The sequence below is a fragment of the Talpa europaea genome (assembly GCF_964194135.1).
Source record: "Talpa europaea genome assembly, chromosome: 2".
Lineage (NCBI taxonomy): Eukaryota > Metazoa > Chordata > Mammalia > Eulipotyphla > Talpidae > Talpa > Talpa europaea.
The window spans coordinates 54,434,562-54,722,919 of NC_140068.1; the positions used below are offsets into that span (position 1 = coordinate 54,434,562).

Below are 288,358 nucleotides of genomic sequence, written 5' to 3' on the forward strand. Positions count from 1 at the left end.
TTAAATGTTATATATTATACCTAAATTTCTCACTTACTTTAATCATTTCATTTATAATCACTCTCAGTCAGTGCTCTGTCTCAGCTTGGATAGAACAGGAAGGGGAACAACAGGAATCAGCAGGAATGTGTATCTCTATCTCCCAGCTCCTTTTCTTTTTCTCTTAGGAAAAAACGGATGGACATGCTTTTAAAAGCTTTTTCATTTTTGCCATGTTTCGTACCATCATTTATGGCATTCTTTGCTACTGTGTGGTTGGAAAGGAAATTTTTCCGTAACCCATCTGGGTTCTTCTCAGACTGGTCAAGCAATCAAATTAATATTAGAGAGATTAGTAGAAAGAAAAGAACAAAATTAATTACATACCCACAGGGAAAATACATGGCTGTAAATTCTAGAGTAAAGAGGATAATTCAAACCAGATATATATATATATTTTTTTTTATCTCAAGTTAAGGAATGGGATAGATGTCCAGTGTTTCAAGGAGAGAGGAGGGTGACTCAGGACAAAAAGTCATACATTCTATAACTAAATGTTTTCCTTGACATATAGATAGATTTCTCCCATAGAAAGGTTATTTCTGGAGATAATCCTAAATGGGCTATACCCTCAATTTTCATTCTTCAAAGTAGTTAAGGGAGTTTTACTTGAACTTAGCCCTACATTCCACGTAACAGGTCTTGGACAGCTTGTTCTGGATGCCTTGGGGGGTGGAGAGGAGCTGCTGGACATTTAGTCCTTTCCTTTACTGTTTTCTGTCCAGTGAAACTAAATGAAGAGTTTGGGCAAATGAAACATCTGTAGACACATCTACAGTAAGTAATATATTTTCCAAGAAAAGGTATACTTTTAAAAATGTGCAGGGAGTAATTATTTTTGAAGTCCTGCAAATTCTGACCTTTACAAAGGTAGTTATGTACTGACACAGATTTCTAATAGCACATTTTCCTATTCTATTCTATTCCCCTATTCTACAACAATATATAAATATGAAAGATCTCTTACTAACATGGTTTCTTTAAAATTTCAAAAATTTACTAGGATCTTCCACACAGTCATTCACTGAATTTATCACCAAAGCTCTATCATAGTATGATACAGAAAAATTGATCTTTCCAAAAAAGATGCTGGATCTATTGAATGGATACTCTTCATAGAAGATCTTTCTCTCCAACTTCCACCATAAACAAAAACAATTTCAGATCAATTACAGATCTAAACCTGAATATTAAATTTATTTATTTATTTATTTATTTATTTATTTATTTATTTATTTATTTATTTATTTATTTATACAAGCACTGGGTACAGTCAGAAGCACGGGAGGGTGAGAGAATTCACCAGAGCCAGACAGAGCCAGAATGGAGAACAGAACAGGCAGACTGATGAAATACACTACTGAGGAGAGCAGCGCGCATGGCAGGCAAGATCTGTCGTGCCATGTGGAACCCTCGCTGGTGGCCAGGGATCGAACTGGGGCTGCAGAGGCTGTGGGCAGCTTCACAGCCCAGTGCTCAACCACTGCACCACCAGGGGAGGCCCCCAAACCTGAATATTAAAACAACACAGATTTAAGAGAAAACATAAGGAAATATCTTTTTATCTGTGTATTAGGCAAAAATTTCTTGAACAGGATACTGTTCAAAATAATCACAGAAGAAAACAATGATAAATTAAACCATATTAAAATTAAGATCTTTATTTTATCAAAATATATCTTTACTAGTGTAAAGTGAAACCACCAAGTGTGGAAAGACAAAGGAAGCATACCTGTATTATGAAAAAAATGCTGTATAATAAAACTGTATAACAGGAAGATAGAAAACTAAAAAAAGGACAAAATATTTAAATAGACCCTTTGTAAATGATGACACTCAAAGGGCTAATAAATACAAAGGCATATTCAACTTTATTAGTCAGAGAGAGACTGAAATCACTCTCCCATATCTACCAAAATGGATTAAAAAATATGGAAAATATTAAGTCTTGTTCAGTTTATGGAACAATCAATCCTCACTCCTACCAACAGCAGTGTAAATTGCTACTACAACTCTAGACAATATCCTATACTGTGTATGTGCTAAATCTAGATATGTTACAGGGCAGGGAGAGGGATACCCCAAAACCCCCAAACTTGCCTGCTGTAAATAGGTTCTGCCATCTGCCGCATCAAGACAAAACATATAGACATTTAGTGGAAAGGAACTTTAATGCAATTAGTGGAGAATACAGAAAATACAAAGAATATAGTTTCTAAATCAAGCACCCAAAGTTACCCATCCCCTCATGGGTAAAAGTCCACCCAAATGGGATTGGCCCAGAGCAAGGCCCAAAAGCCTGCCACAAGACTAAAGCACCTTTTAGTGGGGACCCATAGAAAAGGGTCAGAAATAGCCACACAATTCTGGGAGGACAATTCAGAGCAAAATCAAAATCAAGATAGAAGCTGCTATTGTTACCTCCCCATGGGTCTCTCACCCACATCTGATTCAACCAGTCCAGTACCAAAAGGTAGGGCAGTTTCTTCACATGTCTCTCTGCTCATGTGCCTCCTCCAGGTCTCCTTCTTGCTCTGCATTCTGCTTCCTTCCATCTCTAGCATCCTTTTCTCCCTGTTCAGCTCCACCATCCTTTGGGTTGGGTAGGGAACCTGGAACTTCCCCTCTTCCTGGGCACCTCCCTGTTACAGATAGATACTTTAAAAAAATGAACTGCCATCTGCTACAACATGGATGCAGCTGAAGGTAATTATGTTAAATAAAGCAAGTCAAGAGAATGACAAATCTCACATGGTTTCATTGATATGTGGAATATAAAGAAACAAAACAGAGGGTCAGTCAAAACTAAACCAGTAACAAATCACAGAAAACTGTATTATTAAGGAGAGGGAGCGGGTGGAGCGCAAAGTGTACAGTGCTCCAGTGAAAATGGTGGGGGGTCACGGGTGCTTGGTGGTAGATGGTTTGGTGACACACTTTTGAAGAGGTGTGATCTTATAATTTGGAGTCACATATAATATTGTAGACCAACATTACCTCACTAAAATGAAATTATTAAAAAAAAAGAAACAAAATGCACAAAATGTTGGGCCTTCATGTCAATTTTCACCAAGACTTAATACAAACCTAACTGCAGTTTTAGTCTCCACCCAAAGTGAATATTTTATTTATTTATTTATTTATTTATTTTTAAAGATTTATTTATGTATACAAGAGCTGGGGTACAGGCCAGAGATGTGGGGGGTGTGTGTGAAAGGACTCACCAGAGACAGAGTGGGGAACAGGCAGGCCGACTGACTTAAACACACTGCTGAGGAAAGCAGTGGGGCAAGACAGGAGAGGTCTGCTTCGCCATGTGGGTTGTTCCCTGGCAGGCCGGGGATTGAACTCGTGCTGCAGAGGCAGTGATTGCTTCATAGTGTGGTGCTTAACCCCTTGTGCCACCAGAGAAGCCTCAAAGTGAAGATTTAAATTAACCAATCAGGAGTTTCTGGTCAGCACGGTGAGGTAATCTGCAAAGTAAGATCCCCCAAACTTCCCCTAGGAGAAAGTGGTTTTACTGAAGTAATTCTTTTCTTTTTTTAAAAGATTTATTTATTTATGATTACAAGAACTGGGATACAGGCTGGAGGTGTGAGGATTTACCAGAGACAGAGTGGGAAACAGAACAGGCAGATACACGGAAGTATACTGCTGAGGGGAGCAGTGGGCTAGTCAGAAGTCTGCTGCACCATGTGGGTAGCTCCCCGGCCAGGGATCGAATCTGCACTGCAGTGGCTGTGGACAGCTTCACAGCACTGTGCTCAAACCCCTGTGCCACCAGGGAGGCCCAATTCTTTTCTTTTAATGACCTTGTCCACCCTCTTTGTAACTAGAAGGATCTTCTCTTTTGTACAACTTCTTATAGTGCCTTTCTACTTGCTAGATGGAAGGATGATGAACTTATGAATTGTTTTATGAAATCAACTAGATCTTTAACTGCATTGGATTTTTGTTATTTGACAATACATACTCTGGAACTATTAATTATACTCTTAATGTGTAGTCACCAAAAGCAGCATTTTAGAAAGCACTATTCTTAACTTTTCAAAAGTAATAAGTAATTTAAATGCCCATTAACAATAAAAAGGACAAATATTTTTGATTTATTCTAACAACAGAATATTAAACAATTATGAAAATAAAGGAAGGAACCACAACTATACACACTTCACTCAGCAACACAGATCAATTCCACAATTTGAGTGCAAAAAAGTAGATAGTAAATGATTCAGTTTATATAAAATACACAAGAAGGAAAATCTTTTTCTACTGAAAGCTAAGAACTAAAACTGGGCAAATGGGAGTGATGGAGTTTTGTAGAGTTGCGGGTCTTTGGGTTCACTCTGGGAAAGGTTTCACCAGAGCTCCCATTTCAGTGGCATGCAGCGAGTTTCCCAGGCGGGTTTCTCCATGAGACAGAGACGTTAGTTATATTTAAAGAACAGGTTTATTAGGGAAAGGGAAAGGGACAGATTTGCTGAGAGAGACTTGCAAGGTTGCAGGCGGGAGGCCTTGAGGAGAGCGGCTGAGAGAGGTCAGTGAAGAGAAGTCCTGGCGCCAGAGTCTGTGCAGAGACTGTATTGATATAGTCCCCTTTTGTTTGGGAGGGGTCACTCCTCCATGGAGTGGCCTGTTTGTTGCTGATTTGGGATAACTAGGCAAAACCAGGAAGGGACCAGAGATTCCAGGGTGAGCCCAATCTCCATATCTTTACCCTCACATCTGTACTCCACTCCCTGTAGCATCTGATCCTGCTTGGGCCTCAAGCCTTGTGATAAGGCACTGGTGCCTTAGGGTCATGACCTTTACAGCTGGGTTAATGGTCCTGTTATTCCCCTTGACCCCCACCTCCTTGTAAGAGTCAAGTTTTAGTCTTGTGAGGCCTCCTTTCCATTTTTTTTCTATTCTTGTCCTCCATCAGGAGCATTTCTGAAAGCTGTTAAGTTCTGATTCACAATTTGAGCACTGGTTATACAAATATGTTCATTTTGTAAAAATTCATGAAGAAATACACTTATAATAAGTACATTTTCTCTCTATATATTTTATACTTTAGTATAAATACATATTTTATACTTCAGTAAAAATACTTTTATAAATTTCTTAATTATTTCCATTTGGTAAAATTCCTGTGATGGTAATTCCACCCCATTTTTTTCTGATTTGTATCTTTATCATCCTTTTCTCCAAAGAATCCTAAAAGGAGGTAATTTGAATAACAATAGGCTTTGCAGGGAGGAGATAACCTGAACCCAAATTTGCCTAAAGGCTGAATGCCTCTGGTAACTGAGAAATCTTTATGGGCTTTGTTGTTCAAAATCTTAAATAAACTCATGTGAGGGCTCCCTAGTGGCACTGGTGGTTGAGAGCAGTTCTGTGAAGCTGTCCACAGCCTCTGCAGCTCCGGTTCCATCCTGGCCTGCCAGAAGATACCCACATGGCACAGCAGACCTCTCCTGACTCATCTGCTGCTCCCCTCAACAGTGTATTTCAGTCAATCTGCTTGTTCTGTTTCCCACTCTGTCTCGTGAATCCTCTCACCCTCCCCACACATCTAGCCTGTACCCCAGTTCTTGTATAAATAAATAAATCTTTAAAAAAAAAATAAAATCATATGAGACTGGAAGTTGGATAAGAGCCCACATTTATCTTTTTCCTTTCTTTGGATTTATGTTCTGGCAAGAAAAGTCAAGGAAATGTGAGGTGTCCTAAGGGGTTAAGTCTCAGCACCATAAAGCTATTGACAGCCACTACAGTGCAAATTCAATCCCTGGCCAAGAGTTAACCCACATGGCACAGCAGACCTCTCCTATCTCCCCTGTTACTCCCCTCAGCAATGTATTTCAGTAGATCTGCTTGTTCTGTTCCCCACTCTCTCTGGTGAATCCTCTCACCACCCTGCACCTCTGGCCTATACCCCAGCTCTTGTATGCAAAAATAAATAAATCTTTTTTAAAAAAGTCAAGGAAATCTCACTTGTTTTTCACATCTGTTTTCTACTATGTAACAGTGTAATGTAAAAATGGGAGATTCCATGTAGTCCACCCCCCCACAAATGAAAGGTAGAGCTGAGCAGAAGGGGCAATGTAAAAGGACTTGGGAGAGAAGAGAGAAGACTTAGAGGAGACACGTGAAGCAGAGACATGTGAACATGTACTTGTTTCTCAGCCTTGGACTTCCATGAGGGCTGTGGGGGACACAAAGGAGATACTTGGAAAAGACACAGATGAGAAGGCTGACAACGACAGTCTTTCTCTTGATTTGTATTTTGATTTACTGCTTTTCTTCCAGACTTTCCTGGTCCCTTATGCCCCTTTCCCATGGTTCCCTGCCAAGAGGAACCCAAAGCTTGGGGCAAGCTCTGGGCCTCTATTGTCCTGCTTTGGATCAACTCTATATACCTGGGCATTTATCCATGAGGGGATGGGTAACTTCGTGTGCTTTATTGGAAATTATTTTCCTTTCTTCTCTTTTCTCTATGCATGCTAGTTCCATTAAAGTTTTTTTCTATTGAAGAGTATGCTTTGTCTTTATGCAGCAGATAGCAGGACCCATTTTAGAATGTGCAAGTTTGGGGGTCTTGGGGCTCTGCTCAGTCTGCCCACTAACAAATAGCCTTCAGCTTTCTCATCACTCCACAGGTACCATCAAGTGCTGTAGCCACCACAATGGAGAGTTCCCCACCTATCTGGGGATCATTCCTGGAGGATGAGTCTACAGCTTTATGGCAGGCAGTTCCTAAGATGGCCCCAAAGATATTCCTCCTACTATTTGATGGTAGTAGAATATGCTACCCTATAGCATGCTGCTCTGACATATTGATTATTTTGAGCCATAGGCACCTGAAAAACAGCAAATTCAGAGAGGTATTTTCTTTGAACTAAAGATAGATCCTTAAAAAAGAACTCAAATGTCAGATTCCCTCCTAGGGAGTTTCATCATCATGGAGGATTGACACTTGTCACAGGAAAAGAGACTAAAATTGACAAACTTTGTCACAAACTATCATACTTCCCATCTAAGGACCCATTCATCTTTCCTGAAAATCATTTACCCATATCCCTATTAAGACGGTAAATTCTCAATTCTAAGCCACCTTGAGGAGTTACTCATTTTCCCCTGAGTAACTCCCATGTGTATATGAGGCATACATGTTAATAAACTGGCTTTTTTCTTTTTATCCCATCTTTTATCATAGGGATCTCAGCCAAGAACTCAGAAGATTAGAAGAAAAGTTATTTTTCCACCTTCAAGTCCTTTCCTTGCGTGTGAGGAGGACCTAGTAATTGACTGGGGCAGAAAATGATGGAATATCACTTCTAAGATTAAGTTAGAAAAAGACTGTGACTTTCATCTTACTTGCCCCTTTCTCAAGCTTTCACTTTTGTAGCCCAGGCTCTGTGTGAAAAGAAAGTGCCATGTTGTAAGTAGCTCTATAAAGATATCTGAGTGACAAGGAACTGAAGTTTCCACGAAGCAGTCAGTGAGAAATTGAGGCTTGCCTCTGTCATGTTGAATGATCTTGAAAGCAGATCTGCTGAAGTCTAAAAACAGCCATGTGTGTAAGTTAGGAAGCAGATCCTCCCTGAGGAGAGCCTTGAGAAGACTACAGACTGGACTGTTGCCTTGACTGCAGTCTTGTGGAATATTCTGAGGCAGAGCACCCTGCTAAATTACACTGGATTCCTGACCCACAGAAACAAAGATACTAAATGTCAGTTGTGCCCATCAACTGATTTTTGGACTAATGTGTTAGGTAGTTATCTATAACTAATATAAGAACTTTCACAAATTTTTGTGAGCATCAGATTTTCAAATTAAATTTCCTCTACTTAAAATGCATAGGATATCTTCTGTTTCTGCTATAAAACGTAATTTATATACTCCCTGTTGTAACTTTTTATATTATCTCTGCTCTCTGAAATTTTCTTTTTATCCATCACCTTTGTTTGTCTATTATTTGCAACCCAAGACCACTGATATAAAGTGCTGATACCTTCCGGAATCTCTCTCTCAGTCTGATTCACTGCTCTGAATACATCTATTAGAGCACCTACCACATTTATAAGACATTGCCCGTTAATTTTGTGTGTTTCTACTACATACTAAAATAAATAATTTCTCAAAGATGATGAGGGGAGTCATTTGTTACTAATTTTTGCATACCAGTACTTAGTCAAAGATAAAACAGTAGGACATGCTTTGTAAAGTGTGATGATGTAAGGTAAGCAAAAAAATAACTGAAAGAAACAAAGGAGGGAGAAAGAAGAAATGACTAGCTCTAAACCCATGCCCTATTCTATTTTCATATAGTTACTATAACACATGGTTTTATAATCCAAGGGTTAATGTATTTAACACTCTCATGGAACGGTAGAGGTCGCTGCCTAGATGTAGATTTGGAGGAGAAGGGGTCAGGATTAGAATAAAATATAGCTGGGTTGCTAAGGGAAACACCCAGATCTGAAGATGATAAAGCAGTCTAGAAATGTAGGTGGCATATTGTCCAATAAACATTTGAAAGAAAAAAAAAAGGTCCTAATATAAATAGTTGGCATCAGACAGACTCATAAAAATGTATAGTAAATGTCCAATAAGTAGCAGGCAAAGAAAGGCATTAAAAAATAGTTAGCATACAGACAGATGGCAAGTAGTCCACATTAAGATGATTTATCAGCAAGCAGCAAGTTCTTAGAGATCGAAGGCTTAGAGCAATTTCCTGGATCAGGATACCTTAAAAGGGTAGAGCTAGTGGAAGTATACTTAAGGGGTTATCCCTATTGGTCAAGATAGGGATTTGAATACCTGATACAGAAAACTAGATATAGACCTTGATTCAAGAATGAAACACTTGTTCATGGAATTCTACTTTTCCAAGGCTAGACTTAGTTCTGATAGAGACTAAGGTACAATATAAAGAGCTTCTACAGGGTACAGAGAAATATGCAAAATCTGGGAGCCATGTAGATCTTGGAAATAATGCACTATAAGTGCATTTTAACAGGTGAATATTTCTAAATCTGTGTTCATTATTCAAATCAGTTATCTTTAAATAAATGTGACATGGTAGGCATTAATCTATTTTTATTTAAAAAAATTAAAAGATTTATTTATTTATACAAGAACTGGGTTACAGACCAGAGGTGTGGGAGGGTGAAAGAATTCACCAGAGACAGCGGGGAGCACAGCAGGCAGACGGACTGAAGGCACTGCTGAGGGGAGCAGCGGGCGAGGCAGAAGAGGTCTGCCACACCATGTGGGTTTCTCCCTGGCAGGCCGGGGATCGAACCCGTGCTGCAGAGGCTGTGGACAGCTTCACAGCATGGCGCTCAACCTGCTGTGCAATTGGGGAGGCCTTGGTAGGCATTAACTTTTAATATTGGGATAAATGCCTTATAAAAATAAGTCTTGAAAAAAAATTGAAGTTTTAATAACAGATATTGCTAGAGACTATATTTCATGCTAATCTTTGTCTAAAAATATGAGAAAATGAAAATCATAAATGCTGCATGACTAGAAAAATATACATCAAATTAAAATTTCATATATCTTTAAAGATTGTATATGTATGCCTGTGTGTGTATATATATATATATACACACACACACATATATATGGACATGCATATATATTTAAAATTGTGGTCAAAAATGGATTTTCCTTAAAGCCCTAAAATTTACTAAGGATATTTATATGGTTGAATATAGAACAACTTTAAAAATTTTTGTTGTATTTTAAGGTATCTCAAGAGGTAGAACTCTAACATCAATTCTAAGCTTGCATCTGCTTCCCCTCCAGCCCCCTTTCATTCAGTATCCTTCACTATCCTGTTGTATAGCCTTGGGAACAAGATAACAGATTGAATCATCACTGTTATTCTATAAAATGGACACAACTATCATTTATCTAGTGTGTGATGCTTTGCTGGACGGTTTGCCAAAAGCACCTGAGGACAGGCATGTTATTATAGTATATCTTTATTCAAACTTAGAAAGTAATTGTTCCCTTAAAAGTTTAACTCAAGGGTATATATAAATATACTATAAATCGTTAAAATAGAGACATAGATATGATAGTATAGAAATATGAAATCCAAGCTGAGATCTACAGAACTCTCTTAAGAGACCCTGTTTTTCTTTATTTGACTGAGGGATCATTTCTTCTTTCCCTGTACTTGAGGTAGACAGAGTAGAGTCTGTCTTTTATGGCTATCATTTATCCTTAAATGATGCAACTTTCTGCTATGCTTTTCATGTCTTTAATTTTATATACTTAGCTACAGAAGTTTCCCTGTTGAAAGACTGCTGGAGAGTGAATATCAGGTATCAAAATAGTTAATTAAACTGAGATTGACCTCAGTCATTTCATCAATCTAAAATCAACAAGGGAATGTGCCAGATCAACTCTGTAGCTAAAGCAAAGAGTGTATAAAAACCAAACAATGATAATGATATGATATAATAGAATTATAGAATCTAAGATAGAGTGCAAAGTTTTATGAAATTTTTCTATCCGAGGTGAGCACAGCGAAGAGAAAAGAAAACAATCTTGAACAAGCAAGATGATAAAATCATTATTGTGCATTGAATCATCTTGCAGTTTATGGTCAATAGGGTGATTATGGAGTCATCCTCACTGCTGATAAGGCTGAAACCAAATCTGAGAAAAACTGGCTAATTACCTATTTCTTTACAAATATGATCTTTCCCATTTATAAAAGGAAACAGGAATCACAAAAGTATCCTGACAGGTGTTAGGTCTCTTGAACATTGCGCTATACTTTATGTCTGTAGTGCCTTTTTAATTTTTTTTTTTTTTGGGACCCTCGCCGGCGGCCGGGTAATGAACCCGTGCTGCAGAGGCTGCGCAGCCCAGCGCTCAACTGCTGTGCCACCAGGGGAGGCCCGCCTTTTAAAATTTTTAATAAATTCTCCTATTTTTAATTGAAATTTCTGTCCATATTGTCATTTCGGAATAGTGAGCTATTGTGGATCTGTAATTGACTTGGTTTATATCATCAAGAAGAAATATATTAACTTAAGTCTTTTAGTTCACTTGTTGCATTTAAGGGGAAATCTAGCATCTCCCTATGGAGACTTGCTCTTCTCTGTAATTGTCTACATACTTCTATTATACAGTTTCCTCCAGCTGATTATTAGGCTCAGAACATTCACTAGTGACGTTATTTTCATCACTGCCATAGTGTATAACTTTTGAAAACCGGTTGGAAACAGAATTGCGATAGTACTGCCTTATTCTATAGACCCAGTTACTGTGTCATTCCACATTATTGCTCCTTTAGTTTGTACTTTCATAATTAGTACAAACGCCATCTGAAGGTTGTTAATTCAGAAGACCTTAGACCCTCAGTTGTATGTCTTTATATATATATATATATATTTAAAGATTTATTTATTTATTTATACAAGCATGGGTACAGTTAGAAGCGTGAGAGGGTGAGAGAATTCACCAGAGCCAGAATGGGGAGCAGAGCAGGCAGAAGGACTGAAGTACACTGCTGAGGAGAGCAGTGGGCAGCAGGAGAGGTCTGTGTGCCATGTGGGACCCTCAACTGGTGGCCGGGGATGCATCCGGTACTGCAGAGGCTGCAGGCAGCTTTGCAACCCAGCGCTCAACCGCTGCGCCACTGGGGAGGCCCAGTTGTATGTCTTTACCCAGCAATCGTTAAATCCAGAATTCTTTGCCTCAAAATGAGTACTTCTCGAGGTGCTTTCCTTCCCAGTCAGAACCACTATAAAATTTCAGGCTCTGAATATTGTTGAAACTCAAATGGAACAGGGTTGGGGACTTAATATACCTTTCCTTTTAGGGCAGTCTTTGTCTCGCAAAAATTTGCCCACTTTCTTCACAGAGAACAATTATGTGTCAAGTCAAGACCACCACCTTGCAGTGTACAGAATTCCACCTTGGTCACTGGAGAGTACCCACAGGTTGTAATTATGCAGCTAAGGGCATTATACATGTAACGCCCCCATACTCAATAACATAGAAACTGTTTCTGCATTACTTTGATATGTGGAAATGCCTATCATTCAGACATTCTCTTACATGTCCTTGAAAACAGTTAAGCACACTTTGAAAAAAGTGCATTTGTAGTATTAACCCATGATGAAGAGTAGAGTGAGAAGTGGACTTTACATTGTCCCTCAAGCTAGAGAATTCTAGGAATTTCATAGGATCCTTAAAAATTTAGAAGAATCAAGTCCCAGAGAAAACCCAATCCCAGACTGGCCTGATTTCCAGGTAAAATATTTTGGGAGTTAAGTGAACAAAAAGTAAGGAAGAGACTATCTGAGGAGTATATGGAGACTCTGAGTTCCTCAGATATTTAGCTTTAAAAAGTGCTGGAGAGAGTTTTTCTGCAATGTAATTCAGCTTCAAAGGTGCTTCTGTTGCCCTTCAGTTAACTTGGCCTCTCTAGACTGAAATAGATCATAAAACATCTCACAAATTTTTATGAAGGCCTTCAGTTGACTGGCATATGTATAGAGATGATAAGAACTTAAAAGAGTCACTGTGACAAATATATATTAATTACATATATGAAGTTATGTAAATACAAAAATACAATTTCATAATTACCTCATCCTTATTCATTGTAGACTTGATTGGCCAGTACACCCAGAGATCCTGGTGCCCCCTGGTGGTCATTTCATAATCACAGATGGCCCTGACAACTGAAAATCACCTGGGTTTAAAGAGCTAAAAAATTGCAAGAGGAGACACCATGAAAGCGTATATATGTATTTGCACAATTTAGGCTAGATCTTTCTATTAGTGTTGGTAATTTATGACAATATGCAGTAGAAATACTGACAAGAAAGAATATTACCAGATTAAAAAATATTCTTCAAAAGAGTATCAAACATACATTAAGTGATTTTGGTACAGTATGACACATTTTCTGGCTACATGTAGTAGTTATTTTTACATTGGTCAAAAATATAAGTTAACTGACTTAACATTCTTGAATATTTTGAGTGATAAAAAGTTCCAGAGTGACACCTTACTATTACTCAACTGGACTCAAAATTTTGACATAAACTGTATTTTTTTGTTAAATAGTCTTAAGTTAGCTTAGTAATTGCAATTAAAGAATTATAATTGTACTCTTCTGAACATCACCAATTTATCTGACCTCACAAAAGTGAATGAACGTTTACAAAGCCACAAAATATATCTTATGATTTGATTCCTTACCTGTATTTGAATACGCTTGGCTAAACCTGAAGCTTGATGAATATGTGAAATTATTACTATGGTTTTTATGAGCTTAGCTTATGTACTTTTTTATATTGGACTGTAAATATTTTATATACACTACATAAATCATGCTAATGTAAATATGTAAATTATTTCATGCACAGTGGAAAGATTGTTTACATTTTGACTGAAATCACAAATAGAGAACCCAATTTTCTGTAATATCTATTAACTGAGACATAATGTTTCTTTTCTGTTTATAATCAGTTTCTTCTCATAGTACCTTTTCTAATTCAATTTAAATTACTCCCTTTTCTGTGATGCACTTGCATTTTCCCATTTACCAGCTGTGAATGTATTTAGATAGTTAGTATAAAAGTAGTAGGTTCAGAAACAACCCTTTCATTTCATTGTTTTTGCTGTTAATTATTTAGTTTGGCATCCTTGGATTTGTATCATACAGAAATCTCCGGTTGTTCCTTTACTGTCTAAAGGTCCATTTACTACACATACTCATACATGTGAAGGTTTTTTATTTGAAAATTCATGAAACTTATTCCCTGAGGTCATTATAATTTACTTCTGAGTAACTATTTTGCCCTTAAGAACAAAGGATATTTCCCATAGATAAACAGTGAGGTAAATATTAGTACTGAAGCAAGTTAAAAGAAGATAACAGGTTTATTGTCATTTGGAATGTGTCTTGAATTTGTACATTTACTTTCATATATGTTGAGTTGTGTGTGATTATTAATAATAAGATAAAAATATTACCATGCATAAAAATTGGGTATATCACCTTTGCATCTGAGGATAGGCATTTTTCATTTTTCTACTGAATATTTGTGACATGTTTCAACAGAGAAAATATATGAAAATATTAAGGTTTCAGTCCCTTTTTTCTATATTTTTAAAATTAGCCTAATATAAGTAGTTTACTCTATCAACTGCACTGTACAATGAAAATATTAAAATTAAAAGAATAGATTTCAGAATTACTGCTTCAGCTCACATGCATAGTTTGAAGACACCCTCTACTAGGCTAGGAAAAATGACTTCTAATTCATTTTTATGTAAATATACATTTACTTTTCTAAAATTTGCTTTAGAGATAATGTGCAAACCTTATAGATGTAAAGCTAAAATAAACCATTTTAGTAACATGCATTGACTCTTAAATGTTATTTTAAAATATGAAAGTTTTGCGAACTGATTAGTTTTTACTTCAATGGCTTCCTGTATAACTAGGTTTACATGCTTTACCGTTAGTCATAGTCCAATGCCAGTTTATACATTAAAATAAATGCTATCTAATACAGTATCATGAACACTTTTTTTTCTTGACTATGTAATTCATTTTTATTTAAATGACATTTATTTAGTTTATCAATATAACTAGATAAATAAGACAAGTATAGAAGGTTGGTAAACCTAAAAATGAGTATCATTGTGCAACTCTGCCGGAGAAAACTGTCAGCAGCCTGGCACATGTGCATTTAATGTGAAGCCTCTTGTCTCTAAAAATAAAAGCTAAGATGCACATGCTCCTGAGTTGATAGGGAAGGGACACAATAAGGGGGCTCCCTACACCATTTACTCTTATCAGAGTAAAGACTGTTACTTCTTTGGTTTCCTGGTTTACTGGAAAGGTATTTGTATTCACATCACCAAGTATTAGTCATTCAATAGATGAAAGGAATATTTGAAACTTTAAAGGCTACCTTGGTGTCATTCTAAGAAGTGGGGATGAGACCCTGGGGAAACTGTTGAAATCCTGGAGAATTAACTATTAGAGTGTTGTTAATACTTGTGAGATTGTGGTTCTGAGACTAATAATTTTAAAGTCTATGTGTGAGGTTTATGTTATTAAATCTAACGTTTTACTTTACAATTTTTACTTTTATAGCATAGTTGTGTAAATTCTTCTTGTTTCTGTAACATGTGTACTCTATACTTTTTTGCTTGTTTTCAAGGGTAAGCTATTGGCACTTTACATTTTCCATGCATCCTTTCCAAATCATCCTTAAGATGATTTGAGATATAATTTCTAAAATATCTAGTAGCATAATGATTCAGAACACGTAACATGTAAAAAATCTACAGATCATAGAGAGGAGAAGAAAATTTCATTTCTATTTTCTGCGTAGCTGCATTAGGCAAGTAAAAGCCACAGGAGACAATTTACCATAAAATGAAAAATGTTAAATCTGGGGATCTGTCACCTCTGGGAAGTCTTTGCTATGAGTACCGGAAATAACTCAATTTACTTTATATTTCCATAGATAGAAAGGATAGGAAAAGTTCAAAGTCTTAGGTGAGATCAAACTTTGTGGCTCTCATAAACAAAGGTAAATTACGAATGCCTGAAAATTGTTTTTAAATGGAAGACATATAGGACAAGAAGAAAACGAAGTTCATCTTAAACATGTTATCAATTTACTCCAAGTGACCTCTGAAATGGATGATTTGGCAATTAAGGTTTTAAAGGTTTCCCCCTTATTATATTACCCACCTCTGGAACTGCAGTGTCCGAAACTGCCTAATGATAAACAGTTTTCTGAAGTAGTCGTCCTTGATGCATCATTTGGATGACTTCAACTGGTTACCCTTTTTATTCTTAGTTTCCTTTGAAAAAATAATGAATACTCATTAAAAAGTATTCAGATTTGCGAAAGAGATGGTCTCGCCTTATGAATTTGATGCGTGATAGTATTCCTTAAAATTAAGGGTATAAATTATGCAGCGAAATGGGAAACCAAAGTGGGGCAATCTCAGGAAAACCTCAGAAAATAATAAACATGTAAGAAAAATGATGTAGAACCTTCTGAAGTTCCTCTCTTAAGGTTCTACTTCTCCCACCAAACTCTAATGAAATGATAGGGCGAGGGTGAGGGGGCAGGGAAAACAAAAGACTTCCTTTCTCCACTCCCTTTTCCTCTTTCTTTTGCCAGAGCTTACTGCAAACTCTTGGAAACATTGTTTGAAACATAATGCATTTGGTTACTTTTATTCTTTCAGGGTCTGTGTTGGGTGGTGCCTGGAGCAGACTGCCTTTAGAGTCACAGGAAAAGTAGAAATCCTGCAAGAAAAGAACAGCACAGAGTTGTGCGACCCGCGAAGCTTGTGCGTAACAAAAAAGTAAAAGGCACTTTACTTAAAAGACACACAGCTCATGTCCCTGTCCCGGCTCCGCGTAGGGCAGCTGAGAGGCAGCTGGCATCGCCTCCCATTTCTAAAGGACTGCGAGGAGTACCGCTCTAGACAGGAGTGCAAGTGGGAGCATTATTCTCGGATTGATTCTGCTCCACGAAAGCTGCGGTTGCTGAAGTCGGAGCATCCACAGCAGCACGCACCTCGGCTGGCTCGTCTCGCTCCCCCTCCGAACATCCGGAGCCAGCCGGGAGCTCAGAACCTGGAGGGAATCCTGGACCCGCAACCTGACTCCCCTCGCCACCGATTGGCCCGCGCCCCGAACTCCGCCCCCGCGGTCGGGGCGGAGGTTTGGCCTGGACCCGCCCCCCAGCCCTGGGAATCGCCGCCTGGCAGGCCGGCTGCGCCTGCCACTCAGCCCGACTGGCGGAGGCTCTCGGCTCCGAGCCCCGCCCCCTCCCCCCTAATTGATATTATTGGAGTGTGGAGCAAGCGGCCGGTCTGCAGTCGGAGACTTGCAGGCAGCAAACACGGTGCGAACGAACAGGAGGAGGGGGGGGGGAAATAATAAAAAAGCTAAACGTGGAGCAGCCGGCCGGAGATCAAGAGGGGGATCTATGCGAGGAGCGCAATAAAAAAACCCCACTTCGGAACAAACAGCATTTAAAAAGCTGCGACTCAACTGCAACCTAAAATAAAACCTGCTCATGCACCATGGTTTTTCAAACTCGGCACCCTTCATGGATTATTTTATGCTACATCTGGCTGCTCCGCTTTGCACATACCGGGGAAGCGCAGGCTGCGAAGGAAGGTAAGGCGATGTTGGAAAGCAAAGTTTGTTCTGACTTATTTATTTAGCTGTCTACCTGCACCAGCCCGCTCGTCCGCGGGCTGCCGGCCGCGCCTCCGGCGCCCGGCGACCCTCCCCCGCCGGCTCCCCGCCCCCTCACCGCTCGGGCTGCTCCAGGCCGGCGGGCGGCGAGTGGGGCTGCTCGGAGCCGCCGGCAGCCTCGCGCCCCAGGGTCGTGCGCCCGACGGGAGCGACATTGCTGGCGCGGGCGGTCTGGAGGGCGTGAGCAGCAGCGGAGCGCGGTGGGGTGGGGTGGAAGGGACCGTCGGCACGCGCCTTCTCTGGGAACCCAAGCGGGTCAGAGCTCTTCTTCCAGCCTCTCTTCTCTCCTCCGATCGGTGTTTTCCTCCGGCGGGGTACGCGGGGCCAGAGTTGGTCGGAGGCTGGGGAGTGCAGCCCGTGATGTCCCGGCTAGCCCGCCGGCGAACGCTGGAGTCTGGAGCCTTCCCAGTGGAGCCGTGACTTGTGTGAGCTCCGAACGCTCGGGTTACTAATGAAGTGCTCACTGCGTCGAAGGAGGCGGCGCGGGCCTGCGGTTGGTGCTCGGCCGCCAGCGCGGAACAATAAAGCCGCGGAGGTGAAGCGGGAGAGCTGCGCGCAGCCGGCGGGCCGCTGGGGCATCCATTCAGCGCGCGCGGCGCGCGGGGCTCGGCGGCTGCGGAGACAGCGGCAGCCCAGCGGGGCTCGGCGGGGCGGGAGAGGCAGGGGGCGGTCTGGGGCTGTGCAGTTGGCGAGGAGATGCCGCCTGGGCGACTCCGAGCCCTCCAACATCTGACCCACCGTCCGCCAGCTGAGTCCGAGTGGTCAAACCTTGCGAAAAACCCAGAGCCTGAAGGCTAGTTTAGGTTGACGAAAGCAGGTTTTATTTCAGCAGCCAGATGCACATGTGTATGATTATTTTATTTTATTTTTTCTTTGAACCATTGACAGAAGGTAAAATACCTTTTGGTGCCTGTAGTCGGAGCTGGGGAAAAATAAATCATGTCAATGGTAATGTCATGCTTCTGAGCAGTGTCACACTCAACCGCCACCTCCTTATCCTCTAGGATGTAAGTCTGAGGTTTTATTTCCGATATTTAAAAACGGAATATAATAATTACTTGTTCCTAAAGTGTGGAGGATGGAAGACTCTTGTTATCAGATTTAGGTCATGGTGGTGATGGGGAGGGGAGCGGTGGTTACATACCGCTGCTACTGGCTTTTTCTGTCTCTGAAAACTTAGTGACTTAGTGCTGCTTTTCTTTATTCTTTCAGTGCACCCTCCTCATTCACTCAAACCACTCCCCAACCCAACGCTAAGCCCTATTCTTTGATCCAGCATGACCTTCTGAGCCCAGTTTCCACATCTGCAACCTGTATTGGCGCTGAACCCATTCAGAGAAAACAGTGACTGCGCTGTCGGTTATGCATTTGCAGATGAAACAACATCTGCTAGAAACACACACTCATACACAATTAAAAAAAAAAAACAACAAAAACTCTACTTCTACTCGCATGACACGAGGATCAGGAACATTTAGTCCTGGAATCTTGTACTGATTCCTCCGAAATAGCGGAACCTGAGCAAAAGTTTGCACCTCCGCTGCGAAGCCCCGCGCGCGAGCTCACGCAGACCCGGGCAGGAGTTTGAGCTATAAATAACTGCATCACTAGGGGGAGAGGTTTCAGCAGCCAGAATGTCTCGCTCGTTTTTCTCTTCTGGGTGCAAGATACGTGGAGAGGATTCTGATTCCAGGAGACTGGATTTTTTAAATGCAGAAGTGAGATGTTTAAAAGGCGGGCGTGGGTGGCGCGTGCTCCTGGCTTCTTTCGGTGGCAACACTTCCTGCGCCCGGTGGCAACCAAGAACTGCCATTCTGGGAGCCAGCAATCCTCCAGGCAGTGCCGGGGTACCCCGGGGAGTCCGCTGTGAACCGCCTCGAGCAGGTGTCCGACCTTCCCCGGTGGCTGGAGGAAGGTGTGAGATCGCCTTCCCTCACTTTCCCCATTCATGATCTCTTGGGGGAGGTCAGTTACCGCTACTGTGAGCACATGTACAGGTCAGAGTCTGACGCTTGGAGGCGAAGTGCAGCTGCTGCTTCTCCTCTCCGCAAATGCCGCCGCCAGATCCCTCAGAGGAGACGCTTCCCGAAAGCCTCTCTCCTCTCCGCTCGTTCAGGAGCTGGGGCGCCACCGGTTCCCTGGAGTGTCCAGGTCTGGCGGAGGCGTAATGGATGCTCCGCGCGGCGGGCACGCCTGTCTGGCAGCCCCCGCCCCTCCCGCCCCGCCCCGGCCCCGGCTCCGGCCCCGGCCCCGGCCCCCACCGCTGCCCGCGCGGCCTCTGGCAGGCTGGTCTGCGCCTCGCCCTTACCCTCACCCGGCCCGCTCCATGGGGCGTGGAGTCCCCGAGCCCCGGCCGGTGCGTCCTGGGTCCTGCTAGGTCGCAGGGCGCTGCGCCTCCGCGGGCGTAAAGAGAGGATGGCGCTCGGTGCTCAGGGCGGGCAGGCGAAAGTGCACACTTGCGGGTGTATCCTGAGAGCTGACAGCAGGCAGGGAGACACGCTGATCACTTTAGAGCTGCTTCTGATTAAACGCTCCGGGGCCTGTTTCTGTTTTGATTTTAAATGTTAGTTTGTTTCTCTCTTAACTTGTTTGCCATCACAGCCCCGCGGTGGTCCCTGGCTCCCACCCCAGGCTGTGCTGAGGGTTAAGGGAACTGCAATAAACAATAATCACAAGACTTATTTCACTCTCAAAAACGACCCTAGAAGGTCACTTGGGTTTAAAAACCACTTGTTTCTGGTCAGTATAGAAGAAAAATAAAATAATAATAATAAAACATCTCAAAAGGAGAGTACTTGGAACCCACGTAGTTTTCTGTGCTGCTTCTCTGTTGAGGACAACAAATAAACTTTAAACATTACTTCATGTAAATTCACGAGTCCACCGATATAGTGATGTTCCAAGTGCAGAATACAACTTGGTATTTTAAAAGTGTTTTCCTTCTTGTATGAAGGGGTATCAAGCGTTTGTGACCAAGGTTTGTGCTGTCATAGCCTCCCCGAGAGTCTAAGTGTAAAACAATCATGAAAGTGTCTATATCTACTTTAAAGTACAGGGAATAACCTTGACTAGGGAGAATTTGAACACATCAACTATTCCTTTGTTTTCTTAGCACAGTAAATTTTCATTACCTTTCAAATACACCTTTTTTTCCTTTAGTGATTATTTGAAAGTCCATGTAAACATGTATTTTAAGCCCACGTTTGAATTTTTGCTGAGGTTGATGCTCAGCATATATACATACTTGAAAATGTATTCACTATTGTTTCTAGACAACTGATATTTTGTTAAAGTACTATAGAGTCAGATGAATATTTTTAAAAGAGTAAGAACTCTTGTGATTCTGAAAGCATGAGCCAGTTTGAGTAAAGAATGAATGACTTAGGAAGGTAATTGCCCTAAAATGTAATGAAATGTATAAAAATGAAATCATGATACAAATATATGGCATTTGAATGCATTTTATTTGTACTATTGGAACATTTGCATTCATGTAAGTATTACGCTTTTTAATACCAAAAAAGTAGAATGAACTATTTGTAAAAGTCGAGTCAGAGTTTAAATATACCATCTTGAGAATCAACTAATGCTTTCAGACATTTGGAAATTAAAGAAATAGAAATATTGAAAAAAGATGTTTTGCTAGCCCATCAATGTATCTCTTGTACATAATAGTTTGTTTTCCCGTGATAGTATTGCTTAATATAGTTTTTAATTGTATTCATGTTGGCTGAAGAGAAGGAACTGTATATAGAGAGTTCTAAAAAAAATAAACTCCAATTCTCAAAAGGCTCTAGAAAATACTTTTGGCAGAATATTACAAATTAATGACTGGCTGCAAAGTACATGGAATTACATTTTGTTTTTTCCATGTTATTATATTTGACAAAATTTGGAGGGCTTAAACGCTTTATAATACATAATTACTAAGAGTGTATCACGTATCCATTTTTACACTCACTCTCATGCTACTTCGAATTTTTAAGATTTATTGTAATATTTTCCTTTAAAAAATACCAAATATAATATGGGTATTTTACCATTTTTCTTCTCTAACAAAGTGGAATATATAATGGACAGGTATTCCTTTCACCATTAATCTTTACAAGTAAATGTGTATATATTTTAAATCATAAAACGATAATTAGATTCATGTTAATAACTTTTGCTTTTGTGTTTAAATTTTTCATGTAACTTTGGGAAATAAAACTTTCTTTTTCAGTACTACTGCTGGATTCTAAAGCACAACAAACAGAGTTGGAATGGATTTCCTCTCCACCCAATGGGGTAAGTGCTTCTCCTCCTAAAAATGACCCTTTATTTTAAAAGTAAGAACAATGCATTTTTCCGCTCCCCCAGTGAGAAATTCTTCATATTTAAACTTTGAATTTCAATTATCTTATTAAATACTTTGTTCTGTTAATAGGGGACATTGAGCTCTTTGAATAGCAAAGGTATACTTAGAATATGGGGAAATGAATAAAAAAAATCTCTATAGCCATAATTTTGGGAGCTCTTATTGTGAGTGGAATCATACCTCAAGTTTCAAGCTATAAATGCTAACTAATTGCAGGGAACATTCCTTTCACAAACTCACAAACTCTTTAGTTGCTTTATATTTCTTTTGGATAATCACCAGGTAGGTTGTATATATAGCTCTTCAAAACAGTAGGTAATCTGTTTTCCTCTTTCAAAAACAGTTTTAGCATCATTCAAAATGTGCTTTTAAAAGTTGATGCTAATATGCTCAGTATTTTAGCATAAAGGTTGCTATAAAATATTTGAAATCTGCAGATTTATATTATGTGCTATCTGCTGTTATTAATCAAAAGTGATAGCAGAACACGCATATTAGAATAAAAATCTGCTACCATAAATATGAATGTAAAACATCCAATAAAAATCTATGATAAGATAAGTAAACCCTAGAAAAGTTCTGACCATTATGTTTGATGTATCAGGAAACATGTATTTACTTAAATTTACTTCTATCTGTATGTCCTCATGTCATATTTTAATTGTGTGAGAGAGAACAATCTTTATCCCTTGTTAAGAAAGCTGACTCTGAGAAAGGAGAAATTACCCCGTTGTTACTTAAGTTAATCCTAGAAATAAAAAATAGGGAGTCAAAGTATAAATGAGGATATAAAGGTATAACAAATTATGCAAAGAGAAGAATGAATGTCTGAAGGGTTGTTTTGAGTATAAGAACATCATAAAATCAATATCATGAACTAAATGGGAGCAATACAAATCTGTTTAAGATACTCAGATTTTCACTAACTTAACATTCGAGAGATTGCTTAAGATTGTGTTGTAGTTCTCTGCATGAAAAAATGACAAATATTTTACTGGTTAAAATTAAAGTGTATTGAATTTGAAGTATGCTAGCATGCTTTTTGAAAGTGGAGTAGTTTCCACAAGTAAAATAATATACATTTTAGGAAGACATTCACAATAAAAAATGAAACACCTTTCTTGCCAGTGACAGATGTAGCCCATTTTCTACCATCCATCAATTAAAACAGAGAGAGACAGAAGTTGGTTTTTATCTCTAAGGAGAAGTAAACTGATATATGATTGTAGTATTTCATCCATGTAGTCCATAAAATGATAAATTATCACTGTCTGTGTTATCTTGACTCAAATGGGCATTTTATCAATCCAAAGTATCTTGAGTTAACAGTTAACCTTACTTATCTATAGGAATCAACAGATAATAATAGAAAATGATGATTGACAATATTTTACACGAATGTGATTGAATGTCTAACTGGACCTAAAATATTATAAATATGTAAGTTTCTAGAATATATTTTTATAAACATACTGTGAAAGTACAGTATCTCAATTAAGGCTTCTATCCCAGTGTCATTTGTGAAAATGATTGCAGTCTTTTAGAAAGTGAGATAATAAAATAGGAGTTGTGTTAAATGCACTTACATAGTCGCACTATTTGTTTTCTATCCAATCTTGTGTTGAAATTTCCTCATCAGGAATAAACTTTTAAATAAAAAATAAAATTAACTGAGTTTCATACATTGTAAAATTGAGTTTTCATACATAAAACAAAATACTATAATTGTTCTTGAAGTTAGGAAAAAGAATTCTTGAGATATATCCCTCTGTATTAATTAGCCTTGATTTCTCAAACTGGGGAATTGTTAAAATGAGCACATTTATCTTTGGAGTTTTTGACTTTTTGGTAGATAACATTATTAGGTTTACTTTTAAAAATAATTTTAGTCTAATTAAGAGACTAACCTTACCTGTCAAAGGGGATTAATTTGATTATATTTGACTAAAGGCCATTCAAACAGATTATATAAGCAGTTAACTGAAACAAAGGGAAACTGTGCTCACCTTTAACTAGTCTTTGCTTTGTGACGGTTGGCTGCGTATAGTAAAGTTGCAGCATATATATAATATCATAAGGAGTTCCTGAATTATAGTCTATTATATAATTTGTCAGTTTTCTAAGAACCAGTTTTAAGAGTAGGTATTAATATTTTGTATACCATTACATAAATTGATTCTATAATCAAGTCTTGCAAATAAAACTTGTTATCACATGCTTATTAGTTTATTTTTTATCTGTCTGTCTTAAAACAATAGCTTAAATATTGCATGTGGTGTGACTTTGGACTTGAGTACTAATATACCTTTTTATATTTGGCATTTCTTATAGGGGAAGTGAATATAAGCAGATGACAAGTTATAAATATAAAGAGAAAAATTTTGTACTAATGGTCAGAAAGGCGATAAGGGCCTCCCTGGTGGCGCAAGGGGTTAAGTCTCAGCACTATGCAGCTATCACCAGCTCTAGCAGCTTGAGTTCTATCCCTGGCCAGGGAGCTAACCCACATGGCACAGCAGACCTCTCCTGTCATGCCTGATGCTCCCCTCAGCAGAGTATGTCAGTCAGTTTGTCTGTTCTGTTCCCCACTCTGTCTCTGGTGAATCCTTTCACACACACCACACCCCTAGCATATACCCAAGCTCTTGTATGCATAAATAAATAAAATAAATCTTTAAAAAATAAGGATATAAGCAACTGTTATTTTAGCTGTTTATGGCTATTATAGGTGAAATAATTCATTTACTAATGCGCAATCTAGGTTATATATGGTTTGACCTTTAAACTTGTAAATTTTATTAAACTTATTTTTAGTGAAAATACCAATTATGAATTTATTATGGTATATATTTTATCAGCATATGGGTGGACATTTCTAAACATCTGATATTTTTCCTGCCAGAAAACTTATTATTGAAAAAGGATCTAGCATGCTGACTTGCCACCTACATATTTATGGGACTTTATGTACAATATTACACATAACTTTGCAGTGTACAAATACCAATGTACAATGATATCCCATTATATCTTATTTTGAACAGATGCAAAAGAGTCCATATTAAAAATATCAACATGTTGCGGGATGCTTTTCATATTTCAGAGTACCAGCGGCATTTTCTTCGGCGTTTTAAGATTTTGTCTCAGTTTATTATCAATACTTAAAATGTCAGGTTATTAAAAATTCTACCATATATCCATATGTATACTTATTAAATGGTAATTTAAGTAATTGTACATTCTGGTCTATACAAAGTGTGATTTCAGTGGCGGCTATAGACATAAGCAAACATGTAAAAAGAAACACTAATACACAGCAAACAGATACTAAACAAAATGAAATATTTATTGTATGTACAAACAAGGCAAGCAACCTAAATGATGTTCAGCCACCCACCAGCATGAAGTTGAGCTGAAAATCCTCTGTTCTCAGGTTACGGTGTTTGCCAGTGTTGAAATTCACGTAATTCAAAGATTGCCATTTATGCTATACTAAAGATTGTTGATGCACATTCAGAAACAAAGTGTTTACTTTTGCTGAATGACTGATGACCTTTTTTAAATTTTACAGTGGGAAGAAATTAGTGGTTTGGATGAGAACTATACCCCCATACGAACATACCAGGTGTGCCAGGTCATGGAGCCCAACCAAAACAACTGGCTGCGGACTAACTGGATTTCAAAAGGCAATGCACAAAGGATTTTTGTAGAATTGAAATTCACCCTGAGGGATTGTAACAGTCTTCCTGGAGTATTGGGAACTTGCAAGGAAACCTTTAATTTGTACTATTATGAAACAGACTATGACACTGGCAGGAATATAAGAGAAAACCTCTATGTAAAAATAGACACCATTGCTGCAGATGAAAGTTTTACTCAAGGTGACCTTGGTGAAAGAAAGATGAAGCTTAACACTGAGGTGAGAGAGATTGGACCTTTGTCCAAAAAGGGATTCTATCTTGCCTTTCAGGATGTAGGGGCTTGCATAGCATTGGTTTCTGTCAAAGTGTACTACAAGAAGTGCTGGTCCATTATTGAGAACTTAGCTATCTTTCCAGATACAGTGACTGGTTCAGAATTTTCCTCTTTAGTCGAGGTTCGAGGGACATGTGTCAGCAGTGCAGAGGAAGAGGCGGAAAACTCCCCCAGGATGCATTGCAGTGCAGAAGGAGAATGGTTAGTGCCCATTGGAAAATGTATCTGCAAAGCAGGCTACCAGCAAAAAGGCGACACTTGTGAACGTAAGTAATATGTTCTGTTAATATTCCACTTTGTGGTTTTTTTTTTTTTATTTTGCTGTCAGAAACTTTAAGAAATAGTAATTATTTGAACAAGTGAGTTTATACCTCCAGCCCCATTCAGTAGGTCTTAAAGTCACTGTTGAATTTGTCAGTGATTACCCATAGTGATATCTGCACTAAACGTGGACAGTAAATATCTCCAATAATGATACTTGTTGCCAAAATTTAATTTGCCCTGTGCTCCACATAGAAGTCAATGGTTGCATGTTAGGCTATGAGATGTAAGAGAGGGGAAGGGGCAGAGTGAGGTGATGTTAATCAGGATTTAATGATAGGTGATTCCTCCTGCTTTTAAACCGGTATTATCTTGGCCTGTCAGTATTAGAAGAGAGGAGGTTATGGGGGCTGCTAACAAGAGATTTCCTGTGATAGTCAGAGCATATAAAATACATTTGACAGACTTTTAGATTTTTTTTTAATAAATACTAAAACTTTGGTACAAAAAATCATCAAATGTCACTTAATAAATCTCTGAGGTTATTTCTGCAAAGGTTGTATTTTGTTCTAAATAATTAAATTATCGTTTTTCTGCTGCCTCATAATATAAAGGACCACATTTTTCTGTTTAAAGCTGTGTCACATGAACTGTCAAGGTTAATAGATATTTTTCTGTTTGTAGATATTCTGAGCAATATCTTATAATAAGTATATATTACTTATGTCTCTTTTAACTTAACATATAGAGCATACTGCATTCCAAAAAAGCTTTTGTATATTCTTTGTGCTCCTATTTCAGATGCATAATTTTATATTTGTAAATCCTAGTTAAGCTAGAGGAGGTTGTAGTTAATAATAATTATTATAACCAGTGCTTTTGATAACTTAAATACAGACACTCTTCCAAATGCTTACATATACCAGCTTATTTAATGAGGTGGAGATATCATTGTCATCTCTTTTTCAGAATAGAAAATTGGGACTCTCAAGGGTAAATTGCTTGCTTGCACTTAATTTAGTAATATTTGTATTAGCTTAGATTTAATCTCAAGGCATTCTGATGCCAGAGCCTGGGCTTTTAGTGACAGTATTGCCCTTGTTTCTATCACAAAGCGAGGAGAAACCTAGCAAATATTATCATTTCATCGTTGAGCTTAAATGTCTCGTTTATGGTGGTAGAGTGCACAAATCACATTACTTTCCTATAAAATTCTCATTCTAATAGAATATTTAAAGAAGAAATAATAACTAAATAGAGTTGTGTTATCCTATACAGTGGCCAGTAACCACATGTGGTACTTCTGGTTCTGAAAAGGGGCTGTTATAAATTGAGATGTGCCGGAAGTATAAATTATGCCCTGGATTTTGAAGATTTAGTACAAAAAAGAGAGAATGTAACATACATCATTATAAATTTTTTAAACTATGCTTACATATTAAAATAATCAAGCTAGATATATTGGGTTACATAAAATATAATAAAATTAATTTTGATTTATTTTTACTCTTTTTAAATGAGGCTTGTGGAAGTTTAAAAATTATATTTGTAGCTCACCTTCTATTTCTATTGGACACACTCTTAGATGGAGTAACTACATTTTGGAGCAAATACATTTTTCTGTTGTGATTGAAGAGTTAAGCACTTCATGCGTGTGATCACTGGTATGTAAAGTACCCTGTAACCTAGCTCTCAGTTATCATCCATGCCATAGCTTACACTGTGAGTGAACTTGGAGCAGAACAATTGGAGATGTTATAGGTTTTGGTCCCAAAGGCCAGTTTAGCAACTTCCTTTGATATTCCTGGAGGAGCCAAACCTCATATGCCTTCTTCCCATATCCTTCATCAGCAGTATTTCTTATTGAGTGAAAAATCCTGCAGGTTCCATATATGTGGACATCAAAAACTGATGAAGAATTATCACTACTAGTAGGCAAAATGCTATTCCACCAGGTAAGTATAGAAATATTCTCTGTTAGATATTTAATTTACCAAAAAGGAATGTTTTTACTGATTGGAAGTTAACAACAGTTAATCGAAATGGATCGTCGTGGACTCTAACAATAATTATTTCTTTAAAAAGATTAAGAACAAACTATGCTCCTTTAGCTGTAAAAATAACCAATTTCAGGAATGCCCATTTTGATTGATAAGAAAGTTGAAAGTAAGCACATTGCATTAAAATTTGCACAATTAAAAATGGGAAACATAAGAAATAAAGCAGGAACTCATATAAAAGAGCACAATTGAAATTTGTTTGAGCAAAAACTAGGAATAGAAGTCATTATCCCACTCTTAAAATGTAAAGATCGAAAAGAAGTTATAGTATCTTTTTTATTTCTTTTTATGTCATATAACACAAATGATTTCTAAATTTGCCTATTAAGAAAAAATGTAGGAATACTAGGAGTCTTACATTTCTAAGTATCAAATTTAATAAAAAAGCAATCTTTAATTATAATAAAGAGATCTATTTTCTGTGACGAAGTCTCCAATTGCTTCTAGTGAGCAAAATAATCTCATTTAATGGGATACTACTAAAATTACTCACATTCATTTATTTTGTTTTCAAGAAGTGGAACTACATTTGAGTACCCAAATTCACACCTGCAGTTTATACTGAGGTACTTAAAAATAAAGTAAAATTACTTCACTATCATCTACATTAATTCTGGGTTAAAATAGGTGGAAGTAAGTATTGAGTTCATTAGGGGGAAACTCATGACTGAGTCAAGATGCCTCCTTAAGAGTTCGGCTGAAACAGTGTGTGTGCATTGTTGTAAGTCAAGTAAACTGTTTATCACCTAAATTTCATAATTTTTAGCCTTGGTGATATTGACAAAGGAATGAAATGCCTTATGCTTAACTGTGGCACTATGTTCCTTTGCGAAAACACTTCCCTCCTTGGCTTAATTCCAGCACATTGCATTGAGAGTTCTTGCCTCTGGAATCAATCCAGGCCTGCCTTTATAGTATTTCTCCTGTTTCCTTTCAATGATCCTGTTAAGAGTTTGAAAACAAATTCCAGTCCCATATTGAGGAAAACTAAAGTGTTTGGGAGAGGATGCTAGTGAGTTCCTAGCCAAAAGAGAGTGCTTAGCCGCTCGCTCAAAGACGAGTTTATCTGTTTGGCCCATTGCGATCTGTTTCATTATAATTTGAAATCTGAACAACTATGAAAATTGATTAGTTTTGATCCGTTGATATAGGAACATATTTTTTCCATTGTAATTTTGCAGAAAAAAAACCTTTGAAAACACGATGTTTCTCAAGTCTACTAATATATGTTGAACTTTTGTCTAAGTCTTTAAAATGATGCTTTTATAAAGATAGTTGTTAACAATCATTTAAAACATATAATTCCAGTAAGGGGCATGATTTTATTGTTAAAAAGTTATTTTTAAAATATTTTGCCTTTTAAGTTTTATCACCTCTTTGCAAACTAGCCTATATATTTTCTTAGATAAAAATATCATTTGAATAACTAACAGCAGATTATATTTTACATATATAAATATTTTCAGAAGACTAGTAAGATTATATGCTGAAAAATATTTTGAAAATTTTGGAACTTTCCGATTTTCAAAAATAGAATATTATTTGTTAATGTGTAGAACTCAGCATTGTAATTTGAATTTGTATAGGTAATTTGCTGTTTGCACTTAAAAATCATGTTGATTTTCATTTTATCATTTAATCTTTGCTATATCTCTAAGAGGTGGAAAGTATTACTTTTTCTCTTCCATCAGAAGAAACTGAAGCTCAAAGATAGTAATAATTAACAAAACTGGACAAGAATACAGGATCTTGTATATCAACTCAAGTCTTTTTACTCTATTACACCATATTGCTTCGTAAAATTTGTCCTGGACTTTTAACCGAAAGAATTTAGTTAAGAATTATTAAAACTTACTCTAAGGAGGGTCACCATATGCCTAGTTTGCCTGGGTAATTGTTTTATTTATTAGTACCACCTCTTTTTGCTTTCAAAAATATCCTGATTTGGATGATAAAATATATGCAGACCCTAAATGTAAAAATTCCAAGGATATAGTGCAGTTTGCATGCACATATTTCAAAATATAGAGGTGTAATTTCTTCCATTGGTATATTGCTTAATTTAAATACTTTCAATTAAAACAAAGATTTAGAAATGCAATTTTTAATGATTTTGTGTAAAAGAGAATTCAAATAATCATAGATTTCTAATTTTTATTATAAGGAATTATCCAAATGCTCCTTGAGTTTTCAGTTAATAAGATAACAAGTCATTCATTATTTTAATATATAATTTATGGGCATATATAAAATTCAATACATTTAAACATCCATTGAACTTTATCACATTCATAATATTAAAATTGTTTTTGTTCACTGAATTTTTGAAAACCATGTCATTTTTCTCCCGCAGAAAACTAGCATGTAAATGACACCATCAGTTTTCATAAGTAAATGATTCTTTATAATACAAAATACTTATGATCAAATACATATAGAAAAGGAGGATATAAACTGTACTTTTAATAGCTCAGAGGTTAGAGTCAGAGTTTTTAAATTCTGGCTCCACAGAATACCAGGTGCATAAACTAGGACAATCTCTCTAAGCTTTAATTTCCTTAAGTATAAATTGGGACTAATAAAAATAGTACCTCCCTCACAGGGTTCTAGTCAGAAATGAATGAAATAATGCATATAAAAATCCTAAGAATAGTATCTGGGACATAGCAAATAATCAATGAATGCTTTCTTTCATCATATTATTAATAATGCAGAAAGGAGTTTGCTAAGTAAAGAAATCTTACAGCAACGAGTGAATAAATATATCTCAGAGGCCACAAATAGTTAAATGACTTTTGAGTCAGTAATCTCAACCTACTAGTTTACCTAAGAAGATGATTCAAAAAAAGAAAGCCACTTTTCATACTATCTTTTCCTCCCCTTATCAACGTATGTAACTTTAAATATTGGAAATCAACTAACCAAGTAAAGGTGCATCAATAATTGAATTTGGTCCTTAAAATATCAATGATGTGTTCTAGGAGTTATGAATTGATATATTAATAATTTTGAGTGAAAAAAGGAAACAATTTTATATACACTGATACGTAGAATACGAAAAGGTAAAAGAATATATGAGAGTATGAATATCACAGTGAGCATTTCAGAGTGGTGGGATTATAGGTATTCTTTATCCTGTTTTAATGTGTTCAGCATTAGTGTTTTTTAAATAATGTAATTATGTTATATGTAACATGATAGCTCAAACAAAGACAACTTGTATTGCGTCTCCAAAGTAAAGAGTTTTCAAATTAAGTTAGCATATGTAAAAAATACTGGACTCAGGTGATATAGCAGGTATAAGTAAAATGATTTAAAAAGTAGGCGATTCTGGGCCTCCCCTGGTGGTACAGGCGGTTGAGCGCAGTGCTGTGAAGCTGTCCACAACCTCTGCAGTGCTGGTTCTATTCCAGTGGGCGGGCCGGGGAGGGTCCCACATGGCGTGGCAGACCCCTCCTGTCACGCCCGCTGCTCCCCTAAAAAAAATAAAAAAATAAAAAAAGATGATTCAGGCAATACAAAGAAAACTCTTGTAGCTTTTTTGGGTAATTACTGATGGTAAGAGCTGTTTTAAGTGCTTTGTATACATTAATTCACTTCTTATTCAGTCATTTTAGGGAAATTTGACTACTCAATTCATATACTAGATAGGCACTATTAAGCTTTTTACTAAAGTATTACGCTACTTGTATATTAAGTTATATTTATAAGTATATATTTGCCCATTTATATGTAGGAAAATCAAAGTACAGTGAGATGTTTGTTGAGTATGGAAAATGACATAAAGAATGATAGACCGCTGTTTAATTAAGGTGGTCTGGCTCCAGAATCCTTCTCCCTAACCAATATACTACACCACATCTTTATAGATGGGCATTTTATCTTTTGCAAGCTCTTTTTTTAAACTTTCTTTTTTTGTATCATCCTTTTTTTTTGGTGAAAGATGATACAAATAAAAACTTTTCATTATGATTACTTCAAAATACAAATATACTAAGCATGCTGTTTATAATTCTCTGTCCTATCTAGTTCTTTCTTTGAAATTTAGTGAAGATGTACTTTGTAAAACACAACCTTGTATCATTTTATTATTCAGAAAACTTTAGGTTCCTTATTACCAATAAAATTGCCTAATTTCTTAGGCTGGCATTTAAATCCCTGAAACTTGGCTCGAATATTCTTTTCTAACTTTTGGGCACATATTTATCATACTTGAAATCTCTGCCCCCACTGCAGTATGATGTCTTATTGCTGAACATTTTGCCACATCTGCCGAGAAACAAATTTGTCATCTTGACCTCTCACACTTATCTATTGTACCTTAAACTTACAAATTTATGACTTCTTCACTGACCCTTTTCTTCCAAATTCTAATAGTGTTTATGGCAGCACCATTTTCTTGCCTTTTTACCATGCCTTGCTCTTTTCTACCTACACTTACTGCCTCAGACTGTTGAAATTCGGTCTTTCCTTGCAATTTCAATTTAAATATCAGCTATACCATGATAGGTGATCTCTTCTTGTGACTTCTTATAAATGCTTAGCCTTTTTTCCTGCGGGAAAATGTTTTCTGATTTTAATCATTATCTTTATTTCCTTTTACAATTTCTTACATGTAATAACAAACCTTACTTTTAGCTTTTTACCTACCTATGGTAGCACAGTCCTGACATCACCTAGATCTTCCAACAAATGTGATTAAAAACCTAATCATACACTACTGACTGCCACGGCAGATATTTTTCTTTCTTTGAGTTCATATTACTATTTAATTTGTCATTGGATATGTGACTAGTCTTAGTTTCTATGGTTAGTTTTAAACTCTGTAAGTTTGAGAACACTGTATTGTATTTAATTTTCCTCACAGTGTATAGCAAGTTGATGCACTAATAAATTAGGGACCATGGACAGGATTCTACTGCTAATAATAAGAATTTATTTTAATGAAATTAATATAATTATTTATATTTATTTATGATTGTACTCTAATTCTCTCACCACTTTTGTATATCTCTTTGACATCTCTGTTTAGCTCCTCTAATAAAATGAAAGCAATTCCACCTCTTTTCCAATATCTGTGTCTTAAGAAGAGAGTTCCAAGAGCCTCTGTTAATATTTTCTGAAGTAAGGAGGTCTTGAAGTATATTGATGTTTATCTTATATGGGAAAGTGACTTTTTTATAAGATTTTATTATTTTGCTTCCAAATTATATATTGCACACATTAGCTTGAATTGTATAAACAAACAGAAAAGACAAAGATAAAAAATCAGTCCTAAAGCTAATATTACACTTTATTCTATAAATTGGAAATTACATAAATTCAGTATTACATCAAAATTTATTTCTGCTTTTTGAGTTACAATTACATTACATGGTAGGTTTTTATACACTTCTTTAAGTGATTCACTCTCAGAGACTATTAATACATATTTAAGACAGTTCTGAGAGAGTAATGTGCATCGATCTGGAACGAGTGACATCTCTGAGCACAAGAGCCACGTTTCCTTTTCCTGGGAGTAGCTGCTGTTGTCGGTTTCTTCTGTCCTATACAGAGAAATTTGTTTATAATTTGTTAAAAACATATAGAGAAAGATCATTGTGACACTTAAATTGAAATCATATCACTGTTTCTACTAAATCATTATAGAGTTCATTAAAAATGATGTAAGCTTTTACTCACTTTTAGTCATCTTTTGTATCTATGGACACAATGTGCATTGAACAAGGTAAATATTCAATAAATAAAGAATGTCAGGAATAAGGAGGAAATGATGACAGTGAGCAAAAAAGAAAAGAAAAGAAGGAAAGAAATGTGAAATTAACACGTCTGGTTAACTTTTCATGATTTATAAGCTCAGTATATAAATTCAGAACATTTCTAGTTTTTCTAACATTGGTAAATATCTGCTCATTCTTTTACATTTCTTAGTATCAATTTTTGGCAGACGTCATATCAAAATCAGTAATATCTTAAAATGTTACATTTAATTTGACTATCCAATTCTAGTCATTCCTCTAAGATCATTATCACTAATCTATGAAAGATTTTTCTTTTAAGATTTATTTTTTTTTATTTATTTATGCAAGAACTGGGATGTAGGCCCGAGGTGCAGGGGGTAAGAGGGTTCACCAGAGACAGAGTGGGGAGCAGAACAGGCAGATATACTGAAATATGCTGCTGAGGGGAGCAGCAAGTGAGACAGGAGAGGTCTGCTGTGCCATGTGGGTTAGCTCTCTGCCTGGGGATGGAACTTAGGCAGTAGGGGTGATAGCGCTGAGACTTACCTCTAGGCCACCAGAGAGGCTCTGAAAGATTTTATTTGTGATGCTATTATGACACACAAGTGAGAGAAGAATTTCAGAAAGTCCCTTTACTCTAATTTTCCTCACATTTAAGTGAGTTTAAGTTATCTCATCCTTTGCAAAATATTTCATAAATTTAGTTTTATGTAGACATGTCTTCATTGGGACAATGAAGTAGAAGGAAACATGCACATATAATTTGAGAGTCTTAAAAATCTGGTAACAAAAACTCAACCTTGAATTTAGTCTAAATATTGAGTTATGTACTTTTTTGTTTTCTGTGATATCAGTTTTGTTAAAAGTGACTAAATTTGTGTGTTTATGAATATCAAGTATTCATCCCAAGTAACAGTATTTAATAGGAACCCAGAATAGTATTTATCAGTTGAAATAAATGTTCATTCTCTAAAATTCTGTGGAAGAACGAGAAGCGTATATGATTTAGATTACGTTGTTTAGTGTGGGATTGATGAATGACAGAATTCTGAAAGATTATTTATGCATACGAGAACTGGGGTGTAAGCCAGAGATGTGGGGGGTGAGAGGATTCACCAGAGAGAGTGGGAGAGTAGGGAACAGAACAGTCAGATTTGCTGAAATACACTGCTGAGGGGAGCAGTGGTCGAGGCAGGAGAGGTCTGCTGTGCCATGTGGGTTGCTCTAGGCTGGCAGGGATAGAACTCGTGAACACATGCTGCAGTGGCTGGTGATAGCTTGATAGTGATGTCTTTAACCCCTACGTCACCAGGGAAGCCCCCAGTTCAAAACTTTTTTTTAATGATTACATTTTATGTACTATGGATTTTGAATATTTTCATTTGGTTCATTCATATAAGTTGTGAACTGTTGATTATTTTATATCTAGTGTTTTAGAAGATCAGAGGCTTTGAAAGAACACATATAATGTTTTTATATTTTGTTTCATGTGTCACCCAATTAACACCTAGTTTAATCCCTCATCTATGGTGGTGGTGAGCTCAGATGTGCACTGGAGCCATTACCTCTGAATTTTATAGAAAACCTAAATCTGAAGAAGGGAGCATTGAGTTTCTTTTATTAGTAAAGGATAATGTCAATCAGATATAGTTATTAATGATGTACCTTGCATTTATCATTTATTAAAATTGCTCAACAATCTTTTAATATGACCCACTTTACTTTTTAAGAAGATAATTCTTTCTAAAAGAGTGGTATTAAGAGTGGATAAGTGTGAGGAGAGAGACTATATCTAATAAAAGAGACTACCTAATAAAAGTTTATTCCAAGAAAAATAAATTGAGCACTAGCAAGTTCACTATACATACTTTATATTTTCCAGTGGTTATGTGTTCTAGGTTTATTTTAATAGTAGTTTGTTATTGCTAGCTAAACTAATTCCCATTTGGATAATGACACTCATTGGTATTAATTTAGGTAATGACAATTAATAACATTAATTTAAACTAGTAGTTGGGCTAACTAAATAAACTTAATTGATTTTAAAAGGTTTTTTTTAATATCATCTACTTTTAACAGGTAAAGTAAGTCACACTATATAGTGTTCATACTTTAACTGACATTTTTCTGTAAGTTACTTTTGTACTTGAATTGTGATGTGAGCAGGCGTATATATCTTACCCACTCAATTGTATAAATTCATTACAGTACAGTTGTTATATTGACATTCTTGTACTCCTTGAGGGTACGATCTCTTCCGAGACAATTAGAATATAAATTTTTGAAGTGTGAATATACCTTATACATAATCAGATAAATTAGAAGAGTTTTTTTAATAAGTGGGACAACTAAAGACCTCATTTACAGTTCTAGCAGTTCATTTATGACAGATCCCAAAGTGAAATCAGAACTTACTTTTTCCAGTTTTTTTTCACTTTAACATTGCAGACTTAACAAAACATGCATACACACAATTATGCACATAATAATCATATACATATGCATCTGAATGCATATGCACACACATGCACACATACAAAAATCCTACCCCACCTACACAAAAAAGAAAAAAACATATTTCAACATAATGGGACATGATGAAAGGAAAAAAAAAAAAACTAAGCTTACTTTTCTCCTTGACCCATTTTCAGATATCTTATTTTTGCATACTAATCTCTTAGTTTATAAGTGCTGAATAGTTAAGTTTTTTTTAATCATAGTAGAAATCTCAATTTGACGATTACAAAGAGGCTGAACCTGTGGATAGGATATTCTCAAATTAATAAATACTTTTAAAAGAAAAAACAATGAAGAAATTAAGCTGCTTAAGTAACATCTTTAATTTTGCTTCACAAAGCAAAAACATTTAAAAACATTATTTATAAACTTATTTATTTTCAAGTGGGTATTTAGGTTATTACTATAAGAAAGTAAATTTCTCTCTTTTTCTTTTCTTTTTTCTACTTAATGTTAATTCCTACAGTATTTTACCTGGTCCCGTTTTAACAATGAACACATTCTGGATATCTTGGCCATTATATCTAAATATGAAGACATTTGTGTACCTCTAACATTATCGGAAATTAAGTTTGGAAGGAGCAGAAACTTTGCTATTCAACTTTGTGGTTTCTGATTAGATCTCTGAGAAACCTACAGACTGTAGCCTCTGAGTCTTTGTAAAGCAGAGGACAGTCAGGTTTCTGCAAAATCTATTTCTCAAAACTGACCTTTTAAATTAACACATGCTTAGCTTAGCCATTCAGGTTGAGAGCTGGAACTGTAAGCACATGCAAATCCAGGCTTATTATTTTGAGACAGTATATTAGTTTGCAAAGGAAACCTGGCAAGAACTTTTCCAGTTTGATATTTTGACCATGCTTCTTGCTGCGCCTAATGCTTATTATGCACAAACATTATGTAGGAGAACACTGTGTTTTTCAAGGCTGAACATAATGGTTTGATCACTTTACCGCTTTGTAAATTTTTCCAGTAAGACAACATGCTACTCACTTCAATTTCAAATAGCTCTTTCAAGATTTTTCAGGATCATTCACCATGCTATCACTTTATATGTAGTCATTGTTCTTTTTTATTTTTAAATATTTATTTATTTATGCATACAAGAATTGGGACACAGGCCAGAGATATGGGGGGGATGGTGGGTGAGAGCATTCACTAGAGACAGAGTGGGGAACAGAACAGGCAATTGACTGCAATACATGGCTGAGAGGAGCAGCAGGCGAGACAGGAGAGGTCTGCTGTGCCATGTGGGCAGCTTCCTGGCCGGGGATCGAACTCATATTGCAGAGGCTGTGGATAGCTTCACAGTGCTGTGCTTAACCTCATGTGCCCCTAGGGAGGCCCTCATTGTTCTTATTAACATACTTCTGTATTTGTGGTAAAGTGGATGCTATTTTCTATCCCTGCTGCCTTCGGTTCTTTTTTTTTTTTTTCCCCGCATCTTTCCTGGAGTGTTGTAGACATTGGCAGAAGAATAGCTTTTCATTTACCTTTCAGAAAATTCCACACTACTTCCTTGTTTAAAACTTTATAGAACATACCTTTCTAGCTATTAAGTGGGTTAAAATAGTAAAAGTCTCACACTCTGTCTCTTTCTTTATTGAAATGTCAGTGTATAGCTGGCAAGAATTTTCCCCTTTTCTGCCTTCCTTACATGGCAGTGCTTTCACATATAATAATTCAGTGTTATGCATATTAATAGTCAATTAATAAAATGATTAAACTTCATTAATAACCGTTACTCATTATCATTGCAAGTTTTGATCTAATGATGCCATATCTTTCTGTTTTGAATTATAATTCATCCTTTTATGTTTTCCAGTAGATTTCTTAATTAGGTATATTAAGAAATCAGTTTTACCTCTTAAAATTGTTGATAATGCTCATTATTTACAAATTATAAAATTAAACTGGTTTTCCTAATGAAAAGTTAAAATAGTTTAAAATAAAAATCACAATTTACAATATATGACAAAACTTTTGTAATTTGAATCCTAACTTATTTTTATTGAGTTAAGAAAATAAACCAAACTTTGAGCAATGTTGAAAGCTTACTTGCTTTTATAACTTTTCACTACAACTGTATAATTCGAGAATTACCACTGCCAGCTATACCTAAAGATCTCAGTCAAGATGTATAGTACCCGTTGAATCAGTTAAAGTTTTCAGTTCTTATTTTTTCAAAAGCTGTAATAGTTCCTGTTGATATCTGAGCAAAAGAGATGGAGACTTAAACAATAAGGAAAACCTTAGTAATAATTTAAATAGTTTTCCCATCAGGAATTCAGAGTAAGTATGAACAAAGAAAAGGAACAAAGTTTGGGAACAGACACCACTTCTGATCTTTAGTTTTTTAAAGAATTTTCTGACATATAGTCTTTTGCAGAGGCAACAAAGTACCTGTGAAAGACAGCATAAGTATTCAGAAGCCTGTGAATGCAGCTCATTTAAGCTTGTATGAAACAAGCTGAGACAAGGTTGATTTGTTGAAAAAACAAAGCTCTAATGTATACCAGAGTTCACATTAAGCACCTATTTTACTGAAGCTGCTTTTGTAAAACCATTTCCTAACGTATGAGCTGAAAACCAACAAAATCCAAAATAACCAACTCTGTTTTGCATATAGGATAATCTACATCGAAAATAATATGCATTTTATTTTTATAAACCTAAAGTGCATATTTATTATTCATTAATCCCAATAGATAACTGACTGTCACTTGCCGTTAGAGTGGAGTCTGATAGAATGCTGACTTTGATTGATGGACATGCTCCTGAGAATATGCATAGGCAGACTGCTTAGGTCAATCGGAACACATGAAACTACTCTGAGCTGGGATTGTGTGTGAAAAGTATCTTGTTGGTATTTTTTTGTTTGAGCCTTGGCTTAGTGTTAAGATATTATTTAATTTTTATGATTATTTCAGGTTTTTAATTGCATAATTTATCAAATAATAGTGAATTATTTTATTTAAAAAATCAGTTTCCTTGTGCTTCTGGATCACTTCTCAGAGGAATAATTTTGATTTTGTTCACTTTGTTTTTATAAGAAAAGAAATAATAAAAATTGGTAATTGCTTTGCATGTACGTATCTGAAATTATTGAAACTTTTCTTAGGAAAATACTACGTACTTGAGAGAATAAAGATTAAAAGTTAATGATATATGGTCTATATAGTACTAAAAAATAAATGGGAATTACATTCTTGTATTTCTCTTTGAGTAATATCAGCATTGTATATTTTTCAGTGAAATCCTCAACCTTAGTAAGTATACTTATTTTGATAATAGTTGTTAGTAACATATCTAGAACAAAATGTTTGGCTGAAGAGATGTTAATTGATAGTAATTTTCAATGATAATTTGTTTATTTTCTTAACATGAATGAGAGCCTTAACATCAAAAAATAGTATGCAGAATTTCAGAAGTTTTTAATGTAGGCTGAATAGTTTTTAATCTCTAAGTACTGGAAAATGATCATATATATTTTATCTGGATTTAAATAAAAACATTTTTACCCTGAGTTAGAATGGGTATATCATTATTTTTAGTGAAATTTACTTTTATTTTTAATTCTCTCTTTTAGTACTGAGAACTGGTATATTTTATGTATCATATATTTATTAAATTCTGTAATTCCAGATATGCAAATATGTTAAATTATCTTCTGTGTGGAATAACTAATGTTGACATTTCTATATGATATTTTAGAGCTTTTGAGTTGCAAATCCATACATACTCAAAATAGTCATCTTTTTATAAAATGTGTTAGATGTAAATCTATTTGTAAGAACTTTTCATCATTTTAGCATATGTATTTTTGAACATTTGAATTTGAGCCTGGGTAATTTCTTTCAAGTTATTCAAATAACAATAACAAATCTCCAACATGCAAAAAATAGCTTACAGCCTGAATCTCAAAACAACATGTAATTTATTACTTTGTTATACCATCTTTGTTAGGTATTAAGTATTTTAATCTACTTTTTAGTCAGAGAAGGCCATATTTCATAGTGTCAGCCAGCAGTAGAAAGCAAAATGAAATTCTGAAACCTATATAGAATATGTTCAGGTACATTCATTTTAAAATATGGTTGCCAACAATTGCTCATATAAAATGACTGAGTAGCACTTTTTCCTACTTACCGAATAGTTCTGTGTATCATTTTACATACTAGTGAGTTATCAAAATCACTCGAGATTTTCTTTTTTTATTTAGAAGTATACTGTGAGATTCTTAAGGGTTAATTTCTACAGACAAATGACATATCACTTGCATTAAAATGACATTGGAAACTGAGATAAATAGTTTAGCATTTTCTGTACTGACATGATGTTTGCCTGTCTGATTGCATCCTTTCCAATTGACAGCAGAGATGCAATTACAAAAAAAGACATCTGTGCCAAGGTTTAGCTAGCCAAAAAGGGCAAGCTCTTGTGTTTAAAAAGTAGAGAATCCAATCGATGAAAATGTCTGGACCTGTTAGCACCAATAAAGCTGAAGGCTACTGGGAAACTCAGAGAGGGGCTTTTGTTGTAGAGATAGAAAGAGACCTAAACTATGACACTTTAGGGGAGCAGGGTCAGCAAAGAAGATCATCCATCTTCTTCAGTGGCAGCTTTCTGTCAGATTCTAACCTGTTCAGTGGAGGAACTAAGCCTCTACTGTTGACACCAACCAATTCTCAGCCAAGTGTAAATGAAGCTAATATTCACTGACCTTATGCATAGCAAATGGAGCCCTGTGTGTCATTTGAGAAATAATGTTATCTGACACTTCAAAAAGTGAATGATGGACATTGTGTATCTGTGTGTTTGTTTTTGTTTTCTTGTCCGAGGAAGCAAATATGTATCCTTTAGCCAGTCTGCATTTTTAGTTGATTTTCACAGTACCCACAGATTTACCATTTTGATATTGATGTAACTTTTTATTATTTTAATTTACATGTCATGACATTTTACATGCAGTGCTTGACTGTGCTGCAGAGAGATCTTACTTAGCTTCCTTTTTTAGTGTCTAATACAGTACCTAATTTCAGAAAGCAAAGATCCACGTTTCACTAGCAAAAGATATACATACACTTCAAAGAAAATTCTAAGTAACCAGTTCACATTCACAACATTTCAAAGCAGATGATATTTCTTTATAATTGTAAAATTTGATTGTTCTCAAAGTAGTCTAAAAGCTATATTTTGTTTAGATTCTTAAAGCAATGTCTAAAAGCTTTTCTTTCTAGTTAGTAATCCAGTAGTCTTTCTTAGTTTGTAAGTCAAGATTTTCACGCATTTTGCTTACTGAGGATTACGTTTTTAATTGCATATTATGCATTTTTCATTCTGAAGAATTTTTCATAGTACTTAAAAAAATTCTCACAAAAAAGTGTGTTAAAATGATGAGTAGTCATAAATTCCCAGTAAAGCAACAATAAGTAGCCGCTGTATTATTTAAGTGAACCACTGACAAATCAGAAAGATAGTTTTGTTAAATATAAGGCAGTAATTTTAAATAATGTGTAGAATTTAAGGATTTAGGGAAAAGATAGTGTTGAATTTTCAAAGAATTCCATAGGAGGTTATTATCTGACATGGTGATTTCATGAGAATCACCAGGACAGATCTGCATCTACTTGACACCAATTATGTTTGAACTGAAAATAAACAGTTGTAAAATTTTTGGAATCTGTGTATTGATTTTTGTTTGTCTCATTAGTCTTGCTTATTTGTACTTATTAAAAAAGTGAGTATGTTTTCTGTTCTTCTAAACTTGAAAAGACAGCACATGACATCTGATCAGTAAGGTATTTTCTTCTTACTACTTTTTAACAAGCAACTAAGATCAGGTGAGATCATACACAAACTTTTCTCTTGGCAGTGTTTCTGAACCTCAACATACAAAGACACTAAACCTGTGATTACTTGGTTTTTCTTATTATCCCCCCAACATTTATCTGAATCTTAGTACCATTCAAAGTGAAATGATGCTCAAAGTCTAAATTATTTGTGTTGATAGTAATTTAAGAGTTCCAAGGGCTTTCTCTCTTCATCAGTTTATCTTCTGCAGTATTGAATGATAATATATGTAAAAAATATAAGTATTAAGAGCTGTAGCTTTGTTTATGAATTACAGCTATTATCTGCACATACAGATTTTAAATTGAAGCATGAATCAATTACTTTCAAAGCAGTATTCTGACAAAGAGTAACTTCATAAGTTTTGTTATTGCTAAGTGGTGTTGGTGGGGGATATGGGTGAGGAGTGGACTAAATGAAATGATATTCATGTCTGTTAATTACATTAGGTTGTACACAATTTTCAAGATAAACTATATGGACACAAATTCTCCAGAAATGAAATTGGTTTCCTATTCTGATGTTTGTTCTTAAGTGATCTGCAGCCTGATCTTTCTATAAAAATTTTGTAATAAGCTGTCAGGGATACAAATACAATTTTGCTAAACATTTTAACGTTACTTTGTCATTTTTTCTTTTAGAGTTCTGCAGAAATACCAGTTTTCCTTAATAAAAGAAATAATGGAACAATTGGTTAAAAGGCTGTAGATTTTGTTTCATGGAATCACTGGTTAATAGAGTTAGCCAGGTGTTTGAATCTAAATTGAAAAGGCCAATTGTACTTTGTGATCTAGAGAAGTCAGATTAGATTAGTAACACTGAAATTTAGAAACCAGTGTCTTTTCATGCTGCTGTTAAGTAAATCTCAACCCCTTTGCCCTGAAAGTTTAGAGTTCAGTTGAGTATTGCTGGCTCAGCTTTCTGGGTTGTTTTTTTTGTTTTTTTTTTTTTTTTTTTTTTTTTTAATGTGACTCAGTGTATTATGATGTCTTAAAAGTTTCTGGTAACTTTCTAAAATTATTCCTAGTTGAATCATTTGAGCTGGTGGTTTCATCTCACAGTACTTCTGGATTTATTCTTAGAGTTTTTGTTTGGATTAAAAACTTCGAGAGTAGGAAGATACATCATTCGTGTACCAATTTAACAATCATTGATTGACCTGCATCACTCAGCATAATACTTCTTACTATATTAAATTTCAAAACAGTTTATTTTTCAGATATATAGGAATAAAACAATGCTTGAAAAATTGGAATTCCTAGATTCCAGTCAGAATAACAGTTGTTCAGGGCTATGTTTTGAGAAAAGATGCCAGTAGAGTTTGATTAAAGATACCTAAATATATCATACCACCTCAGTATGAATTGTAACTTGCTAGGTCTTAGAATTAGTTTCAATATCTTTACATTCAATCAGAATATAGAATAAATATTTCATTTTCCAGACTTGATTGCAATTATTGCCATTTATTATTATTAAATGAAACCAAACATTTTGTCATAACTATTATCAGTTTCATGGTGTTCTTTCAAGTAAGAGAATGCTATAGCTTATTTAATAAATAAGCTTACGTAAATATTGAACACTTATTCCCAATGAAAAAGTTTCTGCTTTCAAAAAGAAATTGTGACCTATTTTAAGTATTACAATTCTTGATTTTACATTTCATACTTTATTTTTTTAATGTTTCACCTGGAAAATATATGTCAAAATAGACTTTTTTTAAAATGTGGATGGTGCTTTTTTGTGTAAAGGATAGACTTGACATGCTTATATTTTTACATGTAAAAGAAATTGATTTGCACTTAAAAGCACTCCCCAAAATGTCAGTCCTCTCTTTGGTAGTAATTTTATATGCTGTGTTAAAATATATAAAGGTTGCTTTTCCATGTTCAAGGGACAATTTAAAGGAAAAATCAGGTAAATAGATAGTATTTAGTTTTCAATGTTTGTTTTTCTTATTTAAAAGGTAAGAAAAAAAACTGGGCAGGTTTTTTGTAGTATAATCAATTGGAGACTTAGCTGCTGAATAGTGACATCTCTGCTCAGAGCCATGGAAGTTGTTTTTTCCTTTGTGTCAATCTAGAGGGAAAAATAAACTTGCAGTTCCAATACCTGGTCTGACATTTCCCATCTTTCCTATTGAGGCAGCCAGGCAAAAGCACACACAGCCACTGCAAAGGTAAGCATCCCTTTGAGGGCATGGCTGATTTTCTTCTGAGTCTTACTGTGCTATAGAGGTCAAGGATTTCTGGAGTAGCCTGACCTATGTTTGCTGTCAGGAAAAGTGGGTGATTTTCACTCTCTATACCTGCACGTCTCTGAAGTTATGTGTAGATTGGAGTTTACTCTGCACTGCTTTGTCAGCATAGCTATGACTTTTTTTTTTTTTTTTTTTTTTGGTCAGTCGTAAAAGAATCCTGTGATGGAAGGAATTCACTTTAAAAATTGCCTTCTTCTATAAAGCAGGAAAATACTATATCTGTTTTAAATTTTAGTTGTATCTATGTGTTTTTAATTTTTGGTTTTTGCTATTTTAGATTTAAGAAAATGTCTCCAATTGCTGACTGATATGCTTCAAGGTATAGATATTATACTGCGTTAAAATCCAACTACATTTCCTAGTTTCGTTTTTCAGTTTTAAATTTTCCGTCTCCTAAACCATAATGAGTTTAGCTTGTATTCTATTTTTAAGTAGCTGAAAGTTAAAGGAGGAAGTAGTGGGATAGAAAAGTAGATCATTTTATACTGCTGCCTTTATCATTTAGCTAGTTAACTGAATAACTCACCAGCTTCCCTTCCTCTGCTTCTCCTTACTGTTCTTCCTCCTTTAGCTGTTTCATGTCTATGTAGGTATATTCATAAATATATAGATAGCTTTCCTAGGTCAGCAGGCTTGGTAATACATCCTTTTTTTGTCTGTATATTTTAACTTGTGAGTGAGGAATTATTCCTTTAGTTTTCTCCTATTCATGCTACGTCCCTTAGACCCTCCCCATCCTATTCTACCAAGGCATAACCATTGGCATGAGGAGGTCATGATAATATATTTTATTCTTGGTAACACTGTATAGTTACTTTCTGAATGTCGGGAAGCATTTTCTAGTTTTCTCTTCCTCGATTGCCAATTGACTGTTGTTTCTTTCTTGGGTATTGGTTTCTTATTAGTAGTTTTCTAAAGGAAGATGACAATGAATTTCCATTCATGCTGTTATACCTGTAATGACCTTTCTTGCCCTCAAAGTAGAGATGCTTGTTTCTGGATCTCTATTAACCTCTGGAGGGTTAATTCTCATATAAAATTCTACAGGGATTGCTCTCAAGAGAGTGTACTCATGGTAAGGCTGCAAGTGCTGTTAGATTGGATTTAAATATTTGTTGACAATTTAAATTATTGCCAAAATTTAATGCTGAGGGAAAAGGATAAACTGCCAGAAATATAATATAAGGAAGATTAAGGATTCTTCAATGCTGCATGGAGAGTAGAAGATCAAACAAAACAAAAATATTGGCATTAAGAAGAACTAAAAAGACTGTTGGGGAAAGATGTTTGGAATAAAAAACCAATTCAATTTAGTTCAACAAACATTTCTTGAGTGCTTTTTGTTTATAGATAACTATGATAAATTGACTAGGGAGAATAAAACTTGCACGTGTTTATAGATGTCAAAAACACTTAAAAAATTAATAATGTTAACAATCCAGCAGTGAATTTTTACCTCCATTTGAGATGTTGATTTCTACTTTTTAATTTTTTTTCCTTTCAAAATGTCTAACGAATAGAAAAATAGAAAGAATAACATAACGAGCAAGTAATCATCTTCTAACTCTCCACTTTTTAAAATATTACCACATTTGTGTTTGTTTCCCTCGTCTCATCCCGTATATTTAAATATATTTCTTGGCTAAACCACTTGAAAATAAGTTCCTGACATCATTACACTTAACTCCTAAATACTGTAGCATATTTCTCCCAAACAAAGACATTCTGATACAAAAACACTATAATATTTCAAACACAAGGAATTTAACATTCATTTAAAAGGTTATATAAAAAATAAGCCATATGCTCATTCCCCAATTGCCTTAAACTGTCCTTATAGATGATTCAATCCATGATCTCATTAAGGATCTCACATTTGTTTAATTGTCATATTTCTTTCTTCCCTTTTAATTTAGAATATTCCCTAAACGTTTTTTCACTTTACTGTCTTTTTTTTTTTTTTTTAAGAATCCACTCTGGTTACCTCTAAGAATAATGCCAAATTATAGTTTTGCTTGAGTGTTTCCTCACTATTTGATTCAAGCTAAATTTGTCAGGGAAGTAACATAGTTGACATGGTTTACTTCCCATTACATCACATCATGTCACTTTGTCTTCCTATTTGTGATGCTATGTCTGATGAGTCGGTTAAAGTTATGAGTACCAGATCCATTTATTGTAAATGTATTGTTTCCTTTTTGTAACTATTCAGTAATCTCTGCTGTGATACTTGGAGACATTGTAGTTTTCTGTTCTCTGACAATCTTCACCCAGTGTTTTATCAGTCTTTGATGATGTCCAAGTGGAATCATTTGTTATATCGGAAGGTTTGCAAATGTTATTTTCTTTTTTTTTAAAGTTTTATTTGTTTTTATTTATACAAGCACTGGGTACAGTCAGAAGCGCAGGAGGGTGAGAGAATCCACCAGAGCCAGAGCAGGGAGCAGAGCAGGCAGAAGGACCGAAGTACACTGCTGCGGGGAGCAGCGGGCACAGGAGAGGTCTGCGTGCCATGTGGGACCCTCTTCCGGTGGCCAGGGAGCAGCCGGGGATCGAACTGCGGGCAGCTCAAAACCCAGCGCTCAACCGCTGTGCCACTGGGGAGGCCCTGCAAATGTTATATTCTAATTATTTTATTCATTCTATCTGTAGTAGTTAGTTTTATTTTGTATAAAGTTTTTTTTCTCACGATCCAATATTTTAATAGTGTGGTGGACTCATAGATCCTAATAGAATAACTTAAAAAAATCACATCTAGTTTAATTTCTATTTGAAGAAAAATGAAATTAAATATTATTCATTTTAACTTTGAAGTTAGTTCATAAATTCTAGGGTTGAAATTCTAGCCTTCAATTTACAATGATTGTTCTATTATATTCTATTATACTTTTATTTTCTTTTTTCCAGCTGAAAGGAAATTTAATACTTAATTATTTTTATTTATCGTTTGTAATGAATGAATGTCTATTTCACATTCAGCAGACTTTTTGAGAAGTCTTTCTGATTGGAGCCTAACCTTATTAAAATAACCCAAATCTTTCAAAACCTTAGTTTCCCTCATTCAAAATGGGAAATATTACCAATATCTATTTCAAGATGTTTAGTGTACACCCTATTATCTCATATACAGCAAAGAAGCTAGAAAGTGGATAATAAGTATGCATAAAAATGAGATAATTTTAAAGCATACTAACACATGGTAAACAATCAATAAATGTTAGCTACAATTTAATTATTCTAAGAATTGCTCTTTCTGTTTCTCTTGGTAAATGTGACTGGAAATGTTCCAAAAATCATATTGATTTTACCTCCATTAAATCTCTTGAACCCATCCAATCAATTTTTCCCTTATCTTACTACTGTTGTCTTAGCTTAAGTCCTTACCATACCTATCTTAGAGAACATCGGTAACCTCCCAACTTACTTGTTTGATTCTATTTTACTCTCCTTCAGTATTTCTTCTACTCACCCTCCAAAGTCATGTTTTAAAATTCAATTTGGGCCTCCCTGGTGGCACAGGCAGTTGAACGTAACACTGTGAAGCTGTCTGCAGCCTCTGCAGTGCTGGTTCGATCCCTGCTGGCAGCAGAGATACCCACATGGCATGGCAGACCTCTCCTGTCTCGTCTGCTGTTCCCCTCAGCAGTGTTTTTCAGTCAGTCTGCCTGTTCTGTTCCCCACTCTGTCTCTGGTGAATCCTCTCAACCTCCTGTATATGTGGCCTGTACACCGGTTCTTGTATAAATAACTAAATCTATAAAAAAAAAAATTGAAATTCAGTTACGCTATGACTTTCTTTAGTATATATCATTTCATTACTTGGCTTCCAAGATATTAACATTTTATTCAAAATACTTTCTTGGACTCATCTTTTTTGCCCACTGAATAATTAAAGTATCCTAAATGCTTAATTTTATCTTGTGATTTCCATATATGTTGATGTCAAGCCTCAATTGTTATTTCTTTTTTGAAGACATCCCTAATCTCATGCTCCACTTTCCTTTCTGTCCCTCTCCCTATAGTTCAAAGTCATACTGGTCAGGTAGATTTCCAGTGTGCGTCAGCTTCACTGTAATGTGTCCTATTAGATTATTGGTAACTATAGAATAATGGCATTTCTTTATGTCCTTTACAACTAGCATCCTACTTGGCACATCCGCTACTCAATATGTAGAAGAGAAATTATTAAAGGCATAATTATTTAGTCGGCTTCTGTGAGCAATGATACAAGGATTACATATCTTAGCCAATGTTTGGTTTAGTGCCAGCAAGTAATTTGGTGATGATTATGATGATAATAGGGATTCTTTTCTAAGGCAAGAAAAAGACTTTTGACTCTTGAAAAGAAAATGCCAGCCTAAATGTCCAAGAACAGGCAATTAAGGCTATTATGAATATCTATAGGATGAGATGTCATCTAGTCTCTTAAATCATGACATTTAAATTATATTTGCTTACATGGGGTAATTTTTGTGATATTAAATGAAATAAAAAGCCATGCACAAAGTAGTGTGATATCACTTTTAGAAGATAGGAAACTATACATGTAATTGTTAATGTGGATTGGAGCTGTGTGGCCAGTGGGCTGTAGGTTTTATTTACATTTCTTTGGTTTACTCATATTCTTTATAGATAGTATATGTGTGTGCTTGTGTATATATATGTGTATATATGTTTATATATATGTACACATATATACATATCTATCTATCTATAATTTTACGAAGAAAAAAAGGAGTATGGAGCATGACAACATTAACCAATCCTTGCCTTCTTCCTCATTCTCATTAATGTGAGGTTCAAGTTCTTTTATGATGGTTGTTTAAAAATACAGGATACCATTCTAATTCAGGGTTCATTATTTTCAGGAATGTTTTAGTATTGATTAAACATAAATCTAGATCAATTTAATAAATGCAATACTCTAAATATAGAAGGAAAACAGGATTTAAAAAGTTATGAATTATTTAATTTTTACATTGTTTTCTGGTTGCTGGATAACACAGAGAAATAGATTAGTTAAGCACATTTTTATATATAAAATATATTAAAATTCTCTAGGATATATACATATATGGTATATTTATTTAACTGTGTATATAAACAACTATCTATTCTGTGTGCACCTATATGTTCATCAAAATAAAAAAGTTTAAATAGCCAGTTACAAAATAACTCAGAAAATAGTAAATTGTATGTGAATTCTAATTAAGTAGGAAATAAACTTAAACTGGAGAAAAAATACAATCTTCCAGGAGATGGTTTGTACTTTGAGTTTTAATGGATAGACGTTGAGTTCATACAGAGGCACTTCCAGGCACATTAACGTAAAGGGAGGAGATGTGTGTAATTGTAGGTCATTATTTGGTGATTAGATTGCTAGGGGTTGTGTGAAAAAGATCATAGTGCTAAAGCTACCAAAAAAAAAAAAAAACAAACTGGAGTAAATGGTGAAGCACTTTCTTTATTGTACTAAAGAATTGTCTTTCCTTTTTGTATTCATAGAGAAATGATCAAGAATTTTAAGGAGATCCTGTAATCAAAAGTGTGCTATATGATAACTTAAAGGGAAGCTGAAGCCTAGAATATAGATGGGAGACATTGAAAACATCAACAGCTTTTGGAGCAGCTCTAGGCAAGCACTGGACTAGTACTGAGAACATAGGGAAGGGATGTGTTCTGCCTACATTGTGGAGACAGAACTAGTCCCTAAAAAAAAAGCAAGATAAGGGTCACACATGACATTAGAAATTTGAGCTTGTCTATTACTACTATTGCTTTTAATCTCATTTCTCTTTAGCCAGACTAATATCGTTATCTAAATGTAGCCCTTACCTTTTTTTTTTTTTTAAGATTTATTTATTTATGCATACAAAAACTGCGGTACAGGCCAGAGGTGGGGGGAGTGAGAGGATTCACCAGAGACAGAGTGGGGAGCAGAACAGAAGGACTGACTGAAATACACTGCTGAGGGGAGCAGCGGGTCAGACAGGAGAAGAGAGGTCTTCTGCGCCATGTAGGTCACCTCCCTGGTTGGGGATTGAACTTATGCTGTAGTAGCTGTGATTGCTTCTTAGTGCTGATGCTTAACACCTTGCACCACCAGGGATAGCTCTTACCTTTTGGTTTTAATATTTTTATTGTATTTGGTTCACTTTCCTGATACTCCTTTTCCTCAATATTCTCATAAAATATTGATATGCTTGGATCCTTCAGAAGTCCAAGTGTTAACTTTTCCCTCTCTGGTTTTCAAGGTCACCATGAATCTGTCCTTTGATAGAAGTCTCAGAATATATTACTTGTATATTTCTTATGGAAAATAAATGATTGCTAAGATACTACATTTGTGGTAAGAGCAAGAGCTTTGGCGTCAGATTCTTATTTTACTACTATGAGCTGTGACTTTGTGCATGTTAACTAATTTCTCATTAGTTTTCCAATCTTAAATTTGTGAATCTATGGATTCTAAGTGTATCTGATATAATTATCAGCATAAAATTATAGCATGCATTTATATTACTGAGAGACATCCCACGGCCAACTAAGTGCTTAGTAAACATTAGTTTAACTATTAGGTGGTGTGTGAGGTGATGTGAATTAACTGGAAGATATAAGACATCAGCTGATAGACCCATTAAACTGAGCATTCAGAGCTGGGCTCTTACAGTAGGATAAAAATATTGTTTGGGTGCAGTGAGCAAAGAAGAAAATAGCAGTTTAAAATAACAACTTATGTTAAAGTTTCTTTTTTGGTCGGGTCAGAAAATGTGGCAATTTGGGTTTCTCCCTTAAAATGAATGTGACTAGACAATGGCTATGTACAATGTAAGTGATAGCTATTGGAAAGTACTTAGGTATGCTAGGACCTTTTCAGAGATATTTGTAAAAATAGTAGTAGTAGAAAATTTGGGAAATCAAGTTAGAATAAATTCCAGAGGGCGAGTATTTTAGTGAGAACCTTAGGGGGTAAATAGGGCCTCATTCTGCCATCTAGTCAGTGGTAAAGACAAAAACCAGAATTAAGTGAGCCAAGGAAGGAGTTAAAGTGAAAAAATGACTTCAATGAGAATGATTCTTTTTTTTTTTTTTTAAGATTTATTTATTTATTTATACAAGCATTGGGCACAGGCAGAGGCGCGGGAGGGTGAGAGAATTCACCAGAGCCAGAGTGGGGAGCAGAACAGGCAGAAGGACCGAAGTACACTGCTGAGGGGAGCAGCGGGCGGCAGGAGAGGTCTGTGCGCCAGGTGGGACCCTTGCCGGTGGCTGGGGATCGAACTGGCACTGCAGAGGCTGCGGCAGCTTCGCAGCCCAGCGCTCAAGTGCTGTGCCACCAGGGGAGGCCCGAGAATAGATAATTCTTATGAAGAAGAGAAAGCAGTGATCAAGTAAATTTGTTAGCAGAGTGGATAAGTTTGTTTAATTTTTTGGATGATCCATATAAAAGGGTCCTTTTTTTTGGGGGGGGGGTTATTATAATGCCAGTCAAAAAACTTGGAGAATTTGCTGTTGGTACATTGATTGTTAGAATGTGGATAGTTGACTTTAAGGCTTATACTTTTAATGTAATTCTTAGTTATATTTGGAACAATGCTTATAAATACAGTTGGGGAAGTGTTCTTCTTGATCCCACTAAGGAGAGGGACATAGAAACCAGAATTACAGTGACAGTGGGGAAAGAACAAGATACAACATGAGATCAAAGTTTGACATTTCAGAGATTGTGATTGGGAAATGAAAAAATCCTGATGGCGGTCGCTTAAAATATGACTGTGCTTGTTCACAGATAGAGATGTTGTCGATTTATCTCTCCAAAAGATGGAGCAGAGGAAGGTGGATAAGAGGATCACAGGGAATAAGAAAAGAAAAAGAGTACTCTGTTACAGAATTCCACAATATAATTATCTTTTTTTCCTAAATCATTAGTTCATTGGTTCTAACAACCTTTGATATAAACTTTCTAAGATTTTTAATTTGTGTTTTAATTTAACCTTTGATATAAACTTTCTAAGATTTTTAATTTGTTATTTAATTTAATTTATGATTAATTTGCTAATGTTTATTAATTATTCAGGTTTATTAATTTAGAATTACTAAATTCATTTGTTTATAATCAGAATACCAAAAGAAGTAGCTTTTATTGAACTATGGAATAAATCTAACTGAAAAGGTTCAAGATTTTAAGGACATATTTTAAAATGAAAAGGATTTTCTAAAATTGGAAATTTATTTACTTTTGTTTAGAGAAGGAAGTAAAATACTATATGGTCTTTAAAAAGCATTTGATTTTACTTGTGTTCTCCACCATTTTTCTTCAGTTCTCAATTTATGAATGAGATGTTATTACTTATGATAACTTGCTTTTATTGATTGCTTTCCTTTTAATTTAAAATTTATTACATTAGAATTTTCTCAGTTTCTAATTGTGCTGTCAAGGACAGATGTGCATGGAGCATTCGAAGTGTATAAACTAGTAAATAGTATATGATATCCTTTGACATGAATATACACCTGTGATTAGACCATTAAATTTTTTTTGGAAAATTCTGCTATATACTATTTCTAAAGAAGACTTCATTATATTTAAAGAGGATACTTTATTGTTTAATGGGCATGGCTATTGCTAAATTGTAGCTGAAATAAATAAAAAACAAATGGAAACAAAGCAGTCACCTTTTGAAAGATTTTAATATTTTGAGTGAAAAATTAAGGACCACCTGCCATGTTAAATTAATTTTATAAGTATAAATGACATAGTTACTTGTCAATACATTCATGAAGAAGTGAAAAAAGGGGTTTTATATAGTAACATTAACCTTCAAATGGAGCTAATAAGACAAGGCATTTTTTTTTTACTGGGTGGAAAGTTATCTGCTATATAGAAAGGTCTACTGAATGAAACATTTGTCCTCAAATTCCTTTTAATCTGCTCTGAGGTTCTGCCTGTTACCTCACTTAGGAATAATGTGCCAATTTTGTAAGGATAAAGAGAATTTTATCCTTTTTTCATTCCTTTAGCTTCTTGATGCAGCATTTCCTTGAATTTCACAGTACCTGCCTGTTTTTAGCAGCTCTAATTTCAGACTATCACTTTCCTGGACTAAAGTGTAAAAACTGATATTCTCATCTTGATGGAGAATATTCAAGAAATGCAATCCCAGTGAGAATGCTGCTTACTAATGGGTATTTCTTTCTCCGAGCATCTTAAAAAATTCTGTTTCTGTTTCAACTCTTTAATACCGTCTGTTCTTTACAAAAACACATTAAAATGCCTGGTATCCGTGTAGGAATGGTTTTGTGGCAGCATATTGCTTTTGTATGATATATTGTAAGTGGTTATTGTTCACAACTCACACCTTAATAGTTAGAGTTAAAGGGTTTTTCTTTCCCCTACAAAAATATTTACTTTGTCTGTGACAGTTAGAACTGAAGTGCAAGAATTATGAGAGATAATAGGTTGATTTGTTTGGTGTTTATCCTTTGCTTTTCAGTGTTGAATTGGGCATTGTCCTTATAGATTGACAAGAGTGAAATTGAATTAATAATAGATTTTAAAATGCTGTTGGAGTTTGAAGTTTGTCTTGTATTTGTGACAAGGAACCCAGATTCTTAGCACTAAACAAAGGTGTGTTAGTGTGGAGGAAAGTTTAAAGCATGCAAACCACAAAACATTTATTTTTATGGATTTAAACTCATTTTTAAGCAAGTTGTTATTCTGAAATATATTGATTCTAACTCTACTTCTACAAACATTGATAGAGCAGCTTGATGGTAAAATTTTTAAAACCACCCAAATTTGTGAACTTTAATGTATTTAGATTTTTTAGTTATATGTATGTGTATACATATTATATATATTATGTATATACATATGCATGCACACACACACTAAAGTGAATTTTTCCACAGTACTTATTGTAATCTCAAAATCTTTTAGAAAAACCATTTCCTTTTGTTGTTATGGCATTCTAGTGATGAAGGTGACACTCATTATGTTATTAATGGCATCCCTTTCATTCTTGAAAGGGTCCTGACTTGGACGATAAATTATATAGTCACCTTCCATATAAAATTTTTGGCTTTCTCTTCCATACATTTTATGTTTCCAAAATTAGCACTTTTAGAGCTATCTTCTTGTACATTTAGCTTTTTTAGTCATTGTACCTGCCATTTCCAAAATAAAATTTACATATGCATAACTGGTAATTAGAGTAACAAATGAAAATTTGTAATGCCCTAACATTATTAAGACTAAGACTCAGATCTTCATATTTCATAATATCAAACTTATTAATTATAGTTTTTTAGGATCATATTTAGAGATGACAATGTAATGAATATAATGCACCTTATAGGATTAATTAAAAAATGCAACTAAATGGAAACAAAATGTTTTTTGGGGAAGAGGCTTTTCTGGACTTAGTGTACATTTTGAGTGAACTTCTATGGTGGCAGATTTGATTTCATATTTTGCTCAATATTTATTTTCTGATCATACTGCCAACTAACCCATGTCAAATACAATTTTAGCCTAGACAATACTGATAGACCTGTTCTTCCTTTATTGCTTATGTTAATATAAATGTCTTTATGATTTTATCCACTTTAGTTATATCAATATGAATTTCTCTTTTTACTTACCTTTCTATATGGAACGGGTAATCAATATACACATACATTCATAAAATGATTAGAAAATTATATTGACAATAGTCAGGTGTTGGAGATACCAGATAGCCAGATAGCACAGAAATTTGGCAGAGGTCTAACTCCAGAAGAAACACATTGGTAGAACAGAATGGGAGTCATAAACTGATGACTGAGTTCTAATCCCATTATTGCTATATAACATTATTGGAATAAATTACCTAAAATCTATATTTTCATCATCTGTCAAATGACGGAAATTTGCTTGCCTTGTCTTGCTCAGATGATGTTGTGAAAACACTCTTAGCTATTGTAAATCAAACTGCATTTTAATTTCCAATATTTTAAAATTTTAACTATCAGTATGTGCCAGATAATTGGAAAGTGAAGAGTAGAAATTGCATGGACGATGTCTGATAACAATTTCTTGATACTCCCTCCCAAAGGTCTATGGAATGTCCAGCTTTCTCTAAACAAATTCATGCATCCTATTATAGTCTACCATCATCTTCTACCTGTATTACTGCAACAATTGCCCCTCCAATTGTTTTTTCTGACTTCTGCTAAGTCATTCTAACTAGAATGACCTTTCTAAATGCAAGCCTTACAGTAACACTTTCTTCTTAATATCCTTCTTTGCTTTCTATTCTTTGATATAAAATAAAAATTTATGAATTGTTTTTACCTTTCTTACCAGCTTTATCATTTGCATCTCTTCCCCTTGTATTTATCCCGCACACTAACATTTTGTTATTGCCTCAAATACACGATGCTCTTTTCCCTTTCTGTCCTTTATTTGCCTGTGAACAGTCTCTTTCCTCTCTCCTTTGACTTTTGTTTACTTATTGTGCAGGTTTCAGTGAAACTAAAAGAACTGCCACTTATCTATGTTCCTACAGTGATCCTCTTTCTGGCATATCGTACTTTATTAGAATTGCTTGTTTAATTTCTTGACTTCCACTAGACAGAGAGCTCATGAAGTTGGGGACTGTGTCTCTTTCCACGATGCCTATAGTTCTTAGCATAATGTATACATAACAGGTACTCAAAATATTTTTAAATTGCTGAATTGGTGAATAACTGTTCTAGGAATATGGTAGAGTAAATAAGATGAACTGTGACAAATATTTGACATAGATTTTACTGTAACGAGGCTTCAATAATAATTTTAACACATTAAAATCAATTTATTAATTAAAATATTTTAAGTTCATATTGTTATTGATTAACTTGATATGAGAGTTAGAGAAAAGTAGAAATTTCAGGTTTCCTGCTTTTAAAGGAATGACTAGTTCAAGGATTTTTGTTTCTTTTTTGTCCTTTTGAAATTTAGGTTAGGATGGGTTTCTTAAGTGGAGGCACTTTTTATGCAGTTTGAAATTTCCAATTAGGAATTCTTCTGTGAGAGAAAGAATGATGCTAATAACAATACTTCTTTTCACTCAAATCTATATAGTACTTTGTAAGCTTTAAAAGTTCTTTTTTTTTTTTTCTTTCAAATTTTTACAGGATTTCAAATGAGGTTGGTTTCTAAGCAGATCACCTAGAGCTCTAGCTGGAGATCTTTGAAGAGAAACCAAATTTATGAAGGCTAAGACTAATATTTATTACAAAATTATGTTTTATTTTTGTTTAAGTAGTAAACACAATATAGCTATAACTGTTCTTGGCTTAGGACAGGGTTTTATGAACAAGGAGATACTTTAGTTTTATTGATAAAACTAATAGATACTTGTTTATAATAAAGCAAGTTTTCTCAAAGTAGCAATCTTGACATTTTGTGCTCCAAAATTCTTGTTCTGGAGACCCTTGTAAGATCTTTAGCAGCATCAACACTACCCCATTTACAGTTGTGATAACCAAATGTATCTGTAGATATTGCAAAATATTCCCTAGTGGCAAAATCACTCCTATTTTTGAAGTGCTACATTGGAGAATTAAAAATTATATCCCTATGCCATAGACAGGAAAACTTCGTAACATATTAGAGTCTTAATTCTCACAAAAATTATTTCAAGATCCTTATTAAAATGTAAAGGACCAATGTTACTACTCTCAGATATTGCTAGGATTGTAGAAGTGGTGAAGTCTCTGCTACTTGTCTCAGAAAGAATAGAACAGATTCTATACCTAGGGAATAGAATGGGTGAGGAGATGTAAGAAAAGGGACAGTTGGTTTATGTTTTGAGGGTCTATGTCAAAGAGAGAAAGAGAGCACATGAGTTTGCCTGGATTTTTAACTTGGGGCCCAGCATTGTGAGACATTTCCTCAAGGTGAGGCCATCAGTTCCAAGGTGTACACTTATGTATAAGGTCTTTTGTATTTTTGTTCAAGTGTGTTTGCAATGAAGACATTGAACGTTCACCTTAAAGTAGAAGAACATGCTTTTCCATAAAATCAGCTACATGATTTCCTATAGTTGAAAGAGGCATCTTTGGCCTTCTGTTTTCATACATTAGGGTCAGCGCTTTTCTCTGAGGATTCATTTCAGTTGGTTGGTTGTAGATACAGTACCACTGGTATTGTACTAGCATGTGAAATGAAACCACAATTTGTCACCTCGTTAGTGCTGGCACAAGTATGGCTGCTTTCTGGAGTGTGTCCACTCTTCTCTCTTGCTTATCTTCAGAATTGTTATTAATTATGAAGAGCCCACCTCCTTCTGCCCATTTTCTCCCATATCCATCCATCATAAGTCTCTGATGTGAAGGTTCTGTGGGCATACTGGCTAAGATTAAAAAAAAAAAAGACAGAAAAATTGTAAAATACTGTGATTTTTTTTCCTTTTATGATAATAAAGGAAATAAAAGGTAATTTTAATTCATTTTTAGTTGTCTTTAGCAAAAAAAAGGTCACATTTTGTAGATGTAGATGGAAATCAGGTCGATACACAATAGTATATGGATGTCAACATCACTATTAAATGTAGTAAGTAAAAAGCAAGAATCACTTGAAAAATAAGTTGTATTATCATAGAAACCTATTTTCTTTTTCATTACTTTCCTTTCTTTTTTTCCCCAGTGAATGTTTTACTTGTAATAGCTGCCTACAAGATACTGTAGCTTTTCTTGACCCTTTCAAATCTCTGAATTTGTACCAGTCTGTTTTATGTTGTTTTATTTTGGTATTACATGGCAAGTTACAAATAGTGAAATGTGTGTTTGGCATATTTCCTTTCTTTAGAGAGTTGTGCCTGTAACTAACAACATGCTAAGGTAAGATTTTTCCATACTGAAACAACAGAAGGGAAAATAAATTAATTTTCATAATGAGGTTTTTTTTTGGTGGCATTATTTTAAAGAACTCAATATACAGTATTTCTTTAGTTGTTTGAATTATTAAAAAACAATTCCTAAGTTGAACATTTCAGACATTTAATTATATTGATTTTAAGCATTAAAACATTGTTTTGCAAACATATTGGAGTTTATTCCAGAAATATTTGTAAATTTTAGTGGAAGCAAAATTGCCTTAATTTAAATAGTAGTGTTCTTTACTATGCTAAGATTATAATAATGATAATTATAATATTAACTGTCATGTGTAAAGTATTTACTGTAAAGTATTTAGTATGTGCCAGATGCTTACATGTTCTTTGATTTAATCCTTTTAGAAGAGTTCTATTATTACTATTCCTATATTATGAATGAAGAAACCAAGGTAATTTCCTATGTAAGGTCACAGCAGTAGTGTTAGCATTTGAAATTAGGGTTTGAATGCAAAGTGTTTGACTACATATTCTACATTCTTAAATGATATTTTCTATCATTCTACAAACTATTTTTTAATCCTCAATAAATTTTAATGGATACAGTTTTCTTCTATTTTCACATTTAAAATTGTAATCTACACAAATGTATAAAACAACAAAATAAAACACCAGTATTAAAAATTTGCTTATTGAGGTATGACACTGAGAAGGAGACTTCTTAAACACTGTAAGCTATAAGGGAATATAATTAATGATTTTTATGTATGTCTGGAAGAATATAACTATCTTGTAAGATTGAAGTGAGTTTATAATGTACCCAGCACATATTCATAGAGAGAGATAAAGATCTAGATTTCCAGAAATACTTTTTTTTTACCTATGGAATTTAATTGGAGGAATGGGAAGTGAGAAGAAGTTAGTTGCCTAAACCAGAGGTTAGATAGTTTCATTAGGGAGATGTGGTTAGGAATTTTAGCAAATATACCTGTAATGACGCTCCTTCAGGGAGTCAGCTCTTACTGTTTAATATCTCTGGATTTGAACTTGATCTAAAAAAAAAAAAAAAGCTCTAGTTAATACCTTTTCTGAGGCTCCATGTTATTTTAGTGCTCTCTGTTGGATAGGAATTCAATATTCTGCTACCTTATTATTTCTTCTGACATTTGATAAATTCTCCTTTACCTATTGTGATGTGTTTCATTTGGGAAGTTAATAATAGCAGTGCTTATGAAACACTGAGGTATATTGTGAAAGGATTTCTTCATATATTAATCTAATATGCAAAATGAGATTTACTTTTTTTCTTTACTTTTTACAAAAAAGCATGCAACAGTTGTACTAATCCATTTGTAAATGGTATGCTTATGTTAAGCCTGTGATTCTTCACAAGGGAATGCACCAGAAGGAAAAGGAGAGTAGCAAATATCACATAAACCTTTTTCATTCCAGAGAAATAACTTTAGAGATGTTGATGAATCCCGAGAGCTGAAAATACCTCTAATTTCAACACTATCCTCTAAGCACACTAATTAAATTATCTTCATAACACTATGTGATAATCCTATGTGGTATATAACTGACAAACCAGAGCTATATCAAATTTCAAAAAAAAAATCAAGAATATACATTAGTGACATGATTGAGAAAAAGTTCCGTTGTATTTCTTAAATTATATTGAAAAAATGAAATATGATTTTAAAGAATTTTACTATAGGCAAGGTTCCCTGCCTTCCCAAGGTATTGGGTGAAGAAATCTGATCTGAGATTCATTATAACTGAAAGTTAGGACTTCTGTTTTATACTTGATGCAAACCTCTTTTCCATTTGATCATATCCCTAAATAGCTAGTTATATGTACTATTTGTATTTTATGAAAAGGGGACTTATTGGTCTTAAATCTATTACATTTATACATTTATACTTTTGACTTGACTTTAAAGTAATAAATAATAAAATTTGATGTAATATAAACTATAGAGAAAATGTGATATCTGTTGTTTCATTGCAAATATAAATTAAGAATCAGCTTTGTCAAAATGTTTAGATATCTTCTATTGTTATTATGTATCACAATAAAATATTTGAATGGAAAATATATAAACTGCAGTTTAAGCAAGGATTTTTGACAATTGTTTTAAGCAACATATGCTCGAAATCATATTTGTATATTACAGCAGAGATTAGCATATTTTGAGAATTATATATTCCTTTTGATTTAGAGCAATGGAATTAATTTAATAAAAATTAACAAATTTGTTGTTAGATATTAAATCAATGCCATGGTATGAACTTACTTAACTATTGTATTTTGCACATAAAAAAATAGCTACATTAAATAGCATTCAGACTGTTAGAGCTGTAAGCACAATTCTTTGCAGTTAGATGTTCAACATGTTTCATAAATGAGCAGAAACTTAAAAATTTGGACAAACTACATGCCATTTGGGGCTATAACATAGATGTAAAATGTATAAAGCAAAGATTTAAAACAGTGCAGATAGAGAGCAATGCACCTTATCTTGATAAAAATTGTTTCCTCTAATTTTACAAAATATTGATAGTCTCAACACTGTCTATTGGTATGATAAAAGAAAGATTTCATTTTGGAATACAAAAAAAAATTTACAACCTTTATTGACCCTGTGGCTAACATATTCTTTTAGCATCTATAGCTTGAAAAGACTTTTAGCCTCTTCCTTAAAGGACTACTAATTTACACTACTAAGATTATCATGTTGAAATGTGGCATAGGGATAATCATCTTGTTGAAAGGTTAGAACTCTGATTTTACAATTTGTTGACATTTGGGGACAATCACTCTTGTTCTTGTTATGCCATAGATATTCAATGATATTCATTATGGGTGAAAGAAATGAGAAGAAATGAGAATTTTCAAGCATCAGATACCTTATTTTTCCATTGGCTTACCACCACAAATAAAGGTGTTTTATTTCACAAATTCTTAGGCAACTCTTGGTTATCCCTCAGTTATATCGGATTTAATCACATCTTGGGTTTTGGCATTCAGTTAATTCAGATACACACACACACACACACACAACTAGTATTCTTATCAGTCTTTTGTTGAACATTTACCCAAGGAGTCGATTCATCTAAATGTGGGGGAAATGAGTTTATTCTCAAAGTATTGTCAGAGACATTCCACCTGGTATCCATCTGTGACCGTGTATCTCCACAATCTGTCAGCCTCTTTTCCTCTGTATTTTCTTTACTCTTCTTTTAGTTGCATGAACTAACCGCCTCCCCTGCATTCTGTGTTATCTATATTTTGGTGAGTATAAATTCTATTTACAAACCTTTAGGTGGGTTTTGAGATAATTTGTCTCTAATTAGGAAGATTTAATGCACTGTCAGTTCTCTGTACATAGTATAACACCATGTTATGGAAATATAGTCAATCATATATTCTAGTTTATCCTTTTCTTTATAACAACTTTCAACAAATTTTTCATTTGGATTTGTACACATTTATATTACTTTCTTTACCATGACAAAACAGTATTTCACTTCCAAATTTCTTTTTACTTCATATTGAGAGATGTGGGCATATATTATTGAATTCAATACTTTAAAGTGATTGACTTTACTTTTTCTATGCTCACTGTAAATGTTAAGGTGCTTTATTTATGTTTTCATACAGTTTTCCTGTTAGATTCAAGTTTTAATGTGAAAAAAGTGAAATATTATATGCACATCTAAATAAGCTTTAACCTTTAGTATTGCCATTTTCCTCCCTATATGTCATATTTTAAGTGAATTTGTCTTAAGCACATATAAAATTGAATAGAAAAGCACAAATGTACAGAAGTCACATGCTTATAATAACAACATGTAATAACCCATTGTATTTAAATTAGTTTTTTTGCTCCACCATAATTGTTTTTAAAATTTAAAAGAGAAGGAATAGGAGTGAGTTGAAATCATTTTTCACAATGTAAAGTATCAGTAATATTTATTTTCCAGTATAAATTTTAATTATTGGAATTTATTTTAATAGTGGCCTATTTCCAAATTACTAACAAACAATAGTATCTGCACACTTATTGGAATATGGCAATTCTAGATTATCTAAAACTAGACTATTCTTGTTTTTGAGTTTAGATAGGTCATATATTTAAAGAAAGTGACCTTTTTAAAAAGAATACAGTCTGGCAATTACTTTTATTTATTTATTTAGTTTATTTATTTGTTTGTTTGTTTTTGTTTATACATATACTGGGTACAGTCAGAAGCGCAGGAGGGTGAGAGAATTTTCCAGAGCCAGAGCAGGCAGAAGGACCGAAGTACACTGCTGAGGGGAGCAGTGGGCGGCAGGAGAGGTCTGCACGCCATGTGGGACCCTCCTCCTGTGGCCAGGGATGGAACCGGCGCTGCAGAGGCTGTGGGCAGCTTCGCAACCCAGTGCTCAGCTTCGCAACCCAGTGCTTAACTGCTGCGCCACCGGGGAGGCCCCAGTCTGGCAATTACTTTTAGCCTTCTCTTGGGAAAAAGCTTTACACTGAAAGTTTTGTTATGGCTTATCATTCACAGTTTAGTACATTTCCCTCTCTTGCACCTTACCTCACCTTTGTTAAAAGAAAATGTTCTAATTATACTCAAAAAATATTTTAAGTCTCATTCATACACTTACTCATATTACTTTGTTAAGTATGCTTCATAGAATTATGTTATAAATCATCTGAAGTATTAATCTGTGCAGTTGTCTCCTTGTACAGCATACCAGTGATCTCTTTAAGAGTGAAAGCCCCTGAAATATCTTTCCTTAACTGATGTAGTTGGGACTGTACTGGCCTCCACTAAGAAGGCGCCACACCATTTCCATTAATCAGATTACCATGAAAAATTCACTAAGTGGTGTCAGTGAATTAACCTTTAGTAAATGAGATGGTTATCACCACATGCATGATGCTACAGGATGAGTAAAGATTCTTTCATTCAATATATATAGGTTAACCTCCTGCCATGTGCTAGATTGTGGTAGGTTTGGGGATCGATCTATCTGTCTATCTATCTATCTATCTATCTATCTATCTATCTATCTATCTATCTATGTATATGTATATGTATGTGTGTGTGTGTATATATATATATATATATATATATATATATGGATCACACACACACACGTGTCATTGCCATTAAGGGTCTCATAGTGAGTTGAAGGAGATACACACTAAGAAATACTTATGGCTATGTCAATACACTAATTTTGGCATATTGTGCAGACCAATTTGTATTGTTCTCAGTGGCTTAGGGAGGTTGGGAATATGAAGGAAGTAAAGCTTTTAGCTGATTCATGAAGGATGAATTAGTCATTCTCAAGCAAAGAAACTAAACGAGATAAGATGTCTCTTTACATATCTAACATTGTTATTTTTTTCTAAAGACTTTATTAAAAACATTAATGATATTCTAGTAGTACCTGCATTATCTTTTTGTAAAATTCTATGAATGTAAAGTGGACAGGATATAGATAGAACTGGGTCAGATTGTTTGCTTGGTTTGAAGATAAAATCAATTAACTTGTTTTCTGTAATAAGGAGTAGAAAGTCTCTGGGAATTCAGTTAGAAAATTCTTACTATTTTATTTCTCACTAACAAATCTATTTATTTCTGAACTATTAGGACACTCACACGTGTGTGTGTATGTAGCTTGCTCTTTTTTGTAAAAATGATTGCGTTCAAAGCATCATTTGTTGTAAAGATTGATTCTGCCTATTATTTTATTTCTAAGAATTAAGGATCAAGTAAATCTCCTCAGTCTCCTGATGTATCTTTTTAAAATGTTATGCTTCAGGGTAAACTGATTTCTTTATGATCTCCAGAAAATTTTCCACTGACATAACAGAAATTATTATTTATCTCTCCACATGTTCAAACTGCCTTAAACTGCTTTAGGGTTATTTGCTTCACAAGACTTAGTATTGATCCACATTTTATAACTGACTAAATAAGGAAAAAAGAGTCTTTACAAAATAGCTAGAAAGATTGCTTTAACTGAAGATTTTTGTCTTAATCATTTTTGTAATTATTGAAGTAAACTAATGGTGAAAAACTCGTGTCCTACACTGCTTGAAATATAACTGTTTTTTAAGAAATTAAGATGGATTTACTTCTCTTTTTGGCTCTGGATATTGTAAACTTTTCTACAGATATTTAGAAATCTACAGACAAGTATTTTGTAGGAGAAAGAACAATTTTTGATGAATCATTCACGTATAGTTTAATTTAAATAATTTGAATTAAACAAAAATGCTTATTAAATGTAATAAAATTTCACTATCTGTATTTATGCACATAGTTGTTATTCAGCTGAAGTTTTTTAAACTTTGAATTAACTTCCTCTTCTGTGATATTCTGCTATTCCCGGATCCACTATTAGCCTCATTGAAAAACGAGCCAATAACTGCCACAAGTAGCTCTCCAGTTTAAATATAACTGGTCAATAATGTGTCCCTACACATACTTGCCTGCATGTCTGCTTGTGCCAAGGAGTTTTCTCAATTTACATTGATGAAATGCTACAGCTTTGGCAGGAAAGGTGACTTTAGAATCTGAAATAGGAGATAATTAAGCACATTGTAAAGGATAGAAATTGAGGTATTATACAATTTTAGGAGTAATGTATTATGTGATATTATAAATTCAGCTATCATAAACAATCAACTGATTGTCCATATCATTTGATCCTAGGTCAAAGTGTCATTTATAGTATTTAGAGATTGTCATATTTATCTTTTAACAGATATAACTTAGGGCCATTGCCTGGCACAATGCAAAGAATAGGCAAACAATAGTTATTTAGTTAGGGCATGAATGAGTAATTTGCCTGTATTTGCCTAATGATAAACTATTGTTACTTGTTTGCAAGTATTTATGGTAAATGGAAGTGGTTTAGTGTTTATTAGGATTAGAAATGAGAATGGGGTTAAAATTTTGAATGAACATTGACATTGTGAAATAGTCATTAAAGTTAACTGTTGAGTGTTTATGCTCTACCTGGCACTGTCCTAAGTTCTTCACATGAATTCTGTACTTATATCAGAGCAACTTTACGAGATAATCTTATTGTTAAATCTCTCTATTTTTACATGTGGATAAACTGTGCTGAGAGAACATAAGCAATTTGCAAAGGTCTCATGGCTAGTGCATGCTGGAGGCAAAGCCACACTCAGAATGTATATAAAGGCCAAGTCATTTTGACTCCTCAGGATTGTTGACGTGAGACTTTATGTGATGAAATTAACAATGTCTATCATTCAGGATATGAATTTTATTTTTTAAGAACTGTTTTTAAAATATGTTAAGGCAAAAGTATTGATCTTTCAAAGGAGTAATTCTGACTCGTATATCTTACTTTTTTTTTCATATATAGAACCTAAATTTTCTGACATTTCTGGGTTTGTTTTCAAAACCATGAGGACTAATTGAGCATGATTAGAATGAATAATAAAACTGAAATCATAAAACTTATTCTGTTAGAAGGAATATAAGAGAAATATTTGAAAATCAACTTAATGGTGGTTTAAATGCTGTAGCAAACTGTGCTTTCTGTCTACAATCTTTCTAACTGAGCATGGGAGGGAAGGAAAAAAATAGATTAACTTTCCGTAGCGTTAATTACTGTTAACTTTCATTGTTACAGCCGCTTGTTCATAATGATGTGTCCTCTAGGAAATCTTGCAATAAAATAAATTAATGCTGTCATAAATAAGCTACATTTTAAAAAGTTATTACAAATAAATAATATAATGTTTGAGTTTGTTTAGCCAGCTTCCCCTAATTTATGTGTTTTTAGTCCATGGGAACCCCATGACTTTACTATTTTGTTATAGACCTGACTTAAGATTACTGTATTTTAGTTCTTTTCCATTGGGGTTACTAAATCCTGAGGTTTCATAGTTTATTCTCTTTTTTTTAATTTGTAAGTTCTCAGAATAGACCTATGGGGATAATACTGAGGGAGATCCAGCAGCATCTGATTTCATTTTGAATTTTTCCTTTTATAGGAGTTGATTTTTAAGTATTTTATATCATTTTAAATCTCCATTTCTGGATTCTTTCCGGCATAAACCAAAATGAATGTGCACATATCTGAGAGCACAGACAGGGTTTGACAACAATGGCACAGTGAGAACAAGAGGTGGGTCGCTAGGCAGATCTTTGACACAGTGCCTGCCGCTGCCTGTCAGGAATGGCGTGCAGATGCAGACACCTTTTTAGAATCTGTCTTTCACACTTTTGCTGAGACACCACTGAAAGACTAAGTGGGTGTGTTTGTGTGTAGGATTTTTTGGGGATATATTGATGGTAGTGAAAATATATGTGTTTTTAAAAATTTCATTTCGATGCAAACAGTTGTAGGGAAGTTTAACAGCTAAATCTCTGATTATTGTGTTATGACTGAAACAACCGTTAGCAGATAAAATTATAAAAAATAAATAATATGTCTATTGCATGTAAAAATTAATAACAAGAAGACAAAGATGTAGAAACCCACATTATGAAGTAGCTTTGTCTAAATAACATGCCAGTTAGTAGGAGTGCGGATTTGAACATAGAACTTTTAAGTCAAAAGTTTTTAACGTAGCCTAATATTTATAAAGTAAAAAAAGTAGGAAGACAAAACAGATTTTGAGTTACTTAATTTGACATATTTAACTTTTTAAATAATTTTAAAATGAATATTATTTTAAAACCATATACTGTTAAATAAAGACTATTTTAGCACCAAACATCAACAAAATTCCTAGCATATTTCAGGTTGATAATTTAATAAAAGGAAGGAGGAAAAAACCCCTTTTATATAATGCTTCATTTTATTTCCTTTTATGGCCTAAATCTTAAAAATAAAACTCTTGAAAGCTTCTTCTCTTACATCTGTTTCTTTTCCACTATGCCATGTCAACAAAACATTAAGTGCTAAAATAACACAGATACATACACATATGTAATTATAATGCCCTGAAATTAATTTTTCTTTTTAGTTTTAAAAATCCCCAAATTATTTTCAGCATTTGAACACCTGTTATCACCGACTTTTTTTATTTTAAAGATTTTTTTATTTATTCATACAAGAGCTGGGGTACAGGCCAGAGACACGGGGGGTGAGAGGATTCACCAAAGGCGGAGTGGGGAACAACAGGCAGACTGACAGAAACACACTGCTGAGGGGAGCAGTGGGCGAGACAGGAGAGGTCTGCTTAGCCATGTGGGTTGCTCCCTGGCCGGCCGGGGATCGAACTGGTGCTGCAGAGGCTGTGGTTTGCTTCATAGTGCGGTGCTTAACTCCTTGTGCCACCAGGGAGGCCCCTGTTATCACAGATTTTATATTCTGCATTGTTTTTTCTTTTTTTCCCTAAACTCTTGTACATTAGTTGTAGGGTAATAGGAATGGTGCCGCACAAACTGTAATATACTTATTACATCATGTTTTTATTCTCCCTGCCCACTGTTCATTCTCAATGTGAAAAATCATAGCATATCAGTGACAGGAGGTCTGGCTTTCAGGCAGACTTTTGTAATTATTCCCACTGAGACACTGTCAATAGGATTAAAATACAGATTTTGGATCCATCCTTCCCAGATGAGGTCAGCACTTTGAGCAGTGGGAGTACTATTTCTACAAGCTGTGCTTTCCCCTTTGTATTATGGAAGCACAGACATTAATATGACACAAATATTTGAAGGCTCCTATGGAAACAGACTAGCTTTGCCTGAATTGAGTAAAATGTCCATCTGCAATAAATAAAATAACAACATTCATTAGAATCCCTAACTATGTATATATGTAGATTCTATAATAATACTAAAGTCCAGAAAGTTTCAATTACAGAACAATCCACTTATAGTTCATAATTAATAAACTCTTTGCAGCTGCATAACTGTGGCCGGAAACATCTGCAAAGCCTCATATTTTACACACAGACACATACACATAATTCCTTCAGAAAAAGTTCAATTGTGCTTAAAATCACAGGTCTGGAAACAGAGTAAGACCTGAGGAAGCTGAGTCTAGCTGTATTCAGTTAGTTTGTGGGAATAGAAGGGGGAGGGGAAGGAAACCAGCCCTTGTCTGGCGAAATGATGTAGGTAAAAAATAAGAATATTTAAAGTCTATTAAGAATTCACTCAAAAATCACATGTGTAATATATCAAAAATATCTTCTAAAATTAACCTGCTATAGATATAATATATTTAAGTTATAAAATTACTATGATAAAACTGTAACTCCGATAAAAAATAATTACTTATAAAACTATAATTACAGATGGGTCAACATAATATATTGATTGTAGATTTTTCATATTTTTAATAGTCATACTAAATTTATCACACACCTAAATAGAGCTTTGCAAAATTTGATGAATATGGAGTAGATATTTGAAAAGACAAACTAATATATTATAAACAGATACAGTTTGCTGGTTTTCTCTTAATATTTTCTTAAATGTTCAGTGTAAAGTTGCATTATTAATGAATTTTGTTATATATAGCAACTATACTGGAATATAATTACATGCAATAAGATTCACCTATTAAAGTCAACATTTCAGTATTAGTGTAGTAATAGGGTTGTATAAGCATTATTCTAAATAAATTTTACAACATTTTCATCACCTCAAATAGAAAACACTATACCCATTAACACAGACACTCAATTCTTTTTCCTCACTGCCCCACTCCTTAGCAATGACTAATCTACTTTCTATAGATTTACCTATTTTAGGTATTCTGAGTAACCACCAGTTTTTTTCCAAGTGGCTACACCATTTTGTATTCCCAACCTCAGATCATCAAAGTTCTAATTCCTCTAGATTTTTACAAACACATGTTTCATCTGTGTTTTGCTTGTAGCCATCCTACTGAATATAAGGAGGTATCGCACTGTGGTTTTGATTTCTATTTCTCTGATGGCTAATCGTGTTTTTTGATCCTTTGTATATTTTCCATAGAGAAATATTTATTCAGATTGTAGGCCTATTCTTTGGTTTATTAATGAGTTACAATTTTCAAATTTTTATTTTGCTTAAAATTTTAATTGATTTCCCAATACTATCTACTTTTACTTCTCATCAGTTTTATGGTGGAGATATTTATAATCATATATTCTTTAGAGACTTTGAGAGTCTGAGAAAGGCCCTGGAACATCCCCGGACGGTGATTCTAAAAATCTGGAAAGCTTTTAAAAGTATAGAAATGTCAAGCGCTAATAATAAATCAATTATTGTGATAGAGCCAAAACATTAATGTCTTTCAAAGCATTCTTAATGTATATCATGGAGGACAGCTGACTAAGACATGGATTAGCAGTACTCAATATCCAAGGTGGTGTCAAGTATGTTTGAGATTAAAGTTAGAGCTTTGAATTTTCAAAAACTGAGCCATTTAATGACATGGAAATCTTTCCTGGCTATAGAGGAAATATAGAAGTATGTTTATTTGGGGGGATAACCAGTTTGTGGGAAGAGTCCCTAGACATATAGTCAGATTGAATTTCCTCTAAGTTTACCCTTATATGGGTAAAAAGAATCATAAACTTAAAGAACTAACAAAAGTCTGACATCTGCATCCTCATTCAGAAGGAAGAGATAGAACATTTCACCTGTTTGGTCCGAAGAGGAATTGGAATTTGTTTGTGGTTTTTCGCATGATCTTTGGGATTATTTGTTGAGAAAAGGATTATTACACCAGTGCCCTGATTGCTCCACAGACTCCCTCAGGCATTCCTGGCTTTCCTGTTGCTTATGCACTTAACACCAACTGAAGAGAGCTGTAGAATATTCAATTGTTTGGAGACTTTAATTGAGAAACAATACAAAGCTCTAATATCAGCTCATATATTTGAATATCTTAGTGTTCAGAATTTTTTTGTAGTACTAATACTCATTTAACTCATATATTAGTGGGAAACTCTATGGCTTTTTGTGCTCATTTTAAAAGAACTTAAATCCCAAGTATTATTTGAATCAATTTAGTTACATAGGAACAGTATTCTTATTTAACAACAGTTGGGATTAGATATAATAAATTATATTTATTTCACTGCAGGTGGCAATATAACAAATATTAGCATATATTGCAATATAATTTAGTTAGACATATTACAATGGCTGTTACCACTGCCTAGTAAATAGAAGTTTCATGTGCTTCCCTTTTTCATTTAAATAAAAGACTAAGAGAAAACTTACTTAGTGTAGAGTCTGACAAAATTATGAGTCTTTGATTTAGGATAATGAACTTCTGTTATTTTAATTCATAAAGGCCCTAAGGGTTAAGAAAATGTCAAAAGAATCAACCCCCCAGGCCTCTGTTATAACAATAGAAAATACTTGTGGGGTCAGGAATGGCCACTGAGCAGGTTTTCTAGGATCCCATGCAGACCGGGTAAAGGAGGAGTTCTGGAGCCCTCAGGGGTTTTGCAGGTTTTATTGGGATTACCAGGTACATGGCAGGCAGGGGTGCTGGGGGGCTGGGGAGCCGGGAGGCTGGCAGGGCTCCCAGCCCCCAGCAGCTCCTCACTCTGGGCTCTCCGGCCTTCTCTTGGCCTCTGCTTCTCTTGCTTCTCTCCTGGCTTCTGCTGGCGTCCCTGTGACGCCTCCCTTAAAAGCCCAGTCAAAGGTGAATCCCATCTACCTATGCCCACACCCTATTCCAGATGCCCATCATCAGGCATGCATTCAGGACTGCAAGGATCCATCATCCATCCTGATGTTGGGAGGACAGAAAAGCCTGACATTTTTCCTTACCCTACAATACTATTACTGAAACAATAGGTAAAGATTATTTAATTTTATACATCTTCCTAATCTTCCTTGTTACTGTGAAATATCCCTTAAACACAATGTTTAGTTAAAAAAAAAATCAAAAGGCAGGAAATTTAAAATGCTATCTTTCTTAACTGAAGTACGCATACTTTATCAATTAAAATTTGCTTTGAGTTCAAATACTATTGAAGAAATTGAGAAGTAAAGCACAGGAGAAAAATCTTAAAACTGCTGTCAAATTCCTAGAAAGTTTTTTTGTATACTTCACAATTATGGTTAACGAGAATTTATCTTTGAATTTTCTGAAGGCATTTACCTCTAAAGACTTTTTTACTGGTACTTTCGGGAAACCAGCTGCATTTTTTGCCTTGATGTCCACGTAGGCTTTTGGGAGTGGCAGGAAAACGCAAATTCTTCCTTATGCAGTCGACTTGGTATACCACTGCAGCCCAGTTTATCTCACTGAGTATTTTACTCCAGCTACTTCATGGAGTTATCTCATCTAAAATTTTAATTTTAAGAGCATCTGTTACTTCCTTCCCAAACTTTTTGCCACCCAATTGCTCACTATTATCCTAAAAGTTACAGCTTATGTCTTTGCATATTCTTAGCTGTACTCCACAGCTCTGAAGATTTTATACTTATTTTTAATAACTCTTAAATTAATAGTCTCCTTAGAGGTTAAGTGAAAACGGTCTTATTACAACTTATTATTTTCAGTATTAACTGAACTGAGACAGAATATTACTTCAAAGAAAAAATGTGAAGACTTTTATGACCATATTTTCCTGGCATTACCTCTATTATCACCTATTTAATGATAGCCATACATGCACTCCATAATTTTGCAGGCATCTCTTCAGTGCCAAAATTCATAGTGAAGTTGAGAATACCAATTTAATCTTTCCTATAAGATGTGCTAGGATGTTATTTCATAGTTTTAAAAAATAAAGTAATGGCTTTAAATTAGTAAAAGTGCATAATGGTAGACAATAAGGACCCACAGAGGACTTTTAGGGTTGCTAACACCCTTGAGACCCATTGAATAAGTGCCAAACTTTGGCTCATTCAGCAGACAAGGCTGGTGGGTAGCATATGGTAGAGTATCAGTAGTCCTGTGTTCTAAATCCAGTTTTAACCTAAAGAAACAGAATTATTTGAAGAACTCAGGTTACTTTTGCTTCAAATCTGTTTTCCCATCTGTTAAAGTGGTAACAGAATTTAATGTAATTTGAAAGTTGAGTGATAAGGGTTTTAAGTTTCTCTATATATTCTACAAATCATGCAAGTTGAGCAAGAAATGTACCTCTTAATTTGTGAGAAAAATGGGTATAAGCCTTTAGTTATATTGTAATATAGTTTAGTGGATAATTGTAGTGGATAGTATTGTTGCTCTCTTGTGAACAGAAGTTTCATGTACTTTTTTATTTGCAATGGGAGAATGAGAATTCTGAGGGATTCTGCTTGGCAGTTATTGCCTAATTCTGAAGTCTTGCCTATTAGATGCTAAATTCTGTTGCTATTGTATTCCCCATTTCCTACCTCCCTAACGTCCTCTCTTTGTACAAGGTAATAAATACCACATAATATCATCACATTATGTCAGTATCTCTCTCTCTCTCTCTCTCTCTCTCTCTCTCTCTCTCTCTCTCTCTCTCTCTCTCTCTCTCTCTCCTCTCCCCCTCCCCTGCTCAGTAGTAAAATCTGGCTGCTGGTTGTGAGTAAAACATTGTTGTCTCTGTTTTATGGATATTTATCTGATCAGTGAATTACAGATAATACAAAGAACAAGATACAGTGAATACTTAAAGGAATTTTCATCCTAAGAAATCCATGCTAAATTCTTTATTCTGCCAGTTAACCATTCTTTTATGTGGCAAGATAGTATCTTTAGTAAGATTTTAAAGTGTGTATTATTGTTTTGTTATTTTGTAATCAATCTCATTGTTTTGCTATGCCTTAGATTTGTAGTAGTTGTTACTGAGACTACATAAAGATGCATTAAGCGTCTTTGTCTAAAATGTTTGTGTGTGTTTTCCTCTTATATGAATTGAAGAAGTAAACTATAGGCAGACTGGCTTATGAGGGCGGTAATGATCATGCATTTAGAAAGCGATGGTTGTAATTCTGTTTAAATATTTGTATCACTTATCTTTCTATAACAATATTATGTCTTTAAATTTCTAAGTTATCTAAATTCCTATCTTATTCATTTAAAGCATTCTTATTTTTTGAAGTTCAAAAGATAATTTTGGGTTCTTAATTATATCAGTATTGTGAACTAAATATTCAGTATGTGAATATTTTCTTTCTTGGAATAGGTCAAATTTTTTTTCTAGGAAATATACTTTCTCTATAACAAGGATTGTCCTCTCAAGAATGAAAATATGATTAAATCCCTGAAAAATGCTCACACTGAGAATATTAAATAAACTTGAATATAATAAAGTTATAATTGAATTTATGTTAAATATTCACTAATTCTTTACATATGTTTCTTAATTTCTATTAAATTTGAAAGCCACTAAAAATAAGATAGATAATAAATATGAAGGGTAAATTAAATTTATTTAACATTCAATGTATAATGCCACAATTAATTTAAAAATATTGAAATAATGAAAATTTAATTTGCTAAATTATAACTGTAAAGTTTACAAAATATCCAGTGATGCTGAATGTCTGAGCTAACTTGATTTAATAACAAATAAGATCTATGCAAGTAAAAGCAACTTCACTAGGAGATGATGCACAGTCTCTGCGGCTGATTACTGCTGAGAACAGTTGCTGTGTTAGCATCCCTGGACCCTTAACCTCTCTCCCTCTCTCCCTTAACCTCTCTCAGCAGAGGAGAAGCAGTCATCATCTTTACAACTAATGACTTTCTCCTTAATTCTGTTGGAATAAGTTTCTCCTGTTCACAGAATTCCTTATTTTTAGTAACAAAGCGGTTCATTTAGTGGAAAATAGCTCCCTTTAACTTAAATTGTCTGAAATTGTCACAAACTTGCCAGAACACTGGAGGGGGATGCATTTCTATCATTTTCGACAGATATTTTTACATCATTATTATTACTAATCTCATAATTTAAATTATTTTAGTATTTTTCAACATGAATCAAATTAGCACATAAAAAGTTAGCTTATAGCTATCTTAAATTGAGAGAGAATAACTTTGAAGTATGCTAATGCAGATTAACAAGAAAATTAGTTGTATTGAAGCCAGATTTATCCTGAATTAAATATCCTATGTTTTTCTTTAAATAAATTATGCCTATGTTCAGTTTCAGACTCTAGACTTTGGTCTAGCAACAGACTATAGGAGCAAGTTAGCCATATCATGTAGTTTTTATTGTTTTTATTTTAAAATATACTATTAAAAATGGGTTGCTATACATTGAAACAAAATTTTATCCTAAAGAACTTTTGTTTTGACTATTAAAGCATTTATTTATGTAGTGAATATACACCTGGATTTCCTTGTCTCTGTTTTGAGTTCCATATTTTTCACTGTTGTCAGAAAATTTAACTACCTAGGCCCAAACGATTATGTAGAAATGGTCAAATCACATTTCATTTTTTTTTTTTTTTGCTAAATACTGCTAAAATTTAAAAAGTTCTACTTGTACTAATGCTTCTATTTTCCTTTTCTTTTGTATACTCAGCCTGTGGCCGTGGATTCTACAAATCTTCATCTCAAGATCTTCAGTGCTCTCGTTGTCCAACTCACAGTTTTTCTGACAAAGAAGGCTCCTCAAGATGTGAATGTGAAGATGGGTATTATCGGGCTCCATCTGACCCACCGTATGTTGCATGCACAAGTAAGTTCAGAATAGTAAAGTGAAGGACTTTTAGGTCTCTCCACTGATTTGTCCCATTGTGACATTATTGAGATAGTTATTGAATTTGTGATTATATAATTGATTATTATTAAATACTTTAAATGTTTACACAAACTGATAAGGCTAAATGATGATGTAAAGTAGGTGTGTCTTACATCATCTTCACTGTAACTTTTGTGTCTGCAGAATCATGATGCTCTTAATTATTTTTCACATATGTGTAATAAGAATCATAAAATGAAATATAGATGTTTAATTAGAGTCTTACATGGGTAGAAAATGTGATTTAAAAGTAATGGTTTCCAAATTAAAATTCCATCACTAAATAGAATAAATCTCATAATTTGGTGCTTCTATTAATGAATGTTTGAAAGACCCAATTCCAAAGCCAATCCCAGACATTAGTATAAATCATTCTTGAGCACATTAAGAATGAATAGATGTATTATCTGTTACATGGTTAAAGGAAAACATTTTTTTTTTTAAACAACTGCAAAACTGTTTTTTTAGGTGCATTAACTGTTCTTTTTTAACTGCTTGGAAGAAAAATAGCTAAAAACCATGGCAAAAAGTACAGACAGTTGTTATCCTGTTTTCATTTAGACATATTCAATGGAAAATAAATAAAACTTCTTGCCCAGTGAATTCAAGGAGACTTTTATGCAGCTTCTCTAGTAAAGGTTTATGTAATGTTTATGTGAAAGAAAGTATTTTAATTAGTTTTCTATATGGTAATTTAATCACTAGCTTAATACCCCTTTCCTTCCTTCAATTTTTTGGTTAATTTTTTCTATTTTTGTTTATTTGTTTATTCATTTTTGGCTTCCAAAGGACCTCCATCCGCACCACAAAACCTCATTTTCAACATCAACCAGACCACAGTAAGTTTGGAATGGAGTCCTCCTGCGGACAATGGAGGAAGAAATGATGTGACCTACAGAATATTGTGTAAGCGGTGCAGCTGGGAGCAGGGAGAATGCGTTCCTTGTGGGAGTAACATTGGATACATGCCCCAGCAGACTGGATTAGAGGATAACTATGTCACTGTCATGGACCTACTAGCTCACGCAAATTATACTTTTGAAGTTGAAGCTGTAAATGGAGTTTCCGATTTAAGCCGGTCCCAGAGGCTTTTTGCAGCTGTCAGTATCACCACTGGCCAAGCAGGTATGTTTTTTATGTTTGTCTTAACTAAGTGAATAATGTATGACTGCCCAAGTGAGGCTTTCTTGCTTGAATTTTAGCTTTATACACAGAACTTGATTATTTCAGCTTGTAGATTATTCACACCTTTAACTTTTCTTTGTTATTCCTCCTGTTGCCTGTTAAACCATTACTGGGCTCATTAACATCTTCTCCAGAGAGTTGGCAGGAGAAATAAATGGGGGATAGATTGTAAACCAATTCAGAATATTCTTAGATAAACTACCACGTGGAAAGATCTAGAGGGAGTGTGAAATTACTGGACAAAATGAGATATAGGATATTTCTTGCACACTTACATGTTTGTGTGGTGTGTACTCATGATCCTAATCCATATCACAATTAGGAATAATGAAAGAGTCGACTGCACCATCTCACACATTGTCAACCACTTTTTACCACATAGAATGTGATCTTTGTAATATTAACAGGTTTGCATTAAAATTTACGTGATAGAATCTTAAGTTCGTAAGTAGATTTGTGATAACATTAATGTGCATAATCTTGGAATAAGTACTTGGAAGATCTCATGAGTGTTTCAAAAGAAAAGAATTAAAAGACTGTGGACTTAAAGCTTAACCTAAAAACAGTTAAAGCTTATTTTCTTAACTGGCATTTGAGATGCCTTCCTTGGTCATTCTTTGCAATGGTAAGTATGTTTTGGAAAATACAAATTGGAAAGGAAGTTTCAGACAATGGAGACTTTCTAAACCTTCAGAAAAAACCTTATTACTGAGGATATTTCAGAAATTGGAGGCTTTCTCAAGCTTTAGAAAAATTCTTGCTGCTGGAGGACGATGCTGTGCAGTAGATGGGGCCAAGTGCTTTGTCATCATCATTAATAAAATTGGACCTGCACAGGAGTGTGAGTTGTTTGAGGATCATAATGGACTTATAACAAGGTCTTTTTGATCTTTGGCTAGCTGTCAAAAACTAACCAGTACCCTAAATTCCTGGACATGGACTAATCTATTCTTCCCTTTTATGCCAATTTTAGCAAAATGTTCCATATTTAAATTACACCTACAGAATGAAAACTATGCACATGGCCTCATACTTTCATTTTGAACACATTAGTGGGTTTTATTATACAGTTTCATTTTAATGTTTATTTAAAAGACAATTGCAAATCAGGTCTCCTCTAAAAATAGAAGTCTGGAGTTAAAAAAGCATAGAAAAGCTTAAACCTACAGAAATTCAAAAAAAGAAATAGCTGGTTTAACTGCTACTTGGTTCGACTCATTTTATTTACCCTTACTCTATTAAGTATTCTTTTAAAGTACTTTTGTCATTAGATATTTGTAGCTGAATTGCTTTTTATTAAAAAACAAAGAATTATCATCATAAGAATTATCATAACTTTTCAGTGAGTGGTTTTAAAACATTTTCAATTCATGATTCTAACACTGGAGCTATGTTTGAAAATGTTTCTATCAAGTATAATAAAGTATACTTTTATTTATTTTTGAATACTACCTAAAGATACTGAAATGATAACTTATATAAACAGAGTTTGCCAAATGAGATGCTTTGTGGATATATTTTCTAACTTTTCAAATATATGTTGTTTACTTTTTCAAGTTAATACTACTTGGGCTAAATAGTTCATAGATTTTCCATAAATCCTGAATCAAATATCTCATAACAGTTAGGTAAAATGGCCTTGGGCAATGAATTCTCTTCTGGTTAAGAGAAAGCTAAGTTTGCTTTTTTTTGTACCTGTGTTTGCTTTTTTAGTGAAGGTAATTTAAATGTGCAAAATTAGGTTTTGATGGCTGCACAACTAATGAATTATGTACTTAAAAGCAGTGATATAATTTATGGTTTGTAAATTATGTCAATAAAACTATTAAAATTTTAAAAGAAAAAATATAGTAAAATTAAAAAGCAAACTAGGTTGGCACTTTATATTGAAATATTGACAATTGCCTACTCCTATATCTCAAACGCTAAAAACTCATGAATTTACATTGTTAGCTTTTTCTACTTCCAAAGTGAAATGCATTTAAATAAGGCAGCAAACTATGGTAATTTTTAAAGTTTTAATTGACATTTAACAGTGGAAATTTAGACTGTTAGTAGCTATTGTTCTTTTGGATTTGAATACTCACTCTCCCCTCCACCATCACCAAAATTTTTGTTCTTTCTAAATGGGAGGGATGTGAAGCCTGGTCATGACTATGCATGGAAATCTACAATGATCTTTGAAATTCTTTCTCCATTAGCTGAACAGCATTGCCTCTCACCTAGTTTATGCTGCAGTGACTTCAACAATGAATTAAATCTGGATCTCTGATCAGTTACTCCTGTCATCAGCAATTCAGCTGATGCCTAATATTAAAATGTTTATTAAGGGAATCTCTGTGTATCTGGGCAAGAATGGAGAGTTGTGATAGAAAATAATCAGCCAGTATTTGAAAGGCAGTGTGTGCACTTTGTAGTTTCTTTTCTATTATATTTGCAGCCTGGAGCTCAGGACCTACGCCAGTGCTTGTGTAAGTGAAAACCATCCAAGCGCCCTGGTCCGTTGCTGGGGTAGCAATAGGGTTATTGGTCTTAAAGGACCTGTGCTGCAGCTCCTGCTTTGCCACTTATGAGGTCCATGCTTTTGGGGAGATCACTGCAGCTATGCATGAGTAAAACGGGGATAAAATAATATCTACCATTTTACATTATCCTATTAAATGAAACAATATTGAAGAAAACTTGAAAAATTCTTTGTTGTCATAAAAAATGTTACTGCAGTGAGTAGCAAAATGAATGTTCATTAGTTCTCTTTTTATGGAACTCCCTGAGAACCTGTCAAGGGAAATCACACTAAAATCCTTATCTATTGCTATGGGTGGGGGAAGGAATAATGGGGACAATTATGTATTTTAACACGGGAGGAAGGAGAAATTCATTTTGTTTGGCCTGTATAAAATCTGACTATTACCTAGTCACAAATTGTGTTAATACTGTTGGTTTTTTGTTTTATTTTTTAAAAGAACAGTGACTGCTATGAGATTTTTTTTTAAGATTTATTTATTTATGCAGGAACTGGGGTACAGACCAGAGGTGCGGGAGGGTGAGATAATTCACCAGAGACAGAGCAGGGAGCAGAACAGGCAGAAGGACTGACCACACTGCTGAGGGGAGCAGCGGGCAAGACAGGAGAGGTCTGCCGCACCATGTGGGAATCTCCCTGGCCAGCTGGGAATCTAACATGCGCTGCAGAGGGACAGATTTACAGTGCTGTGCTCAACCTGCTGCGCCACTGAGGAGGCCCGATACTGTTTTTTGTTTTCTTTTTTTAATTTAAAATGAAAAAAATATATAGAGACATAGTATGGAATATTCATATTTAGATAATTATGGTATTTCTTTATTAGGAACATATGACCTGCACAAGCAAATTAAAATGTATTCTTTTGCTTGTTTTGTTAAGAGTGCTATTAACTAATTAAGTGTGAAGTCACATAGATCAAACTATGTGCATTGGAGATACTGATATTATAGAGGGAAAGCATATGCATTTAATTTATGGCATTATGTTCATACTTTCTTACACTTGAAGACTCTTGAAAAATATCATCTTCATAATTACAGAAGTATTCTTAAGAGCTCACTATTTAAAAGACACATTTTTTAATATTTAGCCATCTGACCAAGTATTATGTGAAATGGAGGATGCTGAAGATGGGAAAGTAAAGCATAGTCATTTGTTTTTGAGCAGCCTGTAATGTAGTTTATGTACATTTAGCTTCACAACTAATAGAGGACACTTGAATATAATGCCATGAATGCTGTATTAGAGATAAAACATGGGAACCCTAAGTAAGGAATGATTCACCCGATCCATGGGAAAAAAGGGGATCCTCACAAAAAAGATGACAGTCAATCTGGAACCTCAGAATGGAATATGGTTTTGCCAGAATTAGGGCAGGTAAATCAAACTCTTGCTCCTCACGACGACCTCCTCCATTAAAACACTGTAACTGCCCTCATACACTTTCTGCAGACAAAGTATATGACACAAAAATGATGCAGAAGTATGGGAATTAGTAAAAACAGGTCATCCTAAAATTAATGACCTTGATTCACTGTGGGATCATTTAAACAATTAATTAAATGATTTTTAACTTTGTAAGATAAGACAATACAAAATTATATGTGGTTTTTCCTCCCAAAGAGACTTAAGAGACTTAACAATTAGTTTATGAGTGATTATGCTAGGTTTATATGTCCCCACCATCGAATGCAGTTCTTTCTGTATACTAAATGTACAATGAATGTTGTACAATTAATTCCAACGAGGAAACTCGTCATACATGAGAAAAGTTGAATGATTATACAAGATTGAAAACATTGAGATATTAATGGAAAAAGCATAAGACTTGAAACTAGGATGCCATAATTAGTTAAATTTAGACAAGTTATTTCTCCTCTTTGAACTTGAATTTTCTCCAGAAATGGTATCATCTTACCTCATGATACAAAATTGTGCTTTTAGTTTAATGAAAGTAACATTTATTAGAATTTTTAAAGGTGTGCTATAGTACTACAACAATTATAATAGTAAGAGGTCATAATAAATATTGGTAGTTATTGAACACTAGAACACTTACTATGTTCTTGATGCTTTTTTAAGATATATGTTAAAATATGTTAAATAATGTTAAAATATATTTTAAAATATATGTAAAATATATGTTAAAAGAGAGACCAAATTCAGTTTACTTCCTTGGACTTGGTCTAGGCCTCCTAATTAGCATAGAAGTTTGGGATAGAAAACCTCTTAGAACTTATCTGGACAAAGTCATATGGTACAAACTATGCCATTGTGTAGTACACTGTTGATAGAAAAATTGTTACAATAACTGAGTTATTAGCTGAGTAATGTGTGTACAGACACTATACGTTTTAATGGGATTGATCATTTTTACAGTGTTCTAGAAAGCACTGGAAAAGAATTACAGAGAAAACAGTAACCTCTTGAAAGGGTATAGTTTCGAAAATCAGACTCCCTGGGAGACAGATACTTAAATGGAGATTAATGAACAGTTGTTTTAAGTGTGTGCTTGGGATCAGCACCTGGGGAAAAGAAGGAAGGGGAGCAGGACTGAGCAGAGAGAAAGCTGAGCTATGAGGTGGTCTGATTGAAATCCACAGCCATGGGGATCTTTCTGTCTTCAGGGACCATCAGATAATCCAGAGTTGAAGAGAGAGTGTTGGGCTTACACCTCTCTGTTGTCCAGACATTAATTGCAGGCATCCCTAGGGAGGTACAAGGCATCATTTTGCAGACAAGCAAATTTTAAAGTGGGCTGGAACTGAGTTCATCTCCCCAGCAGCTATCTCAGCAGCTGGGTGGATAAGTTCTTCAGTGCTTGACCCATTAAGTGTGGGAAGTCAATCACAGCATCCTTTATAGAGTTAATTGTTGCAAAACAATAAGAGGGGCAAAGTTCAGAGAGTCTTTAGAGAATGATATAGACTAAAGAATAAAGATTTGTTGGAGGGACAAAGGTGAAATTTTAATTTTAGGAAAAACAACCTTTCTGGTAGTTTGGGGGTAGGGGCTGGATCTTTTTCAACAAATAACATAACTGACCCTAGTTTAAGTTTTGAATTTTTAAGTTTATGTATCCTTCACAGATCATTTGATGTTTTAAGTATTTAAAAAATATGTTTCTCCTGCTTAGCCTTGATTGCTAAGGTTAAAAAGGGTGAAGAAGACATTTTCTGAAAATATAAGAAAGTCTCAACAAATCTGCCATCAATTCCCTTTAAAGAAACCTAATAGTTTCTCTCAAAAAGTATTATTTTCTTTTCCTTCACCATCAATTGTACTATATAGATGGATGAATGGTTTAAATGCACTGATATACACATTATATCACTGAATTTGAAGTAATTTGTGAAGTTGGTATGACAAATATTCATACCATTTATGGGTAAAAGTTGAGCCTTGAGAGTTTATGATTTTATAAAGGTCACACAGTAAATTATATAGCAGTCACCCATGTGCAAGCAAGCACATTGCTTACCTCACAATTATTAAGTGTTATGTAATTTTATCATGGTCTGCTATCTTAAAAAATTATCTCTACAATTCTTTACAGGGGAGTTTGCAGATAAATAGTGGTAACTTACTGTTCAATGAAAAGGGGACATAAGAAGAAGTGTTACTTCCTGAGGCTATTAATAACAAATATAATATCTGGGAGAGAGCATTGTTTTTTTTAGTATTTGCCTTCTGGATATGATTTTGTTGCCCTTCTTCAAGAAACTTTAAAAATACCCCTGGCATATCTTAATTTGACTAATTTCCCTTATGTTTTCAAATGTTCAGATCTAATTTCTCAGTCAAAATTAAAATTTGCTCCAGTATTTTCTTTGCTTAGATTTGTAATGTTTACATAATGTTCCTAATGAAATATAATCACAGTTATATAACATCATATATAAGCAAAAAATTATACAGAAAAGACAGTACCAAAAATCATTTCCTATATTTGTTAAAAATATCACCCCTCACATTTACTAACGTGACTTAACTGTGACTATTTTACTCATAAATTAGCTCAGATAATCTCTTTTCAGTGATTTAAAATGGTAGATGATCTAATTATATGTCCTTTAAGTAAAATAAATTAATTCCTTTTATGTTTTCATATTTTGATAATTTCTTAGGAACTTGAGCCTGATTCTCTTATTTGAGCATATACTGATCATATTGAGTAATATTTAAAGCAGCAATCTCCATAAGATGATACATGATATAAATGCATAAAAGAAGATAAAACCAGCAGCAAAAATATTTTGTAGAAATGGTGTTAATGTGTTAAAACATACATACATACATACGTGCATACAATTACGAGATCTACAGCAGAAAAATCCACTGAATGAGATTCCTTTAATAGTAAATAGTGAAAAATATACATTCTATTATGTTTCTATTTTATAAATCTGATGTATCTGAAAGGGAGAGCAAGATTCAGTCATGCTAATTCATACCATACAGCATGACATTTTAGAAATTTGTATGCTTCTTCTCAAGTAGGAGTTTTAGATTGTGTTAGTAAAATTTAATTTTTAAATGTTTAAAGACAGTATACTTACAATTTTTCTTTAGTGGATCTTAGTAATTAAAACATATTTATAAAAATGAAATTTTTTTGGATACTTCTAAATACATTTGCATTTTTATTTACAGGTTCTTTGTAGTAAAGACATACCTATAAAGAAAGATTTCCTTGTATACTACTACTTTAATAAAATGTTTATTATCGGAAGAAACACTGTGTTGACGTTAATATTGACAAGTAGAACTTATTGAGGGCTTACTATGTGCTGATCATTTTGCATGGAAAGACCTACCTTATCTCATAGAGGAAATTTAGGAGAAAATTACATCTTTTGTGATATGAACTTGAACCAGTATCTCATGAATTTTTTATAACATTCTCCACATATTATCTGTGAAATATTTGTATTTCCTGCTTAATTTACCATTGTAAGAAAGGCAGTGGTAATTTTGGTTTTATTCTCTAGCCCCTGTAATGTTTTAGACTATTCACGCTTATTAAATCTGTTGATTGAGTATACAAATTATTTGTATGTTGTAATGTGAAAAGAGAATCTCTATGGTTCTAAGATTATCAAGATTAATGTATATTGAACAAATTTATTTTAAATTCAATGTAATTTTATTAAAATTTTGAAATGAATACATAAATTTTCAAGTACAAATATTTTTTAGCTTGAGTCTATATAGATTTATTAAAAATCTTAGTGAGTTTTTACTTATAACTTGGTATTTAAAAAGATATTTAGAGCAAAATATTAAAGTAATCTCATTAAAATGCAGATTCCCTTTACTTTTGGAAACATTTATAATTCTTCATATTTTGAAAACCTGTTGAAGATAGAATCAATTTCTATCTTTTTATATGACATTGAATATTCTAGCAGCATGAACAGAGACTAAAATTTGAGATCTTTTTCATTAGTGCTTAAGAGAATAAGCATGACACCTGTTTTTCATGTATCATTTTTTTAAAGATTTATTTATTTATGCATATAAGAACTGGGATACAGGCCTGAGGTGTGGGGGTTGAGAGGATTCACCAGAGACAGAGTGGGGAACACAATGGGCAGATTGACTGCAATACGCTGCTGAGGAGAGCAGCGGCAAGACAGGAGAGGTCTGCTGCGCCATGTGGGTAGCTCCCTGGCTAGCCCAGGATTGAACTCATGTTGGAGAGGCTGTGGATAGCTTCATAGTGCTGTGTCTTAACCCCTTGTGCCACCAGGGAGGCCCTCATATATTATTTTAATATGTGTGCTTTTGTAGTTTTGTGACTGCTTAAATAAAACACATTCTATGATTTTTCTCAAAGAAAATATGAGGAAGTACTGCTAAGTAGCCTACACTTTCTTGTTCATGCCTCTTCCGTGACCTCCATCCCAGTATGTTTGTGTTGTCAATTCCATTCTTTTCTGATTATTTGTAATAAATTGAGCTTATGTTGTCTTTAGGGCAACAAATTTTTCAATGTAAGGACTTTGTAGACATTGGAAAGAAAGCTCTAGTATAACGTGTGTTAAGTAGCTTTCCTATGTTCAATTTAATGCATCTTAGTCTTTTCCTAAATTTTTTTATCTCAGAATTGCTTTTTTGTGGATAATATATTTAAATATCCAGGAAGAATGTGTTAACTCGTACAATAACGGAGCTATAATATTGCTGTGAACTGAATTGTCTCCCTCCACACCCAGATTCATATACTGAAGCTTTAACCCTCAAATCGGACAGTTTTTGATGATAGAGGCTATAAGGAGGTAATTAAGTTAAATGAGGTCATAGGTTTATAAAATTAGAGTCCACATAAGAGACAGCAGAGAACTGGCTCTCTTTCTGTGTGCTGAACTGTGGGAAGGCCATGTAATTACACAACAGAAAAAAACCAGCAGTCATCTGTAAGCCATGAAGAGAGTCCTATCAGAATGTGATCACTACCAGGTCTTGATCTAGTACTTCCAGCCTTGATAAATGAGAAAATAATTTTTTTTCAGGCAAGCACTGATTGATAGATATTTTAATTGACATAGCATTGGATTATAATACTGCATGTGAAATTTCTGTTTTGAAGATAGTGAACCTGTGGTATTTTTGTATAATATCTAGAGCATACTAATATACTAGCCTTCTTTTAGATAATTTATTTACATTCTATATATTTTTTATAAATTTTATTTCTTTAATTTTTTAAATTTTATTGACTTATTTTTTATTTATTCAATAGCTGGGGTACAGGCCAGAGGGGTAGAAGGATGAGAGGATTCACCAGAGACAGAGCAGAGGCAGAAAAGGCAGACAGACTGAAAGCACTGCTGAGGGGAGCAGCAGGAGAGACAGGAGAGGTCTGCTGTGCCATGTGGGAATCTCCCTGGCTGGCTGGGAATCGAACCAGTGCTGCAGAGGCTGCAGACAGCTTCACAGCGCTGTGCTCAACCCGCTGCGCCACCGGGGAGGCCCCCATCCTATCTATATTTTTTGAAGGAAAGTTTTACTTTCATATGTATGAGGAAAGGTAAGGCATACACACTTGTGGATGGGATAGGCAGTGGGAGTGTAGAGACTTTCTGCATTTCTGTGCTTTGTTCTCCATAAAAATGTACTAAGCTTACTTAGCATAATGCAATAGTAAATGCCAAAATGATCTATAATAATATTTTGCTTTTGATATCTGAACAGTTTTTAAACATAACTAATTCATTATTTTATAATTTATTGAATATGCTCCATTGAGGTAGGAGAACATTTAGTGAAATAATATAGAAATTTTCAAACTTGAATAACTTTGTCTTATTCTTAGCAATGTTAAATTAGTAGTTTTTACATGATTAAGAAGTGAATGTTCAAGATTTTCTTGTGAAAAACATTTTATGGCTATATTTTGGAAATTTACATTAGTACATTAAATTTAAACTTCCTCTAATTATACTCTTCAAAAATATGACTCCACATTAAGATCATCATCATGGAATAGTCTATATTGATGGAATTATGTAAAGTAATTCTTATTAAATGTGCTGCCCATAGTAGGAGATCCTTTATTTTACTAGTCTCAGTGTATCAAGTGGATAGTATAACAAATTGAAGATCTATCCTGTATCAAATTACTTTTAAGGAAATAGCCAGTTTACTTTTAAAATCAAGGCATTCAGTTGAGGTATATAAAATCTGTTTTAACTGAAATGTGGCTAATCAGTCTACCTACTATTTATGTTTGGAGAAAAAATTATAAAACTCAAGTAAACAATAAGGACTTAAGAAAAATATGTAACTATTTTTTCTGGTTAAAAGCCTGGGTCAATGTGGATTAAATTCAGTCACTTTCTCTGGAACTATTACATAATTATAAATAATTAAAGAGCAAAATATATGTAATGTAATAACATTCAATTTACTCTGCTATGAATATAAACTAACATGATCATAAAAGATTTTCAGTATCAATTGTATGCAGAAGACATTTTTGGTTAATCACTATTCAACTGAAACTTGTTACCTGATTTAAAGATTTTGATCTGTGAATTGTCTGTTTAGTTTTTATAGAGCAAACAGTCATAACTGTTTCCCCTAAGTGTTAGGTATTAAAGGAATAGCATTTTGAAGACATGCATAATTTCAGGGAAAAAAATCATGTAAGAATGAGAAATCTATAAGCTTTATTTTAGAGAATGAAAACTCACAGAATGGTAATTTCATATATTGTTCATATAAACAAGTTCACATAATATTATTAGTGGTGGTGGTGATGATAATGATGCTGATGATGCTGATGGTGATGTGATGATAATGCTAAAAACTCGAGCCCACAAATTTGAAATACATATTTATGTTCCCTTCAGTCTTATTTCTTCAACACTGCAACACTCAGCCATATACTTCATTTCAATCCCTGGATGAACTAAGCAATATGGTTTTGAGAATGATAGGAGATAGTCTTTAAATTGACAAGCATTTAGTTGTTCTGTTTTCAGTACTAGTGTTAAGAGAGAGTAAATGTTGATTATTTTATTCCTTGCTTCATTGGTGATGAATTGAAGCAAATTTGATTCAGACAAGCAATCTGGTGGAATGATGCAGAGCCATCCACAAAAACATCTGTACTAATCAACCAATGCAGTAAATTAGAACTACAAGGAAAAGACATTGATCCAAGAGGATCATTAACAGTTTTAACCAACTGATATAAGTAATGGGGTAAAGGAGAGAACACTATCAAGATCTTGCTTTTCAGATCAGTCGATTACTACTGCAAAAGCCCAATTGCAACTTGTTTCAATTCCAACTGTTTTATGACTTTGATTCCCTTTATACAGTTGTAAACAAGAAACAAGGATCAATTAAAAGTAAAAACTCAGGAAAAATTTATCCAAATTTCCTTCACTCCACGTACAAAGAAATTGATCATAAAAAGAGAGATAATTGCTGCAACCCAACAAAATTAATCAGGGAGTAGGCAGAGTGGATGATGTATGTTCTGTGATGAAGTACATGGCAGAGATGTACATACAGATCTGTAGATGCTTGCCTTGTTTAAGACACAAGGACTAAAGAAGGATGTCTGCAAAAAGCAATTAGCATAGCTTTAGTGCATACAGTTCTTAATTATCCATAGCATGTTGATATCAGATAATTAGTGTCCCAGTTTTTAATAATATTTGATCATTAACTTCAGCATATGGAAAGATGCAGAACATGGCACATAGCTTTCATAATGTAAGTCACATATGATAATAGATGCAAATATGCTGGTTGAGCATTTCACTACTATATAGTATATTCAAATGTTACTTACACTCTTAAACACAACTCCCTTACTCCTATTACGTGAGTCTGTATCACATGTGATCTGATTTTTTATGTAACTTAGGAGTATAGACACGCATCTAGAAAGTTAGAACTACAGGTATCTTTTAATGGCAGACATTTTCTGAACACATATACATTCCTAAAAGAAAATTAGAATGGTGGTGGAGCTTAAATATTAAATAGGAATCATAAATCTTGACATGGTGAATTAATGAATGGTTTTACTTGGAAAGAGGAGGTAGAGCTCAAATTTAAAAGTTTGAGTCAGAAGTTTTATAAGCACCAACAGATTGAAGCTGGCAGACTATCAAAATTACACTACAAAGACCAAAAAGGAGCACCCAGTCAGTTGGATAAGAGAACTGTCACATTAACCAAAGGAAGGGAAATTTCCCAAGTCAGTTGATCATAGAATTAAATGTCACAGAAGGTCAATAGAATGAAGATAGAAGAAAGTCCATTGGATTTCACAATTTCGAGCCCTGAGAAACAATTTTGATAGACAACTTGGGGTAGAAAATGTCATAATCATTTTCTTCATGGTTGAAAACTGCTAACGCTATGGCATATGTGGTGTGCATGCTCAGTGTTGGCTGAACTGAATTGTAATAGATTACTTTTTATGCTGATTTCATACAACATTTATCAGACTGGTAAAGACTCTAAGACAGAGAGTGAGTCTGAAATTTGTTTGAAAAAAAAAAACTACTGCCTTTGTTCTTGTCTAATATATTATCATAACCTTGTATTCTCCTTGTTTTGACATCTCATCCTATTTTCACATATCCCTGACATCACTAAGAATCCAAATTTAGCCTCACATAAATTTCATTGTTGAGAACTTGGTAATCTCAGAAATAGAGGTCATAAAATAAAAGATGTTAACAATATCTCCTCTAATATATTTAGTATCACTCTTAATGTAAAATATTACTATAAAATCAAATGACAGGTTTTACACCCTCATAAAAATAAGACTTCAACTATATAGTTATTGTAGGGTAAAGAAAAAATGTCAGGTTTTTCTGCCCTCCCGCCATCAGGATAGATGATGGATCCTTGCGGTCCTGAATGCATGTCTGATGGCAGGCACCTGGACTAGGGTGTGGGCATAGGTAGATGGGATTCACCTGGGCTGAGACTGGGCTTTTAAGGGTGGTGTCACAGAGACACCAGTAGAAGCCAAGAAGGAACAGAACCCGAAAGAGAAGCCGAGAAAGAAGCAGCAGAAGCTGAGAGAGTCAAGAGAAGCAGAGGCCGAGAGAAGGCCGGAGAGCCCAGAGTGAAGACTTGCTGGGGGCTGGGAGGCCTGCCAGCCTACCGGCCCCCCAGTACCCCTGCCTGCTATGTACCTGGTAATCCCAATAAAAGACCTGCGAAAACCACTGAGGGCTCCAGAACTCCTCCTTTACCCCGTCTGCTGGATCATAGAAAACCTGCACTGTGGCCATTCCTGACTCTACAGTTATATATACATAAATATATATCTATGTAGTTTGAAATCTTTAGTCTTATTCTTTTCACTGTTAATAACAAGTCTTTATCTTTTATTTTTCATCAAATTTCCTTTATTTTTAAAAACTACATAAACAAAGAGCAGAAAAAAGTGATGCTATTTCCACCAACCTTGGATATTTATATGATGTGTAAGTCATTTCAGGTACACCTGCTGCATTAAATACTGGTGCTGTGTTTGAAAAGATACTAACTGCTCTCCTTTACACAACTGTCTGACACTTTGATGTTTCATTATTTTCTTCAATCCAGGGATGAAATGGATGAATGGATCTTAATTACAGTGTCCCAGTGACTCCTTTTTCAGACAGATTTTCTGGACAAGCATCAGCTAATCTGACAAATCATGAACAGTTTACTTTATAGTTTGCCTGGGATTAAGTTACTAACTGAAACCTATAGGGAATATAAAGAGCAGTATCCCTGATAAAATGTGTTGGGTGTTTGCCATTCCTGTTTTCAATTTTAATCAGTAACCGTTAAGAATGGAGAACTATAAACAGATAATTATCTGACAGATGTGTTTTTTATACATCTAGCTATAGCACTTCAAACACAAACAGTTCTGTGTATCAGATTTACACATCTAAAATAATGTGGAAAATATTTTTAAATGTATAGTTATTTGAAAGTTTGTAATAGTAAATCAGTATTTACATTATTCTTTGAAGAGTTCCATAGAACAAAAAAATTCAGTGTTTATGCTCAGATTATTTTCTGACCATAATTGTCTTCTTTGAGAATTCCATATACTATGCAAGATGATTTGGTTTTCCTGTTTAACTCTGTTCTGGCAGACAGGAAAACTGTTAGGCATTTTCTTTATACAAATTAGTTAAAGCAAGATGTCTTCATTAGTTAGAGCAAGCAAATGAGTAACATGTAAAGCCATATTTTCCAGTAACAGCCATTTAATTGGACATTTTGTTTCATCTTTCTGTTCTTAGGTGTATAATAAACATACCTAAGAGGACTAACAGAGAAATTAGATTTAATATCCCTTTGGGTAACTGAAATTACTTTGCATTGTTATAAAACACTTTTTTTATTGTTCTTAGACTGTAAATAAATGTATTGACAGTAAAGAATTAACAGCACATTCAGGAAGACTTTATTTAATAATGATGATATAAAATACTTTTTATGCCATTCGATTTATCTAATTTATAACTCTGATTACCCCGGCATGCCTTTCATCTGTAAGAATTGCGCCCTGGGGACTAGTCAACTTATTAATTCATCACTTGTTCTTTTATGGTTGCAATCCCCATTATAGTATGAACATAGAGTGATATTCTCTTCTGCAGTCAAATGCTCTTCCCCTGAGCTATACCCCCGTGATATTCTCTTCTGAAAGCTGCCAGCCAACTGGTTCCAGTCTAGCTGACCTTTTGTTTGTAACTATGATCCTAATGGTTTTTCTATTGGCTTCTGTTTCTAATAGGTTCCATTACAATCTACCTTTTTGTCTTATGGTATCATGATGAGGCTAGGACAGCAAGAGTGAATTCCACACCTGCAATTACAGAGTTTTTTAAAGAGGAAAGACCTGCTTCGAGTTAACCCGTAGGCTTTTTAAAATGCCTTTTGATTTATCTGTCACCTGATCCATCAGCAATGAATAATTTTCATGGAAGGTGCACTTTAATTACATTCCCATTTGACTTGCATTATCAAGTCCTATCTAGGTAATTAATCTCACCAAGTATCCAATTTCGGCCTTTATTGCTGGCAGGCAGGCCTCCTGAATTATGTGTGCTTGAATAGGTCTTGGGTCTTTTTAACCAGGCAGACCCTGGAAGGGATCTAGTGCCTTCCAAGCCCTGGTAGTGTGTCTTAGAAGTTTTTTTCTTGGAATTTTGATTAAATTATATTTGACATCACAAGTACACTTCCATATTCAATGAAGTTTATAGATTATTATAATCATGAACCTTTCATTTCTAGATGTAGTTAATCTGCATGTCATTTTGTGTGTGGAGGATATCTGCTAAATTCTTAAATGTGGCTAACATCTTTATCAATCTGCTGATACAAATTTGCCACATTCATCAACTAAACTTAAGTATGTTCCTTTAGTTCAGGATTTAAGTTTGTGAATTTAGGTGAATATTTGATTAAAAGATGGTTAGATCAAAATTAAAGTCACACTTATTCTGCTTTATGTGTATCATATACTCTGTTTTCTACAATTTTCTTTTTTCTGAATTAACAGATATTAGGTTTCCCTATCTTTTGATTTTGATGACTGTCCTTCTTAATTACCTGCATTGTATAATGCCAAAGTTCAATGTTACTTAGTGACACACTAAACATTAAATAATTCTGAAATATATAATTTGCCCTTCTTGTTACAGTCTTGTTTTATAACCTAATGAAAAGACCGCATTAGTGCCTTATGATTTTCTAATTTGAAATTATGTTTAGAGGATATATAGTGTTTTCCTTCTCTATGCAGGCCATGTTGAAAAACACTAATGACACCTTAAAAAGCAAATTAAAATATAATGTAAATAGGTTGACGTTCTGTTTGAGAGTAATGTAAATATCTGGCAGTATTTTAAGTCATAGTTTGCCTGATTAGCAGAAGAAAAGACAGTCTAAACTTTAGCAAATTAATAAGTTTATAATGTTTACAGAATGTGATATTTTGAAGTATTTGCCGTGATGTTACTGGGAAAAAGGTTAAGTACATTTCCAGCTTCTACTATCACCCCTATAGAGATAACTTGATAAATCTCTGCATCTAGTCTTGTCCTCTATCACAAATCACAAACTGATGTCCTTAGTTGCCATAAGTTGCTACCGAATTTTTAAGTAGTTCCCTGTCAACCCAAACTCTATACAGCTTATAAATAACTTTGTTTTTTAATCTTAATATGACCCTTTAATTTGGACCTTTTTTCTGTGAAGATAGGTGAACACATTTTAATGTAATCTATATTAATTATGGATATCTAAAATTTTTTATATCACTTTGTAAAAATCACATAGTGTTTCTTTAGCCATGTATCAGTTTCTCTTTTAATTTAGAAATGAATCTTTTTCCCTCAGTGGTTCAATTGCAAGAATATACAGAAATATTTTATCATCCATAATATTTCTAAAATGAAAATGTAGAATTCTTCAGTAACATGCGTGCACACACACAGGCAAACTGAAACATGTATCATGTTGTATGAACATGAATTCATATTTTGCCTTGTTAAGAATCACTTCCTTTTTGAATATACTGTTGATATATGCTGTCCCTACTGATTCAGTATTCTTTAAAAATGTTAGATATATTTGCTGTTTAATAGTAATAGAGAAACAAAGGGTCTATGGCTTTTTAACATCTGTTAAGGATCACTTCCTTTTGAATATACTGTTGCTATATGCTGTCCCTACTAATTTAGTATTCCGTTAAAAATGTTAAATATATTTGCTGTTTAATAGTAATAGAGAAACAAAGGATCTGTGGCTTTTTAACATCTGTCTCTTGGCACTTCTGAATCATCAGAGGTTGTATTTTTCAGTATTGTTTCTTCTTGTAGCATGACTTTGAATTGTTAATACAATAAACAGAATTAATTAAATGTTTGCAAATAAAGCATTTGAGGCTTAAAATAGGTATTATTTGTGTAATATAATGTGGGATCTAATTTAAATTTTAATAATTGTTTATTAAGCAGAAACATTCCATTTGAGTTGTTTGATTTTCTTCTGTATAGTCTTAGATGTAAATATTTTTCAAGATATTGACTTGCCAAAATATATGCATCACTTAGTCTGTTTATGTAACCAGTAGACATATCGAGCTGAACAGATTATTTACTTATATAAAAATAAAATCAGCTTCTATGTATTAGCACATGTAGAGAAAGATAGGCCCTTTTTTATTTATTTATGCATACAAGGACTGGGGTACAGGCCAGAGGTGCAGGGGGTGATAAGATTCACCAAAGACAGAGTGGGGAACAGAACAGGTAGAACAGCTGAAACACACTGCTGAGGGGAGCAGTGGGCAAGTCAGGAGAGGTCTGCTGCACTATGTGGCTAGTTCCCTGGTCGGGGATTGAACTTTTTGCTGCAGTGGCTGGGGATAGATAGCTTCATAGGTTGCGTCTCAACCCCTTGTGCCACCAGGGAGGCCCAAGAAAGATAGGCTTTAAGAGACATTGTCAAACAAGTTGGATGTAGAATGCTGGATGTGGAGTGAGAATGTTTGAACCCAGGTTGAACAAGTTGCTTTTTGACCTTGGACAAGTAATAAAATCTCTGTATCTTACTATTGCATCTCAGCATTACAAGAAACAATACAGCAAAATGTGTTTTATAAAGTAAATATATTTTGTAGTTGGTGGTATTGATATAGTAGCATAAAAATTTTGACAGATGTGCTATAAACTTAGCTGTACAACACACAGTCTTGGAAAGAATAGCCAAATTAACTTCATTCTTATAATTCTTCATTCTTAAAATTAGTGGTCTACTCAATAACCAAAAATACAAAAGTGTAGACATTGCTAAAAACCTGTTTGGTGGTGGGTATGTTGTAGTTACATATAGCTGAAGAGGTATGAACCATACCCCTAAATAATATACAGTATGGTAAACCAATAGTTTATTAAAAGGGAAATGGTGTCTGAGAAAAACCATCATAACTCATAGAATTCCAGGAATTAATAAGAGATGTACTAGATATAATTAATATCTTAAAATGAACTTGGCAATAAGAGACTATCTCACAATCAGTTAAAAACTAAACATTAGTGTTATGTTAGTCTCTGTCTTTTCTAAATTAAATCATATAAAAGTATATTACATCTTATGGTACTATATATTTATATGTATATATTATATAAACTGTAACATTTATTTAATTTAATTTAGCATACAATTTAATTATTTAGGTACATCATCAGTAGATAACTATATACACTTGTCTTGTCTTCTGTCTCAGAACATGGGACTTTTTCCATAATTGAACTCAATTTCTATTGTATTTTGAGAGTTAAGTGGTATACAGTTTGAAGAGAATGATTTTAAGAAATAAATTGAAAATATTCTAAAGATCAACAATACATAATTTGTTTTAAAGAGATATTCTAGTATCCATCTGCATTAAATAAGAATAAAAGTGACTTTTTTGGTTATGATTACCATTTGGTATTCAGATATTGATAACTCTAAGGAAATATAAAATATTTGGAAACTACTATACTTAAAGTGTAAGCCTACTGTAGAGTATTCCCCTTTGTAGATCTATACAATTTAACTAAATACCTGAAAATTATTCTTTAGTTTAGTATATTTGATTGGTTTCAACTTTTCCATTGATTCTTTCTCTGAGGCTAAAAAATGAATCCTTGAATATTTATTTGCACACACAAACTATTTCTTAGATTTCACAAACTATTGAAAAAAATGGATTTAGGAAGCCAAAAGATGTAGATAAAAAGAAAAAAAAAACAACAACAAAGAAGGGAGAACAATATGGTTTTGCACATACATTCTACTTTTGGGTGAAATAATATATGGCAGCAGTTCCAGTCTGACTTTTTTTCCTTTGGAAAATGTTCTCTGCCCTTTACATTTCTGCCCCCAGAGGATATAGATGGGGACTTTTGGGCAACACGATTAGATTTATTCTTGGCCTCCTGTCCTAAAATTTTATACTTTTCTAACATTTTAGTATCATAAACTTTTCTTTTCTTCCTTTCCCTTCCCTCCCCTTTCTTTATTTCCTCACCCACCACTTTGGCTTTCTCCCTCTCTCCCTCCTGCCTTCCCATTTGTTCTAGGTGATGAGCAGTTAGGTATAGGAAAAAGCTTGCTACAGTATGAAAAAGCTTGCAACAATATGAAACCACTATTCCAGTGTCACAAGAGTCATATAAATGAACAAAGAGGAGGTTGTTCCCAGAGAATTAATTTCTTTGCCTCCAGGATTTTGCTGCTTTTTCCTTCCTGTGATATTTACTTTACTCTCTGAGGTACATCTAACTCCAGAGCTGCAGATTTGCGATCAGTGGTAAGAATAACAACAGACTTGTCTGTGATAGTATACTGTTTGATATAGAAAAAATGGACTACTATCTTTTCCTGCTAGCTTTGCATAAAAGAAACCTCCCAGTTATCTACTAAATAAATACATTTATATAAATTTGATGAGAATTTTTTTGGCTTAGCTTTTTTGTTATTTTATTTAAAATTGTTTTCATGAAACTGCTGCATGAGCTTTTTAAAACTCTTATGATAGAGGTAACATTGGCTTACCATACTCCCAGTGATTCAATGGCATAGGATTATACCTCGACAGATGCATGTCACCACACCACACCCACCACCAAGACACCCATAGTCTTGATGAGTTTTTTTTTTTTTAAGTAAGGTCATTAAAAATAGATTTTCTTTATTTAAATACTTTAACATTCTTTTAAATAAAAAGCAACACTATGCCCAGACTGATTTTATGTTTTTAAAAGTAGCTTTTCCTAAGGGTAGGATTTGTCAGAGAACTGCCCACTTTTCTAATCTCTATTCCAAAGAATAAATATAGAGTCTTTTGTCACAACCCTATTCAACCGGTGTGTAAATACATTCACTTTACTACAAGATCTTGTGATTCTGACCTTTTGGAAATGGTGTGCGGTCACTGGAACCTTGCTTTTGATCACTAGTAATCTTTGACATTATTGAGCAACCTTATCCTTGAGGATCTTTCTCTTGTGTTCTGGGTCAGTCTCCCATGGGAGAAAAGTGAGGTTTTGAATTGTGGATTTGAAAACAAAGCAGCAGCATTACACTGTTCTATTGTTTCAGATACTTTCTGTGAAGATTCTCACTATGGTGAATGTGCCCTTAGTCAAATACAGTAAAACAACACCATCAGTCAATTTTAATTTCTCGTTTATAGGGCAAGCCTGCCTTTTTCCAAACATTCCCAACCCCCATCTCTATAGATGGCAAATGAACAGGTTGACTGTTAAAGCATCTTTCTTTTTCTTATCCAAAGTGTTTTCTAAAGGGCTTTCACTTAATATCACCCTATACATCCTTCAGATTTATTGTGAGATTGTTAAATTGAAAGAAGGATGCGATTCAAAATCTGTTACTCAGGCTGCTTGAGTAGCAACTGATTTTGGAGCTGTTGTTGAGGAAGAACTGTTCATTTCTTCTATGTGAAGACTGAACAGCTGTACATTAGGCTGCCCACTAGGCTTTCTAAATAATGGGCACATTATATCAAAGCAGCTTATAGCATATGGCATAGGCATAGAATCAGAAACTCTCATATATGCTTTGCACTTTCCTGGTTTACTGATGTTAATCTTGCTGAGTACAGTGTAAGACATATTACCTGGGCAACCTGAAAAATCAGTTACATTGCTATATATAAAGCTGTGCAATGATTTTACACTATTTTTATCTCATATTAAAAAAACCTTTTAATAATGGAGAAGCTTGAAAGTTTTTATTATTCAATATACTGTATGAACTATTTAACATTTCCCCCTTTTGTATGGCATTATGTATACTTTCTAAAATATGCAGATAATAATTAAATGTTACTCAATTAGTATTTTGTATTGGGTAACAAGAATAAGATCTGTGCCTCTTTTCTAAGTTATTAAGAGAAAAATGCATCATACGTCACTCATATCCTGGGTACATGTTCAAATCTCTATTCCAATATCTTTGTAGAATATCCAGTCTGCCTGTTCTGTTCCCCGCTCTATCTCTGGTGAATTCTCTCACCCTTCCTCGCATCTGGCCTGTACTCCGGTTCTTGTATAAATAAATCTTAAAAAAAAAGAATTTAGAGAGTATATCTTGTTTTTAGGTCACTATTTTAATTATACGTAACATGGGATTTAAAATTAAAACTAAAAGTAACAACTATGGGTGATTATTGCAGTGGCACCAAATTGCAGGTTAATTTATAGGTCCAGTAGCTTTCCCCCTTTGTCCCTTTTCTTTTCTTACCTCTGTATCTTTTCTGGTGGTCTCCCTCATAAAACACAGGTGCTTTTTAAAAATATAATTATTTCACTGTTTTTTAAAAAAGTAATTCCTTATGTCCCAAATGACACCCAGAACTTTTAACTAATCCTTTGGAATTATAATATAAATACCAATGAAATTGTAAAATTTTAAGTGGAATTCATGTCCCAGGTTTAGTAGGGCAAAAAGCTTGTATTACAACCCTAGACAGATAATTTATCACATATGTAGATGATTATACTTTGCATTGGGTGAAAAGTCTTATTTTCCTCTAATACTAAAAACAGAAGTAGAGAGAATTTTTTAATTCTTGGTACTCCCATGCATTTTAGAAGTAGAAAAAGTTAACAATGAGTTACAGGAAATATATTCAGGAATGAATATATTTTTAACACATCACATTTTTTAACACTTTGTGCACTCCCTATGTATAAAACATGCAACAGTTTGGGGAGGAATATACTGTTATTCAGAATGCAAGGAGAAGTTACAAAAATTGCCCAAAGTGACAGACTTTAAAGTGGCTGGGTGAGAGCCAATGAGGTCAGAGCCTATAGCCTATTCTCTTTTCTCCTAGGTTATATTACCCCTTCCTGTTTCTTAATTTTTATAAATGTGTTGTCCAGTTCCTGGTGGAAAGAATAATGTTATGCGTGCTCATACTGGAAAATTTCTGCATATTGTCTACACATCACAATCTATACTACTTTTGTATTAAGTATAAAGGTGAAAAATGCAAATATATTCATGACAAACATGGAATAAAGTGCACTTTCATCACATTTTTAACCTTGATATTTGTAGACTTGGTTCAGAATATCCCAGTTATAAATAAACCCATATGGAAAACCCATATGGATACAGACTTTTACCTAGAGTATCAGTAATGGTAGTATCTAACACGCTCTCTGGGTATTATTTCTATCATTATGTATTAAATTTTCTTTCCAGGAATTGGAAAGTATTTGAAATGGTAGGTGTTGAACTTGCAGATTAAAAAATTATTTCTAGAATAAGAAGTAAACATAAAGAGGAATGTAAAATTTATATTGATAAATTAAAATTAGCATTTGTCATATTTAATGCTTTGCACAATTAAATTGCTTTAAATCTTTGCCAGATCACATTGTTGGTCTATCAGTTTACTTAAAAATTTGAATCTCAAAAATACTCTAAATGGTATTTTATTTGAAATATTGATATATTCAATATAAGGCATTTTTCTTAAATACCTTTTGTATTTGTCTTTAAAGAATTACTTTAATAAGATGTGTACAAAAACCAACACTAATGTTTATACAAACATGCTTACTTTTGTTTGCACAAATATAATGTGGCACAGAAATGAAACCTTATTAAAGTTATAACTAAGTTCCAAAGTAGAAATGTCATATAATAAAAATATGGTTTATCTCTTTTTAGTCATAGCCAGAATTAGTGGAAGTGTAACTTGTAAGAGTGAGGATAAGAAGTTACAATTTTCATTATTATATTTACTTATTTTTTTTAAATTTATTTATTATGCATTAAGAGCTGGAGTGTGCAGGAGGTGGAGGAGGTTGAGAGGATTCACCAGAGACAGAATGGGAAGCAGAATAGGTAGATCTACTGAAATACACTGTTGAGGGGAGCAGCAGGCAAGACCAGAGAGGTCTGCTGTGCCATGTGGGCTAGCTCCCTGGCCGGGGATTGAATTCATGCTGCAGTGGCTGCTGATAGCTTCAGAGTGCTGAGACTTAACCCCCTTGTGCCACCAGGGAGGCCCTTCATTATTATATTTATTTTAATTATGGACACTATTAATTTTTTCAGTAAATCTTTTATTTATTAATCTTTGCTTGCTGTTTCAGATCCCACCAGGTACACTGAATTTAACTGTAAACATACTCTGAATTAAATTCTGTGGGAATATTCTTCGACAAGTGTTTTTATTGAACATGTTTTCTGAAATGAAGCATCTCAAACTATAGGTGCATAGTTTTTGAGAAACAAATTAACACATTATTTTTGTTGACTTGAGCTATGCAAGTCAGTGAAATTTGGTTTGCCTATATCTCCTTAAGGCAGATTTTATATAAGGTTGTGGGTACTATAGAGCGGATAAAATAACATACTCTTTCACACTGTTATTCTAAAAAAATGAAAAATAAGCAAGCTAAGCAATGTATAATATAATTTTAATTGTTATTTGCCACATATTACATTAAGGAAGTTAATGGATTAAAAAACACTTTTGTCTCATTTGCTTTTATATCTCAAATGAGGTAAATCTTTGTTTTCAGTTATTCAGATTATTTCTTTGACACCCCATTGCCACTTCAGTGAATTTTGTATTTGTATTTCTCATGCTTTCTAGAAGAAATATTTTTTTTCTAAGTAAGTTCTAAAAGAAAATGGCTAGGTCTACATTTGATTTGAGGGAGCTCAGAACATGCTTTTTATATTTGTTTTCTGATAAAATGCAATCTGCATAATTTTGGAAAACCTGTATTCAAGAATTGTACAATTCAGAAAGTGTTGATGAGAAAAGAAAACTAAAGAAAGAAATTTGGATTTACTGGAGGGATTCCAGTAGAGACATGGTTTGGAATTAGAAAACATGGTTTGATTATAGTGATATAAATATGTATGTGGAAAATGAAACTAGACAAAAGCTATTAGGTCATCTGTTATTTATTTTCCTGTAGTATAGTGATATCACTTATTTTTAACATTCTGATTTGTACAATCTTTGTCAAATGTGAACAAGATTCTTACAGGTTTATTGTATTCCCATGTTCTTAATTTATACTCCAACATTTTTAATATGTTTCTTCAAATACTTATGTTTTATTGAAATGTTTGATTTATATCCCCACTCTTAAATGTGAACATGATCAAACAGATGTTCTAATGTAAAACCACTTAAGAAATGATCAAGTTATTTTTAGATGTGTGTGTTTGTCATAAAGCAAAGACCTAAGATCAGGACCAGAGTCAGGAGTCAATAAATGCCTGCCACCTTTTGAGATACTTTCTAGAGTGTAAGCACAGCTAATAAGAAAGAGAAGTAATAATAAAAATTTTGCCCTTGGAGAAAATGTTGTTCATTGCCTTGGACAGTTACCTTCATCCTATGATTACCACTTTATTTATTCTTTGAAAAATAATGTAATTGCAATGTTTAACATTGTATAACAATGATTATTCCAGTTTTCCATAATCATCGTCTCCCATCTTTCATTGGCTGTGGCGTTTTTCTCCCTTCCCACCAAATTGTAGGGATTCTTTTCTGATTAATATAAAATGGTAGATCTGTTTATGCATTAGGTGAGAGTTCCTTTGTTAGTAATTCATTAGTATCATTGCTTAATTATCTCTGCTCCAAGCATGTCTTTGTTTTTTATTTCACTTCAACTGTTGAGTATAGTGGAAGAAGATAGTCCTTTGAGCAAAACAGACCTAGTTTAACTCTCCAGTTCTGCCACGTTATCATTGTATGAAGTAGATTATTTTTAGAGCAAGATTATTTTATATATAACATTATTTGAGAAAATGACAAGGATATTTGAGAAATCCAACAAGTCACTAAATTTATTTGGTTTGCCTATATCTTTAACCTTAGCTGTAGTTTCTAATGGGTGAGATTTATGCTTTGAGAATTGTGCCCGTATGCTCAATAGTCTACAAAGAACAACTGTTGAAAAAGTACTTGACAAGTAAAATAGATCAGAATTCATCGTTCATGGTATAGAACTCATATTCTTTATTGGGTATGGAGTAAAATTCTTTGAAAAGTCCTTGGATCCTATGATGTTTCTGTGTTGGCATATCTGAAAATGATGATTTCATTTCCATATTTTCACTAATACTGCTTATCGTGTGGTTTAGATGTCAGTTGGTCAGTGTCTCATTCAAAACTTAAGGGACAGACTGCAATTATTTATCTTAGGTATGTAATTACATCATTTCAATAGCTATCTGAAGAAAGATCGTATTCATTCAATTGAACTGATACTAAGCTATGAAATTTCTAAAGGAGACAAAGTAACAATTAATGGTAATAAAAATAAACTGCACATTCTTTTATTGACCTCAGTTCCAGGAGGAGTTAGTTATGTATAAAAAATGTTAAGACTTTTTGCTATTATGGTGTCATTATTGCAAGCTGGTTTTGATAATGAAAAATGAAAATGGGTTTTTATTATGTAATTTTGGTTAAGTTGTTCCATAAAATGTGTCCTTTCTTAATTTTTGTCTCTTTAAAATAGGGACTTAGAACTTTGACTATTTTGTTTATTTTATTGTTTAGTCAAATGTTATTTGACTATGATGTATCTCTACTTTGCCAAGGAGACCATGTGTTCTTTCATTACTATTTCTTCAGCCAATCTTTCTCTGATATTTAGTTATGTGCTACACAGGACACGTTGACTTTGTAGGGTTTCCATGAGGATTCTCTAATAAGAGTATATTACTACCTAGAATATGCATATTGAGCTTATCATGCTTTAAAATTACTGTATTTTAATATCCAATGTCCTGGGAGAAATCTTGGCATCAAAAGATAATAAAAGTTGGGTGAAACCAGCTTACCACTATTTTGAATGGAAACAAATCAAGAGGGTGTGACATATCGTGTGTTTCCAGAAAGGTGTGGATTCTACCACACCAGAACACTTCTGACCTGACTAGTACTTAAAAATTCACTAGTGAAATGTTTTCCCTTAAATTTTCATTCATTCTTCTGTCATTTAGAAGTCTTTATTCAGCATATCATAAATTTATACATTACTTTAGGTGCTGATGAAAAAATAGAGGAAAAAAAGTATGTCCTTGAGAAGTTTTAGTCCAAGTGGGGGACATGAGAGAAAGAATGAGACCAAGGGTGACTGAATAGTTTCACTTTAGCAACTGAAAAAAAGAAATTGCTAGTTACTCAGATGCAGAAGATTATTAGAGGGACTGCTTTGAAGGGAGTTTAGGGATTCAATTTTGGACACACTAAGTTTAAAATACTTGTAACCGCTTCCACTTGTATTTGTAAATCTCCAGTTGTATGTGTAAAATTCAAATCTGTGAAGTCTGAGTTGGTGGTAGAAATCTGGAGTTATCACATAGATGTAGAATTTAAACTCATTGTACAAAAAAAAAAGATAGCAAAGGGATTTTATATGGATAAAATAAAAAAGAGGGTTATTGAGTACCAGGGTACTGGGTAATGAAGAACAATCAGAAAAAAAAAAAAAAAGTAATGGAACTAATGGCCAGTGAGACAGGAGGAAAATTCAGAGTTTCAAGCCCTGAAAGCAAAGAAAGTGTTTCAAGAAGGAGGCAGTGATCTGTGTCACTGTGTCATTAACAGCCCTATAAAGGAGTTAAAGTCCTATGAACTTTGGACATAATCAACTCAGCATGAGTCTAGTGGCCATCCTGCATCCCATGTCTTAGAGTGCGTTCATCTGTAGCATAAAGGTGAATGATATTCAGCTCAGCTGTAAAATTTCACCTCCAACTGAGAGTATTGTACCCTGTTATGAGGTGACTCACAATCTGGCAATATGAACACCAGTTGAAAGAATGGATGTGGTGAACTTGGAGAAAATTGGGAGACAGTAACCTTCAAAAACATTATGCAGCTTTGTCTTTTATATGTTTCTTGTATTCAGTTATAATTTCTATCTCTATTGATTCTCCTAATTAGTCATTTATTTAATAAATATCAAATGCCTGCGATTTATCCAGTGCTAGCCCCTGGATATTGAGTAGTAAACAAGGCAGATAAGATTTGTGTGTGTATGTTCTAAGAATTTTAGTCTAAAACCATAATAAAGCCACAATGAGATCTCGGGTCTCTGGGAAATCCTGCATGAGCAAGAAACTAATGCTTCAAATGTTACAAGTTATTAGGAGGGAAATCTAACCTTAAAAATGCAAGAAATAAATAATTTCTCAGTTTTAAAAATTGATTTCTGTACTACTGCTTATTATCTACAGTGGATTGCTGGAAATCATCACATAAGGGGAATTTTTAGAGCACATTCTAGTTGTCTTCTGAATAAGTTTTAGTTATACTATTCATTAATTATTTAAAACTTATGAGACATTAATTATGTGTTTTATAAGAATAGAACATTCGTTTGAAATAACTTTTGCATGTTTAAGATGATACTGAATGTTGTAACTTTGTTATCTTAAAATGAGTTTTGTTTTTACTCATTTGTTAAAAAATTAAAAAAAAATGTTTATTGACTGCATATTGTACGTCAGCTAATTTGCTGAGGTCTAAGGATACAGTGGTGAAATATTTATAGTGTCTCACGAAACCTCAAAAATTGGGAGAGAGATATCACTCTTTCATTTTTTACTTCCACTATCATCATGACATTATTGAGTGTTCTCATGAGAGTATCATTACTTGAATCTTATCCTATGAATAGAGTTATCATCTATATGACTAATATCTGATGAAGATGTCAGGATGTTTATAAATATAGAATTATTATTTTTGAATCTTTGATGGGTCTTATTGATGGCAGAGACAGGATGTTATGTCATTTTTTTCCAGTAAGAGTAGGCAATCAGTACTACATCTATCTTGAGCCAACAAAGAAAACAGATAATTATTTAATCTCATGTGTTTGATGATAACCATTTTTCTTGGCAAATGCTTGAATTAAGCAAGTTTTCTTCATTGATATTTCTATGATTCAAAGTCCTTTTCCTAGCCAATTAAATATATTCAGACTCAAAGCATGTCTGAGTAAATATTAAAAAAAAAATAAGTATACCACTGGGTCCAAAACAATTTTTTTTTTAACTGTAACTAAGGTTAAATGTGCATCTGTTTCCAGTATTAAAAAAATTAGTAGTTCATTTTCTTTGAACAGTTTTATAATTTCCTGCATTTATTTTATCTTTTATGTTTTACCTGGGTGCTTTAGGTAGATAAAGCATGATCAGGAATAGATGTGGAGCTAGGAAAGCAGTGGGTCATAGCAGGATATATTCTAACTTTCACCATTTTTTTAAAAAGCTTGAAATTATGGAAAATTTTACGTAATTGACCCTGGTCAATATTTATTTTAGTCATTACCCATCTCTTGTTTTATCTATATTATTATGCAGCTGAATGGAACTGACATTTTGTTTTGATAAAGGGACAACTGTCTCTTTTGGAAAGATAAGGTGAAGAATTTTTTTTTTTTATTTCAGATCTGACTATTAAAAGTAGATAGAAGTGAGATAATGTTGGGATTTCTAGGAAATGAAAACCATTTAGGACTAATGTTTTGTAAATTCCACTGGTCTCCTGGTCTGGATTTAAGATTAGAATTGAACTATATTTTATACAAGTATTTTTCTGTGTACATATATTGTTCTTGGTAATTCTATATTTTTTTTCCTGCTAGTAGATTCTTAAAAGAAATTTTGTCTATACTAAGTGTTTGTTTCCACTGTGGTTTGAATTTTTTTTTTTTTTGTTTCGTCCCTGGGGTAAGTATAGAGGTGGAGACCCAAAGGACTTTTTCATATATATCTAAAAGAAATTTCTCTATGTGTACTCCCTCCCTCTATACTTACACTCTTCCCATTCACACCCATATTTTTATCCTCACATTCCTACTCTTAAAAAAGATATATTTACTAGAAAGATTTTTTTTTTTTTTTAGAATTGTTATTAGTAAGTAGAGAACAGAAGAGTAAGTGTAAAATCTTTCCATTGAGGGCTGCACTTACTTCTTCTCCCTCTTACAAGATGATTGTCTCTTATGTCTCCTCTTTCTATAAGCACACCAACATTTTCCTGACCAAGAATTTGATTTGTAAGAAGTGGAAAGGTTTTGAATATTTTATGTTTGCTTGCTTTGGTGCTAAGAAATGAAAATCTCCATTTTTCTTTATAAATTTTGAAGTCATCCTTGATTCTTTCCTTGACCACATTTCTCAAATCTGAGAAAATGGACCCATCCCACTTATTGCAACATACTTAAGCACATGTTTTTATAATCTGGTCTTCCATATTATCTAGAGGTAATATGCACAGATCTGAAAGTATGCAATTTTCAGCTTCCAAACATTTCCTATGATTAACGATTAACTAATACATTGCATGTTTTCTGATCTCATGTAGCCTCAGTGACAATTCTGCTATATTTTTGCACTTCATGACTTTCATCTCTGCTTGGGTTTCCCAAAACTTGAAATATCGAATAGCCACTGAAGTTGATGAAATATTCTTTAGCACCATCTTAGATTAATTTGATTTTCAGATAGAAACTTTTAAAATTTCATCAGCCACTCTGCATAACCGAGAGAAAATAAAAGATTAGGATAAATATTATAAGGATTTAAATATGAGCATATTTTTGTTAAATTCATATGTAGGCAAAGTTATCTGAGGACAAACTTCATGCAGATTTTAAAAAGTCAATCTATTCATTAATATTAATTTTGCAGTTTTTTCCTAAACAAACACATCAAGAGCAATGTTTCTTTGAAAAATCTCAGAAGTATTCCCATGCTCAGAGTGTATGTTCCCTTTCATGGATGGTTTAAGATAACTTTTGGCAACATAAAGTAAGCAGACCACTGATAATCCTTGGAGGTAGTTTTTTATTTGTGATTAAATGCATGTGAAATATGTAAGTTGAAGGACTCCTGGAGTTAAGATTTTAATATTTCAGTTGTAGATAACTCTCTTTGAAAACATAGCTTTTTATACAGATTTGGTGTGAAAATGTTTAGTTGAGCAGATGGAGATCCAGCTGGTAGAGTATATGTTTGTCAGGGTATCTGGCATTTAGCTACATCCAAAAATGATATCAAACTGAAGGATGGTAAAGAGCAGCACTGTATGAAAGCCAGCAGGATCAGCTAGAGGTAGCGTTCTTTCAATTTTGATTTTATAACCTTGTAGAAGTATATTTTAATTCAGATGAAATTATCAATTTTAAAAATGAAATCTGAGAAAATGTAAATAAAATTGTCAAACAGCTGCCTTTCCAAAATCTTGATTACACTAGGCCAGGAAACACATGCTACTTTGTGTGTTAAAATTTAGTACCTAATAAATAGTATATATCTGTTAGCAAGTAAAATCATGCACTTTTCACGGAACTTTATATTCTCTATACTTAAATCATTATTTTGGTTTCATGAGCTAAACTGTAAGAAGTGGTAGAAGTTAATGATAGAACAGTGAGAGAAAGAAGGAAAGCATTTGGGAAAGAATGACAGGAGCCCCAAGTGTTTTTGAACACACTTTACCCTATTGAATGTCAGTAATTAATCCCACATTGATGTGGATAAAAGGTCAATTTAGTAAAGGATAATGTGTTTGCTCCTCAGTTTATAAAGAATAATAATACAATGTTAATAATGATATACTTCTAAGCATGAATATTTGATTGATTAATGTAATCAACTTGTTCATTTCTTTCGTGGAGAGATAAACATTTAGAAATAAACTATTTTGTCAAAATGTGTATTTGAACTTGTTAGTTTTAATTGAGAGCAATGGACAAAGACATTAATAACAGTTAATAAAAATTTCAAATAATGTTTTTGTTTGGTTTCCCCTTTGGATTCTGTATCTGTAAAATCTGGATTGAAATTTTGAATTAAGTTCACTGAAAATGATCAATTTGACTGTTGCTCTATATAAGCTTTAAATAGCATTAGTTATTTGTTCAAGAAACTGTTAAAATTCACATGCTGACCTGCACACACACACACACACACCCCAAATGGAGAAAGGAATGTCCCTTTAAATGCTTGAAACTGCTTATCATAGTGAGTAAAAATATCTGCAGGTGACTTTCAAAGGTTTACCTTAGAGATTTATATGAATCATTGAATATAGGAAAGATTTTTTTGTCTTGATATGACCCAGTGACCTCATGAATTTGGGAGCTAAGTTTTAAAGGTAGAAAAATCAGAATAAGATAGTCCCTGATATGCTTCTCTGATACAGCCATTGATATCATCAAAGCTAACTGCACTGCTTTAAAATATTCTTGTATCAAAAACATTGGCTGGTAAAGCCTGTTCCTTAGTGAGCATGATATAGTGAGTTCACATTTAGAAATTGGGTGGAAGGAAGAGTATATATCTGTAAAACCCTTGCATATTAATCAGAAAAGCATTTCTGTATGAAAATAAAATAAATTTTGGACTCCCCAGGAATCCTTATAATTTATTAAATAAGATAAAAAATAATAGCTATGAATGGACTATGAAGCACGCTTGCTTTTGATTTCTATTTAATTCTTTGTTAGAATAGTTCTTCCTAAATTTTAAAAATATCAGCAATTAATACTACATTTTCTCTTGCCAGACATCCATTTCATATTTTACTTGTACATGTCTTTCCAACTGTATTAAAAAGACAGATAATTGCATTGACATATAATTCATAAATTACTTATAGCATAAATTATATATATATATACAAACATGCATGTGTGTAAATGTATTTTATATATGTATAAATGTATGTATGCATATATATTAACAAGCAGAAAGTTTAAGTAACCTGACTGGAAAGTCAGGAATCAAACTTCAATTCATGCTCTCTTATCACTATACCTTATGATCTTTCCTGAGTCAAATTTAAGTCCTTAAGAGTGGAGTTTAGGGCCTCCCCTGGTGGCGCAGCGGTTGAGCGCTGGGCTGCAGAAGCTGCCCGCAGCCTCTGCAGCGCCGGTTTGATCCCCGGCCTCCCTGGCCACCGGCAAGGGTCCCACATGGCGTGCAGACCTCTCCCGCCGCGCCTGCTGCGCCCCTCAGCAGTGTATTTCTTCATCATTCTGCCTGTTCTGTTCCCGCTCTGGCTCTGGTGAATTCTCTCACCCTCCAGCGCTTCCGACTGTACCCAGTGCTTGTATAAATAAATAAATAAATAAATAAATCTTTGAAAAAAAGTGTTTAGATATTTACCTGAGTAACTGACTATTTGTTTAAATAAATTTCTAAACAATTGACCTATTAAAGTCTAGAACACTGTGGAGTTATGTAGACCATGGGCATCTGGAGAGGAAATAACAGTTCTCAAGGGAATGGTATATTCCCAGCTCTCATTGAAGATACAAACTTCTCCAGTGAGGCCAAACACATCTAAATCAGAGGACAAGCCAGAAATCTAGATTTTTTAATGAAATCTTCAGATTTTATAATCTTTGTCTAATCTATTTAAAAATAATACTTCCCTCATTGTATCAATCAAAACAAGTACATACAAAAGAAAGGGATTGCATTATGGAGAGCTCAGCTTTAACCAGGCATTTGGGTTGAGTTCCAATGGTAAACAAAGTCTGAGACAAAAGTGTTTGAGAAAGTTCATCCAGGTCTGCTCTTGAAAGGAACACTTATAGAATACAAAGCTAGCAAGACTGGTTAGAGGAAATTGCTGTCTGAGATACAGTCACAACAGTGACCTCAGTAAATCCCAGGAGCAATTTGAAATTGGGATGATACTGGAGAATTTTCTGAATTTGGTCAAGGAAACAGTCTACATGCCCTCTGCTCTCCCTTAATTAAGTAGTCATTGGATATGTCCCTACTCAAGAGGATATGAATGTGAATCAGGTGGCTCAAATCAGCTTAAACAGTGGTCAGAGGGTCACTCCACTGGAAATCAACAACAGAACCAAGAGGAGCCACTAGGCAATCTGGGTATTACACAATGGTCAGTGTCACAGCATGCTGTCTGCAAGCTCGCCCCTGATATTTACCAGCTAAATCATCCAGAAATTGTTTTCTAACTATTCACTAAACATCTGGTTTCCTCCATGAAATATTCTTTTTTCTGACTCTATGCAAATTCTACCTATCTTAAAAATCTGCTCATCTCCCTTTTTCTATGACTCATTATAAACCACTCATTACTTTGCCACTGTGATTGATGTATGAACCATCAACAAATAATAGATTTTGTTGCCCATTCTTTATTTGCCAAAATTTTATGTCTCCTAACTTCGTGTTAGGTGCTTGTGACAAATGCAGCCTTTGGGACCCAACTCGGGAATGGCGATTGTGTAGATAACTGGGGTGGAACCCAGTTTTGCACATGTGTGTATTTAGACAGGTGAGTCTTATCATATTAACACATATGCCAGATATTTATATAGGAGTTTGAAATATATTTAGAAGAGATACATGATAGTAAAAGTTTCTGTACTTGCTTTAGGGAATGCGTTATTGTAGTTTATTTTAAGCCTTCCTCGTAGCATTAATGATAAAGTAAAACTTACTGCTATTTTATTGAACAATTATTACATGTAAAGAAAATATGGAAAAACACACAAAGTCTTTTGTAAAACACTGGGAATTTATAAGTGAGATTACATTTCAAATAATAAAAATTATTTTGGAAAACTTCTGACTTAGTAAGCTCCTACAATCCCATATTTCAGCATTTTAATGCTGCCTCAGGACTTGGCTAATTGGGTTGGGCCATCTTGTCTCTAAAGCATTAGATACTAGTAAAGCTGTGTAAGCTTTAAATATAATTTTCCAAATTATATTTTCTGACTAATTCTTATGAAATTTTAGATTATCAAAAATACATTTTATTGTATCTATTTTCCTCAGTTTTAATTGCAATTTTGACCTATGTCTCATCGCATATTTTTTAAACCATGAAAGAAATAAAGTAAGCATTACACTTATACAGAACTTATTTTTTGTAGTCACATTTTTAAATATATTTGCTAAATATGAAAGGGAATTGTTTTTCCCCCAAGTGAAGGAAAATTGCACTACAAATCATTTTGTGCTAATGATTGTATTCCTTTAAAATAGCCAAGCACATTCAGTCACTAATCACTTTGCCTATCACTGTAATATAATGTTAATTTTAAAAAATTCTCTTTTGGAATGAAAGAACTAATATACTGAGTCTTTATTCAAATTTTACTTATGTCAAGCTTAGCTTTGCTAAGCTTTTGTTAAATCTGCAGTGTTTCAACATGCTGAAGCTTCGTAGTATTAAAATCTGACATTTATTAAAGCATTTCTGAATAAAATAAAACCAAGCATGAAAATACAATTTTGGATAAAATTTCTACACAAGGAGGTTAATTAATCAATGAAAAGGATCAGTGATTTCTTTTTCTTAAATGAGTAACCTATTATAGTAGCGCATAATACCGGGTACAGATTTCCCCACTGTATCACATCCTCAATTATCTACCATACTTTCTTATTGCACATTTACCCTATTTTGTACACAGTTCATTATCTAAATATCAAATAAATCTGTACTAGTAAGAGGGATGGTCAGCATTGAATATTTACTTTCAGTTTGCAAAAGAAATTAAAAAAACAAAATGAACTAATTCATTGCTTTGTAGGTACTATTTTCCTCTTGATTGTATAATTATCAATTGTTGGTTACTACATAAAGATTTGATAATACTTTATTGTTAATATATACAATCAGAAATCCTGTTGACTCTGCACTGAACATATTTATATATTTTATATATGTGTATATATGAAATCTGACCATACATTTACCTTTATTAAAAGTACACTACTTTATCAATACATAACACTCTCTTTTTTCTCATTTTAGCATAAACCACATTAAGGCATATCACTAGTCCACAAACCTGCACTTAGTTTCCATGATCCACTGAACTCATTGGCTTCAAAATGCCTGATCCTGAGTAGCTTCTTTCTGCGCATATCTTTCACTTTCTCACCAAGCAGATGGCAGCATCGTGGCAAGCTATGGAGACACGCAGGCCAATTTATTCTGCCATGCACTGAAAACTGTGCTAGAATTTGTGGGCAAAATAAAAGCAAGAGAAAGAAACTAACACTTTTGAGAGCCATATTATATACCAAGCACTATGTTAGTGTTTTGATATATAGATTATTTCATTTAAGAAATCCATGAATTAGCGTGCATGAAAGAATGTTAACAGATAGGAGTACAGTATGTGTTATAAGTACAACATTTTTCTTCTGAGAAGGATAATACCATAATTGGATTAGCTCTTCAAGCTTCATGCAGTGTAATATTATGATTAAAAAGAAATGGTAGAGCATTCCAGATACAGAAAATGATTTTGAACAAGGGATCGAGATGAGAATGGAAGCTATGATTATTGGGTGGCTGATTTGAAGAGCATGAAGAGTTCCATCTCATATTGCGAACTCATTAGATAAGTTATTTCATCTCTTTCTATAGTTAATGACTCTCCAAGGGATTCTTAAGCCAGCTGCAATGGCAGCAGGAGCCGGTATCACATATTATAGGTGCTAGACAGGGTCAAGGATTTCTGCTTTTATAACAGCTGAAGGGTGGGTAGGGTTAATTTGGACGGAAGGCACAAGTTAGCTATGTTTTAATTCTACTGAAATTTATTTCCCCAAGTAATTAATATTTAAACATTTAAACTTACTGCATATAATTCTGTGACCATTTATAAACACTGCTTAAGACTACATATTTTTAATTGCATGAATTTTATTGAGTTGGCATTGGTTTACAACACTGCATATGAGTCAGAAATATAGAGTCACACCTCTTCAGATATATATATTCACACCTCTTCACCAAAACACCTATTGTCATGTAATCTACCTTAGTCCACTGGGCACCCTTTGGCTCCTTTCCTCCAATCCCCCCAAACCCCCAGACTCTGATAGTTCATCAGTAGCATTTAAAGAATCATGAATGAATAATTAGTTTTTAACAAATGATGTATTAGTGCCTATAGTGGTCACCCCACCTTTACTTCATTATTGGGAGTTACATAGATTTTTCTGATGTTGAACTTTCTTTGCTTTTTGGTCTAAACCGCAGATCATGATGTAATTTTAGAAATATACCATAGGAGTTGGGGTAAAAAAGCTTTTATAAATATCTTCATAAATCCCTTGCTAATAAAGTAATGTTTTTTTAAAAAGGCTAAATCATCATAATACCTTATTTTAAAAAGTTCATAGTTGGATTAATCACTTTACTAGTGTTAAAATAGAATAACCTAAAAAAATGTGTCTGAGAGACATGGCTTGTAATTCATATATATGAAAATACAAACTCTAGCACAGAACTGGGTCCTATATAAGCATTTTTCCTAAATTAATACTTTTTCTTTTTGAATAACTTTGCTTTTAGGTCAGCTTATTGTAGTTTATTTTGTGTATTCCTAGCTCTTGCTTCCACTTATTATTTATGGAGAAATGTAAATTCACTTTCATATTGGCTTATTTAAAACCTAATTAAAATAGTAAATCTTCTTTAAAATTCCCGGAATGAATTTCAAAGCCAGAAGGTTTTGGGGTTTCTACAAGATTGTTTTGTATATACCCAGGAAAACATACAACTTAAGCTATAAAGAATAAAGCCCCCAAGGGCATCTGCCTTAAACTTAATTGTGTCATAGGATAGGAAGAAAGAGGGAAAAAAAGATAGGAAATCCGAAGTGTCCAGTGTGTTTTTATTTGTTTGGTAAAGAGTAACTAGGGAGAAATGAGCTTAGTGAGCACAGCAGGTAGTGTTACTAAACGTGCAATATGAAATTACTGCATTCCATCTCAGGGCTGTGGTTTAGTTTCCTCTCTTCAAAGCTAGTAATTATTTTCCATCCTACTTCTAAATGTTTTTAATATTTTTATAGCTCCATCATTTATACATTAGAAGTGATGCCATATAGAAAATGAATCTTGAAATGAACACCATTAATTTATATAATATATAAACACAATAACCAACAGGAAGTTCCTGAAAATGTTTAATTCTTCTAAAGTCTAATCAGACTTTGTGACATAGTAAATATTTATGCTTTAAGTTTACTTAGTCATTTCTACCAACTGCTATAGAAGTACTTTACTCAATCAATATTTTATATGACAGAAATAAACGACACAGCTACTGAACATTCCTGATTGTTTATAATTCTGTAATTTGGAGTATATCTATGAAATATTTGGCACAGAACTTTGAAGAAATTATCCTAGTTTTTATGAAGTAACAGTGCCTTAATGCAAAGAAATAAATTAGTATTTAGTTTTTCCCATTGTGAAAATGTATATATCTACTTGTTGACGAATCACTTAATGCTTTTTATTTAAGAAAATCTTCTCACCCTTAATGTTAACTTTTAAGTTTATACACATAGCATATATTTGATAACCAAAACTATCAACATCATTACAATTTTGTTAATAGAACTTTTTTTTTTCATAAATTCTGGTTTCCTGAGTGAATTTTTTTTTTTTTTTTCCAAGAGATCGATGTGTGCTTCAGAATAATGTCCGCTAACATGGTTTTTGGATTGTCATTCTTAACTTTGGTCATTTACAAAAGGGAGACTGCTACTCTGTTGGCTGAACTAAGATCTCTGTAAATGTTCAGTAGATGTTTTCTTTCAAAAATAAGTATGAAGCAGGAGATTGGAGCCAGTCTAGGAAGATATCTCTACACATTTGCCATCAGAATTCCTTATCCTATCTTGTTAAATGCTCATCCAAGGCTAAAATGCTTCATCTTTGAAATTGTTATCACAATAGTAGTTATTTGCATGATTATTGTGCCATAGTAATTTATACTAGACAGTATAAAAAGTATAAAAAGTAGTATATGAGAAGTATTTTCCAATATCACTTAATTTAAAAAAGAAACAATTTAACCAAACTGAAACATCTCAACATTTACTATTTGATGTAGTTTACTTTGATATATTGTATTTTATGTAATATTTATAGAGTGTATTTTTAAAAAGAAAAATAGCTTTAGATATGCTCATATTTGTTTAGCCTCAGGGGAAAAATGTGAGCAAAATAAGATTGCTTCAACGTGACTATTTTTCAAAACATTGTAAATAGTTTGTGACATGCATGTTGGGACAGCCATTGTTAAATGAAGCTAACATCTTGTAGCAACAAGACAATAATGGAATAATTAGATGAAAGAGATGAAAAGAAGATGAGGAAAGAGAAAAATAATGGAGAAAAAAGTATATACAGTAAACATAAGTAGAAGAATTGAAAAGAGAAGAGAGGAAAGGAATAAGACTATAAAATGGAAAACATAGATGAAAAGATTAAAAGAAATAGAAAAGATGAAGAAAAATGTCATTGCTAATCTCTTCATTTTCTCTAATATATTTACTGGCATCTCTGTTTGGCTGATAATTAGTTTTGACATGGTACACTTGCCTGAAATTCCCCTGCTTTCAGGACTAAAGGCCACCTTTGTTAATCTGCTCCTCTTCCTTGACCATTACAATGTACCCCCTTACCTGGGAAGGAAAGCTGTGGTTGAATCTCTACTGCTTGTGCCATCACTCAGGATACTTAACTCTGATGATTACAGCTTACTTTTTAAATTTTATTTCCTTAATATTAGAAATCATATGAAAATCTATTGGATTTAATTTAATAATCTTAAATGCTTTACATTTGGTCATCATTTAAAATTATATGAATGTATTTATTCTGCTTAGGTGTCTATATTAAACTTAGTATCCTTGACTATGCCAAATTAGAATGATATACTGTGTAGTGTTCTCTTAATAACATCTGTTGTCCTGTGAATAAAAACAGTATGTGTCTGTTATAGAAGATAAGAAATGATGATATATACAGTACATACAAGAAAGAAAATAATCACCAGCTGTTAAAATTTTACCAAATTTTTACTAATAGAATATATTTGACTTTGTTGCTTTTTCTTCAGTTCCACATAATGTCATTTTCTCCTGAAATGAAATATATCTTGAAAACATTGCTTTCAGTGGTTTTTAATACTATTTAATTGTATTTAATTTTGTTTTATTCAAATTTTAATTCTCCACAACTATGGATAAACAACTTCCTATTTCTCTAGTATATATACCTTTCAAAATGGTTAGCATGTACTCAGGACTCATGGATCCAAAGGCTTAGTGCTTACCATTAAATTGTTTCACAAAGAGGGGATTATTTCAATGTACATTTTATTTAACAGTAGGAAGGAAACCTGTTGTGAGTTCAAGACACAACAGGTTTGCTTTGTTTTGATTTTTACCTTTTATAAGACTATTAAGTAAAATGTTGTTTCAAAAATTTCATGCCATTTATTTTGAGAATATTCTATTACTGATTTTCATTCAGTTTTCAATGTCTTTCACAATAAAACTGAATAATTGCTTGAAGCACGGGTGGGTACAAGTTTATCCATTGAGGACATAACTAAAATTTATATGAACTGGACTCATGTCAAAAGCTAAGTGATTTATTCCAAAACTCAGTACCATGACAATGTAACTTAATTGTAATTCATCTTTATGGAACACTGTTCAAAAAAATCCCTTTTTTCCTTCTTTAAATGCACATGTTAAATGCCTGATAGAGCAATAAAGTTGTCAAGGAATTAAAAATTGTGAACCAAATATAAAGTGATTAATATGGTTAAAATTCATCTCTTAAAAATTTATTTCCCATAACCCTGATCTCACTTCCTTTATTTGCCTTTACAAAAATAAAAACTAAAAATTATATTTTCTGTGATAGTGAAGTTATCAGAATATTTTTCTTCTTTGTTCATTTAGTTGTGCAACTCCCTATGTTCATTAATTTCCAAGGTTTAGTTTACACTTCAATGGCTTGTTTCTAGATGAACATTTATTTAACTCTTACTTAACATTGATTTAAAAAAATAATACATCTGTACTATGATAAAATATTTTATAATATATTTTAGTAGCTAATCATTAATTTTCTCAGATACTTAGTTTAATTATATAACTCATATAAGATCATAATATATGAAATTTGAAAATACATTTTGCTTTGTTTTATGGCATATTTAGTGAAGGTATCATTGACTATCCTTTTTGAGCATCAGGAATTTTTTGCATTATTTAAATAGTAGTGATAATTTCTATACAAGCTGTTTTTTTGAATCATTAACTTTTTAATTAAAGTATTATTGTGGTGAATGCTGAAACAGATATGTCTAGGAGAAATTTAGAACTTTAATGAATGCAATTATTTCTTAATATTAGCATTTCATGTGGTGAAAGGCTATAATATAGAATTTATATATATATAATTGACATAAAACATTATATTAGTTTCAGGTTTATAACATAATGTTTTGATATTTATATATATTGTAAAATGATCACCACAAAAATGTCTAGTTAATATCTGTATGCATACATAGTTACATATTTTTTCTTGTGATGAGATCTTTTAAAACCTATCCTCAAAGCAGTTTTAAAAATGCAATACAGTATCATTAACTACAGTCACCATGCTATAGATTCCATACCCATGTCCTACTTATTTTATAACTGCAAGTTTAGACGTTTGACCTCCTTATTTGACTTTTCTATCCTAAATAGAACATTTTTAATTAGTCATTGATTCATGAAGAATTTCAGAAATTAAGGTTTTTCTATATGTCCTCTTCCAAGGAACAAATAACTCTGGAATTTAGTTATCATGACACTTGAATTATTGACACAAATTGTCAAGCTATGTGGGTTTTTAAATTTACATATTAAATATTCAACTATGAAGTGTTAATTATCAGAATCAATAGTGTGCTGATTCTACTAGTAATATCAGTGAAAATAATAAAATATTTTTCCTTTTGTGTATTGGAATCTATTGCATGGTAGACAGAGTAAGTATTCAAGAGCCTGTATTCTCTGCTCACTGAGGCACAGAGAAAAGGTTCTAGTGTCAGGAGCAAAAGGGAAGGGTGGTGGTTAGACCCGGAGTCAGTCTGAGTTATCATGTAGCAAATCACTCAATAGTGATTAAAACTTAAAAGATTAAAAACATTTTATGAGATACAAAGAATATGCTTTCTGTTTGCTCAGTGTCAGGTTTCTCTGACTCCAGGACTGTTAGTCTGACGCTGTTCTGCTCTCCCACCCTTCACCAACACTACTGCAAATGGGAGAACCCAGGCTAATTTCTCTCTTTATTCTAGTAGTGATGACATCTGAACAAAGATGTGCACATTCATATTCAGTGTAAAGAAATATCGGTGCCTGAGAACTAAATGGAAATTGTTTACTATTTTAACTATTTTCAGGTAACCATAGAAATACTTTTGTTATTAGTAAATCTAGCATGATCACACAGGGGATCAGAAACACTGTCATATCTATTTGGTCTAAATTAATATGTAGCATAAGCATGTACATATTTTAACATAATAGTTCTTATTTTTTCACTGTCTGCTGATTACTTGAGCTGAATGCCATAAAATTCAATTTGTATTAATCAGCCTAAGGGGAGCAAAAATAAAGTTGTTTCCTAAAGTATATACTTTGCAGTGTAAAATTTAAAAATCAGTTTTTAGCTTTTATTGAAGAGGCTGCTCCTAAGAAACTTTAAGAAAGAAAAATAGAATGAGGTTAAATAATCTTCTTTCCATAATACCTATTGCTGTGATATTATGGGAATATTTTAACCCAGAGATAGCTGAAAATTATAGCAAAAAGAAGTTACACAAAATCTATTAATAGAATCAGAAAAACTCAGTTCATTAGCTGATAGATTTAAAGGTGTATTACCTTATACACCTTTATAGGTGATTTTTAAAGGTGTATATATCTCTCTTGTATTGTCATTGACTGTCATCTCAGCTAGAATTTTGTCTTTACATTTGTTATCATGAATTACATTTTTTTAGTGCCACGTATTTTCACACTGGTAGGCTTTCTAACACACAAAATACAGAGAACCTAACATTTTCTTGATACGGTAATAATAATCTTTATTTGTGAAAAAAATGCAGTTAGGATGAGTTTAATAATTTATAGTTGTATTTCATTTTTTAGCATTTAGTTATAAATCCTGTGTTCAAATGTAATAAATATTTATAATTATGCTTCCTTTAGCAGTAGTATTCTATTTAACAGTAGCATTTTATTAAGATTAAACTAAAGAATAAAAAATTCTGAATATTCACTATATTTTCTATTAAAATTATTAGGAATTTATACTAAGATAGCTAAATTACAGTCTTTGGTTTATTTTCACTGGGAGATTATTAATCTCCTTCAAGAGGGAGTTGATTTCTGTCGACTGATAAATCAAAACCTAGCATTCTCAATCTAATACATAGAATTTAGTTCATTTCTAAGTTTTATAGAAATAAAATGAAGGCTAATTATCTCATATTTTAGAAAAGATTATTTATAGAGTTCCTATTATTTATATGTATTTATTTATAAATAAATTATTTGATTTGCAGATAGAATTGAACCTAGACATTGGGGAAAGAAAAAGAAACTTATTAGCACTGAGTTTTGTTAAACCCTGGAATTAGTTTCACATAAAAAAAAAGATGATATTCAGTTTAGTGTAACATAGATTACATGAAATAGTAGCCAGCTTTTAAGTCTTAGTTTCTTTTAATTCTTTTGGTTTTATGATTTGAAGTGCATAAGTCCTATTCATGCTCACATATAGGGGGGTGGCTACATTAACACTCTGTGGTGTGTTGTGCTAGTTTTGTTTAGTACCATCCAGGAGGTGAGCTGCCTGGCCATAGGTGAGCTTGCAGGGGCCTGGCTGGGGTGTCCCCGTTTACAGTAGCCTCCTGACTCAAGTTTTAGTCACCCAGCGTCAAATCACTCCATTTTGTTTTTTCTTGTCAATTGTGAATTTATAACTTTTTAAAATGTAAAATATTAACAAATATTTCCAAATGTTTAACCAAAATAGACTTTATTCTGATATTTTATTGTGGTTTTCTTTATTCCAGGTTGATTTATCTTAAAAAGGTCTGGGTATTTAATGAATATCTTTAATGAGAGAGTAACAGTGACAGTATAAAATATCATTACATCTGCGTGAATGTTTAGGATACATGAGTTCAAAAATTTGTTTTTAATTTTCTGTAAGCTTACAAAAATAGGTATTTACTACAGGAAAAAAAAGTGTTTAGTTCCTAGTATCTCTTCCCATATGTAATAGAATAAATTAATGATTCTGGTTTTCATTTGTTTGGCAGTTTGCAGTCTGTTATTTTTCATAGTAACCTAAATATGTCTAATAAATCTAAATTAGCATTAAAATTTGTGAGGAATTGGAAGTAAAGCCACTTTCAGAATTACTAGTTATTGGTCACTAATTGCTTAACTGTATGTATGGTTTATATCTAAGGCTATTTTTAGTTACCAGTGAATTATTTCTCTCTTTTGTGAACATTTTACATTGCAACCGCCCATATGGCTTTTAGCTGTTTTAGAGAAATCACAGAAGGAAAGATTATTTACAAAAGTGATTTGTAACGAACACAGAGTATCATGAGATTGTTAGGGAGTTAAAATCCACTAAATTTCTATATAGCAGAACTGCATCAACCTCATATTATATTGCTTGAACTTTTGTTTGCATAATTTTTTCTTTTCACTACCGTCTCCTTGTACATATACTATTTTCCCTGCTTAATCCGATCCTCCTCCCATCATGTAATATCCTGTTCATATGTCCTTGAGCTCTTTTAGTTGTTTGTTGATTCATGTATTTATTTTATATTAGGAAGTAATAGTAGAGCTATAGAAATAATTGTGAAAATATCATACAAAAATCACAGTCTTCATTGTAACTACAATATATTTTTATATAAATAAAGCATAAATTTTGAGAACTTTTTTTTTTAATATTATTTATTTTTTGCATAGAACTGGAGTGTAGGCCAGAGGTGCAGGGGGTGAGAGGATTCCCCAGAGACAGAGTGGGGAGCAGAACAGGTGGATTTTCGAAAAACACAGCTAAAGCAAGACAGGAGAGGTCTGCTGGGGTAGCTCCCTGGCCAGGTGTAGAGTGATAGTGCTGAGATTTAACCCCTACACCACCAGGAAGACTCTTGAGAATTTATTTTAAATAAATGCTAGAGAGAAGGGAGAGATAACCAATAAAATAAACTGTGGTGTTTTAGAAGGTTATAAACCAGAATAGGGAGCAGAAATGTGGTGTGAGTAAGGGTCTGATCTACAATTTCAAATAATAGTAAGAAAGTGACTTGAATAGCATGGAAGAGGAGAGGGAGCTAATCATATGTATGTCTAATGGAAGACTGCTCCAGACAGAAGGAATCCATGTATGAAACCACGAAGCAGTAGCTTACCTAGTGTGTTTTGCTAAAAAATCAAGGTAGAGAGTAGACAACTTCCCTAAGGACTTGAGTTTTTTTACTGAGGTAAAGACCTTGGATAATTTCAGCAGAGGCATGACATAATCTGACTTAGGGTTTTAAAGAATCTCCACCAAATCCATTTAATTCTCTAAGGGCTATGCCTTGTTTTTTTACACTTATTACTTACTATTTTAATGTCTTTATTTCCTCTTTTAAGTCAAACATGTAAGGCACAATCCATCATTTTATATTCTTTAGAGGACATAGAATTAAGGAGTTGATATAGTGGCATTCAGTACAGACTTATTTCGTTTGGGGAGCTGGTACAGGATAGAATAAAGTAAGCAAGCATTGGCAGCTCCAGAAATTTTTTTCTATACAGATTCATTAGTTCACCTTGTAATAATAAGCAATACAACAGAAACTGCTTCCCTGTCCTCAATCTAGAACCAGGAATAAATCACAAACCTCATGTGCTTCTATATTATCTTTCACAATACCTAATTTGAGCAAGTATCCAAAATTTAGGATATATGCCTAAGGACACCTCCATCCTAGAATGCTCATTAATCCTTTAGTTTATCCCATGGTTTTATCAGAAAGTATTCCAATGTTCTCTTTCTTTGAGTGCAGTGAAGGCTGTCTTTAACAACAGATGCAAAATCATCTTTCTCCTATTCATTTCTCAGACATTTATATCTTGCAGCATGTGAGAAGCATATTAAGTGGCAGTTAGGTAATAGTGGAAAGGTTCCCACAGATAATACTCGACAATTCAATCAAAGAAAACCAGGAGGAACAATTCATGAAAAAAAGGTGACTTATAGAAGATAAGTGGAGTTTTTGTGGACATTTACAGAATCTTAAAAAATGATCCTTTACCTTGCTTTTCATACTTCAAAAAATTACCTCACCTCCAATTTTTACAAAATCTTAAGTCATCTATATACTGATAAAAATTGCCAAATTAAAAATGCCCAGAAAAAGCCTATTTTATCTAATTTTAAAATACCAGGTATCTACTATGCTATCCATATGTTCATATATCCATTTATTTTCATTCAGTTTCTTAAAAAGAAGTATGTTAGTTTTATTAACTCGAGGTGATCTGTACACTAGACCTAAACTTGCAGGCATCAATAACTTCCCATCTTTACACTGCTTACAGAGGTTTAGATTTTGGAATGTCTTTAACTTAGTGACTATAACTATATCATCATGTTTTAAAAAATTTTATTCACAATAAATAAAAACACTGATTCTTATGTTCTTTTTTTAAGAGACTTAGATTTCATATTGAGTTTTTAATTATCAAGCATGTATTTGTACACATTTTAAAGGTGTTTCTCTCTATTCCCACTAAACTTTTACAATTGTTTTGATATTCTGCATTGTAAAATTTTTCCCCTGACAGTATTTTAAAATGCTAAAATTTTGTAACAACACCATGTAGGAACAGAAACCTTCTTTCTTGACTTTTTAATCTTATTTCACTCTTCATTGTTATTTTGCTGGCTAACATGACAATGTTTTACTTATTATAGAACTAAAATTTTATGTTTTGTAATTTTTGTCACCTAAATATAATTATCTTCCTTAATTTTATTGTTTCTGAAACACTTATTTTTTCCAGCTAAATTCTAGTCACTCTATTTGAGCCTTTAAAAGGTCATCTTGGAGTTTTAATTTTATTGAATTTATGGAATAATATAGATATCTGTCCAACATCAAGTCTTCCATCTGAGAACATATTCTACTTCTTAATTGAGTTATATATGTATCTCTGTAGCTAAGTAAAGGATTATTATTTTCTTTAAGTTTGGTCATTAGTTTATCCCCAGATTATTATTCTTTTGTTTTAGTTTAATTTTAAAAGTAGCCTTGCATTATAACGTCATATATGTTTCAGGTTTGCACCATTGAAAATTATTATGTGTATGAACTACATCAAGTTCACTACTAAAAGTCCAATTCTTAAAAAAAGTCCAAGCATCTCCTTTTACCAGATTTACTCACCCTCTTACCCTGTTTTCTTCTGGTAACCACTAATTAGTCCTGTAGTCTAAGTTTTGTTTTATTTAGTTCACCCATATGTTTGTTTTCTCTATATATCAGATATACATGAAAGCATATGGTGTTTCTCTTGTTGTCTGGCTTATTTCACTATGCATCATACCCTCTATGTTCATTCTTATTCTTGCAAGTGACAAAATTTCATCTTATTTACAACTGAATAGTATTCCATTGTGTATATATGTCATCTCATCTTTATTCATTTTTCCTCCCATGGATACTTACATTTTTCCTAGCTTTTGGCTATTAAAGTCATGCTGCAATAAATGTGGGGTGCAATTTATCACTTTGATTTAGTGTTTTTGTAATTTTTTGGGTAAATACCCAGAAGTGAGATGACTAGATCACATGAAATTTCTACCTTTAATTTTATGAGATAGCTTCATACTGGTTTCCACAATAAATGTCCCAATTTTCATTCTCTCTAGACAATTATTCTTAAAGAATTTTTAAGTCTCAAGGAAAAGAAAATAGCTGTTGACTTTCAGAGCTGTAAGACTAAATCTACATTAAGCCAACTTTTCAATTCATAAAATTTATAACTACGTGCTATATTTTAAAGGTCATAAAATAGTACACGATGAATAATTGATCAGGTACTCTGTCTTGGTCAATTTACTCAACTAAGAAATTTTCAAAAGTGCTTCAAACTGTGGGTCCAGTAATTAAACATTTTAAGCTCTGTAACAAAAAGACAGCTATAGGTGAGATTTTTGTTGTTGTTGTTCTGTTCTTTGTAGTTCTAATACTTGCATCAGAAAAGCTTTGTCTTCTGTCTTCTCTTCTGTCTTGTCTTCTGTCAGCAATAGTTGAAAGTACTGGTAAACCTCTGGCCATAATACAAGAAAAACTGAGGATAATTATTTATCTTACTAAGTTCCTGTTTACCTTTGACAAGTTACTTTTCTTGGAGTGTCAGTGTCCTTAGTTATAAAATTCAAGATAAAGAATTGGAAAAGATACTTCATTTGTTGACTCTGTTCTTGCTAATATTTCCTTTGTTGAATATGTGGCAGTAAATGAGACAAAGTCCCTGTCCTATGGAAATTATATTTAAGTTCACCATGCAACATTTTGATTCTTATATTTTATGTCTATATTGTACATGCTGATGAAGTTGAGGATGGGATAGATTTAAGCCTGAGTTATATTCGAGAAATACAGTCACTGGAATTCAAGTCTGGTAAATTCTCTGGTGACAGTAATCTAAACCAGGAAACTCAGGGAATAGTATCATGTTATATGCTAGATATTGTTACCTTCATATCTTTCTTTAAATTCAGCTTAACCAGCTTATGCTTATATTTATGGACAAGCTTCCTTGCCTTTCTAGACTTGAAAATACACATGTATACAAAGACTACAGTAATAGTTAACACACTGGTTTATTTTCAGTAGTGGATGAGATGTGTGATGACTCTAACATGGAGCCTTAATAAAAACCTATGCCGACTAAATGTTAATTTATATTCCTGTACAACATACCCTGTGATATATTAGTAAATTGGAATGTTTTTCTATCTGGAATTACATTAGGTTGAGGTCAATATAAATATCACAGTAGTTTAAAAAACAGAGGCGACATAAGTCATAGAAGCACCTTCTCTGTGTAACAAATATATCCCGGAAAGAGAGTCTCTGGAATGACCCCATATCTAAAGCTAAAGCTTATTTAAGTTGAGGAATAATTTTGTTCCCACCCAAATTAGGGATAATTCTAACTCTAATCAATGGAGAATTACATATAAAATGGCATTAAGGAAACTAGGGTGGGCAAACTAGGGTGATTTTGGAAGAGACATGCTGAAGTAGAAACTTTAGCGGCTTATAAAGCATTTAGCTCATGCTTTGTGGTATGTTTTGGTACAAACTTGGAGATACGGTATATAGGGGTCCCAATTACTGAGTTCCTGTTTTTAGTAAATAGCTGCCCTGTAGGTCACTAAGTGCTATTGCTGACAAGGTTGTATATAAGAAAGCTTTTATTTTAATAACCAGTGGCAACTTGCACTTATAAAGAACCTTCCATTTCTCAAAATTCTTCTTTGGTTCAGAATAGCAGTCACCTCTGGAATAGTGGATTTAAACCAATTATTTACACATCAAAGAAAAGCAGATTTTTGAGTACAGACAGCACTAAAACTTAATCCTATAAAATGGGGTTTGGAGTCTTTATAGCCATACTGAACAAAGACAGCTTTGGCTTACAAAGACACTTTTTTTAATATCCATATGCAACAACCTGCAAGTAATTAACCTCACTTTCTTCAGGAAGAAATATTAGTTAGACTTAGTCCATCTAGAATCTACATTGTAGTCAGTTCATATTTTGGAAAAATTGCTTCAATTAAACACATTTTCTACCTGTAAACTACCTGTAAAATAATGAAAATGCTGTCCTTAAGCACTGTTTTCAGAATTATATAAGTAATTATACAGGACATCTTCCTCCGTGTGCATCACACATTAGTTGGAAAGTGAATGGTGGCCAGTGAGAAAATATAATTTAAAAAATGCAGTTGACAGCTGTAAAAACAAATAGACAGAGTCTATAAAGGACTGTGTGTCATGCAAGATTTTATTAGAAAACTGCAAAATATTTTCAAATGAAATATGAAGATCTCAAAGTATGGAAAAGTAGGGTATTTATTGCTTGAAAGTCTTTATACCATAATTATATCAAGAATCATAAACTGAATTTACTTAGTCTCTCTGGTTAAGACCACATTTCCAATAGTGTGTGTTTGTGTAGAACTTAATGAAGTGATCAAATTCCTGCATTGAATGTAAAAAGGAAAAAGGCTAGAAATAGAGAAAACAGTTTTCAAGAAAAAGGTGTAGAGATGTATTGCAAAGCTATGAAATTAATAAAATAGGTTATCAGCAAAAAGATAGGTATATAACCTAGTAAAATAGAACAAATATCTCAAACAGAAATGGAAATGTGATATATTGCAGAGATAATGTAATTAAATATGTGCTGATGTGTCACAATTTATTGTGCTGTATATAGTGAACATTCCATAAAGTAAAAACAATAATGAACAGAAAATTATAGCCACACAGTTTTGAAGAAAATATCAAAGTCTACAATTATGATCTTTGATTACAAGAGGAGCTTCCAGGAAACCCAGTCCATAGTGGAAAGATAGATAGAAATGACTGTAAATGTGATGATATATCCCCTCGCAGAGTGGGAGGGGAAAATGGTTCACTGTTTCAATATATGTAATTAATTACAAATAAAAATTGAAATTTATTTATATATTATAAAAAATAGGTATTGCATTTTTCTATTTTTTTCAAATATGTTGAATTCACAAAAAGCTTTTCTTAACCAATTTTGTCCAAAGTTCTCTCTCTCTATCCTCTTTCCTCCATCTCCTCTCTCCCCCTCCCTTTCTCCTCTCTCTTCCAGCTTCAAAGAGCAGTCATACTTTGTAGGATTTGGAAGATCTTTTTCAGAAAAGAATTTATTCAAAATTTTTAAATTTTAAACTTTGAGGTGACTATTAAGCAGGTCAACCTAATTTTAAATATAACTGTCACATACTTCAGATGAATCAATGAAACATGTGCAAACAAAGCAAAGATACTGATTGTATTCTGCTTTCTGTAGGCCTCTAACAATGCCATATGTGAATTTTTACCTATTAACATTTACATTGAAAAATGTAGATTTAAACTAAGCATGTAAATATGATTAAAAGATTTTAAGTTTTTGAAAGATGTTGAAATGCGATTAATATAACAGTAGATTGTTTCCTGTGATGACACGTCATATTTACATATTCTTTGAAAGGAACATTTAACTGCAAACTTATAACAACATCATCTTATTTTTTAAAACCCATATGTGGTGGGAAATATTCTGCTTAATACTGATTCTTAGTTTGGTGAATCAAACTAGTTACCCATCAAAAAAGTGTACATTGCTCCAACACATGATATTCTTCAGTTTTTGTTTATCATAGTTATATGTAAATCAAGTTTTTGATGCATCAGAATGGGATTTTCCTAACCACAATTTTCACTGGATTTGATGAATACATTAAACACATTGTCCCATCAGGATACTGCCCATTTCAGTAGTAACGAAAATTTTCATTATTACAGAAAAAAAAATTTACTATTCTACTTGTCCAGAGTTAAAATCCTGGCCACATTGTCATCCTCACATTCAAAATCATAGTATATTAAGACTTTTTCCACAGCTAACATCCTTGAGGTTGACATCTTCTTGTGACTGAGTAGATAGCAGCAAGAAATTCAATTACAGCAAGCTGGCTCTGTCATTGCACCTGTCTGCTTGCACGGGAAATGATTTGTAAATTGGGCTTTATCTTTCCTGTCCTATAAATCTCCTGTCCATAATTGACACTTGTCACCATAGATGAATAGTGGGAGAAAGAAAACAGAAAGTAAATGAGTAGCCCACCTGGGAAAACGATGTCTTGTTGCCTTTGGGAGTCATTTACAAACAGCAGTACCGATGGACCAGAGTTTTTATCCACAAGCAGGTGGCAAACATTTTCCTATTGAAAAATTCTGCACTTGCACTGAATTAAAATGAAGATAAGACAAAGGGCTGATAATTAATATATATCATTTTTCCAGAGACTATAAATACGTGTTCCAAAGAAATAAAAGCTTTTTCTAATACTATTCGTGATGCTCACATATTGCTGCTGCACATTTGTAAGTATCAGGTTGGTGTCTGACCTGTCAAAATGCATTCATGAAGCAAGCATTTTGGCTGTCTTGGGAGTTGATATTGTCACTTGTTACACAATTCAACATCAGTTCAAAGTTGTCTGATACCAGTGTCGACAGATTGGTTTTAAAAAGACATAAGAATGACGATGTTTTCTTTCAGATGTCAAAGAAAGGAACAAGGGATTTCATAAAGATGATCTTGGGAACAAACACTAACCATAAACACACATGACAAATAAACCTTCCTAACTAATTCTCCTAAGTGGCTTATTTAATTTTACATTTGTTTCTGAAGCTTATCTTGTATTGTGAAACACACAAAAGAATATTTTCAGAATTTGTTGATAATTTTCTAACACTGAAATACTTGAGGGTTCTAAAAAGTCATTCTAAAGTTATCACCTAAAGTTTGATTGTTTTAAATTAAAGCAAATTCAAGCATATTTAAAAGTAATTGAACATTTTGTAAATTAAATTATGAACAACAAAAATCATTCTACATGCATCAGATATGCCTTTGCATGATCTTTTCTACACATTTTCTGTTTAATATAAGTGTACATAATGTTTTATAAATAATTTTTATAAATATACTAATCCTTTTTTATAAATATACATAATTTTTATAAATATACTAATCCTAATGGTAAGAAAAATAAGTCATCATTTCTTTTGAATTTTCCAAGGTCCAGAATTATTTGTTTCACCTTTATGATTTGCAGATATATTCCAACTTAAAAGGGTAATATTTTCTTCACTCTCTAGCTCCCACATATCAGCTCAAATACAAAGAATTTTAATCTTTTCTAAAATGGAGCAAAAGATTAGAGGTGGAGTGTTGACAGGGGCATGGATATAACCTGAATACCTCTCCACTAGCTACTTCTCCTATCACTTGTAGTTCAGTGTTTGTTTGCCTTCTTTTGTTTATAGAAGTTGTATGCTTTCATTTTTTTTTTTTTACTAAAAAATGAAAGTTTCTCTGAGGATGTTAAGTTGCTTCTCTGTAGGTTATTGTTAGTGTAAAGTAGATGATTTATTTATGCCTACTTTTGTATGCTGCACTTGTAAACACAGCAGGGAATTTCTTGGATATTGATCTAAAGTAATAAGTATTTATAGTGTAATACAGTGGTACTCCATAACCCTTTATCAGGGTCAACTTTGTCATTTGGTCACTTATGTGATGAACAAAGAAAAACCTTTAAGTACAATAAGAGTGTTGCATTTTTACCTGACTTTCCTTAAATCAGCAGTTTTCCAATAAGGAATGTGTCTACTGTTGTTCATCTAATGAGTATCATCAATCTGGAAAAAGACATTTAAAATATTAAGGTGAATACAATAGTATCCTGTTTTAAAGCTTATTTAAGTAGATGCATTGCTTATCCAAATGTCAAAAAAATCATTTCATTTGTTCCACAAACAGGTAAAATGCCTACTTGTGTATGATACTTTGCAGTGTCTGGAGATATAACCATGAGAAAATACAGTCTCTATCACATGTACATCTTATTCTGTAAGGGAGGAAGGCATTTCAATGGTAAACTATCCTAGTTGAAGTATATACCAAGTACAGGGGAGCTGAAGCGTTCATTTGTCTTGAAGTTGTAAGCAGGATTTTGCCAGCTGGCAAATAGAAGGATTTTAATGCAGAACAAAAAGGCAGCCCTAGCCCTGGAATCATGAAATAGCATGAACAGTTAGGAAAAGAGCGAAACGTCCATGTTAAATAAACTGGAAGACATTTATGAAAAACTGGTGTATGGACTTGAGAATGGGATATAAAAGGTAGATGATGCTGGAGAAGAAATAGGCCTCCATGTCAGATCTTTTGTGTTGTACTAATACTGCATTTACTACCATTTATTCTATACTTAGTATGTTAACTTCTACTTAAGTTTTCTCCTTTTTTAAAAAAAGATTTTATTTTATTTATTTATACAAGCACTAGGTATAGTCAGAAGCGTGGGAGGGTGAGAGAATTCACCAGAGGCAGAGTGAGAGCAGAGCAGAGCAGGCACATTGATGAAGTACACTGCTGAGGGGGGCAGCGGGCGGCAGGAGAGTTCTGCTCGCCTAAGTTTTCTCCTTTAATGCTGTCAGCAACCCATTAAAACTTAGTACTGTTAACTTCATTTGAGAGGCAAGAAAACTGAGACACAATGAAATGAAGCAATTTGTCCAAAGACACACAGCTTTAAATTAACCAAAAGTCTAAACCTGAATTGGGAGATACTAATAGCACTTAGCAGCACATAATCAAAATGTATTCAAGGAGGTGATAATAAATGTTTTGAAAATTAAGATCATGTTTTCAAATTATTTAAAATAACAAGCCAGTGTATTAGCAAATAAAATTCCTTAAAATGAAAAAAAAAATCACTTTGAATTACTAGCTAGTTTAATATTTCATAGTTTTTATAGTAAATGTCAAATGAAAATTAGAATTTATTTGTATAGAGAATTTCAAATTTTGTAGCTCATTTATCAAGTCATGTTTCTATTAATACACTAAAAAGAAATTATGTAGGATGTAATAATTGAATAAGACAGCACATCTCTGCTTCTCAACAGATGCCTAAATATAGTACATCTCTGTGGAACTAAATTAAAATACTCAAGGTTTCTGTAAACTGGTTCAATCCCTATGGAAAACAGTATAGAAATTTCTGAAATATTAAAATTAAATCTACCATATGAGCCAGGAGTTCCACCGTTAGATAGCTACCTGAAGAATGCAAAAGCACTAATTCAAAGGGACATAATCAATACAATGTTCATTGCAACACTGATTTCAACAGGCCAGTTATAGAAACAATCCAACTGCTCAAAGACCAATGAGTGGAATATGAGGATGTGGTATAAACTAAGAGTCAGGTGAAGACAAGCTTAAAAATTAACCCTTGGAGACCTCCCTGATGGTGCAGGGGTTAAAATCTCAGCACTGTCAAGCTATTGGCAGCCACTGCAGCAGGAGTTCAGTCCCCTGGCCAGGGAGCTAACCCACATGGTGCAGCAGGCCTCTCCTATCTTGCCTGTTCCTCCCCTTAGCAGTGTATTTCAGTAAATCTGCCTGTTATGCTTCCCATTCTGTCTCTGGTGAATCCTTTCACCCCCTGTACCTCTGGCCTACACCCCAGCTCTTATAAATAAATAAAATAAATCTTAAAAAAAATAATTAACCTTTGAAAGCTGACCATAGAAGTGAAGCAACCAGGAAGGATGGAGAGGGGTTAGGACAGAGAGGGAAGCAGGCAAAATGGACTGTGTTGGTGGACTATGGGTAACTTGGTGGTGGGTGCACTATGGTGACAATACCTGGTGGGGGCATTCTTATATTACCTCAATTAAAATTTAATTAACTAGTCAAATAATCATACAAACATTTGACAATTTCCAGATCTAAAGTTCTCTAATGGGAGATTTCTTAATTCCAGAAGAACAGATAATAAGTTGAATAATAAGTTGGATTATTTCAAATCAGAGAAGTTGGGGAAATACTATAAGATAGACAGTAAGAACAGTGCTTCATCTCATCGTGAAAAGTTGCTCACATACCTGAGGAACAAAATGGAGAACAGGATGCGTGGAATGAGGGGAGATTTATACATGATGAAGCTAGAAAGATAGATGAAGCTCAGACAGTAAATCATAAGGATTTTGTCCCCATTCTAAAAAATCATGAGAAGCCAATTTTTTTAAAAGCCAATCTTTAATAGCTTCCATTAGATTAAATAGCATACCATAAATTTACTCATTTCACATGCATATTAAATAATTTTTAGCAAATTTAGAAAGTTATATATTCATCACCAGTTAATCAAACCAGCAGGGAAAAAATGATAAGAGTAGTGTTGTAGAATCCACTAAAAATAAACGGAGGTATTAACAATATTGATGCTACTGAGAACGCAAGGTGATGACTGAGCAACTTCAGTGTGATGAGATGAAGGTATGGGTTTCCTTATCAAGAAGTCACTAGGGGAAATGCGATGAACTGAAGCCAGATTGGAGAAGGGTGGAGCATCAGTGGGAGTTAAAGAAATGAAGAAAAAAAAATCTAAACAACTTTATTGGAAGATTTGTCTGTAAAGGGAAGGAGATTCTTCAGAAGAGAGACAGGAATACAGACCTGAGAAATAATTTTATTTTAATGGAAAAATGTGTAAAACCTGTTAGGAAGACTGAGGGAGAGAAAGGAACTGATTATATAAAAGAGAAAAAGAGTAATTTGTAGTGTAATAAAAAAGTATCCATTTTTTAGCATATACTGAGTGCCTACCACACACGGTGGAGTGTTCCTTTCTAGTACTGTCAATCAATTTGAGACCCTTTTCACATAGGAATTTCTCACATATAAGATAGCAAAATGAAATAATGTCATTGAAAGGTGTTCTTCTAAGAAAGTTCTATATTTATGTAGTTAACATATTCATGCTATCCTCTAGGAAATGGTTTTTCTTACTGAAAATTTGTTTAAATCACCTGGTATGACCTTTATAGACTTGACAATTGCCCTGATCAATTTTCTACAACTCTCTGGTCTTACAGGGAAAAACCTTACTTGAAATAACTCCCAGAGGTAGTTAAACAAGGGGAAAAAAAATTCTCTCATCTCACTCTTAAACTTGACAGATAAAGATGTAGTTGTGTCTTAAATATCTCTCCAAATCCTAGTTTACATAGCCTTATTTTTCATCCATGATCAGGTGCTTTCACTTGGGAATCTGAATCACTCCCCTTGGTCCTTTATGTTCTGTATTTGGAAGAGAAATTGAGGAGTTTGAGGAGAATCAAGTTAAGTGAATGATCTTTCTCCCCACTGCTGTTGGAAAATGAGGGTGGCAGATACTGTCAGTTTCCTCCCTAATATTAAGTCCTTTCTTCTTTTTTTACTATCATTTTTGTAAAGCAGCAGTATGCACAGTTTAATTCTTTAAATCTGTTTACAGTTTCGGTAATGAGATGAATGAGACATAAACAAGATTCTTAGAACCTGATAGAAAAGTTGACTCTCCTTTTCTGAGCATTTCATATTGTTTTTCATTGCATAAACACGTCACGTGTGTGATGACTGTAGTTGTAGTAGCAATAGCATATTGTAACCTTGACGGGAAAGCCACAAGAATCATCTGCTTTCTTGAGCCACTGAACTATATAGGAACTGCCTATCTATGGAGTATTTTTTTTTTTTTTTTGCACGAGAAACAAACACACTCATGTAAAAAGTAGGCAGACTTTTTTTGAAAATAACCATGTAATGAATATCTCATACTTTGGTGGTCATAATTTCTCTGTGGCAATTCCTCTTCACTTCTGTTGTAGACAATATGTAGACAAATGTGTATTCTGATGAAACTTCACATAAATGGGTCATGAGCCAAATATATCCCATGACCAGAGTAACATGCCTTAGCTGATAAAAATGTGAAACTGGGAACATCATTTTCTTGTATTTGTGTTCTAGTTAGTTATTGGGGTGCTTATTTTCTGGTGATTGGAAAAAAGGAATAAAGTAAAATCTATATAATGACAAATGAACGGGAGTGGTAGAAGGCAACCACAAGTTAATCAGTTTCTGTCTCTGGCTAGGAGACATTAGAATTTTGGAACAGTCGGAGAGAGATCTTGATTCCTATATTGGTAGCTGTATCAGTAGTAGTAACAAGTGCATTTTATTCATTGTATTAGTTTTTCTGTTTTGCCTGTTTACTAATATTAAAACAATCGTTTCCTGCTCTTTTTCTGTGCAAATAAGAACTTTTTAAACCTTTTGGGTCAAATATGTGTTAGTGGACTAACCTGGCAATCTAATCCTGAAATAAAGTAATAAATTTTGACTGATATTGAGAACTTACTTTTAAGCAATATTACTTTCTTAAGTTTATGCACATTGGAGTTGAAATATTTATAGTACCTAGAGCAATGGAAATGATAACATTTTAAACTGTACTTTTAAATAAGGTGACGTTAGTAAGCTTTGAATCACTTTAGGTTTCCTTTTGTTTCTCTTTTCTCTTTTCCTCTTGCTCAGTTCTTCCTTCTTCACTTCTTTTTCTTTATTCTTGAATAATGCAACTTACAATCGCATGGGAAATTAAAAATTATGCTAATTGTGAAGAGAATCATAATGATCATTTTGGAAGAAAATAATGTTTAAAATTAAAATACAGGGCCTCCCTGATGGCACAAGGGGTTAAGCACAGCACTATGAAGCTATCTGCAGACACTGCAGCATGAGTTCAATCCCCAGCCAGGGAGCTACCCAAATGGCACAGCAGACCTCTCCTATCGCACCCGCTGCTCTCCTCAGCAGTGTATTTTGATCAGTCTACCTGTTTTGTTCCCTGCTCTGTCTTTGGTGAATCTTCTCACCCCCCATGCCTCTGGCCTGTACCCCAGTTCTTGTAGGCATAAATAAATCAATCTTAAAAATTAAAATATAAAACCACAAATGAGAAAAATGTTATTAGATAGTATTTTATTTTATTATTTATATTTATTAATGACATACCATTATTTTACATCCTTGTTTTTGTTGCCACAATATAGCATTTCTCCTCTCAGGTGTAGTCACCATGGTTTTCCCACCATCAGATGGATCCATATGAGTTTTAGGTCCATATGGTTTGGATTCATATGAGTTTTAGGTCTAGAAAGAATATTGTAAAAAATAATTTATAGCAAAGTAGTAGACACAAGGAGGAGAAATAGAGGGGAAAAAATCATAAAGTGGAAAAGAATGAGACTGATAGTGGCCAAAATGTATTGGAATCAGTCACTTGTTTCAACAACCATCAAATTCTTTAGGATAGAGTAAAAGAACTAACTGGTGTAATGTGGAACTATCAAACTTACTTTGGTGGTATTATACTTTGCATTATATCACTCTATGCACATGCATATCACTCTGTAAATGGCTATGGCTATACCATGTATATTTTGTATTGAAGTGACTTTCAAAATTATTCAATATATTATAGATCTAATATGATGATGTATATTGTATAATTTTATTTTGTTGTATAAACATGCATAGTCACACATGTGAAACAAATGTTTTATAAAACTGTATCACTGTATACATACAGTCAGTTTTTATTCTATTTAATTCATGTTAAACTTTTTTGCTGTAATACATTATATTGATTTTACAAAAATGAAAAATGTCGGTGTAATGGGAAATGATTTAAGAGCTATGAATATACTATAGTCACACAGAAGTACGTCTATACAATTACATACAGTAAGTACACCATTGGCTTTTAGTAATGCAAGTTTTATTCTAATGGAAGAATGTGATTTATTCTAATGTATATGATTAACATTTTGCTTTTAAGGCAAATCTCGTGTCTCCTCTTTCTTTAATATTTTTCCTATTCCAATGTTCCTCTTAATAAACGGCCTACTTGTTGTTTATATCATGCTTTACTGATCCTGAAAAGTAAACCAAATCTGTAGATTTTCCGAAGTTATTACATACACAGAACAACATTGTAAACATTGCATAACAAATAAGGAGGAAGAACTAATGAGCTTACTTAGCTGCATCAGTATATTTGTAAATTTATCTGATTATTAGTGGATGTTATTACATAAGTTAAGAAATATATTTGATGCTTTCATGATGTATCCAAGAGTATATAAATTAAGCTTATTTATCTAAATGAGGGATCACATTGATTACAGAATATAAGGAAATAAAGTTTATCAGATTCAAAATAGTTTAGACAACCTGTGCTTAGTATAAATTAATAGAAATAATATTCATGTTGTAAATTATTAAATAGGTAGTTATGAAAATTATAAATACACTTATCTATGATATAAGCACTTGGACTAAATTTACATTTCAAAAATATTCACCTGGCATTATAATATTTTCATGTTTAAATACAACATGATTCTCTATAATAAATCAAGTTCGAAGATCAAAGAGAATGTACACAACTTTATTATTCTGGTGACTTGTAAGGGCTTTTGTGTGTGTGTATGTGTGTATGTATGTATATGAGTGTTTAAGATTAAATCATTTTTATAAATAGTCTAGCATTAAGACCATAGTTATTAAGTTGATTTTCTAAATAAGGTATCGTTAGGTATAGTTTAGAGATGAAACCAGATTGCCTGATAGATCATGTATAACATATTTTTTTAATCATTCCAAATATTAGTTTCTTCTCCACCAAAAATGGAAGAGTCGCTTCATCTGTATCTTTCTCCCAATTCAATATAACTTATATTTTGAAAAGAATGCTCATTGTTGGTATTCTGCCCATTTTGGTAGATATTTCACTTTCATACATAATATTCTAAGTTAATTAATTTATAATTAATGTCTTTATCTAGCTGGTACATATAAAATTGGTCATTTTTAAATTATAGAAATTAAAATAAGATGTTATACAATACTTTAAAATCTTACATTTGCCACCATTTATTAATGCAGGCATTGGAATTCAAACTCAAATGACAGTTTATGTTCCTGCCAGAGCTTCAAAGGAATTGCTTTCAAACTCAGCTGTGCATTAGCTTCATCTGAGGAGCATTTCAAAACCACTGATGCCTGAATCCGATCTCAAACTGTACTGGAATAGGCTCCAGGCATCAGTAAGTCTAAAACTGACAAAATAAGTATAGAATAATAATATTTATCATATATTTTCAGTTCATAACATGTGCCAGAAATGGCTTTATATAATTTAAATGTATTTATGTATTGAATTAAAAACAAAAAATAATTCTACTTATGAAGTATGCACTCTGATTATATGCACAGAGAAGTTTAGGTCTTGCTCATGGTCACACAATTTTCAGCTAAGCAGTAAAAACCTGCAGACTAGCTTGTGGGACTAGGCTCTTCACTTCTGTGAATTCCTACCTTCAAGGAACATTAGAATAGTTAAGAAGATAAAGAACTATCAACTAATTAATGTTGCATTGTGTAGTACTGTCAAAACAGGGAAATAGGATTTGGGGGGGAAATGATTGAGTTGTGACATTGGTGAAGTCACTAGAAAGAAAATGATGAGCCCAATCCTGAATCTGGCTTTGTTATTATTTAATTGATATAAACATATCTCTGTTTTTGATGCTTTAAATTTTATATATATTTATATATAATTAAGGTGACATTGGTTTACAACACTGTATATGATTCAGAAGTAAAGCACTGTACTTCTTAAGGTATATGTTACCACACCACACCCACCAACAAGGCACCCATAATCTTTTACCACAATCCATTGTGTACTCTTCCCCTTTTTTTTCTAAGTTCCACCTCCCCCTCTGGAACCTCAGTTTTAAGTCAGATTTCATTTGTTTTTGCATTGGTATTCTCCAACTTTTTGTTTCTTTATATTCCACAGTGGTATTTGTCTTCCCCCTTCTGTCTAATTTAGCTTAGCCTTTTTATTTTGCATTTTTCATTCTTTACATTTTTAAAATATTTTTATTAAAATAACACCGGTTTATGGTAAGGCATATAATTCAGAAATGGCGGATTGTACTCTTCCAATGTATGTTACCACACAACATCCAACACCAAGATACCTCTGGGCCTTTCTGTGTCCCCTCCTTCCTTCGCTCTTATTCTCCCTCTTCCATACTGGTGACCTCAGTTTTAGAGTCAGATGTCTTAGGTTTGTTTCTTTTTTGGCAGTGTCTGAATTTTGTATTGTTTCTCTATATTCCACATATGAACAAAATGATCCAATAATTGTGTTTTCCTTCTGGTGTTATTTCACTTTGCATAATCCCTTCCAGTTCTATTCATGTTGTTGCAAATGGCAAGGTTTCAACTTTTTTGTAGCTGAGTAGTATTCCATTGTGTATATATACCACATCTGCTTAATCTACTCACTTATTCTTAGGCAATTAGGTTGCTTCTATAACTTGGCTATTGCAATAGTGCTGCAATAAACACTGAAGTTTATAGACATGATGCCACCATTCCTGATAATTAATTTATATATGCAGTTATACCAGTGAAACTTTGAGATGCAAATGATTTTTTTTTTTTTGGAACAAGGAAAAACTTCTGTGTTTTTCTCTTCACTGTATCCCAAGAATTTGTTAACACTTAGTTTATATCTCATCTATGCTATATTTATTTTACATTATTGTGCACATCCACAATCTAACTATTCTACATTAAAACCTCCAGGAAAGTGAAACTTGTGGCATCATCATATTTTCCAGTCCATACAGTTGTTTGTTTATAGAATAACCAGCTGTGGAAAATTATATTTTGAATTTGTAAATGAATGAAATTTTCATTAGAAATCAATAAAAATGTTGTTACAGTGATTTTTATCTTCTGGGTATTCTAGTGTACCAGTAGAAAATACTTCAGACAAATAGTAGGATAATTTTAAAAGGAAATGCTATTCAAAATGCCATTACATGACAAGATAAGCAGCTTGCACCCGAAAGAAAATCATCAAAGAGTCAGCAAAGAAAAAGAAGTACATCTTTCATCAAGAAAGTATAAATAAGAAAATAAATGTCAGTGGAACAACTACAAAATGCTTGCAGATGTAGATGTACATTTGACCCAGCTTCTTCCTTTCCTGATAGGCCAATAACTTGCCACTGCTCTTGAAGTTGCCAGTCTGCACTTCAGAGTGTCAGTGTCTAAAATAGTTCAAGTTATAACTTATTTACTCACTTCCTTTTATAAAACAGTGACTATGCATTTGTTGTCATTATTTTTACTAAAGTAATATTGTATTATAACTTCATATAAATTTTAGGCATCATTATCAAAAATCAACCAACATTAAGTTCACCACTGTAAGTCCAATTCTGTCCTTCACCAGTGGCCATATTTTGCTTCTTCAATCCGTATCACCCTATCTACTTCTTGCACTGCATTGCTCTGAAATATTTTATTCCCCTGAAAATGTTCCTATTAAATACCAGTTTGCCAGCAGTTTCATTACAGCATAATTTTAAGAGAAAGATAAGGAAAAGGAGCAATTTCATTGATAGGAATCAGGTCAAATATATATCATAACACATAAATATAATGTAATATAACACAGCTGATAGCCGCAATGCAGATCTCTTTTGAGTAATACAATTATAAAAGGCAGTACAAAAGAAAATCATCAAGTTTTTGAACTGTGCTATTAGAGTACATCTGACCCAGCTTCCTCCTTTCCTGATAGGCCATACTACTCATGTAGAAGATATACCTGGAATAATTCTAGAATACCAAGGAATATGCTAAGAGTTGTTTTTTTAGGAAGGGTATTTTTGTGATGTGTGGACTGCATTGAGAAGGTAATCTCAGTTTTTATTATATATTGTTTAAGACCTTTTGACTTTGTGCTTGCCACTTTTTAAGCTCTTCTAACCTTGATCTCCTTTAGATCTGCAGGCTCTAGGACTACTGCCCATCGAGTAGATCCCTATGTGTCCTTCCATCATTATTGCATATTATGTGTTCTCAACAAATGCCTAGTGTCAGTGCCTAGACTTACTGAGCTGTAGTTGCAAAAAGATGGGAATTAGATCTTAAAAGCATGGGTTAAATCCAAAATCCACCCCTTATATTTTCTTCTAATTAAAACTATGTAATTTAGAGTAACATATAAATGCTATTTAATTTCTATAACTTTCAGCTTTTTTCACCCCAAAAAATAAATAAATAAAGGAAAACTAGCACCTGCCTCACAGGGTAGCAGTAGGGAAGAATGATGATGCATATACTTACAAGAATGAATGTATGTATGTGAATTGTAAGGATTTATAGAAACATTACAATACCCTGCATATAGTGAACGTCTAATATTTATTGAATAGAACTGAACTAGTAAAAAGTAGTATCAACAATTGACTTAAAAGATAATGAACATACATAATTCAAGATCAATGGCTCTGTAAGCTTTCTACATTGTCATATTAGGTCCTCATTTACTTACTCCTTTACAGATAGAACTGGAATGAATAGTATAGTGAGTTCTGAGAAAATGCCTAATTTATACTTATGGCTTACAAATTTGACTTTTTCATTTCATTTTATTTACATAAAGAGTTACAATTTCTTTGCAATTTTGTGGAAATAAAAATAAAGCAGGAATTACAAATTAACCCCTCATCAGTTAACATTTCAGTCACTACTTAAGCAAATATTAGTAGGAATCCCAATATATGCTTATGAACATTTGGCTACAAGGACATCCTCCACAAACCTCATCTCTTTGCCCTTGAAGCATTTCACCTAGAGATTTTGCCAGGAATTGTTAATTCTTGCAGTAATTAATTAAAATTTCAAACATTTGGTAATTAATCATCTGGTGATAACAAAAAATAAAATTTTATTCTGAGGCAGATGTATTGTCAGATCATTTTCACAATGATGTTGTATATATTTCTTTAAATGATAAGCCTTTTTTTTTCATTCTATCAAAACCAGAGTGGTAAAATTTGCTGTTCTTGAATATGTTTTATTCCTCAAAAATGTGAGTTAATTCACATATTTACTTGACACAACTTCAATCCTGGATGCTTCCTTTTTCCTGCTTTGTCAGTTCAACTTCATATTTATTTTTTTCACAGAACTTTCAGAGCTGTTTCTTTTATTTAAATTTTTATTATCGTCTCAGTAAATGTTCTTAAATATATTAAAAAATCTATATTCTGATATATCTTACTTGTTATATTCCTGTTATATTTTGTATTTTACTTTTTGGAATAAAATACTATTGTCCTCACTGATATATTAAACAATAGCAATGAAAATAATTTAATTTTGGAAAAAATCAATTTATTTTCCCATTTAGTTTTTCAACTACTTACTATAGAATGAGATTTTATATTTGTTTTAGTCACAAATTATGCTTCTTTCCAACCAAAAATAATTTGAGGGAACTCTGTTATAAATAGATTACTCATAATTGTCCTGTGCTCAATTGCCCTTAGTCTCTGAAATTTTTTTTTTTTTTAGTCTCTGAAATTTTTAAAGTAAAATTTTATATTTATTGGTCTTAAGATAATTATGGCCCTTTTGGTCACAGCTAAAAAATTGAAATTTAGTGAAATCATGTTATTTTTTAAATATGCGTACATACCCCCAAAGTGGAATTGATATGTTTTATGATACTTCACTGTATCAGTATATTTATGGCCTAGTGTATTGTTATTGAAGTGAATTTATATGTATTTTTATATGTTTGTCCTATAGCACAGAAATGAAACACCTGTGAGGAAGAGTAAAAAAGTGAAAAGTTGCATAAAGTATTAAGTATTAAGCTTCTAATAATACACACATTTGTTATTTCTAAGTATTGCTAAAAGTGAATTCTGTACTGCACAGCAATAAAAGTGTTAGTATTATTCTATTGTTACCACATTTACTCTCGACTATGTTCTATAGATTTCTTAATTTTCTCTTTTGGAATTTACCTAATGGAAATTTAACACGTCATTAAATTTAACAACTTGAGATGCATGGTAAAAGGTCATTCATCTTTTGTTGACCCTTCTCAAATCATTGTAATGTTCCATTCACCAGTCTTTGTTACAGTGAAAACATTTAGGCATAGGAAAAATGATGACTAATACAACTGCTTTTTAAATTCAAAAATCAAATTCATGAGCTTTATCAACATTCAACCATAAAGAATATTTCTTCCAAATGTCTATTGGAGATGTCTTCCCTATAAGACAGTGTGTTTTGAGTATTAATCAAGATCAAAATTCCTGACTCCATGCTATTTCAACATAAAGTTTGACATATTACATTATTAAATAATCCTATCACTAATTTTTTTTCATAGACTTCATAAAAATTTCAATGAATCTATCTTTTCTGTACTAGATGTTAGCTTTGTATTACTATCATAAAAGTATTATAATAATATAAAAACAGGGCCTCCCTGGTGGCGCAAGGGATTAAGACACAGCACTATGAAGCAATCCACAGCTTCTGCAGCATGAGTTCGATCCCTGGCCAGCCAGGGAGCGGATGAGGCAGACCTCTGCTGGCTCACCCGCTGCTCTCCTCAGCAGTGTATTTCAGTCCGTCCTTCTGTTCTGTTTCCCACTCTGGTGAATCCTCTCACCCCCCTGCACCTCTGGCCTATACCCAAGTTCTTGTATGCATAAATACATCAATCTTTAAAAAAAGGAATATAAAAACAACACCCATCTATTGTCACACACTTCTATAGGAGAGAAGTTTGGGCACAGTGGGTGAGGCTCAGCTGGATACCCCGCTGCTAGCCTCACAAGCTGGAATCAGGTTCTTTTGGGCCAGGCTCTTATTTGAGTATCTGGGGAAAGATCCACTTTCAACCTCATTCATGTTGTCAGATTTCAGGACTTTTGCATTGGTAGAATTGAAGTCCCTATTTTCCTGCGTCTGTCAACCAGGGTTTATCTTTGAGCCTCATGGCTGCCCTCCTGTCTTCCAGTGCTTCCCATGGAGGCCCCTCCAGCAGAGGCAAATTCATCTCCCTTTTATGCTTCCAATCTTTTTTGGATTTTCCTTCTGCAATAAATCTCTGACCCTGACCGGGGAAATTTCTTTGCTTTTAAGGACTGATGCTCTTAGATTGAATCCACTGGGGAAAATCCAAGGATAATATCTATATTGTAAGGTTTATGACCTGAATTACATCTGCAGTGTTCCTTTTGCCATGTAATATTATATATTCACATGTGCCAGGGATCAGAGAACAGATATTTATGGAGGCCATTTGCCTACTATTTTATATTTTAAAACTATCTTTTGCTCCACTTTGTGCTAGGAAATTTTTCCATGTTTATAGGTAAGCTTAATGTTTTAGAGGGAGTTCTTCTGAAGATATTCCACCTTATAATTTAAATATCTTCTCTAATTAGATTTTAATTAGAAATTGATTAAGATCAAAGATAATGCATGAGTGTTTGAAGCTCAAAATCTGTAAAATGCTGATTGGTTCAGGTTGTACATAAACCCCCCATTGTTAATGGTATTTTTTTATTCAAAATCTCATACTAATAGTTATAACCCTCAGATTTATTTTTCAGCTTATCATTTGATTTTTCCTTTCCTGTTGCATCAGCTCTATCACTTTGTTTTTATACTGTTGAGATTTACCACTTTGTGCTACAGAAACCATTTTCTTATTTTCCTAAAATCTTTCAACTGCAAATTGTTCAGATCTCAATATGCTCCCTATAAGAACTGAAGATGTTTAAGGACAAAAATGTTTATTTTATTTCTTAAGATAACCTTTTTTATTTGATTATTTCTAGAAATGTAGTGAAAAATTACAGTATTTAATCATTTGTTAAAAAGCACCTATATACATCTTTTTTGTTTTCCTATATTTTCCAATTCAGGGAATTTATTATTATTGGTTGCTATTTATTAACTTCACATCAATTCAAATTACAGTGTATGTTATTTCACTTTGATAATTGTGAAAATTATAATTGAAGTGTTATGAACATAATAGATTCTCAGGTGTATCTATAATTTGTATGTTGGATACATATGCTTTTCAAAATGAGCTTCAATGTGAAAGTGAGCACATTAGTGAAATAGTTACATGTGAGTAATTAAATATATCAATTGTTATGTATTAACCATAGAAATCACTGTGTTGTAAGATTAGAGTGTTTTCTGCCACTTCAGTTTTTCTTTTTTAGTATAATTTTGAATATAATGACCATGTTAGAATCTGACTGGTTTAGAGATACTTTCATTTATCAACTATGTTCTGTGAGTTGTATGTCATTTATGTCTATGATAGCTAAACCCAAGGGAAAAATTACCTGTTTTTCTATACCAAATATTGTATCTGAAGGACAAAATACAATAAACATTTTTTTCCTATCATGTAGTTTATTTGTTCTCAAGAGCCATGTGCCAATACTCTGTATCAGGCCCTCCTATGTGTGTGAATTGATACAGTATCAGCAAGGGATTAAAAAAAAAAAGGAAATATAGAGGAAACCAGGAATATTGTTATTTAAGATTTGACTCCTTACACAAAATAAGGGAAATAATTTACTGTTTATTATATCCTTTCGACTGTGTTTTTAGGCATCATTTTTTCCCCAAGCCTATAATTACCTTTTTATTGGTAAAACTTATTTTCCAGGATAAATTAATTAATATAATTTTAGTATGTAATTTGAATAAGTAAAGTATCATTTTATAGTGAGGTCTTGCTTCAGCCTATCAGAAACTAAATGAGGTTCATATATGCCCCAAGTCTCCTCTATATCTAAGAGAATTCATTATCTCGTTTCCTTCACCTTACTGTTTAGGAATAGAAGCTTAGCAAGTGTCTAATAGTCTGTCTAATAGCGAAAATCGCATTAAGCTGTGTGTGTTATTTGAAAGAGACCTAGAGACCTGCACCTTCTTGTAGCTAATCTCTATCCAAAATGCACACTTTATGTCATAAAGTCTGATGGGAGACCCACAGTTTTATTGAGTAATTCAATGTATTAACTATTGTTTTATTCTCATCTATGCTATATTCTATTTTTTACTGACTAGTTTAGGTTTTTCTGAATGATTTGAAGTCAATTACACGTTTAGAGATTGTTTGCTAAATATACTCTCACCTGCCTGTTATTTGGGGTTTATGTTTCCTGAATCTATGGCTTAAGGATGCAACTTCTTGAATAGCACAGTTGACTGAGATTTGCTAAGCCTGTTCTGGGTGGAGAGACAAATCACTTTAGAAACAAGTTCTTCTTCACTGCATATTTTCGGGTTTTAAAAGTCATGGCAAAAATAACATTTCTTATTAGAAATTTGCTTCATTGGAAACATATCAGAAATGCATTTAGTCTGTAAACACAGTCTGTTGAGTACTTCAGCTGCATCCCCCTAAAGGAAAAGTTGTTCCACTTAATCTGCCCTAGTTATGCTTTTGTAGTAATCTGAGAGGAAATGGGAGTCATGCATCTTCCATGTCCTTCCTTCAAAATCCCCAAACCAGAAAGAAGTGAAAATGTTTTTTTCTAGACATTGATCAAGAAAATATTAAGAAGTAGAAGAAACAAAATAAAGCCAAAGGGATAAACATTAGAAGCTTGCTTAAACAGCTTTGGCCTCATATAATTGCTTTTCTGTCAGCAGGATTATTAACAATTTTGGACATTTGAAAATTAAATTAACATCCTGAAAATATTTTACAGAATGAGATAGAGCATGATACATGAAACATAATGACCCCACTGAAATTCAGCCAAGCCAGTGCAGCTACTCATTTAGACAGAGAAGACAACTAGTTAATCATCACTGAGCAAATTAGACAGAGCAAATTAGTTTGCCACATTCCACCGTCTTAGCTACCAAAAAGAATATATGCCACTAATTAGAATGAAAGAACTCTGAGCATATGATTATCTATATAGAAAGAGAAAGCAAAATTGTAGTTTGAATTGCTTCTATCAAAGCTGAAGCCTAGGTTACATAGGTATAAATTACGCATATTTAAGAACAGCTTTAGCATTTTCTTGCATTTTGGCCTAAATAATATAAACGTTTTTTCCAAGGTTATTTAGGTTTCTTTGGGACTGCATACACACACATTCAAACACATGAAACATAAAAACATTTAAAAGTGGTCCCTTTAATTGATGATTAAAATAGCCATATAAAAAAATGAAATAAAATAGCCATATCAATATTCCTTGCGTGGTATTTTTTTCTTTCAAAAAGTTTATTGCTGTCGCATGTGAAATAAATATTTAGACTTAGTTTATCACTGGAGATTAATCTGAAATCATATTTTGTAGCCTTAATTAGCATTCATTTGCTTAATTGTCATTCTCAGCCCCATCATTTCCATTTTTCACTAACTTGAACAATGCTATCTTCTGCTGTTTGCACTTTAATTTAAATTTCTATTAAGGTTTATGAACAGTAATAAGGTCCTGTTTGAATATTCATTAGCTTCTGAATTGTGAGCTATGAAAAGGTGCTTTCTTTTACCTTAATGAAACTGGCACAGCATGGGACTGATCAGTTGTGACATTTGATTTGAGGCATCCAGTGAATTTTCTCATTGTTTATTGACACATCTTGTCCAAACAGCTCCCTCGCAAGTGAGCGGAGTAATGAAGGAGAGAGTTCTGCAGCGGAGTGTCGAGCTTTCCTGGCAGGAACCAGAGCATCCCAATGGAGTCATCACCGAATATGAAATCAAGTATTACGAGAAAGTAAGTGCTAAGAACAGCTGAAATGTACAACCATGTGCGGTATGTCTCGTGTTATCCTTCTGCACTGTAGACTAAAGCTGGTCATTATGCCTCTATTTGGAGCTACTTCAGAATTCTGAGTTAATTTTAGCCATTTTTAATAACCTTCTCCCTGAATCTCTAGTTCATTACAATTATGATTCCTGTATATTGAGGTTCTGTGGTACACAAATGAAAATACTCCACTATATTTATTCAATATTTAATGTCATAATAATTAGGTAAAATCGGGAACATTTAGGATGGTATGGCTAAGGACCGATATCATAATAATTAGATGAAGGGTGTTTTACCACCACAGAAACCACATATAGACCTATACATGTTTTAAAAATGTTTTCTTTAGGATGTCTCTTGGGCTCTTAAAGATTTATCTTAATTATATGGTTTAGGTGCGCATGATGGCGATCTCAAAGATATAATGATTTGGAGAAATAAGAATATTTCTGTAATAAATATGTAGTATTGCCCAAACTTCAGAATCAGTTGATGATATTACACACCTTTAAAATTTCCTCTTAGATGTATTAGGAGTGTTTTAGATTAGTCACGTTTACCATTTCTTTACATTCCCTTCTGTGAGTAAAAGTGTGGCTCAAACCAAGTGCTGACCCTGAAATTTTATAGTGACTACATTTCAGTAAACAGTGGCTTATCTAAATACCTGATTGTATTTAGATGTAATATGATAATATGAACTAGGCATAATATAATACCAGTTATGCCTAGTTAATGTATGTTCGATCTAGAGAAAAGGGAGGAAGAGAGAGAGAGAGAGAGAGAGAGAGAGAGAGAGAGAGAGAGAGAGAGCGCGCATGAGAGAGAACAAGGAAAGGTGGGGGGAAAGGGGGAGTGGAGACTGGACCCTGATCACAAATTATTATCTAGGTTCCTCCTCACAGCAAACACTGTTTCCAGGTTTGAAACATGGAAACCATTAGCATTAATGTTACAAATATTAGTTGTAATAATAAGTGTTACTATTATTGACTTAATAGAGTTAATTGTGTTGTAATAACCATTTTAACCATTCAGGCCATTTTTCAAAATAGGAGCCTAAAGCTTTGGGAAAACTTTGGGGATCAGTTGACTTGATTGGGTAAATTAAATTCATGCTGTGCATTGGCAATAGATAGATTTTTTTTTTCCCTTTGACAAGAAAAAGATTACATTTAGATTTAATGTTCAGATTAAGTTTAAAATATTTTCAGTATGAATTTCATGACTTCCATGACTAAATTTACATTTTAAATAAATACATTTTGTACCAGGGGAAACAATTTTGTACTAGGGGATACATTACTTGTTCCATCAAATGTGTTTCTGAGAGAATCCTCATTTTAAATGTTGTTTTGTTATGTCTATTTTTTGATGAACTATAATACTTATAGCCTCTTCTGCAATTTAATGTTTTAAGAAAGTCAATAAAATATATTTTTTAAAAATCTGATGAAGAGAACTATAGATGCTGTGTTGGTTTGGTGACATACATCTGAATATCTTTAGTTTTTAAAAAACACTTTATTTGTTCAAATAGTTACTTTTCTATTTAGTGTGACAGAAAGAATTATGTACTGATCTTACAAATTAGGCAATTAATAGAAGATAACAATAGAGTCATATTGTAATATATGTAAGAATGTGATACATAGTTACATATTACATATATATGTATATCTCATGTCATCTGTTATCAGTTATGCCTCATGTCATCTGTTATCAGTTCATTTATTTGGGAAAATATATATTTATAATTCTATCATTTTAATAAATGAGTATAATGAAGACAATCACAAAACAGCTTTACCAAATCCAGTTTAATTTAACATTTATTTATACATTTGCAAATATCAGTCTGAAAGCAAATCAAACAACCAGACTGACATTTTCAAATTTCATTAGTTTTATCTAAACACAGGTGTTTGTTATAGAACAAATAAGAAACTGACTAAAATAATACAGTTTGAGGAGTGGGCTTTTTAATATTTTTCATAGTCCATTAAAGCATTTAAATTAAGTTTTAACATTTTATTCATTTGAATATTGTTTTGATGAAGTTTTTAAATTCTGAAAATTTATATCTATTTCATTAATTTTCATATATAGTGTGATAAATCTATTTTTAAACTGCAAGCTTCAGTTTTCACATTGGCAAAAATGAGGAAAATGATGAATCCTCATTTTTGATAAGTGAAGTTTTTAAGATGTTGAACTATGAGTTATATAATACTTTACTTTTATTCTGACAATTTCCATTTGAAATAGTGCATTAATTTTTTTATAAAACTGGTTTTCATCTGAGAATGCATTTTAAAAAAATCAGTTGCCTTTTCATTTTACTGTGTAGTGTTATTACCTAAATTTCTTGATTTAATAACCTCATTTGTAGTATATGATTCTTCACTTGCTGAATAACATTGAGGGCATTTATTAAGAGAATTACATTATGAAATGAAGACCTCCCAAGCCATAGATTTTACAGGTGTACCCTTGCTTTGTTCAGAAGGACCTGATTACATTTATGGCTAAATAGTTCTTGCCACTGAACTCTCCAACAAATCAAAGCTGGAAACATCATAAATGTTTTAACAAAATTATTTCTATTTGAAATTTATAGAACAAAGGCGTGTGTTCACATTTACATTTTATATTATCTTGAAACAACTCAATGTTATAATATTCCACAGGGTACAGTGTAGCTCTTATAAAAACAATGCAGCAAATTGAAATAAATTGCAAGAATTGGCTGTCAAATTGTCTGGTTGCAATCACAATTAAATATTCCCTGTATATATTGTTTCTAGGATCAAAGGGAACGGACCTACTCCACAGTAAAGACCAAGTCCACATCAGCCTCCATTAATAATCTGAAGCCAGGAACAGTATATGTTTTCCAGATTCGGGCTTTTACTGCTGCAGGTTATGGAAATTACAGTCCCAGGCTTGATGTTGCTACTCTAGAGGAAGCTACAGGTAAAATGTTTGAAGGTAATTACCACCTTTGGATTGGATTTTTACTCTTCATAACTGTTACATATTCTTTTCAGTATTGTGGGTGATGATTTGGTTAAAGATTGTTTTTTATATATGAAAGTTGAAATATATGTGTACTTCGTAAAGTCTATTCAGAACAATAACTTGAAATTTGCTACTTTACTTTATAATGTTAGAAACTTGTGATTTAAATTCAGTTCTTTAATGCATACTGCATTTATTTTAAGAAGATGAAATTAGAAACAGAAACAGCACTCATTCAGTTGTGTATTGGCACAGGCTGTTTTTGTAGATTCCTCCCTCTTCAGCTCCCCAAATGATCTTATACAATTTGTGTCAGTGAAAACTGCTGCCTCACAACCCATTCCCTCCACCAGCAAAGAGAGGATGTACCCCCCTGGTAGGCCAGAGAAAGACGATATGTGAAAATTTGTAAATTTAAACTACTTACTCTTTAGCAATGATTTCACAAATTGGCAGTAAGAAAAAGAATATAGAATTTGTATTTATTTTTATGTTCAAAATCTTTTGCATTTTTTGAAATATTTAGTCCATAATGAAGGTCATATTTAAAGTATATGTAAATATTGAGAATAATTAATCAGTCTTTATTCACTACCACTCTCAATTATATGCAGTGTTGTAAACCAGTGTTACTTCAGTTACAAAAAATGGAATGTCACCAATATCTTGAATCACATTTATTATTTTGTGTTTTATAATGCAACTTTGGAAGGTAACAAGAACACGTGTATATAGTATATCACAAATAAGCAGATCGATCTTGGAATGCATGTCCCAGTTTAATGTCATAAGTCAAGTTGAGAACAGCTTGAGTACCACTGCTGGGTGCTCTTCAGCTAAGCCGAGGTCTCAGGATATGTCTCTGTATTGTGAAGTTTTTTATTTCTTCGTATGATAGTGCAGGCACAAGATACACCAGCTCTTTTGTTACCTCCTCTTCCGACTAATCTAGGTTTCCTGAAAACTTTTTTATAAAAAGTGAACTAAAAGGTTACATGATTTTCTTTCCTTAATTTTTAATAAAAAACTTTTAATTATTTCAATAACATTGATCAAATTATTTTGATATCAGAAAAATATTTGTAGATGTTATTAAAGGTAGTTAAATTGATAAATATTCCTTATATAAGCCAATGCTTGTTAAGTTTGATAATAATACTCTTACAAAATCTCTTTGTTTCATTTTTAAGTAAAGCAGTGACAATCAGAACCACAAACTTTGAAATAAGTTTGAAACATAATTCAAGTATAGTTGTAGATTAAAAGCATGTTTAAAAAATGTCACATAACTTGGCATGATAAGTTAATGCCTTTATTCTTTATTAACTCTTTTAAATTGAGTATGTAAGATTAAAAATGAGAATATTTAAGTTCAATGACCCCAATACATTAAAGCATTTTAAGATTTCAACATTTAAACATTTGATTGGTGATGTATTCTAGAAGTAGTCAACTTAGACTGGTCTCATGATATTAATTTCTGATTTCTAATATAGTATAATACTTCAAATGACATTTTTATGTATTCTAATGAATGGTTTAAACAAATTAGATCATTAATTAGTTATCTCACATTTATCTAAGACATCCTTTGTCATTTAAACTGCTAATTTAAAAAACTTTCAAACTGAATTTGTGTATTTTTCTGACTTTGTAAATTGAGACTTTTGAACTAATTATTAAGTACTGAGGTTTGTTGATATTATTTTCATTATTAAAAAATAAAGTAACAAGGACTCAAAGAGATAAGATGAAATAGTAGAACCTGAATCATCACATGACATGAATGCTAAAAATCTGTTTTGCATTAGAAATACTTTGATTTTTACCATCTAAATATAAAGCTGACTAAAGAATGATCCGTATCTCTTTTTCCTACTATTGTGTTGCCAGTACCAACTATAGGGGTATATATATATATATATATATATATATATATATATATATGCCATATATATAAATATATATGGCAGTGACTAAAGAAACAAGGAAGGAATACCTCTCAGTCATCAATATAGGACAGACTATCAGTATCAGCAGTGTTAGTAGACATATTCTTGGGTTCACATCACTGATCTACCATGTGCAGTTGTGAGACTTCAGATGAGCTACTTTCTCTGTACCTTACTTGTTAGGGTAGCAATACCAACTCACAAGGTATTCTGAGGATTAAATAACTTTATGTACACAAAGTGCCTAACACATGGAAAGTCTCAAGTGTCAGCTTTGACTTCTTATTTTTTTTAAAAAGATGTATTTTATTTATTTTATACATACAAAGCTTGGGTGTAAGCCAAAGATGCAAGGGAGGGGGAGGAGAGGATTCATCAGAGACAGAGTGGAGAGCAGAACAGCAGACTGACTGAAATATACTGCAGAGGAGAGCAGTGGATGAGCGGTCCACTGTGCCATGTGGGTCACCTCCCTAGCCAGGGATCCAACTGATCCTGTAGTGAATGCTAATAGCTTCGTAGTGCTGAGTCTTAACCCTTTGCACCAGCAGGGAGGCCCCAGCTTTTACTTCTTAATTACCATAGATATTCTCAGGTTTTTGGTTTCAGGAACCCTTACAGACTTTTAAAACATCTTTAGAGTTCCCAAGGGGATATTGTTTATTTGAATAATATATGTCAGTATTTACCACATTTGAAATTAAAACTGAAAAATGGTTCTTTAATAAAACTTTTTCTTCTAAATTTTTATCTTAAGTGATTATTTTTTTTCTGTCACTTTTTTTATTGCAGTAATACTGGTTTACAACAATGTACTGACATATGATTTGGGGGAATTGGTTACACCTCTTCAGATGTGTTACCACACCACACCCATCTCCAAAGCACATATAATCCTTTACCATAGACTAAAGAACAAGTACATACAAAACAAATTTCATTAGTTTTTAGAATGATGATGTTATCACTTATCAGGTAACTTATGGAAAACTCAACTGTGCATTTGTGAGCATATGATAATATTTTTCATTATATGACATATTACATGAACAGAGTTTTAAGATATTAATCCCCCTCTGGAAGGACTCTCTGGAGTTCCCAAATCACCCTTTGTAAACTTCAAATTTAGGGCCTCCCTGGTGCCACAAGGGGTTAAGATGCAGCCTGTGAAGCTATCCGCAGCATCTGCAGCACGAGTTTGATCCCAGGCCAGGGAGCAGCCCACATAGTGCAGCAGACCTCGCCTGACTCTCCTGCTGCACCCCTCAGCACTGTGCGTCAGTCTGTCTGCCTGTTCTGTTCCCTGCTCTGTCTCTGGTGAATCCTCCCCCACCCCGCCCCTACACACACACACACAACTCTGGCCTATACCCCAGCTCTTGTATGCATAAATAAATAAATCTCTAAAAAAAAAGAAAGGAAAACTTCAAATTTAGCACAAGGTTCTATCCTACAAGTCATGGATTCATGGAGACACATGACATACTTGATGCTCGCAGTTTAAAATTTATTGAAAAAAGAGATTGATACACAAATTCTGGCCCTGCATTCAGGTACTGATAGAGTGCATAGGTCAATCCTTTTCTACTGTCAAGGAGTAGCCGACACATTAGAGGAAGCAGGGCCAGAGGGGAGATGACACTGAATAGAAGACACTTGAGTGCTGTTTGTAAAGAGAGGTGAAATAGATTTTTCTTTTTAAATGTATATCACACATTTATCCAAACAATGTTCTAAATCCAAAACTGGACACAGGGGCTAAAAATAAAATTTCATTTCACTACTTATTAAAGCAATACCAGTAACTTTCACAAGAAAAGTATAAACTTAGTTAAAAATTATCAAATCCTCCAATGACTTGGTTATAGATATTCATAATAGGTACATTTAAAGCTATATATTAACTGATACAGTGGAATATGATTTGAGGAAATAACTTGCCAAATTATCCCAAAAACACCCTATAAGCTTTTATAATCTGAAACAAACATCAAAATGAGGTAACCAAATGTAAACGGGGAATATAGCTTTCTAATGAAGGCTGAAAAATATTCTCATGAGTTGGAAGATTTCATTCAAAATAATATGCCGCAATTTAAGAATCTTAACAAATTACATTTCAGAGAGCATATAAAATCTAAATATACTTTCACATTTTCCTCAACAAAAGGTATTCAAAATAGAAAATCCTAATGAGATTGTGACACCTGGAAACCATGAGTTGTTTTCTCTCATTTGTTTGTTTGGTTTTTTGGGGTGGTAAATGAGGTGCAAGAGGGGAAGGCCTAAATAAATAAATCTTTAAAAAAATAAAGAGGGGAGGGCCAAAAAAACTCAAAGATAATCATTGATGCAAAAAAAAAAATCCACAGCAGAGTTAAAATAGTAAAGCTGTTATCATTTTAAGGGAGGAAGAAGCAACAAACCAGCATCTGCTTGCTCTCTGGTGTGTCACCCATACACAGCAACTGGATACCAATCAAATATTCTTTCTCCTTTGCCAGCCACAAAGTTGCCCACTGCGCATGACATCGTAAAATCCCCTTCTTTGCAAAATCAACTTTACTCTTTCACAGTTTTAAACTGTAATGTGGTGATATGGCAATTATAAATTAGCTTATAATATTCATTATGCATGAAGTGGATGGAAATATTAACCATACTTGTGGATTATGGAAAGATTAAAGTGTAAACCTGACTATAAAATTATATAAATAAATATTCACAAATTCTAATTCACCATTCACTGGAGTTTAGTTTTCCCACTGGAGTTCTGTTTCAGAACCTAAGGGAAGAACTGAGTTTAAGACAAGCAAAGAATTAGACCCATGGGAAACATTGACTGAATGGAAATAATTTCTACACATGTATTTTTTCCTTCCTCATGAACAGGATTACTGCATTCTTTTTCTTCTCTCCTTTCTCTCTCTCTTCTCCATATATCTATATGGAGGAAGGTAAAAGCAAAACAAAACAAAAAACCAAACAAGCAAAAATCTTTTTTTTTCTCTATTTAATGTTAATAGGCTATTATACAGAAATTAAAACTTAAAAGTTGCTTTCTTTTTCTTCTTTTTTCCCCCTTGTTTAGCTACCTCAGGGAACAAATCAGCAGGTGTGGAATTAGGGAGTTGTGTAATGTCTCTGTTAAGAAACTGTTAGACTGGGGCTATTTTTAGTGTTTCTCAATATAAGAGCTATCTATAGTTAGCATGGGTTTACAAAATTAAGAAATGAGTTATTAAAATGTAGAAGTATAGATAAACTAGAGAACAAAACAGTCAGAAAAGAACTTTATACTTCCTGTTGCCGCAAGATTCACTCTGCCTGCATATAATTTTCTACTCTAGGGACTTTGCCCCTTGCCACTGAGAAGGAGCAATATTTTCCATCTTGCCAAAATCATTTGTTGCTTGTTTCAGAAATAAACAAACTCTATTAGTGACATTATATGTTGTATATTTGCAGCTGGATCATTTATTGGAATATACATTTTCACTGTTTCATATTCCTTTGATTATTTTATGAAGTCTATGCTGGTATTAAAGCATAATACTCTGGGGAAAATATGACAATTGTGAATTAAAGTATAAGTAAAGCTTCACTAATTTGGAAAATGGAAGTGACAAGACTGTGTGACTTGATGAAGAATTGGAATCAGAAGCTTCTTTAAAAGGACGTGTAAACATACACTGTTCCCAAAGAGACTCTCACACAGGTCTAGCTGGCTTGCTTAATGAGCATAGAAGAGTCACTTAATATTGTGCAGAAAGTACCTATAATTTGATAATGTTAAAATATTTTTAAAGTGCTTGCATAAATTTTGCTCTTTCGTATATAGGATAGCTCCTGAAATCTTAAACTGTCAAGGTGTTTACTATAAAAAATGAATACTAGTAATTGTTCATCTTTTTCCTGAGTTGTGATGGACTATAAATTCATGATAATTTATTATGACTACGTGATAATTTTTAATATTAATTATATGAAAGATAAAGTGTTTAAGGTGCTTTGAAAAATACACTATGTATTTTCCTTTTGTTTTTACACACCAAAAAGACACTGGAATCAAATTCCTTGCTGAGGAAAAAAAAGGTTTCAATTACCATTCTAGATCAAAGATTTTTATTTCCTGATTCATAACTAAGTTTTCAGTAACTAAGCAGGGGATAGCTATTCAATAAAATATTGTATAGGTTTTTTTTTTTTTTACAGCTGAGGAATATAAAATAGATGAAAGTGCTGTCCACACTGCTACTTTAAAACGCAAAAAATAAACATTTATTTAAATTTATATTGCTACAATGTAACACATTTATTTGAAAATATAAGTGAATTAAATCAAATAGATAGCTCTTGTTCATAAGATTTTGTTTCACCTCCCAAGTTTTTACACACTATTGAGTATTTCTGAGCCTGTTTCCTCTCTTCACAGCTACAGCTGTCTCCAGTGAACAGAATCCTGTTATTATAATCGCTGTGGTTGCAGTGGCAGGAACCATCATTTTGGTGTTCATGGTTTTTGGTTTCATCATTGGAAGAAGGTAGAACACAACTTTGATCTCATCTGTAACATAAAATATAATGATTATTTAAAATTATGTTAGCTTATTGTTTATTATTAATCTGTTAGAATGTTACATAGTAACTACAAATACTCTGTCAGATACACAACATTAAAGCTCAATTGTCATGCTTCCACTGTCAAAATACAGTATGAGCTTGATCATTTTTAGATTCTGAGGAATGAGTATTGTAAATTTCATTGGTTGAATTTTTTTGCTTATTTTCAGTATTTAAGCAAATATAGAAGCTACCTGGGGAAAGATTTACTCTTTTTGTTAGTGATCTATGAAAACTATTTAAAATCTGTTGGTTTTGTTGTTGCTGTTATTATTTTTGTTTTCAGAAAAGTAAATAAACAAATAGTCAAACATTGATAAATCTAAATCCATAAAATATGTTCCATCTACTTTGTGCATTTTTTTATTTGTATGTGGATTTTTAATTATGTGAATTGCTATGTTATTATCAAATGAATATATAAAAATGGAAAATAAGTTTTTGTATTTTGCTTATAATTCTAAATAATGTTATCAAGTAAATAAATTATTGGTATAGAATTTTAAACATGTAAAGTAAGATCATTGATTGATAGTGTCACAAATTTTTTTTTCCAGGCACTGTGGTTATAGCAAAGCTGATCAAGAAGGAGATGAAGAACTTTACTTTCATTGTAAGTGTTTGGCTTTTCCTTACTATTATATACCCCAATTAATACAGAAATTTGGTTGTTAGTATTAGCATGAGCAAATTTCTAATATATCATGCTTGAAATTATATAGCAAGCTCAAAACAGTGCTTTAAAGCATAAACAAGATAGTTAGAATGAAAGTCATGTTATATGCATTTTTAAAAATAAAATATACTTAGAAATGTAATCTCTTTTAAGAAACGTTAATATAACTGCAGGATATTCAGCTGCTTTTTTGTCACGATTTTTCCTTTTGCCAACTTTGCCCAAGTGTTATGCCATTCTAATAATATCCATTAAATGTTGCATGCACCCATGCTTTAGCTAAGCAATTCATTTCAAGTTAAAGGGATAGGCCCTTTTTATCCACCAAATAAGGGATGCTACATGAAAAACTAAGCTAAGGAACCTCTTTTCTTCAACTGCTATAAATTGTCTATTTTTGATTAAGTTAATTAATTTAATTCAATCCTCTGATATTTTCCTATGAATTTGAGTTACCTGATTTTTAAAAATATATTTTAATAATCATTCATAAGATAGCTAAGGGAACCAAAGAAATTATATGCCAATCTATATTAATCTTATTTTTATTGCAATGTGGATGGCACGTGAAAAAATGAGAGCCATGTGAGCAAATATTACTAATTTATGCAACCAAAGTAAAAACCTAACACATTATTTTAGTTGATTAATTAGTGATGCACTTACCCAATTCCATTATTTCCTTTTTCATTCTTGAAAATATTATAAAACAATTTTGCTTAATTTTCATAGTGGCTATAAATGCTGCTAAAAAAATTTCTCATGAATGGATATAAATTTCCTATAAATGGCATTAGATTTATAACTTTCACTATGTTTTTATCAAGTTCTTATGTCAGTATCTAAGATGATATTGTCATGTAAACTTCCCAAAGTCACAAATATATAAGCAATAATTAAGAAAATGTGTTGTTTAAAGACACAAATCATGCACAGTATTATTGTGCATGTGTTATTTCCTCAGTTTCTTCAATGTGTTTTTATTTATTGAACAAATAGTTACCTTGACCTTAGTTTTCAAGAGAAGTGACTTTTGTGATACATGTTCACACTGATTATGAAACTCTGTACAACTGCAACCACTGAAAGAAGGAAGGACCTATAGGATACTATAAATTAAAGCATATGACTAGAGGTGACTTTATAGTAAAGTATAAGCTTCAGGGATTCTCACTTTCATAGAGAGAGCCCTAGAAATTTTGTGTGTATAATGATAAAGTTTTTGTTCATGGAAGGTTATCCCCTATGTCTAAGGATCACATCTCATGAAACTTGAATCTAGCCCTGATTATGACTGAATACATGTGATTTTGCTACCTCTTCTCTGGGATTATCTAATATGTTCCCTATGTTGTCGCCTCTTTTTGCTAAACCAGCAGGGATTGTCCTGTGCCAAGCCTCAGTGATGAGAGTGCCTTAGCAGTTTATAACTAGAGGAGTTACAGAAAAGTAGAGTTTACTTGTTTTCTCTTCCATGACGTGAAAGAATATTTTTACACTTCCGCAGACAGGAAGGAGCAGATCAAAACTTGAATGCCTAAATTTTAGTTCTAGTTTTAAAAATGTATTTAGAAAAATAACATAATAGTCCCTGGAATCCCTCATTCTATGCATATGTGAATAGTTTATTGGCAGAATCAGTTAATATTACCTTAATTGGTATGTCATTTTTCTTTCCTTTGTTGAAAATATATGTGACATCCCGAAGTTATCAAATATGTTTTAGTTTGTTTACTTTTAGCTTGTTGGTAAACGTAGATGGTGAATTGAAGCATGGCTTATCTAAAACTTATTCTATAGCCTTATGCTTAATGGTCATCAATCAATTTTAATATGTATATGCCATTTGATTTTTTTACACCTGACATCCAATTTATAATTATAAAAAAAGTAGAGCTGCATGTTTTTCTTGCTAACATTGACAAGATAAGCTTTGTTTACATACATTTTCCTCTTTAGTACAAATTATTGATAGTGATTTTAATATATTTAACATTCATGAGAAATGTAACTGAGATATTAAAACAGAAAAGTTCACACTGTTGAGATAAACAGAAGACCAGAATATTCAGAAATTATGTCAATATTGTCCTTATTTTGAAACCCCAATTTTAATGAATAATGAAACACTGAAGTGCACTTAACATATCCTATCTAGTAAATCCTTGATATTTTTGAGTCACCATTTTTATAAGGATACCTTTTCTTGTTATTTGATGAGAACCAGGCATGTTATTTGATTTTATGAATGTATCAAAAGTACATAAAGTACATCACTGTGGTCACCAGCTATTTACAAATTGTGTCCTTTTATCCTTTATATACAGACAATTTTCTTAGGTGCTAAGACACCAGATTGAATTTTTACAGAAACATGAAAGCAACCATTTAACTAGCTTTTAGAGCACTGAATTTAATAGAATGTCCAGTCATTTGTATCAGGTGCCCTCAACTCTCCATGGCCCCAAGTGCTACATTTAAAGATATAAACACAATGGAGGAGTTTAGTGAAGCAATTCCAATTTACATTTTGTTTCCTCCTACCATTTCTTTGAACAATGTCTTCCAATCCAAGCTGGGCAGTATTTCATGTTTTTTATGCCAAAATTGCTCTGTCCTGTCAAAATGTTTTATGACAGCTTGAATAAAGAACCATCAGAGAACCGTTTGAGATGCAGAAGGTTACCTCCAATCTAGCTCCCTTATCACAAAGCAAAAAAAGAAAAAAAAAAAAAGGAAAGAAAGAAAGAGAATCAAAAGGGGGAAGATGGCTCATTCTCCATCTGCCTGCCAATCTAGGAGGTTAACCTATTGTTTTCTTCCCTTCTCTCTTTTCTCTTCCCCCTCTTCCCTGTACGCCTTCTTCTCTCTTTTCTCTTTCTATCCCCTCTCTCTTTTCTTCTTGTGTTTTTTTTCATGTTCAGCTTTAGTAACAAATGAGCATCTGTCAGTTTTATAAACTGCAACAATAATTGTTTAAGACAATCAATTTTGGATAAACAATCAACTACAGCAGAATAAATCAAGATTTTTAAATCCCATTTTCCTTTATACATTCTGCTTCTTTTTGTTTGTTATGTGTTTATTTTTAAAATATAATTTAACTTTAATGTGATGACATAAGCACAGTTAGGCTGCAGTGTAATACATAAAGAAATATATTGTTTTCCGAATAGTAAGATTTAATGAAAAGATTGTTCGGTGGCTTTGTTAAAAACAATAAAGTTTTTTTGAGGATATAGTGTAATTCTTTTCATTGCATTAATATAACCAAATATATGCTTATCTTTGTCTTTAACCAAATGATTAGATTTGGAATACATTATTGTAATTGAATTTGATTTAAAGTTGACATAGCATTATCTGTTACCTGCATGCTTCTGGGTGCATTTTAAGACGATTTTAACTTTTAAGATAATTCTATGTTGTTTGAATTTTGACTACCTTTTCTGAGGAATATTGGCTACCTCCTTCCAGAGCCTTATTATGGAAAGTTCATATAAACCATTCCTCTTTCAAATTGCTGTCATACATGGTTAGCAGATCCCAGGAATATTGTAAATTTTCTAACTTTACTCTGCACTTTGTATACTTGGCCTCTATTGCCCTTCAAGGTGAAGATGAAACTGTGTCTTCAGTAGATTCCTCTCTGACTCTGTGATAACAGTCCCTCACATCTTGTATTAATTTTATGTATATGTCAACGGTGGTTGGTCTTTAAAAAAAATAAATCAAAAGAATAAGTAAGATGTCTAAATGTTTTTAATATTGCTGTCAGTGTAGTAGGCTACCTGTAAATGAAATGTCTTCTTTTCCCAGTGTATTAATTTGATTGATTGACTGACTGATAGATTTACAAATGTGTTTCCAAGTCCATTACAAACCTCAATATGGCGTGAACTATGCCATGATAGCAGTGAATTTAATTAAACCTCCAGTCTGATAAGAGTCATGTCAGAGAATTTTGGTGATGTCTTTTGTTGATTTACTGGAAAAGCAATTCAGTTAGTAACCTATGAGCTGGATCCTATGTTACCTATAGAAGCTTGCAGATAATACATATACGCCCGCAGACTGAAGTAGTCTGTTAAAACTGCTGTGAATCAGGTGATGTGGAAGCAAGTTCACTGTTCCAAGGAGCACTCTGCATAATGAAATTCCTGGGCTGACTGCACAATAAGTGCTTTGCTTCATCACAGTCATGCTTTCTTACATCATTACAGTTAAATTTCCAGGCACCAAAACCTACATTGACCCTGAAACCTATGAGGACCCAAATAGAGCTGTCCATCAATTCGCCAAGGAGCTAGATGCCTCCTGTATTAAAATTGAGCGTGTGATTGGTGCAGGTAAGGCTGTTGTAGCTTCCTTGTTCAGCTGTTCCATTTAGCCAAGATCGAAAGTCATACATCATAATGACAGGCAAATAATTATACCTCAAGTATAGAACTTTTGCATTTACCTGAACTGTTGGAAGCAATGAGGCTGTACTTGTTTATGAAATCTTAAGGAAAAAAAGTGAAAAAGAGTATGGCCAGAGAATCTGTATATCTATTGTCTTCTGTCGTTTTAAGATGTTGTTATATTATAAGCTATCTCATAATAGTTCTGGCCTGTTGTTCAAATAATGACTTGGAATTTAAAAACATTAGAATGTTCCTGAATTTTGTTGGAATAAATTTTTCCTCTTACTTGATTTACCATCTACTTACAAAGCTTTCCTCTTTACTGTACTTTCTTGTATTTGTAGGTATTAGGTAGCCATTATGTTATTTAATTTCATGTAGAAAATTAATTGTGTGTGAATTATTTACAAGGAATGTTTTTTGCTGTGTGTATAATGTATTTTCATAATAATTATACATTTTGAATCCAAGTCCCTTAAATCTAGCAGACATAGTGCATATGAATTTCAGACTTAGTTCTTTAAGAAATATTTACTTCTCAAACTGTAAAAGCAATAGCATTTGCTAATATGCTTATATTTTAGTAGGCAGAGTACACTATACAGTGTATTTCAAATCTAAGTGCTATTTCTGAAAGTTTTTGTTAATCCAATTTAAAATAATAGCTTGGGTAACAGATAGTTTATGAAAGCTTAAACATGCATTTTAAAGAATTTAATGTATTTTTCTTTGAGGGAGAAATATTTTGAAATTAAAATAAACCTGCCTGTTCTGTTACTTCAGGAGAATTTGGAGAAGTCTGTAGTGGTCGTTTGAAACTTCCAGGGAAAAGAGATGTTGCTGTAGCCATAAAAACGCTGAAAGTTGGTTATACAGAAAAACAAAGAAGAGACTTTTTATGTGAAGCAAGCATCATGGGACAGTTTGACCACCCAAATGTTGTCCATTTGGAAGGGGTTGTTACAAGAGGTAGATATTGATTATATCATTCATTTATCGAGTGGAGTGTCAGAAGTTTATATTGTTTCTTACATAATAGTAAGTTCAAGTTATGAACATTTGTATATGCTAAATAAAAGGTTTTTATTTGAATAGAACTAATGAAAACAATTCTTTTGTGTCCCCACTTCAGAAAAAAATTCAATATAGAGAATGCTGGATTAGAGTTAAAGAATAAGTCTGACTGATACATAGAATGACTGATAGGTATTTTCATTTAGCTTCAAAAGTTATATAAGTGAAACACTAGTCTTACATTTTATATAAAGCATCGTTTTCTCACGTTTGCTCGCAAAGCAGGTTCAGAAGAACACATCGATACTGTTTAATTTTATGAATCAGGTCCATGTTCCAAACAGACATTTGATGGCTCTTTGAGCTTAGCAGCAGCAACAGAAATATTAAAAACCCTCTCAAGTCTCTCACTCTGTCTTTCAAAAGAATACCATGTGTTTTATCTAGGGTGAGAAAAGGAATCTCTGAAGTTTAGCTTATGGTGACTGAAACAACACCTTTTCTCACATATATATATATATATACACACACACACATATATATTTTTTTAATTTTAGGAAAACCAGTCATGATTGTAATAGAATTCATGGAAAATGGCGCTCTAGATGCATTTCTCAGGGTAAGTAATAAAATTATTGTACTATTCATTTTAAATATATTATGCATGCTACCAATATAAATATCTGAACATTTTTTTCAGTGTAAAATATAGACATAAACATTGACAGTTCAGAAAATTGTCTTTCAAAAGCAAAAATAAATCAGAGTTCTAGATGGAACTAGAATCTTTCAGCATTTGAATGCTACTATTCAGTTTAAAAATAGTTTTTCTGAGTAAATTAAGTATGGAGAATATCTGAAGTTCATTAATATGAATACATGGTATAGAGTATCATTTGACAGTTCTAGTGCAATTATAAATGAAATACAGAGGAAATGCAAAGGAGGCTAAAGTGTGAGATCACCACTTAATGTTGTCACGTTAATTCCAACTCTGCTCTGTGGAACTATTTCTATTAAGTTATTATGTGAACACAGAACATAAAATGTAGCATTAATTGACATTTTTCAAATCAATAGTATGTGTTTACTTTTATAAATTCTAAATTCTAAATGTATAAAGCATACATATTTTTATTTTAAGAGGCTTTTCACCTAAGCATATGAACACCTTAACATATTTTTGAAATAATGAATAGAAAATAATCTAAAGAATAAGGGACCATACAAAGTTATCATACATGATCAGAATAATATATTCAGTCCAGACTTATGAGCAATCAGAGGATTTGGAGAAAATTGTATCGCTGCTTTTTTTTATGATATGATAACTATAAATATGAAGCACTTCACCTAGCAAGTCCAACAACTTAACCAATCTGGTTAAGGCTCCATATTTGTATTCAGTTGGAGAAATCTGTGAGGTAAAAATTGTTTAGATGAACAGAGTTTTAGTATCATTGACTGTTATATTTATTTTAGAGGATCTTTGTTGCCATTAAGATTCCTACCAATAGCAAACCAAGGGAAAGAATAAAATGAAAACATAAATAGCCACTGTAATAATTTTCTGCTTTTTAGTTCTACATAATTTGTACTCAAAACGTTTCTCCCTTCAATTTTTTACGTTCTGGAGACAGAAATCTTAATATATGTCTCTCTATCCTTTTGTATATTTTAGATAACATGTAACTTTTTGACATGTAGGGAATATTTTAGCTATCAGGGATAATGATTTTGGAATTTTTGAGTTAAAAATTCACATGAACTTTTAGATTTGCATAATCTAAACCTATTATTAATAACTACCAGTATAAATAATTAAATTATTACTGTGTTTTTGGTGTGTCCTGGCAGCTCAATTTCCAAAGGTTATGTGGCAGCTCCCTCACACCAAAAAGCAATTCTTGAACACCAGTCACGTGTCCAAGAATTCAACTCAATGCTGACACTATTTACCTGGAAAAAGCATCAAATTTCACAGGTTAAGGGCTCAGCCTCCCAAGATCAACCTCTACTTCAAATGCCTGCCGCACACCTCTGACAAGCCTTGCTTCTGGTCATCTGGCTGTAGATCAGAGGTCACCACAATTCCCTCCTCAGATTTCAGGTACCCATCTGCACTTCTGACCAACTGACTACGTATTAGATGTTTGCAGCACACCCTCCACAGACTCAATTGATGGGATAGTGCTTCACAGAATTTAGTAAACCTGTTTATTTATTCTCTAGGTCACTGGTGTATTACAAAAGATACAAATCAATAGCTAGAAGGAGGCAGGGTAAGATACAGGAAAGGCGAGGTATCTATGTCCTCTCTAAGTATGCTATTCATGGCCTTATCTCCATGTGTTCACCATTTCAGTTGCTTTGGGAAGCCCCTCTTTTTTGGCTTTTATGTAACCTATAAAATGTTTTCCATTACATCTCTATGTTGACTAACTCATTAGAAATTAGCACTTGAACTCAATCTCCAGCCCCTTTTCCTCAGGTTTTCCTAGAAAACTTCCTTCACTAGCATAATAAGAGACATCTTTAATACTACACATAAAAAAATAGAAAGGTTTAGGGGGATGTTTGTGCCAGAAGCCATGGATGAAAACCACCTATTTATGAAAAAATTCTTTGGTCATCTGGATAACCAAGTGTGTGCGTGTGTGTGTGTGTGTTCTATAAGTCGCAATATACCAATTACCAAAATGAATCTATTCCTGTTATACAATGTGCAGTAACGTGTGTGCAGATAATTTTCCTCCTGGTTTTTCCCTTTTCAAAGTACAGTTATTTTTATTTTTATTTTTTAAAATGAAACTTATTTTTGTCTTCCTGCAGAAACACGATGGACAATTTACAGTCATTCAGCTAGTAGGAATGCTGAGAGGAATTGCTGCTGGAATGAGATATTTGGCTGATATGGGATATGTTCACAGGGACCTTGCAGCTCGCAATATTCTTGTCAACAGCAATCTTGTTTGTAAAGTGTCAGATTTCGGCCTATCCCGGGTTATAGAGGACGATCCAGAAGCTGTCTATACAACTACCGTAAGAAAAAGCCTGTTGCTATACCTTTTAATAGTCCTGAGATTTTCCTGCTGGGAAAGTAGGATTTAATAATGCAAAACTAAATAGAAGGAAAGAAGCAAATTGATTATTTTTATGATCTGCATATAGTCTAAAAGGAAAAGTAATGATAAGAGTGATTAACTTGCTTATCTTACATGGGCATAGTCATGTAAATAATATGTAGTCATATATAACAATATCTAGTTAATAACACTCATAATGATAGCAGAAAAATATAATCATGTTTTAAATAAAGATTTTTAAAGAATATTAGCTATACTAATTCTTATAGCTTTTGTGAGATTGGAAAATATTTGAAGATTTACTGATATATGCCATATTTATTCCATTTTAATAATTACTTTGCTTGATTTGCCAGTGTCTGTTGACTAGACTTTTGTTTTTTTGTGTTTTTTTAAAGACTTATTTATTCATGCGCACAAGACCTGGGGTGCAGGCCAGAAATACAGGGGATGAGAGGATTCACCGGAGACTGAGTGGGGAGCAGAACAGGCATTTTGTGACATTGATATAAATGAGTTATAAGTTATAATACATGTTTAAAAGGTCAATTTTTTTTTTTATAACAGGGCGGAAAAATTCCAGTAAGGTGGACAGCACCGGAAGCCATCCAGTACCGGAAATTCACATCAGCCAGTGATGTGTGGAGCTATGGGATAGTCATGTGGGAAGTTATGTCTTATGGAGAAAGACCTTATTGGGACATGTCAAATCAAGATGTAGGTGTTACACTGTATAAACAAGAAGGATTTAATGCATTATTATTCATTATTAGTGGAACATGGGTAATGACTTATGAAGAATCTTTATAGAATTATAAAAACATGGTTGCTTAGTTTTTCACAATTACCACAAATTATCACAGAAATTAGTGGATTTAATAGAAGCCTACAGAAGATATTTCCTCCTTAGTAAGCCTAACAATGCTGCACTTATAGAGCTCCCTTGAAAGTCACATGAGTAAAATAATCATTTGCCAAAGGAAGAGGAAGGTGGTGTTTTATTTTTGCAGCTTATCTTTCTTTTTCTTTTAATGTTCTGAGAAAATGCTTAATATTATCTATTACTAATTTGTTTAATTAAACTTAATTTCATCAACCATCTGGATTTTATGCTCAATATTGGTGTTTCATATTGCTATTTTAGAATGTAATCACAAAGTGAGTACCCTTGAGAATTCCTGTAAATCAAAAAAGCACCTGTTGCCATGAGGATATTCTAAGATATAAAACATGCCATTGTCCTTTGAGAAAAGAAACTGGTGACAGTTCTTGGGGGTATACATCTCACACCAAGAGACCATTTATAGAATGGTGTGGAATAAATGCAAATGAATGTTTGCTTCTGTTAGGTTGAAGTTTGTGAAACTGACATATCAGAAACATTCAAACACTAAAAGTTTCATATAGTTTGAGTTATTTAAAAATGTAAGTGAATTTCCAATAATAGTAGACTGGTGTGAGACCTAGGAAGGTACCCTGGATTTGTACTAGAAATCTGAAGAAGATCTTGATTCATAACTGATGAGAGGAATTTTCCAAAACAGGGTACTGAGAAATCTCAAAGCAAAATCTTGATGTGATATGGGACCAACCAGACTCACTTTCCTCTAACAGAGATGCACGCCTTGATAATGGTTTTAATTTATGTTATTTTTTTAAATACTTATTTTTATTTATGCATACAAGAACTGGGGTATAGGCCAGAGGTGCAGGGGGGTGAGAGGATTCACCAGAGACAGACTGGAGAGCAGAACAGGCTCTGCTGAAATACAGTGCTGAGGTGTGTAGCAGGTGAGACAGGAGAGGTCTGCTGTACCATGTGGGTCACATCCCAGGGCAAGAATTGAACTCATGCTGAAGTAGTTGAGGATTGCTTCATGGTGCTGACACTTATCCCCTTGCACCACCAGGGAGGCCCCCTTGATAATGATTTTACATGAGGACTAGATTGCAGCAAATAGATCAAAGACTTTTTGAAGGAGTTTGGGAATAATGCAAATGTGAGTTCTTGATGTAAAACAATAAAAGTGGTGCTCAAGGGAGTCTGCATTGCTATTTAGCAGAAGGATGTGGATAACAAATTGGTTTGGAGTAGTCAATATTTGAGGTATTATAAACATGGACAGAAATAGAAGCTAAACCTAAAATGGGGTTATTTTTCAAAAAGAGATCATGAAAATCTCTATTAAATCAGTATCTTTGCTTTTAATTTTAAAGTTTTCCATATCAAGTTCCTGTGGTTCTGAATACTTGTCAATAATTGGTTCTAGACAACTAAATTCAGATTGTCTGTTGGTAAGGTTATTTTCAGTACATTTCCCTATGAATTTCAACATTAACTGAAATGTACATGGCCCAAAGAGACAAACTTCTGAAATCAGTTAAATCTTTTGATATTTTCAATTGAGTGATGACATGAAACTTTGTTTTGTTGTTGGTTTTGGTTTTTAAAGATAAAAATCTAAATGATGAGTCCATTTGGCAAAGCCAAAGTTGTTAATATTTGACAGGTTTCAGTGTCAAAGATTTCATGTACTGTCAAAATATAGGCAAACAAATCCTTGGGGCAGAGAAAGAGAAATATTTACATTCCCTAGACACTTGGTAGAGTTTCATTTCTTTTGACACCTTCCTTCTGCACTAGATTCAAACATAAAGGGAATGACAGGAATATAAAATGACTTAAATTCAAAGTTTACTTCTAAAAACAATAAATGGTTAAGAAAAAAAAATATAAATATTTTTAATTTTAGAATTCCCTAAGCATTGTTGCATTATTTTTCTTAAAAATTGCCCATCATAAATACATAATTAGTATGTCAATAATTTTAAAAGATCAAATGAAAACATTACATTTATAGTGAAGTTTTAAATCTAATGTAGAACATGTTTTTAAATTTGATGATCTAAAGTAATTATTAAATTTATACACAGGTTTGTATAATAATACGAAATTACCTAAACAGTTCCATTCAGTTTTTATGGTAAAGTTGATATTTTTATTCTTCTTAAAGGGTAATATTCATTATTTTATACTTACATTGTTAAAGTACTAATTGAGCAATTTTTTTTAATTTTCAATATGCAAATGGTAAAATATTTATACTGGATAATTTAAAATTATTCCATTCTGTTAAAGAATTCCTTTATTTTAACTTGTGGTTAGTGGAAGTTCAAGGAGAGACTTAAGAGAGCTATTAATGAGCACATATGTAAATCCTATGTATGTGTGGGTTTTGTTAAAAAGGTTCCTTTCATTGGTTCTTCAGAGTTTAATTTTTTTTTTTAAATCCGTCTTTCTATTGTATTAAGTAAATCAATTCACTTTATATTGTTCAAATTTAGTTGCCAGGGAATTTTTCAGGATTTTAGGAAACAAGTCAAATACCTTGAATTTTATAAAAAGTCCTTTTCTTAAAACACCATGAAAACAAGAGGTAAATTGGTAGTTATGGTGGATTTTTTTGTTCGTTTTTTTTTTGTTTTTAATAGAGTAACATTGTTTTCCAGTACTGTATATGATTTAGGGAGTAGGTTCACACCTCCACAGCTGTGTCACCATACCACACCCACCATCAAGCACCCAAAGTCCTTAGTCCCCAAAGTTCCAGGCTGAATGCTCATCTGTGAGCACTCAGAAGAAATAGAAAAGGGCATGTGAAGTCAGTGAGGGAGATAGTTGCCAGCAGGCTTCAGTTGTACCCTTAGACAGGACAGTGAGCAAGAACAATTTGAGAAAAAAGTAGTATGCATGTACGTGACCCAAAGAAGTTATCACCTGACGCTGATAACAAAGAGACTTCATGTCTTCATGTGTCTAGTGTGTGACTGTCTTGAGTTTTCATTACCCTGGAAGCAGGTAGCTGACTAGATAACTAGTTAGGATCTTCTTATTTGCTAGTAAAATTGAGCATGAATTTTCTAAATATATTTCCAACTTTTATTTTTCTTAAAAGTCTATAGATATTTAGCTCTTTCCATTAATGATCTTTCAGAAAAACTATATAAATTCAGTCAAACATAATAGATATTACATAAATTGAAAATACAATTGGCATTCACATTAGCTATCTTTGAATCTGTGTCTAAATTAGTAAAAATAAAATGTTTATTCTCAAATTATGAAATTTTAAAATATTTCATTATATAAATTATATTTTTTTCAATTTATGATACTCAACAAAATTTTTCTTACCTTAAGCTATGCCAGTAAATTGTTAATACTACTAGTAGGTATAAGGATGATAAAAAAGATTAAGTTTCCATAAATACATGAGGCATAAATATAATTCCTTAAAGTGGTCCATTAAAAGACACTTAGAATCTTTGAAAATGTAATTTTCTTGTAAGTAAATTTATTCTCAGTTAAATTGTGAGCCTTCAATTTTTCCTTTTAAATGTCACCCCTGATTTATGACTTTGTATTTTTTTATGTTAAGATAGAAACAAAGTTGTGAGGTTTTTTAACTTGGCCATAATCCGGGAAATGGAATCCAAAATATCTAATTGCATAAAATGTGGGTTATGATATTATGAGGTCAATGAAATGAAAATGGATAGGAGCAGAGAACAGAAGCCATTCATGTTATATTTCATTTTGAATTATTACAGGCCCATTATCATGGGGTCATTCAGTGTTCCTTTTTCCTTAATTACTATGATCGCTCTGTAATAATATTGAAACACTTCTCAGCAAGCAACTTGTGCTTTTATTTCTAAGTATTTCTTTACAGTTTATACCCAAGATGTGATGTCTGTTATATCCCAGCAGTCATAAAAATGCCGTTTACCCTGGTCACTTCCTATTCCTCTGGGAACAAGTTACAATTAAAATTGCTTATGAATATTTTTCTTTTTGTTTTTAATTGGAATACCAAGGCTAGAACTTAGTGGCAAATCCAAGGGATTTCTGATAATTTCACAAAGAAAAGATATTTTAATTAATTTCATGAATAATTACATTATGCTTTAAGAAGTGTATGTTCAGCCATCTCACCTGTGTACCTTTTTATTGCTAAGTATGCAAGTATTTGCTGAAATTACCTTTTATTTTCCCAAATGGAAATAAAGTGAAGCAAACTAAATGAAAACTGCAGAATCCTTAGGTTCCTTTTGTGCCTGAATTATCCCTATCAGCCTGTTTTATCCTCAAAGGGTATACTTTGGATTATGCCAACTTGTGCTAGAGAGCAATGAAGAGTTAGTATTCACAGTGCCCCTGGAGGTAGGGGATTATTACTGGGCACTGTAGGCTCTCAAGTCCATCCCCAATCCTTATTTCAGATGTTATAGTTGCTGCACTCCTTTAAAAATGTGTACACCACTATATTTGTGAGAGCTAGATGTTGCATTTTATGTTGAGATAAAATGTAATTTCTCTGCTATAATAATAGGAATCTTCAAATTCTTATAATAGAACCTCAGAGGTTTATTAACTCTGTCATTCCTGTAAAGGTCATTTAATGGTTCTATACTTTGATCATTGGCACAAAGACTTAAGGAAAACTTGTATTCAAAGCTAAAGAAACCTAAATGTGTCATGATGGCTTGGAGAACTATCGAAGAGTTTATCAAGAAGCTCATGTTAAGATTTAAATTTGCATTCTAAAAGATTATTTAGAGAGAAAGAAGAAAGATAAGATCACTCTCTGTATTGTTCCTTTCAGGAATAACTGAAAACAAGCTACAAAGACAGAAATAGATTTTTGGTGGGCAGTACTAAGGAGTGCCCTAATGTTATGAGCATGGGCATAACATCCTGTTTCCCGACAAATATTGTTAATCAGCATTTTTTAAAGCCAGCTTTGTATCTCCCTATAGTTGGCCTTATTTTCTTCAAAAACTCAAGGTTACCTCTTTTTTTTTTCCAGTCATTTTTTTCTTAGATTCCTACTACTATTGTGTTAGTCACAAAGGATTTGTTAATTCCCCCTTGCATAATATCTTAATGTTTCAAAAGATCTTGTTTGTGTTGTTTGTTGCCTTCTTTTAATTTCCTTGTGCTGCTCAGATTTATAACATAATCTAATTTTATTTTCCATATAATCCAACTCTGAATCAGTAACTTTTATGCTTTCTGCTTGTCATGTACAAATGTTTATAGATGCCTATTTTTCACAAACATTCAAAGTTTCATGTAGTTTCCTAGACTTATCTTAGATATAAGTAGATACTGATGTACTGATAGAGTTTAACAACCAGCATTTATAAACTTTCATCATTTCCTGGTGCCTTTCAATCTGTCAGTATGTGATCACTGAACTTATAGCTGGGAAGTGATCGAACCACCTTCATGAATCAGTATAAGTTGACTTGAGCACACCATTGTACCGTTCAGCATTGTACACCTCATCAGTGTGTAAGCTTCATATTATTTAAAATAACATTGTGCCCAATAACATTTTATGCCATAGTACATCCACATATTTGATATCTTGTTTTAAAGTGTCATTTGAACTCTACAAAAATTGAAACTTTTTAAAGTCATTTCTGGGTAATTCAGAGTTTCTTTTACATCTTGGAGAATTTTTAAATTCATAGACAAATATGTACAAACACAAATTATATATAAATAAAATGGTTCCATAATGTATTTCCTTTTGAGAACCTCTGGGGTGACATTAAATTTTTCCATCTCTTGCACCCTGAGTGAACTTCATTGTTGCTCCCTATTGAAGAACTAACTAGGAAATGTCATCATATCCTTCTTTTTATGCACCCCTTTATCATATGATTATTGTACATGGATGTTTGGGAAAAAATAAGTCTTTTGCAAAGCAGTGTGATTCACATTATCTCAATAAATTACTTTGCCTACTGGACAATTCACTTTGCTATAATTGAAACTCAGTCAGTAATATTTTAAATGTTGTTTTGGCCATTAGGTTATTAAAGCAATAGAAGAAGGTTATCGTTTACCAGCACCCATGGACTGCCCAGCTGGTCTTCACCAGCTGATGCTGGATTGTTGGCAGAAGGAGCGTGCTGAACGGCCAAAGTTTGAACAAATAGTTGGAATTCTAGATAAAATGATTCGTAATCCAAATAGTCTGAAAACCCCCCTCGGAACCTGTAGTAGGTAAGACATATCTAAGAGAATGGAAGCTGGGAGCAGGTCAAATATTCATATGAACCACTAATCTCTTCATTCCCACCTCAAGAGTAAATTGCCATTTATGTTAAATTATAATTCCATATTTTGCTTATAAGTCTTTTTTTCTATTCAGATGATTTGCACTAGCTAAATTAGTATTTGAAGAGACCTACTATGCATTAGCGTGCTTCTCCCCCCATCACTGCCTGTCTTTCTTAGAAAACTTTATAATTGAATTTGTGTTTAGGTGACAGTCATTTCACATTTTCAAACCATTATTATTATGTTATTGTTTTTGTTACTAGTGCCCCAGTTCTTCGCATAGAATCTATTTTGTGGCTTTGCTTTGACTTAACTTAGTAAAATGATTCTGTGAACGTAAAGTATACAGAAGTGATTTAGCACACAATTTGAGGTATACCCATAGAAAAGAATCCAAGCCTCCAATTTTTTTGCACTTGGATTATTTTATTGCAATGCTATAGTTGTTATCAGCTTCAGCCACTGCCTAAATGTAATGCTCTGGTCTGAACTGATTGTCAGTTAGGCCCTTGTGGAGAGACATCAACTTTCAATACTTGCAGAAAGGTGCCATTAGCACCTTCCCTAAAGCACTCTCCTTTCTGATCAAGCTAGTCCACAGCCAAGTGTGCTTCCTTTACTTCCAGTTACTTTTGGAGAAGCAAATAAAGAGATATATGCTGCTGGGTGTACTCTTTAAAATACAGGGAAAACACAATCTGATGGTCAAATCTAAATAAATCGAAATTTTGGAGTTTGTCAATTATCAAGCAACCTTTATGTATTAGATGTTTATTATATTTATTTGTTTTTATACAGATCAATTAAAATATATAATTGTATTCTTTATGCCTTTTTTTTTTTTTTTTTTAAGGACCAAGTCCTTCTTTCTTTGGTAGTTCAAACTGCTTTTCTGTTTCATTCTTGTCTAGGCCAATAAGCCCTCTTTTGGATCAAAATACTCCTGACTTCACTACCTTTTGTTCTGTTGGAGAATGGCTACAAGCTATTAAGATGGAAAGATATAAAGATAACTTCACAGCAGCCGGCTACAACTCTCTTGAATCAGTGGCCAGGATGACTATTGAGTAAGCTTAAACTTAAAATTATATTTAAAAATCTCTGAGGTACAATCCAGGCTTTATATGTTAGGTAACTTGCATATATTAAATTTGTGTGAAAGACAAAATCAGGGAGAAAAGTATCTCTTTAAAAAGTGCCTACTATATGCCAGGCTTATGCTAAATAGACCCCTGAACATAAAGCATCTTTGTTAACCCTTATAGCAATGATTTTATTAAGTCAGTAGTATCACATACAATAAGCTAAAGTTTCAATTTCTCTAAACTGACTCAGCTACTGAAGTGGCAGCAGATTTGTCTCAATAACCCACGTTCTGAACACTAAAGTGAATTTTCCTCTTTCATTAAAAATTGTACTACTTAGATTCCTATTCACCCGGATCACCTTCTCTTTTGCAAAGGAGGATTAATTTGATCACATTTCTATCCTACATTAAAAAATCTCAGTTTCATACCCAATACCAAATGCATTATGAAGTTTAATATGATTACTTTCTGAAGAGGCCAAAACAAGCTTAATTCAATTAACTCAGAGTTTAGCTTGTATTTTGGATGGTGTAGGATTGATTCACTGCTTTTTTCTTTTATTCTGGAGAATGGTTTAGTAAAACAACTTTTGAACGCTCTTGGAACTTGAAGTAAAAAGAACTAAATTTTCCTTTCTGGCTCTAATAGCGATTATGTGGTCTTAGGAAATCTATTTAATATCTCTGAACCTCTGTTTCTTGACTATACCATAACTCTTTTGGGCAATGAAGTTTTTCTCTGCCAATGTTTTTTAAAATGAGAAACTTAATAAAGTTCTATTAGTTGGGCCCTCTTTAGGTACTGTTGTGACAAAGGTTCACATTTTTCAGATGAAAAGATGCCAGCAGTCAGATACTCTTGGCATATCAGGAAATGGAATGTACATGAATTTATGCTTGTTTGGGTTTCTCCTACTCACTACATGTGTAGAATGGGCATAATTGTATCTGTACCCCAAAGCAAGCTATACCCCTGAAAGTCATGTATTAGACCAATTCTGTGTAATACTATACCGATATATGGAAATACTGTACTGATGCTCTATTTCACTTGCTTTCAAATACCTGAGCTCAATCTTTTGGCTACTAGAAAAGGTGATATAACACACACACATGAAGGGCTTATATCACATGCATGCTATTAAACAGAAAGTATTACACACCTTAAGAAATATTTTTTTCTAAAATATAGTCAAATTATGGAACTTAGCTGAAGTAAGTACATGACCATTAACACAGCTAGGATTGCCATGTGATAATTAAACTAAATATAAAATATTGTATGATCATTGATGATTCTTGATCAATTGGAGCCCAGCAAATGTTTCCTATTTTATTTTAATAATAATTTTAAACCTTGCTTAGGTCAAGAACACACTTCGAATAAAATATCCTAACATTACCTTAAGTTAATAATAACTTTAAGATTTGGGTCATATCATATAAAATTTCAAATCAGTTGAAAAAGAATTTATCATGGCAATTTGGGTACCTAGATAGTTTGTTTTTTCACGAAGAATGTTGGTGCAGGTTTTCAGTGTGACCCACTACAGAAATATGATCATAATACTCAAGAACACTAAGATTATATCTTAATTTCCTAAATTAAGTGGATTATTTAATTAAAGAGTTGATGACAATGTTGTATCAATAAATTCTCTGTAGGATAACTAATGAAACCTGCATTTGTCTTTTTCAGGGATGTGATGAGTTTAGGTATCACACTAGTTGGCCACCAAAAGAAAATCATGAGCAGCATTCAGACTATGAGAGCACAAATGCTACATTTGCATGGAACTGGCATCCAAGTGTGATAAGCATTTCTCCCTTATGAGGGATATTATGGACTGCAAGAGAACAGTACTGGCCTTCAGTATATGCATAGAATGCTGCTAGAAGACAGTTGATGTCCTGGGTCCTTCCTACAGTGAAGAGAAGATTTAAGAAGCACCTATAGACTTGAACTCCTAAGTGCCACCAGAATATATAAAAAGGGAATTTAGGATCCACCACTGGTGGCTAGGAAAACAGCAGTGACAATAAACAAAGTACTACCTGAAAAACATCCAAACACCTTGAGCTCTCTAACCTCCTTTTTATCTTATAGACTTTTTAAAATGTACATAAAGAATTTAAGAAAGAATATATTTGTCAAATAAAATCATGATCTTATTGTTAAAATCAATGAAATATTTTCCTTAAATATGTGATTTCAGACTATTCCTTTTTAAAATCATTTGTGTTTATTCTTCATAAGGACTTTGTTTTAGAAAGTTGTTTATAGCTTTGGAACTTTTTAGTGTTAATCTATGACACATTACTACACTGGGTACCTTTGAAAGAATATCAAATTAAAAAAGAAACATAGCATGATTGAAGATATTTCTCTGTCAGATCATTGGTATCCTTTTTGTGCCATTTTATTTTGTTTAATCAGTGCTGTTTTGATATTGTTTGCTAATTGGCAGGTAGTCAAGAAAATGCAAGTTGCCAAGAGCTCTGATATTTTTTAAAAAGAAATTTTTTTGTAAAGATCAGACAACACACTATCTTTTCAATGAAAAAAAAAAGCAATAATGATCCATAAATACTATAAGGCACTTTTAACAGATTGTTTATAGAGTGATTTTACTAGACAGAATTTAATAAAAAAAAAAACTCAAATTGTAGGTATATGCTATAAAAAAAATGAGGCACTTCAGAAGTCTCTGAAAGCAAAAACTATCCAGTGTTATCTAAAATTTAATCTGAGCACATCAAGATTTTTTCAATATCGTGACATTAGGAAATTTAGAGGAAATAGTTGACATATTTTATATCCTATTATGTTTAATGCAGTCCAAACACAAAAGGAAAGAATTAAGTTTTATATTAGAACTCTGAAGCATGATAAAAGGGGCAGTTCACAATTTTCACCTTTCAAAAACAAATTTGCTGCACAGAATATCACCATTGAAATTTAAAAAAAAATTTTTTCCATGTGAATGCTGATGTATGAAATTTGTTAAATGAAAAACTCTTTCTGCCATATAAAGAAGAGGTGAAAGAACTGGCTTTTTTTTTTAAGCTTTATTTATTAAATCATATTATTTGATTACTGTGTTAGAATTTCATAAGCAATAATTAAATGTGTCTTTATAGATATTTCAGGAATGTATACATATTGTGAGTCATGCTTTCAAAAGTTATGAAAATCATGAACTACCCCAGAATTGAACTGTTGTACTTCCAAAGAGAATTGGGCTGTTTATAATGATTTTAATAGAGAAAGATCCCAGGGATCAGTCCTAATTGGTCTTGTTTGATAATGTGGGCATCCACAAACAAGCAAACAAATAACAAAATCTGTAAATGTTCCTTTGTAAAACTTGTAAATTTTATTTATACTGTCTTGTTTTGTACACACATTTCTCTGTAGTGAGCTCTGAATACATTGAAAATGCACTATATTTTTCTATTTTACTTACAGAGCATCACAAAAGAACAGGTATTTTCAGTGCTACATAATGTGTTTTCCCACATTTAGGACCAAAGATGGCTACAGAAAACTCAAATGGATTGCTTCCCAAACCCCTCCCCACCCTTTTTTTTTTCCTTTTAAATCACTGTACAGTGTTACTTGATATTTTAATTTATTTTTTGATTGACTAGAAAAATCATTTTAATTTCACTAAAATGCTTTTTGTCCCTAAGGAAAAATAATCTGTAAAGTAATTTTAATTAGCATAATACAGTCACCTAGACACTTCCATTTGTAATCTTTGTAATAGACTGTAAATATATTTTTGGAACTATAACACAATGTGCTTGAGGGTTATTTTTCAGTGTCTGCAGTGTATACAAGTGTTTATACTAAGTACAGCACTTTACAATTCTAATCAGTAGCATTGGCCTTTGTGCGAATGAGTGAAAGAGTTTGAGTGAGTGTTCCTAATTCCGTTTGGATTCTAGACTCACTAATAATGAAGTTCTTTTCTTGTTCATAGCTTAAGGTGCTTATTTTTTCTATTAAAATTAAATTAACAAAAAGCCATTCTAGAAATAGAAGACATAGTATGGTACATGCAAACGGTGTCTTTCCTGCTTTTTCTAGCACTAGATTTATAGTTGAGTAGTCTTTCTTGAGTAGAAGGGCAGAATAAAAGTTTTTTTGATTTTTTTTTCAAAAATAACTTTTTTCTTCAGCAATATACCTCATCTGCCTTAAATTTTTTACAGCTCTTTACAGGGAAAGGGGAGAAGGGATGGGAAAGACACACAGCACAATAAGAAGGGTATGATTACATCACTCTCTCGTTTGTAGGTTTCTTTTCCCGATTAACATTATGGTTTTGAAGTACATGTATGTGAACAGATATTCAGAGAAAATAGAATGAACATTGTAATGCTGATTGTAATACTCTCTTCCAGAAAGAGATGACATGGTATAATGATAAGAATGTACAACTTGCACCTTGAAATCTTTTTTTGATAAATTAGTGCTCAGGGGAGGAAAGGTAGAGCAAGCAAACGTCAAAAATAGAATTCAAAAATTATAAAATGCAAAAGAAAATGGCCTCCTTGCTTTAATAGAGCCACCTTTTTTAGAACGCTGTCTTCACACTTGACTTGTGTTTTGCATTCAGTACTGAAATAAAAGTAACTTTATTACATCTGAATCTAACATTTTCTCAGCAATTGACCTGGGCCTTGTTTACTAGAACTGGTGGTTTATGCTTGTCAGAGCACTCTTAGTTAAATCATATTGTATACTTATGTAATCTACATTAGCTAGTACTATTTAGGACTATATTTTAATTGCTCCTCTTATCTGTGTTTTTAAGATGATTAAAATGGTGTGACTCACCTCTCTTTTTTATTTAGGTAATGCTGATATTCTCCCTTTTGTTTCCTGAGTAGCCTGGAACTGTGCTACTCGCTGATGTGCATGTTCAAATAAATTACTGATGTGTATTTTTTTGCTATATGTGGAGAAATCATGGGGAACTCGGGGCGAGATGTGCTTTTTGTTGGTTGAATTTGTCCCTCCTTGCCTAAGAATTACTACAGGGGTCATCCTTTTATAAGGACAAACTGCTTTTGAACAGTGTCTTCAATGTATCAAGCACAAATAACTCTTTCTTCAACACGAATCATAAGTCTCTTTTTACCAGCTTAAAATAATAAACGAGTCTATTAGACAATGTAAAAGAAAATCCTGTCTCCAATCATTGGCGGATTGTTTATGTCCCTTATTCATTCTTTATTTTCTTACACTATTTCATGAAGGGAGATGTTTTAAGTTTATACTGAAGTACTTCAGTAGACCAATAAAAATATGGAGAAAATTACTACTACTGAGGGAATGGGTCCCCTCTTCATTGTTTTGCACGATTATTTAATTCCACTCCATTTATTGTAGAATGACAAACTATGATTTTGTCTTCAGAGAGCCGTACTGTCAAGCACTTTGGTTCCTTTTTAAAACTAAAACTACATGATATTAACAAGAAAATATTTGCATGGAAAAGGAAATATTTAGATATTAGGCCCTGACAAATATTTTAATCACATGATATAATGCAGCAATGTGGAAAAGAGAGCATTTCAGATGCTGCAAGATGCAAATACAGCATCCACGGCAAATGGAAAAAGGAATCCATCCGGCTGTCTAAATGTTTTCCACTGACACCAACTCAGTCATCAACCTGGATCTAAAAAGAAGAAAACTAAGCCCTCCCTATTCTACAGCCTCACCATCTCAAGTTCCACAAACTCTTAACAAATGTTCAAAAGTTCCCCAAATGCGAGCAGGTAGATACTTAAGGGGGTGCTATCACTGGTTATCACATGTGATGCTCAGACACAGATGGCTAATGGGAAATTGAAGGATCATCTTAAAGGATTGGTATCACTGGCTGTCCCTGATATATGTATTTACAAATAATATGGTGGTCAAATACACAAAATATGAATGAGAGGAAATAAACACTCTTGTTAAGTTCACACAGTAATAATTATATAACCTGAAACACCAAGGGACAACCAAATGATTGCTTAAGTATTGGATTCGTAAGTGGTACAAGAACACACTATCCTGGGCCTCCCTGGTGGCACAGGAGTTAAGTCTCAGTGCTACCACTGCTAAGGCCCTCTGCTCCTGGCCTGAGTTCGATCCCTGGCCAGGGAGCTAATCCACATGGCACAGCAGAACTCTCCTGTTTTGTAGCTGCTCCCCTTAGCGTGTATTTCAGTAGATCTGCCTGTTCTGCTCCTTACTCTGGCTCTAGTGAATCCGCTTACTTCCCTGCCGCCCCACCTCTGGCCAACACCCCAGTTCTTCTATGCAAAAATAAATAAATAAAAAATACACAATATCCTGCCAACATTCTTTTTCCTTCAAAATTATACAGCTATTATTGTATCAACAAATAAAAAATATAATTTTAATAATCATGATGATCATTAACAATTTTTTGTTGAAACCCTTTGTTTTATATTGTTAACTGCAAAGAGACCTCAACATTAATTTTGAGGGAAGTTGCTTGAACACACACACACAGTAAAAAGATGATTGAATTCCTAAATGCAAAAGATTAGCAAATGATAAAAGACAGGACATGGTGGCTAGCAAATTGTCAAGCTATTCTAAAGAGAAGGGCATTGTCCTGACTTTGTGTCATTTTCCCTCAGTTTCCCCTACCAGGCTGCTCTTCCTGTTCTGTGGAGTACATCTTAGTAGAGCTTGAAGAATATAGACAGGAGAATAAAATATTTCAAAAGGAATGCTTCCGTGAATCTCATTAGAGTGAAGTACTGTAAGGGTGTATTTTTTCAAGTTCAGTGATTGAATGTAATTAAATTTATAATTAAACAATAAAAAACCTCTTCTGATTGACCTTGAGGTTAAAATAAATGTAATTAATTGATCTAATTTAATTGGACCTACTCCACAAAGTTTGGTGAGTAGCCATCAGGAGCTCTAGTCTAGAGCTTTGTTGGTATGTAGCAGCATTAAACCTTCGTTAGGTATGTGACAGCAGTAAGAATTCCTAATCACAGGCATTTGATGATTTGGGGACAGTAACAGTGAAATGTTGTCTACTTAAACTCAATGAATAGCAAATAAAGTTCCATAAGGTAAACCTGCAGTATGCAGTCATGATTTCAAATATTCCAAGCTGCTAATGCTGAGGATAGTTTTTGTTTACCTTTTGAAATCTATCACCTTTCATTAAATATATTTGTAGATTTCATATATGACTAAAGAATGCAAGATATATATTTTCATTGAGTGGGTGGTTAATCATCTAACTTAAGATCTAAGAGAGGAAAAAATGGGCACATTTGTTTTAAGTAATATTCATCCTAGTTTATTAATGAACAAATGTACACTGTTCAAGACTCACCATTCCATTATGTAATCAAGACAAAACAAAGTAAATGACTGCTGGACAACAAATTGTAAAAAACAAATAGAGAAATTTAAACTTCATATACAAACGTAGTGTTTGTACAAGTCACATATTTTAAAAATATTTCACAATTCATAGAAATGAGGCAAACCACTTAAGAATGTTTTTTAAAAGTAACATGAATTTTCACACATTTATCACACAGTTGATATAGACTCTATAACAAATTACAAGAGAAAAATTTTAACCTGATATCCTTTCGTCAATTTGTGAGAATGAGCACTGCTGACATTGAAAATCAGACTGAATATGAGGCTAAAATGTACTCTTCCCAGAAGAATGACATCCACATTTTTCTTGAGCTCTGACATTAGCAAGAGCGTTTTCCAGGGATCTACCAGGCAGGAGATCTGCTGCACATGTGCGGTCATAATTCATGAGCCGTTCACCGGTTGCATGTCCAACCTCAAGGATGTACACTAGAACCTAATGGCAACAGAAGCTCAGGAACCTGGTGTGACATGCAGCTGCTTAGCTTTATCCAATAAATGGACATGAGTTAATGCATGGATTACTACTGCTGTTTCTATGGCTCCATCCATCATAAACAAACAAACTAACAAACAAACAAACAAACAAAACAACAACAAAAATCTGTTTGGTGTGGAGCTAATAGAACAAAGAACAATCAAATGTTTTCTGACCCACTTACCAAAAAACTGGCCAACATCAAATAATACTATCCTTCAGATTTTGAAAAGAACAAGCAATATTGTTGATAAAAGACAGGGATGAATTACAGGAAATCTGAACATTTAGATAGCAGAAACTGAGTTATGAGAGTGGTAATGAAGGTGTTAATGAGCTGATAATTCTGCAGTGAAAGTAAAGGTTAAGAAACAAAGATGGTCTTGAAGTCTGAATTAATTGTTCTTTATTTCTTAATCAGAAATATATACCTATGTTTCCAGACCTTTGCTTCCCTCCACCACATTCCTTCTTCCTTTTCTAAATAGGGAAAATCCCTCTCTTCCAACACAACACAAAAGTTATTTTCTCCAAATCTTCACTAACATCCAGGAACCAGAATTCTTTATTCTGTGCTTTGCATAGGCTACTGGTGCCGTGATTATCCTACTGTGTTCTGTCAGATTATTTGTGTATATGTCTCTCCCACTAGATCAAGTGCTCTTGGAGGGCAGAAGCCAAATGGAAATCTTTGTTTTACGTCCTTTGGGACTTAGCTGTTTCTAGCACTCAGTAGACACTCTATAAATATTTTAGAATCCTTGAAGTGCAAATTAATTCAAATTGTTTTTTTCTTAAAAGGTAGCGAGGATCAGGTGCTCTGACGGATGAGCGGGGTGCAGTGAAGTTGGTAGTAAAACGGGTGTTGAGGGAGAAAACTAATTTCAGAGCACGGATGGATGCTTCTGTGATAGGCTGGGGCAGCAAGGATGCGCCAAGGGACTAAGCAAAGGAACACAGGGATGAGGACCTGAGAGAAAGGAAGGCGGAAGGAGCTGATTAGTAAACAAAATCAGGATACACCAAATAGCTGCTTCCTCCAGATGTTGAAAAGGAGGTATAGCTGGTTGCAAACAACAGCAAGATTAGAGAACTCAAAATCAAGTAGGAGAAATTATACTTGATGAGGGAAACAATGAAGACTATTTACCAATGTCTTATTTGATAAGGGAGGAAAGAAGAAAGTAAGGGCAAGAGATGGTGAGCATATTTTTTAAGAAGCAGTAACCTGTAGAAATACCTAAGATGTGATTGTGAATATTTTCAAAGTAGGCCTAGAAATAGGAACGAATATGTTTCTTCTTCTGTAATGACACATCCCCTCATTCCAACTCTCAAACTCAAGATACTGTCAGAAATTATAGTGAAGTAAAAATACAAAAAAGTAGATTTTTGTGGGACAACCTGGAAGTCTACTTACCACAGACTTCATGAAGCGATATTAGTGCTGTGGGTATTGTTGAGGAGTGGAAGTCAGATCACAAGGAACTAATTCTTACTACTATATTTCCAACACAGGAAAAAACGATTTCATTTATCTGTATCCTTTCTCCAATCTTCTCTGTAAGATGCGCATAAATCGTATCCACTTCAATAGTTGTAGATTTGGGCCCCCCTGGTGGCACAGGAGTTAAAGACAGGGCTCTCAAGCCATCACCAGCCACTATAGCACCAGTTCGATCCCCAGCTAGGGTGCTAACTCACAAATGGCACAGCAGACCTCTCCTGCCTTGTCCAATGCTCCCCACAACAGTAGATCTGCCTGTTCTACTCCTTACTCTCTTTGGTAAATCCATTCACCCCTCACTTATAAGTCACCCCTGACTTATATCCAAGTTCTTGTATGCATAAATAAATAAATCTTTAAAAAAAAAGAGTTGGAGATTTGGTAATTGATATTGGGAAGCTAATTATAACAATAGTAAGTGCTCAATCTATGTTAGCTCTCATTTCTTTGGGAGATATTTTTGTCTACATTTTTTCTAACTTTTCAACAAACAATAATAAACACACTACTGTAAATTCTGAACTAACTCACATATGAATTTTCAGAATATAAACTAGATATTTTTGTTTAAATCCTTTATCCTTTATTTATTTTTTTTTATAATCACCATTAGTCATATCTTTCAAATCAGTACCCAGAGAATCAAACTTCACTCATCTGGTTATAAACAATTTGTTCACAATATCCTGATTTTAGCTCTTTGATATCACTGGAATCTACCACCTTTCTCACAGCCACTACCCTAAATTACCCTTTCATCATCTCTCACCTAGACTAATGTCACATCCTCCAATATATTTCTCTCCCTCTAATCCTTTTTAATTATGTTTTTCAGAGTGATTTCTCCAACTGATATCTGATCATATTTTTCAGCAGTTTAAAAGATTTTAATGGCCACTCACTGATCCCAGAATTGCTCTGACTTGTGAACATTGCATCAGCAACCGGACCTCTGTTTGCAAGATTTCAACCATTATCCTGTCCTGCTGGACTGAATCACTTGTATCTCTTTGGCATACAAAATCCCTTCACATTTTGTTGATATGACGAGGTTTTTTTTTTTTTGATATTATGATTTTTCTGCATGTATTTTAGTCCTCTCAGTGTCTGTTGAACCCAATGCAGATATAAAAGTTAAGCATGACTTCTATTCTGATACCTCAAAGTAATGCTATGTAATTCTCTTTAAAAGAGATTTTGGAGAAAAAGTTAAATTTGAGGAAAAACGCACCATCCCCCTCAATTTATAATCATTATCACAATGCCATCTTTCACTTTCTATGCATCTCCTTCAAATGAGTTGAAAACACTTCTAGAAAAAGTAGATGATTTTGTTCATAAATATTGCATTCTGAATCATAGTAGAAACATTTATCTGTGTATTTATATGTTAATTTACATTTTCTCTCATATAAATACAGATTGTGAACTTTATCTTTCATTGCTATTTGTTGGAGTAGAAGTGGAAAGATTTCTGACTTTATTCTATCATATTGTTAAGAAGTTAAAAAACTAATTTTCTATTATCCAATTATATTGTACATGACATTGTATCTTTATCGGCTCTGTTACCTTATAGATAGGAGGTAGAATTTTTGTTTATTTTACATTTCTATGTCAAAGTGGGCACCTTGCAGATTCCTAATAGGTGTATACTACTGATTGAAAGTCATGTGATCCTCAGCCTGGGACTCTAGTACTATAGCCGCAGGTCCTAACCTAATACAGGAAAACTGTTCCCCAGAACTGCACCTCTAATCATTCTCCTACTGAAGTGTGTCTGCTTTCAATGTCACAGAAGTTTTCCAGATGACGCACCGTGCCATCCCTCAGATAGTCATTATCTTTTCTGACCTGAAAGACATGTATAACCTCATCTGAAGTTTCAATACTACAATATCACAGTTGTATGAATACATAATCCAATCAACATTAGCAATTGAGAGTCACGTTGTAATTTTTGATTATATCTCTATTTAATTAACTTCACAAACTTTTTTGATTGGGAAAGATAGGAAACTATAACTTCATTAATTCAAACTACCATTCTTATTTGTTAAATTATGTCACTGCCTTAATGTCTATGTATTTCTTTTTCCATCTTCTTCCAAATATTAAGCTAACCACTTTATGTACTTCCATGCCCTGTGCTATTTCTCTCCTGTGGCAGAAGGCAATGCCACACTCACTATTTAACCTGCTTTCTTGAAATTAATATTCTTAAAATGCATACCCTCATCTATATTATTCCTTTTTGTGTGTATGTTGAGTTAACTAGGTTAAATAAGTGCTTTTATAATTCTTACTCTACCTCTATTCTCTGGTGCCTGAAGCAGCAGCAAGCTTTGCCACCTGCCTGGACAGTATTTGGGGGAAGAGGGTCAAAGATATTTTGAATCTATTCCTTTCATACATTAGATGTGTTACTCATAAAGCCTGGAGATATTTTCATTTAATATTATTCTTTTGGAAATGTCATGAGAAAATATTTCATCAAGTCTGTTATTTCCTTGCTCTTTACAAATGAAGAGTTAGTGTTCATTATGCTAGTGTAAAATTCTCTATGTATCAGCAATGACCCCAGAGTTGTTACAAGGGATATTCCTCTCCATGTAGTCACCCAGCAGTACATATAGGCTGGGTAAATAGTGTCTTATACATGGTAAATACATAATCAATAATTTTGAAAGCATGAGAAGCTATATGGCTGCATTATAATTAAATAAATGCATTTCAAGTGTAACTGAAATACAGTCTTTCACTTTGTAGTACCTCATTTTGACTACCAAGTTATAACTACTGTCATGTGTAAATCTGTATAAATTTAATATCAAAGAAGAATCTTCACACAATGCAAGGATAAGACTAACCCAGGTAAAGGAAAAGTTGTAAGTTCTCTGTATTAGAAGCTCTCAGTTTCAAAGAATTATTTCTGGCTGCACCATGTATTGATTCTTTGACATTAGCTGAACAATTTAACTCTGTGAAACTCAGTTTTCTCTGTCAGATGGAGGATCTCTGCCTTGCTTTTCTTTCTTATAGTAATTTCATAAAGAATACATGAAATTGAACAGATAATAAGCTTTAAATAGTATAGAGCAAATTTAAAACAACCTTATGATGATTTTATTGATTTACATTGAATTTAAAGATGCTATCTTCTTGCCAATTGCTTTATCCGTATATTCTATGTAGTGAGGCATTCAAATAAGTGTGTGTAGGAGAAGATACTGACATTTTCTTCTTTATTAATGAATTATTGATGATTTTCGTGTGTTCATCCTATATGTTTTGGTATTTCTAAAATTCATGGTAGCTTTTCAAGCTTCATGACCAGTACTTTACATTGCCCAAGAATTCCCTGCTTAGCTTTCTCTTCAGTGGCTTCTAGTCAAGCACAGGCTCAAATTCAAGATTTTTCTTTTTAGCTTCTAAAGCTTCCTGCGATCTTGCAGCATGTAACCTGCAAGGTCTCTTAATCCCATAAACTCTAAATCATGTCCCTTACTCTCCTAACTACATACCATTTATTTGCTCTTACAGCCCACCTGGAGTTTCTGGGCCGTCATGAATTCTGTGTGTTGGCCCCTAGGTTATGGGAGGTGTGTAAGCTGCCTGAATTTAACAACTGTAACTTCTGCATGAATAAATGATGTTTGCTTGTTCGGTAGTGCTCCAGGGTATAGTAAATTTTGATTTCTCTGTTTTAATCTTGTTTGTACGCATGTGTAATTATGCTTGTTGGTTTAGCACTGTGTAGAGAATTCTAGGTAATATTATTATCCACGATTTGCTCATCTTGAAATGTCAGCCATAGGACTAGAGCAATACATCTACAGTTGAAACATGGCTTAGGTTGGGTTAATATTGCTTTTACATTCTGGATAATTTTAAAGATTTATAATTTGGATGTAAATATTCACATCGGACTCAAGGAAGGCAGGCCATTTCTGACCATTCTCACCAAGTTTGATATGATTTGATAATCAGGTAAGATGACTGACATTTTTGAGAGCTTTCTTTTCATTGGATTTTCAAATGGTTCACTTCCATTTAAAATTAAAAAAAAAACTACATTACTATTCTTTTTCTTTTAATACATTTCAGACAGGTGGAAATATGTATGCATATGTATAAATAGTGATACATTAAAACTATTGTGACTGAATAAATTAATGCATAAATGCTATTGACACTAAAAAATACATTTCAAAGAGACTCTGAAATAAACTTTGACATACTTGGTAATTTTTCCACCTTTGACTATAAAATTATAACTATTATCATGTGTGGATCCATATAATTTTTGATAATATATGGCATATTGTGTCTTCATTTGCAATTTGCTGTTTGCTAAATAGCCTGCAATTTTGGTTTTGCAATTTGGTTCCCCAAATTGACATATTTGGTTATCAAGTTTGCAGCATCTTTCTCAATTTTAATTTAAAAAAATGATGGCAAAAGGTGATGATTAGTCCCTGTTTTCATTTCAGAAGTACATGTGTGAAATTGTTACTTTCACGGGATTCCAAAATATGAGAAATAAGTCTTCTCTGTTCTCAGTCAAATTCTAACAAGTTTGAGCAAGATAAGCATCCACAAATACTTGAATGTGGCTGAAGTTAAAGGTTAGTAATGTTTGTGTGTCAAGGAGGTAGGAAATTCCTTTGTTTCTTCTTTCAAATCCCAGTTCTACCAATTACTAATACTGTGATTCTGGGCTAGATACATACATAACCACATTTAACCTCATTTTCTCCTTCATTGTAATGATAAATAGTACCTGTTTTATATGGTTGCTGTTAGAATTAAATAAATTAATATATGCAAAAATCTTAGAAGAGTACCTGGACATTCTGATTTTAATCACCAAGCTCTGTGATTCAAGACCCCTCAGAAGTTGTAAGTTAACAGGGCAGGACCCCAACAGAAGATGGTGTGTCTCATTTTAAACATTCCAAAATATTCACTGAGAGCAACCTGAGAGTCCTATGATGGCAGGAGATGAAAAAGTAAATGATGAAAACATGTAAAGAGCACAGAAAGTAGCTTTAGACAACCCTTTAAAAAGGAGTTAATAATAAAATGCAGATTTCCATAGAAAAGCAGGGAGTCAGGAAAGAATGGAAGAAAACCAGCTTAGGCACTGCCTTCAGGCAACAATGTGATCTGTGAATTTCCTCCTAGGGCCTCTGTGGTGGTACAAAGGGTTAAGTCTCAGCACTGTGAAGATATCCGCAGCCTCTGCAACATGAGTTTAATCCCAGGCCAGGTTGCTAACCCACATGGCGCAGCAGACCTCTGCTGTCTCACCCACTGCTCCCTTCAGCAGTGTATTTCAGTACATCTGCCTGTTCTGCTCCCCACGCTGTCTCTGGTGAATCCTTTCACAGCCCTCCCACACCTCTGGCCTGCACCCCAGCTCTTGTATGCATAAATAAATAAATTAATTAAATAAATCTTTAAAAAAATATATCCTCCTAATCAGATATTGATGTAACAATTGCACAGATATTGGAAGAACACAAAATTTGTTGATAGTGCAGACTTGACCACTCACTAATTGTGGGGATTGAAGATACTCTTCAAACATTTTAAACCTTCACCAGCATGCTTTGGGGGAGAGAGAGCGAGACCCAGAGAGAGAACAAAGAACACTGTCTATTATTATAGTACAACTTTTGCTTCCCCCAATTTGACTACACCAAGGTCTCAATAGGACATATTCCCCAGGCATAGAAATGCAGGAGGTGTAGTGGTGAGCAAGTCTCCACAGTGCACCATATGTGAAAAAACTTGGCTAGCCCATTTTTCTCAGAGAAGCTGAAAGTGCAAATTTTTTCAATCTGTCCCCAACCAAATTACCTTCACAATCAGAAGGGGCCAGGGTGTGGCACAGACAATGTCCCTTATTTTTATTAACATTTCCTTTTCAAAATATGATTAGAAGTCTTTCTGGAAGCGCTCAAAAAGAAAGCATCCAGCCTCTATCAACAACATTCAGACACTACATATAACTAGGAAATGAAAATTTTAATTTGTTATAAAAAGATTTTAAATACTCAGAATTAACAACAAATATATATTCTAAAACTCGGCTGACAGCACAAGTAAACAGACACCTAACAGAAGTATAGGATGCAATCCACACAGACACACAAAACATAAACTCACCAAATGAGGTGTTTGTCATCTGATAGCTTGGTCTATGTAATCATAACACAATAACACAAAGGTAGTGCAGTTAACAGTTTAACTGTCTCTCAAAACTTGATGTAATTTAATAGTGAAGAAATATAAGCCAAAGAAAGAGAAATATCTAATTACCATTTTTATAAATTTGTTTCTTCTTTTGCCCAAATGCCCTTTCCTTTCACTACTACAACCTACTGTAAGTTAATTTTCAAGAAAGTATACCAACAGTTTTGCCTTCCTAAAAGTGCTTAGGTTTACAAAACCCATTTCTTTCCTATTTTCTAAATAGCTATAGGCAGAATCATGAAAATTATAGAAAAACACAATCTTCCTCTACTTTATCTTGATATGCATTCTGTATTGTGTCACCAGCAGAAAAATAATATCTTGCCTTCATGCACAGTTCAGCATATAAAAGGTAATCTATTTGAATAACTATGCAAAGAGCTTCAGCTAAGCAATAAAACGCAAGTCTAAAAAGTATCTAAATCCCACTCTTTTATGAATGTTTTAAAATGGGAGCACATAAACTTCTAGTCTCATATAGTCAATGAATTTACAATCTTAGCCAAGCTAATGTGTGGGGCAAAATCCAAATTTGAAATATTGGAAAAAATCTAAAAGTTGTCTTTCAACATCCAACAGTTGGACTTCTTTGCTTTTTTTTTTAATTTGTCTCTATTGATATGAAATATAATTAACATAAACATTTATATTACCTGTATAGTTGTAGAGCATGTGATTTAATATTTCTATATATTGCAATATTTGCATTCCCCTTTGTATATCTTGGTTACATTGTCATAAATATTGTTTGACCATATATGTGTAGGTATATTTCTGGGCATTTTATTTTGTTCCATTGTTATATTTGTCTGTTTTTACACCAATACCGTGATGTTTTGATTGCTATAGCATTGTAATATAGTTGGAAATCAATGAGCATAATGTCTCCAGTTTATTTCTTCTTTCTCAAAAGTAATGAGACTAGTTTTATGTCACCACACATAGTGACAATTGTTTTCTTATGTTAAGACATTTTAAGATCTATTGTCTTAGCAACTTTTAAATATATAATACACTGTTTACTGTAGTCACCATGCTTTATATTACATCCCCATGACATATTATTTTATGACTGGAAACATAATTTTTATCCTTTTCACCCATTTTGCTCACTTCTCACCCACTGTCTCTGGCAACCACTAATTTATTTATTTATTTATTTTTTTAAATTTATTTATTTATTTATACAAGCACTGGGTACAGTCAGAAGCGCGGGAGGGTGAGAGAATTCACCAGAGCCAGAGTGGAGAGCAGAAAAGGCAGACTGACGAAGTACACTGCTGAGGGGAGCAGTGGGCGGCAGGAGAGGTCTGCGTGCCATGTGGGACCCTTGCCTAGTGTACGGGGATCAAACCAGTGCTGCAAAGGCTGTGGGCAGCTTTGCAACCTAGAGCTCAACTGCTGCGCCACTGGGGAGGCCCCAAACACTAATTTATTCTCCATCACTATAAGCTTGGATTTTTGTGTGTTTGTTTTAGATTATATATATGAGAGGTCATATGATATTTGACATTCTGTGTCTGATTTATTTCTATCATAATGATAGAGGTCAATCACATTGTCACAAATGGCAACCTTTCCTTCTTTTTTATGGCTGAATAATATTCCACATTTATATTTATATATATATATATATAAATGTGCGTATATGCATATATATACACCCTTTTAATTTTTCACTAATCCATTAATAGACATTTATGGAGCTTCCATATCATGCTATTGTCAATTACGCTGCAATGTAAACACAGGTGCATGTATCTTTGCAAACTAGGTTTTCATTCTCTTCAGATAAATACCCAAAAGTGAATTAGGGACTATGTGGTAGTTCTATTTTCAATATTCTGAGAAAGCCCCATTCTATTTGCCATTGTAGTTACACCAATTGACATTCCCACCAACAATACTTAAAGGTTCCCTCTCTCCATATTCTCACCAACACTGCTATGTTATCTAATTTGATAATAGCCATTTTAAGAGGAGTAAGGTGCTATGTCATTGTGGTTTTGATTTGATTTCTCTGATGACTAGTGATGTTCAATTCCTTATCCTGTACCTGTTTGTTATCCGTATGTCTTTGGAAAAATGATTTTTTCTATCCTTTGCCCATTTTAATTAGCACATTTTGTATTTTTATTATTTAATTTTGCTTGGTTTTTACATATGTTGGATATTAACTTATCAGATATATGGTTTATAAATATTTTCTCCTATTTAGTATGTTGCCTTTTCATTTTGTTGGTGATTTCCTTTGCTGTTCAGAAACTTGAGTTTGAGGTAGTCCTATTGGTTTATTTTTGTTTCTGTTGCCTCTGTATTTGATGTTAGATTCAGAACACCATTCCCAAGATTGATGTCAAAGAATTTACTACCCATGTTTTTGTCTAGGAGTTGTATGGTTTTGGACTTTTATTGGAGTCTTTAACAGAATTTGAGTTAATTTTTGTTTATATATATATAAACACACTAGTACAGTTTTATTATTTTGCATATGGTAGTCCTGTTTTTCCAACCCTTTAGTTAAGAAACTGTCCTGGATACATTGTGTATTCTGTATTTGTCATAAATTAATAGACCATATAAATATGTTTTTTTTTTCTGGGCCTCTTTTTTGTTTCATTGATCTGCTAGTCTGTTTTTATGCCAATAGCGTGCTATTTTGATTATTTACTGAATTTTTATAATATGGCTTGAAATAAGAAATTTTGACAATTCTATCTCAGGGTTGTTTTGGCCATTCAGTTTCTTTTGTGTTTCCTTACAAATTTTAGAATTATTTGTTCTACTGCTGTGAAAAATGCTGTTAGAATTTGATAAAGATTGCAATGAATCAGTAAATTGCTTTGGAGAATATGAATATGTTGCATATTTGGTAGAATTTACCAGAAAGCTATCCCATTCTGGAGTTTTGTTTGTTGGGAAGTCTTTGATTACTGATCTAATATCTTTACTAGTACTGGTTAGTTCAAGGTACTTCTCTGCTTTTACTAATGAATGTGAAACAAAGTGTTGTCATGACTTTTATAGTGTAAATTCCAATGGTGAGTTATTCCTTATTTGGAAACATTCCACTCATATATCAATATTTTAGTGCTAACGGTTTTCTAATATTTTTCTTTCATTTGGAAGTGAGACATAGATGTCAGCTTGAAATAATTTATTTTTTTAAAACTTCATTATCTTAATTATGTTTCAGGTAAAATTCATGCTAATTTGCACTAGAAATCTTAAAGATGAGTAAGAAAGAAAAGTTGGTCTTGTAACTTAAATAAAAAATATCACATATGTAAATAGGTCAGATAGTATTAGATAACCTAAAAATAGCTTGAAATAAGCACAATTTCTATTTTTCTCTCAAAATTTTCAGGGCATGATTAAGAAGTATTTTCAAATTGCTTATCATTCTTTAGAATTAAGTAGAAGGACCTTTGTTCAAAGTATCTCTGATACCTATCATTTTCTCACAGCACCATCACATTGAGAATTGTTCTTCAAAAGCCTTGAGCTACCCTGAGATTTAAAATAAAAAAAATTACATCAAAGAAATCTAAACAGGAAAATAGCTTTCTTGTTTATAAGTAGTAAGTAGAAATAGAGTTCATTGTTTAATAATTTACAAGTGAAATATTGTATATAACTATTAATGTAAGGCCTGCTTTTTTCAGGCATTATCTGAACATTCTCTTTCTAATTCTCTTGACAGTCACGTAACTTAGTGCTGCACACTCTGTAGAAACTTCAATCAACGTGTTCAAAAAGCTTGAAATCTTGTCATATACTAGTCTATTTTTTTTTAATTTCCCTCTTTACTTGAATATTACTTCATAGAAAAACCAAGTTCATAGAAATTAACCAATCCCTGCTGATATTGCATAAAAGTTTGCTTGAGTGTAAAATATTTTAGTTTGCAAATTGAAGTTGTATATAAGAAAAAAAGAGCTGAGTCGAGGGTCGAGGTCTCCAAGCTTACTTAAACCAGTGATTTCTAAACTTGAACACACAGAAGAGTCCTCTGGGTATCTGAAAATGCTGATGTATTGCTTCCGATCTATAACATATTGATATAATTCACCTAGAGTGTAACCTAGAGTGTTGGGACTTTTATTTTCTAAAAATCTAGGTGATTTTATTATGCAAAAAAGTTTAGAAACCACTGATTTGGACAATGGTTTTACAGGCTTTGAGACGGACCTAAATAACTCTCTTACAGCTATTTCCTCACTTGAAAGAAATTTTATAAATGATGACTGCTTGCAAGTCTCCTTTCCACCCCCACCCCTCATAACCTAAGGAAAAATGAAACAATCGCCTGTTTGTCATGATTTTTCATAAAGCTTTAGACATGTCTACAATGGGCAAATGTACCGGGAAGGATATTCATCTTAATTATGCTAATCCTCCTAACCAAGAAATGGGAAGCTGAGATCATCCCTCTGGATCAAGAGAGGTATGTTTATCATTGCCATAAAATTGTTTTTGGGTAATTTGAATACATCCTCTGGGTTTGTAAAATTCATAAAATAGCACTATATTTCCCTGTAGGTCACTCTATACCATATAGAATACCAAAGGCTATGACTCCTCCCCCACCCATGTTATTATTTCAGAATTCCAAGTGATAGTGTATGAGCTCACCAATTTAACACTATAATAGCCATCTTGATTTTGCCTGCTCATGGAAACTACTTTCAGCTGCATCTCTTCAGTGGAATTTCAAATAAATAGAAATTTTCAGACATGAAATAATATTACTTGTTACATATTTATAAGACAAAATACAGAAAATACTATAAAGTTTGATTTATTTTTAATTGAACAATTGCAAGGTAAATATGTTTAGAAACAACTTACCATTTCCATGGGCTAAAAAAAAAAGCAAAATATTTTTCCAAAGAATTTATAACTTTGAAGTTGGTTTGTGATTACTGATATTTTGTGTAAGTTTATTGGCTATATATGTAATCAATAATGCAAATTAATTTTATTGGCTATATCTGGAGCTCTAGAGTTTATCTGTTGTCCTTCTTTCCTTAACTAGTGTTAATGAAAAATCATTTCAAAATATGTCTAAATATTCAATCATCATAATTATAATTGTTATTGTTCTGTTAATAATAAAAGCAATGTCAGTAATATGCCAACTTGGTTCATAAGTTATTTTTATTATATCTTCTAAATTCAATAAGGTAAGGATTTTTGGTACTCCTATTTCCTATATGTAGAAATAGTATTAAAGAGTTTCAATGAGTTACCCAAGTTACATCAAGAATAAATTATGAGGGCCTCCCTGGTGGTGCAAGGGATTAAGACACAACCTATGAAGCTATCTCCAACCACTGAAGCATGAGTTCAATCTCCAGCCTGCCAGGGAGCAACCCACATGGTGCAGCAGACTTCTCCTGACTCTCCCGCTGCTACCCTCAGCAGTGTACTTCAATCTGCCTGTTCTGTTCCCTACTCTGTCTCTGGTGAATCCACTCACCCCCCACACCTCTGGCCTGTACCCCAGCTCTTGTATACATAAGTAAATCTTTTTTAAAAATGAATAAATTATGAGAGCCAAGTAGATTATCTCCAGAATCCAAATTCAGAATAATGTAGTTAACACCAGACCTAAGTAATATGTGTAACATCTAAACATCCTGAAGAAAGTTTAAAATTTCCTTATTGTTTATTGGTCAGTGTTATGTGTTATCCAGATATTTGGAAAGACGATTTTAATAAGCTAATTGTTTATAAAGATGATTGTATATTTTATTTTATTTTATTTTATTTTTTAAAAGATTTATTTATTTATGCATACAAGAACTGGGTACAGGCCACAGGTGCTGGGGAATGAGGATTCACCAGATACAAGTGGGGAGCAGAACAGGCAGATCTATTGAAATACATTGCTGAGGGGAGCAGCGGGTGAGTCAGGAGAGGTCTGCTGCACCATTTGAGTAGCTCCCTGGCTGGCCTGGGATCAAACTCGTGCTGCAGAAGCTGTGGATAGCTTCACAGTGCTTGCGCCACCAGGGAGGCCCCTGATTACATATTTTTAATCAAATACTTGATTTTACTTGCTTACATTTAGTCTTTGTTTTTATATAAATAAATTAACAATAAAGAAATCCAAATTTTTTTTCAGAATAAACACATATTTCAATCTTAAAAACCATATTTGAATTAAAATTATCAGCACCTCAATATAAATTACTAAGGCTTTCTTTTCTTAAAAATATGATCTTATAAATTAAGTAGAAGAAAAATACAAAAATCAGTGTTTTTGTATATAAACCTTGCATCTTTCTTTTACCTTCATATTCTCTAACAATCACACAAATGTTAGGAGTCAGTCTTTTTAGTATGTTGAACTCAAGCAGTTTAACCTTTTAAGACAAACAGTTTTCCTTTCAAGGACTTTTGATACCAAAAACATCTGTTAAGTTTTTTTCTAGTAGCTATATTCATAGGTGATATATATGTTCTGATGAGCTAAGGTAATACTTAAAAGTCAGTATTTCCTCTTGTAAAATGTCATCATTCCGTAATTACAGACAGAAATTGACAGTTTTTTTAAAGATTTATTTATTCATACAAGAACCAGGGTATAGGTCAGAGGCGCGGGAGGTTGAAAGAATTCTCCAGAGTGGGGAGCAGAACACGCAGATGACTGAAAACACTGCTGAGTAAAACAGCAGGCGAGACAGGAGAGGTCTGCTGTGCCATGTGGGTATCTCCCTGGTGGGCTGGGAATCAAACTCGTGCTGCAGAGACTGCAGACAGCTTCACAACACTGCGCTCAACCCACTATGCCACCGGGAAGGCCCAAAATTGGCATACATTATGAATGTATCTAATAAGCTAATTGTTTATAAATTTTAAGAAGTAAAAATACAATTTAAAATTGAATTGCTACATTTAAGATACAGATTGAAAAACCATATCAGAAACATTGATAAAGGTAAGGAAAAGGACAAGGATAAAAACTGTCCCCAATTCAGAAATGATGCTGAGAAAGCCCAGGCTGCTGAAACACACACACACACACACACACACACACACACATATGCATTCATACATGTTAAGAAAACACACAGGATTATGTAATCTTCTTTGAGAGAAAAAAGAACATAAACCTCAGAGCTAAAATTCGATGGATATTTATGGTTTTCGCTATTACATCATAGCCATCTGTAGGGGAGTATAATAGCTAGACTCAATATGTGGTCTCTTTATTTTCCATGATAATTCCATGAGACAGATACTATTATCATTCTCAGTTCACAAACGGAAAACCAAGTTCTAGAGCGGTTGAGTAAAGTATCCGAGGTCATAGAGACTTGATGGCCATATTTAACTCTGAAACACAATGTTCTGTGCATACCATATTAACTAAGCATAACATATTTCTCTTTTGCCTGTCCTCCTGTTTCTAAATGGTCCCCTGCTTAAGCAGCTGAAAAATACAGGTATATGTGTGTGTGTGTGTGTGTGTGTAGAGAGAGACTGTGTATATTTTATGTTCTTTGTTAAATGTTTGACATAAAATTTAAATTAAGAAACTATCTTATTCAAAATTATTTTTTGAAGATTTATTTATTTATTTATTTATACAAGAACTGGGGTACAGGCCAGAGGCTCGGGAGGGTGAGAGGATTCACCAGAAACAGAGAGGGGAACAGAACAGGCAGACTGACAAAATGCACAGCTGAAGGGAGCCATGGGAGAGACAGGAGAGGTCTGCTCATCCATGTGGGACCCTCGCTGGCCAGCCGGGATCCAACCGGCTCTGCAGAGGCTGCGGACAGCTTCACAACGCTGCGCTCAACCGCCTGAGCCACCAGGGGAGGCCCCAAAATGATTTTTATTTCAGATTTGTTCAGTGATGGATTTATTTTTTAAATAACCTGTTATTAGAATTTTTTTCGAATGTCATTATCTTGAACTTCCCAAATTAGAAGTGTGGCTTTAAAATACTGAATGAAACCACAATAAAATTCAATAAATAATTTGAAATCATTTTGAAAAGTGAATAATCAATAAAAATGACAATCTGTTTAGTATACTTTTTAAAAATCTTTAGACTCAGTGCTATGAGGCATTAGTTTTTTTATATTGTTCTGAAAATAAAAGAGCAAAACTGCATAAATTATAAGAAAAATAGTTGCAAACTTACAGATGAGAAATAACTATTAACTTTATAGTCATGAACTACAAATACCTACAATTAATTTTATTAATATCCTAATAATGATCCATGACTGTGATCCTCAAGAAATTCATGATCCTTGCTCAGTGAAATAAGCGAGAAAGAAAAAGAAAAATACCGGATGGTCTCACTCATAGCAGGAATTTAGAAAACCTAGATAAGGGACCAAGGAAAAGACTAATTATAATAAAGTTAAAAGCAACATCAACAAGCAACTATAAACCAGAGACACACTATGGGGTGAGAGGGGAGGAGAAGGGAGTAGGATCAAAACAAGAGGGGTGGGAATTGTGTGGGGACTATAACCAAGATGAAAATGTATACATTGTACAAAAATGAAAAATGATGTAAAAATATATAAAATATATTTTAAAAATGAAATGCATGACTTAAATCTACAATTCTGTTTCCACCCTGCAGACTACCTCTAAGTTCTCACTGGTACACTTTAAAAAAAAAGTATTGTTTAATTCATGACTTAAGTTCAGTAAATGCTTAAGTAGGAAGGGAATAAATAGCATTAGCAAAAGAAACTTGGTTTCTAATTTCACCTTGCCAAATAATGAGTCAGGTAACTTCTCTGGCCTTTATTTCTTCATTTGTCAAATGAAGACCTTGAATTGAATCAGCCCCTTTCAAACTCCACCAGGCAGCTCTATTACCAGGAGGACTTTTGAACCAGCCTACTGAATGCTACTGGGAGCTTCTGATTCTTGGTTTGAGGTTAGGGGTGGAATTTTCTTATCTAACAATTTCCCAAATGATGCTGATATTGCTGGTCCAGGGTCATACTTTGAGAACCACTGAATTAGATGACATCTAAGATCCACATTATGTCTGGTATTCTGATTTTTTTGTGAAGATTTCAAATTATTTCTCCAATTTTTCCTCCAACAATACTGACCTTTTCACATTTTTATTACAATAATAATAGATCGAACATATACTGGATTCTCATAGATAGATTTCAGTATTTTGTAATATTTTTTAGGCAAATGATATACTATCTCTAATCTATTGTGTTCTGCTTTATTATTAACATATAACAGCTACGAAGACAGAAAAATTAAATAATGTCCTCAAATTCTAGCTAGTGAAAAAGAAATTTACTTCCTAGGTCACTAAAGTATGCTTTATTTCAATCTTCTTTTAGAAATGTGCTTGATATCGTATCTTGTATTGAGGAAGGATTTTGAAATTATTTTGGTATCTCACTATGCTCTAGACGTGAATAGATTCAAATCTGAATCAACACAACAATCTCAAGGTGCAGTTTTTCTGGGTAATAGTGTGAACACAATGATACCAACAGCCAGAATAATTATTATCACAGCCCCGTATAGTAGTTTGAATGTGTATCTGATGTGTCAGCTTTGATATGAGTTCTGGGTATACATATCAGTTCTATAATGCTTTTTTTTTTTCTTTCAAAGAGACAAGTTCAACAAGAGCTCTTTAGCAGTCATGAGGCTGGGACAAGGTTATATAGTTGCCTGATATCTCAGATGCTCTCCTGTCACCCAGCTCTTATTGCAATATTTAGCAAATAATTGTCAGCAGAGAGTCAAAGGAGGAATCCAAGGGCAGACGTGTATACTGAGAGGGTTATTCTCTCACAACAGCCATGGGGCTCAGTTTTCTCACAGCAGATCCAAATTAGTTTTTCTACATGCATAGGTCAATATAAAAATTCTACACCTTTCTCCCCTTTTATAGTCAATTCATACAAACTATCATTGTCTGAATCTAGACTCTGTCCCCTCTTCATGAGATGAAACAGGTATAATTTAAGACACCTTCTCAACAGGGAGAGTCTTTTTTTATCTCTTAATTTCCTGAGGCACTATGAGACTCTCACAGATCTGATCTTGCTTTCTAGGCTGACCTGACCAGCAGGGCTGGGTGGTGGAGAGTGCTAAGCTCCTAAAAAGTCAGAATAAGACATCCATGTTTACTCCACCAATCTATGTGTTGTCCTTATATTTTTGATTTGACATTTTTTACTCCACTCTCATTGGTGAGGACGGAATTGAACCTTTATTCTTACAGTTTTATACAGCTGGCTCCTCATGTGGCCTTTGTCATAAAACTTCTTTTAGACAAGTTAGTGGAATTTTTTGTTATAAATAATGGCATAATAAATAATGGAAAAATAAAGAAAAAATTATGTGATTGCCAACAATTTCAAACACTGGGGCAGAGATTGAGAGGCAGGCACAAATAGGTCCTAAAGTGGCCCTTAATTAACAAATTTCTGACCTCAATGGTGGTACAAATATCAAGGAAACAAGAACAATGACAGTTTTACTCATGTGACCAAATATGTGTCCATTAGATTTTCATCACTTTGAGAAGTGGGCCAAAAAAAAAATCTTAGGTACTCCTGAGGCCAGAGAATGGAAGAGGAGACACCAAAGGAGAACTAAGAGGTGCGAAGAAAACCAAAGAGAGTGTTGTCATAAGAAAGTGAAAACAGGGACTTCAAAAAGTAAGAAGCAATCAACTCTGTTAAATGGCACTGATGAGTCAAATTTTTATGAGGGCTGGGAGTTGACCAAGGGTGACCTTGTTAACAGCAGTGTTTTCGGAGTGATGGGGTGAAATATTTACTGCTATAGGTTCCAAGAAGAATGAGAGAAGAAAAATTGAAGATAATGCATATTGACATTAAGCTTCTCCTTTGAAATTTATATCTTTATGTTTTGGAAAGATTTACTTGCTGGTAGGCATTTTACTAAATGTAAAACATGGCAATTAATTTAATAAATTCCTTCTTAACATCTAATGAAACATCTGTGCCTTTTTGTCCATTGTGATGATTGAGATGTATGGCATGTAATAAAATTATTAATAATGTTATCCTTTTGAATGAGAATCTACTCTTTGATTCACACCATTAAATAACCTTGTAATCTGCAAGCCAAAATGTCAACCAATATCTTGGCCTGAGTCCTAAGGATATTGGTGGGTATAAAAGCACATTCCTTAGCTGGTTTATTTTCCTTTAGTATTAGTGCTAGCTTGGCTCATCTCAATGTCTGTATTAAATTGCTTTTTACTGAGGAATTTGCAAATAATTTAGTTGGAGCATTTCTAACCATATGTATGTGTAGTCCTGATTAAACCCTGGCTAGAATCCATCAGTTCTGGAGCTGTATTGTTTTACATATTTTGTGACTGGTTTGTCACAGAAAGTAGAACAAAATCCAACCTTTTTTTTATTCTGGGTATCAGTTTCTTTTGGCAATGCTAATGTTTCAACAGCATCTACAAGATGCCTGATATTGGGTCATAGCTAAAGCTGAGCCATTGTAGAGCATTTTTGATAACAGGCATTCCTAATCCTTAACACAGTGCATCACCAGACACACCAAAAAGGCCAGCTCTTTTGAACAGTGTGTCCTTAGCAATCTCCTTGGTTTCAACTTCTGGAAAAGCAGACTGATTTCAAGAACATACACAAAACAAAGCCTGAAATTTGGGAATGAACATTTTTACCTAACTATTCTATTTGAGCACTGATTTTTTTCCACTTAGATTAGTAAATAATAACAAGAATTATTACATAGAATTTGAACACAGATATTTACAATATTACATATATTTATTTATAGGGTGAGCTCAAGCTATATGATACTGTTATTCATTGCTGGGATTTCTAGATACAGGCATAAATAATTTAAATTAGGTATCATTCATATAGAATATCAATTTTTAAAAATCATATTTTATATATCTATAACTTAAATTTACTTATACATAAAGAAGGAAATCGCCAAATACGATGGGAAGAGTAAAGACAATTTTATGCAGAATTTTACAGAAATCCATACAATCTTCTGTATTTGTATGTTAGGGCTGCCATAGCAGATACCATAGACTGGGTAATCTTCCTGTGTCTTCATGTGATTATCCACTTTGTCTCTTTTTGCCCAAAGGATACTAATAATATTAGATTAGGACCCACATTATTGACCTCATTTTAACCTAATTGCCTCCTTAAGAGCAAATCTCCCAAATGCAGTCAATTTGAGAAATGGGATTTTAGAATTCAGCATATGAACTTGGGTGTGGGGGAGAAGAAAAATCTTTTTTAATAGATAACATATTAGCACAACTGTAGACAGTTGAAGGGTAAGGTAAAAAGTATCAGGCTTTTCTGCCCTCCCACCATCAGGATAGATGATGGATCCTTGCGGTCCTGAATGCATGCCTGATGGTGGCCGCCTGGAAATAGGGTGTGGGCATAGGTAGATGGGATTCACCTGGGCTAAGACTGGGCTTTTAAGGGTGGCATCACAGGGACGCCAACAGAGGCAGAGAAAGCCAAGAGAGAGCAGAGAAGCAGAGAGAATGCCAGAGAGCCCAGAAAGAGTGAAGAATTGCTGGGGACTGGAGGTCTGCCAGTCTCCCGGCCCCCCAGGACCCCTGCCTGCTGTGTACCTGGTAAATCACAATAAAAGCTTGTGAAAGCCACTGAGGGCTCCAGGACTCCTCCTTTACCTGGTCTGCTGGATCATAGCAAACCTGCACTGCGGCCATTCCTGCCCCTACAACAGTTTTAAAAATTACATGAAGATGAAACATGTATGTTCCCTCTTCCTCTTTGCCATAGCTTCATGCTAACATTGTCTAATTTGTCAAGGAGAAATTGCATTTATGACCAATGCTATCATATCAATAATAATATCATTTTGCAATTTCAATCATCTCCTTGCTTATTTAATTTTAAGGGGAGCCAGGTGAACTCAAATTGTCATTGCCTTACCTCATGTGCCTGGATGAAAGCCCCCCTCTATATTAAAGTCACTAAGTCACTGCTGTAGTAATTGGAGATTGGGACAAAGACCCTGGCTTCAGGAAGCTAATATTCTAGTGGAGAACACAGATAAAGAAATAAGCAAATAGAGTTTTAATTTAATAAGGACAAGGAAGAAACATTCAGCTAGATAAAGGGAAGATGTTTGAGTTGAAATGTTCACAGAAGGCTTCTGCAAGGCAACAGTGGGGTGAAACCTTGGGAAAGTTTGAACAGTGTTCCTCATGGCAATTAGTTGGTTTGCTTGTCAAGTGCCTCCCTTGGGCAAACCTAAATGCCATACATGTAGGAAATCTTGGCTGTCTCACTAATTGCAGATACCTCAGTAGTTTAACAATGCCTGATGCAGAGTAAAATTTTAATTAATATTTGATTAAATATTTTTAAAATATTTATCTTTAGAAATTTTCATTGATATTAAGATAGGGAAGAACTGTAAAAATACAGTGAACAAACATATTTTAATAAAAAAAGTGCCAAGATTCAACATGAAAAATGATATTAAAAACAAACCCCAGATAAGCCATGAGAAATATGCAGAAAATTATATGTGGAATATTCATTTTTAAAGGTACAAAGAAACAAAAATCAGGCAAATGAGTAAGCCAAAAAAAAAAAAGGGAGCTAGTACCATATTAATTCAGTTTCTGTAGAAGCCAAATATTCAGGTCCCAAACTCAAGTTTTACACATTTTTCAGAGACTATATAATATTTGTGTTCTCTGGGAAGCAGATGCTAAGTAGAGTCAGGAGTCAAGAATTTTCATATGGGTAACAACTGTGAAAGGTAAAAATGAATGAAGGAAGACAGTGAAAGGAGTCTTCAGCCTCAGTGCAAGGAAGAGTCAACACCTGTGAAGAGGAAGGCAGAGGAGGGGATGAAGGTGGGAACAAGATGGACAGTCAGTGAGTGTTTATGATTGGGTTACAGATCTGAAAATAACTCCCCTTCTGAACAGGGAACTCCCAAGCAAAGATTAACCTTGGAGAAGTCCTATATTTGGCAGAAATGGCCAGGCCCTCTTCTCCCACCATGCTCAGACAGTACTGGGGCTGCCAGGGTTTAACAGAGCAGACAATGCAGCATGAATGGAATGGGCATGGACCCCCCATAGCAAATTCTTCCTCTAAAAGAGGTCAGAGAGGTGCACCCCTGTAGGGTATATGGAAATTATCAGGCTTTTCCACCCTTCCATCATTAGCATTAACAATGGATCCCTGTGGTCCTACATGCATGCCTGATGGCAGACAACTGGAGTAGGGTGTGGGCATGCTTAGGTGGGCACACTGGACTGGACTTATAAGGGCAGCGTCACGGAGACGCCAGCAGAATGAGTGGAAAAACGAGAGCAGCAGAACGAGAGCAGAACCAGCAAAGCAGCGAAGGAGAAGCAGAGAAGCAGAGATCACGAGAGAATGCCAGAGAGCCCAGGAAGAAGATTCTTCGGGGGCTGAGAGGACTGCCAGCCTCTTGGCCCCCTGGCCTCCTGCCTGCCAGGTACCTGGTTGCTATACTACATGTAAGAAGCTCAATATAAGCCTGGAAAAGCCACTGAGGTCTCCAGGACTCTACTTTACCCATCTGCCTGGATTATAGCGGTCCTGCTCAGTGTCTTCCTGCCCCTACAACCTCATGCTTGCCACTCTCACAGTAAAGGCCGCAGTCATAATGTCAAATTTTGTGGCCTTCCAGGGCAATCACATTGGTGGGCTCATCCCCCACATTTTTACCTTTTCTTGGGCTGGCATTATTAGTTTTATCAATAGTTAGACTTATTTTACAGTAATATTTTTAGGCCTTTTATTTTGTGAGTGTTGATTTTGCTCAGTTGAAAAATTCAGGCAATTGTTCACAAGTAAACTACAAACATGACAAACTGCTAAACACATATGGAGCTATTCTTTTCTCAATTTCTCATAGAATCTCTGTCACACAGGAAAGCCCCATGCTTGCGGAGTGAGGGTGCCCCTTCAAGTCTTCGTGAATATTAGCAGAGCCTCATTTATTTATCTTAGTCTTATTCATTAAGGTGCCCTCACATAGAACTGGAGCTTCCTTAGCTCCCTGGTGCCCATTTGGTGAAAGGGGTCCATAACATGTAATAAGGAGATGCCCCCAAGCATGGACAAGTCTGCAGGCCTTTTGGAAACAGAATCCTGTGAAGGACTTTTCTCACTGCACTTGTCAAATACTGGTGTCGGGGGACCAAGGCAGTTCTGATAGTTCCCTGAAACACTAACTCAAGTGCTCGAGATATGGCAACTAACCTACCGTTTTCAGCACAAACTATAAGTCAGAGACTGCATATCTATTATCTTTTTTGCTCTCCATTTATTAGTTTATTTCCTCCATTTTTTAGATGAGACATAGAAAGGAATTAAGTATCTCACTCAAAATCACAGCTACATGCAGCAGAGCTAAAATTCAAATTAAGGTCTGATTCTAAATTTCAAAATCCTAGTGACTAATTGTTTCTTGGAATGAGAACTTACAGTCGACTAAAAGATTGTTCTAAAAAATAGAAAGCAGAGTATCTGTTTTTTATCCATTTATGAGGTATAAGCATTTATTTTTTTTGGCAATTTTTTTCTACATCATTGCTTTAGATCTTGCTTGCTATGGGCAGCTACTCTTTCTGTGCCCTATTTATATTTCAAGAACCTCTATTGCTGTGATACTGAGAACAGGTTTCTCATTAGTATTCAGGTAACAATGAAAGGAAGCTACCAAACAATGCACATGAAGGAGGCAGGGCTGTCATTATAAGCTGAGCTTATGAGAAATGCCAGTCAATGCTGGTTGCTCATAGGTTTTTCTTTTGTGTTTTTTTTTTTTTTTTTTTAAACAAGGGAATCATTTAGAAGCAGCTTCTGCCTGCCTGGTAACATGCCGAGAGCAATGGTAGTGTCTGGGTTGGTTGAAACCAGAGTAGAGAGCTTAAAAGAGATTTAAGGAGTGCACCAGGTTCAGCGAATGAGCCTCTGAATCAGGTAGGGGCATAGTTGACCTTTCACAGAGGTCAAAAAGCTCTGTTCTCTTTATTCTTATCAAAATTACTCAGCATTGCCATGTTCATGCTCCTGTTTCATGTTCAAAAATTTCTGGTGAATGTTTTGCTTTGACATCCAATAAAGAGTGGCCATCAATACCTGCCTCACTGATGGCAGAACCCAGGGTGGTGGAAGTTCCCACCCAGGTGGTGAGATGTGTGAGTCTCTGTGGAGCGAGAATGCTCGGGGGGTGGGGGGGGGTCCTAGATTGGCTTACACTGATTCCATTAGCTCGTGCCATGATGGGTGAGGATTCCATTTCCATCCATTTGCAAATCTACTGAGCGCTCATCTCTAGATAGGGAAAAAGTTGGTAGAATGATGCCCTGAATTAGGGGAAATACAGCATCGCCCCAGAAAATCTTCTTGCCTATTCTGAAGGAACGATGTGACCTGTGGGTTGCTGGTGAGATGCACCTAACTCAGTACTCTGTCCAAGAAAGTAGGTTCTGTGAAAGGAATAACTGGTTTGTCTAGATATGTCTACAGCCTCAGCACTCTCACATTGACTGTATCATAGACAGTCAATAAATAATTATTGTTATGGATTGATGGACTGAAGGAAAAACTTTCCCTTTGTGTTGACTGGTTGGTTGGCATTAGCACTACCTCTATACCTGCCAAAAAACTTCTGCACACCTGTCTGTGGTTCTTTACTGCTGCCTTGGCCTTCACCAGTCATCTGGCTATTTCCTTACTACCTCTTCTTGGTGTACCTGTTACTGGTTCTCGCTCACAATTTATGCCTCCTCTGACAATGGTTGCCCCAAGAATCTCTGACTTCCTGTCTTTTGGGAGCTCTCATTTCTGTCTGTTTTTTTTTAACAATCTGAACTCTGCTTCCATGATCTTCACTTTCCAGGGTCTCTCTGGCCTTTTCATGACAAATTGTGAGTTTAAAGCATTGTGATGAAACCTGTCTTTCCTTCGAATAACCACCTTCCTGTCACTGCTCTTTCCCTAACCTTAATTTGAGTTCTTTAGGTGGAATTCTATCATGAATGCTGGGGATTTCCCTTGAAAGTAGTGGTGTTTGCTAATGCAAAATGCTTCCCTGGGAAGAGATACTAACAGGTACAGCACAACGAAAGAGACTTTGCCCAAGGTAGAAATGCAATCGGTGTGGCTTTCCATTCTCTGCACTTTGAAGATATGCTCTCTCTCAGCTGCCCTCTGAGGTGCTATTCTGAGCATATCACTGGGCAAGGTTGGGGGAGGAATACAAAGAAGCAGGTTTCTCATTGCTCAGTGGCCTGTAGGAAGAGCAGTGTAGCTGGGCAGAAATGACTAACACAGGGGAAGATAATGGGATGTGAGGTGGATGCTAGCACTGCTAAACTAGCAAGAGTTTTAGGAGCAAGAGGATAGCTAGGAATCCCAAAGACCACACATAAATGCATTACCTCGGGCTGGTTTAGTTTTGCTGCTAAAGAACTGCAATCATCTTGGGAGAGTTTTCACATGTTGGAAACATCCAGTGGGACTGTTTCTAAAACCTTTTAGATATCATATTTCAAAAAGAGATAATGGGAAGTGTTTCTTTTAAAATGTATGCATTGAAATATTTGCCCTTCCAATAACTTATAAGGAAATTATTTTCCCCATGTGTTTTCTATACATATCTCACTTTAAAAAAATCAAGAAAGGTGACCTTAAAATATATTATTACGATTTATAAGTATATTGCGTATGCAAATATTTGCACAACCCAGACCACAAGTCAACTGAATACTTCACAATGTTCATTTTTTTGCAACTAGAAATGGTGTTATTTTCTACATTGCAAAGGATCTGGCTCTTCAGTCAATGATATTTAGTACAGGGAGTGGAGGAATATAGGGTGATCTCCTGGGTGTGTTATAATTTGAGATATGGACAGATTTCAATTGCCACATCTCTGATGTAACAATCTCTTCCTTCTGACAAAACAAAAAAAAAATACGCATAGGTTATCTATGGTTGTATAACAAACTGCCTCAAACCTTAGTAGCTAAAAAAAATATTTTTTCCTTATCTTTCATGGTTCAAGGGTAGAATGGGAAGTTCTCACTCGCAATCTCTCATGTTGCAGGCAGATGGTGGCTGAAGTTAGAGTTGTCTAAAGTCTCAATAGGGCAGAATATCCAAAATAGCTCATTCACTGACAGGACTGACAGGAATGGGTGTCGGTTTTGAGAGATCCTCCAGGTTTGTTGACTGTAATGAAGAAATGTAGACTTTGGATGTAGCTTTTGGAGTTTTCACAGCATGACTCCTGGGTTTTAGGAAGAATTACCTGAATGGCAAGGATTTCAAGAGGCTCAAGTAGAATCGAAAGACTTTTTATGATCTAGGAAGACTCAGAAATTCCACAAAGTCATGTCTGTCAAATACAAAAAGAAGACATTAGACTGTTCAATTCAAAGAGGACATCAGACTCCACCTGCTGATATGAGGAGCTGTGAGACTATCTACCAGTGGCTATCTGACCATTACAATTAGCGACTCTCCCACATGCAAAATGCACTCATCCCCTTCTCAACACCTGCACCTTCTCATTCCATATGGCACTAACTCAAAGTCCAGGAGGTCATCATTTGAATCAGGCCAAGATGTGACAGAAAATTCTCAAGTGTAGTTTCTTTCAATCCAGGATTGTAAACTAAGGAGACAAGTTACCTGCCTCCCTCAAGTGCAACATACTATGTTGATGGAAGGCTACGATAAATGTAATAAATACTCCAGTGCAAAAAGTAGGGGGGTATGAAAAGGAATGGATGTATAATCACTGGTGTAAAGGATTTTGAAATCTAGCCAGGCACATATTGCTTTTACCTTGAAACAAGTCCTAATTCTCCTCACTGGATTTGATTCTCTGTGGCTCTAGGCTCTGCTGTCTGGCTTGTTCATCTGTTTGCAGTTGTGAAGTTCTCCCAGCTGACTCCAATCCTAGAGTATTGAGGGTCCAGAGTCCTTTTCATTTTGAACTGTCTTTGTCTTTTTTGATCTAAGCTAGCAAGTAAATTTCTCTTTCTAACTTCATGAGTTTTTATAAATCATATTGGGGTTCACTTTATTAGATAAAAGCTAGATACATCTCTCTCTTAGATACAGGTTCTTCTACCTTGAGAATCAAGGTGCTATGGGACAACACCCTCAGGATCCATAAAAGTCCTTCTGTCTATCCTAATATCTAAAAAGCATATCCCCAAGATTCTTCAAAAGCTCATTGTTTATTTTTTAAAGGGTCTTTGAGCATACCTTTAAATCTTTCTGGGTTCTCAGCAAAGTATCTTAGAATTGTACCCTTGGTTTTATCTATAGTCAAGGCCATTTTTTATTTAGAAATTTTCACTGGCTGGAAAGACTGCTATGGATTCTCTGTAATTCCATTGTAAATTCATTTTTCTCTCTTTTTTAATCACACTGCTAAAAATAGTTGTCACTTTCATCAGTTTGCCTAAAAATCTCCTAAATAAACACACCAGGTAGGTAAATTCTGTTTTCAAGTTATCATAGGTGACAGTATTGTCAAGCTTCCCTGCATACTATAACAGAGCCTCGCTTCTCCCACTCAAACAATGTCTTCATTCTTCAGTAATTGTCTTCTCAAAACTCTTTTTAGTTTCTGCCTGTCTTCCAGTCCCAAAGTAAATGCCATTTATTTCAGGTTTTTGTTTCAGCAAGATCTCATTTCAAGATAAAATTTCTGTTTCAGTTATTTATTGCTGGGAAAAACACTACTCAAAAGCTTAGTGACTTATAATAAACATTTTCCTTTGCTCACACTTTGTATGTCAGCAACTGGGGAAGAACTTGGTTGAGAGGTTTGTCTGTGATCCCATTTGATATCATCTTGGGCAGCTGGGCTAGAAGATGCACTTCTTCTTTCTCATGTCTGGAATCTCAGTGTTCCTTAGATTCTCTTCCTCTCTGCATGGTTTCTTATTCTTCAGGGTCTCAAAATATGATCAGAGAACAGCATAGTTCTCTGAGGTAGTGCCTCCTATTTTATGGCATATGGATTCCAAAAGGGAAAAAAAATAGAAACTCCGAGGTTAGATAAAGATAATTACCTGGAACTAGCACAGAATTCTTTCTTTAAAAAAAAAAGATTTATTTATGCATACAAGAACTGGGGTACAGGTCAGAGGTGTGGGGGGTGAGAGGATTCACCAGAGACAGAGTGGGAACAGAACAGGCAGATTGATTGAAGCACACTGCTGAGGGGAGTAGAGGGCAAGAAAGGAGAGGTCTGCTGCACCATGTGGGTTGCTCCCTGGCTGGGGATCAAACTCATGCTGCAGCGGCTGCAGAAAGCTTCATAGGTTGTGTCTTAACCCCTTGTGCCACCAGGGAGGCCCAGCATAGAATTATTTCAGCAATTATTTCCGTTGGTGAAACAAGTCACAGGGTCTGTCTGCCATGTTATGTGAAGTGGAGAAAAAGACTTTTTTTTTTTTTTTTGGTAGAGAAAACTAAGGTGTCCTTGCAAAAGAGCATGTGAATTGGGAGAGTCATGAGCATTGTTGAAAGTACGATTTGGAAGTTGGGCAAGATGGCAACAGTTTGGCATGCCTGCCTTATCATTTCCACATATTCACAATGAGATTACAACAGAAGAAAATCAACAATTTCTGAAAGATAAACTGATGGCCACCACATACATTAGGAGCAATGGTGTGACAGAAAAATGTAGGAAAAGCTAAATAAATTTCACTTTCTGTGGCATCCAGGTAAATAACCCTCTAGAGGAAGGGTCAGCTAATGTACAGAGCACCTCTGCTATTATTAACTGAAGGCCACATACCCACATCAGAGACTTTGGAGCCCTGGCATTGCACTAGAGAAGAGGGTGCTCAGCATGGGCATGCAGGACAGAGGGTACACTACTGGGCAATTAGAGGGGTAAGGGTGCAGAGTGATGATTACTGAATTGAAACACCACTCAACAACAAATGCTGGAAAAGACGTGGAGAAAGAGGAACACTATTACACTGTTGGTTGGAATAGAAATGGGTTCAGACATTTTGGAAATTGATCTAGATTTACATTATTTAAAAAGCTAAAAATGGAAACACTATGTGACTCAGAAACCCCATGCTTTCACATCTATCCAATGAATACAAAACCAGCAACTCAAAAAATTAAATGTTCTATAGTGTTTATTACAGCATGACTTACTATAGCAAGGAAAAATGAAACAATCTAAGTGCCCACTGGTAGAAGACTGGATCAAGAAGTATTATATCCATACATTGGAATACTATTCAGTTATAAGGAACAGATGCAATGTTGCCTTCTACAGCAAAATGGAAAGAGTTCAAGGGAATTGTGTGTATTAAAGCAAGTCAGATCGACAAAGATTATAGTCTGGACAAAGCAAAGGGAGAAGGGAGAAAAGTCAAAAAGGGTATAAATGATGTTTTGTGAAAAATAGAAGGAAGGTAGGAAGGAAAGGAGAGGGAAGGAGGGAGGAAATGAAAGAAAAGACATTCTTCCACTTCCTTTCAGTCTATAGCCATTGTCATATACTCCTTCCTGTCAGCCCACTCAAAGGTACACTGAAAAATCAATCTTATCAATCCCAATTAATATAAAAAATAACTTTCTATGTCAAACTGACACTTTATTATGCTTAGTAGTTTGTTTTTTAATATTGAAGATTTTTTTGTTGCTGTTGAAATAACATTGCATTATAAAATTATTTAAGTTTCAGGTGTACGTAATTATAAATCAACATGTGTGTGTATATATAGAGATATATATTATTTTCACCAGAATAAAAGATGAATGTTAAAAGCAGGCACCCTGCTGCACCATCTATATATGATGTTCTGCATTTCCTCCTGAATATGATGAAACATTAGCAAAGCACAAAATTATCAGGCTAAATGAGATGTCTTTAGATCATTGCTGACCTTAAATATATACAGTGTTATTGTGAGACATAAAACAATATTTATAGACTTCTGTGAAAAGAGAAATTCACAAGTTGTTTGATAAAATTTGGCCATCTGCATTTATTTCTGAGGAAACTTTAACAATCTTAAGATTGCCAAGTAATCTGTGAAATGCACATTATCCTGCATATATCTACATATATTATTGTAACTACATATCGTGATTTTTAATTTTTCTCAACTTGTGATTTTAAGAATAATTTCTTTAAACAATGATATAAACTTGCCATAGAAACAAAACACAATTTTGGGTTTAAAGAGGATGTTACTTGAAGTGGACACAAATAAGCTAACACTTCCCTCTGTTTAAGCTATAATATTTTGATAACATTTCACAGTAACTAAAGCAGGAATGAAAATTTGTTTAAGCTTTAGTCTTTTGTCCTTTCATCAAGATTTATTCATGCCTTTCCTTGTCTAAAAAGTATATACTGTTTTCCTTAGTTTATAGACTTTTTCTCCATAAAACAATGTTTTTCCAGGTCAGGTTCTTCTGAAAACTTTATCTTTGTTTTTATCTACAGAAAATCAAAATATGTAAGGTATATGGAATATATTTGCTTCTCTACTATTACCTACATTAGAAAGAACAATGAATATTTTATATGTAAAAATGCCAAATCACAGTGATTACCATTTAAAAGCAATCCTAATTTTACCTTGGTCCAGTAAAGTCCAGGCCACTATAATTCTAAGGAGTAAATCTTCCTACAGGATTCAGGAGCTTGCAGGACGTGTTACCAATATAGGAGTAAGGGATCATATAGTTTGATGTCTAGCATGAGTGGAGGGCACCTGAGATTTGGAGAGTACAATGTCAGACATTATACCATTTATCTTGCCGAGTTAGGAGTACTTTTTCTAGGTTTCTTTCCCATCTTCGTCGGCTCCTCTTCTCATACCTTTCACTCTCCTTCTTTTAATTTTGCTTGGTTTTGGATCTTGCATCTGGGCCTTTAATCCATTTTGAGTTATTTGTGCGAGTGTGTGTAAAGTGTAAGATGGTGATCTAGTTTCATTATTTTACATGTGACTATTCAGTTTCCCCAGTGCATTTTGTGGAAGAGAATCTCCTTTCTCTAACATATTCTCTTGGCTCCTTTGTCATAGATTAACTATCCATAGATTGGGGGTTTATTTCTGGGGCTTGATTCTGTTCCATTGGTCTACATGTTAGTTTTTGTTCCAGTACCATGATTTTGTAGTATAGTTTGAAGTCTTGGAGTATAGTACAACCATTCTTTCTCTTTTTTGGTCAGGATTATTTTGGCTGTTTTTGGTCTTTTATACTTTTATGTAAATTTTAGTAACATTTGCTTTTGTTTTTAAAGATATATTTATGCATACAAGAGCTGGGGTACAGGCCAGAGATGTGGGGGGTGAGAGGACTCACCAGAGACAGAGCGGGGAACAGAACAGGCAGACTGACTGAAACACACTGCTGAGGGGAGTAGCTGGCGAGACAGGAGACGTTTGCTTCACCATGTTGCTCCCTGGCTGGCCAGGGATCCAACTCGTGCTGCAGAGGCTGCGATTGTGTCATAGTGCGGTGCTTAACCCCCTGGGCCACCAGGGAGGCCCCATTTGCTTTATTTCTTTGAAGAATATCATTGAAAGTTTGATGGAGATGTATTCAATATGTGACATTGAAGGTCCTTTGCATTTCCATATGAATTTTGAAATCAGTCTGTCAATTTCTACTTTGCATAGTGTAAGAAAAATTATGTTTGGTCAACTTTATTTTTCCCTTCCTCTTTTTGATGCTATTTTTTTGTCATACACTTATTTTAAATGAATTATTCCCACATGACGTAAAGTTTTGTTTAATTATCTTTTAAAGCTATAAATTATTTTTTATATATCCATTATACTCTTCATTACTTTTATAGGACCACATTTCCATCATTGTCATTTTTTTTTCTGCCTGAAGAATTTCCTGTAACATTTCTTAGTGAGAAGATGATGAATTCCTTCATTTTTTGTATAATGGAAAATGTCTGTATTTTGCCTTCATTTTGAAGTTTATTTTCTCTAAATATTGACTTGTGGGTTGACAATTTTTTTCTTTCATTATTTTAAAAATGTTGCTTCATTTTCTTCTCACTTGAATTGTTTCAATTATCTTCATTTTTTGTTACTATGTATATAAAGTGTTTTTCCTCCTCTGATTACTTTTAAGATTTTCTCTTTATCACAGCTTCTGGGCAATTTGATTTTGTTTGACTTGGTGTCATTTTCTCTATTTTCCTTGTGCTTGAGTTCATTTGTGGGTTAAAAGTTTCTATTGAATTTAGCAAAACTTTGGTCATTATTTCTTCAAATAATTTACTGTCCCCATCCTCCCCTCTTTGAGACTCTCCAAGTGTACATACAACAGGCTGCTTGATATTATCCCACAGAATTCTGAGGCACTGCTCCATTGTTTACAAAATTCTGTATTTCATTTTGGATAGATTTTATTAGAATGTGTTCTGATTACTAATCTTCCTTCTGTGATGTCTAAGCAACTGTTTATCTGATCCTATATATTTTTCATTCCAAGCATAGTTTTCACATTTAGAAGTCTGGTGAGTATTTCCATATTATCCCAGACTGTTCTTAAATTTTTGACCATGCAGACTGTATTTATAGTAGCTGTCTTAATGTCCTTGTCTGTTTTATCTACCTGACATCTGTTTATTTCTGGATTAATTAATATTTTCCTTTTCATTATGTGTCTTCTTTTCCTGCTTTTTTGAAATTCCAGGTAGTACCTGATTAAATGCCAAACATGGTGACTATTTCTGTATATATTTTTTCTTTCTGCTTTATTGAAGTATTCTTGACAAATAAAATTGTATGCATTTAAATTGTAGAATGAGAATATTTAGCATGCATATGCTTGGTGAAAAGATTATCAACTCTAGTTAAACAGCACATACATTATCTGACATAGTTACCGTGTATGTATGTATGTGTGTGTGTGTGTGTGTGTGTGTGTGTGTGTGTGTGATGAGATCACTTAAGGTCTTCTCTAAGAAATTTCAGGAGCACAGCACAGTATTAACTAGAATTATAAAATGAGATGCCCAGAGAGTATTTAACTTACCACCAGAAGCTTAAACCCGTTGATCACTATCTCTCTATCTACCCAACCCAAGCCTCTAGTAATTGTAATTTTATTTCTGAGTTCAACATTTTTTTTTAAAATGTCACATATGGGGGCCTCCCCGGTGGCGCAGCGGTTGAGTGCTGGGTGGTGAAGCTGCCCGTAGCCTCTGCAGCGCTGGTTCAATCCCTGGCCGCTGGGCGAGGGTCCCACATGGCGAGCAGACCTTTCCTGCCACACCCGCTGCTCCCCTCAGCAGTGTGCTTCGGTCCTTCTGCCTGCTCTGCTCCCTGCTCTGGTGAATTCTCTCACCCTCCCATGCTTCTGACTGTACCCAGTGCTTGTATAAATAAATAAATAAATCTTTAAAAATGTCACATACAAGTGAGCTCATGCAATATTTATCTTTCTTTGTCTTACTAATTTCACTTGATATAGTGTCCAGGTTCATTTGTGTTGTTTCAATGACAAGATTCCCTTGCTTTTCCTGACTGAAGTGTGTGTGTGTATGTGTGTGAAAGAAAGAAAAAGAGAAAGATCTTATACATGTGCCTATTTTATCCTTTCCTATATCAAAAAAACTTATTTTTTTCATATCTTGGTTGTTGTGAATAATGCTGCAATAAACATAAAGACACTGTTTTCATTTCCTTTGCATATTATGCACAAGTAGATTGCTGGATTATATGGTATTTTAATTTTTGAGAAACCCTCATAATGTTTCCATCATGACTATAACAACTTACGTTCCCACCAATAGTGTACATGGGTTTCCTTTTCTCCATATCCTTGCCAGCACTTATTATCTGTTGTATACTTGATGATAGCCATTCTAACACTTATGAGGTGGTAACTCATTTGATTTTGACGTGCATTTCCCTGGTGGTTGTGATCCTGAACATATTTTCATATACCCTTGGCCATTTATATTTCTTCTTTGGAAAAATGTCTATTCCGACACTCACCCATTTTCAATCATTCTTTTGTTGGTGTTTGTTTTAGATGCTTGGGGGATATTGAATCATGTGACTCATACATTTGATATTAATCACTTATCAGCTATATTTTCTCTCTTTGCAAATATTTTCTCTTTCACATATTGACTTTTCATTTTGGTGGTTGTTAAATTTACTGTGAAGAAGCTTTTCAGTTTGTTGTACTCCTAGTTTTTGCTTTTTCCTTTTTGTTGCCTGTCTTTTAGATGTCATATAAAAAAATTGTGAAGACTAATGTCAGAGCATTTTCCCTATTTTTTCTTCTAGGAATCTTAACATTTCAGTTTTTTTTTTTGTTCAAATCTTTAACATATTTACAGTCAATTTTGTGAGCACTGTGAAAGAAGGGTCCAGTTCATTTTTTTTTTTTTTTTGCATGTGGTTATCCATTTTTCCATACTACAGAAGAGACAGCTTTTTCCCCACTGTGAGTTGTCGGTAGCCTTATAAAAGATTAGTTGACAGGTTTTTATCTGAGCTCACTATTATTTTTATTGATCTAAGGTCTGTTTTCATGCCAAGACCATATTATTTTCATTACTATAATTTTGTTTGAAAGGAAGAAATAAGATATTTTCAACTTTGTTCTTCTTTCTCAAGATTTCTTTGGTCATTTGTTTTTATTTATTTTTTTTTTTTTAGTTCCATAAAAATGTTAGTATTTTTTTTCACCTTCTAGGAAAAATGTCTATGGAAGTTTGATAGGAATCATGTTGTTTTGTAGATCACACTGAGTAGCATGCATATTTTGACAATATTACTTCTTCCAAGTCATGAGCAAAGACAATCTTTCTATTTGTTTGTGTCTTCCTTAATTTATTCTGGAGCACTGTACCCAATGCCCCATGAATTATGAAGATTTTCAGTCTGAATGATAGGGCAGGCACCATTCCCAGTTTGTATCAGGATCAGCACCAAGTACATAGTTCTCTAAAATTGTATGGTGTTAATTTCTCTGGTATTGTGTAGTTTTCATCCTAAGGTATGCTAATCAATACTATGTTAAATAATCAATAAAGACCCCCTGGATTTTCAGTTCACTCCTGTGCAACACTCCCTTATCCTCAATCTCCATCATCTCTGTCTCCCTAGACTCAGTAAGGTTCTTCAATTTAAGGAGTTTGCCAGCTCTGCTTGGGTCTTCCTTCCTGAACTACAGCCTAAAAAACTCTCCAAAGCAAAAGTTGCAACAATTGTAGGGCTCACCTCATCTGCTTCCCATCTTTCAGAAATCACTGTTCTTTATAACCTGATTTCTAGTGTCCTGAAATCCATTGTGTAATATGTTTTCCTTTTTTTTTTTTTTTTTGTTTGCTCAGTGGAAACATAAATTTGTTCTCTATTTTTCTATTTTGGTTAGAAGGGGGAATCTTGGCATTTTCTTTAATATGTTAGAATATGACACCCACCTCTATCCAGTAAAATCAGTGTCCTTTATCTGTTTTAGATTAAAAAAAAAACAATCCTCATTATTATGCAATGTTAAAAGTGAGTTTACAACAATTTTGAACATTTCATATAAAGAGATGAAAGGTAGCAGATAAGAATTCCACTCATAACAAAATATCACCATGAAGTCCTCCTTCTTATGGCTCAGTTAGACCTTAGCCACTGGGCACAAATTCTGTGCTGAAGCTTTCCCCGAGAGCTACCTTAGTAGGAGCTTCTTCTCTCTCCGCCTATAATGTTTGATGTATCTGGCTTTCTAATGTAAATCAATATAGCCTTTCCAGTCTTCTTTTAAAATCCCTTCTGCCTGCCTCATAGATATAGATTTAAAATGCCTGCTTTCAAAAGAGGTAAAACTGGAGACCTCCTGATAAAATGCTCTCTCTCTCTCTCTATCTCTCTCTCTGTATGATCATGTGTTTGTGAGAGAAAGTTTAAAATATAGTCTAATTTTTATTTTATAAGTATCACAAACTTTAAGCCTAGAAGAATAACAGATTTCATTAATCACTCTTTAATTAGACAAAAAGACTTACTTATCTAATTCTAGTTTCCTGAATGTTAACATTTTTCCTAGTTTTAAAAATTTTTGAAGCCTTTTGGGTTAGAAGTCTTCCAATCTTTCTGTGGGGTTCTGAAGACATTTTTAGGGGACTGGCAACCTGGAGTGACAGGAAGCATCTCTGTGGGGCATGACAGGGAGACAGGGTCCCTGAAGGACCAGGACATACTTCCCCTTGGTGCACCACCTGGGAGAGGTGCATCTGTGTTCATGGTCACCTCAGCCCTCTAGTTTAAAGGTAAGACAAGAGTCAGCAGGGGTAGTTTAACTTTGCACTTTCCTGACAATCTGTGAAATAAATTGCCCTGACCTGGTCTCTGACACTGAGCTCAGCAGGGATAAAAGCCTTTCTTTGGATAAGCAGTCACATGCAGATATGGAGTTGAGAAATCTTTCCTGAGAGGAGCACCTGAGAAGGCAAACAGGGTTGTCAACCTCAAAGCTCTCTCACATGATTTCATTTTATCTTAATATCTATGTCAAGTTTTTTTTTCTGCAGAAGAGAATCTTCAAACTAGAAATAGTAAAACAGACAGTGTTAAGAGTGAATTTAAATTCATAACAGGAAAGAGAAAATATTATGCATGATGGTAAGACAGCACTTAAATATTTAAAATTCATGTCTAGGCAGAAACAAATTAAATCCCAGTTTAGTGTAACCATTCATTGACTTGGTAAATAATTATTGAGTGCCTACCAAGTGCCTGCATGGTTCTAATTGTATGTTTAAGCAGCAGGGAGAAGAATAAAGATCCTGTCCTCAAGGTGCTTTTATTTGTAATTGTGATTGCTAAAGCTTATCTCTACTCTTTGAAGTATCATAGAGAATGGGAAACTGGCAGAGAGGAGATGCCAAATTCCTTTTTAATATTCAAAGGAAATAGCAGAAGCAGAAGTCAGAAACCCTATGCCAGTGACATCCATGAGTAAAGTTAGAGACTAGATTGGAGTCATTAAAACTAGGAAAAGGTTTTACTGTATGCCCACTTATACTAAGTCATAAGACAAGCCTTGTTTTGCTTTGTCATTGATTTATGTGACAGGTAAATCAGAGGAATTCTAAGTACAAAATACATCTTTCTCTTAAGCAAGTCATTTCAGTGTTCCCATATTGCTTTGAGCACTGGTAAAAAGGATATGGAATGGGCTAGATAAAGAAATACTCCCTAAAAATAGAGATTTAGTGGCTTGATATGAGATGGAAAGAGATTTAAAATTTCAGATAATGTGAATATGCCTTCCTAGGGGATTGCTGGCACTTAAAAAAAGGATATTTATTTCTCAAACATAAACTCAATATATATTTAAATAAAATATCTACCTTATTGTGTTTCTATGACAATTAAGAATTCAGGTGTCTGTCATATATTAGGAACTTCATAAATATCACTTTGGTTTCTTACTCCATGGTTCAAACAACCTGTTCCTGGAGATATGCTTGGATATCACTAAAGCAAAATATATTCATAATATTCAGAGTTTGGTAATATCTGATATTCTATTAGCTTAAAAATGATCTAGAACTACTCTACATGTCACATCATAAGGAGTTATTTGCATTTAAATATTGGATATAAATTAACCTTAAGGCACAGATAACTGGGCCTCCCCTGGTGGCATAAGCGCTTGAGCTCCATGCTGTGAAGCTGTCCACAGCCTCTGCAGTGCCGGTTTGATCCCTGCTGGCCAGCGAGGGTCCCACTTGGCATGGCAGACCTCTCCTGTCTGCCCGCTGCTCCCCTCAGCAGTGTCTTTCATCAGTCTGCCTGTTCTGTTCCCCATTCTGTCTCTGGTGAATCCTCTCACCCTCCTGCGCATCTGGCCTGTACCCTGGTTTTTATATAAATAAATAAATCTTTAAAAAAAAAACAGACAATTCACTCTTTAAATATCTACATTTTCTCATAAAATAAAAATGGAAAATATACTTAACCATGTTCTTACTATTATCTATATTGTTTGTTTTTGTTATGAATGTTAATAGCTACATGATGTTCCCATAAAGGTAACTGTGCAAGGATGCATTTTGCAGCATTGTTTAAATTTGGAAAAAATAGGGCCTCCCCTGGTGGCGCAGCAGTTGAGCGCTGGGCTGCGAAGCTGCCCGTAGCCTCTGCAGCGCTGGTTCGATCCCCGGTCACCAGCGAGGGTCCCACATGATGCGACAGAACTTTCCTGTCTTGCCCGCTGCTCCCCTCAGCAGTGTATTTCGTTGGTCTGCCTGTTCTGTTCCCCGCTCTGGTGAATTCTCTCAACCTCTCGTGCTTCTGACTGTGCCCAGTGCTTGTATAAATAAATAAAGCTTTAAAAAATAAAATAAAATTGGAAAAAATAAAATTGTGATATCAAGGGAGTAGCTATGTAAATTATAGCACATCTATACAATGCACATCTATAGCAATCTATACAATTACATGCAATTATAATCAAAAAGGGAAGTGGCATATAAATATTGCATGGAAACATCTGAAGAAAACTGAGGAAAAAAAGTCTTAGCTCAATACAGTGTATAAGGTAACAAGCAAAAAGAAGAAGGGGTATGTGTGAATGCAAATGAATAGGGACTAGAAGTTCGTGCCTTATCTTTTGATAATGGTTACCTGTGATGAGAACAAAAGGAATTAGGATAGAAGTGGGGCATTGGTGATTTGCTTTGCAACCCTGATATTGGTTAGTTCTTTTAAACCAAAATACATGTGTATTTCAAGGATGAAAACAGTGAATATTAAAAAATGGTACTTATTTAAATTATTGGGACTCAAACTAAAAAGTGATATCCTGGACAACTATTGATCAAGAGAAGAATTCTTTAAGTTGGGTCTTAGAACAATGATAACTAAGAGAAAAATTAAGTTTTCAAAACTGAACTGTGATTTATTTAAAGAGAATAATGAAATACTATATTCATGATTAAATTTTCCTTAAAAATCTAACTTGCCTATATAAAGAAGCAATTTTGCCATTTTCCCATTAGTCTTACTTAAACAATAACAGCAAATATAATTACCATATTTTCTTATTTGTAACCATTTCACATAAAACAGAAGCTTAAAAAGAAGCTTCATTAAGTTAATTTTCTTTTCTATTGTCATCTAATTAATTTGTCTGGAGTGACCCCCCCCTCCTCAAAACAGAAAAAGAGCCCATTTTCTCCATTTGATGTTCACAGGGACACAGATTCTAACATTGTTGCAAACAAGGTGTCCTCACGCCTGCTCCTCTTCCTTTATTTCTTCCCTCTACTCATCCCCACTTCCACTTTCTCTCCTCTTTCTCCTTCCCCTTTAAATTGTTCTTCATTCATTATTTTAATAGCCAGATCAAAATACACAGACTGGATTTGCCCACTTACCCACATTAAAAAATCAGCATCAATATATTTTTTTAAACATTCTTTTCAAGGTACTCTTTGGTGAGGATGTGCTCAAACTCAGTGTCCCCAGCAATACCTCAACTGCTTATTCTAACTTTTATCCTTTCCTTTTTGATCCATAGCATTTCACAGACTGAAGGGAGTAAAAAATAAAAGTTCTGATGCCAATGAGTCATTCCACTTGAATTTAGATATATTTCAGAGAACTAATTTGTCTCTTCTTAGGGTAATGCCTTTGATGTTACTGGTGTCAAAAATGCCATCCCCTCCTACTAAAGAGCCTTGTATCCCTGTGATCAGGTTACAACTTTTCTGTCTATCTTGGAAAGTTATATCTGTTTTTAAAGAGTCTGTCAGTTTGGTCATAGGTCACTTGAAGCACTTATTTTGTAAATTGCGGGTGTTTTATTCTCTCAGAGGTGTCAAAGCACTTTGTTCTTATTCCTTTCTAAATTTTGCCATGGAGGAAAAAGAGCTGTCATAAATCACCTTCTTTGACTTTCACCGGACAGAACTGTATCCTTCAACTTCAAGAAACAATTAACTACCAGATAGATTTCTTTGTCCTGACAATTATAAAGAAATAGATAAATATTTTTTAGATGATATTGCTATCTATGGGATAAACATATTCTTTTTACGGTAATTGTGTAATGTGGAGAGGGCTACTCTGTCAGAGTCACTGGGGACAGGAACAAGAGTTCTCCATTCTCAACATTCCATGGAATACAGACAACACCCAAGTACTTAATGTGCTTGCAATACTGTTATCACGGACCCAAAAGTAAAGAAGAGAGAGAGAGACTTTCTAGATTTGAATGTGACAAGTATTTATCTTGAGCTCCATTATGAACATGTGTCTAAAAAGTGTTTATCATATTAGTTCAGTAAAAGACAAAAAATCCTATGTCTTGATGCTCTCTCTATGTGTGTATGTGTGTGCGTGCGTACGTATGTATATATTCCTTAAATCTGCTAGATTTGAATCCCTTGACACAAATCCAGTGACAGATATTACTACATATTACTGAAGTTAAATTTTAGGCTGACTTATTTGACATCAAAATTTGGGTGGAATTCGAGAAGATAAAGTTATATTTTATCCACTCAAAAAATATTTGAGTGTATCCTTTGTTTTAAGCACTGTTATAGGGAATAGAAACAGAATAGTAAGAGAAATAGGCAAAAATCCTTGGCCTCACAGAATATACATTGTGGTGCACACCTATGACTATGGACTGAGAGTCTACCTGTTACATGTCAGCATTGCTTGGAGTTTGTAGTCCTTGACAGCATATTTTTGTTAAAGTCCAATTATCATCCCTGGACACTTGTTATAATTTCCCTAAGACTTGTGATGCAAAAATAACTATAGACTGCCAGAACTAATTATGGATTTTGGGAATATAGCAATTATAATGAGTATATATATGAATATTGCAGTGAACAAAATGCCTTAAAATACTTGGACAATATAGTATGGTAAGTATATGGCTGAAAATAGAACTTGTCAGAATTTTCCTGAAACATTAAATTTTCCATTATTCCTGAAGTATACTGAGAAAAGGGGTGGCATTTAAAGCAATGGTAAAGGTCTATGGTTTAGACAAAAAATCTCTTTCAAAAATATTGAAATGTGGCCTCCCTGGTGGTGCAGGCAGTTGAGTGCAGTGTTGTGAATCCACAACCTCTGCAGCGCAGGTTCAATCCCTGCAGGCCAGCTGGGGAGATACCCCCATGGCATGGCAGACTTTCCTGTCTCACCAGCTGCTCCCCTCAGCAGTGTTTTTAAGTCAGTCTGCCTTTTCTGTCTCTGGTGAATCCTCTCACCCTGCCACACATCTGGCCTGTACCCTAGTTGTTGTATGCATGAATACAATAAATCTTTTAAAAAATACATTGAAATGTTATAATGTTGCTGGCATTCTGTGGTCTGTTAAAAATCCTAATTTCTTGGACACATACTCTTATTTCTGAGCTAAGTAATCGGATAAGCCAATACTATTATGGACTTTGTGATCTTTTGGAAATACGTATATATGTAGATAAGATAGATAGATAGATAGAAGGAGAGATAGATATTCTGTAAGTTTGCAGTTATTTTTGAACCATGAGCTTTAGGAAAATTATAACTTTATGTTAGTGTCCAGAGATGATAATTGGACTTAAACAAAAATATGCTGTCAAGGACTACATATTCATTTATAAATGTATAATATATATTTAAATAAAATATTTATATGTAAAATTTGGAAATGTAAACTATATTCTCAAGTTAAAACTCCTGCCATAAAAAAGAGGTGATGAACATTAGTAAGCATTGTAGGGGTGTTGCAGCAAAGACAATTACACAAAGGTTTCCCAGTTATTGAAATATGATTGGAGCAGCATAGTCTCGATTAAGACTCATAAAACAGATTATCATTTCGTGATTGTGGATGAATAATTTATCAATTTAAGAGATTATCAAATATATAAAAACTAAAGAATTTTGAGGAAAAATGTTCTAAAAACCTAACAGTAATCTGATTAAAGAAAAAAAATAACAAAGTATCTACATTCTTACTGGGGTTGGAAGTTTTAGTCAACAGGAGATATATATATGACCAAGGAATCTGGCTCTGGCTGATTGGTTGATTTCCAACAGTTTTGTTAGGGTCTAGGAAAATCCCACTCCATTTTTGTTTTACCTAAGGACTCTAACACTCCACTTCTGTATATGAATATAAGGAGTCTAACTCTCAACTTCTAATCATTAGAGTCATTAAAGGAGAGATGGAATAGCTCATGTCCACATTCTAGTGGTTCCAGGCTAAGGTTGTGAGATAAGCAGCACCCAGACCATGCCAAATAGGGCAGATGAACATCACGCATAGCAAGTCAAGTCCCTGATGATACACCAGTGAATTTGTAGAATCAGATATGAGTCGTTCTGCAAGTTTCCTGAGAACTAGTTGTAAAAGACAAAGAATTCCAGGATCCTAGAAAATGGGTATGTTCCTAAATGTGCCATTCATGTGTTGGTCAAAGGCCAGGTTGGGATACCACTGTAGCAGCATATTAGACCCTATTCAACAATCATCAGTCTCTTGATGGTCAATAGACTGGAAAGAAAAAGGTTAATACCATGAAAAGACATTTAACATGCCATGGAATGTCCTATGAGGCAGAGCTAATATATGAAGTAACTGATAAAATAGACTTAATAGACTAAATATTGAGGAAAAATGAGGAAAAATCTTAGGTAAAGTAGATATTTAAGATAATGAATATTATGTACAATTACACATCAACAAATTTGAAGTTATGGGTAAATTTGGGGAAAAAATATGATATCCAAATTGGCGCAAGAAGTAACAAATTTAAAAAAATTGATAACAAAAAATTCAAATATTATAAAATGGCATCATTACATTACTATTAGGCCTAGAAACTATTACAGATACATACTATCTAAATGTCATGCTTCAGCAAATTAAATCCATATATTAACTTGGGTAAAGTATTCAACTTATCTAATTCTGTAAGTATAGCCTTGATAATAAACTATGTAAGAAAAAAATTATAGACAAATTCTAAATGAATATTGGTGAAAAAAATCTAAATTAACAGTTGATCAAAAAGAGCAGGATATTAACAAAATAATGCATTATAATTTAGTAGATTTTACCTTGGAAATACAAAGGTAGTTAATAACAAAGCATCTCAATATTTTATAACACATTAATAGAAAAGACCACACATTTTACATATCTATATATAAAAGACATTTGAATAATTTCAGTACTTATTTATGATAAAGGCTTTTAGTTTGCAGGAAATCTCTGATAAATAGCCTAACAAAATTCATTAAAATACACAATAGAAGAAGTGAGTAAATGGAGAATTACACTATGCTCATAAATTCAACAATTTAACATCATTAAGTGAATTTTCTTTGCAAGTGGAAAGGTTTTTAAAAACAAGTGACAAGAACACAAGAAGTGAAAAACCTACATTTATTTTGCAATACTAAGTAAATTACCCTTTCAAATAAATATTTAAAGATAAGTGACAATTCAAAGACAAATGAAAGAAAAACAATCCAACGAAATATGGTGAAACAACTGGAAGAGGATGTCACATGAGAATGACAATAAGTAAATAAAACTGGTGAAACCTCACCAATATTTAGAAACAATAATTTTTAAAAGGCCAGTGGAATACCATTTTCACCTGTTGGAGCAACAAAAATTAGAGGCTTATGTTGGGTGGTGGCAAGGTAATAGGGCGCTATTTTACAGCGTTGCTGCACTTTAGATCACCAGGGCATCTTTAAAAACTCCTAATGCTGGGTTCCCGACCCAACAATTTCATTTATTTTAGTGGTTTTCATGCCTGTGATTTAGTCTTGTGTTGAGATCTATCAGAAAGGATGAGCTGTATAATTAAATATTCAAAGGGAATGTCAGATTAGATTGCTGAATATAAGTCTAATGAAGAACAGGAAGCAGAACAGGAGGACTGATCTCAGAGTGAACGCTAATTGTGAGTTATGGTGTAACGGATATTATGCACAATACTTATGATGAATATTCTCATTGGAGCCTCACCACCCCTCCATCCAGTGTTACTATTATCTCCCTTTTACAGAGGAGGAAAATGAAACTTAGATTAAATAATTTGTCCAGGTCACATTCTATGCGATAGAACTGTGAATTGAACCCAAAACATCTAACTTTGCCATGGGTGTATTAGTCTTGAGTAACTAGTGAAATATAGATGGGAGAGACATTTAAAAATCGACTGTTGCATATAGAAAGAGATAGGGCCAGTTATCCATCAAATTAATTGAGTTTTATGTGAAAATACTTTATATAGTTTTCATAAAATACTCAGAGGTGACATAAACTTAAAAAATCAAATTGATGAGGGCCTCACCGGTGGCGCAGTGGTTGAGCGCTGGGTTGCAAAAGCTGCCCGCAGCCTCTGCGGCACAGGTTTGATTCCCGGCTGCTCCCCGGCCACAGGAGGAGTGTCCCACATGACTCTCAGACCTCTCCTGCCGCCCGCTACTCCCCTCAGCAGTTTACTTCGGTCCTTCTGCCTGCTCTGCTCCCTGCTCTGGCTCTGGTGAATTCTCTCACCCTCCCGTGCTTCTCACTGTACCCAGTGCTTGTATAAATAAATAAATAAATCTAAAAATAAATAAATAAATAAATAAATAAAATAAAGTGCCTACAGCTTAAAAAAAAGAAGTATTAAAAAAAAAGCAAATGATGAAAAACATCATAGATTCACAATGGCTTAATTCAGAATTGGTAATCAGTTATACCTAAGCTAGATAAAATTTACCCATAGCACTTTGTGAAGGAAGGAGCGTTGTATGCTAAATAACCATGTTATCACAACAAAGTGTTATATTTTACAAAGTTAAATACTAAACTGTTTCTGTGTTTTTCAATATACAAATTATTTGCTCCGAAATGGAACTGATAAATTCAAGGACTCTTATTAAAACCAGACATGACATGATGTCCTTTTAGAAATATATAACATTTCAAATTATGCCAAGTATTTTAGAATAATAAAATATAATTTAGATAAAATATTTAATATTCAGATATTTCTCAAAATCAAATGATACTTTCATCCAATTATTTTAGATTAATGAGATTTTATTATGCCTATTTGAACTAACATCTATAATTTTTATTACTTTTGAAGGAAAGTTTCTGGAGTTTGTTAAGATGTTTCAATAGTAGGACACAATAAACGCTCATTTTCCTTTCAACAGGCTTTTACTTTTATTAGGTGAAGGTAATGTTACAGTATTTCTTCATTTTCAGTTTTATATTCAAATTGATTTTCAGTTCAAGTACCTGAGACCAAAACTACCTAGTATTCTTAAACTCTAATTTATACAGAACTTTCTAAATGTGGAACATGTTTTCTTCCTCCTAGTTTGGGGATTCTGTTTTATAGATAAATCATACCTTTTAAAGCACTTGAACAAAATTACTAATGCCATTTTCAATGATGTTCTTATTATGTTATACCCCTGACACCAAAAGCAATAGTTAGGGCTAACGCACAGCATAGGTGCTTGTTCTCAGTCTGATCAAACAAGCTTAATTATGACCTCCAGATAAAGGTACTGCCATTAAGCCATTGAATTATCACAGATAAGGCCGGGTCTCCTTTACTGTCTGATGATAAATCACAGCTAACAACAGCAAAGGAGTCAGAGCTCACACAGCTAATCCTTCAGAGGTTTTGGATGGGCTGGTTCTCCTACTGTTTTGCATCTATTTATATTGCACTCAGAACCCCCAAATGGCCTCTGCTTATCTCCAGCTTTAGATAATTTATGCTTTTTGGTGTGTCACCTCACTGGCTCAAGCCGTTATCGGGGATGAAGAGGTTTAGGAAATCGGATCCACTGAAATGCTAATCCTCCTGCCAATTACTACACAAAAACAAGTTTTCTTCACTGATTTGCTTTTGTTTATTTGATACTGCAAATGTGGATTTTATGATTACAGTTTAGGACAATTGTTTAGCTCCAAAACAAAATAAGCATTAAATTTGTCTAGCTTCCTCTTTTCACAAGAGTGGTTGGGCAATTTACACTGATTCAAATGGCCAGATGGTTCTCTCTCTGTTTGTCACTGACTAAATAGATGTGTAAATATTTTTATTTTCATAGAGGACTGGTCTTGAGAAGAGAATTTGTTGAAACCCCTCTCGATGGTGGGCTTCTGCTCCAAGATGCACTCATCCTCATTTAGATTCTTCCATGTGAAGTGTCTTCTCTGTGAAGCTATTTTACACAGAAATATGATGCCTGTCTTGAAATTTCATTAAGATGAAATTTTTTTTTATCCTTTACTGCTGTCCAAGTTTTATGAAATCTTATCTCTGAGAATTTTATGAGGTTGTTTGACTAGTAGTTAAATGTATTACTTTCAGTGATATGAAACATTCCTAAATGAGTAACTACCAAGACCATAAAATTCTCATGTGCTTATTAGCATAGTATAATGAAAATTTGAAATGCAAGGTTAGACTGTACTTTGAAACAGAAGAATTAGAGTCATATCTAGCTATTGCTATGTTTTTCTATTTACTTTTCTAAACACGATTTCTAACGTTTTAAGGTTTGGGAAGGATGAGGTCACCCAGTTGTCATGATTGATCACCAATTATTCAAGTCTTCTTTTGTTGACTATTGATGCCAGTTATTGAGATAGTAATCTTCGGAGTGATAAGGGAAGCTACAAAATTAATTCAACCTTGAGATTCCATTACACTTAATGTCACCTAATAGAACATTTGATATTTTTAACCCTAGTTAAAGTCTTTCTCTCTAAGCTATTGCTGATGGCAGAAATGATGGAAAAGAAAAATATCTGACTTTATAACTTCTGTTTTTTCCCTGCAGGTATATTTTAATGTATATCACTTATGTAGGTAGCTTCTCAAAGGGCTCCTTGTTTCTTCTATAGAAAAGAAAGGTAGGTGTCTGTATTTTAAGTTGAAAAAAATGAAATGTTCATTTTCCCTCATGTGAACACTGCTTCTTCTACAGGACATGTTTCTGCAACTCCAGAAACTACTTAAAATCAAATTTTAGATGAGATCAAAATTTTCGTATTGCTGAAATAGCAAATACCTTAAAGATAAATATTAAGTCCCTGGCCAAGTAGTACACTTCATAATTTGTTCTATACTTATTAGTAGGCACATTCTTTTTGAAATAGCTGTTTGAGTTTGTATGTTTCCCATCTAACTATGTTTTTGGATATAGATTTAAAATTCCTTGGGTACCGATGGTCACTACAGTGAATTTGTACATTTGTTATACTGATATCCAAGGCTGTGGTAATGTAACTCATCACTCTCATTGAAAACACAATAATTAAGCAGAGCTGGCAAATTGTTTCTCTATACCTGGAATAAACTTTTCACAGAGAAAAACAAAATCACTTCTCAGTTTTTGGCACAAGTAAATTTTGTAAAAGGGGAGCTGAGATTATTTTGATTTTAGAAGTAACTTTATCTGCTGCCTTTTCTGACTTTGATGCACAAATATTTGAAAATAAGTAGCATTAAGGAGACACAGAGTATTCATCTCAATGTGTTCAATTGTTCTCTAACATTACAGAACAAACTGAGTAAGCTCATGTGTCCCAAATCCTGGTGCATAAAATTTCCTTGATTGAATAAAAAGTAAAATAAAACACAATAAAATACAAAACCAACAAAAAATAATTTGCCTTCTTGTTGGTAGAAATGGATATTTTTTTTTTTACCAGAATGGAGAACAAATATGATAAAATAAGTTAAATATCAAAGAGCTTGAGAGTTCCCTTTTGTATGACTGTGGAGACTGCTTATTATTATTATTTTTCTGCTGTAAGAACTAGCTTTCCTATACCACCTCTTCTCTGTATTTCCTCTCTTCTTCTGTGTCTCCTCTCTTTTCTTTAAGAGCGATCAATCCTCTCTTGGCATAAACTTTCTACCCTGCTACTGAAGGAGTTGTCCTTTTAAGGCACTCGTTTCTTCTTATCTAAATCATTTTTTTCCTCTCTGATAACATTTCCTTTGCCTTCCTTTTCCCTGACACCCAGATTTTCAAATCACTTAGCTTGGTTAGCATTCACATGTGAACCCTCACAATGGTGATGCCTCAAAAATGATTTTATTACAAAACTTATCCTCTCTGTGTTAGTAAAGACTTAAGTAAATGAAAGAAAAATTCTGACCTTAATATGAGAAGAGTTAAGCCTTTAAGGTCTTAAAATTATTTTTCGGTAAGAATATGCTATCCTTACCACTCAATCTAAAAAAGGTCACTGAATTGTCCCTAGGCAAATCTTGTGTCAGCCAACAGCATAAAAGAGAAAGAAAGAAAAAATGGGGAAGAAAGAGGAAGAGAGAAAAAGAAAGGATAGATTGGTTTGTAAAAGATATCGCAAGATTTGAACATTCTGTTTTATATGACCTAAATGAACCAATCAGTTGGGTATTTACCATTCAATAATGCACACAAGTACTTATATTGCAATTTTTCTCTACATGAAGTTTGGGCCCCTTAGAATCAGTGAAATAACCACCGGTGCCTTGTCATTTGATGTCTACCTTATCCAAACATTTAGAATATTAATTGTCTGAATGACATGACTTAATATTTAGCTATAAATCATTTTGCACCAGTTCTTAGTTGTTCCATTTTTATGAATTTTGATCTGAACTCCTTGGGAGTAGAATTGCATCTTCTTCTCATTTCTTCACAGGGCTGAGAATAATCCTTGGCTCATGAACATAAGTTATCAATATGTGTTTAGGGGTGGATTGAGATGGAGATTTCAAAGCTGAATATCAGTGTACAGTTTTGTTCGAAGATGTCCACAAAATACTGAGAATTTGGGCTCAAGAATTATGCATGTTTGTAAGAGGATCTAACAGGGATGGCAATAGAAAGCATGAACTTTGATTTTTCTGAAAAGGCCAAGCAGCTACACAATCAGGCCATTGCGAAGGCATCTGTAGAGTTGCTTAGGATACATAACTCCTTTCATAACCTGCACAATTTTAACCAACCAGCACAAATAACCTGAGACAAAGTATTATGGATATTTCTTTAGTATTTCTCTGCAGATATTTTTGGCTATTCAAAACAGATCTGTTTTATTTTATGCAAAAATCTGTGATTATTAGAGTAGACACCTTTAAAAGTATATTTAGTCCAAAAGAAATGGAAGCAAAAATGTTGGCATTGGCCATAGTGTGTGAATTTTTTGTCAGGAGTATCTGTACCTAGTTGTATAGAGTTGCAATAATCATAAATTCAAACAAAACCAAATGACCACATGTTGTGTTTTGAGTTAAGCAAACAACTAAGGAAAACATGGAAATCACTAGATATCTATGTAAACTTGCAGTTTGTTCCCTGGTTTATGCACGTGTATTCATGTGAGGTGTTGACTCTGTTTTATGAAAGCTTGCTGAGAAAAAAATATTGGCTTTAGGATTTTATTAGATTTTTTTCAGAGGAAAGAAGTCCAAACCTTTTATAAATCCTGCCAGCCTCTCTAAATCTGTGAAAAATATTAGAATACTCTAGAGCAAAGGTGAAAGTACTTGTGTTTATTTTTTCTTCTATTTTCAACAGGGAAATCTCAAAGGCAAAGACATTTCTTTTATCTCACGTTCATGTTAGGTACATTGGTATGGAAACAGTACAGTTTCTCTGGAGATACTGGTTCCCTTTTTCCAATGTTTCCTAAATTTATTTGCAGGAGGTATCAAGAGAAAGAGCAACCTTGAATGGAGGGAAGGACAAAATAAATAAATAAATAAATAAATAAATAAATAAATAAATAAATTTTTAAAAAGGCAAGGCAACCTGGAAGAAATCGGGATAGGAAGATGCAACCACCTTCATTGAAGGTTGGCTCTGAAAGGGACTTTGGAAATTTGATATCCTCTAGAATTGCAGTGAACTTAATGTAGTATATACACATGTTGATTTTCAGTGAAACACACCTGAAACTTATATAATGTTCTCATGCAATGTTACTTCAATTAAAAAAAAAGGAAATCTGATATCCTCATTATATCATTAAAGAAATCGAGGCCCAGAGTCTGTAGGTAACTTAAACATACTCACACAAGTAATCAATTAGAGGCCAATATGGAACTGGATTTTCTTTTCTCAGTTCCCACTTCTAAGCCTTTTCTCCTAAATCAAATTGTCTTTCTTGTAAGTGATGTGAAAGGAAAGGAGAGGTCACAGGGTTTAGAGTATCTTCCAGACTTTTAAACTGTTTTCTCTCAGACATTGAAGTTTTGTCTATTCCTGTCATTGTTGGGGGCAAATCTCCAGGCTAATGGTCAAGCCCCATAATTCACTATAACATAAAGAAAGTTTGTCTCACATGCTATTGCAAGCTAAATATGGAATATTGATAACTGATTTGAGTGATTGTATACAGATCAGCTAGGGAAATAAACATATGCTTGCTCATCCTTAATGAAAGGGGAGGCTCTGTCGGGACATATAAATAACTCTGTAGTGGCCTGGACGTTATTCAAGACTGGTAGGCAGGTGTTTAGATCTGTTTCTGAGGTAACCTAGGGAGAATATTGTCAGGAGGAAGGGGGCATTGACAGTGAAGACCTGCCTGAGCATAGGGAGTCAAATGAGCTTGTTCCCCATGCTTTTGTATTCTAAAAGCTTGTGGCAATGGACTGAAAATATGACTTTTTTTGAGGTAAGAGAGAAATGAAAATGTGTAAAAATTGCACTGACAAGGCTGTATGATAGCTGGGAAAGAAGCATATAGTAAAATCTTTGCACAGCATGGCTAGTCAATTTTGGAAGTGATGGGATATTATAATGAGTATTCAGCCCCTTCTGAACTGAGTGAAGGAGAGCTGACCGAGTCACTGATATTTTAAACATTCAATATCTTAAGTGTCTGGTCTCAAAGGCAATAGAAAGCCACAAGCTCATAATTACTCATCTTTGTGCCATTAATGTATGATGTTGCTGCATGCTTCCTTTTGATCTTTAAAGCAAATGGAGAGGAATGTGCAAAACAGAGCTGTCTCTCCTTGCCTCTGTGAGAATTCAGGCAGCAAGTACATGGTTCCTGCTGTGCTGCATTGTAGCTGTGCGCCTGCAAGTACCGACTGGAATGTAACCCAATAAACCTACAGACAGGAGAAAGAAACAACAGTGCCCTTAATATGCTGTGTTACTTGGTTTTAAGTTGGAAAGAGATTTTGGCTAACTGTCAATATGGAAGAAGTCTAAACAGATTTCAAATGAAAGAACGTCATGAAAAAGGAAGTTCCCTTTTAGCTTCTGCTGAACACAATTTTTAGAATGAAAGAAATTATACATTGAGGCTGCATGGGCCCACTGGACAGCATACTCACCCACTCATTTGTTTATTCATCTGTTTGCTATCTGTCTGATGATCCACATATTAGCATTTGTTCTGCAGTGAAGTCTGACGGGAGTCTAAAATCAGTATTAAGAGAAATATGAAATGAGTGCCTATGTTTTTTGTTCCTTGCCCAAAAAAGAGGTATGTAAAATAATGGGGATATCAATTATTTTTTCCATTTGAGGAAAATCCCTTTTCCTCTCTAAAAAGGAATTCCTAATTATTGTTTCATGGATAATGACGAAGGGGAGAAGAGGACCATAAGATAAGTATCTGTAACCGAGTGTGACTTTTTGATTTTTGGCTGCTTATGGTTTTCAAGACCCACCCTTTTTATCTCCTTTCTTGTCCTGCTTATGGGAAAATCTGTAAGAAGCTTTTGGAACCAGTTATCATGTGCCTGGGGGAAGTTCAAACTTCCACATTGCCTGCCTCTGCATGAAACCCACTCCAAGGATCCAGCCACTGCACACAATTAACCCCCAACTCAGTTGTCCCTCACTGCTCTCTCAATCTTTTGCAAACTTACTTGGGAACCCCCTCTTCTACCTAGAAGACTTCATTGTGTAAGAAACTTTCTCATACCTCTTGGTGCATGCATGGTGTCACCCATTTCAATATCTGAACAAAGTTTATTTGGAGTGAAGAACTGATCCTCTCATCCTTGTGGGGCAAATCCAAGGTAGTTTCTAATGTATTCAGGCATCTATAAGGGTTTTATACAAACTATCAAATGTAATATTCATCAGGAACCAATGAAGTAGATAAACTATGGAGGAAAGAGCAGATTATTTAATATGACTTAACAGGTTGCACAGATTTCATTAAATTTGGATCTTACTCCAAAGTCCATACCATTTACCATAGGTATCAGAGAGATTGTTTTTAGATGCAACTACTACAAGATTCACAATAATGTTCAAACAGTGAGTTATGTAGTTCACAAAGAATGGAAGCAAAATTGGAGAATTCAAGAATTGCAGACATAATGCAACTGCTATGATATCTAATAAACTAGAGAGAGATACTACCATCGTGAATTCTTATCAGAGAGGAAGCTTATTTCAGAAGCCACTAACCTGATTTTCTTCCCCAGGACTGCATTCAGATGTGTTAGCCCTCCTGGCAAGGAGATTGACACTACCTTGACTAAACTATATTGGTCACGATTCAGCCTGGAAGAAGGAAAGATGCTTTATGCCAAGTTTATAAGAGGGTAATCATCTGAGAGAAATCAGAGCTTTGGCACCGAGAAGGAGAGGAGAGTGGGTTTCTGTAGAAACAATTGACATGTCCATTATTTTGTCTTATTCTGCCTTATATGTGCCATACTCATATATCCTAGAATATTATATATTAAATACATTTCTGGCTTATTATTTTTCTTTAGCTTGTATCTTCCAAGATAAACAATAGCAAAGAAGCAACCTAAAGATTTCCCTTTCTTCCTGCTCTTAATTATAAGCTATTCATCACTTCTATGTCTGATCATTACTGAGACATATAGCTGACCAAGAGTGGGTGGATCCCTGGCTCAGTTCAGGCTCATCTCATGTGGACCTCTCAATTGACTAAAGAATGGGATCAAAACCCAGAGGAATGGGCACTTAAATGGTAACCCTGGGGATGTGTGGGCACTGGCATTAAAGGTTTATGATCACTCATTTTAAGTGAGTCTAGTCAACTAAATTAGAATTTTGGCTGTGTCTTTCCTGATCTGCACCTGTGAGAATACAGGAAAAACAGAAAACAAAGATACTACTTAGGGTGTCTCAGGAAGAGGCAGATAGCCTGCCATTTAAACACATGCCAACATTAAAAAGTAAAAAACAAAAAACATAAGTCTTTGGTCTTTCATCCTCTGGAGAGCCCCTGCCCTCAATAAATTTCAGGCAGCAGGATTGAGCTTCTGTAAGTTACTTCAGGAAATAACTGTTTGTCAAAGGGACATCACAAGTCAGAGAAGATGATCAAGTCGAAATTCAGAATATATGTTCAGTGTCATATGGGCTAATAAGAAACTGAATTTGAAAACATAAATAAGGGAAAGAAGAAAGAAAAAAGAACATTGAACATTATACAAATGTAACGCATACATAAACCAAATTCCTCACTTTCAAGCAAATTAAATACATTATAGAGGAGAATAATTGCTATTGATACTGGATAATTAAAGTACAATAAATATAAAAAAACAGAAAATAGAGATAAATCACAAAGAAAAAAGAAACTGACAACAACTTTAAGAGAAAGAAGAGCATAAAGAAGAAACAAAAAGGAGTAGACTGAAAAGAGGTAGTAACAAAACAACTTCTAGAAATCAATTTTACTGAACTGAGAAAAAATTAAATCTAGAAATAAAAAGACTAGATTTCATGGTGATATAGCCAGAAGATATAACCAAGTAAATGCTTGTAACATGTGTGAAGTACAAGAATTTTTTTTAATGTAAGAAAGAAGAAACAATTAGAATGGCATGGGCCTTATTATTTGAATCTGGAATTTAGTAAACAATGGGAGATCATTGAATACATTCCGGGTGGGTGGAGAAAACTGCATATAAGGAATCTGGTAATCAGTCAATCATTTTCTTGTTAATGAAAAACTTAGTTTTCTATGCAAGTATATTATTCAAGGAAAATGCTTGAGGAAAGATCTGAAACAAAGGCAAGTCTTAGACATAAGAAAGACCAAGGATGTAGGAAGAGGAATTAGTGGGGAGCAATGAAATTTACAATATGTGAGTTCAGTAACAAGAACATGAGGACCTTTGAAACCTAAAGGACTCCCAGCAAAAGCAATCCCAATACTCACTAATTCCTGTAAAATCTAGGAATTGGTAGTGGGTATGAGCAAGATAAGAGAAGTTGAAGCTGTTTTAATGATCTCGTAGAGGATCAGAGGCAAAGACAAGAGAAGAAAGTAGTAAATGTATCCTAAGGGTCTTGTCCAACAGTATTAGCAAGAAGATGTAAATAAATAGATTGTGGAGGGAGGCAAAGTATATCTTGGAACAACTAACAGTAGACTCAAATGATATGATGATGAGAAAAAGAAGAGAGACTGGGATTACTAGAGTCGAAACTAAATTAATTTGTGAATGTCCACTGACATCACCAACTCAGCAATTAGGTGAAATATATAAACTGTATATATAATTTTTCACTTAGTATACATTATATATTAATGCCACATTATTATCTGCTAAATATGTTTAATGATGATTCAAAAATGATTTTAGATTTCAAATACAAATGGAGGAAACAATAGTTCACACAATATTTAGGTGTATCAAAGGGACATAGTGCAAAAATTCATTCAAATATAAAATCATTTACTCTATACATTTATTAATCATGTATTCTAAATAATTTTTATTAATTTGTAAATTAATTCACACTCTTCTCTTTCTATTTCTGGTCCCCAAATAAGTAAAATAAATGTATTAGTGTGCTAGGATAACAAAATATGGTGTAACAAAATATGATGGCTTAAACAATAGAAATTAATTTTCTTACCGTTCTCAAGGTTTACAGTTGAAAATCAAACTATTTACTGGACTAATTTCTTCTGAGGCTCTTTTTTTTGGATTGTACATGGCTGTTGTTTTTTGGTATCTTTACATGGTAAAGATGCTCTGTGTGGATCTATGTCCTGATATCTTCTTTCAAGGTAAGGACACCAGTCATATATATTGCATCAGTCCCTTATTTTGCCTTAGTTACCTCTTTATGTACTTTCTCCAAATATACCAAATATAGTCAGATTCTGAGATACTGGGATTTTGAAATTTACCATTTAAATTCCAGGGTGGGGGGACAAAATTTAGCCCAAAACTATAAATAAGTAAATAAATACAATAAAATAAATTTATAGCTCCCTTCTGTGGATTCTGAAAAGTCCTGAATTATTAGGTGTGGGTTCTGTTTACTCTGCAAATTCTTGTATTTAAAATTTTGATGGAATTGAAGCTTCTTCAGAAAATCTAGGGGAATTTAAAAATCCACTTGAGGGGCCTCCCTGGTGGTGCAGGGGTTGAAGACAATACTATCAGGCTATTGCCAGCCACTGCAGCGTAAGTTCAATTTCCTGGAGGCCAGGGGGATGAACCACATGGAGCAGCAAACCTCTCCTGTCTGGCCTGCTGCTCCCCTCAACAGTGTATTTCAGTGGAGTCTCCTGTTCTGCTCCCCACTCTGTCTCTAGCTAATCCTCTCGCCCTCCCACATTTCTGGCCTATACTCCAGCTCTTATACGCATAAATAAATACATTTTTATTAAAAAAAATCCACTTGAGATGTAGATCCTTATTTAGAGTTTTAGTGTCCTTACTTAATTTTTGTCTTGTCGATCTATCCATTGTTGATAGTAGTGTGTTGAAGTCTCCTACTACATATGTGTTTTCTCTGATGTCTGTTTTCAGAGATGATAACAGTTTTCTGATATATTTTGGTGCTCCTTCATTTGGTGAATATATGTTAAAGAGTGTTATTTCCTCTTGAAGTATTGTCCCCTTGATCATAATGTGGTAACCGTCTGGGTCTCTTTTTAACTTTTTGAGTTTGAAATCTGATTTATCTGATGTAAGTATAGCTGTTCCTGCCTTCTTTTTGGTCCATTTGCTTGTAGGATTGTTTTCCATCCTTTTATTTTCAGTCTATTTTTATCTTTTGTAGTTAAGTGAGTTTCTGGGAGACAGCAAAATGTTGGGTTTTGTTTCTTAATCCAGCCTGCAACTCTTTGTCTTTTTACTGAAGAGTTTAGTCTGAGTTAATATTGATATGTTAGCATCTGTATTTGCCATTTTGTTTGCCTTTTCTCTGTTTTTATTTATTTATTTATTTATTTTTTAATTAATTTTTTTTTGGTCTTCTTTCATTCTTACCCATCCCTCTGTTGGTTCTGGGTTTAGGACTCCCTGTAGTATTTTTTGGGGTAGGGGTTTAGTAGTAATGAAATTCCAGAGTTTCTGTTTATCTGGGAAGGTCCTTATTCTTTCTTCATAGAAGAAGAAAACTTTGTGGGATAGAGTATTCTTGGTTGGCATTTGTTGTCTTGGAGTCTGTTGACTATGTCCCTCCACTCTCTCCTTGCCCATCGTGTTTCTTCAGAGAAGTCTGATGTCAGCCTGATTGGTTTTCCTTTGTATGTTATCTGTTTCTTCCCTCTTGTCAGCTTCATTATTTTTCCCTTGTCTTGGATTCTTGGGAGCTTTACTATTATGTGTCTTGCTAGAAGAAGACACAAAGAAATGGAAAGACATCCCCTGCTCATGGATTGGAAGAATTAGCATTATCAAAATGGCCATCCTACCAAAAGCAATTTATAGATTCAATGTTATTCCAATAAAAATTTCAATGACATTCTTCAAAGAAATAGAACAAATATTGATGAAATTTATTTGGAGCCACCAAAATCCCCGAATAGCCAAACCTCTCCTGAAAAAAAAAAAAAAAAAAAGGAATGGAGGCATTATACTCCCATATTTCAAACTATGCTACAAAGCAATAATAATCAATACTGCATGTTATTGGAATAAGAACAGACACACGGACCACTAGAACCAAATAGAAAATCCAGAAATAAACCTACAGTCAACTAATCTTTGACAGAGTAAAGAATATACAATGGAGCAAAGAAAGTTAGTAATAAATGGTGCTGGGAAAACTGGGTTGCTACATGGAAAGGAATGAAGCTTGACTACTACCTCATACCATGCACAAAAACCAACTCAAAATGGATTAAATAACTAGACATAAGACCTGAAACCATAAAATATATAAAAGAAAATATAGGCAAAACATTACATGACATACATGTCAGCAACATTTTTAAAGACTCATCACCCAGAGCAGTGATAGCAAAGGCCAAGATAAACAGCTGGAACTGCATCAAATTAAAGAGCTTATGTACAGCAAAAAAGAAAGTAACCAAAACAAAGAGATACCCCACCGACTGGGAGAAAATTTTTGCACACAACACTGTGCAAAATAAAGCACTGATCACAAAAATCTACAAAGAGCTAATGAGACTCAACAAAAACAAAGTAAATAATCCAGTCAAAAAATGGGCAGAAGAGCTAAAAAGGAACTTCTCCAAAGAGGAAATGCAAATGGCCAACAGGCATATGAAAAAATGTTCAGCATCACTCATAATCAGGGAAATGCAAATCAAAACTAAAATGAGATACTATCTTACACCAGTGAGAATGGCACATATCAAAAAAACTAGCAACATATGTTGGTGAAGATGTGGAGAAAAAGGAACTCTCCTGCACTGTTGGTGGGAGTGCAAACTGGTCCAACCACTATGGAAAGCTGTGTGAAGATTCCTCCACTTGCTAAACATGGAGCTTCCATATGATCCAGCAATTCCACTCCTAGGTATTTACCCAAAGGACACAGAAACATTAATTCAAAAGGGCAACTGCACCCCTATGTTTATAGCAGCATTATTTACAATAGCTAAGCTTTGGAAACAACCCAAATGCCCAAAAATACATGATTGGATCAAGAAGATGTGGTGCATATACACAATGGAATATTACTCAGCAATCAAAAATGAAAAGCTCATGCAATTTGCAGCAACATGGATGGAGCTGGAAGGGATCAAGCTCAGCGGAATAAGCCAGAAAGAAAAAGAAAATTACCAGATGGTCTCACTCATAGCAGGAATTTAGAAAACCCAAATAAGGGAGCAGGAAAAAGACTAATTATAAAAAGTGAAAAAACAAGCAACTATAAACCAGAGACACACTGTGGGGGGGAGTGAGGGAGGCAGGATTAGGATCAAAATAAGGGGGGTGGGAATTGTCTGGGAAATATAACCAAGATAAAAATGCATACGTTGTGCAAAAATGAAAAATGATGTAAAAATTATATTAAAAAAATCCACTTGAATATTTTGAGTATTTAGGAATGTCAAATTCAGATTTTCTATCTATCTATCTATCTATCTATCTATCTATCTATCTATCTATCTATCTATCTATATCTATCTATCTATCTATCTATCTATCTATCTATCTATCTATCTATCTATCATCATTTTGAAATATTGAGTTCCCCAGAGATGACCCTCTCATTAGCTCCCCCAACATTCATGTGCAAATTACTCTTCTTAAATAATCCAGGCAGCATGAAATGTCTTCTGTAGGCACTATCATCCTGAATGAGCAGCCAAAACATAAAGGAAATAAATCACTGAGTACCTGAATAGATTTTGTAAAATGCTGTATTGAAGCTTAGAGTACATACATAGATTTTTCTCTATATACATAGCAAAACAATAGTGCCAAGAGCAATATTTTCTATCATTTTTTCTAGTCTCATAATCAGGTGCTTGAAAAATAAAGGTCTTGTTTTTTCCTTTTTCCCCTCAAAAACTTAGTTTAAAACATAAAATTGAATTCTGGATGACTGAGAACATAAAGTTTTGATTACAAACTTTAAAATTCAGGAGGCTATGTAATGATACCAAAGTACTGATTTCTACCCAGAGAGAAATTTTCAACCAGCAAGTGGGTAGGAACACAAGTCCTAGAGTAAACATAGGTCTTGGCTGTCTGTGGAATGATTTTGTATACTGCATCCCCTAGGGACTGAAATCACATTGATGTCCATTGAAATTTCAGATATAACCAGTAAAACATGGGTGACTCATAAACTCTTTCTGACTCCCATGCTTATAACCTGGTTACCACAAGCCTCACAGACAATTCCAACATGATACATAAAACAGAGCAGCAGAGAATATGGAAATTTCCCAAAACTGGCTGTAGAGAACCACAGTATTCAAGGGCATGCAAATGTTTCAGCAAAGGTTGTTACAAGGACAGAGCTAACTCCTCAAAGTCCAGCAGGACTTCTGCCAGAAATTCCCATTGTTTGCTGACATTTAGCTCACTCTCCCTTTGAGTCAGTGAGAATGTTTGCACTTTGAAGATAGGTGAGGCAATTGGCCTTCTTTGATCAGGAAATGCAAAAATTGATATCTATCATTTGTGAGGAAAACATTTACTGCTGGTGTATGAATCTCTCTGTGTTCCCTGCCCTGGCAATTGTGGAAACATGTTTAGCTGCCACTGTCAGAAGATGGTGGAGTGTATCTCAGCCTAGGTCGCTGAGGAGGAGAAAAGTCAGTGGTAAGACACCAGGGCAGAGTTGTCTATCAACCCACTTTGGTCATGTGGCATGAGAATGGCAGAAACACTTGTTTTAGCACTGAGGTATTGGGTTGGCAGCACCACTAGACCTATTCTGATAGGTTCAACCAGTCATCCAAGTGTAAGGCCACCATGTGGCTTTCAGACAAGTGTGTTGTCTCTTGATGCCAGAAGCAAAGAAAAGTCCTGATAAATTATGTCATCTCAATTGACAAGGGATAATATAAGGGAAAAGAATCCGAGAGCAGGCACATTGTAAAGATCAGAGAGAGGGTGTTAAACTGGATGCACTGGGTTTGTGAATAAGCAAGATTACATTTGTTTTTTTTTTAAGATTTATTTATTTATACAAGCACTGGGTACAGTCAGAAGCGCGGGAAGGCGAGAGAATTCAACAGAGTCAGAGCAGAGAGCAGAACAGGCAGACTGACAAAGTACACTCCTGAGGGGAGAAGAGTGTGGCAGGAGAGGTCTGTGCGCCATGTGGGACCCTCACCAGGTGGCCAGGGATCGAACTGGCGCTGCAGAGGCTGCAGGCAGCTTCGCAGCCCAGTGCTCAACAGCTGCGCCACCGGGGAGGCCCAATATTACATTTGTTTTTAAAGATTTATTTATTTATGTATACAAGAACTGGGGTACAGGCCAGAGGTGTGGGAGGGGTGAGAGGAGTCACCAGAGACAGAGTGGGGGACAGAACAGATGGATTGACTGAAATACACTGCTGAGGGAAGCAGTGGGTTAGTTAGGAGAGGTCTGCTGCGCCATGTGGGTCACCTCCCTGGCCGGGGATCGAACTCATGTTGCAGTGGCTGCAGGTTGCTTCATAGTGCTGAGACTTAACCCCTTGTACCACCGGGGGGGGGGCCCAGCAAGATTAAATTTTTAGGAACAACAGAAATGGAGATAAAGAGCAAAGTACATTCAGTTATAGGAAAATAAAGGTCATTGTCATGCACCCTAGTTTAGGAGTCAGCATTACCATGGGAATTATAATGTATGTACAGAACATCATATTGTTGAATGACATATTGATTTACTAAACAGTGGGGCAAGTACTAGTAATTACACTCCTTTTGTTATCCTTTGCCAAATAAGCAGGATTGCTGTTGCCATAATTAATAGCCTCAATGGATATGCAGAATTTGGTCTGTCATTTTATATTATAAATTCTAACAATCATTTTATTGAATTATTTATAATAATAGTATATTAACCTTATAATTAATAATAAATATTGATAAAACACAAGATGCTATTTATTACAGTTTGTAACTAAATTATAATGGATAATTGTAATTACTGCTTTACATTATAGCTAACTCAAATACTTTTTATTTGAAACATTTTCAAGACATAATTAAATGACAAGTTAGGGAAGAATCTTAAAGAATGGATACTTCAAAAAGAAGGAAATCTTGACATTTGCAACAACAGGGATGCACCTTTAGAGCTTTAAGCTAAATGATATAAATCAGAAAGACAAAGACAATTACTGCTTTTGTCTGATTTATCTTACTTATTAGTGGAATCTAAAAAGCTCAAACTCATAGAAATAGAAAAAGAATGGTAGTTTCCAGGAACGAATGGGTGGAAGAAATGGATAGATGTTGGTCAAAGGGTACAAACTTCCAGCTATAAGATGAATTATGACTGTAGTTGACAATATTGTATTATACACTGAAAAGTTGCTAAGAGTGTAGAACTAAAATATTTTCACTACACACAGGAAAGATAATTATATGAATAACAGAGGTATTAACAAATCTTTTTTATTTATCATTTCACAATGCATATAATATCAAAATATTTCAAAGTACACCTTAATCTTACACAATGTTATAAGTCAATTATAACTCAATAAAGCTGGAAAAAAGAATTTAGATGCATGCAAACACACAACAATTGCTTCAAAATTGAATTGTCAAAGCCAGCAGTGGCTAAAAATGAAGGTAGTGAGAACCTAACTTTCATAAAAATGCCTTTGCTCACAGTTCTCAAATAGTCACTGTACTTGTTGCTTTGTATTCCAACTGTTCTGAAATAAGTGTCTCAATTAATTATCTAAATGTATACTCCATGCTATGGTGGCATACTTATGTACAGAGATTGAGAAATATATATATTTAAAGATTTTATTTATTTTTGTGTATAAGAACTGGGATGTAGGCCAGAGGTGCAGGGGATGAGAGGATCACCGGGGACAAAGTGAGGAGCAGGACAGGCAGATCTACTGAAATACATTGCTGAGGGGGGCAGTGGTGAGACAGGAGAGGTCTGCTGTGCCATATGTGTGTTAGCTCCCTGACTGGGGATCGAACTCAGGCCTTTTCAGTGTGCTGTCACAGTGGTAGTGCTGAGACTTAACCCTTGGGACACCAGGGAAGCCCGAGAACAAATTAATTAACTTTGACATTAAAAAAAAAAAAACATTGTGTGTAGCGTAGCATATTATGATTTTAAAGATTTATTCATTTTATATAATCTTAAAGTCAGGTGTGTATACATGCATATGTATGTATATTTAAATGGCAATATGGAGAAATAAAGAAAACTTGTTTCTGAGTCAGTGTTGTGCCTGCAAGCACAGGGCAGATTCACTGTCAATTCGGGCAGATGAATTCAGGCAGAGTCCTGAAACTTTGGTAGATTTTTCAGGCTTTAATGCTCTCGGGGTACCTGGTACTCAGTCACAAAAGGCAGGGTCAGTCACAACAGGCAGGGAGGCTGACATGCAGGAGGCAGGCATGGGCTGGGCAGGGGGGCTGGGAGGCAGGCAGGCAACCGCCTCTCCCAGCCCCCCACGAATCTTTATGCTCTTTCTCTGGGCTCTCTGGTGTGTTCTCTCTCCCACGGTCCACCTCTTCTGTTGTCATACCACTTGCCCTCCCTCTAGCTGTAGTTCTCCTCTGAGTGACACCGCTCTTAATAGGGCTGGCTTCTAGGCTCAGGTGTGTACACTTGCACACACATGCACACCCATGCTCCAGGTGTCCACAATCAGGCATGTGTGCCCCACACCCATGCTCCCAAGAGCCTTCTGCATTAACACGATCAAGGCCACAAGTGACAGCCACAAAGGCTGGTGGCATAAAGAGTCAGATTAATTCACTTACCCTGCGGTCATCTACTCTTATTGTCTATTTCAGTGCTACTCAAATCATGATCCATAAACGCTTGGTACCTAATCTCTGATGAGATGGTTACAAACATTGAGAGAGCTTGAAACGCTCATGACAAGATGGCATTGCTCCTGAAGTACCGACACAAGATCAAAGACCAAGTTATAGACAGTTTCAGATTTGTTTAAGGTCTATTGGAACCACTTGCAGCTTGAGTTGCCTAGGTAGGTTGGTTCATACAGGCTGGGAAAAAAGTAAAATAAAAACTGATTCTTCACCATGAATAATTTGAGAAGCACTCGGCCACATCAAGTAAAATGGATGATAATCTTAGGTCAAAATTGTTTTTTTTTTGTTAGCATTTGCTTAAATGGTTCTCTAGACTAAGCTGTGACTGATTATCAGAGTAACTATATGAAATACTATCTATTTTTCTCATAAATATGAAATATACTTAAATATAAATTTTAATATAGTTATCAGTGAATTTATGAAGTTACACATGAATGACTTTAATAATTAAAATAATAATAAATAGCAGATAATTATATAGCACATATGACATGCCAGCTTAAACATTATATTATTCTTTACCATAACCTTAGAACTTAAGTACTATATTATCCTCTAATTATTTAGGAAACTGAAGCACAGAACAGTTAAGTAATTTACCTCAGGTTAAATATTTAGGAGGTGGTATTTAAATTTTGACTCAATAATATATAGACTCTGTACTTTTTATCAGTACTTCTCAAATTTTAGCTTGTATGAGAATCACCTGCAAAGCTTATTAAAGTGATTCCTACTCCAATAAGTCTGGGAACAGCTCAAGAATTTACATTTCTAACAAGCTCCCAGGAGACCCTTGACTGCCAATCACATACTTTAGGGAGAATTCAGAAAGCATTAGAGGATCTTCCGCTGGAAAGAAACTGAGCATTCAGGCAGGCCTTGTTCTTCTCTTCTTACCAGGTATGTTATCCACTGTCAAAGGGTGATGAAATTATTACATAATAATTAAAAAAATACCACAAAGCTGAATTTATTGCAGGTCAGCTATCCCAGTCAGGGACAGTTTCTCTGAGCAGAGCAGAGAATTGATCTCATATAGTTTTGGGGAAAGCACAGAATACAGGTATTGACAAAGGCATCACAATGCAAGTGGGTTGACATCATCTGTAGATGCTTAGTTGGTGATTACTTTTCACCATAGCTACAGAACAATCTAAACTTATGGAAACGTTTTTATTCTCACCACCAAATATGTTTGTATATCACAAACATACTACCATCAGTTTCGACTGTGATCTTCTTTATGCCACTGACCCCAATTTTGGATATGCTGTTGATAAACAACTGTAGGGGGGCACTTGGTAAATAGCATGAAATTGTGTTTGTTTTAGAGAGTTTCTTACAGGTTCATAGTAGGTGCCCAAAACATGTTTGTTGAATATTAAATTTGGTGCAGTTTCTGAAACACAGTGGGATACCTGAGGATTCAGTAGCAAGAGTGTAAGAAACATCCACAGTCATATTTAGCAGATGTGGAAAAGGCTCTTATTTGTATATTTTATAATCCTGCATCTGAGCTGCTTAATATTACATATTGTATTCTATTCATTAGCAACATAGATGTACATACATACACATATATATAAAGTGATGGAGAATATCTTTTTTCTAAAATAGGCTATTTTATCCTTCTTGAGTTAAACATAGAATTATAAATATCTCATAACTGAATACTTAATTACTAATTGAAATATTAACAATGGCTTAGAAATTCTGTGTACCATGTAGTTAAGGTTAATAAATGGCATCACTGATTTGTTCTGATTTTTCTTATAGGTTTAACTATGTAATATGACTTTTAGAAATGAAAGACCAATATTTGAAGGTGACTAATAAGTTAACTCACAATTTATATAAGTAAATATTTTGCCCTAGAACTAATCATTTTCTCTATGAACTGTAATTCTGCAATTATTTTCTTATTTAGTGCTCTGTCACTGATTAAATATTCTTGTGCTGCTTCTCTCGGGATTACCCTGAAAATACATATCCAGAGAAAAAGACTTTTCCAAAAAATTGTTTTCTAATATATTTGTGGCTATTTAAATAATATCATCACCATACAGATTCTGAATTAAGAGTAAAGATTTAATGTAATATGTTAATGAACCCATGACCATAATATTTGTTTAAACTCATCTGTGAATTCATCAAGAATTAACAAGGACAAAGCATCAAAGTTTTTGGTAGTAAGCATAGGCAAGTAAATGTTGGTTCCATTTAAAGTAAGGATTTTTATCCGCAATGGGAAGAACCTAGAAGATTGGCATATAAAATATGCTCAGGTCTTAGGGGGAATCTTCTATGAGAACCTTAAGTTGGTAAGCAATGTGTAGGGTAAGGAAAAATGTCAGGCTTTTCTGCCCTCCCGCCATCAGGATAGATGATGGATCCTTGTGGTCCGAATGCATGCCTGATGGCGGGCACCTGGAATAGGGTATGGGCCTAGGTAGATGGGATTCACCCGGGCTGAGACTGTGCTTTTTAAGGGCAGCATCAAGGGGACGCCAGCAGAAACCGAAAGAGGAAGCTGAGAACGAACAGAAGCTGAGAGAGAAGCAGAGAACGCCGGAGAGCCCAGATAGAGTGAAGACTTGCTGGGGGCTGGGAGGACTGCCAGCCTCCCAGCCCCCCAGCACTCCTGCCTGCTGTGTACTGGGTAAATCCCAATAAAAGACCTGCAAAAAACCACTGAGGACCCTGACTCCTCCTTTACCCGGTCTGCATGGGATCAGAAAACCTGCGCTGTGTCCATTCTTGCCCTTACACAATGACCACGAAGGCAGGTCCATTATGGAGAAATCAGCATGAAGTTATTTAGTCATGTGCTTTTTGAATTTTGACGGGATATTTCAGTCAACTGGTGATATTATTATAAAGCAGGTTCTGGTTTAGTAGGTCTGAGGGCAGGTCCAATACTCTGCATTTCTACTAAGTTCTTATGTCAATGTTGCAGAAAACCTAGTAACAATTTGAAGAGGGAAATTTTAATCATTTCTGCTTAAAACTGGCCCTTACCCCTCCTCCAAAGTAACTTTCATATTTGCATTATAAGAATTGGCAAATTAATTTTATGGTGGGGGAATTAAAGAACAATGCAAAGTGATTGTTTATAGTCCTCCTTGTAAATTTTGTGTAATAGAACTCTGAAATCTTAGAGTGATTATAAGCCATGGAGAAAGTGTGTTCTATTCTTCTAACAAAGGGGTCTTAGTCCTGATTAGGAAATAGACTGAAGTTGCTGTCAGTTGAGTTAATTGATGGTTCCTGCTGGAACCTGCAAATTTCTCCAGGTAACTGCAAGTGAAAAGATCACTCTGTTTTAGCAAATACAGTTGGTCTACACTTTAGATAGTTCCTCACACTTCCTTCCTGCAAACTAAAATGACTGTTTTTTATGTTCCTTATTTATTCTATCTCTGAATAAAATTACTCTACTTAGGAATTTTTTACAGAGCATACAGAGTTGGCAATGTAGACCAATATTTCTTTAGTAGGAGTGTAGAGAAAGTGTTTTGTGTTGGAACAACTGTGACCCATTCTAAACTCACAGAACAGACAAGACCTATAAAATACAGTTGTCTGGAATGAAGTAATCATTCTCGGATATAATGCACGAAAGAAGAGTCCCTGAGCCGGCTCCATGAAATGTTTGATCATCCTAACAAATAGGATATGAAAACAATACTACGCTATCCTACTGCTTTTAAAGTCTGGGTGGTTTGACGATACAGAGTTTATTGAACAACACACCAGATAATCCTCAAGCTACCTCTTTTTAAGGTCAAGTCCATACTAGCAATTACAGTGATGTTTGTTGAAGTCACTTGAGTGGCAGGTGTATAGGCTGCCACTTAACCAACTGGTTGATCGAGTGACTGTGAATTTTGCTCCTTACTTTTGCTTTAAAAGAATCACTTGTGTGGAAAGAAAAATAAGCTGTTGGCCTAGCCCAATTAACCGTAAAGGTAACAGTTACTTTCAGGTAGACCAAGCATTCTTACAGAATTAAACAAAATCCATTCACACTTAATTGAACACAATGTCTTGCTTCTCACCATATTGACAGCCAAGATTTGGACTAGAAAGAGTCATCAGTGTTCTTCTTGTGATCATATTAACAAAAATAGAAACTAGTCAGAACTAAACATATGTGATTAGATTTTAATTTAGATTCAGAGTAAGTTTTCTTGTGTTTGGATCCCTACAGTCCAACATCTTCTCATTTCCCCTGCTACTCTTGATACCTGCATCTCTTCTATGATCTGGGAACAGAACTCACTCTGATTAGTGCCTAGCATAAATTTAAAATATATATATATATATATATATATATATATATATATATATATATATATAACTTCAACATGGTCTGTACAAAACAAGTATGCTAGGATGAATAACACAATGGAAGCCTTACATGGAGAACACAAATCTTTTAGATAAGATGTTATTTGAAAAGTTTCATAAGTTCCAATGTTTATTTTAATAGAATTAGCTATAGAAGCTATAAAAGAGGCCTTGCTCATCAATATTATCACAGATCATCATTTGAGCAAATGTATTTTATAGGTTATACATTTTTAAACTAAATATTTGTTCTTAGTGCCAGCTGCTAATTACATGCTTTGTTAATTTAAAAAAAATATTAAATTCTCCTTGGGAAAACCAAAAGAAAACATTGTTTGTGATAACAATTTGTAAATAAGCAAGTTGTGAAAGTTGTGAATTATCAATGCTGTCATCTCAATTCTGAAGAAACAAAGTTGAAAGTATTTGTATAAATCCGTTTGTATATGTATGTTATATGCCTAAGTATGTTAATCAAGATAAGAAAGGTTAATCTGTGGCAATACATAATCTTTAAATTTCAGTGATTTAAAGCAACAATAATTTATGACTCACTGCAGGAAGTTCATTGTGGCGTGGCCAACTCCACTGGCTCAGCAACCCTGACCCCTCAATCCTCTGCTCTGCTACCTGAACAAATGATTGATTGGTTGATCCAGCAGGAGGAAAAAGACTAAGGCAGAATTGTACACGGAATTGATTTGTTCATTGTCTTTACTTGCAAGAGACACATAACACTGCTACTCAGATTTTCATGAACATAATTAGTCAGTGAACTTGCCTAACATCAAGATGACCAAGATATGTGGGGAATCCCTGGGATAGTCAGCATCCTGTTTCCCCAATAAAAAGGTTAACAGGCGACATGACCAATTATTCTGAGTAGATAATTTTAAGCAGTGAAAGAGAAGTGTAAAGGAAGGGATGGTCACGTTTTATTTTATTTAAATCTAAATTTTTCAAAAATACTATGTTTTGTTTGATATTAAAAAATATATTTTAAATCTTATGAATCCTTATATCAACCCTGAGGGAACAGGGGAATCCTCTTTGGCTTAATTTTCATGAAAAGATTATGACTAGTAAGGCACTTTATATGATATTTAAATCCCCCTTTACTCATACTAGTTTTCTTTCCTAAATAATAGTTTTGTAATGTTGTCAGTTCTTTTTATAACAGATTTTTCTGAGAGTTATTTCTAGATCAATGATTTTCATTATACTAAGTATATTTTCATTATACTAAGTTCCTAACAAAGTAATCAGGAGGTGGACTTGCCTAGTAAGTCCCCTAGAATCTCAGTGGAGCTCCATAAGACAGATAGTGACCTGTAATCATAAGAAAGTATTTCCAGTGATAAAACTTCAAATATATTCTGTATTTAAAGTGATTGAGATAGTCAGAATCTAAAATTGTACATGTTGGACAAAGTCTTAGGAAATCATAGGAATTCAGTGTTCACAGTAGGAAAGAGAAAGCTGTTTGGTAAATTTGCTTAGAAAATAATTCAGGGAAATTCTGACTTGCTTTTGGTTAGCTAATTCAGGAGTGTCTGACCTCACCTGGATTTCTATGTGTCCCTAGCACACTTTACTATTCTCTCAAGCATATATTATGAATTCTGTAGATGTGAATAGTTTCACATGAATGCATTACTTAACAAGTGCTACATAACTATAGACATTTTAGATATAATGCAATTTTAGATATAATGCAATTATTAAACAATTGGCACTCTGAAACTTTAAAAAAGTAAAGCCAGGCAAGATAGGAGAGACTGGAAGTAAATAATGATGGAGGAAGTTTGAAAATTCATTATTCTTCAAAAGATTATTTGCATGAACAAAAGAAGTATTAAGTTGAGGTAACCATTGGAGGAAGTATAGGATTTATTCAAAAGCAAGTTGAAGCCTAAAAGTGCAAGCAAAAATGCAGGCTGAAGCCTGAATTAAAATAATAGTATAACTTAAAATCTGATTGTCTCCCTGACCACAGGATAATATTTTCTGGGACACATTCCCAACAGGAACTACATCAGTTGCAGAAAATGGATTCCATTGTAACTAATCTAAAATAAAGGGATACTTTGTCAAAAGATGCTATATATTTTATAAAATCTTTACAAAAGTGAAAGAAGCAGGTTTAGATAGCACATAGCTCAAAGCTACACAGAAAAAAATACAAGTGGGAAAAATGCCCAACAAACTAAGGTGGTACTAATTAAATTGTGTTCTGAGCTTGCACCAGATTTAAAATCAACTGTGGCACACTGTCTAGTTAATACTTTTTTCATAGTCAGGATATCTCAATAGGAAGTATTATGTTAATTTACCTTCCAGTACAGGGTTTATTTTTTAATATTTATGTGTTTTACATCACTGCTCATTTTTGTACAATGGTTGCTTTCTTTTCTCAGAAAAGAATTCCTGTAGCATTCCCAACAATTCACCTGTGCTCCATCACCATAGTCCCTAGTGCTCTTCCCTCCCTTGTTTTGATCCTTCTCCCTCTCCTTCCCCTGCAGAATGTCTCTGATTTATAGCTGCCTGTTAATTTCGTTTTGTTTTTAAGTGTTATTATTATTTTTCCCTGATCCCTTATTTGGTTATCCTATATTCCTCCTATAAGTGAAACCATACCAGTGCAGGTTTTTATTGCCTGACATGGGCATGTTAAATAGCGCTCTTTGAAGTGAACACCACTGTTTTCACCACCTGCCACCTGTCAGCTCTGATACAAAATGGAGACCAAAACATTTCACCACAGCAACCTTGGAAGAATGAAATGATGCAAGAACATTACTTTTTTTTTAAGATTTATTTATGCATACAAAGACTGGGGTACAGGCCAGAGGTATGGGGGTGGGGTTATAGGATTCACCAGGGACAGTGTGGGGAACAAAACAGGAAGATCTACTGAAATAAACTGCTGAGGGGAGCAGCAGGCAAGTTAGGAGAGCTCTGCTGTGCCATGTGGGTCACTTCCCTGGCCAGGAATTAAACTCATGTTGCAGTGGCTGCTGATAGCTTCATAGTGCTGTGTCTTAACCCTTTGCACCACCAGGGAGGCCCTCTATCACATTACTTGTTCAAAGAGTCAATGCTCTGTTGTATTACAGAAGCTTTCCAGGTTTCCTTCTGCTTCTAAATCTTTCAGAGGGTTTCCTCTTCTTAGGAGAGCTTGGATAAGTTGTCAACAAAGTCCTAATCTGCAAGGATATCTGAGAAGTTTAGTTTTTAAGCTCTTCAGTCTCTGTAAGATGACAAGTAAAAGGATAAAAATGGGTAGGTCACTAACATACTACCTAGCACAGTGGCTAATCTAAGGCAGGGAAATATTTGAAACATTAAAAAGAGCTATCCATGGACAAAAAAAAAAAACAACTCAGATAAGGGAAAGGAAGGAGATATGTAATATACTGGAACTGGTAAAGGCAAGATGATGTGCAAATAAATGAGACTATAGAGTCTCAGTCCAGGATGGGTTGTTTTTTTTTGAATTGAAAAACGTATGGGGTAATTGTCTTAGATTTTGTTAGAAGTATATCTTCAGATGTTTCATGGACACTTCAAGCCTATTCTCACACAATAGGTTAAAAAAACTTGATCTAGAGTAAAGCAGAAATTACTGATTTTTAACAATAATTTGATTTTAACATATAACTACATTTTTCACAAAATGTTATTTTGATATGAAGTCAAATATGGCAAATTGATTTACAACTCTTACTGGCAATATGATCTGGGTATATAAACTCTTTGAATCTCAATTATCTTGCTTGTAAATTGGAAATGATAATAATTATTTCAAATGATATTTCCTTAGGTATGTGTAGAGTATCTGTCACAATGTTATTTTATATTTAATAAGGTTGCTCAGAATCTTCAGTTATTTTGTGTTTATGCAATTATGTTCAACAAGTATTTATTGAATGCTCACTTTGTACCAGGATTTATGCATCTATGCATGCAAGCATAGATCATTAAGAAGGAAGCTCTGCTCCAAAGGAATTTATAGTAGTAGAGTGGCATGTGAAGAGACTAATACATTGTTGTAAGTAATTTATCAAATCAGAAAAATATCCAAAAGCCAAAAAAAGGAGCAATGTAACAACTACTGAGGATTCCTAGGGAAATGATACTTAAGTTATTTAAGTTAATAAATGATACTTAAGATACTTAAGTTAATAAAATAAACTTATTGTTTCCCATATATATACACACACGTATATGTATATGAAGTATATATCTACTTATCTATTTTCTTTTTTAAAATATTTGTCTAACATGGGCCTTCTCTGGTGGCGCAGGCAGTTGTGGGGCTGACTACAGCCTCTGCAGCACTGGTTTGATCCCGGCCAGCTGGCGAGGGTCTCACATGGCATGGCAGACCTCTCTTGTCTCGCCCGCTGCTCCCCTCAGCAGTGTATTTTGGTCATCTGCCTGTCCTGTTCCCTGTTCCGTCTCTGGTGAGTCCTCTCACCCTCCCACACATCTGGCCTATACCCCGGTTCTTGTATAAATAAATAAATGAATGAATGAATGAATAATAATTCTTTAAAAAATAAAATAAAATATTTGTCTAACAGATGAGCCCACTAGGCTAATACAGAATGAACAAAATATCAAATGAAATGCAGTGAATCCATGATAGAAATTGGAATTAACTTTGATTTCAAACCTGGCTTCTTTAATAATCAATTGAAGAAAGTTGGGATAGTATTTTAATCAATAAGGTAACTCCAATAAGTATATGGAGACTTGGAATGACCTGTTGTATAAGGGGAACTACTGAATAACAATGGTAGTTATTTTAGGAGACTGCCTAGTATAATGCAATGATTGGTTGGTTGTAAAAAAAAGAGGAAGAACAAATATTCATAATTGAATGATAAATATCTAGTTTAAGGAGTATTCAGGGAGCAGTAGTATGTATGTGTCCAGAGACACAGTCAAAATTAGAGATAATCTATGGTTAAAATTACTTAAATAATAACAAAAATTCATTAGCATATATACAAATACCCAATTATATGGAAGAACCATGAAATGAAATGTTTATTTTGAAGAAGTCTCCCCTAACCATACACATTCTAAAACATGCACTTTTACCTTCTTATTCATTCTTCAAAAATTAATTAGGAATTATTTTTTTGTCCACAAAAACTATGGAAAACATAGATTTTATAGTTAAAGAAAATTAAATCTTTGCTTGAAAGTTAGTAAATTAATATTTTTACTCAATGAATTTTTGTTCAGAAGAATCTATAGATATTCCTCTATAGATGATCTTATTGAAGCTCACATTACCAACAAGCACCAATTAGAACAAAAAAAAAAAATTAAAACCTAACAAAACTCTCCCTTTTTTTGTGACTATTTAAAGCACACGAGGGACTATTGATGAGTTTAAATATTTTTGGATCAGTTGTGCGTAAATTTATCCAAATGACCATACTGATATTTTAATTTATCAATCCCTTCTGGCATTTTGTAAATTTTGACTTTTTTTTTAAAGATTTAATTATTTATTTATACAAGAACCGGGGTATAGGCCAGATTCATGGGAGGGTAAGAGGATTCACCAGAGACAGAGCGGGAAACAGAACAGGCAGACTGACGAAATACACTGCTGAGAGGAGTGTATTTCTCAACAGGAGAGGTCTGCAGTGCCAGGTAGGACCCTCACTGGCTGGCTGGGATGGAACCAGCGCTGCAGAGGCTGCAGATAGCTTCACAGTGCTGCTCTCAACCGCCTGCGCCCCCTGGGGGGGCCCAAATTTGACTTATTTTTTAGAGTATGTGACGGTAATATCTAAAGGCTGAAAGAAACTTGATGTTTGCTAAAAATAGTCTGTTAGTAGAATGTTCTATTTACAAAACAATTTTGTTAACACAACTTCATTTTCCATATTGATAGTTTAACTAATTGCTTAAGGATATCATGTGAGTATACAGATCTGATTACCCCATTGCATTCATTTCAAGCAATCTCAGTGTAAGAGTGGTTAATATTGTTAAAACACAGAAATGGATGACTTATAGAAAAGATATTTTCTGTAATTACATGGCTAGCTTCATTCCAACTTACTGATAATTTCAGAGCCATGTGAAGTTCCACTGATTACAGACTTGCTGCATTGTTAACATATGTATGGTTATAAATGTTAAATAAAATTCACATAAAACTTCTACATGAGATTCACATGGAACTTCTACAGAGATCAGAGAAGGCAATGGGAACATGACATGGAATCCAGTGTTTAAAAGATTTTAGCAAGGTGATGTCCAGAGAGATGGATGCCTGAAAGTATCAGGAAGGGAAATCTATATAATGATTTTTTTTTATTTTCCTTTAATTTTTCAATAATTAAAGCAAAATAATTTTCTGAATAAGCAACTGAAATGTGTATTCACTGGAGTCTTATATGTTTCAAATAAACAATTTACATGTTTGCAAATGTATTATTCCTCCTAGGCCATTGATAAATTTTACCATCTACCATCAGGTTTTCTTATGGTTTTCATTGTTTGGACATAGGAGATGTTAAAAAAATAAAAAGATGGCTGTTCCATTAGTGCATAATAGAAGAAAAGTCCAAAATCAGGTTAGAGAGATATTAAGCAAAGGCCAAGTGGAACTATTCATGAGGTTATTAAAAAGAATAAATAAAAAATGAAGACCTCAACAGCAGGGATAAGCCACTATTATGAGAGATTAATATTTCAAATATGAGGTTGGCTGCAGAGGTAGTGTGGTAAGTACAATGCTCTGTGCCGAAAACCCCAAATGCTAACTTATTGAAAACATGTTGAGTGTGCATTTATAATAGAAATAAAATCAGCAATGTGATAACGGGCAATATTAAATATTCTAACTTGGAAACACTTTTAATAATGAGACTCATTTTCTTGAGTCTTAATATAGCTAAAAGTGGTTTATATTTTTTTTAATTACAAGCAAATAATCTATAGAGTGTGACTTATTTACAGTTTTTATTTTTAACTCTTCAACAACCTTACTGCAGTAAAATAATTGTGGTGGGACAAATAAATGGCAATTATTGAAAGATGATTTGACTTAAAATTATTTGAAGCTTTAGAAAGAAAACTGTTTCCTCCTTTAACCAGTTCTTTCTTTTACATGTTTTTAATCTTTCTGCTAACGAAGTCCCCACAGAGATTCATGATTAGTGGAATATAATTCTAAGAGAAGAGGTCGGGAAAATTAATTTGTGTGGAATCATCTCACCGGAGAACACAGTGGCAGAAATTCCAAGTTGAGAGGTAAGTTGTTTTTCCCCAGAGTATGAATGTTCTATTTCAGCTTTTTGACTACTTAATAGAAAATGGTTTGTGCAAAGAGAGAAGGAACAAAAATACATGATATGAGTGAATGGCTAAGTAAATTGCTGAACTTTGATATAAATTAATAAAACTTAGCCATCTAATAGGAAAGTTAACAATTCAGTAGCTGATAAAATACTGTACCTATATTTGACTCTGAAAACCATGGTCATTTCTTAGGAAAATAAGGTATGACAGCCTCATAACAAAGGTATCTGTAATAAGTTCTATTGCAAAGTTTTATTTAATATAGACAATAGAAATATAAGAATGACACAATGTATTAATAATGTAATAATAAATTAATAATAATTTCCTCTTTGTGAATGGCATCTATTGGTGTTTAAAATTAGCTAGCATTGTATGAACACACCTACTACTCTCTCAACTCCATAAATAAAAGTATTACTAGGAGCTTTTCATGTGAAGTGTAGAGTTTCTCTTTTAGAAATGTAGAGACAAGTTTGAGTCTGGTGAATGAACGATGAAGCTATATATATTAGTGAGTTAGCTAACTAGTACAGTTTTACATAGTTTTACATATTACATATTTACATATTACATACCCCACTGACAAATAGGAGTCATGAAGCAAGCTGTACAGTGTAGGATGTTGCTGAAGAACAAGATCCTGGCCTTTTCTTTTTATTTATTTATTTATTTGTTTGCTTGTTTGTTTGTTTATTTATTTATTTATTTATTTGTTGTGGGACCCTTGCCAATGCCCGGGGATCGAACTGGTGCTACAGAGGCTGCAGGCAGCCTCACAACCCAGTGCTCAACCGCTGCGCAACCAGGGGAGGCCCACCTTTTCTTTTTAAAGATTTTATTTTATTTATACAAGAGCTGGGGTACAGGCCAGAGGTGTGGGAGGGTGAGAGGATTCACCAGAGAAAGATGGAGAGCAGAACAGGCAGATGGACCAAAAGCACTGCTGAGGGGAGCAGCGGGTGAAACAGGAGAGGTCTGCCACACCATGTGGGTTTTTCCCTGGCTGCCAGGAATGGAACCTGCACTGCAGAGTCTGCGGACAGCTTCACCGTGCTGTGCTCAACCAGTGTGCCACCGGGGAGGCCTGATCCTGGCTTTTTCTATTGATAGAATAATCATATAGCATCAGTTGTAAGGGGAAGGAGGACAAAAAGAAAAGGAAGGGGTGAAACTAGAAAATGTGCTCTGTCATCTATAGCATCAGGGGTTGTGAGTCTGCCCTCCAGGCACTTCTCATCTGCTTGATGACTTGGTATTGTAATTGAGATCAAGCCCTCTTCATCCCCCCAGCCATGGTTTCAATCTTATCAACAAGGCTTTCCACTGATCAGTTTCTGGGGTCCCTTGTCATAAGTCCTCCACCTTCCAATGTTTCCAGTCATACCTTGTGACGCATACCCTTCCCAGGGTGATCAAGCTTTCTGCTCTTGATTGATTTGAAAGGCACCTTGTAAGGTTTGACTATGACTGATTGACTGGCAGTTCTGACCTTGTGCAGAAATGCAGAACTGCAGGTAACAAAAAATGGTAGCTGAACAGGCTGCTTAGGATTAGCAGACCTAAAACATATTTCCTTCTACCATCCCCCTTAATAATTAATACACTGTATTGTCTCTTTACCACGTTGATATGTTGTCATTACATTATGATATCCTATTCAATAGAAGTATTTTGTTCTCTATAATTGGACATAAAGTATACCTGTGAAATTTACTAATGTATCGATCGACAAATTGTGTTTCTTATCTTTTCTCCATATCTAGAGTCTGCTGATTATAAAGGTATTGTTTAAAGAAGTCTGAGCTCTGAACTATGTATAAGTAGAAAGGGTCCCAAAGGCAAGAGCAACAACATTCTAACCTAGTTGAGCCTTCAGAGAAAAGAGTAAATGCCAAGTTAATATTTCAGGGAGAAAACAAATAGAATATTCTCAATTTGTCTTAGTTTAATTTCCTCTCAGCTAACCACAAAATTATTAAACTAAAAATTGAAAAAAATGGAAATTGCAATTAAGACGCTATGAACAGCTGACTAATGTAAATATTGTAGATAGTATGACTCCCAGAAATCCATTTGCATATATCACTTGGGTTGAATGACTGTTTATTTGTAGTTTATTTTCATTCAGCCTCTTAATTGAAAAAATTGGAATGCATAGTTTAGTGGTAAGGACACTCAATTAAAATTTGGGGATATTCTTAAATCTTACAAATTAAAAACATGATTTTGTTGTTGTTATTTTTGTTAAGATGTGATACTTGCTCAAAGTCACATTTGAAAAGCAAGTGTTTTCTTTCTGGAGAAATAAATTATTTTTAAATTGTTGCTCTTATATGAAAAGAACCTCATTTATTTAGATATAATACAAACAAAAGGGTATAATCTGACTGATTTTTATTACTGTATAGTTCCTATACTCATCTTTATATATAATAATTTCTGTACAAATATATAACTTTGTAAAATTCAAAAAAAAAAAACTTTATGTTAGTCTTTCAACAATCATAAAAAAGTTTCATGTTAAATCCCTATACTAACCCTGGGTAGTAAGGTTTAGAAATTACATTGTTAGGATACACTAGTAGGCTTTAATGAAGCCCTATTTCTCTGAAACTAATAGGAAGACTTTAGTTTTAATTCAAATAATGTGCTAACCCTCAGTAAATGTTACAAATAAATGCTTGACAGAATTTCATCCATATGAGGTCCTAAGTCTTCATTCCTTTAGTTTTTAAGTATTACCCCTGTTCTTTCTTGAATTTTATTTTCTCTATAAATTTTTCCATTTTCAAACAGTAGAAGAGTGAAATTAATGCATCTTTCTTTTCAAAAAAAGATTTAATTTGGAGCAAGAAACAAGAGTTGGAAGGTGGCATGTCTAGTTATCCTTTGTTAGACTCATACTATTGGCTAGTCTGTGCATGAGGCCAGTTAGTGATCATTACACTTCTTAAACAAGACCACAAAAATTTATTTCCATTATCTAGCATAGCATCTGTTACTGTGCATGCTTCTTAGATTCCAAAGAACACAGATTTTTCAAGAGAAAATACTGAAGAAAAATCACAACCAATTAAAAGGTGCAGAATCTCAATGACTTCAAATATGAAAGCTACCTTATTTGTGAATATAGATGGTGTTCTCCACTTACCTGAATTAGATTATTCAAAACATATTATTGAACATTTTATCTACTTTTCTCTTTTTTTCTTTCATGGGATTAATTTTGTTTACCTATTTTTAGTGATTATCAGAACTATATTTAGGTGGTAGCCATATTGGATTATACACAATATCAAATCAATGCACTGTATTCCTTTAAAAATGCTACATTTAGCTCCTTTTAAAAATGCTACATTTAGCCCCTTGGTTCTAAAAAGCAATTACAGATGACCTACTCTTTGCTGAATACTTAGTAGGTCTGTGTTCTTATTGTGGGAACAAGCAAGTTACATAGGATGCAGATACTACCATGGAGGAAATCACGAAGAATTGATTTTTTTTTTAAGATTTATTTATTTATTTATACAAGAACCAGGGTAAAGGCCAGATTCGTGGGAGGGTGAAAGCATTCACCAGAGACAGAGTGGGGAACAGAACAGGCAGACTGATGAAATACACTGCTGAGGGGAGCAGCGGGCATGACAGGAGAGGTCTGCCCAGCCATGTGGGACCCTCACTGGCTGGCCGGGGTTGAACCCGCACTGCAGAGGCTGCGGACAGCTTCACAGTGCAGTGCTCAACCGCCTGCACCACCAGGGGAGGTCCATGGAGAATTGATCTTAACAACAACAACAAAAAAGCACCCACTGTTTTATATTAACTAATAATTTTCAATGTAGGATATAATTTTCTTTAGCAAGAAACTACATTGAGTTGGCATTCATAAAAATTATCTGTGACCAGGGCCTCCCCGGTGGTGCAGCGGTTGAGCGCTGGGTTGTGAAGCTGCCCGCAGCCTCTGCAGCGCAAGTTCGATCCCCAGCTGCTCCCCAGCCACCACCGGAGGAGGGTCCCACATGGCGCGCGGACCTCTCCTGCCACCTGCTGCTCCCCTCAGCAGAGTACTTTGGTCCTTCTGCCTGCTCTGCTCCCTGCTCTGGCTCTGGTGAGTTCTCTCACCCTCCCGTGCTTCTGACTATACCCAGTGCTTGTATAAATAAATAAATAAAAATAAATCTAAAAAAAAAAAAAAAAATCTGTGACCATACAGCAAAACCCATAATTCTTAGTACGACATTCTATATACAAGGCAACCCTGTTTTAACTTTAAAGAACTTACAAAAGGGCCTCCCCGGTGGCGCAGCGGTTGAGCGCTGGGTTGCGAAGCTGCCCGCAGCCTCTGCAGCGCCGGTTCGATCCCCGGCTGCTCCCCGGCCACGGGAGGAGGGTCCCACATGGCGCGCAGACCTCTCCTGCCGCCCGCTGCTCCCCTCAGCAGTGTACTTCGGTCCTTCTGCCTGCTCTGCTCCCCGCTCTGGCTCTGGTGAATTCTCTCACCCTTCCGCGCTTCTCACTTGGTGAATTCTCTCACCCTTCCGCGCTTCTCACTGTACCCAGTGCTTGTATAAATAAATAAATAAATAAATCTTAAAAAAAAAAAAAAAGAACTTTAAAAAAAAAAATAAAGAACTTACAAAAATTGTAAGTCAATGGTAAATCATTAAAATAAAACAATACACCTGAATGATTTCAAAATTTTATAATGTACATTTAGTTTTAGTTTCACTGCTAATGATACCTCCCTGATGAAGTAGGTGGAGACTAAATAGTGATGCATCCATTCAATGTTATATATATATATAAATAAAGTAAACATGAATGTAGGAATGAAGTTGTTGAAAATTTTACCCCCAGAGAAATTCTGTTTCAGGTAGCTTTGTTCAACAGCCTAGAAACTGATTTCATTTTGCCATCCTTTTCTCCTGACTGACATGCTAACTCTAGGAGAAAGGTCGAGATATTTCAAATGAAGAAAAATATAAATTTGATTTAAAAAAAAAGCCTTTAAAACATATACATTTTCTCAGCCCATTATTACTTTTCAAAACATCATCTTTCATTAAAAATGGATGCCTAGTTTTGTATATTTATGGTACCTAATGAATAATAAAAAGCTATGACTCACTTAATAGACATAATGCTAGACAATTTCAAATTAAACCCTCTGCAACATTACATGTAGAATGAACTGTGATGGAAGCAGAAAGATTCAAATTCTCCAGTACACCTCATGTAGTTTCTGGTAATTGAATCATTGGAAAACTGCCATGAGATCATCTGGCCAGCTGCATGGAAGAGCATGCTGACCTGTACTAGTTCTTAAACTTATAGTTAAACTTGTTTATTTTATCTCTCTCAAAAATACCAACAAAATATGGGGGCCAAACGGGCAGTAGGAGCATGATTGTCTATGATGAAAACCAAGAAGGTTTTTGTGTTCTTAAGGCAAAAAGGTAAAGATGGCTATTTTTATTTTTCTGATAATTTTTGAGCTAATGCCTGGTCAAGTTAAATGTGTGAAATTCTAACATGGGTACACATTTGCTTTGGGTATAAGGCTAATTGTGAAGTAAGTAACCTCCTTAACATAATGTCATTGATAGTGAGTCTTGTAAGTTACTTCCAGTGCTAACACCATAAAACATGCTTCTACAAATAAGGCATTTATGGAGAACTGTTTGATGCTACATGGAACAGAAGAATATTGTGAAAGAGATGATTACAAATGATTTCATAGCAAGGATATGAATTTCCTATTAAAGAAAATTATTGATGGGAAACTGATTTTTATAACTGAACTGGTCAGTTAGGATTCTACCTTTATTTTGTAAATTTCAGTACTTCATATGCCTATTTTTCTAGACAAAGGTATTTCTATCTCCCCAATCTCCTATACTCTTAAATAAGATCAGCAATAATGTATACTGTAGGACAGTATTGCTCTATCTGTCTATTTTAACTGACTTCTTAAATGTCACTTTCTGCTTTATTTTTCCTATTCCACTTTGTCCTCGTCCTACTTCATTTGGTTATCTCATCAGGCCTGACTTTTTGTTGAAAGAATAAAGGTTAACAGAGTTTTCTTTCTGTCTTTTTTTTAATCCTCTGTTATCAACTTCCATCTATCAATGAGTGACACTGACTTTTTGACTAATGAAATATTAAGGTAGAATTGCTAGTTCCTCTACAATAATATGTTGTCTTGTGTTGGGGGAACATGAAAAAGAATTCATGGGATAGAGCAATATTGATTTTGAAAGTTTATGGAGAGAAATGTCTGAAGATGTGGAAATATGACTGGAAAAAAATATGAGAGGCTCTGTTGACTTGGAGAGGTACAAAAGAGGAGATCTTGAAAATCAATTTGTGTCTGATGCAAAGAATCATAATTTTCCAGCTGGTATGGAAAGCATTCTTAAGTAGTCAGAGACAAAAGGATTTTGTCAATGGGATCAGATGGAATACATTGCCTTTTGAAAGACTAGGAAGAAATGAATGGTAGTAAGAGTAAATGTCTAGATATGAAGGTGAGACATCTCTTAATCCTTGGTTTATGTCAGCCCAGACTGGTGTCTGGATAAACTCTCAGGTATCACTTTTATTTTTCCAGTCTGCCTAAATCTCTTCATTCAAGTCTTCTGAGTAATGTCAGCTATGGTGAGCACCAACTACATGCTCTATTCTCTGCCCTTCAATTTAGTTGTCAATCAAATTATTAAGCATAAATACAAATTCACAGCTGGAATTAAAAGTTCTCTTAGAAATCAACCAGTTCATGTTTTATGTATAACAAAATGGGAATACATAGAGTTGAATAATTTGTCCAAAGCCACCCAGCTGCAATTTCAATACACTTCTGTGGAGTTTTTATGCCTGACAACTCATTTTCAACTACTTAATCTTGCAGGATCTATATCACCCCTGTGAAATATTACCTGTCCTTTATGAGCAAACACCATTTGAGATGTCAGTGGATGGGCTTAAAATCCAGACCTGGGTCATGACAGACTAGGGCCTAGAATAGCCCCAGCTATTTTTACTACATCATGTTTCCTTACAACACTTAGCTTTAAAAAAAAAAAAAAAGTGAGAAAATGTTTGGAGTGTTAGATTTACTACTGTTGCTAGTGGTAGCTAAGAGTAACTGAAGTATTTTTTTTTTATTATAGTAACCATCTGCATTATTATATGTGCTGCTCAGTCAAAATATCAAGGACTTAACTAGTTTGGATATCAGAAATATTTCAGCAGATGTGTGAAGAGTAGAATATAACTTAAATGAAAATGTAATCACCAAATTACATTATCCAAAATAGCTATGGAGCCCTGTGGGATCCTTTCTCACCAAGTGGCAGAAACTCTGTAGAGAATCTATGAATAAATAAGACACAGAACTTCTCTCTCTTGCTTATAGGAGAACATGCAGGCTTAACGGTGATTTAAACATAAAAAAGCCCAGAATAGGGAGTAAGTCTGTGGGAAAAGGTTCATTTTTAAGAACTCTTGCCTGCTTTTGGAAACCTACTAAGATTTCAGGAAGCTGATAGTTATTCAGCCTTCTTCTGAGAGCCTAATCAAGTTGATTTCAGAACTTCCAAGAGGTTGAATATGAGCAACATATTAACATTCCTTGGTTTTATTTTCTTTTGAAATAGATTAAGACCCCAGAAACTAATTTAAGACCTAACTTCAGAATTTTTTGACTCTCATATTTTAATAAAAATATTCAAGTAGAATCCATGCTAAATTAGCATGACTTTAATTCCAAATCTAAGGGTTAATGCCAGATATTAGGAAAGTTTTGTTTGTAAGTTAACTTTTTCTCCTTTCTATTCCTTGTTATAGTTCTTCCAAATAAGTCACTCCCAACTCAAACCTTATATTTCTGGTATTGTAGATGTGAATCATGACTTAAAGTACTCAAACGGTTTTAAAACAAAACAAGCAGAGAGAATGACAATGTAATTTTCAGTCTACTTAGTTTTGCTCACTGAGATTTGTCTGAAAACCAGTTTATATACCTGAATGAGCTCATAAGAAACTATTGATGAAAGGACAGATAGCTGTTCATTTACAAAAAAGAAAACCAACTGTAAAATGATATGACATCCTAATGAAATGAATTGATAACACGCCAAGTTCTGTCTTGTGCATTGACTTTATCTGTCTCTATTTGTATACTGGTACAATTCTTGAGGGTGGAAAGAAGCATAGATAAAGAGAAAAAGAAAAGGATCGGAGCTTTAGGTCACAGTGACATGTAATGTTGCTTTTAGTATGCTGATCAGTTGTAGACATCTGAAACCATGTTTATGGTATTATAGAAACTTAGCATGTTGAACGTAGTGGCAGGTAACTAAAGGTCTAGTCAGTTTGCACCTGTCTGTGCATGCATGTTTGTTAAATATTTTGAGGAAATAAATTATTTAACCTAACTCCACCAGGTTACTTTTCTTTCCTCTGATTCTCTGGCAAAAGAGGGATTCAAATGAATGTAGTTAGTAGTTCTAAGCACTTTAAAGCGGATATTTAAAGTCTAAAAAAAGTCTTTCAATTACTGTATAATAAAGCTGAGAGCATTTTCTTAAAAAGGAATAATGATTGAATACATTTTGCATCAAAGTGAAGGATTAATAGCAGTGAATAAAAGTTTTCTACAAAGTTTTGTGCAACGTACTGGGAAAATTCATTTCCTCCTCCATTCCCCTCTCTCTGATGTTTTGGCTCCTTGCCCTTCATAAAGCTAACAAATTTATGTTTGTCAAATTGGAGAAAGCACAGTATATCACATTATATGTATCCTAATATTTTTGCAAAGTATATGCTCTTTTGTTGTCCCACAATGAGTAGCGTCTGCTCGTTTGTTTTTTGCAAAGCGATGTTTCAGCTAATCATGCTATGTTTTGTATTTATTGTTTGTATGATTGGTAGAATTGCTGCAGTGAGTTGAAAATTTTCTGTATCATTGAAATATATGAACATTATCTGAGAAATTTAGGGAAACTCACTGGACTGTATAAAGACTTTTATATAATCTCTGACATGCTAGTTTCAGATAACTTACTGTAATTAAAAGCAGATGGGACTTTAACACAATGGATGGAAGAGACATTTAGCTAGAAAAAGTCTGAAGAAATAGCAGTTTCTAACTATACCTAATTTTATATCTGTGCATTTAAAACTGTGTCGGTATTATTTGACTTTGTACACCTAAATTCCTATGTAAGAGAAAATAATAATTCATCTCATTAGATATGAAATTAAAAACTTTCTTGCAGGGAGACAAAACTTTTTCTGATTAAAGATGTACCAATTTAAAGGAGATGATCTATTATTTGAAAGACATCTTTGGTGTTTCCAAAGATTCTATTGTTTAATCTGCCAAGAAATTCTGTTTCTACATCAGTAGAAATTTTAAAACTCTAACATGACCATACTATTTCCTCAATAATAGCAAGGGGAATTAGCTTTAATGCTGTAAATTCACAAATAACCCATATGATAAAAAGATGCCTCTCAGTCCTATTATTTAATTGATCTTTTTGGAACAGTTCATTTGTACTCTAGAAAAAGAAATCATTAAGTGGGTTATTAAGTTCTTCCAAATGTATGAAAACAATGATGACTAATACCTAGATATCTTTTTATGAAAGGTTTTTGTGTTTGAACCTTCTGAATTATAATCTCTAATAGGTGGTTCTAGGCTTGCTATTATTATTTTAAGCCTAAAACTTCCTTAGTAGAATTGAAATAAATTTGATTTAAATTCCTTTTCATTTAAGATTGCTTGAAATAGATTTTACTTGCACAATATGCACAATGTTAATTTCAAATCATTATACTTTACTTTTTACATCCTATCTAGTCATTTAGAGAGAGCCACACTGTGTGGCAGAAAAGGCACCAATGGAACAGTCAGGAGACATGGGTTCTAGTTATCTGACCTTTAATTAAACTTCAATTAACTTCTGTATGCCTCAGGGTACATATCTGTTGCTTGGGAGAACTTAGCAGAGGTTACAAACCAGCCATCCTAGCTAGATTCTGCCTGCAGATATGTTCTGCTTGACCCATATGGTAGTAAAAAAAAAAAAAAAAGAAAAAAAAAGGAAAAAAAAAAGGAAAATGGTTCTATCAATGTGCACTTCCAGCAGCAGTTTGTGTGGGTCAGAGGTGTTCTTGATCCTTACCAATACATGATATTGCCAGTCTTTTTCATTCAGTATAGTTTAGTGTGTTCGCAATCACTCCAATAAGAATTTAATTTGCATTTTTCTGGTAACCAAAAAAGGCAATGGGCCTTTTCATAAGTTTCACAGCCATTAGATAGTTCCTATTGTGAAGTATGTAAATGTTTGGGGGGATGGAAACTTTTTTAAGTTGGATTATCTGTTTTTTTCTTATCTAGGTGTTAATGAGCTATTGAGATATTCTGGATGTGACTTTTTTTGCTGGATAGATGAATTCAAAGTATAGTCTCCCAATCTGTCTTGCCTTTTACTCTCTTGATGGTAAATTTTGATAAAATGAAATTCTTAATTTTAGTAAGGTTAGCTTTTAATATTTTATAGTTAGTGCATTATTTTAAAACTTAAGAAATAATTGTTTCCCCTAGATTATAAAAATATTTTCTTTTGTTATCTTTTTGAATCTTTCTTATTTAGTAGATACTCCTTAACAAATAATGTGATTCAGTAGTTCAGTTTCAAGGTAGTTATCAGTAGAAGCACATATATTTGTGCACCAAATAATACTACTTGAATGTTTACAACAGCATGACTCATTATGGCCTCTAGTCATAATCATGCATTCATCAGTTATAAAATAGACTGTGATATTTTCACACAAAGGGAAGGATAAGTCAAAAGAAAGAATGAACTACCACTACAAGTTTCAGCCTGGGTGATTCTTACAGATATAAAGTGAAAGAGACCACACACAAAAGAGTAAATGCTGTATGATTTTATTTACTTAAAAACCAAAACTAAGCAAACAAGTTATGATGACTGATAACTTAACAGTGGTTACCTTTTAGACTAGAAAAGATTAATGATTGGGAGGAGGCACCATGAAGATACCTGGGTTGTTGATAATGTTCTCTGGGTCTAGGTAGTACGTGCACAGGTCTGTACATTTTGTGAAAATTCATCAAGTTGTATACTTTAAGATCTCACATCCCAATTATTTTAAACATTAAAGAAGGAGACTAAATGTTGTAACTAATAATTTTTGCATATGTAAAGATGAGAATATCATTGATATGTGAAATAGAACTAAGATACCAGTTTGAAGTAACTTCTAGTAAGGTTTTTTTTTTTTTTTAAATAGAGGCATGTTTTATTTATTTATTTATTTGTTTGTTTGTTTGTTTTGTTTATACAAGCACTGGGTACAGTCAGAAGCGCGGGAGGGTAAGAGAATTCTCCAGAGCCAGAGCGGGGAGCAGAGCAGGCAGAAGGACCGAAGTACACTGCTGAGGGGAGCAGCGGGCAGCAGGAGAGGTCTGCGCGCCATGTGGGACCCTCCTCTGGTGGCCGGGGAGCAGCCGGGGATCAGCCGGGGAACGAACCGAACCGGCGCCGCAGAGGCCGCGGGCAGCCTCGCACCCAGTGTTCAACCGCTGAGCCACCGGGCAGGCCCTCTAGTAAGGTTTTTAACCAATGTTGGGTCTTCTGATTTTTTTGTGCAATAAAAGTAGATTAATCTTAACTAAGAGTCCACCTTTGAGCATATTGTCTGCCTATTTAGAAATCTTTAGTAATTCATTCGACCTGCAAACCTTAAATACATAAGGAATCTGTAGCACAATGCTGACTGTGTATAGGAAGTGAACAGTATTTATCAGGGACCAATTATGTATTAGGTGCATTAAATTCACTACTCTAGTGTATTTAACCCTTACATTAGACCTCTGAGTTAAATAGCATTATGCCATATTTTAGGTTGAAGATAGAGTTCCTACCCTACTTGAAGTTACTCAGTTAATAAGGGCCAGCAAGGAATTAAAAATAGATTTCAGTATCATCAAAGCAAACACTATTTTTACTACACCATGTTCTTCACATAAAATTTCCAAATCTACTTTATCTAATATTTTATCTTCTTAAACTCTCTATTCCAAACTAACTTAGTTCAAAATCTGCCTCTCTCTGGCACTTTTATATTTTGTGATCTTCTAATTTTTCCTTATCCTAATTCATCCAAAGCCATGGAGTCCCCCTTTTCCCCAGAAATATGTTACCAGACCTCCAGAGGTTGCCTGAAACCATGGAGAGTATGAAATCCTATATATATGTTTTTCCCCAGATATATGCACCTATGATCAAGTTTAATTTATAAATTAGGCACGGTAACAGAGTAACAATAATAAAATAGAAAACTTATAATAATATTCTATAGTCAAAGTTATATGAATGTGGGCTCTCTCTGACTGTGTTTGTGGACAACTGAAACCAAGGAAAGTGAAACCAGGGGTAGGGGTGATGACTATATGTTATTCAATCATTTGGATAACTTTTAAAGTTTACCTTTATTCTAAAGCTTTGCTTAACTACTGCAGTCTGGATAATATTTTTCTCCTCTTAACCACAATTATAGCTGCTTACAAATCATTCATTATGTATAACATTGTGACATTTCTTTTATGTTGCCTTGAAATGTTATTTAAATTCAGGTTTTTTTACTTGACATTTGCCTTATTTTCATAATTATGTTAAAAGTTCCTGAGTACAGAAAAGTGTTTGTACTTTTTCGTTTCTTCATTCAAAGTGTTCAAAAATAATGGAGATTGAAATATAGTCTATGAAATATAGTCTAGAAGAAGTACTGTACCAATTGGAATTCTATTGGTCTAGTTTAGTAGTACAAAAGAATACTGAAGGAGGAATTTTTCAAATAAAATTGAGATAATTTTAACATTGTTTTTTCTCCTTCAATCTTTACCTCCTTCTTTTTTAAAACTTTGGAGGGAATCATGGGGCAACAAGACAATGTAAGATTAAAGCCACAAGTTTGATTGTTTCTTGCTGTATTTATTAACCACCTCACTGGATGGAGACTAGTTTTTGGCCTTTTCTGAAAATGACTGTTGAAAGTCTCTAGTCTACCTCTCAGAGATCCTGAAATCTCTGGTAGCAAACTGGGACAATTAGGAAGAACTGAATATAATTGTGGACCAGGATAGTTTTATCTTTTGACATTCAACAAACTATTATCAAACACACAATAGCAAAAGAATTTGGGGAATACAATGATTAAAGACATAGTGTCTGGAGAATTCATAATAAAATCACATAGAATGGTGATATTGTTCAGCAAGTAGACATATGATAAAGGAGGATCTAACTAAATCTCAGATATCATGAGGTTGAGAAAGTCTCCATTATAACAAGATAATAATAATGAGAACTATAAAGAAAATACCAATGGAAAAGGAGGAACAGTGCATTTTAAATAATTAAAAATACTTTGATGGGTGGCCCCTTGCTTTGAGAGAATTTAACATATTTGGGGAAATGCATTTTCACTAACAGGTGAGAATGTGGTGTTATTATAAGGTATAAAAGTAGTTCCAAGAAAAAAGTTCACCAAAATAAGTCATATTCCTCATACCTGATCATTCTCCTTTTGGAACAGACCAAAGGCATCTGCTTAAGAATGTTTCTGTCTTGAGTTTCTTAAATGGTGATGTTCTGAGAAATCCCCTTGTCTCTAGTGACCCACATTGAAGAGGGGTTAAATTCAAGCTAAATGGTGTCTGCAGGTCTTTATTGTTTTCCTATAACTCTATACTGATAGTTTAAATATTTCTTCCAACAATGTCTCTATTCAAATACTAACAAGTCAGAACATACACTAAAAAGGATACTTTTCTGTTGCAAAGACTGTAATAATAAGATTACACATTTCAACACCTACATATGACATCTTCAAAAAAGAATTTCTATCCATCTTTATTAAAGAATCACATTAGGAAAAAGTGAAATTTGAACACCCCTTTTACATTTCTCATGCTTTTTTGGAAGTATGCTACACTTTTATTGAAAATTATCCTTTGATCTTCAGTGAGTACAGATATGCTGTACCTCATTTCTGCCTAAGACAATGCAACATGTTTGTTTTGTCATTAATACTAATCCTGCTTTGATTTCTTTGAACTGTTGGCAACAGGTAATTCAACTTAAGTCTTTTCTAGACAGATTTTGTTCTTTGTTGGATGATGAAATTTCTCTGGTGTTAACACCTAAAAAACCTGCCTACTTTCTCTTTCCTCTTCTAATTATTGGATATACTGCTAAGACTGCATCCAGGAAACCAATTTAGCATTTGAATTGAGGAAGAACATGTTAATTTAAGCATCTTCTGGGCTTTCTTTAAAAAGAGTTCAAAAAGACAATCAAAAATTAAACCAAAACTTCTAGGATTAAAAATAATATTAATGCTTGCTAGCAAATAGCTTCTGAATATGCCATTCATTTGTCCTTTTCTTTTCTTCATTTTTCTATTTAATACTGTTTTACTATAGACATTTTAGAAGGTTGCAATATACAATATCTTACCAATGAATTATGTTCTGTGTTAAAATAGCAGTGGCCTAGCAGTATGTACAATGGTGAGCATGGATAAATATATATTTTTATCTTTCTGAAACAGTCTTATATACCACAAAAAATAATTTCAAAATGAAATATCATTAATTTCTAAGATTTTTCCAGACACTGTATATTTGGGCAAACACCTGGCAAATGTCTAGATATCACATCTGGTAGGTGTAGATGAAATTCATTAGACTAAGTTTTCTAGGCATGTATGTTTGCCAAAGCTTTGATATGGCAAGTGCTTATTTCCGATGGCAGTCATTTATTCTTTGCCAGTTCATAAGTGCTTCCTTCTAGCAGTGGATTGCATTTCCGCTGGCATTTGAAGCATTGGCTTCCATGCCACTGTATATTAGAATGCATGTGCAGAGAGATTACTATCAATCCAAAACAGCAGAATGGGAGTTGCAGTTTATAGGAAGTTGTTGAGCTAAAAGTCAACAGAGTATTCTTGGCTTTAGGGAGAGAATTCTAACAAAGGAAGGAAGTACATATACATTACTGAAGGGCCACTTCTTGAGTATTTGATTACAGACACAAATGGCTGACTTAAAAGGTCTTTTATAAGGGGGGAAGATAGGAGTCAGGCAGTCTGATAACAGAAAAACTCCTGCTTTCTACTTTGGGATCGCCCATAAGCAACTGGAAAATGTTTCACAGTTTTCTTCAAGTGGACATGTAAGCAAATGCTTATCATGAAGCTATTTGCAGATATGACTTAGGTGCTAGGAAGCAGGGTTGACAAGGAAATGGTTTGCTTTAAAGTGATCCTGAACAATGAGTACAAGATGCCCATTGTTGCTATGTTTTTAACTCTCAGGATAAGTTTTGAAGAGATTGAGTTTGTATGTCTAAAGTAGTGAGTGTTTCTCACAGTATTTATTTCTAAGATTGGTGTAATGAAATCACTAGCAGATGGGAACAAATAATGAAATGCATACATATATACATACAATTTCACACTTAAATATGCATATATATACGTTAGATACATATATACAGATATACATGGTTTACTAATTGCTAAACTGTGAAAGAATGCTTCCATCACTAGTTAGTTGATATAAATAGACTTTGAAGTATATGCCACCAATGACCAAGTTTGACCTAGTCATTTTTTATTCTATAAGGATTCTGAAAGAGCATACAGCTTATTTTTTACCATCTTGTAAAGAATGTCATCTTTACATACACTCTTCAAATCGTCCCAGTTAAAAAATTTCTTTGGGGGCCTTATGTGATTTCATTTGTTAGAAAAGTTATTACAAATATACCTGTAATACTAATATATGTATATGTGTGCTTATTAGTTTGAAAAGAGTATCAATGGTTATTTTAAAATTAAGGAATAGGTATAGCTCATGTGTGGCACATTGTTGACTTAATAAGTTAGTAATGTTTATTGTTTTACTAAGTGTGAATTATCTAGCTAAATAGATTTGCTTGATGCACAAATTATGTTTTTTGTACTCATGGTGAGATTTTGCTTATATCCAAAGCTAAAATAGCCAGTTATATAAGTAAAGTAGTTGTCAATTTAGTGAAAATCCAGTCAAATTTGATGTTTGTCTCCAATTTCCTAGCAAGTTAAATAAAAACATACTGCCAAATAGAATTCAATTACATATTGGTGATGTACAGATTAAAATATTCAGAAATTAATACAAGCATATAAATTGGCTGCTAGATGAAAAAAAAATCCTAGAAATTTATATTTATAATTTAGCCCTTGAAATAATTTATCAAACCTCCCTCACACTGGCTAGATCAGCTCTGCCCAGGACTGGCTGTGTTGTGTATTGACCTTTTAAAGGTCCACGGATGATATAGAAAAGCTGCTTCAGGGGTTTTAGCAGTAAAGGTGATGTGGTTAATGCACTAGTCACAAATTCAAAGAAAGTCAGAATTTTGCATGGTAGAAAATTCCATTTCATAAATTATAGATGTTGATCTTTTCTGGTTTCTATTCTGGAATAGATTTTACAGAAACAAAATATAATTAACAGTCAGACTTAGGATTCTAATATTACATATTACAGTATATCAAAAATAGTAAAAGTTCTGATAGAAAAGTGATTCAGATATGGCTGCATCAAGTGTTCAATATTTAGTAATCCACATTTTCCTAAACTTAGGGAGGATTCTAATGTTTAGTATCCTTATAGATTGTAGGTAACCAGAATTATTTATATAGAGATTTTCAAACCTTAGTTCATTGACCAAAAATTATTTTCAAGTATACTTTTATCTTCAAGTATCCCAAATTCCTATGCTATAAAATTGAAACTAGTTGTTAGTGGTGGAGAATGTGGAGTGCCTTTAAGTTCAGGAGGTTTTCTAATCTTTAATGGAGAGGTGCATGTTGTTGGAGAGTGTACTTTGTTTGATGGAGTACCTGTGCCATGGGCTGTGACTCCCTTATTCTTGCAATATATTGTATGTGGTTAATGTTCTATTATATAATAAGTCATGTACTCTAGCCCCATCAGCAAGTATATTTGCCTTCAACTATTTTAAGAAAATTAAGGGTATATAATTTGAACTAAATCAATGTCTTACTTCCATAGCCATTAATTCTTCAAAAATCTGTTTTGTTCCTCTACTCCCAATAAATCTTTAATTTTCTTTAAAGACTAATATCTTTTCCTGTATTCAGTTTCCCAGTAGTTTTCTGTTTCATGAGTTATCCCACATCCTTCCAGTTTTTAGCAATTTACTCTGCATTTGTTATTTTCTCCAACATTATAAGTAATCTCAGTTTTTATTGACTTCAGATGACAACAGTAAACAAAGCATAAGATATCACATCACCAATTCCACCAAAAAGAACAAAAACAAAAACAATGACAAAATTCTGATGTTATCCTAATCCATGTTCTGATACTTTATCCACATTGTTCTCTCTTCCCTACCTCCCTGTTCTCACATCTGGATAAACACACACCTATTACAATTTAACTGTCTCTTTGACTTCACTGAGACCACTTTGTGGCATTTAACCCAGAGAATCTTTCTATTATGTTTTTCCCATGCTGACCAATCTAGTCTAACATCTTAAACTACTACCTCTACTACTACTACCTCCAAAATTTTAATCTCCAGAACCAGATCTATGCATCCATTTGTGGATATCTCTGTTACATGTTTGTCCCAAACCAACATGTTTTCAAGACTGAACTCATCATCTGTTGCCCCAAATATTCTCCCATGACTATCAACAGTCCCTCATTTTACCCAGTAACCCAACCAGGAAAATGAGCCCCCGACTCTGGATGACCTATTTTGCTACATACATTAATTTATTCTTCAAGGTAAGACATCTTTAGCATACAAAATACCACATCTTTTCCATAGTCCTTTACACTCTTGTTAAAGTTATGTTTCTTTAAAAGTCTGTTTATTCTGGCTACTAACTGAATGTAAATACCCAATGACTATACCTTTTACCATAAAGAAATAAAACAAAGCAATGGATACTGCTTATGATTCATCATTTACTTATTTATACCTCACATTTCTTTTTATGCTGTATGCAGCTTATTTATTTATTTATCTATTTATTTATCTATCTATCTATTTATTTATTTTAAAAGGACAAGTTTATCAGGAAAAGAGGAAGAAAAAGAGAGACACCCGCTTAGTCATAGGCAGAAGGAGAGCTGCTGCATACAACTCATTTTAATGCTCATGTCAGAACCCGTCCATATTATGAGGTCCATAGAAAGAAACTCCCAAGTTTTAAACATGGTTCTCCTCCTAAGTAGTTGTTGAAGTTAGTGGTTTTCTAAAAGTTTCTGAATCTGTTTCTTTGTCTGCAAAATGCAAATGCTTCTAAAAATATAGCTGTAATGAGAAGTAAATGGGAAAATATAAGTAAAGTACCCAGAGGGTAGTTGATGTAATTGAACAAATACTAGTTCCTCTTGACTACTTTTCCTAGAAGTAATCTTTCCCTGGACACATAATCAACTCAGCATTTTCTGAACAATCTTGAAATTTACTTAACCTTTAGCATCTCAGTTTCCTCATCAGTAAAGGTGAATAGTTAATGAAACTATTTCCAAAGTGTCTTGGAATTAAATGGCTTAATAGAAATAAAGTCCATGGACCTGAGATTAGTATAAAAATATTTAGAGTTGGCTATAATCTTACAGGAGTATGGCACTGACCTGTTTTATCTCTCAATGGTAATTTCTTGTACAAACGTTTTTTCACCATAACTATCCTCTAGTGATATAACCTAATGTAAAATAATATAAGATAAATTTTGATTAGTAATAATTTTCTTTTCTTCTTTGTGTGATTTCTTTCTTTTCTTAGATTCCTCTTCCTTTTTAATTATTAAGACAAAGAAATAGAGTTGAGTCAATAGGGGAAATGTTAACCAGAGAAATGTTGGAGAGAAGCAGGACCTTGCTGACACAAAGGGAAAATTACCTCTTTCATGATCAATTGAGGTAGTCAGGAAACCTAGTTGGAGTCAAAGCACAGGATGAAGTTCTCAAGGAAGCTTTGAAGCTCAAATTAGTTTAGAAAGGAAGAGCAAAATCTCTTAACAAAGTTAATATGAATAAGGTTCAAGATGAATACAGTTAACAATTACAGAGAAATTTGAGTGGATGTAGACTTGTTCTGTAATTTTCCTCCTATGTAACAAATTTTTAGACACTGGTCAATATTACATTAAATTCTGTATCATAGTATCTCATACCTACTGAGGCCATCTAAAATAATTCTGATTGACTAGTTTACTCAGCTACATAAAGAAACCTTCAAATTACAAGTGAATGTATATTGGGACATGTCATACATGTCCACTTACCAACATGAATTTTTAACTCTTGCCCCTGCTTGTTCATGTCTGTCTTTGCTATAAAGGAGGGTTGAAAAGACTCCGGTAAGCCTGTGGCAGAGTGCCCTCACCCAGCACTAATGGTATGTGAGATATGAACCATGTAGCTTGTTCATTCTCCTAGTTCAAAGCTAACTACTTTTTTGTGTTTATACTGACAGTAGGGTATTCTTGGAGTAATACACAAATAGCATATGGTCCAAGTTAGCATTATTTCAAAATTGCTTTTTGTATTATTAAATACCACCAGTTCCTAATTGTTGAAATAGACACATGCCCACACATTGGATGATAGGCTGCTGTGAATTGTTCAATAGGGAAAAATCCTACTGAGATATGTTCAGGGAGGATTTACTAGTTTAGTTCCATGTAGAAACCCATTGATAGAGTTAGAAGAAGCCACATAGGAAACATACTAAGATTTAGTAGGTTACATACTATAAATTTAGCATCAGCTGAAATCTAACTAAAACATACACTGTACCTTCTTAATCTGTGGACAGGATTTGGGGATTGAAAATGGAAGATTCAAGAAGTATCCTTCTGATATCATAGTTGAATAAAAGAGTAAGATTTGGGAAAGCTGTCAGCTAGAATATAAACTCTTTATTCTCTTGTATTTTTATATAAAATATAAACTAATCACCAAGGAATGAAGTTTAATGAAGATTGATCAGGGTTAGAATGTTGTGGTAAATTTATTGTGTATTTTGTGATAAGTACTGAGAACAAATTGAGGGACCTTATTGAGGCAGAGATCTTTTTGTTATAGACTTTCAAACTGCAGGAAGAATCTCATCCCAAGGCTTCCATGCTAAGTTACCTAGGACTAGAGAACTCATATCATGAATATGGCTTTTGTGCCACCGTGTAGGAGGAACATAATTATTGAGAAAGCAGTATCTTGTCTAGTCCAAGTTTCTCAATGCATGTACTAGAAACAATGGGCATGTGGAATTCATTGGGAAAAAAAAAAAGTATGTTTTTTTTTTTTCACTTACTATATACAAGGCAAGTGATGCAATACCATACAAGCAGATTCCCAGCAATTAAGACTTTTGACTTAAAAATATATACATTTTTTTTAATACAGGAAAAGAAGTCAGAAATAAGGTACACCTTTTTAGAGTATCCTTTCCACTAGAACACATTGTGTAAAAAAACAAAAGTTGCTTAATAATCTTTGTGGTTTGACCATTGGTCCTGGCAATCACTAAATGTAAACTAGAAAGTAAGAAGTCATTTGGGATAATACAATAAACCAGGACACGTGTGAAGACATGGGAGATCATTCAAAGATCAATTTGTTTTGTGAAAATTGCATAACTGAAGAGATATCATCTGCTCCTGATTTTGCACTTCTGAATCCAATCAGAGTGTTAATAATAGCAAAGATAAATCACAATAAACTACACTTCCCTGTATTCATTCCGGGCAGCTATAGACTTCTATAACTAGCTATAATCAATAGAGTATGGAGGAAATAACACTGTGTGAGTGCTGGGCTATGCCTTAACAAAGCCTGTCAGCTTTTACTTTGCACCTTTAGGAGCCTTCAGCTACCATGTGAGGAGTTATGTTGTTTGAGAGACTGTATAAAAAGACCATATGGAGAAAGTTTGTGAGACTATATTGAGATGGACTAAAGACGTGGGCCTCCCCTGGTGGCGCAGCAGTTGAGCGCTGGTCTGCGAAGTTGCCCGCAGCCTTGACAGCGCTGGTTCGATCCCCTGCCACAGGTGAGGGTCCCACATGGTGCGCAGACCTCTCCTGGCGTGCCCGCTGCTCCCCTTAGCAGTGTATTCTGTCGGTCTGCCTGTTCTGTTCCCTGCTCTGGTGAATCCTCTCACCCTCCTGCACTTCTGACTATACCCAGTGCTTGTATAAATGAATAAATAAATCTTAAAAAAAAAAAAAAAACTAGCCACGCAAGCTTGCCAAGCAAATGTCCAGATGACTTCATTCTCAGCTCACATCTGAATGCCATCCCACATGATCCCAAGTAAAACCATAGAGAACAGCATAGATGTACTCAGTTAACCCACAGGAATGTAAGAGATAATAATGTTATTTAATGTTATTGTTTTAAGATACTAAGTTTTAGGTTTGCTTCTAATCTGTGTTTATATATAACTAAAACAATAGCATTTAGTTATAAGAAATAGAATCAGAATAATGACTTGCTAATTACATGTAATCTTTATCCATATGTTCTATTTCTACTGAACTACTTCCAAGTAGGATTGGAGTTGGTTTCCTAAGAAAATACATATAAACATAAAGAAATGCATCTTTAGAAGAACCCAAAAAAAGACATAAAATTAATTTAGAGATACGTACTTTTTTTTCTTTTCTCTCTGTCTTTGTTTCTTAAAGCAGTCAAATCATGTATTCTTATGATACCTTATAATAAACCCAAACTACAGACACATTAAAAGTTGACCTGTTTTGATGTAATGATGTCGTCTTTCCACAGGTCCATGCTTCCCTTTCCACATAACCACTAAGACTTCACAGGATACAAAATAAAACCACAGATTTGAAAGATAGAATAAATATTTACAATGGGAATTTAGGGTTAACTCATCTAAGCCCAGAATTAGACAACAAAAGTTGGTTACTAGTATTCCTCTCCTCTCCAAGAAAAGAAGCACAATATGTTACAAATCACTGACTGATGAAAAGATTCTAAATTTCTCTGGAGCAATAAGCTTGAACTGGATTGAATTATTTAATTATGGGAGGATTTTGTAATATACATCCTTTTTTAATAACTATATGTTAATCATGTCTAACTTAACAATTAAAAGTGATTTTTGTTGCAAGTAGATAAAGGTGTGTCAATAGCCAAAAATCCAAATCTTTCCAAGAGATTTATAGTTTAAATAAGTAAACAATAAAGAACAATAGAAGAACATATAAAATCATAAAAATACCTTCCACATAATCAGAAGACAAAAAGGCTAAATAGTTCAAATTACTTAAATAAAATAAATGATTTCCAGCAAAGCAAATTCTTGGACTTCTGCTGGAAGGCTTTGTAGGTTGCTAAGTTGGTATGGGGAAACCATGTGGGAGAGAGAAGAGGACATTGAATAAAGTCACCTCCAAAAGAAAGTCATCTTCAAGTGTAAAAATCCTGAGAGTCTTAGTAAGTCAGAACTCTGAGTGTATGGAAAGGACTTAAGAGTTCCTTGCACTCAAAAAAGTTAGTTTAAATAAGATAATACTTTTGCTGAAGTAAGATGAAAGGAATAGGACATTTAATAATAAGAGAAAAAAATAGTATACTCTTGAAAGATACAAAAGTTAATTTGAAAGACATCCCTTGTTCTATACTAGATGACTGTGCATCATAAAATTGTCACTTCCCCTTACTGTATAAATTTAAAAAAAAATCTTTATTAAAAAATACTAGCTTCTTATCAAACTAGACTAATTGATACCAAAGTTTACATGGAAGATAAATGTTCAAGGATAACTAGGAAAACAATGAAAGAGAACTGCTATGAGGCCAGGCTATAACTAGTAGATATTAAAACATACCAAGGCTTTGCAATTGAAAGTGTCATAATAATGCATAAATGGAGGGCCTCCCCTGGTGGCACAGCGGTTGAGTGCTGGGCTGCGAGGCAACCTGCAGCCTCTGCAGTGCTGGTTTGTTCCCCGGCTCCCGGCCAGGGGCCCACCAAAAAAAAAAAAAAAAAAGCATAAATGGAGATATAGTTTAGCAGATTTTTTAAAATTTAAAGTACATAAATTGGGCCTCCCCAGTGGCGCAGCAGTTGAGCGCTGGGTTGCAAATCTGCCCGCAGCCTCTGCAGCGCTTGTTAGATCCCCGGCTTCTGGGTGAGGGTCCCACACGGCATGCAGACCTCTCCTGCCGCCCACTGCTCCCCTCAGCAGTGTATTTCATCAGTCTGCCTGTTCTGCTCCCCGCTCTAGCTCTGGTGAATTCTCTCACCCTCCCGCGCTTCTGACTGTACCCAGTGCTTGTATGAATGAATAAAATAAATCTTAAAAAATAAAATAAAATAAATAAATCCTTAAATCATTGAGGATTTCATTATTTAAAAATAATAATAATAAAGTACATAAATGTATCCAAACACATAGAGAAATATTGAGGCTATTTAAATTTTGCAATGATTAAGGAGACATTTTATATTTTGAAAGTTAAAGTTAATATACTTTTATAAGAAAAGGTGAATATACATGGAAGTATTTAGGGTACAAGGTGCCTCATATGACCTTTCAATTTTCAAAGAGCATGAGAAATGTGAATGTCAGCATACCTGTCGAAAGAATAAAGTGCTGAAATTTAGGACGCAATTAAACATTCAAATCAAATTATATCCTCATATAAATTAGAAAAATAAGCAAGCAGAAGATACTTTTTAGGAGGTTGAGAAAAATATGTGTCCATTTTTGCAATATCACTTAAATTGAATAGTAAATAATTTATGAAGAATATATAAATTATACCAACATTCCTGTCTGTAAAGTATGAGATTAATATAGGTGAGTTATTCACCTTATTTCAATAGGGCCAATAACATCTATTTTGACACCTATGTTAATAGCTTTTCTCTGCTTCTTCATGCAGTGCCTTTCTGTTATGTTAACTCAGATTTTCTTGTTACAATTTAATTTAAACTTCACAAAACTATGCTCACGGAGTAAAATCTGAGGGCATTAGGAATATTTTGCTGGTAGGTGACAAATGGAAAGTTGGGAGGTAGATGTCATCTCTTGTAATAGTGAAAAATCCCTACTACCTTAACCACTTAGCAAAACCTTACTCTATAACAGTAACCATGCAACATATTTGCTTATTTTCACCATACATTCAACAACTATTATTGATATGTTGTACATTGAAACCAATATTTAAGCAGAGGAAACAATGGGTGGTCTCAAGATTATAATTAGAAAGGATCTCTTGTCAGGTAAAATCTCCGAAAGAGTGCCCCATGAAAAGCTACTAAAAAGAGTAGACAGTAATCACAATGCATCTAAAGTGACCTGTTTCATTGGTAGGTGCCATGAACAATTACTATTACCATCGTGATATTTTAAAACACATTTGGTGTTCATATGACAAAATAAAGTCAAAAACCTCATAAGTATGGAAATATTGCAGGATAGAAATTCTATCTTGAATTTCTAAGTACGCAGAAACATACTATCAATGAGATCTCAATTAATTGATTTCAAATAGAGCTGAAATAAAAAAGAAAGGAAAAAGGTAGAAAAATGTAGCGGTCAGAGATGCATATACATGCTTTATCAAGAACAGCCTCGTATTCCAATTAATAACATCTCATCTGGGAGTAGATGACTGGGTCTTATATTTTGAGTCAATTGATACATAAACAAGCAAAAGTCACTTACTTATATTGCTAATGATAAGAGTATGAGTTCCAATTAATTATACCAGGTAGATTAGAGGCTAAGCTGTTTTAACAAAGAGATTTCAAAATGCAGTATCTCAAAGTTACTCCTTTCACACATATTTAAAGATGATTGATCCAGCTCAGTGGGATACCGTGTTCTCAGGGATCATTCGAGGATTCAAATTTTGTCTGTTTTGCTGATACAACTTTCTCTAAGGTGTTGCTTTGTTTGGCACCAGCCAAAACCCATTGAAGTCACATAAGAGAGAAAGATGAGTTTGGGTATTATATTACACCCATCCCTTCCACCTTCATGTCATTGACTAGCACTTAGTCACGAGGTCACATCTCATTGTAATGATGACAGACATGTTGCTTCAGTCTGCAGAGACTTGTGTCTAGACTACAGAGAGAATTTATACTGGGAACAAATAGTAATGTCTGCTTCACATGTTATTCCATATTTCCATGTAGAATTAAAGTAGAATCGTTATTAGAGGGGTTAGTTCAAAAACTTCAAGGTGGGAGAGAAGTAAATCCAAAAATTTACTTTTGGATTTCAAAAGAAACTTAAATCCCAGAATCAGACAAAGAAAGACAAGAGAGAAGATATCAAGTGAACATTAAAAAGTTTGAAAATTCCTTCAACACCCATAATTATTTAGTATAATGACTTACTGAAATTTAAGTATCTTAAAATAACTCCTTTAAATACTTTTTCTGTTTCTCTTTAATTAAGCTTATCACTAGCTCTAAATTCTAAATGTTTTCAAAAACTTTGCAGGGAGAAAAAAAAAATCAAGTACTCCCACCTGGTGAATCAACTCCACAAAACTTGTAACACTTGGTATCATTCAAATTGAATTCACATTAACAAGTATTTTTATATGTATCATGCTGATCATGTAAATGTAGTGAGCTTTCTGGAAAAAAAGAAAAAGAAACCACCACACAAATTGTAACTGATTAGATGCTGCTGCAATCATATAGAACTAGTCTTTTTTGGAGGAGAGGGGATTGCATATCATCTCTACATGAATATAAATAAACTTCACTTTCATTAGAGATTATTTTTTTCTTATGAAGGAGAATGATTGAAACGTAGAGAGCAGATTTCATATTTTGTACTGCCAATCTTCTCTTTAGGTTGGAAAGGTAATAATGTAAGCATCATCTGTTCGGACTCAAGTACATTCTTTTCAACTCAATAAATATTAATTTAACTCCTATTCTGGGCATCATGTCTGGGGTTTGACTAACTAAAGAAGAAAGATGTGAATATCTTTTATCCTCAAGAGAAATTAATTTTTCAGATTTAGACATGAAACCAAATGGGTTCTTTTTCCCTTTAGATGAAGCAACTTTTCACATATCAGAGATCTGGTAGATGAATTAAAAAAAAAAAAAAGAGCTAACTTTCATGTCACCTCCTGTTGCCCCAGAGACCAGAAGAAAGGAAAATGGAGGCTCCTGGTGAAAGACAGTCATCAGAATTGAGAGATTTTTCTCACTCCGAGGAAGTTGGGCTCACCCAGAAGGCTAGGACCAAGTAAAATGAATTGTCCTCAGAAAGGGACATCCATTCCCAGACCAGAGAAAAGAAAGTCATTCCATCAGTGGTCCCTAACATGAGCAAGAGCAGCATGGTATTTGTTTTATTGTCCCCCTCTGATCTAGAGAGAACCCATCAACATGACCCTAGCTCTCATGGCCCAGTGTCCTTATCAAGCCACTTGAGTTAGTCTGACTCTTAGAGGGAGTGCACTTATGGTGGACCAGGAATCATGTGTTCAGGCTTCCTAAGTGCACATAAAGAGACTGGGTATTTATATATTTTCCTCAAACAAATATAACTCACCAATCTTATACAAAAAGTAAAATCATAGCTAAATACTTACCTTATATTATTATTGCATAATACTTGTATCTAAATACAACAATAGTAATATAACAAGTTTGCATTAGTAGACTTTATATCTGACATGCACAAGGTTTTCAGAATTAGGGAGAAGATCTGGGAGTCAGATACAAAAGGTCTCTTTACAAAATGGTATTTGTCTGAAAGCTTCTGAGTTAGAGATGATGGTCCCAGGGTTCCTTTACTACAACTTAAGGAAATCAATCATAGTTTTCTATTATATTTTTATCACTCTATTCAGACTAAGTGAGCCACAAATATAAAAACCCATATTACCTAAACCTGAGATAGGAAACTTTTTCAAAAACGTGACTATGCTAACAAAAGTCAAATTTGAGTTTGTACTTTTATATAATATATATCTTAAAAATACTTTTCCAGATTGACAAAAGTAGAAAAAGTGCTGAAGTCTCCCATCTATTCCTTCCAAGAAAAAAATGGTACATATTTTCAGAGATAGTCTATGCATATCAGGCAAATGCATGCACACATACCAACATACTTACATAGAGCTGGTAGCATAATGCAGGAAGACATTGTAACATGAGTACTGTTTTAGTACTTTACAAATTATGTCACTTAATAATCTGTGTGTTATTTCCTTGTAAGGATATATTGGAAAACAATTTATTAGTTTTCTATTTCTGGATATTCAGGATATTTTCTAAATTTTTGCATATTCAACATTGTATTTCAATTAATAGTTAAATCAATATAATATTAACACTTTATAATAAATAATAGCATAAATGCTTATAAGTAGATGTGCTAGACTAAGAAGTCTTTTCCTTGGGATGTTTGTAGTTAGTGACAATTTGTCATCCATGTTACTAATAGTTTTCACTCCCCTTTCTAAATAAATCAAAAGTCTTTCTTTCCTACAACCTCACCAATACAATTTGGAAACAAATATTTTGACCTCTGTCAAATAGAGAAGTGAAAACTGTGCATTGTTTAATTTGTTTAAGTATGAGCTTATTCGAGAGTAAAGTTGGATATCTTATGTTGCATATTTATATTAATTAATTTTCTGTAAATTGTTCCTACTCTGCTCTTTTATTTATTTTACCATTGTTATTTTACAGGGAAATTAGTCCCTTCATTTATGATGTGATTTGCAATTATTCGTATCTTAGTATCTTGTTTTTATTTTAGCCTGTTTTTAGAAAATCTTTGATGTGGATATTTGTAGTTAAAGTAATATACTTACTTTTTATTCACGTTTTTTCATTAGGGGTTCAAAATTTTGGTCATATTTAGAAAATCCTTATATAATCTTAACATATTTTAACATCTCCATTGTTGTTTCTACAACTGTTGTATTTCCACTTAGTTTTATATTTTTCTTTCCTATAGTCTTGTTGAAATATATTTGGGTTGAATGTAAGACATATGTCTGCAATGCTATCCTCTTGAGTATTTTATTGACTTATATAATGTATTGATAAACCATGTTTTTGAAATACTGACTTTAGACTAAGTACCTGTATATATTTGGGTCTATTTTTGGATTCACTAATGTGTCCACTGGTCATTTGATAGCTACTAGCAAATGAAACAACAATTCCTGTTAGAATTCTGTGATGGTAGGTGGTTGATAACCAATCCTCTATGACAACAAACAAGAGCAAATATCATATTATTACATTTGGTAAAATGCACATTGTGTATTTAGCTGTGTTATGGGTAGTAAATACAGATTTGCTTTCACATAACTAGTGAAGATTGAAGATGATGGCTATGCTCACTTTGGGATCATATTCTTTGGTTCTGTAGTAATTCATTCCATTATTTGGGAGTTGACTTGGAAATAGACTTTAAATGTGTCCACCAAAAATAGTTACATTGAATAGACTATGTTGGTGGACTATGGGTGATTTGGTGGTGGGTACAGTACTATGATAAAACCTGATAAGAATGCCCAAATATTACCTAAATTCAAATATAAATAAATAAACATTAACTTTAAAAAGTGGTTACATTAAACCTTAGATATATTGAAATTATCCTGTGTTCTATAACACACCTGGTATAAAAACCAGTCCTTGCTGGGCCTCCCCTGGTGGCGCAGCGGTTGAGCGCTGGGCTGCGAGGCTGCTGCCCGCAGCCTCTGCAGTGCTGGTTCATTCCCTGGCCACCAGAGAGGGTCTCACAAACAAACAAACAAACAAACAAACAAACAAACAACAAAAAGTCCTTGCTTCTTGTTCTTTTATTTTTCACTTCAAGAAAGAAAAAATAACAAAAAGCCAAATTTTGATGAAAATAGCTTTAGCCCCCTAGTCTATAGGGTAGACAGAAAAACTAAAATAGATATTTGGGCTATGAATGATCTCTTCTCTCAGCAGGAAGGAATAAATTCTCTGGAGAACTATGAGAATGAGGATCACTGGTGTGAAACAAAATTAAATAAAGAGGAAAACAAGGCACAAGGAAGTGTGAGAAATCTGAAAGGGTTTGAGAAGTTCATTCTGGTGATGGAGATTAGGTGCTATGATGTGGATAACTAACAGAAAACAACCAGGTGTTGATGAAGGTCACAGAAAGACAGAAAACAGAATAGTTCTTTTATTAGAGTCAAAGGCCATTTGTAAACTGATTTTTAAAATAGTCTGAAATTTTGTCTAAAATGCTTCTACAGCAAATGGTGTGTGTGTGAGTATGCATGTGTGTGTGTGTATTTGTGTGAAAACATGGAATATAAGAAGAGAACTGGTTTTCTGTGACCTCATTTGTCCAGTCAGACATTGGTGTTCTGTGCTAAAAGCATTCCTACCAATAGAGTTCCCCATTGTAGGTCAGGTCTTTTAAACATTTTTAGACCTTCCAGTTTAGGGATTACACCAATATAGTATTTGGGGTTTAACAGTTTATTTTATATATGGTTCCCATCTTCAGTTAAAAACAAGGGATATCATTTTATAGAATAGCAGTCTTTACTAAATTACTCAGTGAGCATAAATATCTATGTGATTTGAAATGGGCAAGCATGGTCACATTCATTTACTACTAGACTTTCAAGAGAAAGATTGAGAAATGGCATGAGATTTGTCAGCTGGATATGGTGGATAAGGTGGAAAAAGAGCTGTGGTAGGGAAGTGCTGGGCTTAAAAGTTTAGCTAAGTGTGAAAAATGACAAGTGGAAAATAGACAAGAGTTACCATTGACAACTCTCGGGAGAAGTTTGGTTGAAAAGGGAAACAAAGGTTTGGTGTAGTACGTGGAATGGGAAGTAGATTGAGAGATCGTTAGTAAATCAGGATATTATTTTCTGTAAGATGTAAAAGTTGGTACATTCTTGCTCCTTTATTTATAAGCTTTGAGGGGCGGTTTTACTAAAGAAAAACAGTGCTGACATACAATGTTCATGTGATTATGCAGAGCTTTTTTTTTTATAAAAGATTTATTTATTTATGCATACAAGACTGGGTGTAGGTCAGAGGTGTGGGGAGGGGGAATTCCCCAGAGTCAGAGTGGGAGCAAAACAGGAAGATCTACTGAAATACACTGCTGAGGGGAGCAGTGGGTGAGACAGGAGAGATCTGCTGCACCATGTGGGTCACCTCCCTGGCCAGCCTGGGAATCAAACTCGTGTTGCAGTGGCTGGCAATAGCTTGATAGTGCTGTCTTTAACGCCCAGGTAGGGCTTTGAACTGTACAGAGTACAAATTTATCAGACAATTGCATTCTCTGCATTCTTACAAAATTAATAAATTTGTAGAACATTTTTTATTTTTAAATTATCTTAAAAATATGTTTTTAATTTCTAAATTATTTTAGTAGGTGAATAAAACTCCTCTAAGTCTGTAGACTCTGTCTTTGCTTAAATATGTGAGCAATACTCTATTTGTATGTGGTCTGGCATCATATCATGTTCTCATGAGAGAATTCTGATATTACGGTAATGTGCCTTTCCTTTCAGTTTCCAGTATAACACCCAGCTGTAGCCTGGCCCTAGTTCCAAGATTCCTAGTGGCTAGCAACTTCTGAACAAATAGCAAGAGCATCAACAGGCTAAATTTAGAGCCATCTCAGTGGATAGAGAGTTTGAGCCAGGGTTGGCAACAGTACGATCATGACTAAGAGTGGTACTCATGTCTGCCAAACCTTTGATTTCCCCAAGAATATTAATAACCAGGCCAACGACTTGACAAATGGACAGTGGCCAGTGGAAAAGATAAAAGAAGAAGGGATGGAGGGAGATAGTTAGAAGCAGCCAAAAGGTAAATGTCACCTTGTCTTTACAGCCTTAAAAATCTAATTGTATATTCTATCTAAATATAAAATCTTTACATTTACTAGTTTTCCCTAGAACTACAGCTTGATTAGACCTCTTCTTTCAAAGCCTGGGAGGAAGACCCTGATTATCATAATCCTTCCCTATTCCCCCCCAGGCAGAATTAATTCCTCTGTCTGATCAGAATCATGCAGATAGAGTGAACACACTGACTGGATCTGGGTGTATTTGTGGGCCCCAGGACAGAATTGCACCACAATTGAGCATTGCAATACTAACATATATCTGGGGTACATTTTATCATGTATGTAATTTTAGAAGGTAATAAAAATGCACACAAGAATTTATTCCAATCCTAATATATGTTAAGCTTTTTGAAATGTTTTTAATGAAGAGAAACTTGCTTGGGTCATGTGATGTAAGCAAGGACACCTGAAAACATAAATAAGTATAGGATTAAACTCATACTGGGCCCCACAGAAAAACTGTACTATTTAAATAACCAACAATAAGGTGATTAATAAATGAATTTTCTTATCTTCATATGGTACATCAACAATAAAGACTGCTTTATGAAGGAATAAATCTACATAAACAATAACATACTAATGGAAAATTATAGAATGCAACATACCATCTTACTATACCTTTAATTATGTAAAAAAATTTTATAAAACCCTGAAAAGAAATACTATGAATGATTTAGTAGTTACACGAAGAATTAAATATGGAATATTTTCTTCATTGGTCAAATTGTCATGACATATCAATATGTGCTATAACGAATTTTGTAAAAATGAAATTTTATAGGAAGCTGACTGAGTGAGTCACGCAAACTTTTTTCCTTGGGAACTGACTTTATCACTAAAATTCTCCACTGTTATCTAACCTTTGAGTAACAGACCTAACTTATAATCAATTAATACTTAATGCTCCAACTCCAAACAAACAGAAACGACCCATGCTAGTGTGCAGGTTTTATGGAGCTGAGCAGATGTCTGAAGCAGCTGACAAGATAGAAAGTGCCTTCTAGTAGATAACAATACCAGAGCACACTGTTTAGAAATGTCTTGTCTCACTTTGCTCTGCCAGCAAGTTCAGGAGTTAACAATCAAAACTGCCTCATGTATTTAAACTTTGTGCAGTGGGTCATATAAACATTCTTTGAGTTAAATGGTGTAATAGATCTAAAAATCTCAGACCCGCTTTCTTTTCTCTCTGAGATTTATCATGCTGTGATATAAATACCCACAGTATTTTACAAGACAATGAACCTGGCTTTTTCTAAGGCCAGTCGTTTTTTGCTGATTAGTGGAAATCTGGAGAGCTGTAAAATGGCTGCTTGACACAATCTTGGGGCTTTTCAAAGCGCATCCTTAGAATACGTTTTAAATTATAATACGGTCATATTTCTAAAGCAAGAACTATCTGAATATAAGCAAATAGTCATATAAAGGAGAAAGCATGCCAACATTCTGCATTGCAAGGAACTGCTAAACCCTGACAGGTAGCCAACACAGATGACTTGTAATATTTAATTATCTTCATATGTTTATTTCTTGTTTCCTACCCTTCCAGGGGTGGACTGACTGGAGTTAAGTTGGAGATGATGGCTTAAAATTTTTAGTAAAATCTTCACTCCTTCTCTAATGCAATATGTTAATGTTAGTCGCATATCTGTCAGTTGTGCTTTTGCCAAAATTAGTTGTGACCTTCTGGGGAATTTACTGGTTTCTGGGGACACTTTTCCTCTTTACCGCCTTCCATTTTTTCATTACAGAAAGTGTGATGTCATGGCAAATCTATTTGCTCTGCCATGAAATATAGTCAAGTTATCATAGCAGAGTGCTCCCGTCTTCATTACCAGGGAAGGACCTTGCTCAGGATTTGCCTTTCCCTATGCAGACTACCACTGCCTGCCAGGTCTCTCTCAGAGGAGTCCTGCAAAATGAAGACATCAAGCCCTGTTGGGATGCAGTGGCATTCCTCTCTTCAGTCTTCACACTGAGGGCCTGAAAAGCGAGACTCTACTCATTTCAGTTCTAACAAAGACTGAACAATAGCCGGCTGTGTGCAAAGCATTTTTTTTCCTGTCCAATCTGTAGGCATTATCCAAGGAATCTCCATTCACATGAGGATAATGCACAGTGCCTCTTCCCTTGTTTAGACTATAGTCTACTCTATCTTCGTCCTCCTCTCATTTTCTTTTTGGCATTTTAATCCTTAGACTTAGAGTTACTCAAGAATTAAACAAACTAAATTAGAAGAAAATGCTGATGTTTCCAAGTTGTGGAATCCTGAGATAAAGGTATCTTGTTTTTCTCCTCCAGATGCTAACTGTATTTGTGTTAAGCACATTCATAGGCACCATGAATGATCATCATTTGGACCCAGGGAGGAATCCTGGGAAGCAATCTTTAGAAACATAGTTTCTCGATGGATATTATCTAAAAGTTTTATTTTTAATTTCCTCTCATCTGGCAATGGTTCTCTTTGGAAAGTTTATTTTTGGAACTAAAGAAGTAGGCTTTTGCCTCAGCAAAAGAAGAGATGATTTTTTGGGGAAATCTCTTATTATATATATTTGACTACTAAAATTTTGCTCAGTGAATACTGAATGTACTGATAGAAATAAATATCTTTTGTAAATTATGAGGAGCATGAAATAAAATTTGCCGCTTTCTGGACCATTTTTGAAGATATGGTTACACTGATAAC

The 288,358-nt window shown here is 34.1% G+C and overlaps 1 protein-coding gene across 6 annotated transcripts; it reads left to right on the top strand.

Moving 5' to 3' along the window:
• Window positions 1-17,130: 17,130 nt before the first annotated feature.
• Window positions 17,131-174,411, top strand: EPHA7 (EPH receptor A7; the record flags this gene model as incomplete). Of its 6 annotated transcripts, none has more annotated exons than XM_084228178.1 (17): window positions 17,131-17,227; window positions 21,531-21,595; window positions 25,237-25,906; window positions 74,649-74,804; window positions 75,657-75,992; window positions 145,329-145,453; window positions 148,297-148,480; window positions 154,898-155,006; window positions 155,643-155,698; window positions 159,985-160,110; window positions 160,951-161,136; window positions 161,739-161,800; window positions 164,014-164,223; window positions 164,835-164,984; window positions 171,152-171,345; window positions 172,314-172,469; window positions 174,189-174,411. In XM_084228178.1, 17 exons carry the CDS (start codon window positions 17,131-17,133, stop codon window positions 174,301-174,303), a joined length of 2,997 nt encoding a protein of 998 aa, XP_084084304.1. The 6 variants fall into 6 exon arrangements, with proteins under 6 accessions (XP_084084304.1, XP_084084305.1, XP_084084306.1 ...); XM_084228179.1 differs by having other exon boundaries at window positions 159,997-160,110; XM_084228180.1 differs by having other exon boundaries at window positions 148,297-148,465.
• Between the last annotated feature and the right edge of the window lie 113,947 nt (window positions 174,412-288,358).